Raw genomic sequence first — 288358 nt, 5'->3', positions numbered from 1 at the left:
TCAGCATTTATGTAAGCCATTCTCATATTTTAGTTAACATTTAAAGAAATGTAAAACGGGTGACGATGGCTTTACCACATCTACAAGGCTGTAAAATGGAATTCTGGACTTTCAAGTCGTAGGTACTTTGACCCTGCTAGGTAATCATATAAAGAAGAACTTTTTGATCCTTACAAAATAGTGATACATTGGTTTCAGGACAAAGAGGTGCTTCTCTGAGTCAAAGGGTATCCGATACTGTCACAAAGCGTACGTGACGATAAAGTAGCTCCACTTGTAGAGTATCTCAGTATTTACATTACAATGTTTCTGACAGCTTTAAGTTAGGACAAAGCAAGTGTCATTTTGAATAGCGATTCATGTTTATGGTCTTCCCACTTCCGTGCTGCAGCTAAAAGATAAGTTTTATGTTCCATTTTCCCACTTGGATGAAATAGTCATATTAATTTGTTGTGATGCTTGTAATGGCTCAAATGGCTCTGAGCACTATGGGACTTAACATCTGTGGTCATCAGTCCCCTAGAACTTAGAACTACTTAAACCTAACTAACCTAAGGATATCACACACATCCATGCCCGAGGCAGGATTCGAACCTGCGGCCGTAGCAGTCGCGCTGTTCCGGACTGAGCGCCTGAACCGCTAGACCACCGCGGCCGGCGATGCTTGTAATTTTAACACCTGTAATGAACTACTGTGACACCTTTATTCAGTGCTAGGTGCCATAGAAATTATGAAAACCGAAGCAGGTTTATAGTACAAGACCAAACAATTCGGCATCGCTACCATGTATGGCTTTGGCGAGGATAGCTGGAATAATTCGAATCTGGAGTCAATACACAGTTTCAGTGGTCACAGCTAATTTATTGTTATGCTATCAGCAGTCACAGAAGTTTGACTTCAAAGGTTGGTGTCTGACTGGACACGAGGCAGAGAGCGGAGCACCCATCTTTCTTAACGCCTGACGAAGAGGATCGAGTAAGGCAACGAAATACTATGCTGGAAACTGCGATCTTATTTCTAGCTGGACATCCGGAAATACTCGTATATTAATCCGATGACTGCTTTGACCTAGAAATAGTCAAATTATGACTATTCCTGTAAAACTTGATATTGTCTTTGAGTAATATCTGAGCTTAATATCTTAATCTCTGCTAGCTTAATGAAATGTGAATTTAGAAAGTTACACTAAGCGACGGAATAGTATCACAACCGGCTGGGAAAATCGAATTCTAAATGTATCGCTGTACACTGTGCAGAGAATTTCTATGTTGTTATTGTTGGTGATGATGATGATGATGCTGATGGTGATGGTGATACCACCAACTTTCAGACTTGATGGTGAAGAAATATATCAACATGACGTAGATAACCATATACTGGTGCGACTCACTCTGAATTTCGAAGGGGTATACAAAAAGTTGCTGACGACGATAAAATTCCACGCAGACAAACTTCTGAGATATTTTGATCAGCACAGTTTCAACGATGTGCTACATTCTCACATTTTCCCACCGTTCCATTTCCCAGTTTCTGTACAGGTATAATATCGTCGTACAACGGTATCGTTGCTCGAACCATTTCACAGATCCCCCGGGTCTCGACAGGTGTTTCAAGATATGTCCCCACAAGAAGAGATCAAGTGGGGTCTGGTCAGGTGAACAAGCTGTCTTTGTAACATGACCTACGTTTCCTTAGCACCTTTTAGGAATAGTGTGAAGGCAGATGTTCACGCGCCGCATGAGAATGTATTTATTATTATCATTATTATTATGCATGTGACTTTTACTCACTCTACTATGTTATGGCAGTAGTTTAAATTTAAAAAGGTTAGTAACTTACTGCTGCTTGAGTCTTGGAGAGTGTTTGTAGCATACTGTGTGGTGGAAGTGACCAGCTGAAACTTCTAACAAAATTAAGGCTTCCATGTAAATGTCTTGAATCGTAATGAAGTTAATCTGACTCTTACAGGAAAATAATTTAAACGCATATTATTTAGACGCTAATCTGCCTTTAACATCACATTACTTGAATGTACTGAACTTATTCGTTGAAAAGATTTAGCTTTAACAAGAAATTACTGACATATTTATGCTTTGAAACTGAAAATCTGTCTTCTTAGACCTGTAATTATGCTCAACAGACGTAATCTTTGTCAGTCGTGCATCTCCTATATTCCTAACACAACTACTCAACAGTAACACATTCATGTATCTGTATGTGAAATGTACACAGCTTAGCTTTTTAATTCGTTATTCTTCTGACTTGTTAGATGCAGCCCACCACGAATTCCTCCCCTGTGACAAACTCCTCACCTCACGGAGTACCAATTACCTCTAGGTCCTGAACTATTTGTTGGATGTATTTCAATCTCTACAGCTGCATCTAGTTGCTTGAAAGTTATTCAATGATGTCTTAACGCATGCCATCATATGTCCCTTCTTCTGGTCAGTATTTTTCATATGTAAGTTTCTTCATCTATTCTGCAAGGACCTTCCCACTCCTTAGATTCAGTCCCTATAATTTTCGACACTCCCGTGTAGCACCATATCTCAAATGCTTCGATTTTCTTTTTTCCAGGTTTTCCCACAGTCCACGATTGAATACGGTGCAATGCTGTTCTCAAAACGTACAATGCTCTAATTACTCCATTTGCTTCTGCAAGTCTGCTTTTTATGTCCTCACGTTCCACCCATCAGGGTTATTTTGCTACCTAGATAGCAGAATTCCTTAACTTAATCTACTTCGTGATCCAAATTCTAATGTTTCTCACTGTTCTCATTTCTCCTACTTCTCATTACTTTCGTCTTTCTTCGATTTACCCTCAATCAATATTAGACTGTTCATTCCATTCAACAGCCGCTGTAATTCTGTTCACCCTCAGTAAAGACTGCAATATCACCAGCGAATGTTATCGTTGATATCCTTTCAGCCGGAATTTTAATCCGAGTCTTGATACTTTCTTTTATTTCCGTCATTGCTTCCTCGATGTATAGACTGAATAGGAGTGGCGAAAGACTACAGTCCTGTCCTACCACCTTTTTAATCCGAGCACTTTGTTGTTGATCTTCATTCTTATTCTTCCATCCACCGTTGTTTACGTCAACATCTACATCTACATTTATACTCCGCAAGCCACCCAAAGGTGTGTGGCGGAGGGCATTTTACGTGCCACTGTCATTACCTCCCTTTCCTGTTCCAGTCGCGTATGGTTCGCGGGAAGAACGACTGTCTGAAAGCCTCCGTGCGCGCTCTAATCTCTCTAATTTTACATTCGTGATCTCCTCGGGAGGTATAAGTAGGGGGAAGCAATATATTCGATACCTCATCCAGAAACGCACCCTCTCGAAACCTGGCGAACAATCTACACCGCGATGCAGAGCGCCTCTCTTGCAGAGTCTGCCACTTGAGTTTATTAAACATCTCCGTAACGCTATCACGGTTACCAAATAACCCTGTGACGAAACGCGCCGCTCTTCTTTGGATCTTCTCTATCTACCTCCGTCAACCCGATCTGGTACGGATCCCACACTGATGAGCAATACTGAAGTATAGGTCGAACGAGAGTTTTGTAAGCCACCTCCTTTGTTGATGGCCTACATTTTCTAAGCACTCTCCCAATGAATCTCAACCCGGTACCCGCCTTACCAACAATTAATTTTATATGATCATTCCACTTCAAATCGTTCCGCAGGTCGTGTGATATACCCTGTCTTTCCCTACAATTTAGCCTTATTTTTATCAGAATTTGAAAATCTTGCACCATTTTACATTGCCAAACTCCTTTTCTAGATCGACGAATGCCATGGGCGTTTCTTGAATTTTCTTCAACCTTGCCTCCATAATCAAGCCCAAGGTAGGAATGTCTGTCTGGTGCCTTTACCTTTCCTAGAGCCAAAATGATCATCGTCCAATAGGTCTTCTGTATATTATCTTGGTCAACAGGTTGGATGCATCATCTGTTAAGCTGATTGTGCGATAGCTTTCCCACTTAAATGCCCTTGTTACCTTCGGAATTATGTGGATAATATTTTTCTGGAAGTCTGACGGTATATCGCCAGTCTGATAGATTCTACACACCAAGCTGAATAGTCATATAGTTGCCATCTCCTCCAGCTATTTTAGAAAATCGGATGGAATGTTATCTATCCCTGCTGCCTTACTTGATCTCAGGTTTTCCTTTATCGACTCCTACTTATTGTTTGTAACAAAAGGTGAAATTGTGAGCATAGGAAAGATACATAGAAGTATGGTCTTCGGTAAAGGAAACTGATAAATGATCTGGTACAATTCAGTGTACCACTATGTTGTAAGTCACATTACGAATTATAAAAGGCTTTTATGGGGTGGTGGTACGATTTCTAATTTCTGGAAATGTTGGTATTGTGAGCTCATGCCTATCATGTGACTTCTAAGTTGAGTACCTTGATTGGAACCGTTAATTAAATATTTTAATTTGGGCCTGTGTATCTAAAATACGTGAATCATCACACACGTCCATGCCCGAGGCAGGATTCGAACCTGCGACCGTAGCAGCAGCGCGGTTCCGGACTGAAGCGCATAGAACCGCTCGCCCACAGCGACCGGCGCATAGTAAGTAAAGTGGGTACGGCAAGGCGCGGTAAAGTCTGTTGCCCCAACGCGACGAAATCAGTACGAAGTCAGCTGGGCGCAAAGTCTTCACTTTCTATGAATGCTAAGATTATAAATGATGGTCTGGATTACCTATCCTCCAATAGTAACAGCCTAGAGCGTGTCAAAGGAATCAAGGAAAACATTAATCTCCGTGTCCGAGCAGAGAACTGAACTTCTGTTCTCCAGATACGAGACCAATGTTACACTATTGGACGACCTGGCACCTTGGTGTAGCGCTAACTCAAGGAGTTTCTAAGCTATAAAGAGGTGCCAATGACAGGAAGAAGATTTGATTGACAGTTTAGGACACGCGTGGCTAGTACAATTAGCAGGTAAATTAGCTACCAGAGGCAGACATATGACTTTTCTCAACAGTTCATTACGAGCTATTCCAGAAACATTTTTCATAATGCCATCCCCTTTTATATGTTAAAATTACGACTCAGTCCGATCCAACCTAAATTGATTTATGACACAACTTGTGAACACTTCCAGATTCCCTAGCCTTCGGCGTGCTATGAGTGTATAACTGCAATTCCTGGTATCAGTAAAAAGTTTCATAAGCTTGTAACCTCCCCACAAAATATAATTAATTTAATATTATTTGGTTAATGATTTTAATTTTTGTGTAACCTCACAACAAAACAGGTTCCCATTTAATGTACCCACAAAATTCTTTTCTCATTTAATGTAAGCTCGAAACAGTAAAATTCCTAAACCTCGTAATAAAAAATAAATTCAGTAACCTGGTAAAATTTGGACGACAGCAGTGCTGCGTCATGGCCCTGTAAGATCATTCTGAATAAAAGGCAAAAATTCTCACCTCGATAAAGTCGGCAACTATCTGCTCTTACAATAGCTTTTTCCGGCACAGCTCTGTGCAATGCTGGCCTATACATTTGTTATTTATCAAAGGAAGCAAATGATTTTTCTTTTGCAACAATCGGAATGATCATGCATTGAAAAAAATTTAAATTCTTTAAATTGAAATGAATGCTTGTTATTATTAGGACATTTTTAAAAGATATACATGGGATTTTACATAATATTACTAGATATGCGCGAGGCTGCTTTTCTTTTTACCTTATACAATAATACTCAGGCTCCGGCATCGCTGCACCGCGACCGGCCCAGCCAACATGATACACCAGACCAGACCAGAGCAAACACACACACTGGCAACAACTTACTGCTACTGCTACACAGTTCGTACAGTCACACTGCTCTCTGGTCAGCGATTCTCTTATACCTTGCATATCGCAGGCAGCGCATGAGCAACACATCGAAATTACATCTGCTCGGACCTCTTACAAGCTTAATTTACCTACTTATCTGTTTCCTTTTCGTTAGAACAGTCGAAAACAAATAACGTATATAGATATTTTTTAACAAAATGAGTAGTTGTCGCAAACAATTCGAAAAAATGATACAACTACCGTTTTACAATTTAAATCCTCCCTGAATATCGCAGCGCATTACAAATTTGCTAATCTCTTTGTGTCATGAGGCATTTTCACAGTTATAAAGCCCTGGCTGTATATATATGAATATAAATTCACAGCACCGTTAAATTGCGAAGATTACAGAAAATGAAACAGGGTTTAGGACTCAACACTGGACTAGCGTGTTTGCAACTGAGGTTTCTGGTCCGCCGAATGCGTTTCCGCAGGCAGCATCACCTTCGTGAAAATAAACGCAGGTTTATCTGGCTACAGGGAGGTTTACTATTGCGTGCGACAGCGCGATCAGCTCCGATGCATTATCATTCCGATACGGTAGCTGGTTCGAACCCCATGCCGCTCACGCGGTGCTTCATTCGTACCCGGCGCATTAACTGATATTAGGCACTTAATACGTCGTACACAGTGCATGCTTATGCATGAGGGTCCGCCCGCGAGGGACTTAGGCTAATAATGGAAAACAATACCTGCTTTACTGCTCGCGTTTCCGGAAGATCGGGGATGACGCGACGAACGCAGCACAACAGGACGTGTCTGGGACCGTAGCCACTCTGTGCAAAGGTTCCGGTTAGGTACACAACACATTCGTGGGATTCAGATAACATCGTGTTGGATTCATTGCTTTACAGAAAATGAACTGTCTTTTCCAATACAGAGTACTGCGTATGCTTTCATCTACGTGTCCGTTAAAGTTTGCAATGTCTCTTGAAGCGTTTAAAAAGATTAATGTACGAATACGCCTTATTAATAATGTACAGAGACTTGCAGCGGTACTAAAAGCTAGAATTCAGTTCCCTTCTAACAAATAACAGGAGTAAGGAAATGTTTAAATGAGTGAACGTATGATGAGAGAGACACAATAAGGAAGAGCGTTACAGATAAACCAGTTTTACTAAAGCTACTCATGAACGAACTGCACAGATTTTGTAGTGTACTAGCCTTTCCCAGATTATGAATAATTATGCTACTAGAAGTTAAGAAGTGTTGTCTACCTGAAATCTTTATGTGGATCATACTGAGATTAACTATTCTGAATATAATTAACTATATACATTTCATCCACATCATTGTAACTTATTATAATATATATGCTGAAATGGTGTCTGTTCTTTCGGACATGTCCGAAAGAACAGATACCATCGGTGACCATGCAGCTCGTTAGAATGAAATTACAATGAAATGAACACCCTTAGCTGCTTACAGGCGTTGACTTACGTCAACGAGTACAGATGAAACTGTGTGTCCCCGACCGGGACTCGAACCCGGGATCTCCTGCTTACATGGCAGACGCTCTATCCATCTGAGCCACCTAGGACACAGAGTATAGCGCGGCTGCAGGGATTTATCTCTGGCACGCCTCCCGCGAAACACACATTCTCAACATATTGTCTCGCACTACATTCGTAGTGCCCCCGCTCATTATACTCATTACTCGCGGCGCGTTGCCGATTCCCGTAACAGTTCGGGCACTGTTTGTGCATTCGCACAGAAGAAGAAGATGGTCAAGTGCTCCTCGGTTTAAATACAGTCTCCACGTTAATGTTGAATATAATTCATCACCAATGACACCCAAGGTCTACACGAATAAGAAATTACCCTCGTTCTACCAACGATGTTACCGAAGAGAACGGAGGAGTGGACAGACTTTGAGGGCAAACTGTTGTCCTGGGGGAGGGAAACTGACCCTAAAAGGCGTAAACATCAGCAATGACCCATTAGAATGCAGAAGGTACATGAAACTATTGGATTAGAGCCTCACAATCTGTATTTATAGGACATGCTGCCTGTAACTGAAGGAAATCTAATGATGATCTCTCCATTGGGATAAGATGCTGCATTAGTCATCCACTCGGATCTGCAGGACGGGATTCCCATAGTGAAGGCAAACTTGAGAAAAAGATTGAATAATCAACGAAAGAGCAACATACAACGAATCGTATCGTGGAATGTCAAAGGACTGAACGTGGTAGGGAAGCAATAAAATCTGAAAATAAAAATGCAAAGGCTGAATGGGCTCAGTGTGAAATGGAAAGAGGATATGAATTTCTAGTCTGACAAATATAGGGTAATGTCAACATCACCAGCAAACGATATATGGGGAATTGGGTTCGTTATGAGTAGGAAGATAGATCAGGAAATAACTTACAGTGAAAAGTTGATTGATAGGGTATTTGTCATCACAATCGACAGCAAACTAACGTTTATAACAATACTTCGGTTATACTATGGCGTGGTGGAAAGTAATGTGTCCGAACTTTTATGTGGAAACTCATAAAGCTTTATAAATAAAGCAAACGTTATTAGACTTCTAGGTATTTATTCTTCAGATGCACATCCTTGCAGTCCTCTGCGCAGGAATGCTCGGAACTGCAGCGTGTAACATTGTGGTGTGTAACATAAGTATGGCGGTGCGAGAGAAACAGCATGCTGTAACCGAGCTTCGAATTCGAAGAGTTCGTCCACACATGGAGGACAGAATGACAATGCCAGACCACACACGAGAGCTGCGACGGCTGCAGCAATCCGCCTTCGATTCATTGTCACTGATCATGAAGAACACATTCCTAGGCTAAAGCAACTTATACACAAAAGTTTGATTATAAAAGAAATACAGTAACTAAAGCAAAGTACGCTGTCACAAAATTGGAAAGGACCGGTGTCATCAGAAAATGCTGATAAGAGACCAGTGTCAAAAGATTGTTGGTGCACCAGTAATTTTGTAACAGATGAGTTCACATAAGACAACACATACAGTACGCAACAGTCGTATTATACATCAAGGTTATATGTGTTACACAACACTAAGCTAACATAAGGCAAGGAAATTAATTAGGAAGTGCTAAAACGCAAAAAGGGAAAAAGCTTTATGAATTAGTAACGCATTGTTCATTAGAATACTCATTTTACCACAAAACAGATTTATATTGTGATTAATGGCATCATTTATATTTTCCATCTCTGCTTAGTGTCATCATAAAAAGTTGCCATTCAACGAAGCGTTCTATGTGCAATTATGACTCATAGTTCTAGTATATACGAAATATCCAAATTCGCTTTTATACAGGGTGAGTCACTATGGCCACATAGAATAACTTCGAAAGTATGATAGTAGCTGAAAAGTTTGTGTTCAAATGTTGTATGGGATAACGGAGGCCATAATATTACGTTCGTTTTTTGTTGCTAGCTGGGGTAGCGTCAGAGACATAAAAATGAACTTTGTTTCTTTAAATGGGATGCTATAGTGTGATACTTATTTTCTGATAGCGGCTATCGAGACGAATCCAATGATGTGTAAGAGTAAGGTCTTTGAAGGTCAACGAAGGTCACAAAGGTGGCATTATTGTACAACTGAAAATCCATGTTGGCTGCGGAAGTTTGCAAACCAAACACCGTGGTCCGTGAATGTATGGTGTGGGATTCTGTGGGATGGAATTAAAGTCCCTATTACATAGAATGAAATCTTAATGTTAGGAAGTACACCACATTCCTGGAAGAAACATAAGGTCTGTTATTGGAAGAAATACATTTAGGAATCATGCTCAAAAACGAAATGCGTGTACCAAAGGAATTTGTTTACTAAAGCATCAGGAATACGTAAGACCCAAAATGAGTCGCAGAACGTACATCACTTGGACAGAATGTTCTTGCGTACAAGGTAATACTGCCTTATCTTCAAGTTTGTTTTGTTGTGCCAGTTATTTTTCAGGTCTTGCCTGATGGGATCCTTATTCTGTTCCTACGCAATATATAAGAGCAAGAAATAAAGTTCTCAAAACCAACTTTCTGAACATAGAGTATAATGAAGTTTTTCTCAAGGTTCGTTTCTAGATTGCTTTTTTTGTAAGCCAATGGATGGACGAGATAAAGTGTCAACAACAAAATTTTGTGAACCAGGAATGTGAATTACCTGGAAACAGAATTCGTGAACATACAATACCTAACTTTTAATCTGCCATGATTCAATTTTGAAGAAATTAAAAGTTGTAATACACGATGATCTGTGAAGAGTTTAGTGTGTTTGAAACTTAGGAACTCCAATGTTAGGCCTCTTAGGGACATGGCTGCCAAGGAGAGGAAGAAAACCAATGTTCACTCCCTGTGTGTAGCGAATGGTGTCATTCCAGACGTGGAACAGGTCCTTCCGGATGCCAGGTTGCAGCCAACTGCAGGTGGTGGCTCACGTCGGTACAAATAATGTGTGCCGCTTTGGATCCGAAGAGATTGATTTCGAGCGGCTGTCAGAAATGGTAATAGCTGCCAGTCTTGCTTGTGAGATGAAAGCAGAAATAACCGTTTACAGCACAATCGACACGGCCGGTTGCGGACCTCTGGTACAGAGCCGAGTGGAGCGCCTGAGTCAGAGGCTCTGACGGTTAGGCGACAGTGTAGGCTGCAGATTCTTCGATTTGCTCCAAAGGGTGGTTGGGTTTCGGGTTCCGCTAAATAGGTGAGGAGTCCACTGCACGCAGGAGGCGGCTACAAGGGTAGCTGATACTGTGTGGCGGGAGCTGGGCGGGGTTTTAGATTAGAGGGTGTTAGGGAAAAACAAAAAGGAATTCAGTTTCAAAAGGGGGAGGTCGAACACAAGAATTACGTAGATCTAGAATTGTTGGTGTAACAGTTGTAAATTGTCGTAGCTGTGTTGTGAAAGTACCAGAGCCCCAAGCGCTAATAGAAAGCACTGACGTTCAAATCGTTATAGGCATTGAAAGCCGGAGATAAGATCAGCCGAAATTTCTGCAAAGGACCTAACGGTGTTCAAAGGACAGGCTAAACTCAGTTGGGGGTGGCGTGTTAGTTGCTGTCAAAAATAGTTTATCTTGTAGCGAAATTGAAGTAGATAGTTCCTGTGAGTTAGTATGGGTAGAGGTCATTCTTGTCAATCGAAATAAAATAATAATTGGGTCATATTATCGACCTGATAATTCAGATGATATAACTGCTAAGAAGTTCAAAGGAAATTTGACTGTAATTTTAAACACGTACCCAACTCATACATTTATAGTTAGTGATGTTAATTTACCCTCGATATGTAGGCGAAAAGACATGTTTAAATCCGAAGGTATGCATAAAACATCGTCCGAAGTTGTGCTAAACGCATTCTCTCAAAATTATTTCGAGCAATTAGTTCAAGAGCCCTCTCGAGCAGTAAACGGTTGTGAAAACACACTTGTCCGCTTAATAACAAATAATCGTGAGCCAATAAACGAAACTGACACAGGGATTACTGAACACATGGTTGTCGTAGCGGGATTGTATTTTGTAACTCCTAAACCCTCCAGAAATTAACAAAAATATGCCTATTCAAAAAAGCAGATAAAAATTCACTTCACGCCTTCCTCGGAGACAATCTTCACTCCTTACAAGTTAACAATGTACTGGAAAGTGTAGACCAGATGTGGCTTGGTTTCAGAGCAATAGTGTCTACAGAAACTGAGGCATTTATACTAAATGAATTAACGAACGACGGAGCTGATCCTCTCTGGTATACAAAACCGGTCATAACATCGTTGCAGAAACAACGAAAAAGCATGCCAAATTCAAACGCTAAATCCTCAAGACTAACAATCTTTTGGAGAAGCTCGAAGCTTAGCGCGAACGGTAATTTGCGAAACATAGCATACTGCAAAATAGAGAAATGTAATATATTTTATATATGATGGGTGCACCTCTATTCGCCAGATACTTGCTCTCATGCCTACCGATGATAGGACTTGTACACCATAAAAATTTTGAAGTAATTCATCTAATGTTTGGGATCTGTCTGTCTTAGGTAAGATAATGGTGTTAATTTGTCGTGGACCTAATACGAGTCTGATCGATCCATCCTTCTCCTCTGCTACGAGCCAGTGGGCTATTGTGTGAACTAACTGCCGGTTCCATGACATCTTGCAGTGACATAGACTTAATTTCAGTTTCACTTGCTCTCTGCAGCGCGAAAGAATAATATATGGCTTAATGCATGATTTATCGTGATCATTGGCCTGGAATCTGTACTAGAAACCTTTTATAGTTCCTCTACTGCGAGTAAAAGCAGTTGAGTGTGAATACAGAATGTCAAAAGGATTCCTCCTATCTTATCAGTGCAGCGCTTAGTTCTGCGTGTTTTCTCAGGGATCAAAATGTATATATGTATTTTCTGACAAATGCTCTGACAAGAGGTACGTAAACAGCTTCTGTAATCATAAAGGAATTCATATGGAAAATGTGTTGCGCCTGGTCTGACAAAAAGCTTAGGCGGTCGACTTCCTCACCTCGCCTTGAGAGCGAACCTTCAAATTTCAGAGTAACAGACATACCTTCAGCTTCTATAATTATCTCAGCATCATCAAAGTTGAAAACAGTTTTGTGTTCATCTAAAAAATCTAATCTCAAAACCACATCTGTTTACAGAAGCAGTACAGTTAAGGAACTCGTTGCAAATTTATGGACTTGACGTGTGAAATCCAGACAAATTTGATATCGTACATCAACAGTTTTAATAAAATATTGTAGGGTTCCAAGTCACATCTAGTGGATAAATACCCAGCAGTTAACTGGGCAATTAATCACTTGATGCAGCTTGTAACCCGAGAATATTGTATTAATACATTTCACCGCAAAAGCATGTATTCGTTAAACAACACCTTTGCATGAAAGATTGCCGTGAAGTTTGATTTTTGTGGAAAGGTAATGTAGGAGAGTCAGTCGTCTGTGTTCATTTGTTGAATGCAAGGAAGGTAAAACAGAGGAGATTGATAACGATTTTGGTTTGATGGATGGGAGTAGCAACGATGCTGGATCTTGTATGGCGATCATAATGGGATTGCAGGTACATGACCTCAGGACCGACTACTGGGATTGTATAAAGATACGGTTTAAAGAGCCATTGACGTTCAGTTCATTAGAATGGCTCTGAGCACTATGGGACTTCACTTCTAAGGTCATCAGTCCCCTAGAACTTAGAACTACTTAAACCTAACTAACCTAAGGGCATCACACACATCCATGCCCGAGGCAGGATTCTAACCTGCGACCGTAGCGGTCTCGCGGTTCCAGACTCAGTTCATTAGAGACGGAGTACAAGTTCACATTACGGATGGATGGGGCGGGCAATACTATGTGTCGTTTCCAAGGGTACCATCACGACATTTGCTTGGGCGAAATCACGGGAAACCTGAATATGGATGATGGTACGAGAATTTGAAACGTCGTCCTCCTGAATGCGACTCCAGGTGCAATCGCAATTCGTGCGGTCTATTGGGGCGCATTCACACCGAGGTGCCGTTGAAGTAGACATACTGTACATTAGTTTAGGTGTGTAGCTTGTGCGTTAAAAACCATTCTAAATGAAAATATAAAACACTGACATGGTCAAATAAACTGGTGTTGTAACACACATCCATTTATTACACCATTACATACGCACATCATGATATATGAGACATTATGATAAACAGTGTGCATAATGAAGGCCGCACAATTTTACCAATGTAATAGCTACCTGAAACATTTTAAACACCAGTGATCAGCAAATTTAAAAAATAATAACGTGTCATAAAAATACAATAATTTAAGAAAATCACATTACATGAATATGAGCTTAAGGTCTTTCGGTAATTAACAGATTACGAAAGGTAAAGGGGCAGGTGCCGCTATTAAATCTTGCGTAATTACACTACTTAATTTTTCAGTACCCAAGTTGCAATTAACGCAACAAGTATTAAATCATTTAAATGATAATGTTACTTTAAAATAGTAATAAAATTATTTCATACAAAGAAAACCAAGAATGGCCCGATCAGTACTCCCCAGTGAAGCAGTTCACACAAATGGTACCCCACGGCTCGGAGCACACCGCCCCATACAAAATGCAACACAACCACAGCGACCCGGCGTACTATCAGAATCACCAGGCAGTAAACCAAACTCGTACTAAGCCAAAACAAGGACCGACCTTCAAAATAACGAGACCTAGCCCGGGCTGGACAACAGACCAAATCCCGGCAAATCCATAAGAAACCTTAGCCAACTTAATACCAAAACAACAATTTATGTCGGCGCCGTCCACACTATTAACCGTAAAATTACGGTCCGGTGTTCCCATCGGGCCCCACTCGGCGTCCAGAAGCAAACAAACCCCGCCAAGCCGAACTGTCTTCACGCCAAGGTAGCCACCTCTCACCACCTCACACGCCTCCAGCTAACCCCGGCCAGCGATCACACACGGAAACAACCGCCTAGCGCCAAAGCGCAGTCTGAGTGAAAACTCAGCACTAAGATCGATACGGACCTGGAAATAAGCGAGCACCGTAACAACGACCTTATCAGAATATGTGTGAACAGGATTTCTTTGGAGGGTGTGATGTAGGATGTTTCCACTGTAGGCTTTGCAGTTTGCCCTCGAGTTATGGTGGCACCACGTTTCGTTCCCTGTGACGATATGGGATAGAAACGCATACCCTTCCTCGTGGTACTGTAAGGGATGACTCAGACTTGACGCCATTCTGTCCGTCAGGTGATGCAGTACTCAGTGCACATCAATTTTGCAGTAATGCATGTAGTGTTTGATGGTGGCATGCACAGAATAATATCTAATGCTGAACCGAATACAAATATCATCTTCCGTGATTAATGTGTCTCCCTGGATAAGGTCATCAAATGTTGCAAATGACTCTGAGCGCCATGGAACTTAACAACAGAGGTCATCAGTCCCCTAGAACTTAGAACTACTTAAACGTAATTAACGTAAGGACATCACACACATCCATGCGCGAGGCGGGATTCGAACCTGCGACCGTAGCAGTCTCGCGGTTGCAGACTGAAGCGCCTAGAACCGCTCGGCCACACAGGCCGGCTTAAGGTCATCAATCCGTCCTATCACTTCAGGGCTAATGGCTTGATGGGCCTGTCCTGGGTGCGGATCGTCTTGCAGTGATGTGTGCGTTTTCCGGAAACTCCTCTGCCACTCGTGCATGCACTTCAGGGACATGCAGTATTCATTGTACACAGAGGACATGCGGCAATGAATTTTAAGTAATCCGCCACCCTCAGCCACCAGAAAACGAGCCGCACCTCTCTGCTCTTCTTACCTTGCCTCCACGTCAACAACTGGACGAACACACTACTCCAAGATCATAACCCAGCAACATCGTGCATCTGCGATGTGGGACTATGCCATTTCCCCACCATGGAAGTGACAGTACCGAACCGTAACAACAGTGGGGCCACCTGTCGAACAGACCGTGTGTTATGGCGGGTGTGCGGTTACCATTTGGCTGCCCCTTTCAACAGTCTACAGTTTTGGTGTAGGTTGCAAAATGTTTCAGCTCTTATCTTTAATGATACGAGGCGTAGGTAGGGTTAAATTTAACTACGTACTTGTTGAGCGAGTCTGTCGGCGACCCGTGAACAAAGCGCCATTTCGCGGGGGAGGCGGCCCTGCAGAGAGATTTGGGAGCACTTTGGCGGCACGGCACCTAATGTGAATGCTAAACGGAAGTTTGCAGCCCGGCTGCCTGTGGCAGGCGGGGAAGCCACGTGCGCCAGGCACGTCGCCTACGCGAACCGGCGCCACCGCCGCCCCTTACGTCATTATCCGGCGCCCCGCCCCTGTTCTCGTCGTCGCGTCGGCGTTTTAATTGTGTTAGGCAATTAGCCGGCAAAGCGAGTTAGCAGCACTCCCCTACCTCCGCGCCACGGACGCGCAGGTCGCACCCCTGATAGGACAGCCGACTGCGCCTGCTCCTGCGCCTGATACGCAGACGGCCAGATTTAATGGCACGGTAGACGCCGTAACTGCACGTTGCTATGTAAGCGCCACTCTACCCTCGGAACACATCACTCAGCTCGTATGGTTTGAGAAGTGAAAACGATAGAAGTGACAGTGAAACGCGGTTTTCACTGTTTGTTAACTGGAATGAGTCTCATAGCTCAGAAAAAGGATGTCTGGGAGTATTCCATAAGTTAACGTGCACTGCTTATGACTTCTCGCTCCACCTGAGATGTCAGCCAGCTCATTATAAACTAGACTGCTGGGAAAGAAATGAAATGATCTCAAGGACTGTATTCAGTGGCACCAGGGCATGTGCATAATGAGGAGTTGTAGTGTTAGTGACTCTTTGTCGTGGTGATCGGATGGCGCTCAGGGGCTTCTCTGTGCACTCTCTGTTTTGGCTGTGCAGACAGTAACTGTGCTGAGAGGTGCAAACTGTGTGCCCCATTCATTTTAGCGTACAATGACGCTCCACTGACGAACATGTAGTGTTGAACAGCTTCAGCCATTTGAACGGGTCACATTTTGGATGGATTTATCGGTAGATTGCCCCACATCTTGGGCATAACGTATCAGTGATGTGTCGCTTCCTTCAGCAGTGGTGCAGGTACACATGAAGTTCGACGCTTTGTGCGAGCAATGGAAGCTTACCAAACATCATCCAGGGATGAAATCCGGATATATGTTACATTTTTGTATCATCAGGGACCATTGGGAGCCATTTGCTTGGATGTGGATTAAAATTTCATCAGTGTTTGCTAAAGTTATTGAAAAGGCTGTGTGTGTAAGGATAATTGATCATTTTATATCACACTATTTGCTATCAAATGTACAGTTTTGCTTTAGAAGTCTTTTAGCAACTGAAAATGCTATAGTCTCTTTCCTCAGTGAGGTACTGGATGGGTTAAACAAAAGGTTTCGAGCGCTAGGCATATTTTTTGATTTAAGTAAGGGGTTTCATTGTGTTGATCACAAAATATTGCTCCAAAGGTTGGACCATTGCGGAATACGGGAGTAGCTCACGATCGGTTCACCTATTACTTTGGCAACAGAAATCAAATGGTCATTATTCACAATTTTGAGAATGGTTGCGATGTGGGGACTGAGTGGGGCACGGTCAATTTGGGGCTGCCCCAGGGATCAGTGTTGGGGCCACTTCTGTTCCTTATTTATATAAATCATATGCCCTCGAGTATTAGGGGTAACTCTAAAATATTTCTGTTTGCTGATGACACTAGCTTTTTAGTAAGAGAAGTTGTGTGCAACATTGGCTCGTTTTCAATTACTGCAGTTCATGGGCTGTAGAAAACAATCACAGTAAGACTCAGGTTTTACAGTTTCTAACACACAATTCAACAAAACCTGACGTTTTAATTTCACAGACGGGCATATGATTAGTGAAACTGAGCAGTTCAAATTTCTAGGTGTTCAGATAGATAGTAAACTGCCGTGGAAAGCCCACGTTTAGACTTAATGCTGCCAGTTTTACTATTCGAATGGTATCTGAAGTGAGTGTCATTCGACACGAAAATTTATTTTGCTTATTTTCATTCGCTTATGCCGTATGGTGTTGTATTTTGAGGTAACTCTTACCATTCTAAAAGGATATTTTTGGCTCAGAAACGGGTTGTTCGGGCAGTATGTGGTGTAAATTCACGAATCTGTTGTCGATCCCTGTTCACGAGTCTGGGTATTTTGACATTGGCCTCTCAATATTTGTATTCCTTACTGTCACTTCTTGTTAACAAAATTAGCTTATTCCCAAGAATAAGAAGCTTTCACTCAGTCAATACTCGGCAGAAATTGAACCTGCATTTGGATCGGACTTCCTTAACTCTTGTGCAGAGAGGCGTGCAGTACACTGCTGCATACATTTTCAATAAGCTACCACTCAAATTCTAAAATCTTAGCAGTAATCCACGCGCCTTCAAATCGAAACTGAATAGTTTTCTCATTTCTGTCGAGGAGTTCCTTGAAAAATTAAGCTGATTCTTGTTGTACTGTTGATTGCGTATACTAAACTTATGTATTGTCTTTTCTCGGCTTCATAAACATTTTATTTTTATCTGTAATTACTTTTATGTTGTAATTTCATGTACTGACACGTTCCATGACCTTGGAGGTTTGACTATGAATTTGGTCCTACGGAACTTCACGTGTAAATAAAAATAAATAATTAACTTGTACCTCTGGCCGATTTGCCATTGACAAGTGTGACTACTTTGTTGTCTTGAAGCAGTTGAGGTGACAGTGGAATGGCACTCTGTTGTCGTCAGTGATGAAAGTAAGTTCTGTCTGTATGTGTTGTGTACATAGTTCCGCGTAGTCAGCGCGTACACAACTTTCCCACTAGAGCGCGCCCCGCTAAGCACAACAGCGCAGGCGCAGCGCTCGTCCGTCTCCGCACAACGTAATGGCGCTGCCTTAAAGACGGACCAAATTCTGCTTCCGCCGATCCGCGTATTAATGTGTAACGCAGCCAATGAGAATGCTGCTAACGTAGAAGCTTTTCTCCTCGCGGATCACGCTTGCGCAGTGATACCTGAACGCGCGACGTATTATAACGAGTGTACAGATCTCCGATTAGTCAGTCTGCGTTAGTCTATAGTCAAGTTTCAGTCTGCGCCTAACAAGATTATCATATTCCTGTACATAGCCATGAAGATAAATATATAGACACTTTGTCAAGTATCAGTGATATGTGAGAATAAGATTAACGTACCAAGACTAAAGGAACTTCAGATTATCAGTTGTGAATAACATCCAGAATCGAGTTAAGTAAAGTTTATTATTTTAATAAATGTGTGTGAAAATTAATCAAGTTCTGTTTATAAAGCTGGTCACCGTCAATCTGCTGCTCTAAGCGTGCAAGTGGTATTTCTATCGTCTGACCTAACGGCTGAAGATAAACACGCCACGATAAGATCACGAGACATATTGCTGACACTCGCCTACTTCGTTAGAGCGACAATTCAAATAATCTGATGGTGTGTGTACCGAAGGTCTTACAGTACGCACACCACAGTACGGCGAGTGATAGATGAACACATTTATGGACTAGACACAGTGAGCTGCTTGTTCCAGATTGCATTCGCCCGTAACACACAGGATTCGCTCAAGGCGTCGTGGTATAGGAGGCCATCAGTTATACACTACTGGCCATTAAAATTGCTGCACCACAAAGATGACGTGCTACAGACGCGAAATTTAACCGACAGGAAGAAGATGCTGTGATATGCAAATGATAAGCTTTTCAGAGCATTCACACAAGGTTGGCGCCGGTGGCGATACCTACAACGTGCTGACATGAGGAAAGTCGGGAGGACGACGGTTCAATCCCACGTCCGGCCATCCTGATTTAGGTTTTCCGTGATTTCCCTAAATCGCTCCAGGCAAATGCCAGGATGGTTCCTTCCAAAGGGCACGGCCGATTTCCTTCCCCATCCTTCCCTAATCCGATGAGACCGATGACCTCGCTGTCTGGTCTCCTTCGCCAAAACAACCCAACAACAATGAGGAAAGTTTCCAACCGATTTCTCATTCACAAACAGCAGTTGACCGGCGTTACCTGGTGAAACGTTGTTGTGATGCCTCGTGTAAGGAGGAGAAATGCGTACCATCATGTTTCCGACTTTGATAAAGATCGGATTGTAGCCAATCGCGATTGCGGTTTATCGGATCGCGACATTGCTGCTCACGTTGGTCGAGATCCAATGACTGTTAGCAGAATATGGAATCGGTGGGATCAGGAGGGTAATACGGAACGCCGTGCTGGATCCCAACGGCCTCGTATCACTAACAGTTGAGATGACAGGCATCTTATCCGCATGGCTGTGACGGATCGTGCAGCCACGTCTCGATCCCAGTTCGAACGAACAGTTCGACGACGTTTACAGCTGCATGGACTATCAGCTCGGAGACCATGGCTGCGGTTACCCTTGACGCTGCATCACAGACAGGAGTGCCTGTGATAGTGTACTCAACGATGAACCTGTGTGCGAGAGTGGCAAAACGTCATTTTTTCGGATGAATCCAGGTTCTATTTACAGCATCATGATGGTCGCATCCGTGTTCGACGACATCGCGGTGAATGCACATTGGAAGCGTGTATTTGTACAATTTTGGTAAACATTTTTGGAATACAGTGATCAATAGATTATTATATTTTGACTAAAGTTCAGTCTTGATCATACCATTTATGTTTCAATGATATAGGTAACCGGTTTAGGTTATTTTTATGTAACCATCATCAGACCTGTGGATTAATTTTAGGAAATACTAGAAACCAATCTTTAAATAAAATGAAAATGTCTAATGACGTCAAAACTTAACAAGATAAAATAAAATTATTTATACCCATGGCTCCCTTAGGATGGTAGGCGGGGCTCTCCTCAGCTGCTACGAAGTTAACTGATGGTAATGAGTGCTGAGCACTAGCTTAAATATGCAGAGGCTCCGCCTACTTCCTGTCACACTACTTAACAACTTCCAATCAGCGTTCATAATATGACGCCATCGTCAAAGTATAAAAGTAGGAAATACACTAATAACATAAAATTGATTCATTTAAAATGTCTGATTAACAGATAGTTAGTATGTGTACAGCGTGATGATATGGGATGCTATTGGTTACATGTCTCGGTCACCTGTTGTTCACAATGACGGCACTTTGAACAGTGGAGGTTACATTTCAGATGTGTTACGACCCGTGGCTCTACCCTTCATTCTATCCCTGCGAAACCCTACATTTCAACAGGATAATGCACGACCGCATGTTACAGGTCCTGTACGGCCTTTTCTGGATACAGAAAATGTTCGACTGCTGCCTTGGCCAGCACATTCTCCAGATCTCTCACCAGCAACTGTCTCGTAACAATACGCCAGTCACTACTCTTGATGAACTGTGATATCGTGTTGAAGCTGCATAGGTGTACACTCCATCCAAGCTGTGTTCGACTCAAGGCCAGAGGTGGTTGTTCTGGGTACTGGTTTCTCAGGATCTATGCACCTAAATTGCGTGAAAATGTAATCACATGTGAGTTCTGGTATAATATATTTTTCCAATGAATACCCGTTTATCATCTGCATTTCTTCTTGGTGCAGCAATTTTAATGGCCTGTAGTGTAACTTGTGACCATCAGACCTCTCGCCTTTTGAACACTTATGGGGCATCATGAAGTAGGAACTTACTCGTTCTCCAGAGCCTGAAAGAACCATAGCCGAACTGCAACAAAGAGCGGCAGATATTTGGGACACACTATTTGAGGATGCCATTCGGTACCTCTTTGATCGTTCTCATCCGGGAATACGTGCCTGTGTTGCCGCCAGAGAGGTGTAAACCGCATGGTGAAGGGACTATTTGATCACTCTTCACTGTCACATGTTTGTTTCATTTGTTCTGAATTTGTTGTCATACACTCCTACACAGATTCGCTACCAGTCACATAACTTGACAATAAAACGACCTCGTCCTTCGAGGTGTTGATTTTTTACTGGAAATGTTGATGCGTTGGTAATGGGCGTTTGACTGCTAGGTTCCTATTTTGTCTTATACAAGTACACTGCAGGCCATTAAAATTGGAACATCACGAGGGCAGCAACAACTGTCAAATTAGTATCAACTCTGGGCCTACTCATGTAAGTTGTTGGATATGCAGATTATTAGTATTTCACCGCAGCAGTACCAAGTAGATAAGTTTATCGTCATATGGTTTCTGTACACCTCAATTTTTCATTTACGAATTAGATTTGAACGTTGGTTGTTTGCAAGAAGATCGAATTATACCTCGTCTAAGAAGGAGAAACATTTACCAACACGTCTCAGAATTCAACATCAGTATATCACAGCTTATCGAGAACGCGGTTTGTAGTTTAGTGATACTGGCACTTGCGCTGGTCAAGATCCTATGCCTGCCAGAGTATGGAACCGATGGACTCAGGAGAGCCATCCTCAGCACAGTGCTGAATCTCTGCTGATTCCCATGACTAGCGCTCGAGAGGAGAGACAGATTTTTCGTTCGGCCATGCATGTTCGTGCCGTCGTGTTAAGTCTCCTGAGTCAGTAAATGGGCAAGTTAGCAACAAGGCAAGTATCCAAACTGATAGTGCCACGACATCCCGAACTCCACGGACTGCCAACATAGCAATTGTTGTTGCGGCTATCTACGACACGGAAATAGAAAGACGGGTCCCAATAGTGGTGCAGTAAGTGACAACAATGGACATAGCACAGTCTTTTCAGACGTCTTCCGGTTCCGCACATAGCATAACGTTCTGCTTACCCGAGTGTGTGGCTGTGCGGAGAATGAATGTTACTAAATTTCACTCGAAATCATCGTCATACTTGTCCAGCTCTTGGCGTTATGGTACCTGGTGCCAATTGGCAATAGACAGTAATGTCGACAGCAGGCAGTACGTTTATCACGTTGAACCTATTTAAAGGTGTCAGTGTCATTGTGTATCACACATGTAACGCCGCTGCTATTGTGACCTCTCTTGATACAATGGGTATTCGACTGGTGATGTGTCCAAATTCGGAGCTCTCATCCACTGAAAACATTTGGTCATGGCTTGCCAAGGGCTAGCCGTCAACCTTTACTGTTGATGAACTGTAACGTAGGATCGAAGCAGCAAGGAATATAAATACAATTTAGATCCTAGTACTCGTTTCTAGACCCGTAACCTTAATGACCAGCATTGCAAATATACACGTCTACATTGTGTGGTGCTCCTAAGACTCGTCCCATGCATTTTCTCTGGTGTTTCGGCATATATTTGCAGTTTAGTTTTTGCAATTGGTAGCTAAGTTAGCCAGCCGGGATGGCCGAGCGGTTCTAGGCGCTACAGTCTGGAACCGCGAGACCGCTACGGTCGCAGGTTTGAATCCTGCCTCGGGCATGGATGTGTGTGATGTCCTTAGGTTAGTTAGGTTTAATTAGTTCTCAGTTCTAGGGGACTGATGATGACCTCAGAAGTTAAGTCCCATAGTGCTCAGAGCCTTTTTTTTTTTTTTTTTTTTTTTTGGGTAGCTGAGTTAGCCCAAACACATAGGTTATGAATGTCCACTGTGTTTGTCCATTGGCAGCCAAGAAAAGTGTAAAAGCACATTGGTCCTATTTGAATGCATTTGTTAAAAACATTGCCATAGTTCAAGCTTCGGGATTTATTGTACGCACTTCGAAAAGAAACGAATGCAACTCTAATCCCCTGCTTACATATTGGTGTTAAATACCCGCATCGAGGGATTGTACTTTACGTATAAGCTGCAGCAACGCCCTAAAAGGAAGACTTCTGATCGCCCCTTGCGCATTATATACGGGAAGTGAGACGCTTGAAGGCGCCGTATTGTGAATTATTTAGTATTTTGTTTAACTACACCTCTTTATGTACGACTTTTTATACAGTGATCTATAACATTATCAACAACGATTCAAATAACTGCGTCATTGGGATTTGTGTACCAAACTCATACTTTACTCAACAGTGAATTCTTACTTAGTTAACTGTGGTTTAATTTAATTTAAATGAAGTGAATGCACTGAAATGAAGTGAATGGATGGATGAATGTGAAGTCATGAACATGCAACAATATAAAATATTAGTGCAAACCGTTAACATTTCGTAAACCTGCAATACAGTGAACGCATAGTGACAAAATAAAGGATGTTTCGGGAGGCATGTTCAGTAATCGGAGGCAAGACGGAAACAATCATTCGAAGAAAAAGACTGGTAAACATGTGCTCTGAAGTGCATACCTTGAGAGCTATGAGCACATCATCATATTCCACACTGTGGAACAAATCTCTTCTGCTGCAAGTTCTTAGCTTTCCACATTTTGAGAGGTGATAGTATGGACCAGAAACGAGAAAAAGTATCCAATAAGCGTGGGCTCTAATAACGTGCATATATTGAGAGCTATGAGCACTTTTTTATTTTCTCTGCTGTGAGATACATCTCATCTATTGAAGAAATGCTGAGAGCTCTTAAGGTATGCAATTTAGATTACATGTTTACTAGCCTTTTTTCCTTCGAATGATCGTTCTTGTCATATCCATAAATGTTGACCATTCTTCCTGGGACACATTATACGTGCAGGGTTCGGATTCGAATCTAGATTTCCTGCTTGTCATTAGCAATCGTCGTAAAATTCGATCTGATCATATCCTTTCAATCACTTTTGGTGGTGAAATTCACGGTGCTCCATTCCGTTCACAATGCAATGCTATTCCAACACGCACTGTTAGAGAACCTCTGTAAATCATCGGTTGAAACATCAGTGATGGCGAAATTTTGAGTCAGACATGGTATTGTCTTCAGATAACTGAATAGGATCGTGGGTTTAATCCTTACGTTGGCAGAATGATTTTTTTTTTAATTTTTTTTTTTTTGTCGTAGCACAGTGTCAACATCAACGATGAACACCTTACGCTTTACAAAATTTTACCAGAAAGTAAATAGACACGTTATTTGTATTGGAAAAGCGATGTTAAAGCAGAAAAAAATACGTAAATAAAATATTAAGAAAATTAATGTGGATTTCCCAACTTAAGTTTAGATAGACAATCATTGTTTGTTATTCTCTCGTACGTTTCAATTTGTTCACCTTCCTCAGAAACTGTGGTACATGCAATAAAGAAATAAATCAAGCCCAAACCGCAAGTTAGTTTCGAGAAAATCATAGGTGTACAAAATTAGAAGGAAGAGAAGTAGACTTAATTAACATAGTAGCTAACACAAACTGGAGTTTCCTCCAGACGCTCTTCTAGGGCTCGTACCTGACAAAGCCAGTCAAAGGCGTGGAGCACATGCGACCTCACAGGCAGAACACTCAGAAGATGTATTCATTGTAGGACTGTCTCAGCCACGACGAAGTTTATGTTTTATATTCCTCATGTTGATGCAGATTACTGCCTCTTTGCGTTTTGGTGTTTTTGTTTACGATATGGATTAAAACAGTTCACAGTTCGTCTTGTAAGCTAATTTTCTCGCAGTAAGTTCTTGAACGCAGTGAAGCCCATACCGGGTTATAAATAAAAGATAATGCAATCAGGGTATTTCCGTCATTATTTTGGTGTTCACCGTAGAGGTGATGGACATCTATCGAGGTTGTATGTGCAATAATATCTGGTCGAACTGCGTGGCAATTGCGAGAAGTGATTCGTTAACATTACAGTCATTCCATTCCGCAGGGTGCGAGTGGGTGGACGGCTGGTATTTGCCTTCCAGACACTTCACATAGTCGTCTACCTCCTTCAATTTCCTGGGAGCCCAATTTACTTAAACATCCAGATGCCACAGACTCATTCCGCATCACAGCTACCTAAATTTTTGATCACAGTGTGGAGAAAGATATCTTCAGTCAGCTTCTTCCCCGCCTTGTCTATCTCATTTCCTTACACTAATCCAGAACTCCACCATTTCCTCAGTCACTGGATTTTGTAAACTTCTCCCGCGTTTTCCCCTCTCCCTGACATATGCCGGATTTCCCCAGCGCCAAGCAGAAGAACGCGTGCGAGCAAGGGCACGGGACAATTTTCTGTCCACGCCACTCACAGCAGAGGATTTAGTTTGGTGCATGCTATGACGACCTTCATCAGTGTCATTATTTTTACATGCGCCACTAACCTCAGAGACATCTGTTAGGTAACCGGTCACTCAGTGTATAGTAGCTAGTAGCATCAAGGGCACGGAATGTTCAAATGTGAACGAATGAGAACAGGTCGAAATGTGTCATTGTTCTACTAAGGAATCATTTCATTCACCACATGAGAACGACATAGATAATTATTTGAAAATGAACAAATTCGCTATCTGATCAAAAATATCAAGATACCCCTATGTAATTCGGATTTCATCATTAGATATTACTAGAGGCGGAGCATATTGTGCTGTCAGTAGAGAAACATTAATAGCATAATGCGTCTCTCAGGTAAACTCAGCGACTTCGAACGTGGGCTAGTCACAGGACCGCACTTGAGTAAAAAATTCATCAGGGACATTTCAACACCTTCAAAGCTATCCATGTCGATTGTTAGTGACGTATCTGTGAAGAAAGTGATGTATCTGTGAAGAAATGCGAAGCCACGACTAAAGCTAAACCAAGACAAGATAGGTCTAATGTATTGAGGGACATGGAACGTCGAACATCGTGGAGAGTCATTGTAATTAATCGCATGAAATCAGCGGACGGCATCATTCGTTAGTTCAAGCGCTACCAGTCGAACAACTAGCACAATGACAATGCGTGGAATGTTAAAAAGAATGGGGTACAATAAAAGAGCGGCTTCTCATAAGCCACAGATTTCTATATTCAGTGCTAAGCGACGCGAGATGTGGTGTGAAGCGCTACGCTAAAGGACAGTGGACTACTGGAAACGAATGATAGACGCTGTGGCAATGCGACGGAGTGGCTTAGGTTTGGCTAATGCTTAGAGAACGTTATCTATCATGATGTGTAGTGCCAACACTGCATCACAGAGTACATGGTGTCATAGTGTCAATGGTTACGGTTAGATCCTTTCTTGGACTTGCGTGGTTGATGAGATACATAGGCCCCGCTAAATTAATAAGCAATTTTGATATCTGATATCTGAATGGTGTTACGATACAGCAAGACGCTCTTGGGGCTTACTACGGACCACGGGATGGCTGTATAGAAGTTCGAGCGATCTAATGGGACGGCATTTGTTTATAAGTTGCACAGTGCGTCTGTTTCAAGAAATCAGATTAAATTACCATCTTCTCGAAGCCTAGAATGTATGAGGTAATTGTGTTTTCTTGTACGCCACAACCATTGTTTTTAATCATTGCTATACACCTCGGCAATTGTGTACAGACATAATTTGTATACTAGTATAGTGGGACATATATGCCCCGCAAAACTTCATAGAATACGTAAGACATTGGTGTGTGGTATGTTAAAGGCATCTTCAAATGTTATTTCGAATACCTTTTGTGCAATATTTCATGTTTTCACTATCAGGAGAGTAAATTATTTTCGGTACACATTCTTTACACTTTTTCTAAAACTTCGAACCGGATAAAATCATTATAAAATTAAAAGTTCAACTCTGAAAATCCTAGCTTCACTCCAAAACATGGATTTATCGACTATTGAGACACGTGAGTGCCATTTCACCGATTTTCCAAATGGGTCAGCTTAATATTTGTTTGGTAGTGAAAGTGAATTATTTATCACTGAATAAATAAGTCTTTGACCTTTTTATTTTATTTTTTTTTTCAAATTATGCAACATAAATTTTAACCCGCAAAGGGTTAAGAAAACGCTATATGCAGAAGAAAGTGAAAACATTGTGTACTTCATGTAGTTGATTAATAGGTCGGAGAAGATGAACATTAGTATGACTATGTCAATGCACTCTACGATGGAGCAGCATCTGTGAGGCAATGGACTGTGGACAACAGCATTCCTGAAATGCAGTGGCCTGCCCAGAATCCCGACCTAAAACGAATGGAATCCGTTTGGGGTTGATTTTGACGTCGACTTTGCACCAGAGCCCAGCATCCAACATCACTACCTTCCCCTGGTTTCGGCACTGGAGGAAGAGTAGGCTGCATTTCCCCCAAAAACACTCGCACACCACGTTAATAGGGGCACCCCATCAGAGTTCATTACAGAGGTGAATGATGGACACATCCTTTATTAATATACATCAGTCTGGTTACTTTTGATCACTGTAGGTCGGAAACTAATCATTATTTTCTCAAATGTGAAATCAGCTAAGATGGAAATAGTAATATTCAGGACATTATTGCATTATGTTGTCAGGCCAAAGATGCAGCTGTTTGGTTATGTGTTACTATAGGACTATTTCGGTTTGATTGACGTCTCCAGGACGTCTTTATCTCCATATGATATCGATGTGTCAGTTGCTATCACACTACTTTATATATTTGCTCTTTTGTTGCTGTTGTTTTATTTCATAACAACATTTCGTGGCTGCTGTGTTGACATCTGAGTCACGAAACGTCATTATGAAATAAGCTTCCGTAATTCAACGATTACATAAATAACTGTTCGAAAAGGATTTAATATCTGTATAGTCCCAACAGCATCAAAGGAGCAAATTTATAAAATAGTGTAAAAACAACTGCGACATTGATGTCACATGGATCTCAACACCAGCAGAGACAACCTGAAGATGGCAATCATGCCGAAATAGGCCTATAGTAATAAATAATACTGTTAAACACAGAAGCGTCTTTGGTCTTACAACATAATACATTTAAGGGCCAAAGAAAGTGGTACAGGCATGCGTATTCATACACTGAGATACGTAAACAGGTAGAATACGGCGCTGAGGTCGGCAACGCCTATACAAGACAAGTGTCTCGCACAGTTGTTAGATCAGTTACTAGGCTACAATAATAGGTTATAAAGGTTAAAGTGACTCTGAACGTGGTGTTACAGTCGGCACACGGACGGTGGGACACAGCGTCTCCGAGGTAGCGATGAAGTGAGGATTTACCCGTACGACCATTTCACGAGTGTATCGTGAATATCAGGAATCCGATAAAACATCAGATCTCCGACATAGCTGCGGCCGGAAAAAGATCCTGCAAGAATGGGACCAACGACGACTGAAGAGAATCGTTCAACGTAACATTAGTGCAACGCTTCCGCAAATTGCTGCAGATTTCAATATAGGACCATCAACAAATTGCAGAGCGTGTACCGTTCAACGAAACATCATCGATAAGAGCTTTCGAAGCCGAAGGCCCACTCGTGTAACCGAGATGACTGCACAACACATAGCTTTACGCCTCGCCTTGGCTCGTCCTCACCGAAATTGGACTGTTGAATGGAAACATCTTGCCTGGTCGGACAAGTCTCGTTTCAAATTGTATCAAGCGGATGGACATGTACGGGTATGGAGACAACGTCATGAATCGATGACCCTGCATGTCAGTAGGGGACTGTTCAAGCTTGTGAAGGCGTGGGGCACGTGCAGTTGGAGCGATATGGAACCCATGATACGCCTAGATACGACTGTGACAGGTGACTCGTACGTAAGCATCCTGTCTGAACATCTGCATCCATTCATATCCACTGTGCATTCCGACGGCCTTCGGCAATTCCAGCAGGACAATGTGATACACCACACGTCCAGAACTGCTACAGAATGGCTCCAGGAATTCTCTATGAGTTTAAACAATTACGCTGGTCACCATACTCCCCAGACACGAACATTATTGAGACTATATGGAATGCCTTGCAACGTGGTGTTCAGAAGATAGCTTCACCCCCGCGTACTCTTGCGAATTTATTGACAGCGTTGAAAGATTCATGGTGTCAATTCCCTCCAGCAGCACTTAGACATTAGTCGAGTCCATGGCACGTCGTGTTGCGGCACTTCTGTGTGCTTGCGGGGGTCCTACACGATATCAGGCAGGTGTACCAGTTTCTTTGGCTCTTCACTGTGTAATATGATACATGCGACGCAGTGAGCCAAGATCAGTATAAAGAGTAAAATTAAATACATTTGTTGGCGCTTCTGCTAACTAAATGTTCGATTTCCACAAACGTACTAATATCAATTTAAAAAAAAAATGATTGAATTGGCTCTAAGCACTATGGGACATAGCATCTGAAGTGATCAGTCCGCTAGACTTAGAACTAATTGAACCTAAATAATCTAAGGACATCACACACATTCATGCCCGAGGCAGGATTCGAACTAGCGACCGAAGCAGCAGCGCGGTTCCGGACTGAAACGCCTAGAACCGCTCGGCCACAGCGGCCGGCTACTCATGAAAGTTATTGCATATTTACAATGGCCATTTACTTCTTACGCACACTCTAGATACAGATATGGGTCAGGGTTACTTCGGATTCCCAATATGGCATCATGCCCTGTTGAGTAGACACAGAATTTACTTTTTCCCTGTTCTCAGACGAATACACACACACACACACTCACACACACACACACACACACACACACACACACACACACAAACACACACAGACGCTCGCGTCGATACGTTTCGTGCCAAGGAGACTGATTTGCAACGTTCTCTTTGTAAATCTTCCACTAGACTTTGCTACTCATCCGTCCGGAAATAAGTTTTGTACAGCGCGCGCAGGTCTTTTATGCGACTAGTGCAGCTACTGTGCCAGAAAATAAGCACCTCGGATTGGGTACGCGTCCTCGAAAGGAACTGTGAGATGCACGGCGGTGCGCGAGCCCCACAGCGCCCACCACGGCCCACCCCCGCCAGAGAGCCCGGGCCGACTGCTCGCGTTGTGAGTGGCTTCCCGTGTCCCGGCGGCGGCGCTCCCGTGGGACGGGGCGGGATCACTCCCCGCGAGACAACTCCGGCAATAACGCTGATTGCCACAAATGGACCGCGGGACGTTCGCCCAGCCAGGATCTGATGCAGGTGCCGGCAGAAGACGCCGCCGCGGAGGAAATCGGACTCCTTAGGAACAGCGAGAGTAGCTAATGAAATGAGACGATATCTCTCTCTCTCTCTCTCTCTCTCTCTCTCTCTCTCTCTCTCTCTCTCTGTGTGTGTGTGTGTGTGTGTGTGTGTGTGTGTGTGTGTGTGTGTGTGTGGGTTCTTAGCCCTTCAGTGAATTACTTTCAAAATATTATCGATATATTTTTCGTGGTAACCGTGGTGATTATTCTAGACAAAATCAAGACAATGAAATAAATGGAAACTTCAGATCCGTCCGTTGTCTTTTCAATAGACTTTTTATCACGCCAGTGTACATTACTCAGTCACAGGTTCATCAGCAGGGTTGTAGTTGACATTGCTATGCAAATAGGCAAGACTTCTATAGCTGCGCTATCATTGGTCCACAGGTCAAGAACCGGAAACCGGTCAACGCTACAGTAGCGGCGTTGTAGTCGTGACACTGCAATCGCTGAAAGCGAGACCGGAAATTCAAACATCCAAAATGACGGCGGCGGCAAATTCAAAATACATCATGACGGTGATTGCAAGGTGACAGAACTATAGTCGAAATGTGTGTCTTTACAAATGAAGGTTGTTACATGATAACTTTGGCCGTGGTGGCGAATGTATGACTTCTAAATGCATTGCATGGCTGCAGGAATCCGGCCGCTGTGGCAGAGCGGGTCCAAGGCGAATCAGTCCGGAACCGCGCTGCTGCAGCGGTCGCAGGTTCCAATCCTGCCTCGGACAAGGATGTCCTTAGGTTAGTTTGGTGTAAGTAGTTCTAAGTCTTGGGGACTGATGACCTCAGATGTTAAGTTTCATAGAGCTTAGAGCCAATTTGAGCCATTTGGTTGTGCCGGCCTCTGTGGTCGAGCAGTTCTAGGCGGTTCAGTCCGGAACCGCGCTGCTGCTGCGGTCGCAGATTCGAATCCTGCCTCGGATATGTGTGACGTCCTTAGGTTAGTTAGGTTTAAGTAGTTCTAAGTTCTAGGGGACTCATGGCCTCTACTGTTAAGTCCCATAGTGCTCAGAGCCATTTTGAACCATTTGCTAGCAGAAAATGAAAAATAATTTCGCACGTAAGGAAAATAGCCGAGGATTGATTTGGGGGAGGGGGGGGGGAGAGCAAACTGCGACGTGATCGGTCACATCGGATTACGTAAGAGTGGGGAAGGAAGTCGGCCATGCCGTATCAGAGGAACTATGCCGGCATTTGCCTGAGGCAATTTAGGGAAATCACGGTAAACCTAAATCAGGATCGCCGGAGGCGGGATTGAACCGTCGTCCTCCCGAATGCGAGTCCAGTGTGCTAACCACCGCGCCACCTCTCTAAGTCTGAAAATAGTTGAATTAATATTATTGTATGCGTAGGCTACCATAATAACTGTGAAAAATTCCGTGGAATAAATCTTCTTAGTAAAACTTATATATAATAAGTATTATTAACGAACATTATCCTTAAAATATAACCACATCACTATCATTAGAAGAGTATAATTGTTTTATAAAGGAAAGATCTTGCAATCACAATATTGCTGTATCTAGATAAATCATAAAAAGAGATTATAATATAGAAACATGTTGTGGCCTTATAAGGTATGGGATAGCTTCCTATCATGCCAGCTGATATACTTTATGGACCATGTGGGAAAGACGAGAGAGTGCTGAAACACTTAATAAAACTGTTTGACTGCCTCTATGAAGAGACAAAAGCCATAGGAAAAACGAGCAGGGAAGACTAGAATAATAATAACAGAGGTGTGAGACAAGGGTGTAACTTACCACCAACTCTCTTCACCATGTACATTAGTGACATTGTTAGACAACGGAAAAAACATCAACTGACGTGTTGAAATATGACCACAGGGTGTAATCACCAGGACTTTCACTCATGATTAAATAACTCTACAAAAGGAGGAGGTCGAGCTGTTGCCTAGACTAGATACACAAGAAACGCCATTGTAATATTTTTAACATAAAGACAAAGAAAATAGCACATACGTTCGAAAATAATGACAAACATGTTTTAGAAACTTTTTCGAATAACTTCTTAGCTTGAGGCATCAGCTACCGATATGATAATGACAAACAGTCATTTAGTCAGATAGCTGAGTATGTAAGCTGCGGTGTTTTCTCTTGCGGTCTTCTCCCTGTATACGCTGAGGTGATATGCACACATACGGTGGCAATACTATCGTCTACACAAGGCATACAAGGACAGTGCGGTGGCGGAGCTGTCTTTTGTACTCATGTGATTCTTGTGAAGAGGTTTCCGACGTGAGTAAGGCCGTACGACGCGAATTAACAGGCTTCAAACGCGTAATGATTGTTCCACCTAGATGCATAGGACAATAATTTCGTATATCGTTAGAGAATCCATTATTCCGAGATCCACAGTGCCAAGAGCGTGCTGAGAATATCATGTTTCAGGCATTACCTCTCATGATGGACAACGCAGTGGCGGACGGCCCTCACTTAACGACTGAGAGAAGGGGCATGTGTGTAAAGTTTTCAGTGCTAACAGAGAAGCAGTATTGCGTGAGGTAACAGCAGACATAAATGTGGGACATACAATGAACGTATCCGTTAGGATGGCGCCGCAAAATTTGGCTTTAATGGGCTATGGCAGCTTTTGCTAACAGCACGACATCACCTGCAACGCCTCACCCGAGCTCATGACCATATTGATTGCACCACAGGGGTCTGGAAGACCGTGGGCTGGTCAGGTGAGTCCCGATCTCAGTTGGTAAAAGCAGCTGGTAGGATTCGAGTGTGGCGCAGACCCCACCAAGCCATGGACTCAAGTTGTCGACAAGGCACTGTGCAAGCTGACTGTGGCTCCATAATGGTGTGAGCTGTATTTACGTGGAACGTACTGGGGCCTCTGGTTCAACTGAACCGGTCATTAACTCGAAATGGTTGTGTTTCTTGGGGACAATTTTCAGCCACTCATGGACTTAATGTTCGCAAACACCTATGAAATTTTTATGGATGACAAAGCGTCATCTCAAAGGGTCAATGCTCTTCGCGATTGGTTTGAAGAACGTTCTGAGACATTTCGAGCGAATGATTCGAGTACCCAGATCGACCGACATCAATCCCGTCGAACATTTATATGATATAATAAAAAAAAATCTAATGGCTCTCAGCACTATGGGACTTAACATCTAAGGTCATCAGTCCCCTAGAACTTAGAACTACTTAAACCTAACTAACCTAAGGACATCACACACATCCATGCCCGAGGCAGGATTCAAACCTGCGACCGTAGCGGTAGCGCGGTTCCAGACTGTAGCGCCTAGAACCGCTCGGCCACCACGGCCGGCTATGATATAATCGAGAGAACAGTCTAACGACTACTGTATATGGATTGAAAGTAAACTGAAGGAAGACGAAACTAATGAGAAGTAGCAGACATGAGAAGAGCGAGAAATTTAACGTCAGGATTGCTGGTCACGTAGCACATGAAGTTAAGAAGGTCTGTTACCTAGGCAGAAAAATAACCAGTGACGAGAGCTAAGAGGACATCAAAAGCATACTAGCATGGGCAAAAAGGGCATTTCTGTCCAGGAGTTTTCTACTAGTATCAAACTTCTGACATGTATGTTTTTAGCACAACATTGTATAGTAATGAAACGTTGACTGTGGGAAAATCAGAACAGAACGGAATTGAAAAATTTGAGATGTGGTGCTGCAGACGAATGTTGAAAATTAGGTGGACTGATGCGGTGAGGAATGGGTAGGTTCTGCGCAGAATCGGAGAGGGAAGGAATATGTGGAAAACACTAACAAGGAGAAGGGACAGGATGATAAGATATCTACTACACGTCATGGAATAGGTTTCATTGTACTAGAGAGAGTTGTAGAAGGTAAAAACTGTAGAGGAAGACGGAGATAGTAATACATTCAGCAAATAATTGAGGACGTAGGTTGCAAGTGCTACTCTGACCTGAAGAGTTTGGTGGGGCCGCATGAAACCAATCGGAAGAGTGATGACTAAAAAAAAGAAAAAAGTCAAGAGGTCACTTGGTGCACTCCTGCACCGGCAGCACTTTCGTAATTATGAATGGCTGTAGCGGCAGCGTGGTTCAGTATTTCTGCATGGACTTCCAAAGGCCTGCTGAATCGATGAAACGATCAGTTGCAGGAGTACGCCGGACAAAAGGCGGTCAGACACGATGTTAGGCGGTGTCTCATGACTTTCGTCACCTCATGAAGTACTGCATCCAGTCAGCGTTGTCTGAGAACTCTGGCGGAGAGGCTCCGTTGCTATTGCATAAAGAGAAGCCGACAAAGGACAACCCTGAAAGGCGGAAACCTACGACTGTACCTTGATACGTGTTACTAGCCGGACACAATAGGAAGGACCAGGCCCCTTTACTTTTTTTCTTTTATCACTCGTTTATTACATCAGAGACACACATTTTAAGAAAAAATTTAACTACATGAAATATTGCTCTCATTAAAGGTTAACACAAGCAGTGACAAAACTTAGTTTTCTTAAGGGTTTCTGTTGGCAACAAATTTTAAGGAAGCAATGTAAGGTTTATATCAATTCAGCTCAAACACGTAGCTAGTGATTGAATCACGACACAGACACTTTAACAATTTCGGCAACAAATAAATAGCGTAAATTTGTACTCACAGTAATCAACTAATTAACAGCCTTGCCATTGAATAAGTAGTAGACCATTTGGAACGAATTAGCAACACCCAGCAACTAGGGGAGTTAATACCAACAGTCAAGCCAAAATGAAGATTCCATTAACTGAATAGCACTGAGGTCACACTAAAGCTCATCTCTGTGTTCCCAGACACAAATGGGGCAAACTTATACACGGCAACATTTTGAAGGGAGCACATCAGTAAAACCGGTAGTGGAGAAAACTCGTGAAATTGAAAATTAAGGTACTAGACTGGGCACAAGGTGGTTTACACTGAGGTTGCCTTAGTGCTATATTGCGCTCCAAAATATTAATTCAAATGGCCAATTCAAAATTAAGTACACATAAACCAGCATCAATTAACGAGGAGTGACACCAGGTCGCTCGAAGGGATGACAACGCTTAATTGAAAAGACGAATGAAGGAGGCGGCAGTAACATCAGTTTTAGCCAGGAGTCACTTCCCGCTACACAAGTAAACACTTAACCAAGCACGAGGAAGGAACCCCAAAGAGAAAATTCAAATAAAACCCCCAAAAGGGTATAAAGGATAGGGAACCCAAACTATTTAAATTTAACAGAACTAGCTCTCACCAAAGACAATGTAAGCGCTAAGGCCACACTTAAGAGGCCACCAAAATTGTTTACAAAAAGTCTTATACATTTGCTCCTTTTCTTTAAAAGAAACACAAGGCTGCTTAACTTCTACTGGACTTCCGGTATGGTTCGTGTAGGATACACTAGGCAGCAACCCAAACTAGACGGTCACAAGGCACGGAGAGCAAAATCAGGAGAGCAGACAGGCAGGCAGCCAACACATATCCTCCATCCTGAACCGGCAGGATATACGTGGTTGCTTCCCACCTCATACCTCGCGGCGTCTTAGCAGGTAGTCCGAGCAAACGTCAACTGCCACACGCCCCGCGAATGCGGAAAACAACAAGGCAAGCAAAGATAAGAAACATCCAAGAGACTGGCGCGCCAGTAACAAGCGCCACGGCTCACACCTGTTCCGAAAGATCATCACAAATCTTGGTTCTGGTGCGTAAATTCCGTAAACATGTTGTTGTTGTTGTGGTCTTCAGTCCTGAGACTGGTTTGATGCAGCTCTCCATGCTACTCTATCCTGTGCAAGCCTCTTCATCTCCCAGTACCTACTGCAGCCAACATCCTTCTGAATCTGCATAGTGCATTCATCTCTTGGTCTCCTTCTACGATTTTTACCCTCCATGCTGCCCTCCAGTACTAAACTGGTGATCCCTTGATGCCTCAGAGCATGTCCTACCAACCTATCTCTTCTTCTAGTCAAGTAGTGCCACAAACTTCTCTTCTCCCAAATTCTGTTCAATACCACCTCATTAGTTATGTGATCTACCCATCTAATCTTCAGCATTCTTGTGTAGCACCACACTTCGAAAGCTTCTATTCTCTTCTTCTCTAAACTATTTATCATCCATGTTTCACTTCCATACATGGCTACACTCCATACAAATACTTTCAGAAACGACTTCCTGACACTTAAATCTATACTCGATGTTAACAAATTTTTCTTCTTCAGAAACGCTTTCCTTGCCATTGCCAGTCTACATTTTATATCCTCTCTGCGTCGACCATCATCAGTTATTTTGCTCCCCAAATAGCAAAACTCCTTTACTACTTTAAGTGTCTCATTTCCTAATCTAATTCCCTCAGCATCACCCGACTTAATTCGACTACATTCCATTGTCCTCGTTTTCCTTTTGTTGATGTTCATCTTGTACCCTCCTTTCAAGACACTGTCAATTCCGTTCAACTGCTCTTCCAAGTCCTTTGCTGTCTCTGACAGAATTACAATGTCATCGGCAAACCTCAAAGTTTTTATTTCTTTTCCATGGATTTTAATACCTACTCCGAACTTTTCTTTCGTTTCCTTTACAGATTGCTCAATATACAGATTGAATAGCATCGGGGAGAGGCTATAAACCTGACTCACTCCCATTCCAACCACTGCTTCCCTTTCATGTCCCTCGAATCTTATATCTGCTTTCTGTACAAACTGTAAATAGCCTTTCTCTCCCTGTATTTTACCCCTGCCGCCTTCAGAATTTGAAAGAGAGTATTCCAGTCAACATTGTCAAAAGCTTTCTCTAAGTCTACAAATGCTAGAAACGTAGGTTTGCCTTTCCTTAATCTTTCTTCTAAGATGAGTCGTAGGGTCAGTATTGCCTCAACATAGCTTGATAATTTCGATGAACTGGTTCCATCGACACACAGTATCAAACACCGATAGTAAAATCGTATTGGTTGCATTTCCGATTGCCGAGTGTCGTTGCACTTGTGTTCTACACTACCTGGAAAACGGATATAGACCCGAATTGTTAGAATGCGGCGAAGTGTGTGTCAGTCGTGAAGCCTGGTACACACAGTGAGCCGGTTGTCGCTGCTCGAATGTCAGCTGCACCCCACGTCGAGCCGTCGTCTGATCGGGCGCTTTCACCGCGTCGCGCATGCGCACAGCGCGGCTCGGCAGATAGGGCACTCGACAATGGCCTTTCGCAGAGGAAGCGCGTTCTATCTGCCCCCCGCCGGCTGCGAGTCGAGTCGCAAGTGGCACAATTATCGCAGATTAAGTTGCGGCCGCAGCCGGTGGCGGCCCGCCTTCGCTCTCGGCCGCTGCGGCTGCAGCCGGATTACGCCCTTTCAGCGGAAACGCTTTGTTCTCTGAGCCTCGCGGGCGTGCGCGTACCGCGATTACAATTAGCTGATTGCCTGAGACCAGCCATCGTTTGTTGTTCCCGATCGCGCTGCTCCACCCTCTGCGGATTGCGAGGCACTATCGAAAACGAATCGCCATGAAATTACGTCCGCATACTGAACTTCATCGATATCCAGTGAATATCCGCTGCTGCTAAGAAGGTTTACAGTGGCAGCAGTTGTTCCATAAAAAAAACCCAGCCTTTTTTTAGAGGACTAGATGGATGGTATCGCATTTTTAAAACATTTCTCGCCTTCCTCGTGATACACCCGAATGCACTTCATGAACCGCACACAGTGGAATACTACAAAGAGAGCTAGCATATTCAGTATCATTGTAGTCGATTTTTCCCGAGCATTGTGTTGGTAGAAATCCTCAACACCAGAATAGCCCCTCACGAGAAGTGGAGACGGTGATATACGGGCTGAGTATTGGGCCGTACTCCACCTGACACTTCTCCACAGTACTTTAATCTGTCCCTACGCAGAATATGATCATTCACGAGGAGGTGGCTTCCGATGTAGTTGGTAAGCACTGAGGAGATATCAGTTGGGAATTGCTCCTACTGTAATCAGTGACAATAGCATTCTATCGCAAGAGTAGTGAGCAGTATAGTTTCGCTTCCGATTATGGAGATGTGGTAAACAGCTGCGTTAGCTCAACTGGCAGTTGGGTGGAAAAAATCACAGAGGATATGGTAGAAAGTGCTTTAAAAATACCCGGTTATCAAAAAATCAGTATAAATTTGAAAACGTGATAAACCACGGAACAATGTAAATAGAGAGGGAAAAATTGGCACACATGCTTGGAATGACATGGGTTTTTATTAGAACAAAAAAAAAACACAGTTCACAAAATGTCCGACAGATGGCGCTGGACAGCAAAACGTCAGTGTCTGCTACCGTGACGAGTGAGAGGTACGCCGATACGTTACAGAATCGCGTCATCCCCAGCCTGGCTGATAAACACCTGCTGGAACGTACGATGTTCATGCAGGATGGCGCTCCACCCCTCTTGCGCGTGTCGTTTGGTGATGATCGTGTGCTCAGCTGCCACTATCGTCATGCTTGGCCTCCCAGGTCCCCAGACCTCAGTCCGTGCGATTATTGGCTCTGTGGTTACCAGATGTCTCAAGTGTATCCTGGTCGACCGACATCTCTAGGGATGCTGAAAGACAACATCCGACACTAATGCCTCACCATAACTCCGGACACGCTTTGCAGAGCTGTTCACAACATTGTTCCTCGACTACAGCTATTGTTGAGGAATGATGGTGGACATATTGAGCATTTCCTGTGCAGAAAATCATCTTTGTTTTGTTTTACTTTGTTATGCTAATTATTGCTATTCTGATCAGATGAAACGCCATCTGTCAAACATTTTTTGAACTTTTGTGTTTTTTTTTGTTCTAATAAAATCCCATGTCATTCCAGGCATGTGTGTCAATTTGTACCTGTCTATCTACATTATTCCGTAATTTATTCAGTTTTCAAACTTATACAGACTTTTTGATCATCCGGTACTTAAATATAAATAATATTACAAACAACTGTGCTCTTTATCGCTCTGTTTTGTCGTAGGGCTATAAATTTAGGGATCGGTAGAAATATACTCCATTGTGTATTGCTGGGGTAAATAATGGAACACACCAAGTCACATATTGGTAACCAGCTACTCTAATATGCTTATGCAAGCAAGATATTGGTATCCACATGATCCGGCAACAATAAAGGATACAGCTGCCAGGTAAACCTTTCATACTGATAAATCAGTAACTGTCAACCGTTTTCTATTCTCCTAATGAAGCATATTACATTATTTCGTTTCCTTCTGGGTGAAATGACTGACAACCGGTATGAACCAAACAAAAGAGTTGCAATACTTCACAAACTGACGCTTCTGGACTCTGCTTAATCCTCTGAACGTCAATGGCTTCGGCCTCAAACCACAATTTTATTAATTTTTTTTGAAGTGCCACACCTTTAGCAGGAAACTTCTACAAATTTAGTCCATTGTAGTAGTCACTTACAACATTGAAATAGACACGGAGATAGTGCTACGTGATTTTTAACGTAAATTTGACATTTACTATTGCTTTTATGAGTGGTTTCGAAACGAGAGCATTGCAGAAGTACGTAGCTTCCATGCAAATTTTATTAAATTTTATGTATCGGTATACCGTTGTTGATATTTAGGACAATATATTTTTCTTTTATGCGTTATTAGTTCATGTAAGTTTCTAAATGTGGGATTTTGTGTAGGATAAATGTGAATTTGACGTTAAATATATCAAATGAATTGGTCAGTGATTCAGAACTGTATGTCTCAGTGGTTCGAAAGTGAAACCAATTCCGTAAAACAACTTATAGTTTGCTTTTTACATTTTTTTTACTTGCAAATTAACAGTGACAATAAAGGTTAATTCAGCGAAAAGAATTAGAATTTAATTTTTCATATTGTTGGGACTCAAAGGATTAAGTCGCACCCGCACATCGTGAGACCTCCTACAGCTGCAGAAGATGGGCTGGTACAGTTCACTTACATTCGATCTGAAAAGCGGTGTCCTATTTAAAGACTGACAGCTGAGAGTCTCCAACATGACCAAAGTGGATGAGACACTTGTGTAGGGGCCTAAAGTTATTCGCATTATAAACAAACTAGCTTGAGGTCAACCTGGAACCTCCTCGAATTGTTCAGGAATAGCGAGGGAGATCTTTTTTTCTCAAAAACAGAAAAAAGAAAAATCTGTCGTGTGTCCCGCTCGGGAACTAACGACAGTAACAGGCACCATAATGGATGATGGTGTAAGAAAGACGCTAGCTGCATCCCAGGATCTCATCAAAGCAAGATCGGAAAGCTTGGCACACTATATGAAGGCTGTACGCTGTTACCCACCGTCAATGATTCATTGGATGACATCGCACATTCGATCCAAATAGCAAAGGCGATACTCCAAGATATTCAGTTCCCAGGCTGGCATACCGATGGAGCAAGGGGGGGGGGAGTGGAGTGTGGGGGGTTGAGAGGGTGGGAAGGAAGAGAACTGCCGAACAGGGGCAGTTTCGGGATCAGTCGATCAGTCTGGGGCGCCCTATGATTCGATCAGTGGCGGGATTCAAAATCAGTTGTAGGTCACGCAGATTGAGAAACTGATTGAGAGATGACTGAAGCTCATTCTCAGATGACTCATTCAGGAGATTGTCATACATCACGAGTTATGTTGTTTCTCGTAAGGTGTTCCTCAATTACCCCCTGACATATCAGTTTACTTCCCAGTCATATGTCTACTTGGCGTCCGATTCCTACATTCATTCTGATGTCCTTTGTCATTTTGTGACAACACCATTTTCATTTCATGTCAGATGATCGTCCTTATGGTCCGAATCCTCAAGCATCCCAAACCGTTCCCTCGTCTAACCTCAACTTACCAATATAACATTGACACCGCCTCTGTGCTCTAATTACTGTAGGCGGTAGACGCCGCAAGTGTATTGGGAACCAGGGAATGTCCGCTGAAAGCAACGACAGTAGCTCCACGTCACACAATGGGCAGCATTTTAACTGGAGAGTTACCAGATAGGAAGTGCACATTTAGGACTGGGAAAAAGTTGTCGTAAAAATGGTCTCAAAACCAGTGGAACATGAATATAAAAGTTACCAGCTGCCAATCAGCTAGCACGTGACCCCACAAGAGATGGCAGGAGATCAAAATGTCAAACCAGCATCCCACCAGTCGCCGGTACTTGCACATGACACCGATTCTATCATCTGGCGAGATAGAGTGGTAATACCCCCTCCCACACACGCCAATTACAAGTCATCTTTACGGCCGATCAAATTGGCCCCTGATTTTACGCACATCAAAAATAGTTTTGAATCACCCCGGTTCCCAGAACTGAAGATAAACGTTGACTGTGGATATTGCATCACAGACACAGTCCCTTTGACTGTCATTACACCCACCCAAAGATTTACATCTTACAACCATGCACGATTAGCGCCTCTTAGACGGAGGGGGTCTGACAGCCCTTCAGTTCCAGTCATTCCACCAGGAAAGAGGTATAGGGCTCGTGTCGTCTGTAGTTCAACTATGCCTAAACGGTACCGAGGTTCGATCACGGCCGCATTGTTGCTTTGTGCTAGGAAGGTCTCTCAACAAGGGTAGTGTTCACGAGTCTCAGAGTGAACAAAAGCGTTGTTGTTCGGACATGGAGGAGATACAGAGAGAGAGAAACTGTCGAAGACACGCCTCACTCAGGCCGCCCAAGGGCTACCATTGCAGTGGATGACCGCTGCCTACGGATTATGGCTCGGGGGAGCCTTGACAGCAACGTCTCCATGTTGAATAATGCTTTCCGTGCAGCCACAGAACGTCGATTCAAACTGTGCGCAATAGGCTGCTTGATGCGCATCTTCACTCCCGACGTCCATGGGGAGATCCATCTTTGCAACCACGACACCATACAGCGCGGTACAGTTGGGCGCAACAACATGCCGAATGGACTGCTCAGGATTGTCACCACGTTCTCTTCACCGATGATTGTCGCATATGCCTCCAACCAGACAATCGTCGGAGACGTGTTTGGAGGCAACACGGTCAGGCTGAACGCCTTAGACACACTGTCCAGCGAGTGCAGCAAGATGGAGGTTCCCTGCTGCTTTGGCTGTGGCATTATGTGGAGCCGACGTACGCCGCTGGTAATCATGGGAGGCACCGTAGCGGCTGTACGATACGTGAATGCCATCCTCCGACCGACAGCGCAACCATATAGGCAGCATATTGGTGAGGCATTCGTCTTCACGGACGACTATTCGCACCCCCATCGTACACATTTTGTGAATGACTTTCTTCAGGATAACAACATCGCTCGACTAGAGTGGCCAGTATGTTCTCTAGACACGAACCCCCATCGAACATGCCTTGGATAGATTAAAAAGGGCTGTTTATGGACGACGTGATCCACCAACCACTCTGACAGATCTACATCGAATCGTCGTTGAGGATTGGGACAATCTGGACGAACAGTGCCTTGATGAACTCGTGGATAGTATGCCACGACGAATACAGGCCGTGCATGCATCAATGCAAGAGGACGTGCTACAGGGTATTAGAGGTACCGGTGTGTACAGCAATCTAGACCACCACTCTGAAGGTCTCGCTGTATGGTGGTAGAACATGCAATGTGTGGTTTTCATGAACAATAAAAATGGAGAAAATTATGTTTATTTTTGTCTCTATTCCCATTTTATTGATGTGTGTAATTTTGGATTAATGATTTGTAGAAGATTGTGTTAAATATGAATGTTTCCGGGCATTGTAATTGTAATTTTTTTAATGTTTTCGCTAGCAACAAGCGACCACGTCATCATCATCCTTTGAGCAGGCGTGACGATTTTCGTAACACGAGCGGGAGAGTGGCGCACTTTGTACATATGTAGCTAGAAGATGTCATTATGCTACCAAGGGAAAAGTGTATGAGCTAAATCAGAGTTTAACTTTAGTTTGTTTGAACAACAATACAAGAAACGTGTATTAAATCGCTAATTTATTGTTTGATCAAACAAATAAGAAACTTTAATAAAATTATATTGCCTGAGCTGACATATCTATCTATTCCAACACTTTCCATGAAGTTCATAGATTTCTGGAAAGCTTTTGACACCGTTCCTCACAAGCGACTTCTAATCAAGCTGCGGGCCTATGGGGTATCGTCTCAGTTGTGCGACTGGATTCGTGATTTCCTGTCAGGAAGGTCGCGGTTCGTAGTAATAGACGCCAAATCATCGAGTAAAACTGAAGTGATATCAGGTGTTCCCCAGGGAACCGTCCTGAGACCTCTGCTGTTCCTGATCTATATAAATGACCTGGGTGAATATCTGAGCAGTTCTCTTAGGTTGTTCGCAGATGATGCTGTAGTTTACCGTCTAGTAAGGTCATCCGAAGACCAGTATCAGTTGCAAAGCGATTTAGAAAAGATTGCTGTATGGTGTGGCAGGTGGCAGTTGACGCTAAATAACGAAAAGTGTGAGGTGATCCACACGAGTTCCAAAAGCAATCCGTTGGAATTCGATTACTCGATAAATAGTACAATTCTCAAGGCTGTCAGTTCAACTAAGTACCTGGGTGTTAAAATTACGAACAACTTCAGTTGGAAAGACCACATAGATAATATTGTGGGGAAGGCGAGCCAAAGGTTGCGTTTCATTGGCAGGATACTTAGAAGATGCAACAAGTCCACTAAAGAGACAGCTTACACTACACTCGTTCGTCCTCTGTTAGAATATTGCTGCGCGGTGTGGGATCATTACCAGGTGGGATTGACGGAGGACATCGAAAGGGTGCAAAAAATGGCAGATCGTTTTGTATTATCATGTAGTAGGGGAGAGAGTGTGGCAGATATGATACACGAATTGGGATGGAAGTCATTACAGCAAAGACGTTTTTCGTCGCGGCGAGATCTATTTACGAAATTTCAGTCACCAACTTTCTCTTCCGAATGCGAAAATATTTTGTTGAGCCCAACCTACGTAGGTAGGAATGATTATCAAAATAAGAGAAATCAGAGCTCGAACAGAAAGGTTTAGGTGTTCGTTTTTCTCGCGCGCTGTTCGGGAGTGGAATGCTAGAAAAAAATGGCTCTGAGCACTATGGGACTTGACATCGGTGGTCATCAGTCCCCTAGAACTTAGAACTACTTAAACCTAACTAACCTAAGGACATCACACACATCCATGCCCGAGGCAGGATTCGAACCTGGAATGGTAGAGAGATCGTATGATTGTGGTTCGACGAACCCTCTGCCAAGCACTTAAATGTGAATTGCAGAGTAGTCATGTAGATGTAGATGTAGATGAACAAAAACACCCTTTCATTGTAATATAAAAGGGCAAAGGTTTTAAATATTGAAGTATCAGTTATGACAAAGTTCCTTCCATATACACAGTTAATTGTCTTCCACATTTACGGGAAATGCTTTCAATTTCGCACATGTGTGTACAGTTTTTATATGTCCATTGTAAACAAAGGTATGGCATGAGTTACACCATATGGTAGGCTCCTTAATTCTTGTATTTCACGAAGAAATTTGCATTGTCGGCAAGAAGTGAAAGAATGTTAGCTCTTTCCACTAGATGAGGCTTCATAAAGGACTTTCAAGAAAATTCTTCTCTCCATATTTCGATTTGTTTCATTTGCATGAAAAATTATGTGAGCATTGATTCCCGCTAAATCCATTAGATCATAGAATACAGCCAATGGCCATCTTCTTGTCACAGGTGCGACTAAATACGCACCTTCCAGTTGATCGACTGTGTCGACCTTTGTTATACGGTAATCTAAAACTATCTCTGGTTTAGATGTAACATCGTCAGTGGTTCGAAAATCGTGCATAGTTGAAAGTAATATAACTGCCTTGTTTAGTTTCGGCACATACAAAACTAATGTCATATCATTCTGAAAACCAAATAAAAAAGAGTGGATAGCCCGACATTTCTCAGGAAAAAATTCTTGTGAGGTTTCGCATTTGTTTTTTACCAACGTCCCGATGCACATTAGTCGCTTTTTCAAAGAGGAGTCAGCTGAGGAATAGCTAGTGTACCATTTATCAATTGTAACGTTTCTTCCTGAAAAAAATGGTTCAAATGGCTCTGAGCACTACGGGACTTAACATCTGAGGTCATCAGTCCCCTAGAACTTAGAACTACTTAAACCTATCTAACCTAAGGACACCACACACATCCATTCCCGACGCAGGATTCGAACCTGCGACCGTAGCGGTCACGCGGTTCCAGACTGAAGCGCGTAGAACCCGGTCGGCCACCAGCGGCCGGCGTTTCTTCCTGAGCCTTCAGTGTGAGTAACTAGCGTTCCTAAAACATCACAGGGAGAATCAGAAACATCGTACATTATTTATTTAAGAAATTTTTGTTTAAGGAAATTCTCTGCTTCTTATTCATTTTTGGTATTTTTTAGTTATGATTTTCAGTGGTTTTATTTAGGTTTTAGCTTCAGTCTTTTAAAAGCCAATCAACTTATGTCTTTGTTTTTAAATACGCAGGAGAGCTAGATATATGTCCCGTAGCGTCGATCTCGCTGATACTCCTCGTCGGAACTGCTCGACCTGAAATCTCTAAAATGTTTATTTCGCTACGAAGATCGTTCGATACAACTAGGTGCTATGTTGTATGATGTGAGTGGATTGATGTGTTTAACTTTTTTATCAACGAAAAGTTTATTGCTTCTGAGATATTCTTTCGAAGAATATTGACCGTGAAAAGATGCAGGCACGCAGTATCATTCGACACTCTACCTCCGATCGATCTACGTCACGTGATATCCGAAGAATGTTTGTCAGATCTTTAATAAATTGATAATTACACGCCTTGAGCGCATATTCTTTTCTTCAATTTGTTTATTGTGCCATCGACTAATTAAACATTCACAACGGAGCTTAATAGCGTCGCACAACAACAGCAAAATCTCTCCAACGTAAAACAAGTCCGATCTCCGTGATCGCTTCACACAGAGTCCTCAAATATACATCTTTTGATTACTTATTCCAGAGAGATGTGTGCGTAGCACGGAATGTCCAATTCTCGCAGGCAGGTTATACTACGTTCGGGATTAATAATTCACTGCACCTTACGTTGCATGACAGCGTGGTACAGTAGATCGATTTTCACAATATTCTGGTATGTTGCTAGTAAAAGTTGTCTTAGTATCTGCTAATAAGTTAATAGTTAAATTGTAGACGTATGCTTCGCTGGCTTCTTCGGGACCTCGGAAAGCCTCCACCCCTTACTCAGCTGTCACATATTGTCATACACTGTAAGCGTTCTTGCAGTTCTCTACAAAGGCAAGTTTATCAGGTACTCTTCTTTCTTGCCTTAGACTCTTGTTGTTAAAACGGATACATCGTTAAGGAACAAAAATCTCCTGTAGCTTATCATAGTTCTCGTGATCTCCATATCAGTACCATCCGTTGTCCACAGCTCAATGACACTTGTTTGGTTTCCTTTTTAGTCCCAATCAGATACAGCAGTCCCAACAATGCCATTATTTCACACCTTGTAGCTTCCTTAGTGTCCCTTTCTCTGAAATATTGTACATATTCTTTCTTAGATTAAAAGTATATGTTTGTCTATTTTCAATTTCATCATTTATTCCGAGGCTAAATATTGTCCATAAAGCCTCTGTTTCCTTGTGACCTCACTGGCAACACATGTAGGCCCAGGGAATATTTTCACAATATACTTTCTTTTTGTTTTCCAAGTCACTTTAGACCGTATTTTATTCCATTTACACGTTTTGTACCTCCCAATAAAAATACCACCAGTGGAGAATGGCTCTTCAGTTATCATCTGAATCGTGGACTTCACCGGAATCTGAATCGTGGTCACTTCGCGTGATAAATTCCTCTTCTTCTTCTTCTTCTTCTTCAGAGTCGTCATCGTTTTCGTTGTCTTGGTCCTCCTTGAATATGCAGTCAAGCTCGTTGTCTGTCAGCTTTGATCTCGCCCAGCACAGTGATACACCCGCTTGCTACTAGTTATTTGTTGATTCGATTAAAAAGGAACGAAATGAAAGTGAAGGAAAAGTTACTTACATGACCAGGCGCGTGGCATACTTTGAACACTAAGATGGCTGAATTTTCAGACTGTTCCTTGTTGAAATTATTTTGACAGAAGTTCGATGGAACGCACTCTTTCAAACAATAAAAGACAATTGTTTAAATCTTAATCATTAATGATTCATTCGTAATTTTGTTCCTTTTACTTGAATTTCTCCAGTTCCACCTCTCAAATAGAAGTTCGTAAGAACTTTGCAGAGAGCTGTTAATAAATTACCTTTTGTGAATAAAGAGCGATGTTCTTTTTTGGTCTGGCACTTACTACTTTCAGGTCCTAGCCAGTTACATTATTTCGGAAAGGATCTTTAATCGAATATAATGCACTCTTACAATGGATAATAACGTTCCAGCCTTTAACTAAATGCCTACCGAGAGACATGTTCTCCTCTAATATCATTAAACATCATGTTATTCGTGAGACTGTGTAAGTAAACACCTGTCGTAAAACTTTACGCTTCAGTGCATCAAACCAATCAAGATGAACCCTTAGAGTTTCTTCTTGTTGCCACCTTTTATTCCTATTAGTCTTCTAGATTGATATGATCGTCTAAACTAATCATAGTAATCACACTCACACACACACACACTTTCATAATCTCAATTATTCGATACAAAATTTAAGTCACTAATATTGAAAGTAATTAAGTAATGTATTAGAACAACAGAAATTATTAAATATTTTTACCATGACCGCGTTTTGTTCATGAGAACACACGTGGGGCATTCCTTATTAGTATATGTGAAGCAGCAATGTACTTTAACATTATTGTCTCAGCTGATAGCGGGACTAATACAGTCCCAGCACGGAATAAGTGGGATGGGCATTCCAGTTCTTATATTCGTCAGACACCCAATGAAAGCCTACAAAGGCCAGGAAGCGGAATTGGGAAAAACAGGGACGGGACAGGACAACGTGAATGTATATCTAAGACACTATACTTCACTAAATTCGGTGCGCGTGTATATCCATAATGTGAATGTGCGTGCGTATCAGTGTGAGTTCGTAGCTGCAGTCGTTCATTATATCGTGCCAATGAGAAAAAATGAGAGCGAGAAATAAGTTAACTTGTGAAACTTCTCACTTGAAAATCATGTGCGTATATGACTTTGTTGCTGCAGTCTCTGATTCTAGGATTGTCAGTGAGAAAAAAAGACAGCGAGAAATCAATTAATGTAAGGAATGTGGGTATGCGAGTTGTGCATGCACGTGCGTGCCATTGTGACTTTGTTGCTCCCGTCTTTGACTCTAGGGGTGTCAGTAAGAAAAAAGAGAGCGAGAAATCGATTTATTTAAGGAATGTGTGTATGCGAGTTGCGCATGTGCGTGCGTGCCATTGTGACGTTGTTGCTGCTGTCTTCGACTATAGGGTATCAGTGAGAAAAGAATAACAGTGTGAAATCAGTTGCCGGCCGAAGTGGCCGTGCGGTTAAAGGCGCTGCAGTCTGGAACCGCAAGACCGCTACGGTCGCAGGTTCGAATCCTGCCTCGGGCATGGATGTTTGTGATGTCCTTAGGTTAGTTAGGTTTAACTAGTTCTAAGTTCTAGGGGACTAATGACCTCAGCAGTTGAGTCCCATAGTGCTCAGAGCCATTTGAACGATTTTTTGTGAAATCAGTTAATTTTAGGAATGTCTCATTCGAAAAAGTCAGCATGTGTTCAAACTGTAAAGCGAAAAGTGCGTGATGTTGTTGTTTCATGTGACGTAATGGGATCAAACTTACGAAAAATATCTGTTCACACAAAAAATAATTCATCCATGACAAGTGGCTTACTAAACGGAAGTTCAGCCGATTAGTATTGCACATTAGTCTAGTCTAACTAATAGCAGAAATTAGCGAGGGCTAAAGAACAGTAAAGCGTTTCGTCACCTCATTGCTTAGGAGGCGAGAGAGAATTACGGAGATTTCCAAAAATCTGCACTGGTAGACGCTGCAGGCGTGGCGCTGATCATCAGGGAAAAGTTTACTTTTGAAACTCCGAAAGAATAAGCTCCTGGAAGAGTCGGGGAACATATTACATCATTCAATGTACGTCTCGCGAAGTGACCGCTACGAGATAATCGACATCCTTCTCCCCACAAACAGTGAATGGGGCAGACAATCAGTAGTGCCAGACGTACCCTCAGCCACACACTGTTAGGTGTCTTGCGGATTATTATGGAGATACAGATTCGCAAATGGAACAAGAAAGAGGGGTCAGATTATCTACCAGAAATCGTGCGTGATATGGTTTGCGGAGTTTCGATACAGTGGTTTAAAATACAATATTAATCACAGTATTTAAACTGAATGAAGATATTTTAAATGATTTGCTATGTGACTGTGACTTATTGCTGTGTGATATTTGATTATTTTTCTGCTCATTTCTGGGCTGTTTTGGAGGAGAGTACAAGGCTTGCCATCCCTGGAGGAAGGCTCCAAATTATCTTGTTAAGAACCATGTGTTCGTCCCATGGTCTGCCTTGACCACAGGAGGTAAGTTAGTTGGTTGGTTGGTTGTCTGGCTGGTTGGTTAGTTGGATGATTAAAGGGACCGTACTAGGTCATCAGTCTGTTTTTCGTCGAACAGACAGGCTACATGACTAGATCAGGGGTAGCCTACCACGCAAAACTCAGGAGAAGAAAACCCCAAGGCCTACGAAAGGTCAACGAAGGCGAGATGAGGTACAAAAAGAAGAAAGGGAGACATAGGAAGAAAGGCAGGCAAATTGTCCTATCTAGGGAGCAGCCGGAAGCCCACGAAAGCAGAGTGTAATGATGGGACATACATCCCCTAGCACGCTCTACTTACCAGAGAAACCCAACTCGGAAATTGTCAAGGAAAGAACACATAATGACCCTCATAGATGTGATACTGGGAAGTATTTGGTCCTGTAGTGTTTGAAGAATTAAATAAATTTAGTGATGAAACCAATAAAATTAATGTACTGATTTCCACTGAATATTATTTTAACTGTTCTGTGGATCGGATAATCTGTTTGATAGCTTCCATTCCCCATTATCTAAGCATTAATTTAAAAAAGAATTCGTACAGATATACACCAAAAGATGCAACTTAAAAGTTGCGAAACCAGTAGTCTTCATCTCTAATCGACTTAAATAAATATAGCTACAGCAGACTATTGGACGTTTTACTAGTTTTATTTTTAGTATTTAAACATCTGCTTTACTGTATTGACAGTCACTCATGTATTCTCTGACTTACCTAATTCTAATGTGTAGTTTGTCACCACCAGCGAGTGGTGATTTAATTAAATCGCTCCAGGCAAATGCTAGAACGGTTCCTTCGAAAAGACACGGCAGATTTACTTTGCTGTCCTTTCGTAATCCGAACTGGGGTTCCGTCTCTAAAGATCACGCTGACGACGAGACGTTCCTTCCCTGGAGAGGGCTGCATCAAGTCGACCTGACGGAAGTAGCTATTCTTACTTTGGCGGATTGATGGTCCAAGTAACAACAGGGAAGAAAAAGGAGTTAAAAGACGACAAATGGAGGTTGGAGATATGTTTTTGGTCCGGAAAATTCTCGATAGTAGCGCCTGAACGACACTTTTTACTGAGTTCATTATGACACTTAACTCCAGATCGCTTTTCCCCATTAGTGTTTTATTCGAAGGAGTTGTAAATTTTCTGAAGGACTTACGAGACCGGCCAAAGTGGAGAATGTCTTACAATTTCTCAAGTTCAGATTCTTTCGACTGTTTGAAGTTTTTCTTATAGAATACATCCAAACAAAATTTATGGACCGATTGGCATAAAATTAACTAGGAAGCTATCATATAAAATCTGCTCGAACGTCCTGTACCTGAATGTAAAGACTATGTAGTAAGAAGAGGGAGACCCTTTGGTCGTGTCGTTCAGAAATCATAGACAGAGACATCAATGACAAGAAATAATGCAACAAGTAAATAACAGCACCACCAACACAGAAAATGGGAGCCAGATATTGTTGATATAATCCTAAGGTCTGATATTACAAAGTGGTAAAGGAAATGAAGGAATTCTGCTGATTCGGAATCCAAATAATACACTGCCTGGAAAAAATAATTGAAGCACCTGAAAGTCATGGACGAATGTCAATGTAACTTCGTACACGTATACATTATCGAGCTGTGTGTAAACGGTTAGAGATGCAATAATCAGTGACAGACAAAATGGTCACAAGAGTGCATTAGTGCTATTGGCGGCTATTGTTGCTAAAGGGCTGGTAGAGTATATACGGAAGATAAAAAGCGTCAGATGTTGAACTATCACATTGTGGGACAGAACGAGATGCCGTGATCGGCTATAAGACAGAGTTGTCACCACCTGACACTGTTTGAAAGAGACCTCCTTATGGGTCACCACGTGGCCAACTTGTGAAACTGCGCAGAATCTGGATTTGTGGGACATTCAAAAGTGACAGTGGGCCGATGTTGGACTGCAGGGAACGTGATGGCAGGCATACTGTTTATCAAGGTTCTGGACGACCACGTCTGGCAACAGGAGGGACGATCACCGTACTGTCTTCAGCGATGTGTCGCGGTTCTGCACCATCCCGGATTACCCTCGTTGGTGTCATGGTGTGCAGAACCATCGAATATGACTTCAGGCCACGGCTGGTACTAATCGAGGGAACTCTCATGGCACGTCCATTACAAAATTTAATTCGTTGTGGCTACGTATGCAAGTATGTTTTGATTGTTGGTTTATTTTCACGAAGTACGTGATCACTACAGACATAATGCACGTTTTACGATCAGTAGACGGGATACGTTATGCTTTATAATCTGCAGTGCACTATGCTATTGCAACACACCACAAAAAAAGTATTATCAACTGTCAGTGCTGAGCTTCGTAGACAAAGAGGACGAGAAATTACGATGGAAAAAAAGAATTAGGAGAGGAAATTTAGGCAACAAGGGCGCCAGCCGTTAAAAGAACCACAGCTGAAGTGCTACATAGTGGCTGAGGAAATTCTTCCTATCCTCCGAGGTTTCATTAAACTATGGAGACTTTATATGTCTTATCAAGCATTTGTGCTTTTTTGACATGTAAGGGACTTTTTTCGGTTGAATTATTACAGAGACAGACCTAAAATTTTCCGTTCCTGTACAGCATAACAATTGATACATTTTATTTAATTGTTCCATTAAACGACTGGGGGGCACCGTAGTCAAAATTTGGCTACGCCTCTTTGTGTTTGTTTTTCTTTGCTCCCAGACTTTTTTTCTTCCTTCGAGGTTGTCGGTCCATTTCTCTCTGTGTCTCATTCCTTCCATTCGTTGAGCTGAGTGGCGCAGTGGTTAGCTAACTGGACACACATTTCGGAGGCCAATAGTTCAAATACCAGCCAGGGCATCCATATTTAGATGTTCCGAGATATCCTTAAATCACTTAACACAAAAGTCACCATAAGGGCGCTGCCGTTTCCCTTTCGCCACACCTCCCCAATCCGAGTTTGTAATCCGTCTCCATTTACCTCGGTATCGATGAGACGTTAAACACCAATGTTTCTTCCTTCTTGCTTCTCGTTACTGACTTCTTTCTTTCCCGAAAATGTTTTGTTTTGCTACTCTAACAAGTATTCTGTTATTTGTTATGTCCGTTCTAATTCCAGTGTTTTTCCTATCTTCGTGACTCTCATTGAAACATGTGGTTTTGGATTTGTAAGTGTGTAGTAAGTTGAAGATTTGCTTGGTTAGTCTTTTACTATCCATTTGGTAAATCCGTCCTTTAAATTGTTGTCTGCTTTCCCCCATTACAACTGTTAGCTTTCTCATTTTAACATAGAACTTTCTGTTTGAACTTCATTTGAATTCTGCATCACTGTTACCTTTAGGTACTATTATTTTCCTTAGAGTGATTTTTTTTCTCTTTTCCGGGTTTTACAAGAGCCTCAGTTTCTGTCAGTTTGAGTGTTTCTGCTGATAGAGTGTTTCAGGCATTCGCAGTGTTTGATGGTTTGTCCGTTTTGTGTTCGAGGGCAGAAGTTTTTTGTTAAATGTTTCTCATCATATTTTTTTTTTGTTGTTGTATGTAATGCTCTTGCCATTTTGTGTATTCTACTTTCTATTGCTTTGTTTCCTTTTGTAATGTTGGTTATCCAATACCCTAGCAATTTAAAATTATTTCCTTTAGACAGTTTGTCGTCGTTAATTTTAAAATTTTAGGGTGCCTCACTGTTATTTAGTGTAAATGAGTTTTTTATGTTATTTTGGCCCTATTTTGGCTGCTTGTTTCTATAGTTTAGTGTTTTGCTCTTTGGTACTATCCAGTGAGCCAGTGTCGTCTCCCAAAGCGTTCCCTTAACATGTTAAAAATAAGAGATCTGTACCAACAGTATATGATGAAAAAATGTTTTAATTTTGCAGATTACAAAATATTGTTATCTTAAGAATAATCGCTACCGTAACGAAAGCATTTTGTTACAAGTTTTCCACCATACCTCCGATGCTATCGTCCCTCTGCTCCCAGAAGAAAAAAATCAGAGGGTGTTGCACCAACCAAAAATAAGATAAAGTCCAGTAAATATGGACTCTAAAGTGCATACTAGGCATTCAGACCACATGTTTACTAGACAACCTTTTATGTTTAAGCCCACACTACTACCTCCTAAAATTCGGAAACGTAAGCGCTTTCAGTGGAACACGAGTTTCACAGTGACAGTCTCCTATAAATATTCTTTTCGTTTCGTCTTTCAATCTTACTGGCTAGGTTGTTTGTTTGTAATTTTGTTGTTGCTTGGCTTTGGGTGACTTGGTGCATTTACAACTTCGAGAGACACCAAATACAATATAAATATGGCGCTGTTTTTTACTCTTTCTAAAAATATTCAAACTGATTAAATCCTGAACTTTACTGTCGATCTCTTTAATTAAACAAAGTGGTGCCTGTGCGTTAATGATCTGCCTAATAATGCTGTTCATTAAATGTTGCCCGCATCTCGTGGTCGTGCGGTAGCGTTCTCGCTTCCCACGCCCGGGTTCCCGGGTTCGATTCCCGGCGGAGTCAGGGATTTTCTCTGCCTCGTGATGGCTGGGTGTTGTGTGATGTCCTTAGGTTAGTTAGGTTTAAGTAGTTCTAAGTTCTAGGGGACTGATGACCTAAGATGTTAAGTCCCATAGTGCTCAGAGCCATTTGAACCATTAAATGTTCCCCGCGAGCTGATAATTTTCGTAGCAACCTGATCCTGAAATGAAAATATCTTACCTCCTAATGTAATTGCTTGGAAACGCGGTGCTTGCTGCTCTCTGTGCACCAGCTGTATGTTTTTAACTGCATTTGCTGAGAGCTTACTGCAATGCTCTAGACAACAAGTAAACTATTTTATACCCATCATTGAGTGACTCACGATTTAAGAGAAAATGACTTGGACAACGTTCTTAGGTCAGTATTTGTTTAACAAACTGTTTTTAAACCATCTGATATATTATTACCTGTTCATGCTACCACATTCATTAACACTGACAAAGGGCATCATTGATACCACTCTCTTACTCTCATAAACGTTAGACAAATAATTAATAGACATGAAAGATACCTTACAGTGAAAATTACTCAATATTTAATGAAAAATATAAATTTTTCTGAAATGGGTATCTCATTCGGTAATGAACTACTCGAGACTGCAATGCCAATAAATAAAGATACGATCTTCATTTCTCTTCATACTCTTTTCATTCTAAATCACTAATTACGTGTAAATCCGTCTCCTCTGTCTCACAATATCCAAACACGAATAACTTTACGTAAACGCTGACGCACTTAACTTTACACTGCCAAGGGTCCTCTGCTCGGCGTCTGCCTCACTACTACTCTAACGACAGAACTCCAGCGCTCCTCACTGCCGAGTAGCGATGACAAAAACAAGAGCATCTTCCAGCGATACAGCTACCCGGAGCAAAGACTGAGCACGAATAACAAGCGCTTCACAATTGCCACTTAGCGTCTGAGACATCCATAGTACGCACAAATTCCAGAAATGCAAATAACAAACTCCCAGTCGGCGTATTAAGCAGTACCTAAGATGAAGTAGTGCTCGTAGCTCTTAAGGTATGCGTTTCAGAGCACACGTTTAACTATAATTTTTTCTTGCTTTCGTCCATACTGCAATCTCTGAAGGTTCGCTGCGGAGTTCTGGTTCACGCTATACAGGGTGGTCCACTGATGGTGAGCGGGCAAAATATCTCGCGAAATAAGCATCAAACGAAAAAACTACAAAGTACAAAACTCGTCTAGGTTGAAGGGGGAAACCAGATGGCGCTATGGTTGGCCCGCTAGATGGCGCTGCCATAGGTCAAACGGATATCAACTGCATTTTTTTAAAAATAGGAACCCCAATTTTTTATTAGGACCAATTTTTTCGATTTGTGATAGATGGCGCTGTAATAGTCACAAACGTATGGCTCACAATTTTAGACGAACGCTTGGGAACAGGTAGGTTCTTTAAATTAAAATACAGAACTTAGGTACGTTTGAAAATTTTATTTCGGTTGTTCCAATGTGATACCTGCACCTTTGTGAACTTATCATTTCTGAGAACGCATGCTGTTACAGAGTGATAACCTGTAAATACCACATTAATGCAATAAATGCTCAAAATGATGTCCATCAACGTGTAACGTGTAACGACATTCATCTCAACAGTGAGTAGTTCGCCTTCCGTAATGTTCGCACATGCATTGACAATGCACTGACGCATGTTGTCAGGCGTTGTCGGTGGATCGCGATAGCAAATATCCTGAATGTCCGGAGACGTCAGATCCGGTGAACGTGCGGGTCATGGTATGGTGCTTCGACGACCAGTCTACCTGTCATGAAATTTGCTATTCAATACCGCTTCAACCGCACGCGAGCTATGTGCCGGACATCCATCATGTTGGACGTACCTCGCCATTCTGTCATGCAGTGAAACATCTTGTAGTAACATCGGTAGAACATTACATAGGATATCTTCATACATTGCACCATTTAGATTACCATCGACAAAATGGGGGCCAGTTATCCTTCCTCCCATAATGCCGCACCATACATTAACCCGCCAAGGTCGCTGATGTCGCAGCCATCGTGGATTTTCCGTTCCCCAGTAGTGCATACTATGCCGGTTTACGTTACCGCTGTTGGTGAATGACGCTTCGTCGCTAAATAGAACTCGCGCAAAAAATCTGTCATCGTCCCGTAATTTCTCTTGTGCCCAATGGCAGAACTGTACACGACGTTCAAAGTCGTTGCCACACAATTCCTGGTGCATACAAATATGGTACGAGTGCAGTCGATGTTGATGTAGCATTCTCAACACCGACGTTTTTGAGATTCCCGATTCTCGCTCAGTTTGTCTGCTACTGATGTGCGGATTAGCCACTGCAGCAGCTAAAATACCTACTTGTTGCAGGTTGTGGTTGACGTTTCACATGTGGCTGAACACTTCCTGTTTCCTTAACTAATGTAACTATCCGGCGAACGGTCCAGACACTTGGATGATGTCCAGAATACCGAGCAGCATACATTGCACACGCCCGTTGGGCATTTTGATCACAATAGCCATACATCGACACGATATCAACCTTTTCTGCAATTGGTGAACGGTCCATTTTAACACTGGTAATGTATCACGAGGCAAACACTGTCCGTACTGGCGGAACGGTTCGTAATACCTCGTACTTATACGTTTGTGACTGTTACAGCGCCATCTATCACAAAGCGAAAGAAGTTGTCCAACTAATACATTAATATTTCTTTACGTACTAAACGAATATGTAATAAAAATGGGCGTTCCTGTTTTAAAAAAAAGCAGTTGATATTTTTTTACCTATGGCAGCGTCATCTAGCGGGGTAATCATAGCGCCATCTGTTTCCCCCTTCAAGCTAGACAAGTTTCGTTCTTTGTAGTTTTTTCGTTTGACGCTAATTTCGTGAGATATTTGGCCCGGTCACTATCAGTGAACCACCCTGCATATGTACAGTGCTGTGCAAAACATGAGGACTGAAGTAACATCCGCGTGGTTTGTCACTGTCAAGTGACATAGCTCAATGGAAGTGCGCTATACCCAGAAAGAAAAGCTAGAATGTAGTACAGAAGGTAATTGAAAGAAATACGCAATGAGACGAATAGGAATGACACTTTTACTTGAAAATAGTAGTTACAGTGGTCACTGAGAATCGTGATGGTCCCCTGGACATTACGGTGCTGACGCAGCGTCTTAGGGCAAGAGGTTGGAACATGTAATACACCCAGCAAATTTGTCCAACATGATCGTTTTGTTGGTCCAGGTGTCACGGTGTAGGAAGGCATAATGTTGCTTGGGCATACTTTCCTCATGATCTCATTTGTCAACGTTGTTGTGGCACTGTGCTCCTTCCCCACGGGCCCTGTTTCGATGATGCTTTTGGACGTTACTTCATTCTACTGGATGACAGTGTGAGACCGAATCGGCCAGCGCAGGTGAAGTAGTTGTTGAAATGAGAAGATACTCGGCGAATGGACAGGCCTCCCATTTCTCCGACTTAAATCCCATCAGGTACGTTTGGGATGCAGTGGGGGACGTATTGCATCACGGCCGCATGCAATAACGACCATCCAACAGTTGGAGAAATAGAACGCCCTGCCATAAGAACTCCTTAGCAACCCTGTGACCGCCATAGGAGCACGTTGCAAAGGATGCTTTGCTGTCCGTAATGATCACTCACTCAGTAAAGTGTCTTATCCCTCCCCTTGTAATATCCAGGGGACCACCATGAATCGTAATGACTTCAGTGCAATTCTTATCTCTCAATACAAGTGTCTTTTCTGTTCTCATTGCGCATTTCTTTCGGTTACCTTCTGTACTATACTCTATAGCAATTCTTTCCGTGCATATTTAAGTATCATCGAGCCATATTACTCTGCAGTGACATTTGATGCGAAAGTTATTTCGTCCTCAATATCTACGTCTACAGAGGTGCTTCACAGTCCGGTGGGCGGTTCGTGTCTCAAAAATGGCAATGAGCACTATGGTACTTAACAGCTCAGGTCATCAGTTCCCTACAACTTAGAACCACTTAAACCTAACTAACCTAAGGACATCACACACATCCATGCCCGAGGCAGGATTCGAACCTGCGACCGTAGCGGTCGCGCGGTTCCAGACTGTAGCGCCTAGAACCGCTCGGCCACACCGGCCGGCGAGGAAATTTAGTGTAGATAAGTTTTGTACTGGGATATGTTTTCACTAGACACCGTTGTTTCCGAACTGCTCAAGAAAAACGTACAAAAGTGACCTTCAGCCGAGTTTTTCTTAAATAACTCGAAAACCCTAGCCTCCAGCGAAATCATATCCCAGTACAAAATTCAACTGCACCAAATATCCTATAACATGGTCCAGGTCATTGTTTCTGTAGGCCTAATATTTTGGACGTAGCGAGTGGGAGATTAAACTTTTGGGTTTGATTTTTGATGATGTTGCGGTTCCATGAAGCCTGTAGTAGGGACAGTTGAATCACCCTGAAATATATACGCCACCACACTGTACGGTCAGACAAGTCTGAAAAGATTGTAAGGGTATTGCAGGGTAGGTTGTGCTGAGAAGACAAGAATTCGATACATTTCAACGGTTCAGATTTAATTAGCATTGAAATTAGCCAATGAGGTCGACGAGTATACAGATTCAAGCTACTCGCCAGATAAAAATTACTGTCAGTTGTTTTCATGGTGTAGATGATACCGCTTGAGATTGCTCAGGTGTTGGCCCGATTTAGATGGTTGTTATCTTCTCATGCTCAATTTCTGTAACGCTCTCTTAATCCGTTTTAGAAAACCAAGAGAAGAACACGTTTGGCAACACCGTCTCTGACAGACAGCTTGAATTAGCGTGCAAAGGCTTGATTCGCTAATTACGGTGCTCATTAAATCGGAAATGGAGCAATAATGAGTTATTTGTTAACAATTATTTCTCATCACAACGTAACATGCTACACATTTACAAGTTTTTCAAAATGGGTTTGACTACCCCGTATATATTGAGGATACGATGTAAGAGGCAGTGTTCTTTACATTTAACATGGCTCTAGGTTCGATTAAAACATCGGGGAACTACTTTCTTGAAACTAAATGAATTCAGGGAGGACCAAAACTGTAGAGGAAGCAGGGACAGGTATATAGCCGACAAGTAATGAAGGAAGTTGGCTGTAAGTGCAACTCTGGATTCAACCCGATCGTGCTTCTGTCTGGTAGACGCGGTTTGCTGAGAAAGGCGCTGAGAGCGGAGGTTTGGCACTCGCAGCCGAGAGGAAGTGGTGCGAGAGAAACGAGGCGAGCGGTGGGGATAAGGGCCGCAGCAAGTGATTGCCGGCGGTCATTATCCACGCAGGGGCCGCGGGGCTGACCCGGCTCTCGTGCGTAGCGAGAGCCGACGGCAGGGAGTGCGGTGGGCGCCCTGGCGTGGAGTCGCCCGGCGCGGACGCGACTCCGCGGTCTCCTGCGGACGTCATTAAAAACTCCGACCGTTCCTCCGACGGCTCAACTCCGCCGGTTAGCGCCCGTGCGGACGGCGGACGGTTCTGCGGGGACCACTGTGCTAGGCAGAAGTCCACAGGCAGCTGGATGTTCCTTATGAACGAGAGCTTCCTTCCCAGTTTCTAATGGAGAATAAATGTATGATCTCTTTCTTTACTCCTAGACATTCGAACTGCTACAGCATGACGGCTGTCTTCATCAAACGTCATACTTACATTAAGGTAACTACGGGTCGCAAATCTTGAGCATATCTGCCCAACCACTCATAGAAGATAAATGTAGCGCCCTCTACATACCGTCCGTATAGGAAGGTAATTCACCAGGTTTCTAATTCTAACAAAATTAAACGATAATGCCTTCTGACGACCCCGTCAATTGATTGGCGTGCTGTGGGACGACTGTTACTACCATGATGAAAACAGATATGACATTTTCATCGATGACCTGTGTGCAGAGAAGCAGTTGCATCCATAAGCATTAATCGACCTTCGATATTGCACTGAGACGACAAAGGTCGTCGGATCTACATCTACATCTACATTTATACTCCGCAAGCCACCCAACGGTGTGTGGCGAAGGGCACTTTACGTGCCACTGTCATTACCTCCCTTTCGTGTTCCAGTCGCGTATGGTTCGCGGCAAGAACGACTGTCTGAAAGCCTCCGTGCGCGCTCTAATCTCTCTAATTTTACATTCGTGATCTCCTCGGGAGGTATAAGTAGGGGGAAGCAATATATTCGATACCTCATCCAGAAAAACACTCTCTCGAAACCTGGCGAGCAAGCTACACCGCGATGCAGAGCGCCTCTCTTGCAGAGTCTGCCACTTGAGTTTATTAAACATCTCCGTAACGCTATCACGGTTACCAAATAACCCTGTGACGAAACGCGCCGCTCTTCTTTGGATCTTCTCTATCTCCTCCGTCAGACCGATCTGGTACGGATCCCACACTGATGAGCAATACTGAAGTATAGGTCGAACGAGTGTTTTGTAAGCCACCGCCTTTGTTGATGGACTACATTTTCTAAGCACTCTCCCAATGAATCTCAACCTGGTACCCGCCTTAGCAACAATTAATTTTATATGATCATTCCACTTCAAATCGTTCCGCACGCATACTCCCAGATATTTTACAGATATATGATAGCCGGCCGGTGTGGCCGTGCGGTTCTAGACGCTTCAGTCTGGAACCGCGTGGTCGCTACGTTCGCAGGTTCGTATCCTGCCTCAGGCATGGATGTGTGTGATGTCCTTATGTTAGTTAGGTTTCAGTAGTTCTAAGTTCTAGGGAACTGATGACCACAGATGTTAAGTCCCATAGTGCTCGGAGCCATTTTGATAGCTGATATACACATATACAGACGGCGGTAGTATCGCATACACAGGGTGCATAAGAACAGCGCAGTGTACTTGTAAACAAGTGACTGACCTGTAAAGCTATACAAAGTGATTATGATCGCACGATGGGAACTAACGGAGCTAGGCGCATGGGACATTGCGTTTTGGAAATCGCTAGGTATTCAGTGTTCCGGGATCCAAGGTGTCAAGAGTGTTCCCAGAGTACCAGATTTCAGGAGTTACATCTCACCACGGACAACGCAGTGTCCGCCGGCCTTCACTTAGCGACAAAGAGCAGCGGCGTTTGCGCGGAGTTGTCACTGTTAACACAAAACCAACGTGAAATAACTGCAGAAATCAATGTGGGATGTATGACGAACGTACCCGTTAGAACAGTGCGGCGAAATTTGGCGCTAATGGACATTGGCAGCAGACGACTGCCGCGAGTACCTTTACTAACAGCACGACGTCGCCTGCAGTGCCTTTCCTTGCTCATGGTGTTCTCAGTGGGAATCTGGACGCCTGGAAAACCGTGTCCCGGTCACACGAGCCCCTGTTTCAATTGGTAAGAGCTGATGGCAGTGTTCGAATGTGGCGCAGACTCCACGAGGTTATCAACGAGGCAAAGTACAAGACGGTGTTGGCTCCATAATGGTGTGGGTTGTGTTTACATGGAATGGACTGAGTCCTCTGGTCCAAGTGATCCGATCATGGACTGCAAATGGTTATGTTCGGCTACATGAAGATCCTTCGCAGCCAGTCATCATGTTCCAAAACAACTACGCAGTTTTTTATGGATGAAAATGCGCCGTGTTACCGGGCCCCAATTGTTCGCGATTGGTTTGAAAAATATTCTGGAGAATCCTAACGAATAATTTGGCCACACAGATCACCCGACATGTATCCCCTCGAACATTTATGGTACATAATTAAGAGGTCAGATCGCCCACAAAATCTTGCACAGGCAATACTTTTGCAATTGCGGACGGCTCAACATTTCTGCAGGTGACTTCCAACGTCTTTTTGGGGCCGTGGCACGTCAATTTGCTGCACCACACCTGGCGAAAGGTGGCCCAACATGATAGTTGTAGGCATCCCATGACTTTTGTCACCTTAGTGTATAACTTGCTCAGTGTAACTAAATGAATAGTGAACATTGCCTTGAAAGTATTTCACAAATGGAACGTTTGTCTTGGTCTCATCTTGAAGCAATCATATTGTTGACTGCTGCACAGTTTCGTCTTCAGTTGCAATATTGTATGCCGATTTTCCAATTCCTCTCTCGACTTTTTCGTGCATTTTCTTACTCAAATTGATACAGGACTCTTTTGGGGTAATGGTTTTGGCGCTGTAGGGTCAGTGAACCGTACAAAGATAATTACGTCATTGTTCTGCTGTAACATTTTATTTATTTACTTTTTTAACTATTTTTATTTTATTTTATAATATGACCTTGTGCTACTTTTCTATAAATTAGGTTTTAATGTACATCTACATCGTATACATCAATAGTCCGCAAGCCAGCAGTGGTGTCTGGTCGTGGGCATTTCTTGTACCACTATATGACCCGCCCTTTCTTGATCTACTTGCAAATAGCACGTGGGCGAAATGATTGTTTGTAAACTTCCGTGTTAGTTCCATTTCTCTACTTTTTCCATTCCATTCCATCACTTTGCGATTCTTGTATGGGATCAAGTAAAAAGTAGTCCGATTCTTCCCGAAACGTACTCTCTCAGAAATACAATAGTAAATCGCTCCGTCATGCACATCGCCTCATTTGTAGCGTCTGTCCTCTGGAGTTTTTTGAGCATCTTTGTAGTGATATAGCGCCGATTAAACGAACCTCTGACGAAACGCGCTGCTCTTCGTTTTCGTTGGACCTTCTCTATTTCCTCCGTTAGTCCCATTTATCAAGGTCCTCAAGAATCGGATTAACACGTGTTTTGTAAGCCACTTCTTTCGTGGTTGAGCTACATTTTCTTCAGATTCTTCCTACGAATCTCATTTTAGTATATGCTTTTCCTGCTATCTGTTTTATGTGATCATTCCACTTCAAGTCGCTGAGGATGGTTACTCCTAGATATAGATCGGTAGATATTGTTTTCAGCAATTTGTCTCCAGTCGTATGGTTGTACAGTAGTGGATTTCTCCTCCTCTGTAAGTGCAGTTTGTCAGATTTATTTACGTTCAGGGTCATCTTCCAGTACATGCACAGTAATACCGGAGCCAAGGTAGTCCCTGGGGGCCGGCAACCCATATAACACCACAGAGGACGAGGTGGTCTATGCCCAAAGGCGTCCCCAGAAGCACTATGGTAAACACAGGATATTTACAGACAGGATAATGGAAACAGACATTCCGAGCACTACTTCGTGAAGGGGGAGCTCAAGCCACTGCCTGCAGGAAGTATCACTATGCCGAAATCTGGTTGGCTGGAGACAGTTATTTAGGGGCTAGAACCAGACCAGAAGTTCAGTTCACGCCGGATGCCGACGGCGTGTACTGCAACCGTCGAAGATTACGTCTTCGTCTCGGAATTGGACTGTTACTAGTGTGTGAGTGTATTACCACAAACCTTTGTGGAAAATAAGAAGTGAACATTTGTTTGCCACAACTTGGAGACTTTTATCGTTATTGATACCTTTCGTTTGTATGTTCAGTCATCAGTCTTGTGAACTTACATCAATAAAAGTTGTGTTGTGAAAAACTGCGAATTGTCAGTCACAACATGCACTATTCATGAGCTCCCTGCAGCTCATCCTGCAAATCTATTCCGTCTTCTGGCGTGGCTATATTCTTGTAGACTATTGCGGTATTTGATAATAGCTTTCGATATTTTCTATTAGATCATTTATATATATATTTTGTACAAAGTAACGGTTCTATCGCGCTTCCTTGAAATAATCCTGAAATTGCCTTTATATCTTTCGACCTTGTTCCGTTAAGAGCGACGTGCTTAGTCCTCTTTGAAAGGAAGTTTTGAAATCAGGCGCAAATCTGATATGATATTCTATAAGCTCGTATGGTTCGTTTTTCGTTAACGGCAGTGCGGGACTGTACCAAATGCATTCCTGAGGTCTTGGAATGTGGCATAAACCTGAGCGGCGACGTATGAAGCGATGTTAGGTCTTACGTAGGAACAGAGCGAGACAGTTTCGCGAGATTTCTGTGTGAAGAATCGATATTGATTCTTTTCGAGGAGATTTTCGATCACCGAAAACGTCACAATACGTGTGCGTAAAAAATGTTCCATAATTCTACAACAGATAGACGTCAATGATATAGGCCTGTTATTATATGCATCTCTCCTACAACTCATCTTGAAAACGTGAATGACTCGCGCTTTCTTCTAGTCGCTAGGTAGCTTTCGTTGCTTCAGCGACTTACGATACAAATCTGTTAGAAGGAGAGCAAGTTCTTTCGCATAGTCTTAGTAGATTCTTATACGTATCTCATCTGGTTCCGATGCCTTTGCACTACTAAGGGATTGTAGTTGTTTTTCTATTCCGCGATTGGTTATCTGAGTATCTACCATTTCAGCGTTCGTACGATAACTGAAAGGAGGGGTCGTACTATGACACTCCGTGGTGAAACGATTTCGGAAAACCGAATTCAGTGTTTCGGCCTTTTCATTGTTACCATTCATTTTGGTACCAGTCTCTAAGTGACTTAACACACTATTTCCATGCGCTTATTGATCTTACATAAGACCGAATCCTCTTAGGTATTTTAGTCAGGTTGGTTTGCCAAATTTTACTTTCAAAGTCATTGAACGCTTCTCTCATAACTCTCCTTAGCTTATTCTTGCTTCCTTCAGCTTTTTTTTAGTCACCTAGAATTTGAATTCTCTTCAATCTGTGATGAAGCCCTCATTGTTCACAACACAGCTTTGTAGCACGGATATGAAACGACCATGAATCTTTCTCATTCCTTAAGATGTTACTCAGAACAGGTTGTCTATGGCATTTGAATCAAGCTTTCGAAGTTTTTCCATTTGTGCTCCGCATCTGAATGTTTGATGTCGATTCTACGACAACTGATTCGAAAATTCCATGTCTGTTTGTTCCTAGGTCTATGACGTTACTTTCACGAGCTGGTTCTCTGTCTGCTCGGAGTTTTTTCAGGCAAGATATTCAGAATAATGTCTCAAGATGCCCTATCTCTGGCTCCTGTGTTACTCACACGACTGTCCCATTCTTATGATTGTCTTATTCAAGAATTTATTTAAGTTCTCTCTGAAGAGCTCAGTTACTACCGCTCTTGATGCAGGCGGCGTATTAAAGTATCCGACTACTATTTTCGATTTACTTTCGATATTTAATCTAAAAACTGTACTGGACGTAATTTGGAGTTACAAGTACAATAATTGACTGGGTTTGCAAATATACACCTTTTAAAATATCAGAATTACATTTTTCATGTGTTCTGTATTGTAATGAAACTAACTGGGAAAAAGAAGTGTAGTTCGTTATAGATGTAGTTTCCCATTACACTTTCTCAACGACGCAAGTGACAAATTACGTAATTTTTACTTTATTTTGTCATCCAGAAACAGCTTATAGTTAAGCTGACAGCACAAAACTGCATTTTATTGGACGATATATTTATTTTATATAATACACAGCTCATTTTAATTTAAAATGTTCATATCTAGTTCTGAAGATGAACAATGCTAGATGGGACCGTTTTTCAAAATATACTTTACGACAAAATGAAAACCGACACACCACGAAGGAATTTCCGAGTGGAATGGAAATCGGTAGATGTGATGTACGCACACATGTACAGACAAACAACTGATTACAAATTGAGGAAAAGAGGATGATTTAGTAAAGAAAACATACTTTACAAGTTGAGCAAGTAAATAACACGCTGGTCCACCTCTGGCCTTTATGCACGCAATTCTTTGGCATTATCGTACCGAATTCTGCCCAAATGGCGAGTTAGATTGTTTAAATCCCGAGATGGTCAAAGGGTTCTGCCCTTAATGTTCTGAACATTTACAATTGGGGAGTGACCCGGCAGCCTGCTGGCCAAGATAGGAGTTGGCAAGTACGACGATAAGTAGTAGAAACCACCACTATGAGTGGAAGGGCATTATCTTGCTGAAATGTAAGCCCAGGATGGCTTGCCATTACCATTGTGCTGTAAGGATGCCGCGGATGACAACCAAAGGGGTCCTGCTATGAACTGAAATGGCAACCTACACCATCACTCCTGGCTGTCGGGCAGAATTCCTGGCGACAGTCCGATTGGTATCCCACTGCTGTCCAGGGAGCTTCCAGATGCATCTTCTGCGTGGAAGCCCGCTGTATGGATTAGAATGGTCTTCAGTCACTAGTCCCGCTTCGAAGCGAGCCACGACGACCAGCGAAGACGTGCCTACAGACGCCCCAGGCAGCGGTGGGATATCTTCGTGATTATTACCTGTCACACGGCCACACAACCTGGTGTGATCGTCTCCAGTACCATATCACGTCATAGCAAGACTCTTTTAGTCGGAACCTGCGGCACACTCACAGCACAGTGGGATGTCGACGATATTTTACACCCCATTTTGTGGCCCTTCGTGGCGGGTTATTCTGGCCTTGCCTTTCAAAAAGATAATGCCTGCCCCCACACAACGAGAGTTTCTGCTGCTTGGCTTTGTGCTTTATAAACCCTACCTTGGCCAGCAAAGCCACCGTATGTATCGTTACCTGTGAACATAAAGGGCGGGGTCCTCCAATCAGCTTGAGATTTTCACAATCTAAAGCACCAATTGAACAGAATTTGGCACGATATCCCTCATTAGGACACATAATTTTAAATAATATATTTGTGTTTATACTGGTTGCTGGTTCGGAGGAAAGTTAGTTATTAGTATTTTATTAATGATCTCATTCATAAGCAGCCATATCACAGTCATCACAGTCGCTCAAGAAAGTTATAATTAAGCTTGACTTGTTTAATCAGAATCGGAAGGTGACTATCCTTGTCCACAGTCTCGATGATTCGAAGCGATCTGCAATCCTGTGTAAATAAAATGTCTTGGTTTTCTTGCGTTGCGTGGTCAGTCGGGAAACCTCAGATCAAGCGGAAAGTTTTCTTTGATAGAGTTTAATTATCCGATGAAATAATGGAATTCTAGGATCTAATTATTGCAGGTTCGTTTCCAATTCATTGGAAGTTCCCTTCTGATTACCAACGAAACGACACCTCCGTGCAAATTTCCAATTATAGAATACGTATATAACGAAATTCCTTACACACCTTTGATGTAAATGTTCAGTATATATTTTCTTGTGTAGCAAACAATATATTTTCAATCTCTTTCTTCCACTAATCTCGATAGCAAAATTACAATTATTCAATGCGGCTGTTCGGCACGGAGAAGAGCCTAGAAGTCCTCTCAACACACCTGAAAAAAAAAATGATTCAAATGGCTTTGAGCACTATGGGACTTAACATCTGTGGTCATCAGTCCCCTAGAACTTAGAACTACTTAAACCTAACTAACCTAAGTACATCACACACATCCATGCCCGAGCCAGGATTCGAACCTGCGACCGTAGCAGTCGCGCGGTTCCGGACTGCTTGCCTAGAACCGATAGACCACCGCGGCCGGCCAACACACCTGAGAGAATATTACAAATAGTAATTATGCGCTCATGGAATAGTAATAGTACTGTACTGCTTTGCGAATCGATCCTGCGTGTATATAGATGGTCAAGTAGGAAAAGTTTTTCACTCATAGAATTGTGCAGGGATAATTAGTAGAATACGTATAACGAGATACTACATCTATTACGCAATACCAATCCGAAAAACTGGTTGCATAATGGCCAGACCTAAATCAAGGCTTTATAGAGTTGTTCAATTTGTAGAATTCGTTCTGTTGAGTCAATCATCAAATTATTCTGAAGTTTTGACCATATATACATCACATACGCTGATATCCATCACATTGGGATAACGTTGGCGGTGTTTTTTTCTTCCTTTTTTGCTGAAAAATAGATGTATAACACAAATTGTCATGTAGATAGTATTTTCAACACAGTTAAATATGACTGTTCAAATACTTCCGAGCTGTAGGAGAACAGGCGGACAAAATTGGAATCTGCGGATGGTTGCTTTGAGTGAGTCATGTCTGATATCGTTTCTCATCCTTCTGCGATTCAGAGAGCGCTCCTTTTCTCTTGCCTATGTAGACGACAGTACCATAACCTCCAAATGCCCTTAAGTCACTGACCATTTTCGCGTTTTCTTTCTTACTGTAATAGCTGCGTTTAGCTTTCTCTAAATAGTTATTTACATGTGCGTGGATAAAACGCATTTTCATAGTAACAGTAATGGTATTTATCTAAGGAAGCTCCGCGTTCTAAAAACTGGGTGCAACAGCTCGCCGGATCTTGGAGACTGATCTCGTGAAGTTGCTAACTAGGGAGCCCCCCCTACGTCCTGGCGTTCAGTCGGCTGCAAAGGCACAACAGCGACGGCAGTCCTCTGCCGTCATTAAAAGTCGAGCAAGCGGGGAGTTGCAGCTGGAAAAGCGCGCCGCTTCCGCGCTGCTTGTTAGAGGCTGACGTCAGTGCAGAGAGGGGGCGAGTGTCATGGTCACGGGAGACAGGGGGTGGCGTGAGGGTGGCCATGCACCTGCCGCTCCAAGCACCGTGCCGCCGACCTCTGACGCCAAGTCGTCGCTCACATCTCAAACGATGCCAATTGCACATTTCCGTAAATGAATCATATCCTCTCGACAAAGCAAATCAATAAACGCCTTATCGTACTACGAAAATCATATCACTGGAACCTTTCGAAAAACAAAGTGCGCCGTGCGGGATTAGCCGAGCGGCCTAGGCGCTGCAGTCATGGACTGCGCGGCTGGTCACGGCGGAGGTTCGAGTCCTCCCTCGGGCATGGGTGTGTGTGTTTGTCCTTAGGATAATTTAGGTTAAGTAGTGTGTAAGTTTAGGGACTGATGACCTTAGCAGTTAAGTCCCATAAGATTTCACACACATCTGAACATTTTTTTAACAAAGTGCCAAATTGTAAATCTCTGTCATTCTTTCCGTTTGTCTCTGTCAACTCAATTTCACTACCATACGTTACCAAGTTACAGCCTCTTTCGTTCTCGTCATCTTTGAATATTTCGCACAGTTGAGTCAAATATTTTTTCTCACATTACACAAAGTATAACACGCGAGGTCATCTTTAACACACAACTGAAAAATGATCGTTGTCTATATCTTCTATAAAACAGCTTGAGTTCATAAGTTAGAATTTCTCAAATAAGTTATTGCAAAATAATCGGTATCGACATATTTAAGAAACCGGTAGAATACTACAAACTATCCATTACGTGGACGATCTAATGTTTCCAAAACCAGAATTGTGCTCATATGGCAGTAAGGTATACATTTCAGTTGAGGCTTCTCTTCCTTTCCACTTAAACGTATGCCTGTAAACTATTTTAATATACAGGGCTATTACAAATGATTGAAGCGATTTCATAAATTCACTGTAGCTCCATTCATTGACACATGGTCACGACACACTACAGATACGTAGAAAAACTCATAAAGTTTTGTTCGGCTGAAGCCGCACTTCAGGTTTCCGCCGCCAGAGCGCTCGAGAGCGCAGTGAGACAAAATGGCGACAGGAGCCGAGAAAGCGTATGTCGTGCTTGAAATGCACTCACATCAGTCAGTCATAACAGTGCAACGAAACTTCAGGACGAAGTTTAACAAAGATCCACCAACTGCTAACTCCATTCGGCGATGGTATGCGCAGTTTAAAGCTTCTGGATGCCTCTGTAAGGGGAAATCAACGGGTCGGCCTGCAGTGACCGAAGAAACGGTTGAACGCGTGCGGGCAAGTTTCACGCGTGGCCGCGGAAGTCGACGAATAAAGCAAGCATGGAGCTAAACGTACCACAGCCGACGGTTTGGAAAATCTTACGGAAAAGGCTAAAGCAGAAGCCTTACCGTTTACAATTGCTACAAGCCCTGACACCCAATGACAAAGTCAAACGCTTTGAATTTTCGGCGCGGTTGCAACAGCTCATGGAAGAGGATGCGTTCAGTGCGAAACTTGTTTTCAGTGATGAAGCAACATTTTTTCTTAATGGTCAAGTGAACAGACACAATGTGCGAATCTGGGCGGTAGAGAATCCTCACGCATTCGTGCAGCAAATTCGCAATTCTCCAAAAGTTCGTGTTTTGTGCAATCTCACGGTTTAAAGTTTACGGCCCCTTTTTCTTCTGCGAATAAAAACGTTACAGGACACGTGTATCTGGACATGCTGGAAAATTGGCTCATGCCACAACTGGAGACCGACAGCGCCGACTTCATCTTTCAACAGGATGGTGCTCCACCGCACTTCCATCATGTTGTTCGGCATTCCTTAAACAGGAGATTGGAAAACCGATGGATCGGTCGTGGTGGAGATCATGATCAGCAATTCATGTCATGGCTTCCACGCTCTCCCGACTTAACCCCATGCGATTTCTTTCTGTGGCGTTATGTGAGAGATTCTGTGTTTAAACCTCCTCTACCAAGAAACGTGCCAGAACTGCGAGCTCGCATCAGCGATGCTTTCGAACTCATCATTGATGGGGACATGCTGCGCCGAGTGTGGGAGGAACTTGATTATCGACTTGATGTCTGCCGAATCACTAAAGGGAAACATATCGAACATTTGTGAATGCCTAAAAAAACTTCTTGATTTTTTGTATGTGTGTGCAAAGCATTGTGAAAATATCTCAAATAATAAAGTTATTGTAGAGCTGTGAAATCGCTTCAATCATTTGTAATAACCCTGTACAAGTATACACACTAAGTTACCCTTAGGTGGTATACACAAGAGTGATATAAGCGTGTCAATTTTCTTTGTCTGTGACCCACTGCTTGGAAACTGTGAAATTTCCAACAGCACTGCTCTACAGGGTGGTCCAAAAGTCCGGAAACACCCTCATAAAATTCAAATGGAGTAGCAAACAAGGAAACAGAGTCCCTACACGCGAGGAACGGTAAGGGGGAAACTTATAGGCTATGCCACCAACATGGTGACCATCTTGAAAGCCGCCATCTTGGATTCAACTCCAAAATTTCAAATGGGAATGTGGTCATGTGACATATCAAACAGATGGAGAATTTCACCAGAAAAACAATGCGTTGTTATTTTAAATATAGCTTTATTCATTCTCGGGTTATAGCCAGTTACATGTGGCAGCGGTGGGACACTCAGCAGCATGTGTGTTATGTGCCGAAGAGACATTACGCCGATGTTACACAGTCCCGAGAGACCACCAACAGTCATAGGAATGGCTCGATTTGTTGTCCATTATGTTGGATTGTTAATGTTATCCTCCGAACCCAGTCCTGATGAACTTTGACCAACACATCTGGCTGAATTTGACCACACGCATCAACAATATGCTGCTTTAGATGATGCAAATCCCGTATTTTCACAGAATAAACCAGTGCTTTGACATGACCCCAAAGACAAAAATCCAAAGGAGTCAAATCTGGTGAAGATGGTGGCCACTCCACAGCACCCCTACGACCAATCCACTTTTGAGGGAACTGCACATCCAGGTACGCTTTCACATTGTGCCCATAAAGTGGAGGGGCTCCATCATGCTGGAAGAATTCCGGAAATGTCCCGTCCTCCTTTAACAAGGAAGGAAACACTTCTTCATCTAATAACCTCAGATAACCGTTGGCTGTTAACGTACCATCAATAAAAAAGATCCAACAACTTTGGTACCCCACACACCACACCAGACCATCACTTTTTGTTTGTCGACCGTTTTGGAAGCATCAATCCAGTGCGGATTTGTGTCGGACCAGTAACAGCGATTTTGCTTGTTCACTTCACCATTGATAAAGAAATTGGCTTCATCACTGAACAGCACCTCCTGAATTTTATACGGGTGCCATTTGTGCTGCGATAAAATTCGCAGTATGGAGGTACGGCTAACCCCACATTCTTGTGACAGGCGCCGAGTACTGTGTTACTGCGTTGCGGACTCTTACTAAATGATGCCAACACGCTCACTGTTGTTGCTTCATCGGTGGCGGATTTTGGTCTTCCAGCCTTAGGTTTATCTGCGACAGAACCTGTTGCTCGGAATTTGGCCAACAAAAAAATGGTTCAAATGGCTCTGAGCACTATGGGACTCAACTTCTGAGGTCATTAGTCCCCTAGACCTTAGAACTAGTTAAACCTAACTAACCTAAGGACATCACAAACATCCATGCCCGAGGCAGGATTCGAACCTGCGACCGTAGCGGTCTTGCGGTTCCAGACTGCAGCGCCTTTAACCGCACGGCCACTTAGGCCGGCTTTGGCCAACAGCTTGGCAACCGTGCTGTGAGTGATGGGCTGTCTGGTTGGGTGACGACTCTTGAAATCCTCAGCAATGACCTGTGTGCTTCTTTCTCCTGATATCAAGATGATTTAAATGCGTTCTTCATGTGTTAAGGACATTTTGTAACCTGTAAATAAGGAATTAATGATTAAAACGTCAGCATGAGTCAATGATACCAAACAGTTACATGTAACATATCAGGTATGGGATAGTCACTTTGCACCGTTTCAGACTCCATTTTATGACTTGTCAGTACGTAATACTCACGCTTCCGAGCGCCCCACTGCTGCCGCAAGTAATTGGCTATAACCTGAGAATGAATAAAGCTATGTTCAAAATAACAACTGCATCGTTTTTCTGGTGAAATTCTCTATCTGTTTTATGTGTCACATGTCCTCGTGTGTAGGGACTCTGTTTCCTTGTTTGCTACTCCATTAGGATTTTATGAGGGTGTTTCCGGACTTTTGGACCACCCTGTACTACTAATAGGTACACAGCATTTCAGAAGACGAGTGAGTGAAAACGATAACAGTGGAAATAACACCTACTCCATGTTATTAGCTCAAATTACCGTCTGTAATACAGAAAACGTCAATACGTGCGTACAGTTCAATGAAGTTGCTGGCACTAATCGCCAGGAACAGCGTGACAGTAGCTGCTTTTGAAAGCTGTTCTGGGGTTGCCTATATGCAGGTTCCGACTAATTCGATGCTATAGTCCTGAGAGGATGATTTGTCTGCATGGTCTGACTTGACTGCTCCGTAGGGCAGTTAGGTCTTGACGCGTGTTACGAATCGAAACTTGAAATGATGCTATCTCCACTGAAATATGTCAATTTATTTGCATGTATAGTATTTTTAGCAGCCTTCCGAAACCACAGAGGTACTTAGAAGTAACTCTGTATCAGGACGCCTGTTTAATATTAACAAATGTTGTAACAAATTTGTTTCATTTTGTAAACTTGATTGTGGCACATGTCCGATACATTTCCTTACCGCAGATGTTTACTTCGGTTACGTATATGATGACTATTACAGGTACACATGTTTGGGTATGAACGAGACAATTGCGTCGTCAGCGTGTAGCAGCGTAAATCAACTCTCTCGCTAATCTTCGTTACAATAAGAGAACACAGAAATTCGATGATCTACTGTCATTTATCAAAGCCGTATTTGTTTTGAAAATTTTAGAAATAAATTCTAAACATTAATTAACAGTTACCCACCAATTCAAAGCGAATATAGCACCTGCATTCCTTATGCAGTAAGAAGGGGATATTCGTTTGTTCTCACAGACCACACATAGTAGCAGACTTCTGTCAGATGGATATTTATTTATATTGTGAATGTTGTGATGTATGTCACATTGTTCGTTAACCGAATTATCGTGAAACACCACGAAGCCACGTTACAGACTGGTGGGAAATCTCTGAGCATAATCACACTAGACGAACGAGTGCAGAGCTCATTCGCTTCTTTGAATGATTAAGTAACTGGTCGCCGAGTTTGGTCTTTGTGCACAACGAAAACACCGTCACAGTGATATCAACAGCTTAGGAATACAGTACGTTATATTTATTATTTGTTGAACGCCTAACCATGAAAACGTTGTGGGACCATAAGAGGTCTTAAAGTCTGTGTCAGCACTGCCACTAGAATTTTAGTTTACTCTCAGTGGTTGATGTAATTCACATAAAATTAACGTAAAGCAAAGTTCTCTAGAAGCTGATACGAAATTTTACAAAATGGCTCTGACACCATGTGGAGGTACTGTTTCATCTCTTAAAGTTAACCATTCGTTTTCTATTGTGTTTCTTTCCCCTGTTATAGTCAACCGTTGCCTAATGCTCCCTCTGAAACTCTCAGCACCTCTGGTTCTTACAAGTTTCCAGGTCCCGTCTCCTTAATTTAATACATTGTTTTTTTTTTTCAATTTCTTCACTTTTAATCTACAGTTCCTAAACAGTAAACTGCTGTCAGAATCCACATCTGCCACTGGAAACGTCTTAAAATTTAAAATCTGATCCGTAAATCTATGTCTTACCGTTATAGAATCAATCTAAAACCTTCCGGTGTCCACAGGTCTCTTCCACGTATACAACCTTCTATCATGAGTCTTAAAACAAGTGTTAGCGATGATTAAATTAAGCTCTCTGCAGAATTCTACCAGGTGGCTTGCTCGTTCATTCCATTGCCCCAGTCCATGTGCAACTACTATTTTATATGAAGAAAAAATGCAACATTTGGTGATCGGCATGCCATTCCTCATCTCTGTTTTAGACAAAGTATATCTAGCAAAACCTAGTCCCTCAAATGATTTGATAAAAATGCGAATTAAAAAACGAGGCTCTTCTAACGCTGCAGCTGCCCCTAGCGTGACAACGAATAGGTAGCAAGAACTCACTGTGTTGGAGCTGTCCCTCTGAGTGAGACGCGGAAATGCCGAAGGGAACGGATATACATACTCTGCGATGATCCAGTCACGTTCACACTAAACATATCACTTAAAACATCAAACCGTATACAATTCGCAGCTCCACAGTGCGGTATATTGTGTGTTTCTTTCTGTTACTGTTATCGTTATTCCAACAATAAGACATAACATGAACTTCTTACAGACTTAAACGACCACTTTGGTTCATCCATGACACAAATAAAGCCAATATAAAATAATAGTGGATACAGTAACATCATCTGTACAGTGAGGTACAAAAATACAATAGGTGGGCTACAATAGGCTGCACATTTTGCTACACACAATAATTCCATTCTGTACGTTTAACTTTCAGTCTTATCTTCACAGAATCGGTACATACACGAATGAGCAACGTTCATTTTACATATGTTCAAAGGACCACCTTGCATTCGCATACACTTCGCCACTAGCTGGATCATACTATGCTGGGCCCTACGCAACACACCTAGATTCACCACTGCCGAAGCGCCATGCACTCGAGCTGTTAAGTCATGTACATTGATGGATGAAGTACAATGAGCTTGTTCCTTTAAGTGTTCTCAGAAAAAAAATTCTAGTGGATTAAGATCCGGGGAACGTGGAGCTCAGAACACTACACCACCACAATCAATCAATTGCCTAGAAGCGCTTCATTTAGGTAGTTACGTACATTCTTTTCAAATTGTAGCGGTGCACTACTATGCTGAAACGATAGCTGTCGATGAACACGAAGTGGCCCATTTCCAAATGCGTCAGGCAAAGTATTGCAAGGAAGCGTACGATGCAGGGCATTCAACTTTTCTGGTAATAGCTGAGGGCCCAAAACACTCCTCTCACGTTTCCTGCCTACAGGCTTTATTGTCAAAGCATGCCTCAAAGCATCGAAGCACCTTATTCTGCGGGTGCTGGATGGTCTGCATCCGAGAGGCACTAATCGTAGTCCACCCAATGGAGCCATAGTTGAGGGAAGGGTGGAGGATGGGACGCCGTTTAGTGAAGTAGACTGCCGTAGTTTTGGCGGAATTGAGGGCAATCACATATATTTCGTGGATGGTCATCTGTGTCAGCATTTTGTGTTCCGACCAGTAGCGGATGTTGTGGAGGATGAAAACACCTTCATGAATGAAGATAGATTCGTCAGTCCATATCACGTTACTTGAAAAATATTCGTTGCCTTCCACTTGCTGCAAAAGCTGTTCACAAAACTGTGCTCGACGAATGCGGTCTTCTTGCCGTTGGTGCTCAGTTAACGCGTAATGATATGGATGCAGTTCTTCAACGTGCGACACCTCAACAATCAGTCCTTAAGATAACCGGAACTGCGGTTCAGTGTCACTGGTACTTCACCGAGATGATTAGTGATCAGTTTCTAGAATCACGTCCTCGGTTTGTGGAGCATGTCTAGTCCTTGGACGACCTCAATCCATTACCTGAGGACGGAGATTATAGGTTCCCCGAAGGCGTTGCTCCAGGTGTGGAAACACATACTTATGGGGCTGGCGCCTCTGAGGGTACCGAGCAGCATACGTGTGAACAACAGCAGCAGCCTTGTTATCGGATGCATCCAGCACCAAAAGCATAGCGACGTATTCATCGTTTGTTTACTCCTACGTGAACTAGATAGGAACAGTTATGTTTGTACACTGAGAGGTTAGTAGATACATACATGCAGTTTAATGGATTCCACAGTGATGTGATAGGCTGCTGTCACGTGGCAAAACGATGCCCTGCTTATAAACGACGAGAGCTAGATAACGGAAGTCTAAGAAGTAGAAGTGGAACCTGACGAGCATTCGAACTATAGTTGCATGGTGAATGTGAGCTTCATCTCTCAGCAGTCTGCTCACTGAGCTACGATGGCTAGTATGGTAGTGACGGGGGGGTATACGTTTCTCTGTACATGCCGATGCGCTGTACGATGGGACAGTGTTGCCAACCCCTCCTTTGATGCACCTGATGTGGTTTCTTGTCTTGAATCTGGATGAAACATCTCATGCCGACCTGCAAGTGTGGCATGTTTTCATCACCGTGCGTGTCAGTGAATGGCTGTCCCTTTTCAGTGTTTGTGGTTTATTGTGCACAGTCGCAGTTGCAGATTCCTTATCTAACAGCTTCCAGAGCAATAAAAATTTCGTTTTACATACTTCGTATAACTTTTGACCGAATTTAAAAAAAAATTTACATGCCATTATCATATAACCCACTCACAGTTGGAAACTGTGAGGTAGCGTAATCGCCGCTATTATTATCGAGACTATATTCGTTCACTATTTCATAATGACAGGACTGTGTTGCTTCTAACAAACTTTGCACAAAATTTCAATCCTTCATTACTTTTTCTCACTGTCACCACCCCCCACCCCCTACAAAATGTTGAGAGGGAAAAAGTGTTTGGTTTACTACTATCTGTATTAGCAACACATTTTACAGACGGTATCCACATATGTCACTGAATGTATGTGCAAAATTATATCGCTGTAGGATAAAAAGTTAATGAGCTGTAATGTCATAACGATTTATATGCGTGGATAACTAGCTTTTCCTTGTAAGGGGGTGCAAACAGAATATACTCGTCGTATGTTTGGCACTGAGAGCACAGAACGACTTCCAATAAACATCAAACCCAATTTCATAGCTTTTCTAAATTTTTTCTCCCTTACGTGCTAAACATCGAATATTTAACAGACTAACTCTTTTGTAAAGTAATCAGACTTTTAAGCTGTTTTATACCTATTATTTAATTTCTTTAAAGAATGTGGGATTTACTAGTGTCAAGCAGTTCCCTAAAAGGCATTTTCAAGCATATCCTTCCGTTACGTTCTAGCACCAAAATCAGTCTTCGAAAATACAGACCTTCATGTTGGTTTTCTAATTTGTGTGTTCTACATACAGTCCCTTGCCTTGTTAGATGAAACTACGACCCATCTCTGACATTAAATGTACCACACACCCAGTGAGTTCATACAGGTTCAGATAGAGGGCTGGCACGCCGAAAGTGAGATGTAAATGTTTTGATCTTTCATCCTCACCGACTGCAATAAAGTTAATTTTGGTATGTGTAGCTGTATGGTCAGCGCGGCAGTTTGCCAAGCGAAGGGCCCGAATTCGATTACCCACAGCATCGGAGATTTTTCTCTGCCCGGAGACTGTGTGTTGTGTTGTCCTTTCGTTTGCATCGTCACAACTGCCATTCCACTGTTGAGATGGCACACCTCGAAAGCTAATAAATTTCTAAAAAAATCTCGTTTTCTCAACAGCAAATTCCTTACTTTTACATTGCTGCTTAAATAAAGAAACCACCGTCAGACTAACAACGAAAAAGAATTTCGATTATTTACGCAGTCTGAAATTCGCCTAGTACATCCTGTTCCACGTATTCGGTACGTAATAAATTACGGATCTCTATTTTGAGTGTTGTAAAATATTTGTAGTTTTCTGTCTGCTCACTGGCTCTGTCCGAAATTCTGGAGCTCGCTTTTGAACAGCCGTGTTTCCGAAAAAAAAAAAGAGAGAGATAGAGACAAAAGCTTTACGCGTACGCTTTGTAACTCGCAGTATTTGCACAGATGCAGCCCCCCCTTCATTGCGGATGCAATGTTCTCCTCCTCCCCCCCCCTCCTTTCCCCTTTTATCCTCTCACCCGCTATCGAGTGCGGCACCTCCTGCACAGCCGGCCACTCGTCATTTGTTTTCGACAAGTCCGCGCGCATTAATGGTGTTGTTTACCCTCGCTCCGCGTGACTAATTTGCGCGCACACTGTTTTCGGCGTCGATGGGTTACACTCGGCGTAGCTGCGTCTCCGCCCTCCCATCAAACCACTGGCGCTGTCCCCAGCATAACCCGGCAAACAAACGGTAAATCCTTCAAACGAGGGCCCTCCACCCCTGAACTCATAACTTCTTTCAATCGGTAAATTGCCATACTCAGTCATAGTGAAGTTTCGTGGGGGGAAAACACACATTTAGCAACATAGTACGTTCTTTCAAAATGTTTTCAGTTCAGTTTTTAGTTGTTGACAGTTTGCAGTTTTCATATTGGAGCGCTACTGGACCTTATTGTTGATGTTGCATGTTGATTGGGACGGAAAAGCGTTCAACGTAGGTTTTACCAATTTATTTTGATCACCAAAATTTAATTCAGCAAACTCATACACCTTTAAAGGTGAATCCATAGAAAAATTTCTTTCCGTTTCAAGAAATAACAACATATAAACGATTGATTTCTTAAGTAACACCTACTCCTTCCTAATTGGGCGAAACAGCCAAATTTGAGACTCTATTTTGTTATCAAAACAGTCCTGAATCATAATATCCACGGGTGTACTGCCGGTCTACAGTGTCCAACGGGCACAATATTTCGGTGATCATACATGTAGCCATCATCAGGTGAACTGACGGACTGAGCTCCTGTGAACGTGCCGGCACGGAGATCCGTACGCTATGGCTGCTCAGAGGGAGCTGGGTTCGGTCGCGGCGGCCGCAATTTAGCTCAGTCCGTCAGTTCACCTGATGATGGCGACATGTATGATCGCCGAAATATTGTGCCCGTTGGACACTGCAGACCGGTAGTACACCCGTGGATATTTTGATTATCAAATACGCCGGGAGAAACTCAAGAATCACAAAACAGTCCTTACCAATAAAAATAACAACACGTAGAATTAGACAATATTTACACTTTTTGGAATTGAATGATACATGAAAATACTCTAACAGCTTTTATGAAAAAATAATAAATTTGGCAGTTACTTTGTTAAGTATCATCAGCCACTAGCTGGTTCAGGAAAGCCGACAAACTGTAACTTTTCTCAAGCGCGAATAATATTCCTAAACATTCGAAACGAGAAACAGCTTAACCATTTATTCTTCCTAGGTCATCTAAAACGAGACGCTATGCATCCCCTATATCAAATAGAGGATTTCATTAACACGTTACCAGTAACATTAATATAGAAGAATTGTTAAAGAACTAGCAACTTAGCCAGCCCACTGCTACTTCCATTTTCTGTCGCCAAGCTTAGTAGGCGGGCAGATTTCACACAACTGCTACTTACGTGTCAGTTCGCCATTTCACCTCCAATGTTCATAAAAACAAACAGAATCCTGGACTGTCCCGAGGTTTCTAGGAAAGCTGCTGCGGTAATGGCCGCCCTGGATTGGATTCCACAGAGAACGGCGCGAACTTAAAAAGCGGCTTGCAGCAAACTTCACACACTGTAAAGTGACACTGCACGCGCCGAGTGTTCAGGTCTTTACTTCACTGGCCACGCTACAGATAAAACTTCCTACTCGACAATTCATCGCCATCCGCCGCCTGCCCCAATTGACTGTCTAGAACACTTACCATTCCCACTGGACATCCACACACCGTCCAGCAGAGACTACACTCTCCTCTATCCACACTCCAGCTAGGCAATGACCGCCAAACCCTTAGTGCCAAATTTCGATCATTGTGCCACAGTCGGAACTGCACGTAAGAATTGCGGTCAAAAACTACGGTGAACTAATTTTTTAGCAGCAACTGCTGACGAAAAAATCATATAATGCAATTTGTCTGATAGTCTGATCCGTTGAGACAGGCAGCGTCAATCAGTAGTAACTTCTGGCTGATTAGTCAGCGTCCAGGGACTGTAGAGTGAGGTTATGTTTACCGCGTACAATGTATTTCAAACAACGCGTGAAATTCTGTCTCAAGTTGCAAAAAAGTGCACTGATCACATGTTGAAATTGGTATATGACGATAACGCTGTAGCTGTTCACAAGTGATATGAGCATTTAAAGGCGGAAATGAATCGGTAGAAGCCAAGCAACGATTTGGAGGCCCATTAATCTCAGAAACAGAATAGATAGGCAAATAGTGGCAAAAATTGTTCGTTCAAACAAGCGAATAACTGAAACTTCCTGGCAGATTAAAACTTGTGCCAGACCGACACTCAAACTCGGGACCTTTGCCTTTCGCGGGCAAGCGCTTGGTTCGCAGGAGAGCTCTGAAATTAGGAAGGTAGGAGACGAGGTACTGGCGGAATTAAAGCTCTGAGGACGGCGAGTGAGTCGTGCTTGTGTAACTCAGATGGTAGAGCAGTTGCTGCGAAAGGCAAATGTCCCGATTTCGAGTCTCGGTCCAGCACACAGTTTTAATCTGCCAGGAAGTTTCATATCAGCGCACACTCCGCTGTAGAGCGAAAATTTCATTCCAGAAGCGAATAACTATTCCAGAGTTTACCGAAGAACGTCTCGTAAAGGTCCATACAAAGCATTGGTTCAAATGCCTCTGAGCACTATGGGACTTAACATTATGGTCATCAGTCCCCTAGAACTAAGAACTACGTAAACCTAACTAACCTGAGGACAGCACACAACACTCAGCCATCACGAGGCAGAGAAAATCCCTGACCCCGCCGGGAATCGAACCCGGGAACCCGGACGTGGGAAGCGAGAACGCTACCGCACGACCACGAGATGCGGGCTCCATACAAAGCATTTTAACTGTTACTTTGCGAATGAGACGAGTGTGTGTAAAATTAGTTCCCAGACTTTTGAGTGATGAACAGAAGGCAAATCAGGTGTCAGTTTTCCCGGAGTTGAAGGATCATCTTCATTCGAATCCAATTTCAGGCCCAAAACTGTAGCGGGAAATGAAACTTGGGCCTGTGGGTATGGCCCTGATACGTAAATTCTGAGTGCCCATTTCAAAACCAATGAATCTTCTCCCGTTAAAGAGATACGTCGGTCAGGAAATAATATCAGAGCTGTGCTCGTTGTTTCTTTCCATATTGACGGCATAGCGCGATCAGACATTGTTCCAAGGGGAGCAGCTGTAAACGTCGAATTTTAAAAGGGTACACTACAGCCTTTGCGAAAAGATGTACGAAAAAAGAAACCAGAAAAATGAATCAGTGGCTTCCTTCTTCATCACAACAAAGCGCCGTGCAGCACCTCGCTTTTGATTCGCTAGTTTTTGGACGATAAAAGTGTTCCTGTTTGTCCACATTCACCTTAGATTTAGCACCATGTGACTTTTGACTCTTCCAGGGCAAGGAAAGCGATTTCACACCATTCCTGATTCTGAGAGGGCCATAACATGGTTTAAGGTTGGGGTAAGTGCATTACTCTCCAGAGACAGTACTAGAGATTAAATCAAATTCTGTGTAAGCTTATTACTTTTTTTTCTAACAACATAATTCACCGTGCTTTTCGATCACACCACGTAATTTGCTTTATCTGGCAGTTACGCATAATACACGCCATGCTTCTTACCTGTGTAGAAGATAGCTTCCAATCTACAGATTAATTTTATAGCTAGTGTAAGATTGACCAAGGTACGCAGTCTACATGAAGGAAGGTGGAATAAAGATCAGCGGACGTCCTCTCAAAACTCGTTGTTTAGAACAGAAAATTTTCCAAGTCAGTGACAGTAGCAGAACTTAAGGAGTGAGTTTTTGTTGTCAAGTTTTTTCACTCGAATAATTCGTGAGAGACAAATTCATATTCCACCTTGGCGATATTTGTTAGCAAACATGCATTTACATACCTGCGATTGATCGATTTCGGCTTCGAGTTCTTTTTAGGGGGTTGTAAGAGAAAATCGTGTAATAAACTTGACTGCTGTCTGTTAGAAACATCTTTCGTTTTATGTATCGGTACATTGTTGCAATTCATGCGAATCACTCAGTGACTATATAGTCCATGCTCTAGACTGCTAGAAAAGTTCTAGCAGCCACATACCTGTAAGCCGAACCTTGAGCTTGGAGCCTTGTAAAACAATAGTGTAACTTATTGCACAGTTTCGTGTTCGAGTAGGGTCATATGGAGTCACTGATCCCGTGGTCGCCACCTGGAGTTGTTCTACTAGCTGACGATTTGTTAAGTTCGGACGTTTTGTCTTGTGTATAAGTGAGATCGGCATTTCTGAGTTGAAATATTCAAGACTTATCGTGAGAGCATTGCTTGCTGCCGTTGTGTTAACGTGATTCTCTATTACAATATTTTCAGATTTGCATATGTGTTATCAAGGTCAGCCCTTTGGTTGGTTCACGTCTTTGCCTTACTTAGCAAGGATTAGTATCAATATTTGGTTGAGTCATCTGCAGATATCAGTAGTTTTCTTTTTTACTATCTCTCTCACTAGGTAGTGTAACAGGATACGTGAGCCAATAGTTGAGCCCTTAGCATACCCCCGCGATACTAAGAAGATCTGAACCTCGTGACCTGTACAGTGAGCAAACTGCTCCTCATAAAGTCATGTGAAATGTTATAACGAATTCAACCAACGGACACAACTGAACATCTGAATTTGATCTGATGTGGCCCTGTTACACATGATATATGGGTACCACAACGAAAATCGATGTAATGAAAAATCTAACTATGGTATGAATCTAAAGGTCACCATAAAATCCTTTTTATTACGAAGATGCATTAACTTGGTTCCAATCACTGAATAAGCCGTGCAAATGATAAAAAATTACAAAAAGTTTCAAACAGATCATTAAACATATGCCAGCCTGGAACCGCGTGACCGCTACGGTCGCAGGTTCGAATACTGCCTCGGGCATGGATGTGTGTGATGTCCTTAGGTTAGTTAGGTTCAATTAGTTCTAAGTTCTAGGGGACTGATGACCATAGGTGTTAAGTCCCATAGTGCTCAGAGCCATTTGAACCATAAAACATATCTTGGAACAAGTGGGTGGAATTCGAAACGAAATGATACAACACGCTAAGTCCGCATAAACTGCCAATTACGGCTCAATTATTGAGCAGATTGAAGGAAAGACCCAGAAAAGCACACCTAAGAGCTACTTTTATCGCATAAGCTCATGGTGAGTTCAACTGGACGAATGCGTAAATTACGCCGGAGAAGCGGAACTGTGACTCGAAATAAATGATTTTGAGGTCGCCTTGTCATGTCATACACAAATGTGGCTCACTCTGAAACTCAAATGTAGAGAATGGCTGAAATGATAGCTGGGAGTCTCAAGTTCAATCCCAGAATTTACGATCAGCTATAGGACGAAGTCTTCCTCCTCAGGAGAAGACACGTCTCCATCTGACGATCCAAGACGTAGTGTCTACCTGCTCTTCTTCTCGAACACTTGCTGGTTCTTCCAGCACCAGATTCTCTTTAGCCAATCCGAGTTCCGGCCATTGAATAATTTATAACAATAGCAACAATCTCCTTTCTCCTGAAGGATCTGCTGCGATTAACCAGTAATATACATTTCTCTCTTACTGTGAGGCAGCGACTCTGCCTTTCAGCGAATAACAGTTTTACGACTCGCTTGCAGTTGCACCCGTGCTGCCCTCACTCTTTCACAGACAGCCGGTGATCGTAGCTTACAGAGAATATCAGACATATCCTTCACCTTACTGAAATGAAATGAAAACGTACTTATTAGAGTCGCAGTCATTGGTGTTTGCTTCAGTTATATCTATGCCTTCATGTGTATCTAGTAATTCGAATTGATTTGGAAGCCCAGTTTGAATAGTGGGTTATTAATTAGGTCATGGACCAGTTTTGGGAAAAGTATCCTGCAACAATTTGAGAGCACAGGTGCTTAATTTTCTGCTTTTGTGAACGTTTAGTGTATCTGTATCAGTAGAGTTACATTTTATTTTCATGTATTAAGCTGTATTAAGCAGACGGTACTTACTGTTGGGTGGTGGCTGAAAGTTCTCACGCAAGGAATGTATTTCAGTAAGTGATCGGTAATTGCGGCATCAACTTCCATTTATGAACACGTGTTTAGTACGTATATTTAAGACTACACTAAGGTGTTGCATCAGTTGTGTTACCTTTGTATGCAGGAATCAAATTGTTAATGGAATGTTGCATAACATGCAAAAACGTTTATAGTTTCAATGAGTGGTTAACGTCTGGAGGTTTTTATTTCGAACCTCAGACCAGTTACTAATGCAGATTAGTTTCATTTCATATCCACATAGTTCCTTCGAGAACATTTGTATGTACTGTTCGTGAACTTACATGACAATTTTTGAATAATAAGTGAAGTTAATTTCATATATGTCACGAATTATTTTCCTTCTGGAGCCATCTCTCAAACTTGGGACCTTTAATGTTCTATCGCACATGTGCTAGTCTAGCCCTTCTTCATCTTAGAATGCAATGCGAGCACAGCTTATTGCAAATGATCTGTGCTCAGGCGAGTTAATAGTTCTATAAAATGACTTCGGTAAACAACGTATTTTCTTGAGACGAGCCATTTTTCAGTCGAACAAAGTAAATTTGTGGTGCAGAGAGCTTAAAATCACGTCTTTCAGACCTAAGTACATCGAGATGTTGTATTCTTGTGATTCATGTTTGTCGTTAGGTGACAGGCCATACAAGGTGCTGTCACACCTGTATTGGACGCCTCTTTTCCACAAATGAAATGAAATGAAATGAAGTGAAATGTCGTGTGACGAGGGTCTCCCGTCGGTAGACCGTTCGCCTGGTGCAAGTCTTTCGATTTGACGCCACTTCGGCGACTTGCGCGTCGATGGGGATGAAATGGTGATGATTAGGAGAACACAACACCCAGTCCGTGAGCGGAGAAAATCTCCGACCCAGCCGGAAATCGAACCCGGGCCTTTTCGATTGACAGTCTGTCGCGCTGACCACTCAGCTACCGGGGGCGTACTTTTCCACAAAAAGAGGCGCATTGACAGATGTGGCTAGTGTTAGAACAGTTGAGGGTTTTGTTTATCATTTGGTTCCTTTAATTCATGTTAAAGGACATCCATCTCATATATCCTTAATATGAATTAAAGGAACCAAATGACAATCAAAACCCTGAACTGTTCTAATAATAGCTTCATCTGTAAAGGACCTCTATCTCATATTTCGTTTGCAGCTCGTGGTCTTGCGGTAGCGTTCTCGCTTCCCGCGCACGTGGTCCCAGGTTCGATTCCCGGAGGGGTCAGGGATTTTCCCTGCCTCGAGATGACTGGATGTTGTTTTGTCTTCACCATCATCATTCATCCCCTGTACGGTCGGAGGAAGGCAATGGCAAACCACCTCCGCTAGGACCTTGCCTAATCGGCGGTGCGGGTTTCCCGCATCGTCCCTTACGCTCCTCGGAGTATGAGACATCATCATCATCTGATATTTCATTTATAGTAGCCAGATTGTCTTCTTATTCACTGATAACTCTAATTTTATGGAAAGGAGAATGTTTTCATGGATTTGATAATATACTTATAACTGCTACCCAGTGTTAGGTGAAACAATAAGAGGTAGCAAAGCTTTCAACCTGCTCATACAAAACAAATGTGGACGTAGATTGAAGGGAATCAAATTACGAAGGAATATATCTTATGAATCTAAAAAAATGATACTGCACAGTGAAATAAAAACAAAACAACAACCCAAATAAAGACAGCCTGTTCGGAAAGACACGCCTCTGCGCATCTTTGGAGTATGAATCTACTCAGAGTAGATTCATGCTTGGTACTGTCTTAGCAGGCTGTCCGCAAGTTTTCGGAGACACTGTTGCTCGAATCTGTCCGACTCTTCTCCTGAAGTCACCTAGGCAGGCTTCTGCTACGATGCACTGCAAATCTGATGGAATTTCAAGCGCGCTCAGTCGAATCCATGATAGCAGTTACCGCAAAATATTCCATTCGATTGATGAATACCACCTGGAGGAAGATGTACGTAATATGGAAACTTTTTATTGTATATTACCGGTTCCAAATACATCTTAATGCAGGTGAAAACTTGATCTCCCGTTATTGTATGGTTCTCACATTACCCTCGTTAGCCATGTAAGGCGACCGACATCTATGCATGATACAGGCACTAAGCGCAATTGAAGGACTGCATGCGCACACGTTTATTTGTATGTGGAAGTCTCCACACGTTTCTACTACCATTACAAGCTAGGTTTACTGGTGAATAGTCGGCCATTACGCCCCTCGGGCCTGGGTTCACGGCAAACAATCGAAGAAAAGCACAACACTAAATTGATTTTGCACCGACTGAGAGTTGTGTACTTACTCTGATATGTGTTATACATTTTGGTAATTCCATATTATAAATTGTTTTCATTGTTGTGAAGGTATTTATAGAAAGGTTATACAGAGACAATACATCAAATAAATCATAATAGCCAGGTTGCTACATATAAAATAATTGCGTTCCGAGTGCTGCAGTGCGGGCTGTATACATCGCAGGGCGCTGAAACATCGTATAGGTGTATTCGTTAACTGTTACGCTCTGAGGGTATGCAGAAACAATAATAGTTCTGCTTTCTGCCATCAGGTGAATATATGGCGCTGTAGGCGGTTAGAAAGAGGTGTCGGTGCAGGGAAAGGGACGGACGATGATTGTGACACGTTGATTAGGATATAGTCACAAGCTGCAACATATGTTCGCCGGCCGAAGTGGCCGTGCGGTTAAAGGCGCTGCAGTCTGGAACCGCAAGACCGCTACGGTCGCAGGTTCGAATCCTGCCTCGGGCATGGATGTTTGTGATGTCCTTAGGTTAGTTAGGTTTAACTACACTCCTGGAAATTGAAATAAGAACACCGTGAATTCATTGTCCCAGGAAGGGGAAACTTTATTGACACATTCCTGGGGTCAGATACATCACATGATCACACTGACAGAACCACAGGCACATAGACACAGGCAACAGAGCATGCACAATGTCGGCACTAGCACAGTGTATATCCACCTTTCGCAGCAATGCAGGCTGCTATTCTCCCATGGAGACGATCGTAGAGATGCTGGATGTAGTCCTGTGGAACGGCTTGCCATGCCATTTCCACCTGGCGCCTCAGTTGGACCAGCGTTCGTGCTGGACGTGCAGACCGCGTGAGACGACGCTTCATCCAGTCCCAAACATGCTCAATGGGGGACAGATCCGGAGATCTTGCTGGCCAGGGTAGTTGACTTACACCTTCTAGAGCACGTTGGGTGGCACGGGATACATGCGGACGTGCATTGTCCTGTTGGAACAGCAAGTTCCCTTGGCGGTCTAGGAATGGTAGAACGATGGGTTCGATGACGGTTTGGATGTACCGTGCACTATTCAGTGTCCCCTCGACGATCACCAGTGGTGTACGGCCAGTGTAGGAGATCGCTCCCCACACCATGATGCCGGGTGTTGGCCCTGTGTGCCTCGGTCGTATGCAGTCCTGATTGTGGCGCTCACCTGCACGGCGCCAAACACGCATACGACCATCATTGGCACCAAGGCAGAGGCGACTCTCATCGCTGAAGACGACACGTCTCCATTCGTCCCTCCATTTACGCCTGTCGCGACACCACTGGAGGCGGGCTGCACGATGTTGGGGCGTGAGCGGAAGACGGCCTAACGGTGCGCGGGACCGTAGCCCAGCTTCATGGAGACGGTTGCGAATGGTCCTCGCCGATACCCCAGGAGCAACAGTGCCCCTAATTTGCTGGGAAGTGGCGGTGCGGTCCCCTACGGCACTGCGTAGGATCCTACGGTCTTGGCGTGCATCCGTGCGTCGCTGCGGTCCGGTCCCAGGTCGACGGGCACGTGCACCTTCCGCCGACCACTGGCGACTACATCGATGTACTGTGGAGACCTCACGCCCCACGTGTTGAGCAATTCGGCGGTACGTCCACCCGGCCTCCCGCATGCCCACTATACGCCCTCGCTCAAAGTCCGTCAACTGCACATACGGTTCACGTCCACGCTGTCGCGGCATGCTACCAGTGTTAAAGACTGCGATGGAGCTCCGTATGCCACGGCAAACTGGCTGACACTGACGGCGGCGGTGCACAAATGCTGCGCAGCTAGCGCCATTCGACGGCCAACACCGCGGTTCCTGGTGTGTCCGCTGTGCCGTGCGTGTGATCATTGCTTGTACAGCCCTCTCGCAGTGTCCGGAGCAATTATGGTGGGTCTGCCACACCGGTGTCAATGTGTTCTTTTTTCCATTTCCAGGAGTGTAGTTCTAAGTTCTAGGGGACTAATGACCTCAGCAGTTGAGTCCCATAGTGCTCAGAGCCATTTGAACCATTTTTTTGCAACATATGTTCAGTATGGTATCTCGACTCAGTAACATGTTGCATCCGTAACACGGCATAGTCGGCAGTTGCTTGCAGCATATCTATTGTTATCAGTGCGATGTGCCCTCATATACTACCTTTCATATCAGGAAGAGTATGGATACACATCTGAAAGACACGATCTTTCAGATATCCCCATAACCAGGTGTCACACGGATTTAGGTCAGGGGATCTAGAACACCATACATCTTGAAATACCTAGATATAATTCGGTCGTTACTGAAGGTTTCACGAAGCAAATCTTTCATCTGGGAAAAGACATGTGGTGTCACCCCATTTTGCATGAAAATAGTGGTGTGGACACAGTTCTTGCATTGGTGGAATCACGTTTTGCACAAGGACGTCCTTATAACGTGCATATATCACTGTACAGTTAACAGGCCCGCGAGGTGTTATCCCCTCGAAGCAGAAAGGACCGAGAATGAAAGAGCTTGGATAACGACGTCATCCAGTCACATAAGCTGAATTCAGTGGATGTTCAAGCACATGCGGGGGAGTACAACCCCGTATGCGACAGTTCTTTGCATTCAGGCCGCTGTGCAGAGTACAATGTGCCTCTCACATCCAAATAATACTCCGCGGCCACATGTAATCTATTTCCATGCGTGCCAAAAACGATAGGCAAAGTCACGGCGGTATTGTCTATCTTGGGGCTTCATTTGGTGCACATTCTGTGATACCAGTAAAAAAACTCACCACAAAATATTTTTAACTGTTGACCAGAGGAGAGTGAGTTCCTGTGACACAGCATGAGCAATGGCTGCAGAATATGAGACACGTGTTGCATGGTCGGCTATATGTACAGCAACGTCATCAACAACCACCATGGGAACTGGCCGCCTCACTCCTGCTCCACCATCTAATTAATTTGTTTCCTCAGATTTATTGATCATATGCTTTAGCCCATTTACTGACACGCGCCTTTTCGCTGCTGTTTCTTTCGGCGATATTCCCACAATGCAGCGCTGCTATTACGGCCATTCTGATGAAACAACTTATCGATTACTTTACTTTTTAGTGCCCAGAAACTACAATTTGTTTGCCCAGTATTGGGCAATGTCCAATGCTTCTTCTTTAGCCAGCCATAGATCGTCGAGGGTGCATCTGTGCGGGCAGGCAGGGCATTGTAGGAGATGTTGCATGTCCTGTCGAGTGCCGCAGTCGCATTTGTCGTCATTTTCGTCCAACAAACCCCATTTCATCAGATTAGATTTCACAGGAGCCACCCCAGTTTGGATGCTGTTAAGCATTCTACAGGTTTTCCAATCACCAGAAACGCCGCTTGGTGGGTCCTCTCTTAGTGGATTGTAGATGGGGGGCTCATCTAAGGCGCAACCTAGGAAACGGCGTCTGGATTTCAGTCTGCTGGGGCCACACTCTAGGCCAAATATTGAGTGACGGGCATCAAAGGTTTGTTTTAGCTTCTCGGTATGTTCATGGGCTTTCCTACGTGAGTCAGGGTTTATGAAACCTGCGGCCCTGTGAAGATTTTGTATGGGGGTTGGTTTCATGCAGCCTGTCACTATCCTGCATGTTTCATTCAAGCTAATATCTACCTTTTTTGCGTGGACGGATCTGCACCATACTGGGCAGGCATATTCGGCAGTTGAGAAGCACAAAGCTTGGGCTGAAGTTCTGACCATGATAGGTTTGGTACCCCATTTGCTATTGGACAGCTTTCTTATTTAGGGAATTTCGTTCTGCTACTTTTTTGCGTGTTTTTTCGCAATGATATTTGTATGTCAATGTTCTCTCCAGCACGACGCCAAGGTAGGTGGGAGTATCTGTGTCTTCTAGTAATGTCCCATCCCAGGTAACATTGAGCCTGTACTTTGCCTGCCTCGAGTTCAGATATAATGCATTCACTTGAGTTTTGGAGGGAGTAGGTTTTAGAGAATTCTTTTTGTAGTAAGTTGACATTGTAGAAAGAGCGGTTTCTAGTTTCTCCTCGATGGCTTCAAACCTGTTGCCTTGAACTGTTATTGCCAGGTCGTCTGCATATACAAAAGTTTTGGTTTTGTCAGGAGTTGGTTGGCCACTTGTATATATGTTGAATAGGATTGGCGCCAACACGCACCCTTGGGCAAGCCCATTTTTCTGATTCCGCCATCGACTCTTTTTCCCCTCAAGCATTACGAAGAACTGTCTATTTTGGAGCAGGTATTCGATTATCTTGACTAGGTGGTAGTCTTTCAGGGTCTCGTAGGTTTTATGCAGTAGTGTCCGGTGATCTACTGTATCATAGGCGGAACTTAGGTCGACTAGTGCCAGCCCGGTGATTAGTTTATTCTCAAACCCATCCTCGATATGTTCCGTCAATGCCATAATTTGACTGGTACATGACTTGGTGTGAAATTAGCTTCGAGTCAACGATCTTCTCTATTCTGTTGAGGATCAATCTTTCATAGAGCTTAAACAGGTGGCAGAGAAGTGTTATGGGTCGATAGCTCTTCGGAGACTCTGGGTCCTTCCCGGGTTTAAGGAAAGCCACCACTTTTGCCTTCCTCCACAGTTTCGGGATTTGAAATGTTTCACGGCACACGTTAAAAAGTCCAAGTCTCCAGTCCGTGGCGCCAAGGCCGAGGTTTTTAATCTGTTCCACGCAAATATCATCAAACCCAGCAGCTTTCCCATTCTTCATGGTATTTATGCCATTGTTCAACTCTCTCACGGTAAATGGTTTCTGGAAATTGGTGTTTTCCGTTGCCAGTAGGCGTGTGATTTTAGTTTTATGACGTTTGGAGTTGAACTTGCCGTTTAGGAGGAGTTGGTTGGCCACCTGGGTTGGAGTTACGTTGGCCGGGGCTTTGCTTAGCCTTGGGTCACCATCCAGTTTCTTAATCAGGTTCCAGGCTATTTTGCTACTGTGGGAAATATTCATTCTTTCTAGGTTTGCTATCCACTTCTTGCGTGCCTCGCTGAGGGCTGACATTAAAGCTGTGCCGCATGTGATGGTTTCGTCGCTAAATGGGTCGTCCGCAAACAATACTTGATACTTCTCCAGGATGTCCTTTGAGGCATTTGAGAGCCCTGGGATATAGTGTTGTCTGAAGCCCCTAGGAATATAGCGTCTAGATACCTTTCGCAAAGTCTCAACAAAGATAAGATAATTATTTGGTGTTGGGGTCAGACTGGCTAATTCCTCATCCAGCGCTTATATTCTGACCACCTAGCCTTTTTAAAGTTGAATCTCCTACGGAAAGGTATTTTGGTTGTTTTGATTGTTGACTTGGATTCCAATAGGTCGATGTTGTGTCTTTGGGATTGCATCATATACTCTTTAGCAGCAGGTGACGTAGATGCTCCGGCTGACGAAGCAAATATCGGGATTGTAACCTCGCTTCCAAATTTTGCTGTTGAAGGAGCAGGGGAGCTTGGGGTTGTGGAGAAGTGAGAGGTTATTTGCCTCAGCCCATTGTTCTAGCAGCTGACCATTGGCGTCTGTCTCGTCGTAGCCCCAGGTGGTGCTATGGCTGTTAAAGTCTCCCACAACGAAATGTGTCCTTCGGTTGTTGAAGTTCTCTGGCGTTGAAATGTGTATGTTCTGGCCGGGGGGTTTATATACGGAGCGTATTGTAAATGATCCACTCTCTACGGCTAACACAACAAAGTTATTGGTGGTTGTCTTACTCGTGGAAGACAGCAGCATCTCGGGTCTGGTAAATATTGCCCTCCCATACCTTTGATATTGGGTCTGTTTGCTGTTTCATCTCTATGCGTTTCCTGCAGGCACAGTACGTCCCACTTTTCTGATTGGCATAGTTGCGATATTACATCCTCTTTATTCTTGGTGATTCCCTCGACGTTCAGGCTGACGATCGTCAGGGTTGGCCCTGAAGAGGACCTGTTTTTGTTTTTGGCTTTTGATTACATTGGTTTCCGGTGGTGGAAGATTTGGCCGTTGTCCGATTGGGCAACGTTTCCGAGAATTCCGAGGAGCGCCGGCATTTTACTTTCTTCTATGTAGCTTGTAAGTAAAATGCACACGTGGAGGCACCTTCCTTGCTCCCCAACTTATCGATAATGCACGGTCATTCTTCTCAACAGCGCAGCGTTTCGTATGGAAAACTTAAACCTTCTTACCCCTTTACACCAACAATCACTACACAAAAGAAATCAACAAGCATAGCCGGCATACTGGCGTCAAAACAAGAAACATTTTACATTCTAATTGCTTACAGCGCCACATTTTCACCTGGTGGCAGAAAACAAAACTATTATATTTTTCACCACGTTCCGCGAGCACACCGCTTATTAAACGCAGCTATCATATTTGAGGTTCCTGTGATGTACGCAGCCCGCACGACAGCACTCGCTAACGCAGTCAGTTTAATTAAGCACCCTGTACATTAGTACGCTCTAATAAGCCACCAGAAATCGTGGTTTCCTAGAACTAAAATTCTAAGAAAATATCCGTTAGCAATCATTGAAATTTTGGCAGTGGAGTTCGGTTAGCCATTTTATATTTGCGGTCATGCCTAGGTGATAGCGACTTCACACTAAAACTGGTCATACGTTATTCCTGTCGATTGTGGATTTTGGTGAAATAATATTACGCTTTTTTTCTTCCAAAAATTTAATGTGAAGTTTTCCTTTCATTTATTATCAATTTCGTTTCCAAAAATTTAAACACAGGGTATTAAACACAAATAGGTGGGTAACTACAGTGTCTCTTATTTCCGAATAACCCTGCGAGGCAGACACTACTGTCAACACAGGTTTTTTGCGTGTATACGTTTCTGCATGGCTGCAGTGGATGACACAAATCCATTGGTATTTAATTTAAATACTGCGGAAAGGGCAAACATTAATGAAATACTGGCAGATGATGACAAAGAGTGCTATTGTACACGCGGACATTCGCGGCTTGCGTATCCCGAAAGCGTTTTAATTTCGTAGGCCGCTTCGTTTTTACGTCGCTTATGAACGCGCGGGCGGCGCCGTCCCCTCTTTACATTTATATTGGACGCTTAATTGGCGGCGGCGACGTGTGCTCGGCTGATTAAGGCGCCGCTTTTTGTGCCACGGCGGCAGACATTTGCATCGCAGCGCGGCCGGCGACTGGGGACCCCTTTGTAGGCCGCCTTGGGCCAATGTCCACCCAAATGGACCGTTTAACAAACTTGCCGATAACTCCCCTTTGTTATTGTTTGTTTCCACGAAGGGAGGAAAAAAGTGACCAACGGCGAGAATTTCAGTGTCTCGACGTCTGGGGATACGCTGCTGTGGAGTTCCCTCACGCGTGTGTCAGTACGAATGTTCCTCTACCAGGAGCTTAATTAGGGATTGTATGAAACGACAGGAATGCTCTGGTGCAAACAGATAATCTCTTGAAGTTATTTGCATGTTTAAACGTAACGCTCTGACGTTGTTCCCTTCTTGAACTTTTGTTTTCTGCTCGTCTTTGGGAATGCATAATAAAAACATACCCAGTGGAATGAAAATATAGTCTCTAGACTGGCGTGGCACTGTATTTCTTTCGTTGTGGAATTAACTTGTTCTTATTATTCTTGTTTTGCTTCATCTCCTTCACTTCGATGAAGTTGCCTGTCCTGTCTTCACGAAAACCGCCTTTTGCGTGGTCTTCCTGTAACTCTCTTTCCTTTACGTCAGTAGTCTAGTACACATCTGACTATTATTTCTGCCCCTTTCTTTCAGTATGGTTCTTCAGTTTTGTTCTCCTGTATTCTTTCTTTTCATTCGTGTAAAATATATTTAAGTCTTTCCTTATTTCCGAATTAGTTATTTAGCCTCTCAGAGTACATCCTTTTATTTTCCTTAAAAATTCAACTACAGCAGAATGTACCATATTTTTCTTTCTTAGGTATTATCCAGGTCTCACTTCCGTATGTGAAAATACGTGTTGACATCACTTCATAGAATTTTATCTTCGTGACATTCCTGATTTTATTGGCTGATGTTCTATGTATAGTTCTATGTATAGTTTAACTTTTTGGAGATATCTTTATCATATTCATAGTTTATATCACATGCTAAAAGCGGAGAGAGAGATACCTGTTCAGCTGATTTTCCCATCAGCATTATTTTAGAATGTACTGGGTATTTTGTTACAAAAGCCATAACTTTGCGCGCCCGGGTTCCCGGGTTCGATTCCCGGCGGGGTCAGGGATTTTCTCTGCCTCATGATGACTGGGTGTTGTGTGATGTCCTTAGGTTAGTTAGGTTTAAGTAGTTCTAAGTTCTAGGGGACTGATGACCACAGATTTTAAGTCCCATAGTGCTCAGAGCCATTTGAACCATAACGTTGACTTTATATTTTGATATTTTCAAATTATATTCTGCCTATTGAGTTCAAGAGATGCAGACCGAATTATATATCGTAATCTGTCTTCCGTAACATTATTTGGTCATGAGCAAAGAGTACAGTATTTAAATGTGTCCATCTTGGCATTAATTTTATTTCTAGGTTAACTTTTTATTATCACTGACTAAAAATGTTTGTCAGACTACAGTGCAAAATTTGTAAGGGTTATATACAAAACTGCAGGTGAAAGACTGGCATATTAAAAAAAAAAATGGGTGGCAAACTGTACCGCTGTCGTACTTCTCTGTTAACTGCATTTGAAATACGTTATAGATTAGAATTAAAAACCTTGCCCCTGTTCTCTGTTTGTCCCCAACCCGTGAACGAGACGGAAATTACACATCATGAACAATAATTATTCGTGTTCATCAAGTAGTTGGGACTGCTAGATGGTCTCTTCCATTTATAGGACAAAACCAGGGGCGGTTAGGACCAGCCAGGGTATAACATCCTAACGGATCCAGAGACCTCGTTTTCAAGACTGACATAGCTTTCTGTAGGAACGACTGCTTAGAGTTGCAACAGAAAATGTTACCGAGTCTGATTTTGATGTTTTCTATATGGGACTGAATTTCTAAAATAGAACCCAACAGCGTCACTGAACTTGACTTCTGTCAGAGGCCTTTACCAGATTCAGGCATGTATCGTCCTTGTTCTCAGTATCCTTAACAGAGAATCTCGTGGTAGGCGCAGTGTTGGTGAAAGTCTCGCAGTAAGAACTCATGCACCTATGTGAGGAGTGACACTTTTGAAAATTGAATACGTTTAGTATTCACGAGGTGTACTGTGGCTAGTCAAAAATACGGAGACACAACAAACACAACAATTTATTGTGGGTAACATGGTTTCGGAAGCCTGATGGCATACAAAACACCTTCCAGTCGTCTTGTAATGAATAAATATGCATACTGATATTCAAGGGAACTTTATACCATTCTTTCTGCAGAATAGAGGCTATTTCATGTAAATGCTAACGCACCCTTCTCTACAAAGTTGCCACAGAGACTGAATAACATTGAGATCTGGTGACTGAGGTTGTCGGGGGAGATAGCGGCAATTCATCATCGTGCTTAGAAAACCAGTCCTGGACAATGCGAGCTGTGTGAACAGGAGCTCTGACAGGTTGACTCACAGCATCACGATTGGGAAACAAACATTGTACCCTGGAATTTGCATGATGAGCAAAATGGTCACATAATCCTTGGAAATAAATTTTTCCTCACATAGTAACCACGAGCCACATGGAATACCACGATATGGCTGCCAAAATCATAACCCGACTTGCTCTCCCCTTCCCATGTTTCAGTCTTGGAGAAGTTGGGAACAAAGAGATGCAAGACTCAACCGGTGAAAAGACTTGGGTCCATTGCTCCAATGTCTATGTTTCATGGCTTGGGCACGACATTTTCCTGTTACGGGCATTTGCAACACTGAGGAATGATGTTAAAATTTCAGCTGTCCCTGCAATTCCCATCTTATGGAGCTCCTTTCATGTTTTTGTAGTGACAGAGTTCGTGGAAATTGTTTGGAATTTTTTGGTAAAATCTTATGGGACCAAACTGCTGAGGTCATCGGTCCCTAAGCCTGCACACTACTTAATCCTCCCATGTTTCACGTTTCCAAGAGTGAAACATGGGAGGGGGAGAGGGCGTTCGGTTATGATTTTGGCAGCCATGTCGTGGTATTCCGTGAGCCTCGTGGTTACTATGTAAGGTAGCATTTATTGGCAAGAATTATTTGAACATTTTGGCTCATCAGGTGAATTCCAGAATACAATGTTTGTTTCCCAATGGTGATGCTGTGTGTCAAGATGCCCGCCATCCATGTGTAGCACGTATTGGTCTCACCGTGGACTTCTTGTACTCAGCCACCCACAGTTGATATCATCAAAATGTACGGGTCTGAAGATCGCGTTGACGAAACGTCGAAACTAGTAGCCAAATAAATATTAAATCTTAAGTACAGCTGGAGTAGTTTCATTTTTAATAAAAATTATGCCAGCTGATGTCCCATCATTCAATGTAAACACTAATGTACGAAGAAAAAAAGTTGAGTTTCTCATAACTGGCAGTTGTAGAAACTATGTTCTACGACGTACTGACGTCAGTTATAGTGGTTTATTTGTTTACGCATTTGTCCAAGAGTGCCTTACTATACACTGAAACTATCTGCTTTTTTCACGTCACGGGGAACACTTTCAGTGACCTGTGGCAACCTGTTGCTACTCGTAGAAGCAATTCTTCTGCAAATATTCTTTACTAATTTCAACTATCGGCCTTTCAGGTCAAGTGAAACTTCCTGTACCAAGAGACTAGTTTCAGAACCTACCATTTTCACCTCTGAAACAAATAACAATGTGATCAAATGGTTCAAATGGCTCTGAGCACTGTGGGACTTAGAACTACTTAAACCTAAGTAACCTAAGGACATCACACATAACCATGCCCAAGGCAGGATTCGAACCTGCGACCGTAGCGGTCGCGCGGTTCCACACTGGAGCGCCTAGAACCGCTCGGCCACAACGTCCAGCAACAATGTGATCACTGTAGGTGAAAATATGTTAGGGGAGAGTATTTCAGCATTACGTTTTTTGTCTTCCTTTGTTTAGATGCCTGTTCATGATCAGTAATAAGCTAGACAGATATCTTTGACTTAATTTGGGAGAGAACGAACATTTTTTTTATTTTGTTGTATATTATTATCATTATTTTTAGAATTTGGAATATAAGATCTTCCATTTCTATTCATTGAACTCTTCTCACATAGCTGTCCTCAACAACATTTTTGGCTTTGTTTAGCTTCATTACTTCAGCATGATGACAATTCGTTTGAATATGTCATGAACCTCTCTCTGCTTATCTAGTATAAGATTTACATGTGTCTGATATTGTGCCATAGATTTTTCGCAATCCGTTGATTAGTTATTTGCTATTGATTGTTCATTTCCTTATCGTACTTGTCTATCTAAATGTCTGCTGCTAAACACTAGCAATCAAATACCCTGTTATAATATAGCGGTTGTCTGTAATTACTAACCTACCACCCTCATCTCAGTAGGACGTTCTCATTCCCTACCATTGTCTGTCCGTTTCTCACAGATTGTTTAATTTATACTTTTCTTAAAATACTAACAGTTCACGAGACTGTGACATCATTCATTATCAGTCATACTCTAATGGATAACCGATTAACATTCTGAAATTTTAAATGGAAACATGTGTATTCGTACTGTGAATAGTACACACGTCAAAAAAAGGTATTGCATCACCTCGGTTCCGAGAGTTCTGTAACCTGTATAGAAAATTGGAATAGAGATCAACATAAACATCATTTCCGCCCTTTTTATTTTTCGTGAAATCCACGCATTGCATGCTGTACAACCATAAGGCGAGAGCTTCAGAGAAGTTGGTCCAGATTGCTGTACACACCTGTAACTCTAATACCCAGTAGCACGTCCTCTTGCATTGATAGATGCCTGTATTCGTCGTGGCTTACTATGCACAAGTTCATCAAGGCACTGTTGGTCCAGATTGTCCCACTCCTGCACGGAGATTCGGTGTAGATCCCTCAAAGTAGTAGTTGTGTCACGTCGTCCATAAACAGCCCTTTTCAATCTATCCCAGGCATGATCGTCAGGGTTCATGTCTAGAGAACATGCTGACCACTCTAGTCGAGGGATGTCGTTATCGCCGGCCGCGGTGGCCGAGCGGTTCTAGGCGCCTCAGTCCTGAACCGCGCGACTGCCACGGTCGCAGGTTCGAGTGCTGCCTCGGGCATTGATGTGTGTGATGTCCTTAGGTTAGTTAGGTTTAAGTAGTACTAAGTTCTAGGGGACTGATGACCTCAGATGTTAAGTCCCATAGTGCTCAAAACCATTTTTGATGTCGTTATCCTGAAGGAATTCATTCACAAGATGTGCACTATGGGGGCGCGTATTGTGTCCATGAAGACGTATCCCTCGCCAATATCCTACCGATATGGTTGCACTATCGGTCGGAGGATGGCATTCACTTATCGTACAGCCGTTACGGCGCCTTCCATGACCACTAGAGGCGTACGTCGGCTCCAAATAATGCCATCCCAAAGCAGCAGGCAACCTCCACCCTGCTGCACTCGCTGGACAGTGTGTATAAGGCGTTCAGCCTGACCAGGTTGCCTCCAATCACGTCTCCGACGTTAGTCTCGTTGAAAGAATATGCGACACTCATCGGTGAAGAGAACGTGATGCCAATCCTAAGCGGTCTATTCGGCATGTTGTTGGGCCCATCTGTACCGAGCTGCATGGTGTCGTGGTTGCTAAGTTGGTCCTCGCTATGGACGTCGGGAGTGAAGTTGTGCATCATGCAGCCTGTTTCGTACAGTTTGAGTCATAACAAGACGTCCTGTGGCTGCACGAAAAGCATTATTCAACATGGTGGCGTTGCTGTCAGTCTCCTCCGAGCCATAATCCGTAGGTAGTGGTCATCCACTGCTGTAGTAGCCCATGGGCGGCCAGAGCGAGACATGTCACCGACAGTTCCTGTCCCTCTGTATCTTCTCCATGTCAGAACTACATCACTTCGGTTCACTCTGAGACACCTGGACACTTCCCTTGTTGAAATACCTTCCTGGCACAAAGTAACAATGCGGACGAGATGGAACCGCGGTATTGACAGTCTAGGCATTGTTGTACTACACACAACACGAGCCATGTACCTTCTTCCTGGTGGAATGACAGGAGCTGGTCGGCTGTCGGACCCGGTCCGTCTAATAGGCGCTGCTCATGAATGGTTGTTTATATCTTTTGTGGTAGTTGTGGGGGCGGGGGGGGGGGGGGGATGTAGTCACATCTCTGAACAGTCAAAGGGGCTATGTCTGTGATACAGTATCCACAGTCAACGTCTATCTTCAGGAGTTCTGTGAATCGTGGTGATGCAAAACTTTTTTTGATGTGATTGTAATACACATATCGGTCGCTGCACAACTTACGATACAGGGCCTTTCCTTCCGAGGCTCCTACATACCACGAGAGACAACATGACGGAAGTCATACATCACCGGCTCAACAAAAGCTCCCGCTAATTTTGGAGTACAACTCTGCAAAATGAGAATGATAAGTATTTTCTCTCAATCTACACCTAGTGTAATTAATGTCCATAAATGTAAATTAGTTGCTACTGTACTGAAATAAACTAACAAATGATATTGTGTACGACGAATAACGAAAGACAGTAACTGTAACAAAAATTGCTACATCAAAAATAGTTAATGCAGAATAAATTTATTGAATATTTTTGTCTGGGTAACATATTTAAGTGATTAACATTGCAATATCGTAGGATAATGTAACTGTGTGATGAATCATTCCAAATGTGAGATTCTGGTGCATTTACCACTGGCGTAGCCGGCCGAAGTGGCCGTGCGGTTAAAGGCGCTGCAGTCTGGAACCGCAAGACCGCTACGGTCGCAGGTTCGAATCCTGCCTCGGGCATGGATGTTTGTGATGTCCTTAGGTTAGTTAGGTTTACCTAGTTCTAAGTTCTAGGGGACTAATGACCTCAGCAGTTGAGTCCCATAGTGCTCAGAGCCATTTTAACCACTGGCGTAACTGCAAGAATGTTGGAGACAAGCATCAAATTTTTCTACATTGTGTTGTAAGATGCTGGATATCAGTTTGTGGGATGGAATTGTTGCACTTGGTTGGTCAATAAAGGGACGGTTAATGCTGTTTGTGGATGACATTGGACTTGTCGTTCGATGAAGTCCCATATGTGCTCCTTTGGAGACAGACCTGGTGATCGAGTAGGTACAGGCCACTTGTCGACGCTGTGCAGAGCATGTTCGGGTTACAACAACGGTAAGTGGGCGAGTGTTATCCTGTTGGAAAACATGCCCTGGAATGCTGTTAATGAATGGCAGCATAACAGATCGAATCACGAGACTGACGCATAGTTTGCAGTCAGGGTTCGTGGGATAACCACGAGAATAATTCTCGTGTCATATGAAATCGCACCCAAGACCGTAATTCCAGGTGCAGGTCCAGTGTGTCTAGCATGCGGACAGGTTGGCTGCAGGCCCTCAACTGGGCTTCTTCTAACCAACATATGGCCATCATTGGCACCGAGGCAGAACCAGTTGTGAGACGTCACAACCACATCCACCTTGTCCTCCAGTGATAACTCGCGTTACACAACTGAAGTCACAAATGACGGTGGTTGGGGTCAGTAGAATGCAAGCTACAGGGCAGGTTCGAAGCTGTCGTTGTAGCTTATTTGTGACAGTTCGTTGTGTCGCTGTGGTCCCAATCAACTTGCTGCTGCAGATGGAGCACGATGCGTCACAGCCACACGCCGAATGCGGTGATGTTCCCTCTCGGTAGTGCCACGTGACCGTCCAGAGACTGGTATTATTGTGACTGTGCATTCCCGTGACCAATGCTGCAACCAACATCTACAGTGATTACATCCTTGCCAAGCCTTTGTGCAATATCGCAGAAGGAACATCAGGCTTCTCGTAGTCCTATTGCACAATGAAGTTCAGTTCAGTGAGGTATTGTTAGTATCGTCTCCATCGCTTTAAAGGCGTTCTTGCCTAACATCACCTAACCACGGTCAATCTCAAAGTTAACTAACGCCCACGAACGCTACATCTTGTATTTAAAACAATTCTATTAGCATGCTTATAATGGTTCTACTAGCGCCACTCATATTCAGCTGGCGCGAAATTTGAATTAACATCATTTTTCGGATGTAGAAACACGCTTACCAACTTTCGTCTGTCACGCAACTCTTTTTGGCGTTGCGATTTTTTTTTCGTCAGTGTGTTTTTACTGACTAGTAGTTCGTTTAAATATGTTTACTCATACACTGAACTGGAGGCAGTCAGCCATACCAAACTGTAATAGATTTTCCCTTCAGTCTCGTTTCCGTTTGACTGCTCCATGTACTAAGTTTCCATCACGGAGAACAGTTCGACATGAGTTCTGGAAAATGCATTTTGTACAACGCTTGGCTGCCTGCGGGGAGGTGCGCACGAATTACGCAGCAGAGGGCCTGAGGCAGGCGGCCTGTGCTGTGCTGTGCTGTGCGGTGTGGTGCGGTGCAGTGGTTAACGCGCAGGTTGCCCCGGGAGGGGTGCCCCGCGTGCGAGCCGCGCTCCGCGCTATGTTTAATGCAAAGGTCGGCCCGCGGCAGGCAATTACTCCCGGCTACCTGCCGGCACCCCGTGACGCCACCAATCGCAACAGATCCTCCCGTGCCATGAATTATAAGCAAGAGGAATGCCGATTAATTCCCGCGACGGGGCCGGCGCTTTAATGAGATGATGAAACGCGGCGCCGGATTCCTGCCGCCGCCTCGCCGCGCCCTCTATTGTTCTCGCGAGATTTGGTGCGTGGCTGCGCGCCCGGCCTTTTGTGAGCCCTGAGCCGGCGGGATCCAAGCTCCGTGAGTATTGCCTGAGCCGCCTGCCACTCCACGGGATACTCAGCCAGTGACTGATCAACTGGGCCCTCGTCACGAAAAACAGTAGTGATATGAGGAAGTTACAAGGCTACTTTATCCATGCTAGATCTTGCAGAAATCTGTGGTTGTTAAGGATGATTAAGGTACAACTCAACCAGCCACAAATATCTGTAAGAACCGGTACTCTATTGTTATGAACGGTTTAGTCCAACAATGCCGATCTTCAGGTGGCGTCTCTAGTGCCACTAGTGTCGCGATCGTCACCTGCTTCCATACTACGTACATAAGTATAGTCACTTTACGAGATCGTGCTGAAAAGTAATGCTTCCGGAAATTTTTGTGAAAACCCTTAAGGCTTTTTAAATACAGGAAAGATTATTAACGTTCTTAAAACCCATTCAAAAGTCTGGATAGCACAAAATATTTTATTCAAGAAAACCAGTTTCAACAGTCTTAATTGCCATCTTCAGGTCTTAAACACTTTTGTAGTAAAACATTTTCATTTTACGCTGAAACTCGTACACGAAACATGTTTAAGACCTGAAGATGTCAGCCAAGACAGTTGAAACAGGTTGCCTGCAACAAAAAATACTTTGTGCCACCGAGGATTTTGAATGTTTTTTAACAGTTAAAACAGACTCCCTTTTCTCCTGGTGAGAAAATTCAAGTTATTAATATTCTACATCTACATTCCTCGCCGGCCAGTGTGGCCGAGCGGTTCTAGGCGATTCAGTCTGGAACCGCGCGACCGCTACGGTCGCAGGTTCGAATCCTGCCTCGGGCATGGATGTGTGTGATGCCCGTAGGTTAGTTAGGTTTAAGTAGTTCTAAGATCTAGGGGCTGATGACCTCAGAAGTTAAGTCCCATAGTGCTCAGAGCCATTTGAATCTTCATTCCTCATGTCTATACAGGGTGTTACAAAAAGGTACGGCCAAACGTTCAGGAAACATTCCTCACACACAAAGAAAGAAAATATGTTATCTGAACATGTGTCCGGAAACGCTTACTTTCCATATTAGAGCTCATTTTATTACTTCTCTTCAAATCACATTAATCATGGAATGGAAACATACAGCAACAGAACGTACCAGCGTGACTTCAAACACTTTGTTACAGGAAATGTTCAAAATGTCCTCCGTTAGCGAGGATACATGCATCCACCCTCCGTCGCATGGAATCCCTGATGCGCTGATGAAGCCCTGGAGAATGACCTATTGTATCACAGCCGTCCACAATACGAGCACGAAGAGTTTCTACATTTGGTACCGGGGTTGCGTAGACAGGAGCTTTCAAATGCCCCCATAAATGAAAGTCAAAAGGGTTGAGGTCAGGAGAGCGTGGAGGCCATGGAATTGGTCCGCCTCTACCAATCCATCGGTCACCGAATCTGTTGTTGAGATGCGTACGAACACTTCGACTGAAATGTGCAGGAGCTCCATCGTGCATGAACCACATGTTATGACGTACTTGTAAAGGCACGTGTTCTAGCAGCACAGGTAGAGTATCCCGTATGAAATCATGGCGGTGAATCGAGGAAGTACAGTACATACTGACGAAACTAAAATGAGCTCTAACATGGATTTAAGCGTTTCCGGCACATGTCCACACAACATCTTTTCTTTATTTGTGTGTGAGGAATGTTTCCTGAAGGTTTGGCCGTACCTTTTTGTGACACCCTGTATATGTGCAGCCCTCTGCCGCTAAAGGGCTCCGAATTATTGCGTTTAACATGGCGGTATGTAACGTATCTATGACGGTGTTTATGAAGCTGCGTGCTGTAATCGAGTTTTGAATTCGAAGGGTTCGTTCACACGATGAGCGTCACTTTACAATCGCTGTCCACACACGAATGCTGCAACGTCATTAAGCTGACGCCCTGGGTTCACCATTAAATTCCATACAGTCCCGACCTGGCCACATCCGATTTGATTTTCACCTCTTTCCAAAACTTAAAGATCACCTTCGAGGACTTCGCTTCGACAGTGTGAAGCAACGCAATCAGATGTGAGGTCGTGGCTCCGTCAGCAACTTCAAACATTCTTCAGTGGCAGTGCACTTGCCTTTTTCCCAGTCGTTATGCGTTCGTAGAACGAACCGCAAGGTTTAATTACAAGTAATATGTGCACAGTAAGTAGTATTAACTACCAAAACATTCAAATAATTTACACTTGTCATTATCGCCATGATTCTTTCATTTTTACTCCCGATGCATCCAGTGATGTTAAATTACGATGTTGAGCGTTGACTCGATACTGTGTATCCATTAATATCGGAAGGTGCTGTATAACAAAAATCGTCACGGATAAAAATAAAAAAAAACTAGTGACTAAGAAAAGAGTAAATTACTTGAGCCAATCATGGTCACGGACCCACAGAAGAATTTTATGTCCAAAGTAATGAAATACCGGGTGATCAAAAAGTCAGTATAAATTTGAAAACTTAATAAACCACGGAATAATGTAGATAGAGAGGTAAAAATTGACACACTTGCTTGGAATGACATGGGATTTTATTAGAACAAAAAAAAAGCCACCATATTGCTCGACGCGTGAAAGACCTCTTGCGCACGTCGTTTGGTGATGATCGTGTACTCAGCCGCCACTTTCGTCATGCTTGGCCTCCCAGGTCCCCAGACCTCAGTCCGTGCGATTATTGGCTTTGGGGTTACCTCAAGTTGCAAGTGTATCGTGACCGAATGACATCTCTAGGGATGCTGAAAGACAACATCCGATGACAATGCCTCACCATAACTCCGGACATGCTTTACAGTGCTGTTCACAAAATTATTCCTCGACTACAGCTATTGTTGAGGAATGATGGTGGACATATTGAGCATTTCCTGTAAAGATTATCATCTTTGCTTTGTCTTACTTTGTAATGCTAATTATTGCTGGCGACTGATGACCTCAGAGCCCGCATCTCGTGGTCGTGCGGTAGCGTTCTCGCTTCCCACGCCCGGGTTCCCGGGTTCGATTCCCGGCGGGGTCAGGGATTTTCTCTGCCTCGTGATGGCTGGGTGTTGTGTGCTGTCCTTAGGTTAGTTAGGTTTAAGTAGTTCTAAGTTCTAGGGGACTTATGACCACAGCAGTTGAGTCCCATAGTGCTCAGAGCCATTTGAACCATTTTTTTGATGACCTCAGAAGTTAAGTCGCATAGTGCTCAGAGCCAGCCAATTATTGCTATTCAGATCAGATGAAGCGCCATCTGTCGGACATTTTTTGAATGTTTGTATTTTTTAGTTCTAATAAAACCCCATGTCATTCCAAGCATGTGTGTCAATCTGTACCTCTCTATCTATTCAGTTTTCAAATTTATACTGACTTTTTGATCACCCGGTACTTAAATGTTCTTATGCAGTAATGGATCAGATTACATGCAGCTCACAATTCTGGTACAGCTATTGAACAAGTGAACTGAAGCTACCTAAAAGTAACTGTAGCTGGATGCGTTCCCTCTCAGCAGTCCTTCGTTAAGAAGTATTCTTTCTTCAAGTCTTAGAAGAGCGAAAGCATCATACGACTACTGGGCACAACTGATAAATGAATTACAGATCTGCTTCAAAGTATGCCAGAATGGAAGTGTTTCACTGTTATTCTTTCTCCTAGATTTATGTCGTTTCTTCAACATGTTAATCCGGATTTGACAACGTTACTATTATAGGGTGACCGGATGCCTGACTGTCGACACCCCTTGCTCCCCCCACCCTTTGTACGTATCCCAGTTGCCCGCTTTTTGCATTTTCTCATGTGAAAGTGTGGCTCAGTGGGATAGTAGTTGCCCACGAAAGACAAGTGTCTCGGTTTCGAGACCCGGAACGGGCCACATTTTTAATCTCCCAGGAAGTTTAATAGCAACGCACACTTCGCTGCAGAGGCAAAAAATCATTCTGGATATAGTGCCCACAGCTGTGACCACGGCGTACCTCACAACATCTTTCATTTCAGGAGTGCTATTCCTGCAGGTTACTCAGGTGAAGATAGGAAATAAGGTACTGGAAGAGATAGAGCTGTGAACGTAGGGCGGAGTCATGCTCGATTAACTCAGTTGGTAGAGCATTTTTCCACGAAAGGCAAAGGTCCCGGGTTAGATTCCTAGTCTAGTACATAGTTTTACTCAGCCAAGAAGTTCCATTTCACACTGGGAATTTTAAACAGTTTTCGGTATGACTATTGCGCGCTAAGAGGATCACCCATCAGAAGCGGTGCTGCACCTAGAAGGATAGCTGGTACCTACTCCGCAGCCTATACTGGTTAGCGCGTTTACACCACATACCCCACACTGGATGTGTGATTAATACATCGTAACAGAGCTTGGTTCGGTATACACTGACAGCAACATTTCTTGATCCGATTAAAACTACCGAAACCCGACGTCGATCTTCATCTAAATCTACTTTAGCTGTGACGCAATGACGTTTGCTGTGCGACGACATGCAGACTAGAGAACAGCAAAAAACCAATATCAGATCTTTTGCTTCTATATTGTCATTTCGATTGTAGGTTTGTGGCGTCAGACTCGTATACATGGTGTGTCAACAGGTAAGATCAAAAACTGATGAGAAGATAGAGGGTTTCATTAACACAAAGAAAACTTTATTCTATTTTTCCGTATTTGTCACTGTTAGATATGTAACACCAAAACGGGAAGGTTCTCTTTTCATTCAATGCCAGTCTCAATTAAAGCATTTCTTATGTCATTCATTTCATTTTAAACTTCTAATTCCATTAATAATTACATTAATAATTTCATTTTCCTTGGTTTGCGTCAGTCCTATCGAAGCAGCGCACGAATACTAGCTTCAGCACGCCGTCTGCTCTCTCGCTGCAAGTAATTAAATCCCTGATGATGCATTGCTACTGCCACCGTGTGAAACTTTGTAATTAGTATTTATTCCTCTTCGAGGAATCCCCAGAAAGAAAGTTTATTGGTGTCTCATCGGGAGACCGTGCTGGCCAAGGGATGGGACCACCTCTTCCAATCCATGTAGCTGGGAAATGGTCATCGAACCACTGTATTGGTTATCGGAAATGTGCTGGAGCACCATCTAGTTGATACTAAAGTATTGTCTTGTCTTTAGGGGCATATCACCCAGTATTGTTGTAAGCATATCTTCTAAGAAATGCAGATAATCAATATCCCCCACTCTGTCTTCCAGAATGAATGGACCAAACAGTGTGCCCCGAGTATACCTGCCTATGTGTTAACACTAAATGTCGTCTGGCATAAGGCGGAACGAGCTGCACTAGGTTTCTCGACAGCACAGATGTGTAAGTTGAGTCTGTTTGTAAAACAATATATTGTGAACTCTAACTCATACCATGAGACATGGTTCACGAAATCTGGTTGGTCATTAACCATATGTAATAATGACTGACTGTATTCCAAACGATGTCCATGATCTTGTGGCTTTAATTTTTGCCCAGGGTTCCGATGGTACGGATGAAGACCATGCAATGAGGTACCCACCAGATAAATAAGCGAGAGAGTCAACTACACCGCCCACGGTGCCTTGTCCTCATAAATGGACATGCTTCTTCAGTGTCAAGAATGTCTTCTTCACGATCTGAGGCATGTCCTGCTCGACCAACATGATGAGTAGGTCGTAGCGTTTCTGTATCCGTCGTGAGTTGTTGAAGTGCTTGAAATACGTGTCTGCTGGGATGATGTCGTAGCAGAAACATCTCTCGGTATTCCGTTTCAGCAGCGGCCCCATTATAATTACGCCGTAACCGTAAGCACAGAACATATCCCGATATTCCTCTTTAGTAAATATTGTGGATGTTCGTAAGCGGACTTCACCATTGCAAATGATCGCTTCAGCCGTCTTGTCCAGGAACACAGAAGGCTATACTAAAGAAACACGATATCAGCAACACTGACTACCGTATGCAAATGACAGCTAAAGAATCTTACCCAGTGGCTGGCCAAGTGCGAGATCCATAAGCGTGCAAAGACACCATCTCCCAAGCGATTCTCTTTTCTTTTAGGGGGACAAAACACAAGAATAACACGAGAAATGCTTTAATTGAGAGTAAAATTCGAAGGAAAAAGAAACTACTCGTTATGGATTTACACATGTAATTCCAAAACTCTCATGAATGCGGAAAAATAGTATTAATACTTTTTGTCAGAAATAAGGTTCTCTCTCATCACATCAAAGGTGGACCTTATATTTTGATGCACGGTGTATAGTGTAACCAGATATCTAGGTTACGTCGGAAGTGATGTCACATGAATAACTGCAATACCTGTTATTGCGCGTATTTTCCGCAAAATGCATTTCAGTGAGTGGTCCGCCATTTGGATGTCGCCATGTGTCAAAGGAGAAGAGTGGTACCATTATATCCGATCTCTTAATCAACCACAACAGTACTGTAGTGGAACATTGTCTCTGGACATGACGCTCGACATCACCTAAGATGATTTCTGTGCGCTGTTGGAGGACATCAGAGGAGACGAAAGAAGCAATTGAAATTTTGTCCACCTCTATCCATAGTTGTTTGACATTTTGTACCGACTCAGTACACTGAGTGACCAAAAAAACTGGGAAAGCAATAGACACTGCACGACAGATGCTGAAATCTATGTGGTGCTTAAGTTCCTGTACAGTCCTAGCAGAAGTGGGTTTCTGGTGCACCAAATTCAATTCAGAGTCGATCTGACTTACAGTGACAGTCCTTCGGTATTATGGTGTGGACGGAGACGTGACGTCCGTTCACAAAACACGTGCGGCAGTTAACACGTGTGAAAGCGTGTAATGGAGAGCCATCCTAGATACTATATACCCTTTAAAACCCCATATTTTGTGTAAATTCCGATATGCTGTGCCGGCCGAAGTGGCCGTGCGGTTAAAGGTGCTGCAGTCTGGACCCGCAAGACCGCTACGGTCGCAGGTTCGAATCCTGCCTCGGGCATGGATGTTTGTGATGTCCTTAGGTTAGTTAGGTTTAACTAGTTCTAAGTTCTAGGGGACTAATGACCTCAGCAGTTGCGTCCCATAGTGCTCAGAGCCATTTGAACCGATATGCTGCAACCCATATAGCTTGCACAGATTACACTCTGCAACAAATTTTCATATGAAATTCTCGAATTACTTATAATTAGGATTTATAAATTTATTTAGACTTAATGTGATGAAAAACAGACCTTAAATGTAATAGCTCCAGCTTCAGAAACCAGTTTTACGTCCACATCTACACTCCTGGAAATTGAAATAAGAACACCGTGAATTCATTGTCCCAGGAAGGGGAAACTTTATTGACACATTCCTGGGGTCAGATACATCACATGATCACACTGACAGAACCACAGGCACATAGACACAGGCAACAGAGCATGCACAATGTCGGCACTAGTACAGTGTATATCCACCTTTCGCAGCAATGCAGGCTGCTATTCTCCCATGGAGACGATCGTAGAGATGCTGGATGTAGTCCTGTGGAACGGCTTGCCATGCCATTTCCACCTGGCGCCTCAGTTGGACCAGCGTTCGTGCTGGACGTGCAGACCGCGCGAGACGACGCTTCATCCAGTCCCAAACATGCTCAATGGGGGACCGATCCGGGGATCTTGCTGGCCAGGGTAGTTGACTTACGCCTTCTAGAGCACGTTGGGTGGCACGGGATACATGCGGACGTGCATTGTCCTGTTGGAACAGCAAGTTCCCTTGCCGGTCTAGGAATGGTAGAACGATGGGTTCGATGACGGTTTGGATGTACCGTGCACTATTCAGTGTCCCCTCGACGATCACCAGTGGTGTACGGCCAGTGTAGGAGATCGCTCCCCACACCATGATGCCGGGTGTTGGCCCTGTGTGCCTCGGTCGTATGCAGTCCTGATTGTGGCGCTCACCTGCACGGCGCCAAACACGCATACGACCATCATTGGCACCAAGGCAGAAGCGACTCTCATCGCTGAAGACGACACGTCTCCATTCGTCCCTCCATTCACGCCTGTCGCGGCACCACTGGAGGCGGGCTGCACGATGTTGGGGCGTGAGCAGAAGACGGCCTAACGGTGTGCGGGACCGTAGCCCAGCTTCATGGAGACGGTTGCGAATGGTCCTCGCCGATACCCCAGGAGCAACAGTGTCCCTAATTTGCTGGGAAGTGGCGGTGCGGTCCCCTACGGCACTGCGTAGGATCCTACGGTCTTGGCATGCATCCGTGCGTCGCTGCGGTCCGGTCCCAGGTCGACGGGCACGTGCACCTTCCGCCGACCACTGGCGACAACATCGATGTACTGTGGAGACCTCACCCCCCCACGTGTTGAGCAATTCGGCGGTACGTCCACCCGGCCTCCCGCATGCCCACTATACGCCCTCGCTCAAAGTCCGTCAACTGCACATACGGTTCACGTCCACGCTGTCGCGGCATGCTACCAGTGTTAAAGACTGCGATGGAGCTCCGTATGCCACGGCAAACTGGCTGACACTGACGGCGGCAGTGCACAAATGCTGCGCAGCTAGCGTCATTCGACGGCCAACACCGCGGTTCCTGGTGTGTCCGCTGTGCCGTGCGTGTGATCATTGCTTGTACAGCCCTCTCGCAGTGTCCGGAGCAAGTATGGTGGGTCTGACACACCGGTGTCAATGTGTTCTTTTTTCCATTTCCAGGAGTGTATATACATGCTACAAAACCCACCCCTTGGTGCACAGCCAAAGGAACCTTGCACCACTACTAATCACTCCCTTTCATGTTACGCTCGCAAATAGAGCGAAGAAAAAACGACTGTCTGTAATTTTCTGCCCTAATACTCATACATCTTCTCTTGTCTTAGTAGTTTTAACGCTAAATGTACGTTGGAGGCAGTAGAATCAATCCGCAGCCGGTTATCTAGACTTTGTCAATAGTGTTTCGCGAAAAGAACGTCAGCCTCCCCGTAGGTATTCGCATTTGGGTTCACGGAGCATTTCTGTAATACTCTAGCGTAGATGGAACGTACCGGTAACAAATATAGCAGCACGCCTCTGATCTGCTCCGATTTCTTCCTTTAATCCGATCTGATGGTGAACCCAAACGCTCGAGCAGTGCTTAAAAATGGATAGCAGTAGCACTCTATATACGGTTTTCTTTATGGATGAGCAAAACTTGCGTAAAATTCTCCCAATAATCGCCTTGCTGTCTACCGATCTTACGTGCTCTTTCCGTTTCATGTCACTTTGCAGTGTTGTACTTAGAAATGCAATTCATGTGACTGCGTCAAGAAGCACATTACTAATGCTGTACTCGAACATTTCGAGATTTTTTTTTTTTTACTCATCTGCGTTAACTTACACTTTTCTACATTTTGACCTAGCTGCCACTCATCAAGCCAAGTAGAAATTTTTTCCAGGTCATCCTGTACCCTCCTCTGGTTATTCAACGATAGTACTTTCCAGTGCACTGCAGTGCCATTAGCAAACAGCGGATTGCTGCACGCTGCTGCTGTCTTTCAGATCTTTTATGTTTATAGAAAGCAAGAGTGGCCCTGTCACACTTGCCTGCGGCACTCCTGACAATTCCCTTGTCGCTGGTGGATACTCGTCGTGCAGGACAACGTACTGGGTTCTATTAATTAAGAAGTCTTCGAGCACTTACGTATTTGAGAAGCTATTCCACATGATCGGACCTTCGGTAAGAAAAAGTGGTTCAAAGAAAAAGTGGTTCAAAAGTGGTTCGGTAAGAGTTTGCAATGGTGCACTGTGCCAGCTACTTTTCGGAAATCTAGAAATACCGTATCTGCTTGTTGCCCTTCATCCGTGGTTCGTAGGATATCGTGTGAGAAAAAGTCAGATTGAGCAAAGTACGAGTGATGTTTTCTAAATTCTTGCCGATTTGTGGACAGAAACTTTTCTGTCTCAAGGAAATTTATTATTTGCAAACTTCGATCATGCTCAAGAATTCTGCAGAAAATAGCTGTTAAAGAATATTGGACTGTAATTTTACCGATTACTTTTTTTACCTTTCGTACAGAAGAGACATTTGCGCTTTATTCCAGTAGTTTGGCACTTTGCGTTCGATGAGAGATTGATGATAAACAATGTGCTACAGCCTTAAAGCACTGTGCGGAGAACCGATTTCAACTCTCTCCATCGATTCTCAATGCCAGAGATGTCTGATTCTTTTCCTCTATATAGGATTCTGTGCGACAGCCAAACTGTGGCGTGTCTGTACAATCTTCCTACGTAAAATATTTTTAAACCCGGAATTTAAATTATTTTTTTTTTTTTATGGTTCTGGCACGCCAGGCTTGTCGACGAGTGACTGTATAGAAATTTTAAACCACCAGTTGACACAGTGCAGCAAAACGTCATGACAAGACCGATATACTAACATGACACATTAACAACCCGATGGAAAGGATTGACAGTGTGGGAGCATATTCCCAGAGGTCTTCCAGTCGTCCACAGAAAGTCGGATATCGCATAGCGTGAGATCGTCGTGACTACAGCGGCTGCCGTGGTTGGCAATACGAGACAGTTCAAGGAACGGGAAAACGCAGTGTTTGTCAATCAGTGAAGAGCTACAGTGCACTGTGGTGGTATTTTTCGTTACAACAAGGCCCAGAAACAACATTTGGATGATTTCACATGGGGAATAACATTCGAGAAACTTGGAGAAGGACGAAGTTTGACGAATGACGCCCAGGGGTTTGTTGTTGATCATGTGCAATGACAGCGTTCCGACTTACAGGCACCACTGCCCAAATAAGAGAGTTTGTTGACCACATAGTTCTTGTAAAGAGAAGATATTCGACGAGTGGTCTGGCCTGCCCATTCCGGCGACTTAAATCCCATTGAGTATGTGTGTGAAGTGTTGAGCTAACCAATGTCCAGGAGTCGTCAATCGCGCTCATGGAGAAGTGAAATGGACTATCGCAGGAACTTAACAACCCAGTGTCAAGTTTGGGAGAACGTTCCAGGGAATGCATTGCCGTCTGTAGTGATTTCCCGCCTTGTGTTTATTCGTGGGTATCGTAGCGGCCCCTTATCGATTATGGGACCCGCACAATAGACGAGTTAGTCGTGCTGCCGACCTGCCTTCAAGAGCACTGGTCAAAACATCGCCAGTGGGTGTAAACATCAACAGACTTTCTGCGTAAAGAGCACTCCAGCAGAGTCAGTCCGGGAGTGTGTACCTACAGCGAGGGCGGCATAAAATTCAGTAAAAGTTGTATCTTTGTAATTGAGTAAAGTAGTATTTTTCTTATTTTCTTTTCATTGTCTTGTACTCTTATCTGGCTTTTGCCACCACAAAAGTTTTGTGCTTTTTGTTGTTCTTGCGATTGGAAATTATTACCTGCCAAGAACGTGTCTTAGTTAAAATAAAGTGTGTTCAAACTTGATCGGTAGTTCTTTCCTATCGACTGCAGGACACTACAATGGGACCATCGTAAATACTGCGGAATTCAGTGTAATTATTGTCTATGACTATGAGTGTGATATCTGCTCGTCTCATCGAGTATTTCTTTCAGTTCCTTTCTGTACTACTCGATAGCACTTCTACGCCAGTATGGTCCAAGTTTCGTATTTAAGTAGCATTATACTCTAGAAATTATGTTATAAGAAATGTATTGATAATCGTGATTCCCTGCAGTGTATAAATACCTGAAAATGCGAAACACATAAAAATTCGATAAACTTTAAGTCATACAATTATTAAATGAAACCAAGAGATACTGGAGAGTTGTTTGTGGTTTCTACTGTTTCTGACAGAAATTATCAAATATACATAGAAACCCCATTAATTTATAATGAATAAAGAAAATTTTAGTAGGTAAGCTAGAGTATATAAGATTGAATACTGTGAACACGCTTACCATCATGTATGACCTAACGTAATAGTTTTAATAGTTGTTGATGAAACCATTAATGGGATACCAGTTTCCGCTTATAAGTTCCATCTAAACCATTCCTATTACTAAAACAGCAGTAGTATGCCAAAATAAGATGAAACCTCTCCCCTACATACCTCTTGTCCATGAATGCAGTATCCTGATGAAAACGCTTGCCACCTTGACCAGAAATGCTCAGCAATTTTCAAGGAAGAACTCGAGACGGGCATGAACGAATTTTATTTCGGAATTACTTTATAGTTAAGCTTTTCATAACATTACTATATCCACGGGCTCCTCATAATTCTGTGCTCTCTCATCTGCTAAGAAACTGGAAGAAAAATTTTTGTAACTTTCTCTGGCAGTAATATTTCGTCGAATAGACTGTCCCTGAAAAGCTCACAAATCTGTGGACCATCGAAGATATTGTCTTTGACTTTTGATTCACTGAAACTTTGGAACTTCCCCTCAAGTGCTTCATAGGCTTCGCTTTGTGACTCGTTTTTTTCTATTTTAATTAATTACGTAAAAATTAATTTCGAACAAAGCATAAGGATAAACTGAAATCACTGCCAGCTACAATACTAACTGAAGTTATGTACTGAGCTTACATGACATTAGTGGTGAATAACATTCTGGTTATATATTTTTATTCTTGTTGTGCGTAACAACTACGCTTAAGTTCGCAGTAAATTTTTTCTTTCACCTTTTATGGATGAAAACCTTTGTAAAGTAGAAATTACAGACAAATTTCCTTTTATTTTCGGTCGTTCGTCATCAGCATAATGGGAATTACAAGAATTACCTCTTTTTAATCCACTATGCAGGGTAGTTTTAACTAAAATTTTGCTACTTGGGCCAGTGTAGACGGAAAACCGTTTAGCGTACTGGTACCCAACATTGTAAGAATGATGTTCATTTTGTGCGCTGCCGGAATTGCTTTGTTAGTAGTTTAAGCTAGACACCGGCACTAGTACGGCGACGTGGGGTTGAAAGGTAAGCATCACCTGCATTACAGTTGCAGACAGTCAACTTGGATCTGGACAAGTTGAGCGAGGCTTCACTCATAAAGCTGGTTTTTCAAGACAACAGCAATAGTATTCCTGTTCTTCGTGAGCACCGACGCATTAATGGAATACGGAGAGATCCTTCTTGCGCCTTGAAGAGATGATTCGGAAGTTTGAATTAATTGGCGATTTGGGAATTGTTTTTGGGAGAGGAAGACTGCCAATTGCGCCACAAACTGTTGAAGAGTTTTATATTGCTATATAATGGAATGCGATCCCACAGCGGCGCTCGAGCAATGTCACGGCAACTGAACGTTCTATGCTCCACCGTTCAAATAGTGCTGCGAACAATTGTGAAATGATATCCATACGAACCGCACGTTTCTCACCAACTTTTGCCATGTGATACAGAGATTCGAGTGGACTTTTCTCATATGTTTCTTGTAAGAGATGAAGTTGACGACATGCGGCCTTGCAACATTTTGTGCGGGGATGAAGTGCAGTTTTCGCTAACTGGGGCAGGGAACACTCATATTTGTCGCATTTGGAGTTCGTCACCGCTAACGAACCTTCATGAAGTTACTCTGCATACCGAACGCGTCGCTGTGCGCTGTAACTTCCCGCCACATTTCACGAGTTGGACCCCAAGGACTAAGGACATGCTGCGTGAACGTCACACGTTACTGTGACCTGCTTCGCCAAGATGTGATCCTTGCTCTACGTGAGAGATATGCTGTTTTGATGTACTTTGATGCATGATGGAGCTACACGTCGCTATGCTCATAAGACCATTCGTTTGGAGAAAACCGAATCATTGACCAATCCATCCACCAAAATTACCATATTTCAACCAGCGTTATTGTTGGCTGCGGGATTACTGAAGGACAAGATTTATCAACGGGACACTGACACACATTAGAGGTTAAAGATGAGCATAGCGAGGGAGGAGGGAGGTAGCAAACATCGTACATGAGATGCTCTGGGCAGCAGTAGAGCAGTATCTTGTGGGGCCGGCCAGTGTGGCCGAGAGCATCTAGGCGCTCCAGTTTGGAACCGTGCGACCGCTACGGTCGCAGGTTCGAATCCTGCCTCGGCCATGGATGTGTGTGATGTCCTTAGGTTAATTATGCTTAAGTAGTTCTAAGTTCTAGGGGACTGATGACCTCAGATGTTAAATCCCATAGTGCTCAGAGCCATCTCTTGTGGGTTCCAGGCTGTCGTCGATGCAGAGGGCCATTACGTTTGTTGCCTGGAACTTAAACGTGGAACGCTGTTAACAAATGCCACCCTCTCATCTGAAAGCTAAAATGTGTTTCTTTCAATTGTTTGCCTGTTATATCTCTACCGCATGTCCTTAGAACGTTTCCGCGAACTTTACTGTCCAATGATCACTCGTTTTTCATGGAGCTGTCTCAAGTAGCGATTTTTGAATAATAACCTCTCTGTAAATTTTTCAGTTGCGCAGAGTTATCATCAACATTCAGAGTTGGTTAACCTGCGACTTGCTGCTATGTTCACCTTATACGTGCCTGTACCGCGCTTATGGTATACACTATGTGATCAAAAGTATCGGGACATCTGGCTAAAAATAACTTACAAGTTCGTCGTTTGGCATTTACCGACGTGATGTGTGGCTTATGAGCAGCCGCTCGACCATGAAATCCAAGTTTTCTCACCTCCCGCAAAACACAATACTTGCAGTGAATCCTGATGCAGTTTGGAATTCTGTGTGATTTTCTGCTTAAATGTATGCCTATTTCACAGTACGACGCTCTTAAGCTGTCGGCGGTCACTGTCATTCAACAGACGAGGTCGCCCTGTACACTTTTGTCCTGTACGTGTCACTTCACATTTCCAGTTCACTATCACATCGGAAACAGTGGACCTAGTGCTGTTTAGGAGTGAGGAAATCTCTTGGACAGACGTATGACACAAGTGACACCCAATTACCTGACCACGTTCGAAGTCCGTGAGTTCCGCGGAGCCTAATGGATACTGAGGTCGCTGATATGTGGTACCTGGCAGTAGGTGGAAGCACAATGCACCTAATATGAAAAATATGTTTTGGAGGTGTCCGGATACTTTTGATCATATAGTGTATGTCTCCAATAAATTCGGGCTTCGTGGACGGGCAACAAAATGAAAACCGAACACCCGCCATAACGAGACCTTGGAATGGTTCCATTCAAAAGTAATCATCACACGCGTTAAGATATTTATCCCAGTGAAAGACGAGACGATAAATGCATGTCTCGAAGAACGCGCTCGTCCGCGGACGGATCCACAACCGCACCCACTCTTGTGTTTGCTCGTGCGACTGAAATCGTCGTCTTCGCACGTCTTTCTTCAGGTCGCCAATGGTGTAAAGATCACACGGTGAAAGATCCGCGCTGTATGGAGGATGTTGCAGTGTTCCCCACCCAAACCACTGAGGCATATTCCTCATCCAACTGGCAGTGTGGTCGTGACGACTTTACCAGAACATGTGTGAACAGCTTCGGATTTCTTTTTTCGGAAAAGCATTCTGTTGCAAGATAACACCCTCCGCCACTCGGCCAGTCGGACCTTTAGGCTACGCTTCAGTGATTTGATTAGGAAGCACTGGCGTAATCTCCGTACTAGACGGATCGTTCACTATGTGCGTTTCACACCTTTGGAGACCTGAAGAAAAAGATGTGTAGACGTCAGTTTCATTCGAACGTGGAAGTGCCAGAGTACGATTGTGGATCCCTCAGCGGTCGACTGCGTTATGCGAAACAAGCATTGATCTTCTCGTCTTCCAATGGGGCAAATATCTTAACGCGTGTGGTGATCACGTTAAGGAAACATTGCGTGGTCCAGTTGTGGCGAGTTTTCGGTTTTCGTTTGACTGTCCCCTTCACAAATGAGACTCTTCCCGTGACTTCAGAGCGCTACTGGTAATATTCGAAGAAAACTGACATAGAACCAGTGCTTCGTGTTGTTCGTATCTGATGTTCTGCTAGTACAGTGTAACGAATTTTTCCCGACGCCTCTGTGACCCCGGAGTCCTGCCTCTTCCCTGTGGCCCTCAGCTGCAAGCACAGTGCTTCAGAGGCGCCGCCATCGCCTTCCCTTCCCCACCCCCACCCCACCCCACCCTACGGAGCCACACGCTCGCCTGCCCGTGACGCTTTCTCGCCGCGCCGTGTATAATGCGCCGTGTACGCCAGACACGGCGCCTATTAAGGCTGGGACCCCATGCGCCCGTAAACCTCCTCGGAGGCCAACTTCACAGCTTCCGCCTGCGTGGGGCCCATTACGACTAACCGCTCAGTAATTAAAGGCCGCCCCTATTCTAGGAGGTTTTTCCTATCCACCAGAACACCACACATTTCAGACTGCCGCGTGCTGGTTTCGAGCACTGTAGCAGTCCCAGTACTGCAATCTCTTTCTTCAACAATGAGGTATATTAGCTTCGTGCATAAGTTGTATAGTTTTTCTTTTGCATGTTGGTAATCCGGTTGCTATACATTTATTTATCGATTGTCATGTTTTATTTATGATTCACTGTTGGTATTTAGTTTACATTTTATTCTCAAAGTTCACGAAGACCTTCCGGGACTGATGAAGAACATTTAAAGATATTAATCCGCAGTTATTCAAGTCATTGGACTCGTGAAATGGATCTGAACGAGGGTGGGGGGGGGGGGGGGGGGGCAGGTCATACTAGTCTCAGGAAACAAGCACTCGAGACAACATACAGCACTTCTTATTAAATAAAACAGTAAACCAGTGAAAAACTTCTTTAAATAAACATTTTAAATACAAGAATGCACTTGTACAATCCGAGAAAACATGCAGCATTTCTTATTAAATAAAACAGTAAACTAGTGAAAAACTGCTTTCAATAAACATTTTAAATATCAGAACAGTAGCATAGCGAGGTGCCCGTTTAGACTGCGGGCTGAGCAGAGCGATGCAGAAAAGTGCTGCACGGTAGCTCCGAGTTTTGTTTCGTGCGATTGTTGGATGCGATTTCTTGCGATGGACATCGAAAGTCCCATATGTACGTCAACATCCCGTGTTTTGGGTTCAGAAAAACAAACACTGCCACGACAGAGGTCTGGTATGCCAAGCTTGGAATGAACTGTACAAGTGCAAAAAATTAAAATAAATAACTACCAAAAATACTAAAGACAAGAAACGCATAAACTTTGGTATATTGTCATATTTGAGTTACGTACAAATTTTATCATTTTAATAAAGAAATGATAGGCCCAGTAGTTACAGTATTCAATAAACGATTCATGAGGTAAATATGCAATAATGACAGTTGACAGGTTTTGAACACCTCTCCTCCGCTCCTCATCCTTCTTGAAGCTCCACTGTTTGCTTCTGAAAGCATGCTTCAAAGCGCTGTTTTCGATTATGTCCTGGTAAAAATTCAACTGAAGGTAGATTTTGGGTCTACCTTTATCGATTAATACGTTGTGAAAGAAGGAGATGCACTGAACAACAATGTCTTCGTGTTCTAAAGGAGTTTTTTTTCCCTTCGGGAGAATATGCAACTTGCTCGTCAAAAATCCTAACGTGCGTTCCACTAGCACTCTAGCCCCCGATAATTTCTTGGTAAATAATCTTTCTTCGTCACTTAGTACTAATCCAGAAAATGGACTCATTAAATTATGCAAGTGAGCAAGGGTTTCAGGCAGCCCTGATGGGGCTTTTACTGAAGTATCCGATAGTTTTTTCGGTGATGGCCAGTTTTGTGGAACGTTCTAAAAATTATTTTATCAATCACTTGCACTAAATGTCTCGCCATCTACTGCTTGTCATAACCTGCACGTCCACTGCTATTAATCTACAGTTAGCGTCAGCTGTAACTAAGAAATTAATAGTTTAGGAGCAGAAAAGCATTTTAAATTTAAATATGGTAGGCGAAACGATGTTGTTCGTTAGAAACTTCACATAGTCATGATCCCTTACTGCCTAAATGTGAATATGCTGTTCCTTGGCGACGTAACATGCCTGCGAATAGCAGAGCTGATGGCTTATCGCTAAATTTATTATTTCTATAAACTTCGCTGCCGACAGTAACGTGCCGAAGACGAAAAAATTACTCCCGGATCTGCGCGAACGAGTTCGAATATCTTCTAAGGAGTACGCCCATGCCATCGTGCGTCATTTCCTTGTAGTGTGGAAGGTTCGTAAATGGGGAGTCCGGGTACCGCATGCTCTAAGCGAAAATCACAAATATCAGCGAGTCGCCATATATCCATCTCTGGTTGCTCGTTATCAATTGGCTCGTGAACGACACGGAACATTTCTATCCTGTATCGTTGCTGGTGACGAGAAAGAGTGTCATTTTGCTAGCGCAAGGAAAAGAAAGGATTGGTTGAGCCCAAACAAAGCAACAATTCCCCATACAAAGAGACCTGCGCGCATCCACAAATGACAATGTTATTCATATGGTGGAACAGCACCGGCGTGGTGTACTACGAATTGCTTCTCCGAGGCATAACCATCACTCCAGACATTTACTTTCAACACCTGAGACGTCTTGCAGGCGCAGTCCAAGAACAACGATCAGGAAGACTGCGTGAAGTGACGCTATTCCACTACAACGCCCGCGCGCATTCTGCTAGAATGACAAAAAACAGTAAACAGGAGCAGGGTTGGCAAGTCATTCCGCATCCACCTTTTTCACGCGACCTTGTGCCCTCAGATTTCCAACTTTTCCGCTCTCTGTTGAACAACCTTCAAGGAACTTCCTGTTGTGATGAAAATGCGCTCCGAGCATGGCTCGACGAGTTCTTCGCCTCAAAACCTTTTGATTTCTACAGTCGCGGAATCGAACAGTTCCTCCAACTTTGGAAGATTGCTGTAAATAGTGAAGGAGAAGGTATTACTGATGACTAATATCTCTGTTGCGTGTACCTGTTGTGTTTAATAAATTTATAGGCAAACGCCACGAACTTATGCAACAACCCCGTGAATCCATTACCAGATCAGTCATAATACACTCCTGGAAATGGAAAAAAGAACACATTGACACCGGTGTGTCAGACCCACCACACTTGCTCTGGACACTGCGAGAGGGCTGTACAAGCAATGATCACACGCACGGCTCAGCGGACACACCAGGAACCGCGGTGTTGGGCGTCGAATGGCGCTAGCTACGCAGCATTTGTGCACCGCCGCCGTCAGTGTCAGCCAGTTTGCCGTGGCATACGTAGTTCCATCGCAGTCTTTAACGCTGGTAGCATGCCGCGACAGCGTGGACGTGAACCGTATGTGTAGTTGACGGACTTTGAGCGAGGGCGTATAGTGGGCATGCAAGAGGCCGGGTGGACGTACCGCCGAATTGCTCAACACGTGGGGCGTGAGGTCTCCACAGTACATCGATGTTGTCGCCAGTGGTCGGCGGAAGGTGCACGTGCCCGTCGACCTGGGACCGGACCGCAGCGACGCACGGATGCACGCCAAGACCGTAGGATCCTACGCAGTGCCGTAGGGGACCGCACCGCCACTTCCCAGCAAATTAGGGACACTGTTGCTCCTGGGGTATCGGCGAGGACCATTCGCAACCGTCTCCATGAAGCTGGGCTACGGTCCCGCACACCGTTAGGCCGTCTTCCGCTCACGCCCCAACATCGTGCAGCCCGCCTCCAGTGGTGTCGCGACAGGCGTGAATGGAGGGACGAATGGAGGGAGACGTGTCGTCTTCAGCGATGAGAGTCGCTTCTGCCTTGGTGCCAATGATGGTCGTATGCGTGTTTGGCGCCGTGCAGGTGAGCGCCACAATCAGGACTGCATACGACCGAGGCACACAGGGCCAACACCCGGCATCATGGTGTGGGGAGCGATCTCCTACACTGGCCGTACACCACTGGTGATCGTCGAGGGGACACTGAATAGTGCACGGTACATCCAAACCGTCATCGAACCCATCGTTCTACCATTCCTAGACCGGCAAGGGAACTTGCTGTTCCAACAGGACAATGCACGTCCGCATGTATCCCGTGCCACCCAACGTGCTCTAGAAGGTGTAAGTCAACTACCCTGGCCAGCAAGATCTCCGGATCTGTCCCCCATTGAGCATGTTTGGGACTGGATGAAGCGTCGTCTCACGCGGTCTGCACGTCCAGCACGAACGCTGGTCCAACTGAGGCGCCAGGTGGAAATGGCATGGCAAGCCGTTCCACAGGACTACATCCAGCATCTCTACGATCGTCTCCATGGGAGAATAGCAGCCTGCATTGCTGCGAAAGGTGGATATACACTGTACTAGTGCCGACATTGTGCATGCTCCGTTGCCTGTGTCTATGTGCCTGTGGTTCTGTCAGTGTGATCATGTGATGTATCTGACCCCAGGAATGTGTCAATAAAGTTTCCCCTTCCTGGGACTATGAATTCACGGTGTTCTTATTTCAGTTTCCAGGAGTGTATTTTAACCATCACACGTAAACAGTCAACCTGCGTCCATGACACTTGGCGTTAGTCCATTTCTACATGTTCATCCTCCGATGAGACACATTTTTGTCAACGAAGGACTATTTTCCAGAGACCATGTAGGGCTTGGCCTTTTGGCAGTTCAGGAAACATTCCACGCCGAATTCACCTCGTCGTCATTTTGGAAATGTCTGCCATGTAATGGTTTCTTCTGACGACGTAATAGGCAGAAGTTACTACGAGCCATGTCAGGAGAGTAAGGGAGGTGTAGAACAATTTGATAGCCGAAAGAAGTTAGGTGTGTAGTCACACAGAACCGGTGCAGTTTGAGCTGGGACGTCGTAGAATAGAAAAACACTGCAATTGACAGCTCACTCCACGCTTTATCTTGACATTCCCTCTTAAGCTCGTCGAAATTTCGGTAACGTGGTCTTGTGATGGTTTTCCCCTCAGGAGGGAAATTTGTTAGCACTACTCCATCCAGCAGCAAGAAACAGCCTGACCTTTCCCGGCAATGGTTGGGTATTCGCTTATCTCAGCGGTGTTGAACGCCTATGTTCCCGCTGCTTCCTAAGCTCTGTTGCTCATGGCGACACATGCAGAACATGTTTAATCAGATTGCAAATCGCTCTCTGGTGAACCATGTGCCTAGTACGTGGATTAAGGACGGAGAAGTGCCACCGTGGTTTAATAACTAAATTCGGATACTGTTGAAGAAGCAAGGACTGCTGCACACTCGGTTCAAAAGAGAACTCGCAAATGACGACAGGCAACAGTCAGTGCAGAGTCGTGCGTTTGTAAAAAGGTCGCTGATCGAGGCACCCGGCCCGAAAAAAATTCTGGTCCTAAGTAAAATCGCTTAGTGGGCTTAACACTTCTGTCGAACCATTAGCTGACCTATCTGGTGTGGCAGTAGAAGATAGCAAAAGGAGAGGCGAAGCTTTAAACTTCGTCTTTAAGAAATCGTTCACGCATGAGACACATACAAACATACCACCGTTTGAACATTACACAGTCTCCCGTTTGGGTGACCTAGTAAAAATACACATCCCTGTCGTAACTGAAAGAATTGAAACAAATAAGGTACCACGTCCGGATGGAACCCATGTTCAGTTTTACAAAAAGTTCTCTGCGGTATTATACCCCTACTTAGCCTGCAACTATCGCGAATCTCTCGCCCAGCACGATGTCCCAAGCGACTGGAAAAGAGCCCAGGTGACTCCTATGTATAAGAGGGGTAAAAGAACAGAATCTTAAAATTACAGACCAGTATCTTGAATATCGCTTTGCTCCAGAATTCTTTAACAATTCTCAGTTCGAGTATAATAAAGCTCCTTGAGACAGGAAAGCTTGTATTCACCAATCAACATGGTTTTAGAAAGCATCGCTCCTGAGAAACTCAGCTTTTCATTTTCGCCGCACGATATCCTCTGAACTATGGACGAAGGGCAACAGGCAGATTCCATGTTAATAGATTTTCTAACGGCGTTTTCCACGGCGCCACACTGCAGACGCTTAACGAAGGTACGAACATGCGGTTTAGGTTCCCATACCTGAGTAGCTCTAAGACTTCTTAAGCAATAGAACCCAGTACGTTGTCCTCGATGGTGAGTGTTCACAAGGGTATTGTAACGAGTGTCTCAGGGGAGTGTGATAGGACCGCTGTGATTCTCTGTGTACGTTATGATCTACGGATAGCGTGGACATCAGTCTGCAGTAGTTTGGTAATAATGCCGAGGTTTATGGAAAGGTGTTGTCGTTCAGTGACTGTAGGAGGGAACAAGACGACTTAAACAAATTTTCTATCCACCAGGGATAGCTGCTAACTCTAAATGTAGAAAAATGTGAGGCATCGCAGATGAGTAGGCCAACCAGTCCCATAATATTGGAATAAGCATTAGTAGTGTGGTACTGATACAGTCTGGTAGATTAAACATCTATGCTTAAAATTGCAAAGGGATATGAAATGGAACGAGCATGTAAAGATTGTGAGCCGTGGTCAGCTTGCGCTAATTCCGTTTTTCATTTTGGGCATTTTGTCAGTATCGAGTGGCGTCTTATTCCTCCTTCAGTTCCTATCCGAACGAGTCGTTCACTTGCCTCCGCCAGTGGCAGCAGCAGCAGCGTTTATCGATACTACTACTGCCGTAACTTCTTTTGTGTGGCAGCTATAGTTCCGTGTCATGGTCTGTGTGTGGCAGTTGGTCGGTTGCGGCGGAGCAGCGAGGAAGTCTCTGCGGCGTGTGATCAGGCTGGGGCCGCTGGCGGAGTGCACGCGCGGTCGGAGTTCTGTGGCACTAGCTGCGAGAGCTGCTAAGTTAGTCGTCCACCGCACCTGCATACTGGAGTTGAGTAATCAGTGAACCTGTCGTGAAAGCTCAACCGTTGTGACATCTCTTCGTTGATTGCTGTTGTTGCATCCTGGGATATCCTCGCAAACAGCAACGTGACGGTGTGTTGTAGTCGGCAAAATTTTGCAGCCGTCTCCTTGTATGATGTTTAACCTTTGAAATGATTATAATTTATTAGTGAAGTGCACCAGCGGTATCTTCTGCCTTGTGGCCGTTAACGTTTCGGTCACCTGCCATAATCGTTATCGTAGTTCAGCGGCAGTGTGTTTTCCTCGCCGTGCTGATACTGTCCGGCACGGCGTGCAGTTGGACAGCTTGGTGTTGTTCTCCTTTTCTCTTTGAGTGTTTATTGTGCCTTGACTGTGTTTATACGCCAGTTATTATGAAGACATAGTCCTGCTACGATGCTCGTCTTCGCTGGTACCTTTGGTTGTCGTGCTGTTGGTTGAGTGGAAGGGAACTGTTTTGGCAGCTTGTTTGTTAGTCAGCCGTCCGTGCGTCGTGCTGCAACCCGATTGTTTAGTGTTACACTTGGCTGTCTGTCTCACCTTAACTGTGGTTAGAGTTTCCTCCCCAGGCTGACCATTAGAACACATCTGAGCACCACTGTTGTTGGTGGTGATTGTCATTTTATTTGGTCGAAGGTACTGTGCCGGGCCTTCTGCCATGTACTAATATTGTCTGTTTTATGTTTAGTATATGGCCTACAGCCGAACTTTATAACAACTTTAAGATTAGGCCTTCAGACCTGTTTCATTTAAAATTCTTGTTTCATTGTATTTAGGCCTTCAGCCGCGTTTGTTTTAGAATCAGTGACTTCAATATGTAAATTCTTGGAACTTCCTGGCAGATTGAAAGTGTGTGCCAAAACGAGACTCGAACTTGGGACCTTTGCATTTCGCCGGTACTTGCCCGCAAAAGGCAGAGGTCCCGAGTTCGAGTCTCGGTCTGGCACACAGTTTTAATCTGCCCGGAAGTTTCATATCAAAGCATACTCCACTGCAGAGTGAAAATCTCATTATGTAAATCCTTGTCTGTAAGGTTTCTCTTTAGTTATCTGGAGTTCTTGAAATAGCATTCAACCATGTTCTGTAAATGTTTATCTTAGAGTTGTCTTTAATTAGTCTTGAGTAATTGTTTGGGCCTTCAGCTGACAAGATACTTCAAGTTTTCTTAAGATGTTTTCCTGTTGTACTGTGTAAAAGCTTATCTTAAAGCCTCTCTCTTATTATGTAAAGAAAAATTTTTTATTTGGCTCTCAATGGAGGAATTAACTTGAATTTTCCTTAATATGGACTTTAGCTGGAATTTGTAAATCCTTGGCTTTTAAAGAATTTCCTTAGCTCATGTGAAATATCATTTCTGCCTATAGCCGAGAAGATATTGTAATTTTGCTTACATAAGGCCTTTCGCTTTTATTCTAAATCCTGGTGTCTTAAAAGCAAGCATTTAAACTTATTCTGGAGAAGTTACTTGGGCCCTCAGCCGTGAATTGATCTTTGTTGTTTTAAAGAGAAAACTGTGCATTGTTTTGAGGAATAAAGTTGTGTGTGTTCTTGTAAGCTAACAGTAATTCACCTTGGCCCCTTTTCACAACCTGATTCGCTCTGTCCTGCGAATCCAGATTTCAGATATTACTGACGAAGGCTAAAAGAGTGGTTTGTCTGTAAAGAAGACCGCATGTAGAACACTCGTTCGGCCCAATCTTGAGTACTGCTCGAGTGTTTGGGATCCGCACCAGATTGAATTGAAGGAATTCAGAGAGGGGCTGCTAGGTTTGTTGCCGGTAGGTTCCATCTACATGCAACTATTGGTGAGATGCTTCACGGACACAAATGGGAATCCTTGGAGATAAGGCGACGTTCTTTTCGAGGAAGGACAGCGAGAATATTTAGAGACCCGGCAAGTGAAGCTGACGGCAGAACAATTCTACAGCCGCCAATGAACATTTCGCGTAAGAACCACGAAGATAATATGAGAGAAATTAGGGCTCATACGAAGCCACGTAGATAGTCGTCTTTGCCTCGTTATATTTCCGAGAGGAACAGGAAGGGAAATGACTGCAAGTGATACAACGTATCCTTCGCCACACACCGTACGGTAGCTTTAGCAGTATGTATGTAGATTACCGCTGAGAAGCCAAACAAATCATTCGTATTGGCCTGATATGTCAGTAATATTTCCGTTCCTGCTGCCCTTTGGCAGGCTCCTTATATGGAACACTGAGGGTGATGACCTTTCCTACATTTCCAGTATCTTGTAAGATGTTTAAAACTCATCTATGATTACTGTCATTAATTTCAACTATAGTCTCGATTGCGATATGTTCGTCACCGAGCTCCAGGACCACCACTTTTCTTGTAATTTCTGGTTTGTCATTCTGATATGGTCTTACATTTTGTGCATACTTGTCTGGCAAGCTTCATAGTGTCTATGTCGTCTACCCACTGTGTCGTTCGACGATATATTGCTGCTTACCAATTTGGCATGGATTTCTGCAATTCTGTTTCTCTTGTGTAGAAAAATGGTTACATCGGTACTTGGAGTCAGAGATGAGATAACAAGACAGTATACAGGCCCCAATGGAGTCACCCAAGAGCTGGTAGGCGAGCCATGTGCTGAGTGGACCAACCCTTCTTCCACATCACAGGCTACTGTATGATAAAACATGGCCATTCATCAGGAAGTACTACAGAACGAGCCACTGTCTGTTGAGACAGCCGGTCGTTGCTTGTATTCCAGACAATTCGGTGCGGCACACAAACGCTGCCACTAACGCAAGGTCAGGTGTGAGCAGCAGCATTTAAGCTCATCCGAACCAACCCTAGGTTACGTGACATTGAGCTTGTGTTACTCAGCCCCCTGCCGATGGCACAGAGGTATCTACCACCGCCGGTACATGCACCACGGCCTGTCACCTAAGCGTCTGGATGCCAGGGAATACTCGTATTTCGTTGCTGTCCAGCGAGTACGATGTGGGGGTCCATTCATTCGTACCCTCGCGCAGTATCAATAGAAGACACTCTGGGCACTGAAACGTGACACTGCCAGACGTTCTTGCACCAACCACCAACGGCCAAATCTTTACGGGCCGGGGAATCTGAGAATCCGGTGAGGCAGCAGCACCAGCAACCCGGCGCGTGGTCAACAGCTGGGGGCCAATGCACAAAGAAATGCTGTGATATTCGCATCGCCCATCGTCTTTATTTGCAGTTCCCTGTGACTGACTGTAAACTTGCTGCAATACAGAAATTACTGAATCTTTGACCGGATCTGCCTCGGCTGCATACCTCACCCTTCTTCAGCAGGGAATCTCAGCACACAGCTAGCCAGCTTGACAATCCCATTCTACGCAAACAACGGTGCCGGAGCCAACCGCCTGTAAAATTGAAACTCGATATCGATGGTACCTGCTCCACGTAACATCTACACTATGTGATCAAAAACATGCTGACATTCTCAAAAACAGACGTTTTTCGTGTTAGGTGCATTATGCTACCACCTACTGGCAGGTGCTCCATTTCAACGACCTCACTAGTCATTAGACATCGTGAGAGAGCAGAACGGGGCGCTCCTCGGAACTCGCGGACGTCGATCGTGGTCAGTTGATTGGTTGTCACTTGTATCATAAGTCTGTACGTGACATTTCCACGCTCCTAAACATCCCTGGGTCCACGGTTTCCGATGTAATGGTGAAGTGGAAACGTGAACGGACACTTACAGCACAAAAGCGCACAGGCCGAACTCGTCTAATGACTGACAGAGATCACCGACAGATGAAGAGCGTCGTAATCACTAATAGGCCGACATTCATTCACACCATCACACAGGAATTCCAAACTACATCAGGATACACTGCAAGTACTATGACAATTAGGCGGGAGGTCAGAAAACTTGGATTTCATGGTCGAGCGGCTGCTCATAAGCCAGACATCACGCCGTAAATGCCAAGCGACGCCTCGCTTGGTGCAAGGAGCGTAAACATTGGATGACTGAACAATGGGAATACGTTGTGTGGAGTCACGAAACACGGCACACAATGTGGCGATCCGATGGCAGGGTGTGGGTATGGCGAATGCCCTGTGAACGTCATCTGCCAGCGTGTGTTATGCAGGCAGTAAAATTCGGAGGCGGTGCTGCTATGGTGTGGCCGTGTTTTTCATGGAGAGGGCTTGCTCCCCTTGTTGTTTTGCGTGGCAGTATCAAAGCACAGGCCTACATTGATGTTTTAAGCTCCTTCCTGCTTCTCAATGTTGAAGAGCATTTCGGAGATGGCGATTGAATTTTTCAACACGATCGAGCACCTGTTCATAATGCACAGCCTGTGGCGGAGTGGTTACACTACAGTAACATCCCTGTAATGGACTGGTATGCACAGAGTCCTGACCTGAATCCTACAGAACACGTCTGGCATATTTTGCTACGCCGACTGCGTGCCAGGCCTCATCGACTGACATTGACATCTCTCCTCAGTGCAGCACTCCGCGAAGAATGGAGTGCTGCATTGTGTCTGTCGGTGAGGCCTGGCACGTTCCAAAAAATGCCAAACGTGTTCAGTAGGATTCAGGTCGATACTGTGTGCAGGCCAGACCATTAAAGGGATGTTATTGTCATAACCTCTCCGCCATAGGCCGTGGATCATGAACAGGTGCTCGATCGTGTTGAAAGATGCAGTCGTCATCCCCGAAATGCTCTTCAACCGTGAGAAGCAAGAAGGTGCCTAAAACGCAAATCTAGGCCTGTGCTGTGATAGTGCTACGCAAAACAACGAGGGGAGCAAGCCCTTTTCATGAAAAACACGACCACACCATAACAGCACCGCCTCCGAAGCGTCGCTTGGCATTTACGGCGTGATGTGTGGCTTATGAGCAGCTGCTCGACCATGAAATCCAAGTTTTCTGACCTCCCGCCTAATTGTCATAGTACTTGCAGTGGATCCTAATGTAGTTTGGAATTCCTGTGTGATGGTGTGGATGGATGTCTGCCTATTAGTGATTACGACCCGCTTCCACTGTCGGTGGTCTCTGTCAGTCAACAGACGAGGTCGGCCTGTGCGCTTTTGTGCTGTAAGCGTCCGTTCACGTTTCCACTTCACTATCACATAGGTAACAGTGGACCTAGGAATGTTTAGGAATGTGGAAATATCACGTACAGACGTATGACACAAGTGACACCCAATCACCAGACCACGGTCTTAGTCCGTGAGTTCCGCGGAGCGCCCCGTTCTGCTCTCTCACTATGTCTAATGACTGCTGGGGTCGCTGATATGGAATACCTGGCAGTAGGTGGCAGCACAATGAACCTAATTCGAAAAACGTTTGTTTTTGGGGTAGTCCGGATCCTTTTTATGACATAGTGTATATAGACTGTTAGGTCACAGCATTTATTGGCTTACTCGAAATCATAATATTCCGGGGCAAAGAAGGTAATTTATAGAGCAAATTCGCATGAAGAACCATGATCTTGAATGACGTCACCCGTAACACAGAAAATCACCACCACCACTTTTACTACAAGTAACGTTTCATATTGCACTATATCTTTGCAAGGACCGCTAGGTTTCTTAATTAAAAATAATCAGTGACTAAGTGACTTCATGCAAAACTTCGTGTCGAGAACACTGACATGTCCTCAATCATTTTCCTTTAGAGGTTTCTACTCGCAGGACCAAAATAATTACGTGTACCTAATTTTTACTGAACTACAGGATGATTACTGTTGCAAAAGTGTTATCTGTTTTCTTTGTATGAAATGCTTCACATGTTCGTCGAAAGTACTGCAGAGGAGCAACTGCTAAGAAAAACGTTTCATTACATTATCCGGCTTTCATTCTAATGAAAAGCTTTGCTCAATAATGAATGCCATTTCAGTTTGAAGGCCAACATAGGTTAGTGCTCTGTGGTCCCTGGTTAGTGCTCTATTGTAATAGCTCCATTTATGTACACATCTTCGCTCTGCCTGGTCGGACGTACGGGTGCTAAACTCTTAACGAACAGTATAGCGTCTGGGCCCACACGTAATATTGAAACGTTAGTTGAATTATTATTTCAGTGAATGTCCTTACGAAATTTAGTAAGCATTTTTATAAATTTAACTGCCTACAGCTTAATAAGTCATAACAGATACATGGCCCACGAGTTTCAGTTGTGTTATGCTTAATTCAAATACTTGTATGTCCCACTTGAAAACGTATAGTGATAATGTTAAGTACCATAACAGTTTGATGATTATTACTCTATTCCTGCCTTGCAATAATAATGGGTTGAAGCCACCTTATGTCCAATTTACCAGTGCTCCTCCTTATTAAGTAGTACTGTGTAATGAACATCAACTTTCCTGCTTTGAACCAGACAGTGTGCGTTAGTGAGAGGTACTTTGTTGCCAAGACATTTTAAGCCATTACGTGTGTTGCTCGTGATATCGTTTCGTGTCGAATGGGCAAAACAGATTTCAGTTTGAAGTAAAGTAGTATAAAGCTATCACTTTCCTGATTAACAGTATATTTGCTTGGGATAACTTTGCCCAATTAGGCTGGTGACCGTTTATTTTTCACTTGATTGCAGTTTACAACTTGGATAACATGAGATGATTCTCGTGGGTGTGGAACATGTCAGAGAGTATAGCATAAAAAACAGAAAACATCTGAATGTAATACTTACTATCCTGATCATTTGTGAGGAAATTGTCAGAAAAGGTGAATACATTACAGTAAACTGCAACTGATAATATTTTCAGAATTAGTACACTGTCAGAATGAAACATTGTTACGCACTATTAATTAATTTATCATAGACGAAATACCTTATCTTGAATGTTGAGACTAACTGCTTTCAAAACTGAAATCTGATAGACATTTTTACTTAAACTGGTCTAACGGTCTAACAGTCCCTGTTAAGATACCCGCCTATAGAGTAGGAGGAGTTGCCTATCCGAGAATTTTCAAACTATGTTTACACCGTGCTTTATCTGAAACCAAGTTTTTAATGGTTTGCTGGCAATTTATTGAAAATGTGTTTTCCTGAATATCGGTCCTCTTCTTGGATCAAAGTGAGTCATTTAGGTCTTTATGGAGATTCTTCTTATTCCTAGTATTGATACTATGCATCGAGGTGTTGGTTGGAAACAGAGATACATTACTTGTGAAACGTCCCCTTAGAAAAATTTATACAAGACTGTGCTTAACCTGACACACAATATTTTGTTAGCGGAACGCAATCTGACTTTCAAAATTCCTTACAAAAGAATGGCCCTGACTAACATTAAACTATACCTTTCACAAATCACTTACCTCACAAAAATCTTCGCTGCTCAAGCTACTGCAATACAGCGAGCGCCACTACTGCCAGCTAAATAAAAGATTCAAACTATGGAAGGCACTAACTACTGATAGGGATAGTTAGCAAATGAAAGATATTAATAGAGAACAAACAATGTATTTACCTTGATATCATCATATACAAATATAGCAGTTCATGATAAATTTCAAAACTCCGCCATCTCTCTCCCCACATCCACCACTGCTGGCGGCTCACCTCCAACTGCGCAACGCTACGCGCTGTTCACATCCAGCTGCCGCTGCCCAACACTACAATGGCGAGTATTACAACAATGCAAAGCAGCCACAGACTGCACACAGCACAGCCAGTGATTTTCATACAGAGGTGGCGTTACCAATAAAAAAACCTAAACAGCCTACTTACACTTGGAGCAAATTTCGTTAAGGAATAAATACCCTTAGAAGCAGTGGTTAGAATGCAGAGTTCCTTAAAGAGGTTTCTAGATGATCTTCTTGACTTTACACCACTAATAAGTCTTATTACACGCATTTACGTGGTTTGATGAGCTTTCCCAGAATTTGATATCGTATGACTTAATAGAATGAAAATAACCAAATATTCAAGTTTTTTAGTATCTATATCTCCTACATCTGACATCATTCTGAGTACAAATACAGACCTGCTTAGGCGCTTCAGCAATTCTCTGGTATGCGCTTCCCAATTGAATTAATTATGGTGTTGTAACCCCAGAAATTTAACACTGTCAAACTTTTCGATCTGCATATGTTATACACATGCTGGAAGGAAATCTCTTACATATTCTGAACTGCATTTGGGTATTTTCCAAGTTTAATGACAGTGCATTTGCTTTAAGGGGGGAAAGATTTCTAACGGGCCGACTTGGAGCAGGAGAGCCACCACAGGACATTTTAATTTCCACTGTCTATACTTTTACAAATAAATTCATAAAACTTTGTCAGCATGACCAGGAAGGATTCAGGATTCACACTCATAGCGGTGGAAGTTCAAAAACGTAAAAAAATAAATTTTTTCTCATGTGAAATTTCATTATTTTTTCGCTTACTATTGTCTGCATTTGTTGTTATAGGTACATTTTTCTTCACACGTAAGAGAGATTCTTTGATGAATTTTGCACAGCACACAAACCATACTTTTGGGTGTATGAAACTCTAGAATTTTCCAAATCTATTAAAAAGTGTGGTAAAATTTGAGATAAATAACTAGAAAATTTGATTTTTTTGGAACATAAAGTTTAAAACGTAACAGCTCATTCATTTTTTCATAAATTAAATAGATTCTATAGTTTCAGACACCTGTAAGTGTTGATTGTATGCTGTGCAAAATTCATCGAACAGTCTCTCTTACTTATGAAGAAAAGTGTGCCTATAGCAACAATTGCAGTCAATAGTAAGTGAAAAAATGATGAAATTTCACATGTAAAAAAAAATTATTTTGTTACATTTTTGAACTTCCGCTGCTACGTGTGTAAATCCTGAATCCTTCCTGGTCATGCTGACAAAGTTTTATGAATTTACTTGTAACAGCATAGACAGTGGAAATTAAAATGTTCTGTGTTGCCTCTCCTGCTCCAAGTCTGCCCGTTTGACGTTCTACCCCCCCTTAAACACTTTATTAATTTAAGTGAAAATTGATTAGCAGCTATTTCTAAATCTGTACATGACTTGTTATTCATTGCAATGTTTCTATCATCTGAAAACCAAACAGCTTTAGCACCTGGTAATGTAACAGACGAGAGGTTATTAATGTACACATGAAAAATCAAAATTAAATTGTTGCAAAAGTGTTAACGAAGTTAGCTGACGAAATCTAATAGGGAATGCGAATATAGCGTGACAACAACATGTGTAAGTATCTGTAGTGTATTTTCTTCGCTGACAGCTACAAATAGGTCAAGTACCATTAACATTCTTGTCGCTTAAGAGCTATGAGATCAAGCTATCCAGTTTTGTTCAAAATGGTTCAAATGGCTCTGAGCACTATGGGACTCAACTGCCGAGGTCATTAGTCCCCTAGTACTTAGAACTAGTTAAACCTAACTAACCTAAGGACATCACAAACATCCATGCCCGAGGCAGGATTCGAACCTGCGACCGTAGCGGTCCTGCGGTTCCAGACTGCAGCGCCTTTAACCGCACGGCCACTTCGGCCGGCTATCCAGTTTTGTTCCAAGAACATAATCTCAAGATCTTGTCTCTCTCTCTCTCTCTCTCTCTCTCTCTCTCTCTCTCTCTCACACACACACACACACACACACACACACACACACACACAATATAGGAATGAAAATTGCACACTACGTCATTATTGGGCGCAAGGATGTGCAAGAAATGCTTGTGTACGACAGTGGCTCAATGAAACCGGTTGTTTGGTCGACAGTGCCAACATAATGTTCTCTTTGTTCATCCAGGTTAAATACTTTCTGTATGTTCGCCCCCGGAAGCTGAGTGGTCAGCGCCACAGACTGTAAATCCTAAGAGCCCGCCGGCCGAAGTGGCCGTGCGGTTAAAGACGCTGCAGTCTGGAACCGCAAGACCGCTACGGTCGCAGGTTCGCATCCTGCCTCGGGCATGGATGTTTGTGATGTCCTTAGGTTAGTTAGGTTTAACTAGTTCTAAGTTCTAGGGGACTAATGACCTCAGCAGTTGAGTCCCATAGTGCTCAGAGCCATTTGAACCTAAGAGACCGAGTTCGATTCCCGGCAGGGTCGGAGGTTTTCTGCGCCAAGGGACTTGGTGTTGTGTTGTTGTAATCATCATCATTTCATCCCCATCGACATGCAAGTCACCGAAGTGGCGTCAAATCGAAAGGCTTGCACCCGGCGAACGGTCTACCCGACGGGAGGCCCTAGTCCCACGACATTTCCAATTTATTTCCTGTATTTTTAAGATACAAAATAATTATTAATTTCCTAGATCTCAGATAACTATTTGATGGTACGTTCACCTGCCTATACCTGTCATGTTAAATTTAAAGAGAAGTTTCTTGCATATCGCATGCACTATAAAGATTATTTGTTTGGAGTACCATGGTCGATATGTTCGACATCTTTTCTCAAATTTTCTTCACTACATTGATAGTTGTGAAGAGACAATAATTTATTGCTGGCTAAATTAAATCACCTTTTTCACTAACTTCCATTGGTACTATTCTTTTATTTTCTGATGTTTTATGACAAAACTATGATAAAAAGCATATATATGCTCTACAAGCAGTGTAAAATTAGGAAGCCGAATAGTTTATTCAAAAATATTCCTTGTACAAGGTGATTCAGTTGCATCTACCAGTGGGTTTCATGCAACCCATTAAGACTTTCAAATACTATGGAAAAGATTTTCATGGGATTGTTTCCGCTAGAGGACCCAGCCTTCGGATTATTCAAGAAAAGCTTACAAAACTGGGATTGAAACTATTTTTTCTTGATTAACTCGATAACCGTGGCCTCCAGCGAAAACCGGTACCAGTGCAAAATTGAACTACATTAAATTTCCTATATAAAAGTCGCGTTATTTTTCCTTTCTTTAGGACAAACTGTTTGCTTGTAGCGAGCGGGAAAAAACGTATATCTCGTGCGGAGTCTTTGATGGTGTTGTGGGTTGCATAAAAACCACCAGTAGGGGAAGTTTAATCACCCTGTGTATGGGAGAAAAGCACATTTACATGAAAAGGTGTTCGAAGTCTCAGCAACAGTTTACTGAAATCCTGGACCACAGGTAAGTCTTTCTGAATCACAAGACAACTCTGCATCTATGGTTCTTTTAACAGCCGTCGTCCTTCTTTTCACTTGCCTCTCTTAAGCCTTTTGTTTTCTCCAAGCTTTCTATTCCTATCATTACGTAAGAATTAAACACTACGGTTGGAGTATTTTATAGGGCACATGACTACAATATTTCCCTTGTTGTATTTGACAGAACTGAGTGATGAACAGTTCAAATAACCGGCTTGTTGTAACACTCGTGTTTTCTGTCTTATTTTATGGTTGCGAAACATAGACACTCAAAGTCAGAGACAAGTAACGTAATGACGCATTTGGGTTTTGGTGCTGGCGCAGGATACTGCACATAGAACTGATCGAAAGCCAAACTTCTGCGTCCATTGTTATGATATGTAATATCTGCAGGCGCTTTTCTCCTCGTGTCAACGAAAAAGTTCTCCAATTATTTGGTCATATTGGGAGACGAGACGGAGAAAATGTAGGGAAAATAATCATGGAAGGAAAGATCTAGGGCACCAGACCGAAAGAGAGAGCTGTCAACAGATGGATATACCAAACCAAAATGAGCTCCAGTCTACCTCTTCAGCAGGCTCCATGAGAAACACGTAACCTGCCTCTATGGCGACGCATAAGTCATGGGTAGTACGCAGAGATAGAGTGAGTGAGCAATGTGATGTGAATGATAATTCTGGTCCTCTAATCCACGAAATTTCCTTGAACCGGACATCGCAGTTGACGACTCGTCATACTCAGGCTTACTGCTGATAGCAGCAGTGTTCTAAATATTTCACCTTTACATTACTGGGACAGACGTGAATGAGCGCGCTGCACGATCAGTGGAGAAGATCCTAGACTGTGTGACTGTCACAAGAGATAGTCGTTTTCCTGGATTCTGGACATCTCTTCTTTCTGTATATGCCTTTGCACTGAACTAATAGTACGTGACATGTATACTCTGCACACCAATAAAAAGTGCATTGCAGGGTGTACGTAGCAAGGTGCCGTGTATTAGGGTTTCTAATTGCCTTGCTCGGATACAAGGCGCGGGTAGAAAGGCAGCTTAAATGTATCTGTACGTTCTGCAACTAGTCTAACCCTGTCTTCACTATCCATCCGAGAGCAACATGCTAAAAGTTGAAAAAGCATATCTAAATTCTTCAGTTAATAGTGGGCCTTGAAACTTCGTCATAAGGTTTCCATTGGATTAATGGCATCTGTCTTAGAGGGTCTGCACATTTAGATTTTGCAACATTTCTGTGACGCTATTCCGTGAGACGAACGTGCCTATAACGCTTCGTTCCACCCGTTTTTGAACATCTTCAGTATCCCCCGTTTGTCGTACTTGGTACGACTGCCAATCACTTGGAGATTATGATGGCATGACAAAGTGATCTGTAAACAGTCCACAATCAACAATAAAGATTATTAATTATACATCGTACTCCACTCCTGAATCGCAAATAATTACTTTTAGGGGCATTTTAGTTTACCTTGGAGTCATGTTCAATAGGTATATTATCTGTGGAACTACTGAACAGTTCGAATCAATTTTTTAAAAAAGAACACGCTGCAACAAACGTGTGTTTTAGGAAATATAGTAAAACGCCGTACTTATAAGCTGCTGCTAAATACGCGCGCCATTTCATAGAAATCTCTACTACTTTAAAGTTAAAATCTTCTGGGTTGTTAGGCCGCATCATGTTTCTTCTGAAATGTTCGAAGTTTGGACACCTCTGCTGGGACCTTCCTAGGGTCTTTTGGTGCCCACTACTGCTAGCAGTAGTGGACACCAAAAGATCCTGAGGAAGATCCAAGCAGAGGGGTCGAAACGTCGAACATTTTAGAAGAAACATGACGCGGCCTAACAACCCAGATTTTAACATCAGTGACAACGCCCACGAAAACCTGCAGATTCTACTACATTAATAAGCGAAAAGAGAAAACGTGTAACTTGCACCATAATGGGGTCCTTGTCTCATTAATTTACCTACTGATGTTGTCTAAGAATGTTTCAGATAAAATGCATACAACGTAAGATGAATAATCTACAGAACATACACTTTTTCTTGTCCATGTAATATTGTTTCTTAATAAATGTAATATAAATTATGAAGCGCTGCTCACTTGATCATTGTTCGTGCTGTGGCACTGTGCGCTGCTATTGTAGTATGCTTAGCCACTTTGTGGCTGTTATTTCCGGTGTTCTTTGGCTGTGCGAGACACAAGTCCGCGAGCACGTGGAAGACCTTTCCGCCTCTCGCTACGGGCAGTTACTTACTCTTTAAAGACGACATTCCGTTCTTGTTTGGCTTGCTGAAAGTTCAGAGCATCTCCACAGTTTATTTAAAGGAGGCAATGGTTGACTTGTTTCCCCTCGCTACTAGTTGCAGAAGGAAGACAAGATTCTTCACCTCTTAACGTTTACTTTACTAAGTTTACTACATTGTACATGCGAAAGATTTAACTGTAAGAGCATAGGTTTAATTGACGTGTTAGCGATGCGATTATTTACCACAGCGTTTGAAGCAGTAAGGAAAAGAGGGACTTTTAGAAAGAAGTTCAAATGGTTCAAAATGGCGCTGAACACTATGGGACTTAACAGCTATGGTCATCAGCCCCCTAGAACTTAGAACTAATTAAACCTAACTAACCTAAGGACATCACACAACACCCAGTCATCACGAGGCAGAGAAAATCCCTGACCACGCCGGGAATCGAACCCGGGAACCCGGGCGTGGGAAGCGAGAACGCTACCGCACGACCACGAGCTGCAGACAAAGAAGTGTTGAACTAGAAATGATCTTGGGAAACAGCGTAACACAGTAGTCTGTTCAGACATTTTGAGAATGCAAACAGTTAGTCGTTAAATAAGCTTAAATCTTATTATCACGATTTTAATTTACACAGCTAACTTAACAATTGTATATTTAAAATGTTTAAGAAGTTCAATACATTAACAATAAATGAAGTTCCAGTTAGGGACGAATTAAATTTGATTTTCGTCAGTTCCTTCGCTTGAATGTAATGGCTTGGAAAAATCAGATAATTAAACTTATTCTGGTCGCATTATCAGCCTCCGAAATGGTTTCGGAGATAATATATGCCGAAATGAAGGAAGAATGAAGAGAAAATTAATTTTAACGTCAGCTGCACTTCACTAGGAATGAAACACCTACTCAGACCAAACGGGAAGCAGGAAGGTATCGGCAGCGGGAAATCAGAAACACTTATTCAGGTAATGTCCCCAAATTATTTACGCAGTCGAAGGAGAACGTAAATTAGCATGATGTAACAGGAATCGGAACCATTCTACAATTGAATAACAATAAATTGTTCTACAAATACACCACGTCGTGGTAAGCTGTACTATGCATCTTCCTTGTGCCCTTGAAAGCCGTCAAAGCACAGTGCCATCGTACCATTTTTTATCCTAGATTACCAAGATGAATAATGTACATCGTTAACTTAGGCTGCACAACGCATGCGTGATCTAACGCCTTCCGTTTCCGAACGTTTATACTCTATACAGTGCTTTAAATGTACCTCCCTCTAGAATGCATTACTCGTTTTGTTGCAATTATCATAAAAACTATTGCATTTTGTTTCGATATCGTATGATGCAACTGAAAATGATCCATTTCATTATTATTGAAAATGTAGGACAAAACGCGTAACATGGAAGCTTGCTTCTCACCAATACAAATTTGCTCCGTCGGTGACATATACTTGTGAAAGCTGTCATCGTATGCCTCGCTCACTTCGTAATTTTGAAGGGGGGCGGGCGTGAGAAAAAATCCAGGTGTGTTGGCAAGACGTGCATTCGTAATGACATGATACATTATAGCTCTTCATATAACCACTACAGTTCATCCACAAGCCATTTGAAATTTTGTTTCTTTTTAGTTTCTTAGCAAACGGTTCCAAGCACTCTTCAAGAGATCGCGTACTATTTCTTCTTGCGCTGTATCATTATTTCAGAGTGGGCATAATCAGTGGATGAAAGGATATTCGCTGATGACATTAATACCTTCAGAGAAAGGGGGAAGAGTTGCAGGGTCTGATGAAAAAAATGAAGAGTCTAATAAACACGGAATATGGACTGGCTTGTGAAGGTAAACAACTGAAAGACGGTGGTAATGAGTAAGAGAAATGAAAATACCGACCAAAGCAGAGGATCAAGAAGTTGATGAAATGAAGCTGCTTTGCTTCATCTGAAGCAAGGTAACGCATGACTGATGAAACAACCAGGATGAGAGCTACAGGAAGAAACAGGATGATAGGACACATGTAAGACGTAACAAACTGACTTCATAGTACTGTAGGGAGCCGGAAAGAGAGAAAACAACACCTTCAAGAGTTCGTGTTGCATGAGTAACATCAAGTGCCCTACGTGGAATCGAAAAATGATCGTAATCTGTTTTCTGTGTTTCATGGAATGTCAGAATCAAGAGTTCGCGAACAAGTTGTGAATAGTAAGTGGCCTCCCACCATGTTAGATCTCGTTCGTGAACAGAGATTATCTCACAACAACATGTGGAGAATTTGTCTCAGTAACACAGAAGATGCTGGTGTAGAGCAGGAAGGATAATACAAGTCGTTGAGTGTGCAGACCCACAAGTTTACTGAAAATATACAGTACATCCTTTTACAGCTTTCCAGTTCGCTCAAGATTTATTGTTTCAGTAGTGCATATGGAATATGTGAAATGATTACATTTACAGATCAATAACTCATGCGGTTCTGAATTACTAGGTATCGACTCATTCTGAAACACCCGTGTTAATACGTGGTATAGCTTCCACGGGAGGTAGAGCAAGCACTGGCACTGGAATCCAGAGGATCATACGGATGGCGAACGTTATGCCACGTCTGCCCAATCTGTTCATATAGCTCTGAAGGAGTTGTTGGTTGACGAGACGCACGAGTCACTTCTCTTCCCATCATATCACACACGTGCTCTATTGGAGACAAGTCCAGAGATCGTGTTGGTCAGAGAAGTTGCTGCACGTTGTGATAAACCTTTTGCATTTCCTTTATGTTTTCGTCTTCCTTAAAGGCAAAGAGACAAGATGAAGCGGTAGCCCATCATAGAGCCTATGCCTACCGTCATGTATTTTTTGACTTTCAGTTGTTAATAAACAGAGGATTTTTTCTGGTACCGGTAGGAGGAAGGAGGGTTTCGCGCTCAGCTAGTGAAAGAGTGAGAAGCACGTCAATTTTTTAGCGAGTAATTGTAGACCGCCATTTTGGGGTCGCTATGAATAAGTGAGGAGTGTGGATTTCATATGTGCACCGTTTAGAAAAATACAGTATTGTTTTATTAACAGAAAGGTCGTGTGAGTTGTTATTTCAAATAGTACAATAATTACAATAACTGAAGCCCACCTGTGTACTTTGGAAAATTACGAAGATCCGATAAGCTTAATAGGAACACGGTCAAGACTTCAAAGGTGAACGCGGCGACCAAACGTAGTATTATAAAGAATGGTAAGCACAAATCTACAGCGGAGAAAGAAACTACTCCGCCCTGCAAAATAATATGAACTAATACGGACTTATTTCCAGGCATAGCTCAGCTTATTGTGCTTGTCATTCACGCCGAAAAATTAATCTCATTAATTCAATACATTTTAAAAAGTCACGCATTTTATTATCATCTATTCCATTATTTTATTATACTATACATGCTAACACTGCGGTAAATAGCTTTCCTCAATCAGATGCCGAAACGTACTGAAAGCTTGCACACTCGAAAACAAGGTGACTCACAGAAAGCACATGGTGTAAAGTACATGCTAAGTGAGACACGGCAAGTTTAGTTGATTGCTTGAGCTAGGATAAAATAGAAGTTGTCGGAAATAAGTCTCTTTATTTAGGGAGACAGTATAACGTCTTGCAGAGCACGTTGATTTTCACGAGCAGTATGAGTTGAGCATTATGCTGTTGTAACAACACATCGCCTTCCTATTGCAAGAAGGGCAAAAGAACGGGTCTGAAAACATCTGGGTGTACCGGGCACTGGTTAGCATCCACTCCAGAAACACCAAAAGTGAACGAGAGTAGTAACTCATCGCAATCCAGACGATAAGGCCTCGGGTGGGACCAGTGCGTCTTGGATGAAAGCACTCTACGAGACAGTGCTCACCAGGTCTGCGTCGTACGCACAAACGAGCGTCATCTGCTTTCATCGCTGAAGATCACGGCATACCATTCCATCTTCCAAGTGATCCTCTGGAGCCAGCAGTTGGGCCATGCACATCGATGCTGCGGCGTGAGTGAAGACGGGCTAGAGGTGTGCGTGACCGCACCCCCACTGGTAATAGCATTTTCACAACAGTGTTGGGACGTCTTGGCCTCTTATCAGTATTGAGGTAGCTGCGCGATCTGTATCTGCTGAGCTTACAATACGACGATCCCGGCGGGCGTCTGTGCTGCGTGAACGTCCAGAACCTCGTCTAAGGAATCTAGAATGTTCAAGTGACTACTGATACCAACATCGCTGAACAACTGACGCAGCAATTCCAGCGTGTGTGGCTGCTCTCCGGAAGGAGCGTCCCGCCACTCGGAAGGCCACACTCTGACCGCATTCAAATACGCTCAGTTGGCTGAAAGAAGCGCAAGTGCGTGTCCGTGGCGTGGTTGCCTGCTTCCTTCCCACGTTTGCACCACATTGAGCCGTCTCACTTTGAGCATTCCTATTAAAATGTTGGCATAGATGGCGCTCTGGTAGCTATACCATTAGCTATCCTCTGGCGGACGACATTGAAACCATTACCAGTACATCTAATGTCCCACAGGTGGCATATTTCGTTATCGGATCAAAATCGGCGTCGTCTTTACGGGTGTACTGTTTTTACCGGCAATTCAAAAGTGTGGTGTGTGGTGTGTGGGCTTCAATGGCCCATTGTGACTATTGAATGTCTCTGGTGAAATCCGATCCGTAGGGGGAAAGTACACTGACGATCCGAAACGTTATTACCGTTGCCCACGGCGAGATTGAATGCTGTCTGTTGATGTTGAGGGTTAATCCAGTATGTAAGCTGAGTAAATACGAATCGTTATAGCAGGGATACGGACTACAAATGTGGAAATGCACTGACATAATCGACTTTCACAAATCGCAGGTTACTATAGACTGGCGGCTCCGTGCGTACTACTGCCGCGAGCGTTAATAGAAAGAGATTGAAGGATAGTCTAACCACGGGTAGGCGACAAACTTTGCACGTCAATGCCTAGTGGCATAACGTGAAGGTCGGAGGCTTGGCCGTCCTGAAAAACAGCATAGTCAACGATCTGTGGCAAATCTTAAGACAGACTACAGTACCGATGAACGTACAAGTGTTTCGGAGAGTACAGTTCGGTATACGTTGTAGATCACAGGGAAAGGCGCGAGCCTAAAGTGTTCCCATGTTTATCTAACAACATTGTCAGTTACTACTGCGGTGGGCATAGGATCGTCGAGATTGGACCATGGATTAGCGGAAACGTGTCGTCTTTTCTTCTTAAACTAAGTCACTATTCGCTTGGCAATACTCGTAACCCATCATATATACAAATGAATGTTCTATCCATCACTGCATCGGCTACACGCTGTCGGAGGGGTCTGTATTACGCTACGGGGCACTTTCACCATGACTTCACTTGGGCTCTTTGGTAGTAATCAAAGGCACCATAGGACGTGTGGACTACATAAACATTATTGAGAACAACCTGCATCTCTTCACGCTTGAAGTCCTCTGGTGTCCACGATGGCATTTTTCAGCACTGTAGCTGTCCGTATCACAAAGCCAGGATCATGCTAGCGTGGTTTTAGGACCATGAGAGTGAGCTCTCGTTGATGTGTGAACCAACTGGAACAATCATATAAGGAACGCTATCGCCTGCCAGTTCCGCTCCCACAAACCATCGGCTCGTAATCTAGGGCAGTTCCGTGAACGGTGCGTAGACATTTGCTGCCATATACCTCCAGGAACCTACCAAGGACTTGTCCGGTCCATGACCCACAGAATTGGTGTTTTATTAGCGTTCCACAGGGGAACTAACAAGCAGGTAGTCGTAATATTTTGGCTCATCAGTGTATGTACGCAGGAGAGCAGGGGTCTAGCATTTAGCACTATGTGCTCAACACGATACAAGGACAGAACCCATCAGTAGTTACACTTAGTATTAAGTATGAATGGTAGTCGTACCCTGCAAGCAGAATTAGAAATGTTGATTTTAATTAGACAGTTTGATGGGAGAAAGAGAGAGTGAGAGTTGAATCAAGGTAACAAGTAATAGGTAAAAGGAGAAAACGTTAGAAATCACAATTCATATTCCGCTTAGGAATCCGTTTGTCTTGTTATCTGAAATAGAATAAGAGTCTTAACCAGTTTTTGAGCAAAGTAAAATACAGCAGCCACATTAAGCCTTTGTAATAAAATGGCACACCTGCAGCCATCCTTTCGATATTATTTATTGTTTAACCACCAGTTTCGGTGATTCAGAAGATAATTCTCCAAACCCTAACTTACGCATTCCATCAGTGGCCAATATATAAGAACTCGTTTCCGTAGACTACTGAAACAGCGACGCTGTATCTGCAAGCATTATCTAGTTGGTCCTGTAAACCACTGTACCTCAAAAAATGGCTCTGAGCACTATGGGACTTAACAGCTGTGGTCATCAGTCCCCTAGAACTTAGAACTACTTAAACCTAACTAACCTAAGGACATCACACACATCCATGCCCGAGGCCACTGTACCTGCAATGCTGTATGTGCAACCATCAACTGGCTGGTAGTTGATGGTTTCAGGCACAGCTTCCGCTCTATAGAAGTCCGTGGAAACCAGTTCTTAGATGTTGGGCACTGATGGGATCGTGCATACGATTGGACTTCAGTTAGCGCCTGAAGATGGTGCATTGAACCACCGCACCTAGTAGCTATACAGTGATAACATCGAAAGAATTTCTTCATTAGGCGACAGTACGGGACTGCATCGAAAGAGTTCCGGAAGCCAAGGGACGCAGTGTCGTCCTTAGCTCCAGTGTCGACTGTTTTCCGGGAATTCTGGACAAACAGGACGAGCGAACTAGATTTCACACGATCGTTGTTTGCGGAATCTATGTTGATTGCTACCAACGACACTTTCGGCATCTTGTATCGTCAGCATGCGCAACAACAGCCCATTTTGCGAGCCACTGTGCCCGGATTGTATGGAATACGGCTATCTCACTTGAGTGATAAGATTCTTGAGTACAGTGAAAGGGTACAGCGGCGCCTGCTCCTCCTTCAGCGTATCGACTCTCCGTCCCGCCCAGATCGATTCTCGGCGCAGTGCGTGTCCGGTGCGTCCTCCTTTACTACCTCATTAGCTGACTGTCGCCTCGCATCTACCCCTGCCTCCCTCTCACTCCCTCTCGCCCCCACTCTTCCCCTTTCTCCGGACAGTGCGAAGAGGGTGGGGGTAGGGCGACAGAGCGGGATGCGGCGGGAGGTTTTATTGCCAATTAAAAGAGACGCCGCTACAGCGGGTGGCGGTCCGGAGCTCGGCCGAGTCGGCGTCGGCGCGTGTTGTGTTGACTCTGCAGATATCGCACGGCCCAGAGGAAAGAATAAGGCGACTGCGCGCGACTTTTAATTGGCTGCGCGTCTCGCAGCGTCTTGTTTGCGTCCCCCGTGCTATAAATACCTCCTCCCTGTAGCATCAGAGCTGCAACATAGATATCTGACAATTTTGTTTCTTCAGAAGCATTGTAAAACGCCCTGCGCTGGTTAGAACATAAAGGACCTCGTTACTGCGATGCTTTCCACCAACAAAAGAGTAAGGCACACAGGAACATACGACGGACACAGTTTATATAGTTTCTACACATCCACAATAACTCGTTAGCGAAAAGTTTCTGGAGAGCTCTGACACCTTGTTAAAAGCCGAAACCTGCTGTTCTGAGACCGCATCGCAATTGTACGCGAGGTTTCGTGACAGATAGAGAGATGAATCAGGCATGAGTTGATGTAGCACTTACATTTACAAACTTGCTCAACAGCAGTCTGTATCAGTTCGCGCGAACCCTTACATCTGTTTTCGAGAAACCCGTATTGCTTCCCCACATCCATAGCTTCTCCAAAACATGTAAATAATATTTTAAATACAACGGAAAATCTTGCTTGAGACTTGCAACCATGTTCAACTATATGAAAACTATAATCAATGATGGTAGGTCACAAATAACAGTCAACAGATGTTAGTTGAACTTCTTTATTACATCGTTAAACAAAACAAATCTTATTAAATTTGATCTTCTTTTGGCTGGTCTTGTTAACTCACTTGCCCAGCTGTGGCAGCATCCAGGTAAGCTCTTTATAATACTAGTGTATGAACCTTGGGAATGTGACCATTGCATCTGTCAGCTGGAAAAATGGAAGCGCAATATCGGTAACGGAGAGGAGACTCAGAAGAATTGACGAAGATATTAGCAATAAGAACAGATATCAAATAAGAAATTGCTTCAGACATAATTACGTAACTGCAGGACAACCAGAATGGAAGTATGATGTGGCGTCACATGTATAGTTCTTTCTCTTGGTATGAAGTACGTTTGAATCTCGTATAGTATCATCCATTTTTAACCAAATCTGGGCCACAGCATAAGCCTCTTAACAAAATAGGACGTCTCAACAGAAACCTTGACCGAGGAGAAATTGTTGTTTGGCACTTTCACTTCAGAGACGTCACCGAATACGAAAGAGTTGAAATTGGAGTGAAACAATGTGCATAGTTCTGGATGAGTCACTATGAACCAAAACGAAATAACCAAGAAACTATTCAGAAGAGAATTGGAGAACGAAAAGTCAGTAGAACGTCTGATTCACCTTAGAGATGTAGTTATATAAATTAGTATAATGAAAACTCACGCCGAGGACATGTGTTGAGCTGTTGTGCTTTAGGGAGCAGCAGGAGTTATAACTTACTTGGAATGCGGACGCCGTGACCGATTGCCACGACCGCTGCTTTGTAGTGACCAACAACAAAACCAGAAGACTGGGTGGATGTTCGCCTTGGTCTAGTCAGCGTTCTCCTTGAAGTCATGGAGGCAATCTCATTGCCAAATTACTTACATCTCCGACGGATGCGTAAATTGGGACTATTAAAATATAAAAGAAGTGCAAAGCCATTGCAAGCTCGTGGAAGTTTTTAAGGAAATGTCGAAATGACGAAATGTCATCAGGGGACTGTTCAAGCTTGTGGACGCTCTGTAATGGTGTGGGGCGTGTGCAGTTGGAGTGATGCAGGACCCCCGATGTGTCTAGATACGACACTGATAAGTGACACTTATGGAAGTATCCTGTCTGATCACCTCCATCCATTCATGTCGATTGTGCATTCCGACGGACTCGAGTAATTCCAGGCGGACAATGCGACACCCCACACTTCCATAACTCCTACACAGTGGTTCCAAGAACACTCATCTGAGTATAAACACTTCCGCTACCCAGCAAACTCCCCAGAAAAGTCGTAGTCTTATGGACTTATGGACAGCCCTGCGGGATTCATGGTGTCAGTTCCCTCCAGTACTACTTCAGGCATCAGTCGAGTCCATGCCACGTCGTGTTGCGGCACTTCTGCGTGCTCGCGTGGGCCCTACACTTTCTTTGTCTCTTCAGTTTATAGTCCAGTCTTTTCCAAAGCTGGAGTGCTGTCTTCACCAGTGGGCAAAAACTGTACAACAGTGTGATGCACGTAACATGATGTTTTTATGTTCCTGGATCTAAGCTTTCTGGATGCCTCCGGTGACACTTTTCCTAAGTATTGAAATGAGCATCATTTATTGAATTGTTGAGGTACTGTATCAAAGATGGGGAAAAGGGGAGATTACACCTGTTCTTTCTGATTTCTGTGCGTAATGGAGTCCACAAAGGTAGGAGAACAGCCATTGTTTGATCATGTTTGTTTGATTCCTTTTCATTCTGTTTGGATGTTACCTTCACTCACTGAGATGGACATCAGGCGATGCACCATGGAATCAAAGGGAATGTGTTTATGGGTCAGTGGGTGTTGAGAATTGGCCAGTATTATTATATCTATGGCGGTAGGTTTCATATAAATTTTGAAAGTGTGAATATGATCACTGATGTCTATGGTTAGATATAAATTATTTATGCAGTTACCCCCAAACCCCAATGTGAATTTTATGCTGTTGTTGTGACTCGAACTTAGTTGCTTGACCAATTATTGAAGTTGTCTGGTAGCAAGTGTCCATAAGCATAACACATCATCAATGTATCTAAACCAGCGTCCATCCTTGGAAGAGGGTGGATTATTTTCTAGAAACTATTTCGCCGCGCTGGGTAGCCGGGTGGTTTGAGGCGCAATGACAAGAATTGCGCGGCCTCTCCCGCCGGAGGTTCGAATCTTCCCTCGGGCATGTATGTGTGTGTTGTTCTTAGCATAAGTCAGTTTAAGTAGTCTGTAAGTCTAGGGACCTATGACCTCTACAGTTAGGTCTCTTAGGAATACACACCCAAAGTATGTTTCGAAACTATCCATGAAGATATCAGCAAGGAGTGGACTGAAAGTATATCCTATAGCTAGACAATCCACCTGTTTGTATACCCTGTCTCTGAAAAGGAAATAATTTCGTGTCAGAGAAGTTTCTGTAGCTAGCCTTGTGTCACATGTTACAATAGGGTTAACTCCAGATTCATCTAGTAAGTCTGTGAGAATTTTTAGGCACTCCTGAACACGTATATTAATGGTTCAAATGGCTCTGAGCACTATGGGACTTAACGGTTGTGGTCATCAGTCCCCTAAGAACTACTTAAACCTAACTAACCTAAGGACGTCACACACATCCATGCCCGAGGCAGGATTCGAACCTGCGACCGTAGCAGTCCCACGGTTCCGGACTGCGCGCCTAGAACCGCGAGACCACCACGGCCGGCACGTATATTAATGAATACGTTGTTAACATGAAAAGAAACCAGCTTGGCACTAAGGGGATTTGTATTTCTGTTAACTTGTTCATTTAGTCAGCTGAATTAAGGATACCATGACAAGGGTTGAACTTGCTTCTGATCGCGATCAGGTCATTTAGATCTCTTTCTAATTTGGAATATGGAGCTGAGAATGGAAGACACCACAGGATGGCCTGAGATGGTGTCTTCATGGAGTTCAGGTCCGCCATAACGTCTGGGAGCAATAGGATTCATGTTAGTGAGGAGGTAGGCATTAGAGTCAGAAATTATACTTTTACACCGTTCGATAAAAAATTTAATTTAATCATTATAGGATAGAATCTGCAGTAGGTGACAACACCTCCACTAAGCATCCTTGTAGCCCATGGACTGGAAATATCTAACCTTGTTTCTAGTGTCCCACAAGCTAAAGAGTAACACATATTAAACATTTTATGGAATAAAATGATTGAAATTAATGTTAAAGTAATCCGACCGCACAAAGGAAATGCAGTTGTCTTCATGAACAAATGTGATTATGTTAACAAAGTGGAAGGTTTCAAAATGCCACCAACTTCTAACAGATACGGAGAGACCCAACACAGTCCTACAATGATAAAATTAGAAGCGTTATCAAACGATGTAAACGTATAATACCAGACTCTGATGCCTACCTCCTCACCAACATGACTTCTAGAACTCCCAGGCCTTATGGCCGTCCTAAACTCGGTGAAGACGATATCCCAATCCGCGCTCCGCGGTCTTCATTCTCAGCTCCATATTACAAATTAGCCAGAGAGTTAAATGACCTGATAAAATCGGAACCAAAGTCAAATCTTGTCGTGGTACCCTTAATTCAGTTGACTTATGGAACAAGTTAATATTGCGCCACATGTTTTGTCTTAATTATATAATCTTATACAGCGCTTACACTGGATGAATCCCACCTGTTGTATTCCTAATTGTAACCTTAACGTTTCTCATCTATGGAAATGGAAATAAGCTGTACATGCATTAGTTTAAAATCTGTGATCCAACAGCACCACATTATCTTTGTACGTGATGATGGCATAACAGCCGGTTTGTGAAACAAATAATAAGTCCTGTAGAATATTACACCAGCGTCGTCTTTCATTCATAATTCCGTACTTGGTTGTCTTGTCACTTATTTGTTATTTTCTGTGACAGTATTTCCAAAACTCTGGACACCTTCCACCTCCAGTTAGAGAAGATCACAAACTCGGATGGCTTGCTGCCATTTCCGTGATTCAGCTGTCGGCTGTACCAGCGTGACATACACTGTGGCAATAATAAACTTTCGCTAATTGAGAGGACCTCCACGATAAACGACTGATGATGTGGGCCATGAAAGACTGTGGAAACGTTTGTGAGGACATGCGGAGGAACAATAACGAATAAATCGTTGAAGTAAACACATTTCAATTTAAACGTTAGATGTTAACATTAGTTAATTGCGTTCCATGTATACGTTGCTCAATGTGACGACCATCTGCATCCACTATAGCGTGGAATCATACTAGAGATATAATTTTGCGATTGTTCACTGCAATTTTCGAACGCTGGACCGTGGAATGTTGAGCTGTCGTGATACAGCTCGTGCAGTGTTTGAAGATCACAAATTGCGTCCAGCATTCTCAGCCATGGCTGCAGTAACTTCTTAAACAATTTGTGGCGAAATTGGCCGTCGGCCTTTCCCAGGAGGAATTCCTAAACCACCAGTTAATTCGAACTTCCGAATCATGTTCTTTATCCCCAGTGCTGAAAAAGGTCCTCTCCGTATTCCATTGATGCGTCGATACTCAAGAAAAGCAGCAGAACTATATATGGCGTTTTGCCAAATTAGATTTACGATTTAAGACCTGCTCAGCTTGTCCAGACCCATGCTGAGTGTCGACGACTGTAATGCTCACTGATGCTCGTGTTTCAGCCCTACATCGTTGTGCCAGTACCGGTGCCTAACGGCAAATCGTAAAACTAACACTGCTAACAACGCAAATCCAGCACCACACGGTAAATAGTTTCCAGTCTACACTGGCTCATATAGTGAAGCTTGAATTGTAACCACCCTGTACATATAATCTCCTGTCCGTAACTGTAATTGCGAGTGAAAACTCAGTTTCCCCCGGTGGTGTTTAAGCTGTCAAGTCTGCTTCCGATTCAGCGGCTTCTCAAGCGTGTGTTTGCATAAATGAAACTGGACCTTATGACAATTACACTTAATAAATTAATCAAACTGGACAGCCGTGACCCCTGCTCCCCGAGAATAGTTAATGAGCACTAAACGGAGTGCCATTAATTCTAATATATTTTTGAGAAATTTTTGCGTAGTGGTCCCACAAGCCTATCAAAAAATGTTTATTTGCTGTCCATTTGCAAGCAAATTGTGCCATACTCCCTTTGAGGATGTCTCTCGTATGTTAACTTTTCATCTGTGTACTCGGCTTGCCTTAGTCCCTAGGATATTAATCACTGACGATTTCACAAAAATCCTGTGGTAACAGCTTCCTCTCATATACCGGTTCTGAAAACTTGATTCACGTATTTACAGCAATAACAATGCGAAGGGCAACGGCCTATTACAATTGTTATTGTCAGTATTAAACCTAAATGTGTGGCTAAAGAGTAACTTTGGATCCGTTTCTCGCGATCAGTCTCCCGCTGTTGTTCCTTGATTAAGTTACGAAGTCATTTTCCAGCAACCTTCATTTCATCTACATTAGTTACTAGATGTTTTAATGGTAACTCTAACGGTATATTGCATGCGTTTAATATTTCTCATAAACGTTCACTACAATCAGTTTTTATATTTATTTTAGAAAGAAGCTGTTCACGGTCATGCACTGCTGTGGCTCAGTCGGTTTAAAAGGAAGAGAAAGTAAAGACAAAGCACATATTTCTAATACACTGGCAGAAAAAAATTAGTACTCCAGGAAATACGGTGTCAGTTATGGTCCGACAATGGCATAGGCTGTCTGGGAGACAGTAGATGTACTGCTAATGGTTTGAACGTCGCCAGTCACCAGACAGCTCGGCGACATGGGTACCAGAGCATCATCTGTGTTTGTCATTTAATAGGGAATGCTCATAGCCAGAAGGCTCAGTGTCCTGCAGACGTGTCTCTTCCAGCCAACTGAGCGAGTCTGGAAGGTGTCAAACTGTGGCATTTCAACTGGTGGAACGATCCATTCGTAGAATTGTCTCACAAGTTAGTCATACTACGTCAGCTCTGCAACGATGTTGGTATCAGTGGTCAATTCCAGCAGGTCAGTGCGAACCCCCCAAACGTCAGATTTGGTACCGAGTGGCTCTCGGAACTCTCTTTTGATTTTAAAGACTTCCACTGCCCACCAAACTTCCCAGATCTCAAATTACTACCGAGCGAGGTGGCGCAGTGGTTAGACACTGGACTCGCATTCGGGAGGATGACGGTTCAATCCCGCGTCCGGCCATCCTGATTTCGGTTTTCCGTGATTTCCCTAAATCGCTCCAGGCAAATGCCGGGACGGTTCCTCTGAAAGGGCACGGCCGACTACCTTCCCCATCCTCCCCTAATTCGATGAGACCGATGACCACGCTGTCTGGTCTCTTTCCCCAACCAACCCTTCCAACCCTTCTCAAATTACTGAGCGTAACTGGGATGCCTTGCAGTGTGCTGCTCAGAAGAGATCTCCACCCCTTCTTACTCTTACGAATTTGTGGAGGGCCCTGCAGGAGTCACAGTGTCACTTGCCTCCAGCATTACTTGACACATTAGTCGAGTCCATGCCAGATTGTGTTGCGGGAAGGTGTACCAGTTTTTCGGCTCTTCAGTGTATAAATGGTACACATTGCTAGCAAACGTTTCATAGTCCTCCTTCAAAATCTTAAGCCACCAAAAGTTCTTCACCAACTCCCTTGAAATTTTTCCACAACGTTCCATCCAAAGATTTGCGTGTTTTTATATACATGATTTAAAATTTGGAACTAACGAACACTAGGTTCTCGCTGCTAATCCACTTTATATATTACACGCATCAAAAAAAGTTTAGCATCACCCCGGTTCCCAGAACTCCTGAAGACAGACGTTCACCGTGGTTACTGTATCACAGACACAGCTCCTTTGATTGTTCATAGATGTCACTAAACCCGCCCAAAGATGTAAACAACCAAGCATGAGCAGCGCCTATTAGACAGAGGGGGTCCGACAGCCGATCAGTTCCAGTCATTCCACCAGGAAGGAGGTACACGGCTCGTCTTGTCTGTAGTTCGACCATGCCTAGACGATCAATACCGCGGTTCTATAGCGTCCGCATTGCTACTTTGTGCAAGGAAGGGCACTCAACAAGTGTCCAGGCGTCTCGAAGTGAACCAAAACGATTTTGTTCGGACATGGAGGAGATCAAGAGAGGCAGGAACAGTCGACGATACAGCAAAAATTCCAATACGGTCGTCTTTATTAGCTCAAAATACGTTTTGTTTACCATATTTCTTGATGTTGTTATTATAAATTTGCATATGTAGTAATAATGTAAAATTTATATGAATATTTTATGTGATGTTTACATATATATATTATTTTATTGCAGACAACATCTAAAGCAAGCACAAATATACTGTGATCGCGAATAAAGTTAAAGAAGTGCTGCTTCTAGACTCTCTTGATATGGGTGAACCAGTAGATCTGTATAACAGCACATCCAGACTCAAGCTGACCACGTCTCTTTAATTAAAAAGTGAATAATTCCAAGAAAATTCTAGTTAAGAATACCTGCAGTGAAACTAAGGAACGGAATGCTTTTTCCATCTTCAAGAAAGATCATGCAATGCAAAATGTGACACATCTGGAGGGTAGTCTTCAGTTAAAAAGATCTTCTATGTTTCCTTAAATCGATGAGAAATACCACATGTTTTACGAAAACATTTGTCAGTTAGGTAGTGAATTAGACAGAAAACTGGAATTAAATGGCAAAACACTTAACCTTTTGTTTTTCTGTATCCATTATTTTGAAAGTTTTCATTTTTAGCTCTAAATATACTTGTGTTTATGATCCAATAAAGCCATTATTAATGAGAAAAAAACATTACATAATATTTCAGATGTTTTATTTATTCCATGAAAAAAATACATTACACCATTTCCCACAAGAATTCTTCAGTTTCTTCTGAGCTGTTTTCATCATTAGACCATGTCCTGCTTAATGTATCCACATTTAAATTCAGCTTGCCTGGCTTGTACACACTGTCAAAAGAGTGTTCTTCCACTTTTAATCTCCATTTCACCATTAGTGAGAACGAATCTTTGTTACAAAATCCCATGTTTCTGCCTTGTGATGAGTCACTGTTGTAAACTGTGTTCCGCAGACATACCGCCTGGACTTTTTGATGGCTCACACTATTGCCAAACATTCTAATTCGGTCATTGAAAAATTCTTCTCAGTAAACAGTAAATCAGCACCTATTTTGTGTTCTGAGAGAACCGCTTCCAGAGCGTCCCTACTGGCATCTGCTAGTTGTCATGAATGGTTTCTTAAAATCCAGATAGCTTAATATGGAAGGGTTCCCCAACATCTCTTTCAGCTCATCAAATTCTGCTTGCTGCTGACTTGCCCACTCGTATGGTACTTTGGGCTTCAACAGCTAGTTTACTGGGCTGGCAGTTTAATTAAATTTTGTAATGGAGGGATAGTAATGGCAGGTATTGCATTGTTGTTGTTGTGGTCATCAGTCCTGAGAATGGTTTTATGCAGCTCTCCATGCTACTCTATCCTGTGCAAGCTTCTTCATCTCCCAGTACTTACTGCAACCTACGTCCTTCTGAATCTGCTTAGTGTATTCATCTCTTGCTCTCCCTCTTTGATTTTTACCCTCCACACTGCCCTCCAATGCTAAATTTGTGATCCCTTGATGCCTCAGAACATGTCCTACCAACCGGTCCCTTCTTCTTGTCAAGTTGTGCCACAAATTCCTCTTCTCCCCAATTCTATTCAATACCTCCTCATTAGTTATGTGATCTACCCATCTAATCTTCAGCATTCTTCTGTAGCACCACATTTCGAAAGCTTCTATTCTCTTCTTGTTCAAACTATTTATCGTCCATGTTTCACTTCCATACATGGCTACACTCCATACGAATACTTTCAGAAACGACTTCCTGCACTTAAATCTATACTCGATGTTAACAAGTTTCTCTTCTTCAGAAACGCTTTTCTTGCCATAGCCAGTCTACATTTCATATCCTCTCTACGTCGACCATCATCAGTTAGCGAAACTCCTTTACTACATTAAGTGTCTCATTACCTAACCTAATTCCCTCACTGGGCTTCAACATTCCATTATCCTCGTTTTGCTTTTGTTGATGATCATCTTATATCCTCCTTTCAAGATACTGTCCATTCCATTCAACTGCTCTTCCAAGTCCTTTGCTGTCTCTGACAGAATTACAATGTCATCAGCGACCCTCAAAGTTTTTATTTCTTCTCCATGGATTTTAATGCCTACTCCGAATTTTTCTTTTGTTTCCTTTAATGCTTGCTTAATATACAGATTGAATAAAATCGGGGAGAGGCTACAACCCTGTCTCACTCCCTTCCCAACCGCTGCTTCCCCTTCATGTCCCTCGACTCTTATAACTGCCATCTGGTTTCTGTGCAAATTGTAAATAGCCTTTCGCTATTGCATAGGTAAGCTTTTAATTCATTATGGGATTTCATAACTGGAATGTTTTCCAACTTTTCCACATTCCTTTTGCCTTGTTCCACTGCTTTATCTGTGTGACATGTCGCATTGTCGTGCTGGTAGATGATATCGTGCCGAGGACAGCAAACTGCACCTAGAAGTGTGACACGGTCACCATGGATAGAACCATGTTTGTGTTGATCCATTGTTCCATCCAGAATGAGGAGCCCACCCAGGGAATGCCACGAATATATTCCCCAGACCAAAACGCATGCAGGGTGTTCGCTTTTAGACATTTCACGCTGTACATGCAAATGGCCGTCTGTCCGATGGAGCATAAAACGTGTCGCCAATCAGTGGACGTCCAGTGGTGGTATTGGCATGCAAATTCTAGGCTTCGTCGTCGATGAACAGTAGTCTGCATGCCCACTGCGGAGGACCACACATAGCGACGTTCACTGAACTGTCGTTGATGAGGCTATCTCCGTAGCTCCTTGGTACATCTGGGATGTCAGCTGCTCAGTAGTTGGTCGTATGTTAGCCATTGCACGTCTCCACAGCCGTGGTTCACCGCTGTCATCTGTGGCTCGTGGTGCACCAAAGTTGCCACCGCCCAAGTTTTGGAGAGCTCCATTTTGCAAGCACGGTATACTTTAACTGCAGCTGCACGCCAACAGTTTACAAATTGATCCCTTTGGGAAATGCTTCCACACTTGGTCCGGAAGCAGTGATCACGAAGCAGTCAACACGCCCATTATGACGTCAAACAAATCACCCCTTGTCACAAACTCCCCGGATTTCAACGCAATCGAGATACTAGTGGCCCCCGTCGATCGGGTTGTTCATGGCATGGATGCTCAATCGAGAAACATAGCGCAGCTGTTCACGGCAGAGAAACCGTCATGGCTCCACATCGCTGTCGGTACTTTCCTGTGCATGTCAGGATGTGTCTGAGGTGGAAGTGGGGCCTAAAAAAGAACAAGTGTTAATTTTTCAACTCCGGTCGTCAAACTGCCTCCCGTTTATTGAGAAAACATTTTCTGATGACCTAGCCGGGGTACAGTATGTGAGTTTAGCGGCCCTGAGGCGCAAACAGATTGAGCCAGGGCTCGAAAAGTGCACGGAGGCAACCGGCCAATGCGTCTGATCTCGTCGGGAACCTGTACATCTCCTTCCCGTTCCGCGGGAGCGAGGTTTTATGGTGAAAATTAGTTGTTGCTCGTTGATAAAAGAAAACAATTTGCTCTCTTGGTCGGATGTGCTAATATTTGCAAAAATGGGGCTGGGGTGAATCTAAGTTTTACAAAAAAAAAAAAAAAAAAAAAATATATGTAAACTGGAGTGGTTTTACAACATAAAAACATTACCCTTTTCTTTTATTGAAAATAAAGGACTCCAGTACTCAATCTGTCAGCACCTGTACATTCCAGAACTTCATTGATTTTCTTCCTACACGTCCTGTAGACGTCTACGCTTCAAAAAGTGTTTGTTCAAGCTTTTGAACGGCAGTCACATTAATGTAACTCAAGATCGTAATTAATAATTCAAACAAAAATGCATCCACTGTACTATTTTTACTATACCTTCTGCGGTACTCGTATTCTGTCAGCACAGCTTACCAGAAAGGCAGTATCTGCTCGAAAATATGAATAAGAGCGAGAATAAGCAGCAGTCAGTTAAGTAAATAATTACTTGTAAATTACACATAACAGTTGCAATACAACTTCCACATACTATAAGAATTGCAGAAGTCTACTTTCGGAAAGATGGGTCAAAGGAGATAAAATTCATTTGTGAAATGTGACATAGTGATACGTTTTAGGGTATTTTTATACATATGAGATTTATGTAATTTGGTGCGCTGGTAGATGTTTTAATTAATTGTAAATACATTTTGAACCAAAGGACATACTTAGGCGTTGAGACAACGCACACTTTTGGTCTTCGCGGTTCTAGTTCATTGGTTATCATGAATCGGTGACGTAAAGTCGATATTGGTTTTAGACGAAAACCGTCCGCTACAAGAAACTACTGAACCAACACAAATGTTCGACGTTATTAATTTCTGATAAACTATTTTTGCCACAAGAACCAAGTGCTTTCTGATTGTATACAAGATTCTAACACGTGCTTATGAAATAAGGTGTACTATCAGTAGTTACATTAACGCTTTAATCTTCAGGTGTATATCCCCAAATGTGCGGTTGGCTAACTTTTGATGTCGTGTTTGCCTACAGTTAGAAACATGTAAAGATTCTTTAGCTACATGTATTGTGACTATGCCAATACTTTAAAATAAACTCGAGTTATCGTTAAAACTCTCGATTTATGTTTTTTCTGTACTGATGTTTTCCATATATGTACCAAGCTGTTGGAAGTATAACAAACAGTTAACTTTTGTCCCACTTACTTTTTTAATCTTGTAGGCTCGATTTCATATTCGTACATCAGTTCCTACCTATGCTTCATGGTCATTATCAAGATGTTCCTATCGCACCACAATAATATTATCTATCTCTACTGTCCTGATGTACTGGGTAGGATTTTTGTTTCCCGGACAGAATAAACTAAGCTGCTTTCTGGTTATCAACATTTATCCCATTATTTCAACTACTGTTATAAACAAGGAACTTAAAAGTAATTTCAACTTCCTCTGCTGGAGATAACAAAACGTAGCTGTGTACTTATTGCATGGCTTGTGACCAAAATGAGACAAAGTGTATTAAAACGTTAGCGCATCAGTTCGCTTTGACAATTTGCCTTCCTTTCGCTGTCGTCGAGGGACTGGTGATTTCTAGAATAGTTACCGATCCTCATCAACAAATAAATGACGGAAATAGCATCACTGGCGATTTTCGTAATTCCAACCGCTATTGGCTATCAACTGTGTTAATGACGCATGACATGATTTATTGACTTCAGCAAACTATGGGCCAGTTTCTGTCAAACAGCTTTGATGACAGTCTGATGGCCAGTAACGGTTCCTCGCTGAATATTACAACACTAAAAGCGATCCACTACTCGTTAATATTCATGGATGTCGTCCGATAATCCCTCCATTTCATTCCAATCGTGCGTACGGTTAGTGAATTATGGAGATTACCGTTCACCCATACGTCTGTGAAATGCGATTGTTTGTCCGTTAGTCACCACAGTATGTTATAGTTTCTTGGTCGAGTTTCAGATTTTTATCGCAGTAGAACTCACTCTGTACTAAACCGTAATATATGTAAATTCAACACAGAAACTTCAGGTAAATTTTATCAAATTTAAAATCGCTTCCGAATAACATACAGGGCATCAGAGGGTCATTTGAGAATTGTTTTTCAATTTAAGTGGCAGAAGGGCTCTAAATTATTTATGGATTTTTAAGTAACTAGCAGAGAGTTGATATATGTACACGTAAGTATAAATAACGTCAGACGATCGTAAATTTCTAAAAGGGAATTTTAAAAACGGTGATCAATATCGTTCAAAACTGTAGTATATTACAGGAGAGCCGGCCAGAGTGGCCGAGCGCTTTTAGGCGCTACAGTCTGGAAACGCGCGACCGCTACGGTCGCAGGTTCGAATCCTGCCTCGGGCGTGGGTGTTTGTGGTGTCCTTAGGTTAGTTAGGTTTCAGTATTTCCAAGTTCTAGGAGACTGATGACCTCAGAAATTAAGTCCCATAGTGCTCAGAGCCATTTGAACCATTACAGGCGGTTGTTATTAATACAAACGAGTAGACGAAACAATGAAACTATTTGCATAAATGACACAGCATATCAACGTTTGCTCTATTACAGGAGGAAACTACTTGTTAGCTTTCTACAGTTAATGTCATTATTAATGTCACCAAATCTTCCCTTTGGTTCTCCACCTCCATCGCCTGTCTCTACAGGGCGCTGTTCCGAACTTATATTTAAATTGTATGTCGATAGATTTTAAAGACGTTACGTAACCACTGTTACAAAATGCTTTGAAATATTTTCATGCTGAAGGACACATTGAAAGTTACTTCGTTGCGCACATTTGCAGCGATCTTATGTAGTAAATTACTATTATGTCTATTAGATACTATTAAAAGTAAGACTGATTTATGTTTCTCATAGAAGACTGTGTAATAATTAATGTTACCTGTACCATCAAATGTTATAATTAATATATAATAATAATTAATTTATAAAAATACATCGTATTTATAAATGAGTATCGGGGTTTAACGCTTTATTACAGTTATAAATGATATGTCAAATGATTGAGCAACTCAGACAGTTTTACCAAGAATCTTATAAATGTTCAATAATAGCGAAGTACGCGTTTGGTTGAACTTCACTGTACCCAAGCGCTGGTTAGGCCGCAAGGGGCCCAATGCCAGGGCTTGCTTTGCATGGCCTCCACGTTAACCGGACCTAACGCCGTGCGATATTTTCCTTCATCAAGGATAGTGTGTACGTGCCTCCGTTACCAGCAGACCTCCCTGAATTAAGAAACCGGATTGAAGCAGCTGTTGCTACAATCACTGAAGACACACTTATCAACGTTTGGGAAAAACTCGGCTATAGACTTGATGTGTGCCGTGTGACAAATGGTGCCCACATTGAACATTTATAAGGTCCTTTTTCAAACTGTCTGAGTTGCTCTTTCATTTGACATATCGTTTATAACTGTAAGTTTAATATAATAAAAATTACAAAACATTAAAACCCTGACATTCATTTATAAACACCCTAATGTATAAAACTGATTATGATACCAAAATTTTGACAAAAGCGTTTCCTTTGACTTTCCTGCTGAAGTGTACCTTCCTGCCTCTGGAAATATCGAAGAGCGTGTAACAGTACTTTAATTCTGTTTAATTGCCTCAGTTGTAAGGATTATGTGTTATTCAGTGGAAAAAAAAAGAATTTTGTGATTTGGTTTCGATGGCAAAATGGTGCAATTTTGTAGTTAGTAAACCAAGGAGTGCAGTGGCGCCTGTAGGACGTCGAAATGAAATTTTTCAGGGCTGCCGATGATCGATGGAGTAAGGAGGAGACCGATTTGAACATTTAATGCAAAAATGTCTTAGGTGTTAAAGTGGAACGAAATTAAGTGAAAAATAAATTAGATGGAGAAAATTATACTTAAATTACAAGTATGTAAAAATAGATACACGTTAAGAGAGTAATGACAATTCAAAAAGATGTGTGGACGATAGCTAGATAAGATAAACTGAGCAGCCAACAGCCGACTTCATCTTAGCTGGTAGCGAGAACGTTGGACAACGGGAAGCCATGAGTGAGGCAGTAGTAGCACTTGGCAAAATGGTTGGGCCGCGAACATGAGTGCTTTGGCTCCAGAGGATAGGTCTTTTTCAGTAACTAAAGCCGGTGTGAATGTTATGGTGTGAGCACGAGTGCGGAGATGCAGTTCTGCATCCAGGATATGGAACGTCTTCAGTAATAATATACCGGGTGATCAAAAAGTCAGTATAAATTTGAAACCTTAATAAACCACGGAATAATGTAGATAGAGAGGTAAAAATTGAAACACATGCTTAGAATGACATGGTGTTTTATTAGAACAAAAAAAGTTCACAAAATGTCCGACAGATGGCGTTGGACAGCAGGTAACTGCTACCGTGACGGGTGAGAGGTACGCCCATATGTTACAGAATCGCATCATCCCCAGCCTGGCTGATAAACACCTGCTGGAACATACGATGTTTATGCAGGATAGCGCTCCACCCCATATTGCTAGACGTGTGAAAGATATCTTGCGCGCATCGTTTGGTGATGATCGTGTGCTCAGCCCCCTCTTTCGTCATGCTTGGCCTCCCAGGTCCCCAGACCTCAGTCCGTGCGATTATTGGCTTTGGGGTTACCTGAAGTCGCAAGTGTATCATGATCGACCGACATCTCTAGGGATGCTGAAAGACAACAACAGACGCCAATGCCTCACCATAACTCCGGACATGCTTTACAGTGCTGTTCACAACATTATTCCTCGACTACAGCTATTGCTGAGGAATGATGGTGGACATATTGAGCATTTCCTGAAATATCATCATCTTTGCTTTTTCTTACTTTGTTATACTAATTATTGCTATTCTGATCACATGAAGCGCCATCTGTCGGACATTTTTTGGACTTTTTTTGGTTCTAATAAAACCCCATGTCATTCCAAGCATGTGTGTCAATTTGTACCTGTCTATCTACATTATTCCGTGATTTATTCAGATTTCAAATTTATACTGACCTTTTGATCGCCCTGTAGTTTACGCGGCTGCCACGTAGAACTGTAGGCTAACTGGTGACAATACTACGACGCCTGTCATACGCTAAGGAACTTTGTGAGTATCATGATCGGTTGGTTTGAACACATCGTCCAGTAGGCATCGTGTTCCGTTTCCACGAGGAAGCGACCAAATGAATTGCGTGTGTTGACTGGACATTGACTGCAGTTTTGAATGGTTACAAACAGTACTACTGATCCGCTCACGATTAATCTACTTGGTTATCCCCCCTCAGAATTCATTTTAAGGACCCTTTCCTGCAAACAAATTAAACAGACGTCAAAACATAAGGAGTTCGTCGTGATGCAGTACGCAGTAGTAGCTGTCGTCGATGCTGCTGACTCGTCAAGATCGCCAAGTAAGTGTCATCCATCAGATTTGGAATAAAGAGACTGATGTCCAGTCACTCAACGTTTAATACTTTCGATATTTAGGTAACACTTAGGAACTGACGAATTCCACTTTGCAAATGCAGGCCAATCTCAATAATATTCTCTCAGTACCTGAAAGAATTATTTTGATTGCTACTGTTTGAAAAAGGCTGACCACTGGGGTACTTTGTTCTGTTTCTTTAGCTTAGTACTTAGATCCTCCTTCGTATGCATGTATGTACTTCAAGACCTTTTTAATGGAGATAGTCCTTCGGCGTTGGCGTTGCTACTGTCGGTGGTGCTGCTTATCCAGCCAAATCGATCAGTCTGGAATAGATGGTGCCAATACCGTTCCAAAAATTACGATCGGTAGCCACTTTTTTCAGCCAAAGATTTATTTGTTTAGCCCTTTCCGCTGATTTAATTACATAGCACACACGTCGTGGAAGACAGGCCATAGTGCTCTATAGAAAGAAAACCCCATGTGGGTTGAGGGTCATAGGAAGGACCGTAAAACAACTCCGACAGCTGAGACCCAGGCAGACTTTGGCAGGTTAGGCTAAAGGACAAAACATGGGAGGTTCTTTGGAGGTCGAAATAGCGAAAGTTGATTTCCCGAATAGGATCATATGTATGCACTAATATCAGTATACTTTTGAATTCAAACCGATTACAGGGCCGATAGCGTTAAACCATTCGCTACTTAGATCAGACAGTCTACAACTACGTACGAGACTCAAGTAGGAAGAGTGAAGGAATCTCGACTGAATAATAGTAAAGTTAACCATATTTGAGTCCGATTACCCGTGACAGAGCAGCCGATACCGACCGTTACACGTTTACATATCAGTACGAGGTTATGCTCGTCATGTCGCTATTGGTAGCTGAAGTGACCATTACGGTGGAACCATTGCTCCATCCGCGGAAGTGACTTGAGCTAACGGTCGTCGTCGTCGTCCATCTGCCTTTTTGCTATTTGTGTAACTTCCATTAATCAGAAAAAGACATTGTTCCATCAGGCTGTATTTTAATATTGTTCTGTACTGTGATTAATAAAGTACAGTTTTAAGATACTGTCTGGCGGTATAATGTACCCTCGAATTTTTCTAATGCTGTGGTAGCCACCCAGAATAAATTATTTTGGGGGAAAGCACTTAAAAATTTAACTCTCCATTGACGTAAGACTTGAGTACATCACCTGTGTTTCCTGTTTGTATTTTATACAATACTTCTGATAAATGAAGGCTGAAGATACTGGTTCATATACACTGCCAGAAAAGAAACAGTGCACCTGGGAAGACGACGTCGATTACGGTCCGATGATGGTACACTACTGGTCATTAAAACTGCTACACCACGTAGATGTCGTGCTATAGACACGAAATTTAACCGACAGGAAGAAGATGCTGTGATATGAAAATGAGTAGCTTTTGGTAGCGACATCTACAACGTGCTGACATGAGGAAAGTTTCCAACCGATTTCTCATACACAAACAGCTGTTGACCGGCGGTACTTGGTGAAACGTTGTTGTGATGCCTCGTGTAAGGAGGAGAAATGCGTACCATCACGTTTCCGACTTTGATAAAGGTCGGATTGTAGCCTATCGCGATTGCGGTTTATCGTATCGCGACATTGCTGCTCGCGTTGGTCGAGATCCAAGGACTGTTAGCAGAATATGGAATCGGTGGGTTCAGGGGGGTAATACGGAACGCCGTGCTGGATCCCAACGGCCTCGTATCACTAGCAGTCGAGATGACAGGCATCTTATCCCCAAGGCTGCAACGAATCGTGCAGCCACGTTTAGATCCCTGAGTCAACTGATGGGGACTTTTGCAAGACAACAACCATCTGCAAGAACAGTTGGTCGACGTTTGCAGCAGCATGGACTATCAGCTCGGAGACCATGGCTGCGGTTATGCTTGACGCTGCATCACAGACAGGAGCGCCTGCTATGGTGTACTCAACGGCGAACCTGGGAGCGCGAATGGCAAAACGTCATCTTTTTTATGAATCCAGGTTCTGTTTACGGCATCATGATGGTCGCATCAGTGTTTGGTGACATCGCGGTGAACGCACATTGCGAGCGTGTATTCGTCATCGCCATACTGGCGGATCACCCGGCGTGATGGTATGGGGTGCCATTGGTTACACGTCTCGGTGACCTCTTGTTCGCATTGACGGCACTTTGAACAGTGGACGTTAGGTTTCAGATGTGTTACGACCCGTGGCTCTACCCTTCATTCGATCCCTGTGAAACCCTACATTTCAGCAAGATGATGCACAACCGGATGTTGCAGGTCCTGTACGGGCCTTTCTGGATACAGAAAATGTAGGACTGCTGCCCTGTCCACCACATTCTCCAGATCTCTCACCAATTGAAAACGTCTGGTCAATGGTGGCCGAGCAACTGGCTCGTCACAATACGCCAGTCACTACTCTTGATGAACTGTGGTATCGTGTTGAAGCTGCATGGCCATCTGTACCTGTACACGCCATCCCAGGCGTATCAAGGCCGTTATTACGGCCAGAGATGGTTGTTCTGGGTACTGATTTCTTAGGATCTATGCAGCCAAATTGCGTGAAAATGCAATCACATATCAGTTCTACTATAATATATTTGTCCAATGAATATCCGTTTATCATCTGCATTTCTTCTTGGTGTAGAAATTTTCATGGCCAGTAGTGTATTTGCCATCTCGGAGATAAAGCAGTAAATATACTGATAATGGTTTCAACTCCGTCTGTCAACAGACAGCGTAGTTCCATAGCTACCAGGGCGTCATTTATATCTACCCTTTAACAGAGAATTCTCACATCAAGAAGGCTGAGTGTGGTGCATTCATCCAAGACACACTGGCCCCATCCCGTGCAATAAGATAGAACTCCCGTTCAACTTTCGCGTTTCTGGAGGGGACGCTAACCAGTACTCGGTACGGGCAGAATGGTGTTCTCGCAGCATGAAGGAGATGTGTTGTTCCAACAGGAATATGCCCACCCACATACTGCTCAGTGAAACTCAACGTGCTTTGCAAGACTTGCACCAACTTCCATGGCCAATACGATCTCTGGACTTCCTTTACTCGGGCACGTGTCGGATATGATGGAACCCTTACAGAGCTGTTAGTGTGATCAGGTCGAGCAATCGTAGCTTACATCTACATCTACATTTATAATCTACAAGCCGCCCAACGGTTTGTGGCGGAGGGCTTTTTACGTGCCACTGTCATTACCTCCCTTTTCTGTTCCAGTCGCGTATAGTTCGCGGGAAGAACGACTGTCTGAAAGCCTCCGTGCGCGCTAGAATCTCTCTAATTTTACATTCGTGATCTCCTCGGGAGGTATAAGTAGGGGGAAGCAATATATTCGATACCTCATCCAAAAACGCACCCTGTCGAAACCTGGCGAGCAAGCTACACCGCGATGCAGAGCGCCTCTCTTGCAGAGTCGGCCACTTGAGTTTGCTAAACATCTCCGTAACGCTATCACGGTTACCAAATAACCCTGTGACGAAACGCGCCGCTCTTCTTTGGATCTTCTCTATCGCCTCCATCAACCCGATCTGATACGGATCCCACACTGATGAGCAATATTCAAGTATAGGTCGAACGAGTGTTTTGTAAGCCACCTCCTTTGTTGATGGGCTACATTTCTAAGGACTGTCCCAATGAATCTCATCCTGGTACCCGCCTTACCAACAATTAATTTTATATGATCATTCCACTTCAAACCGTTCCGCACGCATACTCCCAGATATTTTACAGAAGTAACTGCTACCAGTGTTTGTTCAGCTATCATATAATCATGCAATAAGGGATCCTTCTTTCCATGTATTCGCAATACAGTACATTTGTCTATGTTAAGGATCAGTTGCCACTCCCTGCACCAAGTGCCTATCCGCTGCAGATCTTCCTGCATTTCGCTAAATTTTTCTAATGCTGCAACTTCTCTGTATACTACAGCATCATCCGCGAAAAGCCCCATGGAACTTCCGACACGATCTACTAGGTCATTTATATATATTGTGAAAAGCAATGGTCCCATAACACTCCCCTGTGGGACGCCAGAGGTTACTTCAACGTCTGTAGACGTCTCTCCATTGATAACATCATGTTGTGTTCTGTTTGCTAAAAACTCTTCAATCCAGCCACACAGCTGGTCTGATATTCCATGGGCTCCTACTTTGTTTATCAGGCGACAGTGCGGAACTGTATTGAACGCCTTCCGGAAGTCAAGGAAAATAGCATCTACCTGGGGGCCTGTATCTAATATTTTCTGGCTCTCATGAACAAATAAAGCGAGTTAGGTCTCACACGATCGCTGTTTTCGGAATCCATGTTGATTCCTACAGAGTAGATTCTGGGTTTCCAAAAACGACATGATACTCGAGCAAAAAATGTGTACTAAAATTCTACAACAGATCGACGTCAGATGTATAGATCTATAGTTTTGCGCATCTGCTCGACGACCCTTATTGAAGACTGGGACTACCTGTGCTCTTTTCCAATCATTTGGAACCTTCCATTCCTCTAGAGACTTGCGGTACACGGCTGTTAGAAGGGGGGCAAGTTCTTTCGCGTACTCTGTGTAGAATCGAATTGGTATCCCTTCAGGTCCAGTGGACTTTCCTCTGTTGAGTGATTCCAGTTTCTTTTCTATTCCTTGGACACTTATTTCGATGTCAGCCATATTTTCGTTTGTGCGAGGATTTAGAGAAGGAACTGCAGTGCGGTCTTCCTCTCTGAAACAGCTTTGGAAAAAGGTGTTTAGTATTTCAGCTTTACGCGTGTCATTTTCTGTTTCAGTGCCATCATCATCCCGGAGTGTCTGGATATGCTGTTTCGAGCCACTCACTGATTTAACGTAAGACCAGAACTTCCTAGGATTTTCTGTCAAGTCGGTACATAGAATTTTACTTTCGAATTCACTGAACGCTTCACGCATAGTCCTCCTTACGCTAACTTTGACATCATTTAGCTTCTGTTTGTCTGAGAGGTTTTGGCTACGTTTAAACTTGGAGTGAAGCTCTCTTTGCTTTCGCAGTAGTTTCCTAACTTTGTTGTTAAACCACGGTGGGTTTTTCCCGTCCCTCACAGTTTTACTCGGCACGTACCTGTCTAAAACGCATTTTACAATTGCCTTAAACTTTTTCCATAAACACTCAACACTCAACATTGTCAGTGTCGGAACAGAAATTTTCGTTTTGATCTGTTAGGTAGTCTGAAAGCTGCCTTCTATTACTCTTGCTAAACAGATAAACCTTCCTCCCTTTTTCTATATTCCTATTAACTTCCATATTCAGGGATGCTGCAACAGCCTTATGATCACTGATCCCTGTTCTGCATTTACAGAGTCGAAAAGTTCGAGTCTGTTTGTTATCAGTAGGTCCAAGATGTTATCTCCACGAGTCTGTTTAATTGCTAGAGGTAATTTTGGGATAGTGCACTCAGTATAATGTCACTCGTTGCTCTGTCCCTACCACCCGTCGTAAACATCTGAGTGTCCCAGTCTATATCTGCTAAATTGAAATCTCCACCTAAGACTATAATATTCTGAGAAGATTTATGTGAAATGTATTCCAAATTTTCTCTCAGTTGTTCTGCCACTAATGCTGCTGAGTCGGGAGGTCGGTAAAAGGAGCCAATTATTAACCTAGCTCGGTTGTTGAGTGTAACCTACACCCATAATATTTCGCAGGAACTATCCACTTCTACTTCACTACAGGATAAACTACTACTAACAGCGACAAACACGCCACCACCGGTTGCATGCAATCTATCCTTTCTAAACACCGTCTGTGCCTTTGCAAAAATTTCGGCTGATTTTATCTCTGGCTTCAGCCAGCTTTCTGTACCTATAATGATTTCAGCTTCGATGCTTTCTATCAGCGCTTGAAGTTCCGGTACTTTACCAATGCAGCTTCGACAGTTTACAATTACCATAACGATTGCTGCTTGGTCCCCGCATGTCCTGACTTTGCCCCGCACCCTTTGAGGCTGTTGCCCTTTATGTACTTGCCCGAGGCCATCTAACCTAAAAAACCGCCCAGCCCACGCCACACAACCCCCTGCTACCCGTGTAGCCGCTTGCTGCGTGTAGTGGACTCCTGGCCTATCCAGCGGAACCGAAACCCCACCAGCCTATGGCGCAAGTCGAGGAATCTGCAGTCCACGTGGTCGCAGAACCGTCTCAGCCTCTGATTCAGACCCTCCACTCTGCTCTGTACCAAAGGTCCGCAGTCAGTCCTGTCGACGATGCTGCAGATGGTGAGCTCTGCTTTCATCCCGCTAGCGAAACTGGCGGTCTTCACCAAATCAGATAGCCGCCGGAAGCCAGAGAGGATTTCCTCCGATCCATAGCGACACACATCATTGGTGCCGACATGAGCGACCACCTGCAGATGGTTGCACCCTGTACCCTTCATGGCATCCGGAAGGACCCTTTCCACATCTGTAATGACGCCCCCCGGTATGCACACGGAGTGCACATTTGTTTTCTTCCCCCATCTGGCTGCCATATCTCTAAGGGGCCCCTTTACGCGCCTGACGTTGGTGTTCCCAACTACCAGTAAGCCCAGCCTCTGCGACTGCCCGGATCTTGCAGACTGAGGGGCAACCTCTGGAACAAGACAAGCAGCCATCTCCGGCCGAAGATCAGTATCAGCCGGAGACAGAGCCTGAAACCGGTTCGTCAGACAAACTGGAGAGGCCTTCCGTTCAGCCCTTCGGAATGTCTTTCGCCCCCTGCAACACCTCGAGACGACCTCCCACTCTACCACAGGTGAGGGATCAGCCTCAATGTGGGCAGTATCCCGGGCAGCCACAGTCGTAGTCCGATCGGGGGATGCGTGGGACGAGCTGGCCGTCCCCGACACACCCCCATCCGGACTCCCACAGTGATGCCCATTGGCAACACCCACAAGCCGTGTGACCGAATCCAACACTGCCTGAAGCTGGGAGCGAAGGGATGCCAACTCAGCCTGCATCCGAACGCATCAGTTGCAGTCCCTATCCATGCTAAAAAGTGTTGTGCAAAGACCGTCCGAATTAATCCACAGAGAGCACAAACAAATCGACACAAAATTTAAACGGTTATTAAAATACAAGACTGCCTAGTAAATGCAGTAATGCTGCTAATTGCGCACTGCTGACACACTGCTTGGCGGCGGAAGGAGACTACGCAATTATACACTATTCAGGTACTAAAACGCGATGCTACAACTCTCAAATACTATAATACGCCCGAAATTTATGAATTAAACAATGCAAGTACCAAAAACACGCAAAGAAATTAAGAATTAAACTATGTTACAAATGAGTAAACTAGGAGTATACGACTTTCTGCTGGCAGCTGCTTATCCAACGGCGGCAGGGAGCACACGTATTCCAAGACAACATTCGACATCTGTACGCTCGATTTGATGCCGACCATGAGGGCCACAACCATGTACTAAAATGGGTGTTCCGGCTTGGGTCTATTACTCGTTCCTCAGAATCCCTTGTGCTATTGAATTATAAATGTAATTATTTCATATACTCCATATGCAGTGTTGTAATAATAAATTTCGAGTGAATTGGAAATCTGTAAAACGTTGTACTCACATCTTTTCTGGCAGTGTGTACAGCAGAATTTCAGTCCATGGGGTAACAACGGGATGTCTAAATCAGGTTGACCATTTGTGTGCTTTCGAATACAACTGTGTATATAGTCCTAACTTTCATCCCTGACGCTTTCGAATACTGTAAATACTATATTCTGCGAATTGTTTGTTCGCAGTGACTTAACGGGACTATCTTGCCACTTTGTTCATAAATTCAGCGGTCTCAAATGATTACTTACTAGCTTCTAGCCTATGCTGCAGCTGGTAGAGTAAGGCTGCATGCAGAGCGCTTCAGCAAATTGTTTTGGAAGTAGGGCATTCGTAAAATGTTCTTTCGATGTCTGTTCTACCTCCACGGTAGTTCAAATGCACACTCATCTACAATTGTTGTAGAAGTTTTCAGTAATGTCTGACATTAATGGAAACGGACAAGATTGTTGGGAAAATTGCATCTCAGAAGTTGAATTGCGTTGAGATTCATAAACAATGCAACTCGGTATAGGATTAAAAATGTCAGTTTTTAAGTCCCTTAGGAAATCTAATGCTCTGGTCTAACAATACTTTCACTCTGTGTCGTGTTGTGGTCTTCAGTCCTGAGACTGGTTTGATGCAACTCTCCATGCCACTCTTTCCTGTGCAAGATTCTTCATCTTCAAGTACGTACTGCGACCTACGTCCTTCTGAATGTGCTTAGGGTATTCATCTCTTGGTCTCTCTCTACGATTTTTACCCTCCACGCTGTCCTCAAATACTAAATTGGTGATCCCTTGATGCCTCAGAACATGTCCTACCCTTCTTCTAGTCAAGTTGTGCCACAAATTCCTCTTCTCCCCAGTTCTGTTCAGTACCTCCTCATTACTTACAAGATCTGCCCACCTAATCTTCAACATTCATCTGCAGCACCACATTTCGGAAGCTTCTATTCTCTTCTTGTCTTAACTATTTATCGTCCTTGTTTCACTTCTATACATGGCTAGTCTCTTAACAAATACTTTCAGAAAAGACTTCCTGACACTTAATTTCTCTTCTTCAAAAACGTTTCCTTTCCATAGGCAGCCTACATTTTATATCCTCTCTACTTCGACCATCATCAGTTTATTTTGCTCCCCAAATAGCAAAACACATCTACTACTTTAAGTGTCTTATTTCCTAATTTTATTCCCTCGGCATCACCTGATGTAATTCGACTACATTCCATTATCTTCGTTTCACATTTGCCGATGTTCATCTTACACCCTCCTTTCCAGAGACTGTCCATTTCGTTCAACTGCTCTTCCTAGTCCTATGCGGTCCCTGACAGAATTACAATGTCATCGGTAAACCTCAAAGTTGTTATTTCTTCTCCATAGATTTTAATTCCTACTCCAATTTTGTTTTCGTTTCCTTTATACAATCTACAAATTGAATATATTTGGGGATAGGCTACAACCCTGTCTCACTCCCTTCCCAACCACTGCTCCCTTTCATCTCCCTCGACTCTTATAACTGCCACCGGGTTTCTGTACAAATTGTAAATAGCCTTTCACTCCCTGTATATGACCCCTGCCACCTTCAGAATTTGAAAGAGAGTACTCCAATCAACATTGTCAAAAGCTTTCTCTAAGTCTACAAATGATAGGAGCGTAGGCTTGCCTTTCGTTTATCTACTATGATAAGTCTTAGGGTCAGTATTGCCTCACGTGTTCCAACATTTCTACGGAATCCAAACTGACCTTCCCTGATTTCCGCTTCTACCAGGTTTTCCATTCGTCTGTAAAGAAGTAGTATTATTATTTTGCTGCCGTGACTTATTAAACTGATAGTTCGCTAATTATCACACCTGTCACCGCCAGCTTTCTTTGGGATTGGAATTATTATATTCTTCTTGAATTCTGAGGGTATTTCGCCAGTCTCATACATCTTGCTCCCCATATGGTAGAGTTTTGTCAGTTTTTGGTAATGTTTCTTCCGAGACTATCAGTAGATCTGGTGGAATGTTGTCTACTCTTCACGTAGTATCATATCTCCCTTTTCATCTTCACCTACCTCCTCTCCCATTTCCATAATTTTGCCATCAAGTACATCGCCTTTGCATAGACCATCTATATACTCCTTCCAACTTTCTGCTTTCCTTCTTTGCTTAGAACTGGTTATTGATATTCATACAAGTGGTTCTCTTTTCTCAAAAGGTCTCTCTAATTTTCCTATAGGCAGTGTCTATCTTTCCCCAAGTGATACATGCCACTACATCCTCACATTTGTCCTCGATCTATCCCTGCTTAGCCATTTTGCACTTGCTGTCAATAACATTCTTGAGAAGTTTATGTTCCTTTTTGTTTTTTATTTACTAAATTTTTATATTTTCTCCTTTAATCAATTAAATTCAATGTCTCTTGTGTTACGCGAGGACTTCGACTAGCCGTCGTCTTTTTATCTACTTGATCCTCTGCTGCCTTCACTATTTCATCTCTCAAAGCTACCCATTCTTCTGTGTTACAGAACACTAATAAACGGGATCTCGAGTTTCTTGATAAACTGTGGGTTCGCCGTACGTGGACGCGGCTCTCGCGTTACAGATGAGCCCTGTAGCGCGCTGTTTGTCAGAACATTTGCCGCGAGCCGCCGACAGAGTTGGGAGCGCTATCGCGGCACGCAGGCTCTTGACCTCGCTCTGCTCTCCGGCCCCCAAGCCATCAAGTACGTGCCCGCAGTCGCTTCCCGGCGACTTAGTGAGCCGGCTACACCCGATAGTCCCGCCAAACACCATTTCCTGAGCTTACCCACGGTAGCCGATGACCTCACCAATGACGTCATCTGTTACGCAGGTTTAAAGATTCCAGTTTCATTGAATACGATTCGGAGTGGTAAAGCATCAAGCATTCTTCGTATTCATTATATGTTTTCACGAGGAGTACCTTTATCGGTGATCACCACAGGCAATAATTTCTTGAATGAAGGTTACACTTTTACCAATCTAGCTGTAGTATATACACTCCTGGAAATTGAAATAAGAACACCGTGAATTCATTGTCCCAGGAAGGGGAAACTTTATTGACATATTCCTGGGGTCAGATACATCACATGATCACACTGACAGAACCACAGGCACATAGACACAGGCAACAGAGCATGCACAATGTCGGCACTAGTACAGTGTATATCCACCTTTCGCAGTAATGCAGGCTGCTTTTCTCCCATGGAGACGATCGTATAGATGCTGGATGTAGTCCTGTGGAACGGCTTGCCATGCCATTTCCACCTGGCGCCTCAGTTGGACCAGCGTTCGTGCTGGACGTGCAGACCGCGTGATACGACGCTTCATCCAGTCCCAAACATGCTCAATGGGGGACAGATCCGGAGATCTTGCTGGCCAGGGTAGTTGACTTACACCTTCTAGAGCACGTTGGGTGGCACGGGATACATGCGGACGTGCATTGTCCTGTTGGAACAGCAAGTTCCCTTGCCGGTCTAGGAATGGTAGAACGATGGGTTCGATGACGGTTTGGATGTACCGTGCACTATTCAGTGTCCCCTCGACGATCACCAGTGTTGTATGGCCAGTGTAGGAGATCGCTCCCCACACCATGATGCTGGGTGTTGGCCCTGTGTGCCTCGGTCGTATGCAGTCCTGATTGTGGCGCTCACCTGCACGGCGCCAAACACGCATACGACCATCATTGGCACCAAGGGAGAAGCGACTCTCATCGCTGAAGTCTACACGACTCCATTCGTCCCTCCATTCACGCCTGTCGCGACACCACTGGAGGTGGGCTGCACGATGTTGGGGCGTGAGCGGAAGACGGCCTAACGGTGTGCGGGACCGTAGCCCAGCTTCATGGAGACGGTTGCGAATGGTCCTCGCCGATACCCCAGGAGCAACAGTGTCCCTAATTTGCTGGGAAGTGGCGGTGCGGTCCCCAACGGCACTGCGTAGGATCCTACGGTCTTGGCGTGCATCCGTACGTCGCTGCGGTCCGGTCCCAGGTCGACGGGCACGTGCACCTTCCGCCGACCACTGGCGACAACATCGATGTATTGTGGAGACCTCACGCCCCACGTGTTGAGCAATTTGGCGGTACGTCCACCCGGCCTCCCGCATGCCCACTATACGCCCTCGCTCAAAGTCCGTCAACTGCACATACGGTTCACGTCCACGCTGTCGCGGCATGCTACCAGTGTTAAAGACTGCGATGGAGCTCCGTATGCCACTGCAAACTGGCTGACACTGACGGCGGCGGTGCACAAATGCTGCGCAGCTAGCGCCATTCGACGGCCAACACCGCGGTTCCTGGTGTGTCCGCTGTGCCGTGCGTGTGATCATTGCTTGTACAGCCCTCTCGCAGTGTCCGGAGCAAGTATGGTGGGTCTGACACACCGGTGTCAATGTGTTCTTTTTCCATTTCCAGGAGTGTATTAAGACTTCTTCTTAGCCACCTAACTCGTGTCCGCTTAGTCATTTCCATGTGTTTTAGTGCAAAATCAAACAATCATCGTGTAAATTATTTGTATAAGATATCCTATATGTGTTTCATTAAAACTCTACAGGCGTATTGATAACTGTACTTACTTTCCGTTGGAGTATACAATTATGAGGAGTATACAATTATGAGGAGTATACAATTGTGAGGAGTACACAATTGTGAGGAGTATACAATTGTGAGGAGTATTCAGTTGTGAGGAGTATTCAATTGGTTGGTTGGTTTTTTGGGGGAAGAGACCAAACAGCGAGGTCATCGGTCTCATCGGATTAGGGAAGGACAGGGAAGGAAGTCGGCCGTGCCCTTTCAGAGGAACCATCCCAGCATTTGCCTGGAGCGATTTTGGGAAATCACGGAAAACCTAAATCAGGATGGCCGGACGCGGGATTGAACCGTCGTCCTCCCGAATGCGAGTCCAGTGTGCTAACCACTGCGCCACCTCGCTCGGTAGTATTCAATTGTGAGGAGTATTCAATTATGAGGAGTAAAAAATTCTGAGGAATAAAAAGTTATGAGGAATAAAAATTTATGAGTAACGTTTACACTCAGGTGCTACAGCACATATTGTGAAAAAGTGCATGATAACGTACCCCTATCAAATTTTAATTTTGTGTTTAATATTCTAACATTCACATTTTGCAACTCCATATCTCTTTTCCACCTTTTTACTGTAATTTTTTTCTCAGTTTTATGTACGTATAGGAATAGTTCTGCATGCATAGCACACTGAAGCTGCTGGCCTATTCTCAACTTTACGCTTTGGTTCACTGTTGAGTCTTTGCACAGGTATTTAGCGCTTTAAATGCACCGGCAATTAGTATATCATCACGAATGGTAGCACATCGTCTGAGTTTATTGTTATCTGAGTGTCTATCGCATTTTTCTATGCGTAACTATTTTGCCGTTACGTAACGTTCATACTAATGCACTCGACTTTAGTGTCGTTAATTATGTGTGCTTTTCATAAAGCTAGGCTCAAGTCTCCTGTTACTCGTATAATGTCTTACGTACTAGCCGAGCATAAATGTTACTCTCAATCTTTTATGCTCACGTTGATGACAGACCACGTAAGTACAATGACCAATGTTCCCCGAGACTTACGCTTTCAGTGTGTCAATAAAAAAGAAAAAGTAAAATTTCGTCATTGTCCTCGGAAGGACTGATTAAGAGTATAGAAAAGGCAAAACAAACATTGGTGTTTACATTAAGAGCGCATTGGTATTTCGACTGTTAAACGCCGAGGGGAGAGCGAGTAGGTGGAAAGAATACGTTTAAGTCTTCTACGAGGGGAGAACTTGTTTGCTGACGTGATAGAAGAAGAAATGGGAATCGATATATAATAGTAGGAGTTTAATAGGGCTTTGAAAGACTTAGGAAAAAATTAAGCATCCTCTGGAATTTTTAAAATCGTCAGGAGAAATAATCAGCAAACGATTATTCGAGATTGTGTGCAGAAACTATGAGTCTGGAGACAGACCTTCAGACTTTTGACAACTATTATCAACACAATCCTGAAAATAGCAGTGGTTGATAGATGCTGTCGATAATAGCATACCCAAGAATGGAAATGAAAGTTGAGAATCTGTTGGATGACGATCAGTTTGGCTTTCGGAAGGGAAAAGGCAGCAAAGAGACAGTTGTGGAAACAATATTTAAGATAAACCAAGACACATTCGTAGCATTTGTCGACCCACAAAAACCGTTGGACAGGGTAATATTGAGCGAGATATTCAAAAATAGGAATACTTTACAGGGATAGTATGTGCAGAACCCCAAGGCAACAATAAGAATGACAGACCATGAACGAAGTGCTCGGATTGTAAACGGTGTAAGATTCGGATGCCGTCTTACGCCTCTACAGTTCGATCTAGACAGTGAAGAAGCCCTGACGAAAAAAAAACAGGACGGGTCGAGAGTGGCATTAAAATTAAGGGTTGGAAAGATATCAATGATATTATCTGATAAAGTTGTTATCCTCACTGAAACAAGGAGAGTTAGAGGGTCTGTGGTTAGTTAGACACTTAGTTAGTTAGTTAGTTCATTAATAAAATTTTTCATAGGTCACTTGAACGATTCTTTTATCGAAATAATGTGGAAGGAGTTAGTTCATAGGATATGTTTACATGGTTAGTGGTAACATTAATGAATGCGTTATTGTTTTGTCCCATTCCAGGAAAAAAACTCGTGTTTTTTTTTTTGCTATCAGTATTTAAATAGATAATAGTCTACGAAATAGAATAATTAGCCCCGGGAAAATCATTTAAGTTCAGATTTAAAACTTGTTTTGCTACCTGCCAGACATTTCATGTTATTGGGCAAATTATCAAAAATATTTGTTGTTGCGCATTTAACAACTTTGTGAACTACTTACAGTTTTTATAATGGATGATAAAGATCACTTCATCCTCTAGTTTTGCGGATATGAAAATCACTATTCTTCTCAAATTGTGCTTGGTTATTTATGATAACTTTCATTAGCAAATGTGTGTACTGTGATGGTGCAGATAAAATGCCTTACTCCTTGAGGATGTACCTAAATGATGGCCCTAGTGAACATCACATATTATTCTTACTGCTCGCTTTTGTGCAATACCTACTGTCTTTGAAATTGATGAGCAACTCCAGGAAATTGTACCATAAGACATGATTGGGTGTAAAAAAGCAATATAAACTACTTGCCATTAAAATTGCTACACCACGACGATGACGTGCTACAGAATCGAAATTTAACCGACAGGAAGAAGATGCTGTGATATGCAAATGATTAGCTTTTCAGAGCACCCACACAAGGTTGGCGCCGGTGGCGACACCTACAACGTGCTGACATGAAGAAAGTTTCCAACCGATTTCTCATACACAAACAGCAGTTGACCGGCGGTGCCTGGTGAAACGTTGTTGTGATGCCTCGTGTAAGGCGGAGAAATGCGTGCCATTACGTTGCCGACTTTGATAAAGGTCGGATTGTAGCCTATCGTGATTGATGTTTATCGTATCGCGACATTGCTGCTCCCGCTGGTCGAGATCCGATGACTGTTAGCAGAATATAGAATCGGTGGGTTCAGGAGGGTAATACGGAACGCCGTGCCGGATCCCAACGGCCTAGTATCACTAGCAGTCGAGATGACAACGTGCTGACATGAGGAAAGTTTCCAACCGATTTCTCATACACAAACAGCTGTTGACCGGCGGTGCCTGGTGAAACTGTTTGTTACAGTAATCCACTTACTAGGTAACTGAAGTGGTGTACTTGCTCTAAAGTTTTATGATCTATCAGTATGTTGGATCTAATGTGATGTATCCCCAAGAAGGCCATTTTGTTGATTCTCTGTAGTGCACTTCATGTCAAATTTCGCACTTATTTGTTTAATAAGTGAATTCCTTTCTGAAGTTCCTTTTCCTTTTTGCTAGGATAACTCCATCGTCAATGTACAGCGAGTTATTCAAGAGATTTCTCTTATCTAGGTACAAATCTTCCTGCTATACTGTTTTCCATCGACGCATTATCTGAAGTGTATAAAAGTTGGGAGGTACGGCGGCCTTGTTGCACTCCTTTATTACTTGCTGTCTCGTCAGTACTTTTCTGTTGACATCTAGTCTGATAGTCATGTTCTGATATAAACTTTTTACCACATTTATTAGATGCTTCCGATATTCAAGTTTTGGGTATTCGCGATTCGAGTTTCTGTTTGTCGACGTTGTCGAAATCTGTTTTAAAATCAATAAAAGCGATGTGTGTTTCTTTAACATTCTTTGTCTTTTTGTACTATCTTCTGAGAAATAAGAAATACATCTGTCATGAAGCGTCTTTTTCTAAAAACGGCGTGTTCCTCATGCAGTAGTAGTTTTGTTATGGTTTATAGTCTTGTGTTTAAAATTTTAGTGCTGGTATATATCTCGTATGCTGAATCCAGTAAACCTGGCACTCTGTAGCTGTTGCAGAGACCTGTCTCTCCCTTTTAAAAATTGATATCACGCTGGTAGTTTTCCAGTTTTTGAGGATACTGTTTCATTTCCTTTGGTGTGGCGTCATTCCTAGTTAGTTTAACAGTTGAGCATCAGTATCATCTCTTCCTGTCGCTTTTCTGTTCTTAGGTGGATATTAAGACCAATGTTATTTCATCAGACTGTGTTTCATCTGATCTCTTCTCATTATTTGGTCAGTGTCACTTTCTTGTAGTCAGTGTCACTTTCTTGTACTTTATCATCATACCATAAACTTTTGTAATAATTTAGCCGCTGTTCCTCTTCAACACTGGTTCTTTGTACGAGGAGAATTAAAGGTTGCATAAAAGGTGTTTAACTTCTTAACCTATTTCGGACACTTAGTGCTCTTCTTCAAAAGCTTACGCCTATAGCATTATTTGCGAGTGTCAACAATAAGATGCATGTCCCAAGACAATGGCATTTTGCTATATGCATATTAAGATATCCGAGAAAAATTTGTAAATATTGTATTACAAATGATAAAATTCTAGTTCATTAAAAAAAATTTAACGAATACCTCGAAAGAAGTGAGAGTGAAAGAAACTCTGCCTAAAGGCTGGATATTGTAAGGGCCAAGGGAGAAGGAGTAGGGAAGACTACGGCGAAGATGAAGACCGAGGCAGTCAGTCTTGCCTAATACTGAAGAAGAAGAAGGAGGAGACGAAATTGATGGCTGTATTTGACACAAATATTCTTCTGGCTAGATATTCCGTTTGCCTGTGCTAGTATGCCTGTTACTCACTTTTTAGTTCACTTGTTGTGTGTTGTTACTCTTCCGAGGTACTAGAATTCCTTCAGTCCATATGTAGTTCATGCATACCAATATTGATGTTAAGTTTCTGATAATCTACTTTTTCCTGCTACTCATTACCTTCACCTTTCTTCTATTTCCTCTGAATCAACAGTGTGTACTCATTAGACAATTGGTGTCAGTGTAGACTAGAACCATTTTCAAGTCGAAATAACATGGAAAAAGAAAGAGTTGGAAAATGTGTAAAATTTGGGCATAAAGAGAAAGATATTGAAAAAATAGTTTATATGCAGATCATGACCTAGAAGCATGTGCTCCTAGTTGTTACATCAGAACACTTCTATGGTAACTATAACAACCTACAGGTCCCCTCCTGGGGAACTTTCAGCCATTTGTGAGATATCTAGATGCATTATCAAGCAACCCATCAAAGAATAAGTTTTAAATGTAGATTTCTTAAAACATACGCACAAGGAAAATGAACTAGAATCATTATTTGGACGTTTCAGTCTAATTAGAGTAGTCAGTTTCCCATCTCGTTTGCAGCAAGAGTGTAAGTCAGTAACTGATAAAATTTTCATAGAGAGTGCTCGCGATGAGCTCCATATTTTTGGATGTACGTATTGATGAAAACTTAAACTGAAAAAGCCTATTACCGAGCGGCTGAAATAATTAAGTTCAGCTTCTTTTTCTCTTCGTATAGTTGCTAGTCTTGGAAACAAACGAATCAACCTCCTGGTGTACACTACTGGCCATTAAAATTGCTACACCGAGAAGAAATGCAGATGATAAAAGGGTATTCATTGGACAAATATATTACACTAGCACTGACATGTGATTACATATTCACGCAATTTGGGTGCATAAATCCTGAGAAATCTGTACGCAGTATAACCATCGCTGGCCGTAATAACGGCCTTGATACGCCTGGGCACTGAGTCAAACAGAGCTTGGATGGCATTTACAGGTACAGCTGCCCATGCAGCTTCAACACGATACCACAGTTGATCAAGAGTAGTGACTGGCGTATTGTGACGGGCTAGTTGCTCGGCCACCAGTGACCAAACGTTTTCAATTGGTGAGTGATCTGGAGAATGTGCTGGACAGGGCAGCAGTCGAACATTTTCTGTACCCTGAAAGCCCCGTACAGGACCTGCAACATACTGTAGGGAAGCAGCCTACTCACGCTGTAGTAAATTCACATCAGTTTCCATTGTGTGCCAGCCAGTCTGCTGTAACTAGCTCTGTCGTCATAAATGTTGCGCAATACTTTAAAAATCAAGCAAAGAACCTAAAACTTTTCTAGCATGTCAGAAATAATACTAAATTAATGTGTGTTAAATATCAGTTCGATAACTTCAGTCATTTTCGAAATTTGGACGTTTTTCTGAAAAAATCATTGGCGCAACAGAAAAGAGCTAGAGACTTCAAAATTTATATTTAGATTCATCTTTCATAATGATTTAATAAAAACAGTACTTTGGATTTCACATATTAAGATATTAGTGGAAATTCATGATTTTGTGGTTTTCGTCTCAAAACTGAAGGAAGCAAGATAGATTAAGTAGGCTAATAAATAAGGCTAGGATGTTTAGATTTAAATAGGTTGGAGGTCCGCTATGATTATGAAGATTTGTAAAGTTTCTTTTTAATACCTATAAAATTATAGCGATAGCGGATATCAAAAGGGCCAGTTCAGAGCTCATCTACTGCGTGCAGTGTAATTTAATTAATTCTCTCGCCCAAAATATTTAACTTAGCCACGTCAAAATTTTATTATCAATACTTACCTGCGTGCTGAATGCACGTTTAAATTAAGAGCTTCTTCGGCCATCAGCAAAAGAAGCTGTAAATTATTATGTAACTTGAAGTGGTGCGTTACTAGCCCAGCGGCTAGTCGAGAGAGCCGAAAAGATCAGGCGTTCCCTTCGCCGTCCGCACCGCGGCTTTATATATAAGGACGCTACGCGAGGAAGGAAGGCCCCAGTTCTCTCCAGACGCTGAATGACACGCCATCTGTGTCGGTAGTCGCGTCGCGTCAGTGTATCTGCTACAAACTGCCTCGGGTGCCGTATTAAGTTACTGGAGATACGCGAAACCATGAAAACATTTCATGTGAAGTGTTAATTCTGGAATGATTTTCATTATCTAGCTTCAGCTTGCGTATTGTCGTATTTTCAAGTGCCGTCGCGGGACAGACATTCTACCAAATATTTAGCGTGGCGTTTGATGAAATATTTTCATCAAATTATGGCGAGCATTCTTTTTAACATTTAATTCGGACATTTATAGTTGCATCAGCGCATTAGACTCTGAACTGCTCTGTTAGTTAGGTTGTAGGGATACTTGTGTCTTTTATCAGTGAATTTCAGAATATACTCAACTATTTTGGAAAACCGTTTTTGATTAGAAATCCCGGACAATCTCCTAATTCCTCAGAGCTATAAGCTGCAGCTATAATGGTTTCTCAATTGAAGTGGGCACTAGGATCTCTAATTACTGGCTCCATGTTTTATTAAATCACTTTCTGGGTGCCAAGAAGTAAATAGAGAGCCAGTGTTGAGAACGGCGAAAGACAGCATTAACAACATTCTAAGAGCCAGAAACTGATTCTACATGCAAGCATTTATCCAGCAAATAAATTTATACAAACTTATCCGCCGCTCCACATATGGTGCATCGGCCGGGAAATCAACTAAGTGAAAGTGATTTTAACTATTCGGATTCGCGAGCGAAATGCGACACGCAACTGAGTATAGAACAGTGAATGTGTTACGTGTGCATGTGGACGACGCAATTGGATTAACAACACATCTGCCGGCCGCGGTGGTCTCGCGGTTCAAGGCGCGCAGTCCGGAACCGCGCGACTGCTACGGTCGCAGGTTCGTATCCTGCCTCGGGCATGGATGTGTGTGATGTCCTTAGGTTAGTTAGGTTTAAGTAGTTCTAAGTTCTAGGGGACTGATGACCACAGCTGTTAAGTCCCATAGTGCTCAGAGCCATTTGAACCATTTGAACAACACATCTGGATTGACGGAGCTGGCACTGAGTCTAGCGGTGCTGCCGGCATCGCGAGAAGCCAGTCTTGCCGCACCGCAGTCGTCCGCTGGAGTAGCCGGCGCAGAGCCTGCAATTGCGGGCCACGCAAACACACAACAGCCGTCGGAGAGCCGTCTGCAGTTCAACGTGCCACGTCGCATCAGGAATCCTGGTACGCCGCGCCGGCAACGCCATACGTCGTGCAGAAGGAACTAAGTTAAGTGGAAAGCTGTTAAAAATTTTACTAACCTGCACTAAAAGACTGTCGGCGATGGAACCGCCAAAAGAAACTGAGTTTAAACTTAAATTAGAACCTATGTCTGTTGAGGGAACTGTAAATTCAGACAACGGATCAAGTGTAAATATGCATGAGAGTAGTAATGTTAAGGTGAAACATGAAGTTTATCTCCTGACAGTAGTGTGCGAAGGGGCAATGATTCAATAATAGAGACACCTGTAGTAAAGAAGAAAGTAGAAATTGTAAATTTATTGGATGATAGTTTCTCTGATGAATTAAAAATGAAACAGTCATCAGAGATGGTAGAGTTTAAGAAGGAGCAGTTAGATATGACTAATCAATCAGAAGTTTCATTTAGTTTTGATGAGTCTGGTATTGGAGCTAGTTTTTCGTCACCTGAGCAACCCAAAGATGCTGGGGCTGTTGATTTAAATGTTATATTACAAGCAATAGCTGCCAGTAATGCAAAAATGTCAGCCAGTAATGCTAGTATGACAGCTGAGTTAAAATCTGATATAATTGAGGTAAATAACAGAATTGTGGCCAGCCAAACAAATTTTAATAGGCGGTTTGAGGCAATGGACAATAAATTAGAATCCAATAATGCTGAATTAAAGTCTGAAATTATGGCCAGCCAAACAAATTTCAATAAACGATTGGAGGTAATGGACGATACCTTCAAGGCTGGTTGCAATAAGTTGAAAGAGGATCTAGACAGTTTGAATTATAAAATTGATTACAACCATGAGGATATTAAGAAAAAGGTTGCTCAACAGTTTTCTGAAATGTATAAAACAGTAAAATCCGAAGTTGCTGAGGTTCGCAAAGACTTCCAAATGGATGATGCGAAGCTGGAGCACAAGTTAACAGAATAGATCGAGGCGGAGTCTGAACTGTGCTCAGATAGATTTAAAGATGTTAATATTAAAGTAAACATATGTCAAGCAGAAGTAGAAGCAATCAAAACTGACACTACTCATATTGTGCAAAGAGTAGATAATGTTGAAATGAAAGTAGAAAATATCAGTACTAACATTGCTAACATTGAAAGTAAGGTAGCTTCAGTAACTTCTGGTAATGGTAGTATACAACAAGTTGTAGCTGCAAACGCCGCTTTTATCGGGTGTCGGCAGTTCTTGCGGTTCGATCCAGATAAAAATATCCACCCGCTAGATTTCTGGAACGATTTTGAAGATGTGATTCCACCAACTTGGTCTGAACGAGAGAAAATCTCGTTTGTTAGAAGCCATTTAGCAGGTGACGCCATGCGTTGGTCAGCTGATGTTATGTTGAAATGTAAAACATTAGCGGAATTTAAAACAGCTTTCATTAATGAGTATTGGTCTAGCTATAAGCAAAATGAAGTGTTGAGAGAATTTTGGAGTGGAAAACGCTTCAATGCAGGCAAGGAATCAATAAAAGAGTTTGCTAGGTCATGGATTTCACGTTTGTCACATTTGGCGGAAAAGCTAAAACCAGAAATGATTATACTAGGTCTTGAAGCCAAAGTGCCATGGTATTGGCAAACTAGAATTATATCAGCCCCTAGAGACAATCTGGATCGTTTCATTGAGTATTTGGAACGTGTAGAACGTGTTGCTGCCAATGAGGAGCAAGCACGTAATAACAGAAATGCTAATAATAATAGTAGTAATTTTAGGAACGAGCAAAATGGCAATGTAAACATCAGAACAGTAGGTGTTCGCCATCCTAAGAGAGGTAGGAATTGGGGAAATAATTATCAGAACCAACAATGGCGTCCAAGGGATAATAATTTTGTTCCAAACAGAAATATGCATGTAAACAACAGTACGGAAAGTAATGCTGTGCCAGTCAACTATAATGAAACTAAAGGAAACAGCAGTAGGCCGAGGCAGGGAAACTAGTTCCCGTCTATGAGGACACTGGCGCTCACCAGGCGGTTACTTTTCCTATGCCAGTAGTTAAGGGAATTGGTAAGACAGATCAGAATACTCAAACTGAACATGTGGATGAAGAGTCGGTAGCACCTAAGAATACAGCAGAAATATTAGATCACTCACAGTATTTGATAGATACCGTGTTAGAGACGCTTTCTAAGTGGGAAGAGAAAGAGAAGGCGCAGCAGTGTAACAGTAGGGAAGAGCTACAAAATATTGAATTGACAGGTGAAGAAGCAGAAGAAATTCATGCTTATATTTACGATGAGGATGATGTGCTCTTATCTAAAGTGCCTGTGCAGGATGTTGATAATGTACTAATAGATTTAGGACAGGAGATAAGTGGGAATGTAGAGGGTAGGCTGTTTTGGGGTCGATGAACCCAGTAGCTGTGAGCAGTTGTCACTTGACAAGGAAACCGACGATAATGGTGAAAGTGGTTTAGCTGTAACTAATGTTATGCCCGGTCTGGAGGCGCAGAATCGCTCAGACTACAGTAATTTGGGTCATGTTCAGCAAACTAAATGTAATGAAGTCGTGCGGTGTTTTGATTTGAAATTAATAGACCGACTGGAAAAGGCAGCTGAAAATGTAATTCAGGAAACCCCTACACACTGTGACCTAAATGTAATGAAGACAGATGTCGATCACTTTAGTTGGAGACAAATCCAAAAGGAACTACTAGATGAATTTGAGGAACCACCTGTACAACATAGAATAAGCCACCCTATAATAATAGTGAATATATTGGGTATCAATGTACGTTGTCTCTTAGACAGTGGAAGTGAGGTGAGTGCAATATCTCAGTCCTTCTTTGATGCATTACCTGGTAAAGACAAGCTTACAGTAATGAGGGTATCAGGACTAAGAATAATTGGTGCTACTGGCAAGGTGTCAAAAACGATAAAGCAAGAAGCTTTGCTGCCCTTTAACATTAATGGTAATTTAATTGATCATCCATGTTTAATTGTAAACAATCTCAGTATTGAGGTTTTAATTGGCATAGATTTCTTGTCGAAATATCAGAGTGTTGTTGATTTTGAAAGAAGCCAATTAAAAATGGTCTTGCCAATAACTGGAGTAATTACAGTCCCTTTTAGTGATAAACATGTAGTAACTGATCATGGAACTTGGGAGCTGCCTATACGAGTTCTGAAAAATAGGAGGTATTGGGACGAAGGTGTTAATCTTAGTACAAGTAAGCTAAACACAGAAGAAGAAACAATTATTGTGGACAAAATAAAAGGTAAATTGCAGGAAATCGATAAGATTTCAGCCAATCAGAAGGAAGAACTGAGACAGGTTCTAAAAAGGCATCATAAGGTATTTTCAGATCGACCTGGCATAGTCAAAGGTTATGAATGTCAATTACAGGTGAAACCCGGCCAAGTGTTTTTCAGGAAGCCATACCAAATACATGTAGCTAGGAAGGAGGCGGTTCGAAAAGAGATACAGAGAATGCTGGAGTGGAGTGTGATTGAGAAAGCGGTCAGTGAGTACAATAATCCTCTTGTTGTTGTACCAAAAAGAGACGGGAGTGTCAGATTGGTCTTGGACGCTCGTTGGTTGAATGAAATAGTGGTTAGGGAAAGTGATAGACCGCAGAACATGGACAAGTTATTGCAAAAGTTCCGGGGAGTAAAATTCTTAACTTCTATGGACATCACGTGTGGATATTGGAATTTGCCACTGGCGGAAAGTTCAAGGAAGTACACAGCTTTCTTGTACGAAGGAGTTTGTTACCAATACCGTGTGGTACCTTTCGGACTTAATATCTCTGTTTGTGCCTTCGTACGTGTGATGTGCCATGTTTTAGGACCAGCTTTAAGCAATAAAATAACAGTTTACGTAGATGATCTGTTAATAGCAACTCCTACCTGGGAAGAACACATAGCTTTATTAGAGGAAGTGTTAGAGGCTATTGAGAGAGGTGGCATGAAACTAAAGATTGAAAAGACAGAGTGCGTTAAAGAGGAAATAGGTTTCTTGGGATATAGGATAAGTGGAAAAGGTATTCTGCCTGACCCAGGCAAGCTAGCAGTCATTGAAAAATTTGAGGCTCCCAGAAACAAGAAGCAATTGAGATCAATGTTCGGTCTTTTCGGCTTATATAGGCGTTTTGTTAGTGATCAGGCTTTTAATGCTCCCTGTCTTCACCTCCTGCTGAAAAAGAATACCCCTTGGGTTTGGACAGCAGAATGTCAACAGGCGTTTGAGGTGCTTAAACAATCTTTAATTAATAGTCCTATTTTACATCATCCTGACTTTGAAAAACCATTCTGTATGTCTGTTGATGCTAGTGGCTATGGTATAGCGGTGGAGATATTCCAGGTAGAAATAGAGAACGAACAAGAAGTGCACAAGACTATAGCTTTCGCAAGTCGATCTTTACAGGCAGCCGAGAGAAATTGTGGCATCTCAGAACTAGAAGCGTTGGCAATTGTATTTGGGGTACAGAAGTTTGAGCAGTATCTATTAGGTCACAAGATAATAGTTTACAGTGACCATAAGGCATTGACCTTTTTGAAGACATGTAAATTGAGGAATGCTCGTTTGGTAAGATGGTCATTGTATCTCCAGCAGTTTGACCTTGAGGTTAAATATATTCAAGGGAAAGACAATCTGGTAGCTGATGGGTTATCTAGAAGTGCAGAGCTCTGTGATGACGCGGGAATTATAGCAACAGACCTAAATGAAGTTCGTATGTTTGCATTGCACGAAGTAAAGGAAGAAAGTGCATTAAACAGGGTGATTAAGAACTTGAGACGTGAGCAGAATGCAGATGACCAACTGAAATTAGTGAAGAGCTATTTAGGAAATGCGAACTATCCTAAGGTTTCACAATACTATTGTCTGCATAAAGGTATTCTGTTTAGGAGGAAAAAGGTAGGTGTTTCTGAGTGGAAGCTGTGCTTTCCCTCACAACATGTAGACTTACTAATCGACTATGTACACCTGAGGTATGGGCACTACGGTGCAAAGAAGTGCATTGCAAAATTACAAGAGAAGGTTGTGTTTGACAACATGTACCGCCGTGTGGCCAAGCGTCTAGCATCGTGTGTAGTGTGCCAGAAAGTCCGTGCTGCCAACACCAGAATACAAGGGGATATGCATTCAGTAGAGCCAACTGAAACCCTAGAATTACTGGCTTGTGATTTGTTTGGCCCTCTTCCTGTTTCGAGAGGTGGTTGTACCCATGTTTTTGTTGTGGTGGATGGATTCAGTAAATATGTTAAGCTATACCCAATTAAAAAAGCAAATGCAAAAACATTGGTTGAAAAGTTGGAAAAAGATTTCTTCGTGAACGTTGGCGTTCCGAAGAATTTGCTGTCAGACAATGGACCTCAATTTACTTCTGATAGATTTAAGGAATGTCTAGATAAGGCCGGCGTGAAACATCTGAAAATATCTGCATATTTCCCCCAAGGAAATATGAGTGAACGTATTATAAGGGAATTGAATAGGCTTTGCAGAACTTATTGTGCTCGGAAACACTCAAGTTGGGCAGAGCACATTAAGTATTTTGAGAATGTAATTAACAACTTAAGACATGATGCAACTGGTTTTGCACCTTGCGAATTGATGTTTGGCCAAGAACCGCACAATGTGATTGCAGATATGGTAGAATTCCTTATTCTAACGCAAATATCCACAGACGAGAAGAAACTAAAGGCTAGGGCTAATATGAGAAAAAGAGCGTTGGAAAGGAAGAAGCGTCATGACGCAAAAGCTGTACCTACTAGCTTTGAAATAGGTCAATTAGTCCTTGTCAAAACCAAAGAAAAATCAAAGAAAGTAAATGCAGAAACAAAGAAATTCATGTTCGTATACCAAGGACCTTTCAGGATCATAGGAAAACCACATGCCAATGCATATAGGCTGGAGTACTCTAAAAGTAAGAAGCTATTAGGTCTCAGGAACGTGATCGACCTAAAGAAATTCATAGGTAGTGAATGAATGCTGTAGGGAGGAGGTTGTTCTGTAACCTCTACACAGTGTGGCAGCTGTGCAGTCCCAGCTGTGTGAGATCTTCTTTCCTTTTCAGGTCTCACTCACTCTTCATCTTTTCTATCCACCTAAATTTTCTAACTCTTCTTTACAGCATTAAACTAATGAATGCTGTAGGGAGGAGGTTGTTCTGTAACCTCTACACAGCGTGGCAGCTGTGCAGTCCCAGCTGTGTGAGATCTTCTTTCCTTTTCAGGTCTCACTCACTCTTCATCTTTTCTATCCACCTAAAATTTCTAACTCTTCTTTACAGCATTAAACTAATGAATGCTGTAGGGAGGAGGTTGTTCTGTAACCTCTACACAGTGTGGCAGCTGTGCAGTCCCAGCTGTGTGAGATCTTCTTTCCCTTTCAGGTCTCACTCATTCTTCATCTTTCCTATCCACAAAAATTTCGACCTCTTCTTTCCAGACATGAAAATTATCCGTCATGGCTAACAAGCCATGAGTTATGTAACCATTCTATCTACCGATCAGTGACAAAAAAAATACCTGATGTGACAAACCTAATAGTGACAAACAATAGAGAAGTATGACGTAATTAAGATACAAATGTATTTGAGTAACAATTATGTATAGTACCCTGGTATTATAGTAAGTACAAAGTGTTGTTTTATTGGAAATGGTCCACCAACAGTAATTTAAAGAGATATATGAATTCATGTACAAGCAGTATCTGAAGTGGTAGTGAAACCTAGTGTATGCATTAGAGCTAACTAAGAAATAGTAAAAGAGATTGCTTAGTGTTAGCAAAAATATGCAGATAAGTTGTAAGATTAAACTCACCAGGTGTAGCAAGGAAAGGCAATGTAATAGAATTGAGCAGTGTTTGTGGTTGAGACGTGAAGGACACGTCCCTGAAGTATTTATAAGGTTGGAGCTGGCCATTATTTTAGTGTAGTGTGTGACGGGATACACCTACACGTATTGAGGTTATGAGTTGGAGGCGTGAATGCGACCATAGGTACCCTTATGTTAAATGAGACAGAGCAGCTCATGGTGTCCTATAGGTTTAAGGAATTTAGCATTACGTTCGTCCATAATTACTTGAGGCAGTTTAGTGGTAGGTCCGAGAGAGACTACCTGAGGTTTCAGCGTCCGATCGAGTGGAAATGGATTGCCACGTGAGCAAACTAATCAGCTGCAATACACTATGAATATGAAAGAAATGTGCTATCCTATGCTTTAAATATTAATAGAGCGAGTTTTAAATAAGAACATACACTAGCAAAATAAATAAATAACATACTGACAGACGTGAAACATTATTTTAGCTCAGCATAAATACACTTCAAAGTAAGTAAGTACCTAATTGCAGATGTGGAACTGACAACAGCAGAGGACCAATAAGTGGATTTTGTAGTCAACTAAACGTAGTGTGTTTTGAACACTCACAACTGTACTATTACCAAAAGTTACTCACATGTACAAAGAAGCCGAGAAAGCAACCACTAATCATACTCATACTATCTCTAAGAATAAGGTAATCAAAGATGAGTCAGTTAAGTGCTTAAAATGCAAATGTATCAGGAATGTACCGAGCATTGGTTCAGTGTTCCGGCCCAGAAATAATACATTCAGATTAAATATGATTTATGATTATATGCCTTAGGAGCATAAATTTTCTCTAAAGTGACTAACGGCGTTTTGAACCACTTGTTTACCGATTTTATGACAATTAAGTAACCACGAGAGTAGAATTGAAAAAAATTCTGTTAACTTTGTTCCAGCAACATACTGAAGGATAAAATGTATATATCCCCATTTCATTGTGACCCACCCTTAGATGTTAAGTGAACAGAGTCTGAGGCACTCTTTTTGTTTGTTCTACAGGACAAACCAGATAATGGCAGCCTGGTAGCTGCGTGAAAGCGTGGAGTGACTTGGACACAACTCACAGTGACCCCTCCCCTTTCCCCCATGTAATTTAGAGTGATCGAGAAGGACGCACACCATAGCAACTTCCCCTCCTCTGCCCTTGTGAATGGAAGTGTAGGACGCCAGCCAAAGCGGCTACAACCACGTGTGTAAAAATTATTTGTGAACTTTTTCTTTCAGGTTTAGAAAAGACTGCTAAGAGATAATCATCTGTTTATGTATCATGTTATTTTCTTTGAATCTGTGTATGTAAAAATGTATTTAATGTATTTAATGGATCTAAGATTTTCATAAATTTTCAATTTGTATGTGTTTGTTCGTCTAAGGCAATATGTATGCCAAAATATTTCATTGACTTTGCTTAAAATTTTGAGTAATGACATTGTTTAAAAGGCAGTGAACATGCCTACAATTTAAATAATTAATGTTAGGTAATCAGTTTTCTTTAATGTTTCTACAGGTTTATATTTCAATTTTGATTTTTCATAGGGAGTTAAACTGTACTCTTGCTTCCCTTTTTGTAATTCAATTTTTTTTTCATTCATTAACATTCATAAACAAAAAATTTAAGTAGAGGGTGATGTAGGGAAGCAGCCTACTCACGCTGTAGTAAATTCACATCAGTTTCCATTGTGTGCCAGCCAGTCTGCTGTAACTAGCTCTGTCGTCATAAATGTTGCGCAATACTTTAAAAATCAAGCAAAGAACCTAAAACTTTTCTAGCATGTCAGAAATAATACTAAATTAATGTGTGTTAAATATCAGTTCGATAACTTCAGTCATTTTCGAAATTTGGACGTTTTTCTGAAAAAATCATTGGCGCAACAGAAAAGAGCTAGAGACTTCAAAATTTATATTTAGATTCATCTTTCATAATGATTTAATAAAAACAGTACTTTGGATTTCACATATTAAGATATTAGTGGAAATTCATGATTCTGTGGTTTTTGTCTCAGAACTGAAGGAAGCAAGATAGATTAAGTAGGCTAATAAATAAGGCTAGGATGTTTAGATTTAAATAGGTTGGAGGTCCGCTATGATTATGAAGATTTGTAAAGTTTCTTTTTAATACCTATAAAATTATAGCGATAGCGGATATCAAAAGGGCCAGTTCAGAGCTCATCTACTGCGTGCAGTGTAATTTAATTAATTCTCTCGCCCAAAATATTTAACTTAGCCACGTCAAAATTTTATTATCAATACTTACCTGCGTGCTGAATGCACGTTTAAATTAAGAGCTTCTTCGGCCATCAGCAAAAGAAGCTGTAAATTATTATGTAACTTGAAGTGGTGCGTTACTAGCCCAGCGGCTAGTCGAGAGAGCCGAAAAGATCAGGCGTTCCCTTCGCCGTCCGCACCGCGGCTTTATATATAAGGACGCTACGCGAGGAAGGAAGGCCCCAGTTCTCTCCAGACGCTGAATGACACGCCATCTGTGTCGGTAGTCGCGTCGCGTCAGTGTATCTGCTACAAACTGCCTCGGGTGCCGTATTAAGTTACTGGAGATACGCGAAACCATGAAAACATTTCATGTGAAGTGTTAATTCTGGAATGATTTTCATTATCTAGCTTCAGCTTGCGTATTGTCGTATTTTCAAGTGCCGTCGCGGGACAGACATTCTACCAAATATTTAGCGTGGCGTTTGATGAAATATTTTCATCAAATTATGGCGAGCATTCTTTTTAACATTTAATTCGGACATTTATAGTTGCATCAGCGCATTAGACTCTGAACTGCTCTGTTAGTTAGGTTGTAGGGATACTTGTGTCTTTTATCAGTGAATTTCAGAATATACTCAACTATTTTGGAAAACCGTTTTTGATTAGAAATCCCGGACAATCTCCTAATTCCTCAGAGCTATAAGCTGCAGCTATAATGGTATCTCAATTGAAGTGGGCACTAGGATCTCTAATTACTGGCTCCATGTTTTATTAAATCACTTTCTGGGTGCCAAGAAGTAAATAGAGAGCCAGTGTTGAGAACGGCGAAAGACAGCATTAACAACATTCTAAGATCCAGAAACTGATTCTACATGCAAGCATTTATACATTAGACTAAATTTATACAAACTTATCCGCCGCCCCACAATACGGTCATGCATTATCCTGCTGAAATGTAGGGTTCTGCAGGGATCGAATGAAGGGTAGAGCCACGGGTCGTAACACATCTGAAATGTAACGACCACTGTTCAGAGTGCCGTCAATGCGAACAAGAGGTGAACGAGACGTGTAACCAATGGTTCCCCATACCATCACGCCGGGTGCTAAGCCAGTATGGCGATGACGAATACACGCTTCCAATGTGCGTTCACTGCGATGCCGCCAAACACGGATGCGACCATCATGATGCTGTAAACAGAACCTGGATTCATCCGATATACGAGCTTTTGCCATTCGTGCACCTAGGTTCGTCGTTGAGTACACCATCGTAGGCGCTCCTGTCTGTCATGCAGCGTGAAGGGTAACCGCAGCCATGGTCTCCGAGCTGATAGTCGATGCTGCTGCAAACGTCGTCGAACTGTTCGAGCAGATGGTTGTTGTCTTGCAAACGTCCCCATCTGTTGAGTCAGTAATCGAAACGTGGCTGCACGATCCGTTACAGCCATGCCGATAAGATGCCTGTCATCTCGACTGCTAGTGATACGAGGCCGTTGGGATTCGGCACGGCGTTCCGTATTACCCTCCTGAACCCACCGATTCCATATTCTGCTAACAGTCATTGGATCTCGACCAGCGGGAGCAGCAATGTCGCGATACGATAAACATCAATCGCGATAGGCTACAATTCGACCTTTAACAAAGTCAGCATCGAACAAATAATTGAGGACGTACTTCTGGCGGGCTGCATGAAACACGTCAGAAGACATGGCACAAAAAAAAGTACTAAAGCAAGTTTTCTCTTTTGTTTAATCAATAGAACGAGGAAGGAATGACAGAAATATATGAAAGGTTCAGGAAAAACAATCAAATTCCTTGGAGAATGGAGCAAGACAGCTGTAGTATCGACGTTCATGAGACACAAAAATGTTATTTATTTAAAAGATGGTCGCCATTCCCCTTAGAAACCATGCGTACTGTGTGTGAATTCCACAATGCATTTTAAATGGTGGAATCCAGACGGACATTCGACGGGACGAAAAGCTGCCATCAGTGATCCTTGGAAAGAAAACTCTGACGTTGACGTTGCCTGTCGGGATAAAAAATTGCTCTATATTGGCCGTTCTGAGCTATCTTATACAATTGAATTTTATGCTGTTGTGACTTAATGATTCTTGTTTTTTTGCTTGATATGTTTTTGTGACATATTGCGAAACTTACACGAGAGCTATGTATTCTTTACTCAACTGCTCAACCACAAACGGTGTCAATTGTCCAGCCGCAGTGGTAACACCTGTTCCAGTCATATCACAGATGTTAAGCGCTGTTGGGTTTGGATAGCGTTTGGATGAGTGACCTATTGGGCCTGTTAGCAATAGGGATGCACTCAGCTCTTGTGAGGCCAATTGAGGACCTACTTGATAGAGAAGTAGCGGTATAGCTCACGAAAACTGACAACGAACCGGACAGCGGTGTGCTGACGACATGCCTCTTCATATCCGCATCCAGTGATGCCTGTTATATGAGGATGACACGGCGGTCGGTCGGTCCGGTTATGCCTTCCAAGGCCCGGTCGCACGGAGTTTAGTTAGTTTCAAACACAAAGGAGTCTTCTTACAAGAAGGAAAAAAAATTAGATTTTACCCTTCTTACACTAAGAAGATACTTTATTCATAAAGAACATTATAAAAAGGCTATGAAATCTTATACCGAAGGGGAGTGAAACAGTCAGCTTCACTGATGGAGACAAGGAAGGTGTTTCGTCATTATTTAGCAATTAGATATCGAGGAAAACACAATGGGTAAAGCAAAATTTCGATATTTACTGGGTGCGTGTTTTGTCTGTAACTATTCATTTACTTTCGAGTAAATATATGTTCATGCCCTCAAAAGCCTCTACAATTATTTTCCAGTTTTTTCAGATTCTGAGCAGTAAGTATATTTTATCAAATGACCATTGGCAATAACATCTATTAAGCATTTTGGATCTTTGTTTTCGCCATTGATAATAATGATCCACCACGAATAGTTCCTTCCTGCTGGCATTATTATCCAACATTTTGTGCGACGGTCGATCCTTCAAAAGCTCACTTTCACCGTTCAGTGTTAGCCACACCGGCATCTAGTGGTAACACTCCACAATTTGACGGCGTCGTTAGGTTATGTTGGCATTCATAGTAAATCGTCCTTAATGTTTTCCACTGCGTTGTCTTCCTGCTGCCTCATCTGCCGTAGTAGTTTCGGAAGGGGAACACAACACGTCCAGAAGCAAATCCCCAAGTGGATTCACCAAGTCCGAGGAGGATTATTCTTCTTCTGCTGCTGCGGCTGCGCCTGACGAACATGAATTTATCATGTCGTGCGAGGGCGAACGGCAGAGCCAGCGGGATTAGTGGTGCAGGTCCGCTAATGTCTGGGCGCTGCCCCCTGCTACCACTTCCAACTAACGTCGACGTCATCGCCGTCCTGTTTCTGTTACAAGATTGCCCCTCTGTGCGGTCATTCTGTTGTAGCAACACCTACTCCGTGAGTGTTTCTAATTGTGCTCACAGCCACAGTCCTCTGTCGATAACTACTGTAGACTTTGAACATAGCTGCTGAGGTTCAGTGACCGTGTCAGAATTATATTGGAACAAATAAGCCCTCGGTCACAAATGTTAAGTCAAAATTGACCTGGTTTCGACGCTACTATGAGCGTCGTCTTCAGTATTAGACTAACTGTTCTAAAACATATTAGGTATATAGTACATTGATAAAATTAAAGTTTTTACTGAGTGGAAAAGATGCAGTACTTACAAGTCACACATTAAAAAAGATCTGAGCCGGAAAGGTGACGTCATGAACAGTTGTGCCGGCCGCGGTAGTCTAGCGGTTCCAGGCGCTCAGTCCGGAACCGCGCGACCGCTACGGTCGCAGTTTCGAATCCTGCCTCGGGCATAGATGTGTGTAATGTCCTTAGGTTAGTTAGGTTTAAGTAGTTCTAAGTTCTAGGGGACTGATGACCACAGATGTTAAGTCCCATACTGCTAAGAGCCATTCGAGCCATGAACAGTTGTGAGATTGCGAGCCGCTAAGGGCTGCTCGTACTGTGAACAAGGGTTAATATGTGACTTGTAAGTACTGCATCTTTTCCAGTCAGTACAAACTTTAATTTTATCAATGTACTATGTACCTAATACGTTTTAGAACAGTTAGTCTAATTCTGAAGACGACGCTCATAGTAGCGTCGAAACCAGGTCAATTTTGACTTAATATTTTTGACCGAGGGCTTATTTGTTCCAATATACTACTGTAGACTTTAAAACTGCTGTAGCTTACTAATTAATAAACTATCACTCTTTTTAATGAATAGATTATTCTCAGATAAGGGAACAACGCTTATTTATGTCTGAACGGTGGCCCACAAATTAAGCAAATTTCGAACTGCACACAGCTCTAGATCTTCTACTGAGTTGTCCCTGCGTAATAGGCTCGAGAGATAGACGAAATAAATTTACTCCCTGGAACTTCATTTTTGACATCAGAATTAACAGCAGTTTTGAAGACTTATGGGAACATATAACTAAGTTTCCAAGCTGATTATTTCATGTGCTGCTAGACGTTAACTAGTGTTCTTTTGTCGTAAGTCTTCTGGCTGGTTTGGGCGGCCCATCACTGCTTCCTATTCTATGCCAACCTCGTCAGCTCCGAGCAACATATACGCCAAACCATCGATTATTTGTTGTATGTAATCCAGTCTCTGACATCCACTGTGGCTTTTCCCCTCTACGGCATATATTAACGCCATAGATACAATGCCCTAATGTCTTTTTTTAATGTCCTATCATTCTGTCCCTTCTTGTTGTCAGTGTTCCTCTCCATGCTGATTCAGCAGAGCACAATATCATTCCTCATTGCCTTTTGGTTTGCCGTCACAGAATCCTCTGCCGGTATTGGTCGTTTACGTCAACATATCTTTACGGTATACTAAGTACTGGTAGCAATCCTTTTACGTGGACACCATTTTGTATACACTGATCGACAGGAACATTGCGACCACCGACCTACTATCCGTATAAGCTGAGGAATGACTGCTGGTCAGACACACGCACGGTGCATGTAGTATCAGTGAGCGTGCTGCCGGTGTGCAGGAAGAGGAAGGCGCACGATCTATCAGAGTTTTACCGAGGGCAGGTTTTGATGGTCCAGACGCTCGACACGAGCATTTCGAAAATTGCATAAATTGTCGGGTGTTCGAGGGGTACTGTGGTGAATATCTCCAATACGTGGCGAAGCCTAGGTGAAACCAAATCCAGACATCATGGGGTTGGGTGACCACACTTCACTACAAATGTTGGACGTCGTAGGCTGGACAGACTGGTAAAACAGGACACTGGCGAACTGTCTGAATGTGTCTGAACGCACAGTGCACCGAACTTCGCTAATGATGCGTCTCTCCAGTGGACGACCCATGCGTCGGCAATTACGACTGAAATGGGCCCGCGATCCTTGGCTTTGGACGTTGGTGCAGTAGCAGAGCGTTGCATGGTCTGATGATTCCTGATATCTTCTTCATCATGCTGATGGAGCGGCCAAAGTCCGTTGTCTTCCAGAGGAACAGCCCCTTAACATCTGTTCTGTGAGACGGAGGCAAGCTGGCGGCGGCACCATTATACTCCGGGGAACATTCACATGGGCATCCATGGTTCCAGTGGGGCTCGTGCAAGACGCCATGATGGCCAAGGAATATCGGGCACTGCATTGTTGCAGACCATGTACATCCCTTCACGACGGTAGTCGCATTTTTTCAACAAGCTAATGCGCTATGTCACAAGCCCAGGCGTTTGACGAAGTGGTTCGAGGAACACAGTGGCGAGTTCCAGCTGATGTGCTAGCCCCTCAACGCCCTAGACCTGAACGTGATCGAACACATTTGAAATGATTGAATGTGGCGTCAGAGCTCATCCCCCCTCCCCGGTGACTTTAGTGTGCTGACGTGGTGACCTACCAAGGCCTCTTTGCTTCCATGCCACGAAGCGTCATCACTTTTATCCCTGCCATAGGTGGACATACAGGGTTGCTGGCAGGTGGTCATAATGTTCTGGCTGATCAGCGTAGATTGACCTGTATGGATTCAGCACTTGCGCAGTAGTTCCTAATTATTTATCTCCTTTTTGTCATTACTCGTCTGACTGTTTTGCTGCATTCCCCCCTCCAGCGAAATCCTGACTTCGACCAGCTTCTTCACCTCGTAGTTTCGCTTATACGAAATGATATCAGTTTCTGTCTTCCCCTGGAGTTTTGCCCTTTGCAGCTGAGGTAACTACCATGTAAGTATTTCCCTGTGGTATAAACATACGTCCGGTCATCATATCCCTTCTTCTTCTCAGTGTTTTTCACACAACATCTATATCTACATCTACAGTCACTCCTAACAGTTTTTTGTGGAGGTCCTTCTGGTACCACTAACCACTAACTGATCCCCTCTTCCCTATTCAACTCGCGAACAGCGCGTTGGAAGAATGATTGTCACAAGCCTCTGCATTATCTCTAATTTCCCATATTTTCTTGTTGTTGTCATTTATTGAGATCTACAAAGGGTGATCAAAAGTTTCCATTTGAGGGAGCTGGCCGGCCGGAGTGGCCGAGCGGTTAAAGGCGCTACAGTCTGGAACCGCACGACCGCTACGGTCGCAGGTTCGAATCCTGCCTCGGGCATGGATGTGTGTGATGTCCTCAGGTTAGTTAGGTTTAACTAGTTCTAAGTTCTAGGGGACTTATGACCACAGCAGTTGAGTCCCATAGTGCTCAGAGCCATTTGAACCATTTGAGGGAGCTGCTGCAGCGTGTATGTAACGTAGCGATGCGATACCTGAGCACCAACATGTTGGCAAGGGTATGCTGTGGCATATGTATCTTTCTCACGTGCGTGCAGTAAATGCAGAAACGTGAACTACGGTGGTATTATTATCAAATTCTTCCAAACAACGTGTTGTTATTATTTTCTTGGCTACCAATGGACAAACTCCTATAGATATCCATCGGAGAATGAAGAGTGACTGAGGGCGGCATATCTGCCGAAAACCAGGGGTGCTGCTGCTTCATGATGACACACATCCCCACATGGCAAAAGTCGTAACGCAGAACTTAAGTTAAGCCAACGTAAGTGGAAGATACTTGGGCACCAGCCCTGTAGGCCTGATCTCTCCCCATGCAGTTATCATGCCTTCACTCCGTTGGGGAAGGATTGAAGGATCGACGATTCCTGCCTTACCAGGATTTACAGAAGACACCTAAGGTCTTCTTCACGCAGTAGGACACGCTGTTTTAGCAAACGGCTGTCTTCAACTTAGTTCGCCGGTGCGATGATGCCCTCCATGCTAACGGTGACTTTGGTTGATTAGCATTCCGATTCTTGACTGTACGGGCTTCGAACGGAAACTTCTTGATGGCCCCTTGTATGTGGCATTGTGCTGTCTGACTCTCCCGGAAAGTATTCTCTCGAAATTTCAATAGCAAATCTCTCCGTAATGCACAACACCTCTCGTGTAGCTTCTGCCACTAAAGTTTGTGCGAGCATCTCCGTAAAGCTCTCGCACTGGCCAAACGACCACATAACGAAACGTGACGATCTTCGTCCGATCGTCTTTAAGTCTTCTACATGTTCCAGAATGGTGGCCAATACTCAGGAATCGGTTGAACAAGAGCCTTGTAATCTACTTTCGTGGAAAGTTATATTTCCGTAAGATTCTTCCTATGAATTTCTGTCTACCATCTCCTTTTCCTACTATTTGGTTTATGTGGTAATGGCACTTTAGGTCGCCCTGGACATTCTTGAAAAACAAAGCTGATCTGGAGGACGCAACCTGTTGCAAGGTATGTCTTTGTTTACAAACTTTTTGTTCTCAGATTACCGGTTTCGGTCTATAATGACCATCTTCAGGTCTGCAGCTAAAATATGGGAAAAACATAAATACACTCGCAGATTGTCTACTGCTTAAAAACGATAAATAACCGTAATTATTTCTGCGCTGTAATTATGAAGAGGCATACCTGTGTTTTATAAAAACAATGTCCTAATGTTCTGCAGCCATAGTGGCGTCGTCAAATGTTAAATGCAAAATCAGCACCAGCATCGTCAAATACATATAAATAACAGACGAGAATCCCAAGTTCATTGTTTTGTTCTTTCTACTTTATTTTATCAACACCGCAAATGTGTCCTTTTTAACCCTATGAGGTGAGTTTGACAACCTGATAATAAGAGCATTGTCTCTCGAAACGTTTTGTTGGGTAGCGAGTAGGGATTAATACGGCTGAGTGCTACCCATAATTATTGTTTCCCTTATGTTCTTTTCCTCGCCGATCCTCCGGAGGACTTTCTCATTTCTGAACATTCCATAATTTTCGCCATCCTGGAATAGCACCGAATGTCACAGACTTGGATTATTTTCTTATCCACTTTTCCAGCAGGAAATAATACACTTCCGTAGAATTCTATCCTGCAAACGGACGTTCTCAGAAATTTCTTCCTCAAGTTAAGACAAATGTCTGATGGTAGTAAATTTCTTTTAGCTCGGGATGCCATCCTTGCCTCTCCGTCTATATTATGCGCTCCCTTTCATTGAGGATCACAATGTAATCAACGAATCTTATCGTTGATATTCATTCACCCTGAATTTTAATACAACTCCTGAACTTTCAACCGGTATCATAGTACACCGCCCTTAAAAACTGCAGCACCCCTAAGGACTGCTTTCAGTGTCACCGGGGTATAACATGTGTATATTGATGGACGGTTGTATTTATGAGTCTTTCATCACTGTATTCGCTGATCAGATGGTGCTGTGGAGCCCTGTCTATGTGCCCTCTGTTTTGGCACTGCAGGCAGTAACTATGCTGAATTTAGAGATGAACAGTGTGTGCAACATACCTTCCAAGGTACAACCCTACCCCACCAACGAGTACGTACGTACTCCTGAAGAGCAATTTCAGCAGTTTGAACAGGGCCAAGTTATTGACATGGGGGAGGCTGGATGGATGAATCGAAGTGTTGATGCATACGTTTTGCACAATGTATCTAAGCTGTGTCGGTGCTTTATCCAGTGGTCTGTGGAATATTCCCACACCCGTAGCCCAGATTCTGGACGTCCACGAAGTACAGAATCACTTCAAGATCGTCACATTGTTCGCTGACCGAACATCTTCCAGGAAACTAATCTCGGCACATGTTGCAACCTGATGTGTCACCGAGAATTATTGGGAAGCGTCTGCTTGCAGCAGGATTAAGATCACGTGTGGGTCTGGCCAGGCTACCGCTGCCACCACGGTATCGCTAAGCAAGGCTGCTCTGGTATCGTGAAACAGTCGAAAGTGAAATGGCACTCTGCAAACTTCAGAGCTGAAAGTAGTTTCTGTCTATATGCCGCTGATCGAGGAAGACATGTACGGAGTAAATCAGGTAAAAGGCCTATTCGCACACGGCACATATGTTCCACACCAAGCTTCATGATGTGGAGGACTATCAGTTAAAACTTGCTGTCAATTTTGGTGTCTCTGTAGGGTGCAGTAACCAAGGCCTGCTACCATGTACAGGTTGTTATCCTCGTGCCACTACCATTCCGTCCATAGTAAGGTGATATGTTTTTTCAGTAGAATACTGCCCGTCCACGGCTGTTGTGACGCAAAGACCTCTTCTTGCTGCACAACCACCACCGTATCATGCAAAATCACCAGATCTCTCACCAACTGAAAATGGTGAAACGGGAACTTACTTGTTCCTCAATGCCTGTAGGGAACATTGTCGAATAGCAACAAAGGTGCAAGGTGCTCGGTACGTGTAACGTTGTGTGTGCCTCACTTCTATTTTTCTTTAACTAATTTGTGCCTGATTTTAATCTGAGAAGCTCAGTAATGTATGTAAATATGGTAAATGTAATGTGATTTTTTTAAAAAAAGACAATTGATTTATTAAAAACAAAAAGAGAACTGTTAATATGTATCTTGTGGAAAAAGGACGTGTTGCTAGGCCGTCGCTCAGAACGTATTGTTACATTTAATGAAAATTGATATTTTAGTGATAAAACCGAGTAAAATATGTGTAAGAGTTACCAAACATTTATGTATACAAATTTCCTGGAAGTGAAGAACAGAAATATCTTCTTTTTGGAAATGGAGGTGAACTTCATTGTCGTCGCCGTCTATCAATCGACAGAATTGTAAGTGTACAAAGTTCACTAAAATACAGGAAAAGAAATGCATTCTCTATAGTTTTCATTCAATAAGTAACAAACTTCTTAATTACAGTAATTGGATTATATTCTTGCACAATAGTATGGTGCTGAACTCCACTGACCAATTTTGATGTAGCAGGATGTGTAGTTTGAGGAAATTTGTGTGCTAAGCAATCGCCCTTTCTCACGAAAAGCAGATAGCTGTTTGATCTTATTTACTTACAACAGTGGTCCCTTAGGTATGAAAAGCTACGAAAACTTCGGCTCCGCAATACGGCCAAGTAACTAACAGAGTTGTATTTTAAACCTTAAAGAACAATAACTTCCTCCAAATTGTAATACGTCACCAACTAGTGCAGAAGCCGATCATTCAGTGAGGCAGCAACCAAAATTCAGGTACCAGTTATGACTTAAAGTGAAAATCTCAATCAAAAATCAATCTCTCTTTCTCTCTCTCTCTCTCTCTCTCTCTCTCAAAACATATATATAAACATTCATATTATTATTAAAAAAAGTCATTTTATAGACGGTTCTAGCGCAAGATGCCACTCGGAAAAATTACGATTGTTTGCACGCGAGAATACACGCCTGCGTATTGCTGACACTGCTTGGGCTACCTTTACTGTGCCATGTGTGTTTCACTTTACACTGAATTTGCTATCGTATACTCCTACAATGATCTGTCACATCATTTGCCAATAAAATGACCTAACCCTTGAGGGTCCTGCATTTTTTTCCCCGACAGTGTATATTCAGGTAAAACTTCGTCTCTGCTGTGCTGAAAGAGACTGAGACGTAATATCTCATTTACTAAGCTTTTGTAATCAATCCCGATGCAATTTCTGTGTTTCATCGTCAATGTGAAGGTCCAAGGGATGCAGTAAACCAACAGTGGTGGATCGGATTCTAACACTGGACTCCCAGGAAAGCCTAAAAGCACAGACTGTTTGAAGAGTCACTCCCCCGTGTACAGAAGTCGGCAATGTGCCTTTGTATTCAATCCCGATGCAATCTCCTTGTTCCATCGTCAATGTGAAGGTCCAAGGGATACGTAAACCTGCAGGGTTGCATCGGAATCTAATACTGTTCTCGCAGGAAGGCTCAAAGCACAGACTGTTTGAAGCGTCACTCCCCATGTACAGAAGTCGGCAATGTGCCTTTGTATTCAATCCCGGAGACAGTGTCCGTGGTCTAGGGGTAGCGTCTTTGATTCATAATCAAAACGTCTTCGGTCCCGGGCTCGATCCCCGCCACTGCCTAAATTTTGATAAATAATCAGCATTGCCGGCCGAAGACTTCCGGCATAAGAAGTCAGCCTCATTCTGCCAACGGCCTTGTCAAAGAGGGTGGAGGAGCGGATAGAGGTTCAGGGCACTCTCTTGTCCTAGGGGTGGGAAATTGCCCCTAAAGGCGGAAGAATCAGCAGTGATCAACGACATGAGGATGCAGAAGGCAACGGAAACCACTGCATTAAAGACACGTAACGTGTATCCACAGGACATGTGGCCTGTAATTGAAGAAGTGTCATGATGATCTCTCCATTGGCAAAAGATTCCGGAATAGTCCCCCATTCGGACCTCCGGGAGGGGACTGCCAAAGGGGAGGTTACCGTGAGAAAAAGATTGAATAATCAACGATAGGATAACGTTCTACGAGTCGGGGCGTGGAATGTCAGAAGTTTGAACGTGGTAGGGAAACTAGAAAATCTGAAAAGGGAAATGCAAAGGTTCAATCTAGATATAGCAGCGGTCAGTGAAGTGAAGTGGAAGGAAGACAAGGATTTCTGGTCAGATGAGTATCGGGTAATATCAACAGCAGCAGAAAATGGTATAACAGATGTAGGATTTGTTATGAATAGGAAGGTAGGGCAGAGGGTGTGTTACTGTGAACAGTTCAGTGACCGGGTTGTTCTAATCAGAATCGACAGCAGACCAACACCGACAACGATAGTTCAGGTATACATGCCGACGTCGCAAGCTGAGGATGAACAGATAGAGAAAGTGTATGAGGATACTGAAAGGGTAATGCAGTATGTAAAGGGGGACGAAAATGTAATAGTCATGGGCGACTGGAATGCAGTTGTAGGGGAAGGAGTAGAAGAAAAGGTTACAGGAGAATATGGGCTTGGGACAAGGAATGAAAGAGGAGAAAGACTAATTGAGTTCTGTAACAAGTTTCAGCTAGTAATGGCGAATACCCTGTTCAAGAATCACAAGAGGAGGTGGTATACTTGGAAAAGGGCGGGAGAAACGGGAAGATTTCAATTAGATTACATCATGGTCAGACAGAGATTCCGAAATCAGATACTGGATTGTAAGGCGTACCCAGGAGCAGACATAGACTCAGATCACAATAGAGTAGTGATGAAGAGTAGGCTGAAGTTCAAGACATTAGTCTGGAGGAATCAATACGCAAGGAAGTGGAATACGAAAGTACTAAGGATTGACGAGATACGTTTGAAGTTCTCTAACGCTATAGATACAGCAATAAGGAATAGCGCAGTAGGCAGTACAGTTGAAGAGGAATGGACATCTCTAAAAAGGGTCATCACAGAAGTTGGGCAGGAAAACATACGTACAAAGAAGGTAGCTGCGAAGAAACCATGGGTAACAGAAGAAATACTTCAGTAGATTGATGAAAGGAGGAAGTACAAACATGTTCCGGGAAAATCAGGAATACAGAAACACAAGTCGCTGAGGAATGAAATAAATAGGAAGTGCAGGGAAGCTAAGACGAAATGGCTGCAGGAATAATGTGAAGACATCGAAAAAGATATGATTGTCGGAAGGACAGACTCAGCATACAGGAAAGTCACAACAACCTTTGGTGACATTAAAAGCAACGGTGGTAACATTAAGAGTGCAACGGGAATTCCACTGTTAAACGCAGAGGAGAGAGCAGATAGGTGGAAAGAATACATTGAAAGCCTCTATGAGGGTGAAGATTTGTCTGATGTGATAGAAGAAGAAACTGGAGTCGATTTAGAAGAGATAGGGGATCCAGTATTAGAATCGGAATTTAAAAGAGCTTTGGAGGACTTACGGTCAAATAAGGCAGGAGGGATAGATAACGTTCCATCAGAATTTCTAAAATCATTGGGGGAAGTGGCAACAAAACGACTATTCACGTTGGTGTGTAGGATATTTGAGTCTGGCGACATACCATCTGACTTTCGGAAAACCATCATCCACACAATTCCGAAGACGGCAAGAGCTGACAAGTGCGAGAATTATCGCACAATCAGCTTAACAGCTCATGCATAGAAGCTGCTCACAAGAATAATATACAGAAGAATGGAAAAGAAAATTGAGAATGCGCTAGGTGACGATCAGTTTGGCTTTAGGGAAAGTAAAGGGATGAGAGAGACAATTCTGACGTTGCGGTTAATAATGGAAGCAAGGCTACAGAAAAATCAAGACACTTTCATAGGATTTGTCGACCCGGAAAAAGCGTTCGACAATATAAAATGGTGCAAGCTGTTCGAGATTCTGAAAAAAGTAGGGGTAAGCTGATGAGAGAGACGGGTCATATACAATATGTACAACAACCAAGAGGGAATAATATGAGTGGACGATCAAGAACGAAGTGCTCGTATTAAGAAGGGTGTAAGGCAAGGGTGTAGCCTTTCGCCCCTACTCTTCAAACTGTACATCGAGGAAGCAACGATGGAAATAAAAGAAAGGTTCAGGAGTGGAATGAAAATACAAAGTGAAAGGATATCAATGATACGATTCGCTGACGACATTGCTATCCTGAGTGAAAGTGAAGATGAATTAAATGACCTGCTGAACGGAATGAACAGTCTAATGAGTACACAGTATGGTTTGAGAGAAAATCGGAGAAAGACGAAGGTAATGAGAAGTAGTAGAAATGAGAACAGCGAGAAACTTAACATCAGGATTGATGGTCACGAAGTCAATGAAGTTAAGAAATTCTGCTACCTAGGCAGTAAAATAACCTATGACGGACGGAGCAAGGAGGACATAAAAAGCAGACTCGCTATGGCAAAAAAGGCATTTCTGGCCAAGAGAAGTCTACTAATATCAAATACCGGCCTTAATTTGAGGAGGAAATTTCTGAGGATGTACGTCGGGAGTACAGCATTGTATGATAGTGAAAAATGGACTGTGGGAAAACCGGAACAGAAGAGAATCGAAACGTTTGAGATGTGGTGCTATAGACGAATGTTGAAAATTAGGTGGACTGATAAGGTAAGGAATGAGGAGATTCTACGCAGAATCGGAGAGGAAAGGAATATGTGGAAAACACTGGTAAGGAGAAGGGACAGGATGATAGGTCATCTGATAAGGCATGAGGGAATGACTTCCATGGTACTAGAGGGAGCTGAAGAGGGCAAAAACTGTAGAGGAAGACAGAGATTGGAATACGTCAAGCAAGTAATTGAGGACGTAGGTTGCAAGTGCTACTCTGAGATGAAGAGGTTAGCACAGGAAAGGAATTCGTGGCGGGCCGCATCAAACCAGTCAGTAGACTGTTTGAAGAGTGTCGGCCCCGTGTACAGAAGTCTTCAGTGTGCCTTTTGTATTCAATCCCGATGCAATTTCTGTGTTTCACCGTCAGTGTGAAGGTCCAAGGGACACAGATTTATTATACTACTACAATGATGAAGTAGTCGTCACATCACTTGCCAATAAAATGACCTAACCCTTGAGGGTGCTGCATTTTTTCCCGACAGTGTATATTTAGGTAAAACTTCGTCTCTGCTGTGCTGAAAGAGACTGAGACGTAATATCTCATTTACTAACCTTTCTTCCAGCCCCTAGCTCGGAAGACATTCTTTCTCCTCCGATTGCACCCTCCAAGCCCCAGGCACCGCATCCGGCGGGCAGCCCCTCAACAGAGACTTAATTACCTTTAACGACCTATCCGCAACGTTTCTCAGATTTCTTCCTCATTCTTTCCGCCACGGACACGTGCCGTCTCGGACCCCTGAGCAATAGAGAACCGTGTCGCGGATGCAGATCCGCACGCACTCTGCCGCGAGTCGCAGCCGCCAGAGGGCTACGGCGGCGGCGGCGGCGACGACGACGACGACGACGGCGGTGGATTTATACCCCGTGATCTAATAATCTCAGATGCTCTCCCGAGATGGAAGGAAATGAAATTTGGCGCGACACCTTGTGCAGTCTTCCTGCGCTTCGCAGGGCGCGCCACCGATTGCCGCGGCCGGCGCTCGGCGTCGCACGCTTCCCCGGAACTCTGGGCGCGGAGGCCGCAGCGCAGCGCTACAGTAGCTGGCGTTCTCCCTATCATCCGAATTCCCAGCTTTTTGCCGACCGTCCTTTCCCTGTGTTCCCCTTCGTCCGACCACTCACCGCCCCCTTTTCTTTTTACACAGAAGCGACGCCCTCCCCTCACCCTCCAACCACCCGTCCCCCTGTCCACCCCCACCCCAACTCACCCGCAGCTTCGGCATCGCTTGCGCTTCCCTATTAAATCCAATCACTCGGTAATATAATTTGTGAACACACTCTGGCTTCCGACTTCCGCTCAGAGATATTCAGAACTGCACTCAGCTGCGAATCTGCCTTCTTTCCTCGCTTTTTGCCACTCCATTCCCCTCATCCAGTCGCGCCCGTCGACAGTCACGCTACATTTTCTAGTTGGTGGTGCGGCATCTGATTTTTACACAGAAAGAAAAATGATCACAAGACATAACTTACACTTCAATACGCTTTCTATTCAGTTATGATGGAGGACACTTGTCCGTCCTCTGCTGGAATATTGCTGCGCGGTATTGGATCCTTACCAGGTAGGATTGACGGAACGACATCGAAAAATTGCAACCAAGGGCAGCTCGTTTCGTGTTATCGCGCAATGGGGGTGAGAGCGTCACTGATATGATACGCGAGTTGCGGTGGTAGACACTGAAACAAATGCGGTTTTGAAACTTCCGAGCACTTGCCCGCAAAAGGCAAAGGTCCAGAGTTCGAGTGTCGGTCCGGCGCACAGTTTTAATCTGCCAGGAAGTTTCATATCAGCGCACACTCCGCTACAGAGCGAAAATCTCATTCTGGAAACATCCCCCAGGCTGTGACTAAGCGATGTCTTCGCAATATCCTTTCTTCGAGGAGTGATAGTTCTGTAAGTTTTGCAGAAGAGCTTCTGTGAAATTTGGAAGGTGGGAGACGAGGTACTGGCGGAATTAAAATTGTGAGGGCGGGTCGTGAGTCGTGCTTGGGTAGCTCAGTTGGAGCCGGCACAGTAGCTCAGCGTGTTCGGTCAAAGGGATAGTTGCCCTCTGTAATAAAAAAACTGAGTTAATGGATCAACAACGAACTGAATCGGGTGTCTTTCGATGTCCGCTCAGAGCAGATACAACTAACAAAAACGAACAAAATGAGATAAAAAAAAGGTAGAGCACTTGCCCGCGAAAGGCAAGGGTCCCGAGTTCGAGTCTCGGTACGGCACACAGTTTTAATTTGCCAGGAAGTTTCATATCAGCGCACACTCCGCTGCAGAGTGAAAATCTCATTCTGGAAAGGCGGTTTTCTTTGCGGCGAGATCTATTTACGAAATTTCAATCATCAACTTTCTCTTCCGAATGCGTAAATATTTTGTTGACACCCACCTACGAAGGGAGAAATGATCATCATAATAAAATAAGAGAAATCAGAACTCAAACGGAAAGATTAAGGGTTTCCTTTTTTCCACGCGCCATTCGAGAGTGGAATGGTAGAGAAGTAGTAGGCACTTAAGTGTGAATTGAAAAGTAACGATGTAGATGTAGATGGTTCAGAGGGGTCCGCGATGTCTGCAGAGCTCTGACGCCAGTTTCGCGCGGCTTCCTACAATCTGTTTCGGTGGACTGTTTCCTCACTGGATAAGTTGCTCAAAGGCATCGCTTTGGGCGTTTAGCTGTGCTTTGCAACTGTCGAAAACGTTTGATTTTGAGCCCTGCCAGTTAAGCTTTTGTAGGAAAATACAGTTCGACACTGCTGCAACATAGGTTAAGTTAAGTCTGCTAAAGTGAACCGTATTCAGCGAACGGCATGTGTACTTCAGTATTCCGTGGTTCTCGTCCGATAAGGACAAGTAATTTATTGCTAATGAAATAGACGTTATCGTGGCTATCGGATTAAAGTTTTCAAAGCAAGCGAAAGGCAAGTTCCAGGTATGTCGCAAATAATTAATCCTAAAATAAAAATTTTATACTGAAGATTCGCATCAGGCAAGAGCATAAGTAGGAGCCAGTTTAGTACCACGTACCACAGAGAAGTTTTCCTTAAACATAGCAGTGACCAATCTAAGAGCTGAGGAATTCCAAAAATAACTAATTAATTAACATCAAGTCCAAGGAGGTTTCTGTTCTCTACTTGAATGAAAGCTGCGATATGGAATTTATTACAGTATAAGATTTCATCGTACGTTACAGACTCAAAAGCAGAACAGGAGTGACTCATTTCATATCGGTAGTGATGATATATCTCGTAAAATTCCTGCGGTACAAAATAGTTGATACAAAGATTAAATTACAGAATCCATCAGTACGTGGCAGAGATTATCATGACAGCACACAGTAAGTTATGTTAGCATAATATTCATAGCATTTCCATAATAGGATAAGATGCTCTATAGGATACCCCTAACTACGTTTCAAGAAATCATCTAATATCATGACTGGGGAAAGCATTGCTGGATAATTTGACGTCAGCAATTTGCAGATAAAAGATAAATAGTCACCTGCAATGTAAGAAGACAAATATGTACGACATCATACGTCACATGTTTATTTCTTACCCAAAAGATTAATAAAAAATACATTGCCTGTATGGGCCCGTGATGATAGCGAACACTTTGTGAATACAGCTATCTAGATTTCTTACTGCACACCACTTCGACTACTGTCAAATCAAGACTTAAAATTTTCAAAACAATATTTAAGGTCTAGTGTCAGTATCAAAAACCTACATCTAATCGGGCCTTGCAAAACAAGGATCAGGGCTCACCGATTAGGCATGGGTTTCTTATACCGAAAGGACACGGAACCTAGTTTTCTAGATCCTGATATAATGATGGTAGCACCCGTAAAGGTTTAATGGCTAAAAAAGTGTATTAAGAAACCGGCTTCATTCACAAAAGTACCAAAAATAGGGGAACATCCAAGACGACGAAGTCATTTAAAATGAAGCGTTACGTTATTTCGAGAAGGATGGAGATACTAAGAATCTGTCGCTTATTAAAAAGATATTGTGCCGTATGGCACCTCAACTAATTTCTAGGGGACAGTCGTAAGGCAAATTCAGAATGTACGTGAAGAGATTAGAAACTCGCTCCCTCAAAATAATAATTTAAGAGAAATAAACGCTTTGTCACCACAGAAGAACAGTATGCATGTCATTTTTCAGTTTTTTCGTCATATCACATTTCCATACATCTCTGCCAACAACGCATGCACGCTTGAGTAAAATGAAGCTTTGTTCAAATATCCACTAAACCATCGAGCCTCTAAATTTACTTGCACTTCTTGACTTACTTAATACAGAATCCCGAAGGATTTTCTGTACAATTCTTTTCTAATCACTGTTCAGCACGAGACAATCCTCCAATGACCACCAATTCGACTAGACGTCAACCATCCATCGGTCCTTCCTTTCGTAACGGAATTGCTCCTGCGACGGACATGAAGGTTTCAAATTTGGTGCGAAACAATCCTCACAGAATTCTTGTTCTCTGAAAATGTCATAAGTGTACGTACCCCATATCCCTTAAATCTTCAGCGACTTTTTTTATTGTCCAGTCATCAGTCTTCTGACTGGTTTGATGAGGCCTGCTACGAATTACTCTCTTGTGTCAACCCCTTAATCTCAGAGTATCACTTGCAAACTGTGTCCTCAATTACTTGCTGGATATATTCCATTATCTGTCTTCCACTACATTTTTGCCCTCTACAGATCCTTCTAGTACCACGGAAGTTATTTCTTGATGTCTTAGCAGATGTCCTATCATCCTGTCCCTCCTCCTTGAAAGCGTTTTCCACATATTTCTTTCCTCTCCGATTCTGTGCAGAGCCTCGACATTCCTTACCTTATCACTGCACCTAATTTTCAACATTCGTCTGTAGCACCACATCTCAAATGCTTAGGTTCCCTTCTGTTCCGGTTTTCCCACAGTCCGTATTTCACCAATTAAACATGGGTCTCAGCAGCGTAGGCCTATAATTATGTGCATGTGTTCTAGGAGCCTTCTTGAAAAGGGAAATAAGTTGCACTTTCTCCAGTCGATAGGTACCCTCCACTGCTCCAGCGATCTACGATAAACTGCTGGTCGAAGAAGAGCAAGTTATTTAGCGTAATCTCTGTAGTTATTCTCAGTTATCTCTTCAGAATGAGAAACTTTTCCACTATTGAGGAATTTTAGTTGTTTTTTCCATTCCACAATGACTTAGGTGAATATCTGCCACTCCGGCGTTCGTGCGATAATTCAAACGAGGAACCAAATTACGATCTTCCACTGTACTTCGGTCTTCTCCCTAATGTCTTTTGTTTCGTTGTCACAAAGGTCGAGGAGTGACTTACCAGATTATATCGATCGATTTACTAACTTCTTGGGGTTTTTCGTCAGAGAAGTTTACTGTTTAAGTTCATCTACACTATAGTATGAAGAAAAGTGATTAACAGTGGCCATATTGTAAACAGATTTTATAAATGGGTAAATTAACGTAAAAATTTCTCCACTTCCTCTTCTCATACGTCAAATTTAAGGGATCGGCTTATGTTCGGATGAGAATTATTTTGGACCATGTAGTTCCAAGAAATCTGCTTACGGTGGGTTAGCATGTAATAATAAAAGACCTCAAATGTTTTCTTCAGGCAACTGTCAGTAATGGTTATGTGTTTCAGGAAATTCATGACACTTGGCTGTAGTAGAACAATTTATTATTTAGCAAGCGGTTTCGGTTACTGCCAGAAGGTCAGTGATCGAAGCCGGTAGCAAACTGATAAATTGTTCTAATACAGACAAGTATCTTGAATTTACTGAAATAAAAAGCTGCCGGAAGCATGTTTATTTGGGCTGGACGTAGGTGCCAGATATTGCACTCGGGCTTGCATACAGACTTCAGGTATACGGCGTGAATGTTGTCCCCACTAACAAAATGTTGCAACTGGTGGTAATTCCTAAGGGAACAAACTGCTGAGGTCATCTGTCCCTAGACTTCCTAGACAACTACTTAAGCTAACTTACGCTGAGAACGCCACACACACACACACACACACACACACACACACACACACACACACAAACAAACACCCATGTCCAAGGGAGGACTCGAACCTCCGGCGGGAGCGGCCGCGCATTCCAATACATGGTACCTCAAACCACGCGGTCACCCCGCGCGGCTCACCAGTAACCTTACGTCATCTATAGATGTGTTATCTCATGGCGTAGCTCCCTGACAGTACTCACCTTGTCACCAGTGAAAATAGCAACATGTTATTCATAGCCTGCTTGCCTGCCTTCGATGAGCATTCAAACATTTTTTCGGGATGCTGACATACTTTTCATTTATCATGAGCAGTGCCCTTGTGAAATCTGTACAGCGTGTATTCACTTTGAATATTAATTACACACAATAGAAATGATGAACAATTAAAATGGGTTTTGGTTAGAACATGTGCTTGCAGTATTGTATTGTGTTGTATGTTAATCGGGGACCAAGAAATGACGGAGAGGCTCTGTCCCCGCAGCAGCCGCAGTGGTCCACAACCCCACGACAACTACCGCATTCCACTTCACCCCTCTGCCACCCCACACCGAACCCAGGATATTGTGCGGTTCGGCCCCATGTGGACTCCCCCAGGGGACGTCTCAAAAATAGTTCGAATGGCTGTGAGTACTATGGGACTTAATATCTGAGGTCATCAGTCCCCTAGAACTTAGAACTTCTTAAACCTAAACGATCTAAGGACATCACACACATCCATGCCCGAGGCAGGATTTGAACCTGCGACCGTAGAAGTCGCACGGTTCCGGACTGAAGCGCCTAGAACTGCTCGGCCACCGTGAACGTCTCACACCAGACGAGTGTGACCCCTATGTTGGCGTGGTAGAGTAATGTCGGTGTACGCGTACGGGGAGAACTTGTTTTGCAGCAATCGTCGACGTAGTGTAGCTGAGGCGGAATAAGAGGAACGAGCCCGCATTAGCCGATACAGATGGAAAACCGCCCGAAAACCACCCACAGTCTGGCCGGCTTACCGGACGTCGACATAAGTCCGCCGGACGGATTCTTGAAGGGGACCAGGCGCTCCTTTCCACTCCGGAAATCGGTGCGTTAGACCGTCGGCTAACCGAGAAGATGTACTTGCAGTAAGTGCGTCTTTGTCCATGCAGTTCTATACTCAGACTGCCCAGCCACCCCTTCGCGTTATGCCACTCTAACGTCAGTAGTCTGGAATGTTAGCCAATTAGAGGTCAGAAAAGACTACGCTTCCTAACAAGGGTATGCTATGGACAGTAGTGGGAGACGAGGAAAGTATTTTTCAGTCGCGTGACGTGTACGACTAAGCACCCGTGTGTAATGGCGACGCAACTGATATCGCCATTTCAGTTTACCTCGTATTCCATAACATTACAGTTCCCATATAAGGCATTATGTGGTTGTCTCCCAACAAACCAATATCTCATTCCTGATTTGTTAGGTATCACCATAGATCCAGTTAGCATAAACACGCTGTTTAATAGAGTTGTAGCCGGCCGATATGGAAGAGCGGTTCTAGGCGTTACAGTCTGGAACCGCGCGACTGCTACGGTCGCAGGTTCTAAGCCTGCCTCGGGCATGGGTATCTGTAATGTCCTTAGGTTAGTTAGGTTTAAGTAGTTCCAACTTCCAGGGGACTGATGACCTCAGCAGTTAAGTCCCATAGTGCTCAGAACCATTTGAACCATTTGAATAGAGCTGTACTTGAAGCTTCCTGGCAGATTAAAACTGTGTGCCGGACCGCAGGAGAGCTTCTGTAAAGGTTGGAAGGTATGAGACAAGGTACTGTCAGAAGTAAAGCCGTGAGGACGGGGCGTGAGTCGTGCTTGGGTAGCTCAGTTGGTAGAGCACTTGCCGCGAAAGGCAAAGGTCCCGGGTTCGAGTCTCGGTCCGGCACACAGATTTAATCTGCCAGGAAGTTTCATATCAGCGCACACTCCCCTGTAGAGTGAAAATTTCCTTCTAGAGTTGCACTTCCTTTTTTTTATTATTACTCCACCTACAAGCTATCGTTGAGTATTCTCTTACATGTGTTTCTCATCGCCCCTTTTGCACTGCGTGTTTTTCGTCAACTTCGCTCGGCCCGTACGCTCGCTAACGCAGACCTTCTTACAGGGGAGCACGGACAGAGTGTGCTGATGGACACGGGCTGGATAAACTGCCGACAGTATTTCGCGCAGCTAGGCGGCGCCGCAGTAGCAGCAGCTATCTGCGGCGTGCAGAGTGGATCCGTGGCCTCGACGACAGTGATGGATAGGCGGCGAGGCGGCTGCCCGCGAATAAGCAATTACAATGGGCCGCGCCAGGCCGCACAGCCCGACAGCCGCCGTCTGAGCGCCGCCACTCTCCCCGGCGCGATCACTGTGTTACTCAGCAGCTAGTACGGTCCCCACATTTCAACCACATGTCTATTGCGGATGTGTATCGCAATATTTTTCTCCTTGTGTCAAACTCTTCGTTTCAGAGTGGCTATTAATACCCAGCAGCCTCAACTGTTTGATGAATATATTCTAATCAAGTCCCCTCCCGCAGTTTTTACCGTCTACTGCTCTCTCCAGTGCTGTGGATGTGATTACCTATTGTTTTCACACTTACTATCAGCCTGTTCCTGAGTCTACTTACCGATTTTCTTGTGTAACCTAAGACAAAAAAAGACAAAAAACGAACCACCATGATGGAATTATCCGAATGGGGCGAAAATCGATAGATATGATGTACACGTAATGACTAAGAAATAATTATAGTTTCAGGAACATGCATGATTTATTCAAGAGAAGGAACTTCTGATTTAGAGCAAGTCAGTGACGCGTTGGTCCACTTCCGTCCCTATTTTGGGAAGATGTGGTTCATCTGTAAAGGAGACCGCTTATAAAACCTAATACGACCTATTCTTGAGTACTGCTCGAGTGTTTTGGATCCCTATCCGGTCGGATTGAGGGTGGACGTAGAAGCAATTCAGAGGCGGCCTGCTAGATTTGTTACCGTGTAACGTTGTTGCATTAATTCGCTATGAAAGCGGTGCTGATAGACAATAAAAGCGGGTTAAAAGTTGTGAGCTGTCTGGGGAAGTTAACCTTGCATTACTGAGCAACTGTTTCACCAGGTATCCAGTCTAGCCTACCAAATTCCCAACCAGACTAACATTAATTATAATCTTTTAGTCGTCATGCGACAACCGGTGATATATATATATATATATATATATATATATATATATATATATATATATATATATATATATATAAAAGGGAATTTAAATGAAAAGAAATAAATCAGTTTATATTTGCAAATTTATTTTAACATTGATCATCGAAATTTCAGCATATTAGACTTGAGTCATAACTAAGCTGGTGCCCTATGTAGGACTGTTAAAATGTGAGTTTGTAATCTTACGGAACACATCAAATAGGGAGCCAAGATTGAGAGACTACATACAACACTGCATTCATAAAATAACACACAAAGAACGTTGAAACATATGCAAGAGGAAATTAACCACAACCAACCGATTGAATTTTCACCCAAAGAAGTTACGTTCGTAGCGCAATCCTGTCCGTCATGTAATTACCACACACTGGTATACTAAATTCATACTAACTCTCTGTGAAATCTTCCCGAAAAGAATAGCTGAGGGCTAGTTTGATGCTCTCACCACATACTTCACGTGGTCAACTTAGTTTACACAAAGAGTGTAACTCCACAATAATTTTGATAATTAAAATAAATTACATCGAAACGCAATTTACTAAAGAAAAACCTCGAACTGGTTACTATCGTCTTACTATTAACCTGATGAGTCAAACAGTTGTATAAGCACGTGGTACAGGTCTCATAAAGTACACCCCACGTGGATTGAACATAAAGAAAAGTTGCTATATTAAAAAAATATTGTTGAGACGAGACGTTATAATCACACGAGCATTCGCATTTAAGATTGATGATCTTAGTTAGAGCTACTGATCAACACGTGGTTCCACTTTACTCACAGAGTAGTGACAAAGCAACTACCGGAAGATATTCTGAACTTCACACGCGAATTACACTGCGTTGCAATTTAAGATAACATTAGATATTTTTTAGCTAAACCTCAAATAAGGCTGATTAAATTTTCAGTTTGGCTGAACTTAAGAAATCCATTGTCCTACGGACTTAGCAGACACTCGCTTAGCCAGGGATCTTACCACTTCAGACGCTCGCCGCGGACAGACTGCCATGGTCCCTTCCTGAGGGGGCCTTCCAAATACTAACGGAAATGACCAGAGAGGCAGCTCCCTATACCAACATGACAAGGGACAGACAGGACCATACTAAGAATAGAAATCTCTCTGCTTTTAGAAAGCGTAGCTACCTGTTCCGACGTTGGTCCTACTGTTCTCTAGCAGACAGGCTTGTCTGCTACCATCCAGCATGCAACTAGAAATACATTTGCTTATTCATCCTCTCACACAGAAGGGAAGGGGGATGACAGTATCTTATCATATACAGTATATAAAAGAAAGCGGATGTAGGTTCCGTATGAGAATGTGTGACATGAATTACATATAAACTGTGTTTTAAAGTGTAGTAGTGTGACAGATCGTTCTTGTTTATATGTATAAGTAACACGTTCCACTACTCAGTCTCCTCCCAGATAGTCAGAAACGCCACAGTAAATTTAGAAGAGGAATTTATGCCGTAAATGACAACAGATTTAAGAAATCAACATGAAAGGAATCCAACAGAGACCTTTCAACTGGTAGGTTTGATCATCACGCGAATGTTACGGAAATGCTTCAGGAACTCGGGTGGGAGTCTCTGGAGGAAAGAAGGCGTTCTTTTCGTGAATCACTACTGAGGAAATTTAGAGAACCAGCATTTGAGACTGACTGCAGTACCATTTTTCTGCCGCCAACTTATATTTCGCGGAAAGACCACAAAGATAAGATAAGAGAGATTAGGGCTCCTACAGAGGCAAATAGGCAGTCATTTAACCCTCGTTCTGTTTAGGAGTGGAACAGGGAGAGATGATGCTAGTTGTGGTACGAAGTACCCTGCGCCACGCACCGTATGGTGGATTGCAGAATATGTATGTAGATTTAGATGTAACACAAGCTATTATTTGGCCTTGCATTGATTGATAGAGTTCTCGGATATCCTCCTGATAGATATCGTGACAAATTCTGTCCAACTGGCGCTTTAAATCGTCAAAATCCTGAACTGGTTGTAGGGCGCTGCCCATAATGCTCCAGTTGGGGAGAGATCTGCCAATGTTACTGGCCAAAGTATGGTCTGGCAAGCACGAAGACAAACAGCAGAAACTCTCGCACTGTGCATGTGGGGATATCTTGCTGAAATGTAGGGCCAGAATGGCTTGCCATGAAGGGCAGCGAAACAGGTCGTAGAACATCGTCGACGTACCGCTGTGCCGTAAGAGTGCTGCAGAAGACAACCAAAGTGATCCTGGTATGAAATCAAAGGGCACACCAAGCCATGACGCATGGCTGCCGGGCTGCATAGCGAGCGACAGTCAGGCTGCTATCCCAGCACTGTTCAGGACGCCTCCATACACGTCTTCGCAGGTCATCGGAGCTTAGTTCAAAACGGGACTCATCAGTGATGATCATTCCACTCCAGCCATTGAGATTCCAGGCCGAAGACATGGCTGTAGACTAGCTGGACCGCGGTGGGATACCAACCTGACCTTCGGCCGCCACGCATCCCGACAACCAGAACTAATGATCTTGGGTGCCAATTCTTTTTGGAATAGGACTGCTTTGGTTACGCCACAGCGGTATGTCTACGCCCCGTTATGTTGCCATTCATGGCAAGCCATCATCATCATTTCAGGAAGATAATTTCTTTCCGCACACGACGACAGTTACCTTCTTCTACAATTTTTACCCCCTAGACCTCCCGCTACTGCATCTACACCTACATCTACATCTACGTGGCTACTCTGCTATTCACAATAAAGTACCTGGCAGAGGGTTCAACTGCCGTGGAAGTAATTCCCTGAAGTCTTAATTGATGTCTTCTCCGGGTTTTCCATATATTATTTTCCTCGCCGAATCTGCGGAGAACCTCCTCATTCCTCACTTTGTCAGTTTACCTACTTTTCAACATTCTTCTGTAACATCACCTCTTAAACGCTTCGAGTGTCTTCTTTTCCGGTTTTCCCACAGTCCGTGTTTCACTAGCCTACAGCACGATGCTCCAAACCTACATTGTCAGAAATTTCTTCCTCAAATTAAGGTCTATGTTTGATATCAGTAGACTTCTGTTGGCCAGGAATGCCCGTTTTGCTAGTGCTAGTCTGCCTTAGTGTCCTCCTTACCGCGTCCGTCATTGCTGATTTTGCTGCATAGGTAGCAAAATTCCTTAACTTCATCAACTTCGTGATCAGCATTCCTAATGTTTACTTTCTCAATGTTCTCACTCTGCTACTTCTCATTAATTTCGTCTTTTTTCGATTTATTCTCAATTCATTCAGCAGATTCTGTAATTGTTCTTCACTTTCACTGAGAATAGCAATGACATCATCGAATCTTACCATTGATATCCTTTCACCTCGAATTTTAATTCCACTCATGAATCTTTCTTTTATTTTCTTCATTGCTTCTTTGATGTATAGATTGAATACGAATGGCGAAATGCTACAGGCCTGTCTTACACTCTTGTTAATCCGAGCTCTCGTACTTGGTCTTTCACTCCTATTATTCCCTTTTGGTTCTTGTTCATACAGTATATTACCCGTTTCCTCTACAGCTTACTCCTGTTCTTTTCGGAATTTCGAATATCTTACGCCATTTTATATTGTCCAACGCATTTTCCAGGTCGACAAATCCTTGAACGTGTCCTGATTTTTCTTTAGCCCAGCTTTTATTATCAACCGCAACGTCAGAATTGGCTCTACCGTTCCTAAAGCCTAACTGATCGTAACTGACGCAACAAATCCTAAATTATTTACTATATACTTTTGTGCATTATTCTCGTCAGCAACTTGGATGCTTTACCTATTAAGCTGATTCTGCGGTAATTCTCGTACATGTCGGCTCTTCCAATCATGTGGATGATATATATAGCCAGACCCATACATTCTACACAACAAAGACAATAGTCGTTTTGTTGCATGTTACCTCAATGATTTTAGAAATTCTGATAGTATGTTATCTGTCTCTCCTACCTTATTTGATTTTAAGTCTTCTACAGCTGTTTTAAATTCTGATTGTAATATTAGATCACCTACCTCTTCTGTATCGACTCTTGTTTCTTCTTCTGTCACATGAGACAACTGTTGCCCGTCATAGAGGCCTTCAATTTATTATTTCCGCCTATACGCTCTCTCGTCTGCACTACCACTGAACTCTTAATGTTACCGCCTTTGCTTCTAGTTTCATAGATGGCTCTTTTAACTTTCTAGATTTTGAGTCAGTCCTTCCGACAATCATTTCGTTATAGATTTCTTTACATTTTTCATGCAGCCATTTCGCCTTAGCTTCCGTGCACTTTCTATTTATCTCATTCTTTAAGTGTCTTGTATTTGTGTATTTCTGAACTTTTTTGAAAATTTTTATGCTTTTTTATTTCGTCGATCAACTGAAGTATTTCTTCTGTTACCCATGGTTTCATCTCTGTTATCTTATTTGTGCGGACTGTTTTCTTTCCAATTTCTGTAATCGCCCTTTTTAGAGATATCCATTCAACTGAACTGGCTACTGAACTATTCCTCATCGCAGTATCCAAGGCCTCAGAGAATTTCAAGTGTGCCTTCATTCCTTAGTACATCTGAACCCAGTTCTTTGTGTATTGAATCTTCCTGACTAATGTCTTAAACTTCAGCCTACTCTTCACCACTGCTATATTGTGATCTGAGTCTATATCTGCTCCTTGGTACCCCTTACAATCCAGTATCTGATTTGGGAATCTCTGTCTGCCTATGGTGTAATGTAACTGAAATCTTGACTTATCTCTCAGCCTTTTCCAAATATACGTCCTCTTCCTGTGATTATTAAACATTCACTATAAGCAGCTGAAATTTTTTGCAGAACTCAATCATTTTCCTCCCTCATTCCTAGTATGAAGCCATATCCACCCGGAACCCTCTCTTCTAATCCTTCCCCTACAAACACGTTGCTATCCTCTGTAATTATTAGGTTTTCGTCTCCCTTTATGTACTGACTTACCTGTTAAATGTACTCATATACTTTCTCTATTCCATCATCTTCGGGGCTTGCGACATCACCATGCATCCCAAAACTACCGCTGTCGGTGTTGGTTTGCAGTCAGTTCTGATGAGAGCCACTCCAATCACTGAAGTGCTCACAGTAACTCACTCTCTTGTATCATTTAATTAGCTATCAAAATTCGGCAACCCTGTGTAACATTACACCTCAGACACATGAATTATTATATTTGCCAGTTCTTGCACAGTCCGTCATTCACCCACATACTAAACTGTGCTAGTTATCTAGTAACTAATATGCTGGTATACTACTGGACTAGTGTAACAAGAAATGAGATTCATCCTACTAGGCGACACGTTTCCAGTTTATCCACAGTCTAATCTCTGTGATACCGTACCCACTGCATTCATAATTTGACAATGTCAGTGGATCAATATAGGAACTAATGGTGGTCACCTGTTGTGATGACTCATGTTCAATAGTGGTCACTGAGGGCTGCACCGGCTCTGTACTCATTCGTCAGATTTGCCACAGATCACCGCTTGTCTTCCTTTACAGGGCGGTCAATCCTATGACATTCACGGTCAATGATGATAGCTGGATGTCTAACACAGGCTCGTTGTTTCAGTGTCCTCCAGCCACTTTCCATAGATGTTGTCGGCGATAATGTTCGAATACCGACCAGATCCACCATTTCCGCCGGCCGAAGTGGCCGTGCGGTTAAAGGCAGTCTGGAACCGCAAGACCACTACGGTCGCAGGTTCGAATCCTGCCTTGGGCATGGATATTTGTGATGTCCTTAGGTTAGTTATGTTTAACTAGTTCTAAGTTCTAGGGGACTAATGACCTCAGCATTTGGGTCCCATAGTGCTCAGAGCCATTTGAACCATTTTTTTTCCACCGTTTCCGAGCTGCTTCTCCCCAAGCACCGGACCACGACAGTCCTCTTATGACTGGATTTTTCCACCTGCGACACGTATCGTCGCTACATTAATTACCTATTCGTCTCAACTTCACTTATACACATTATGTACTGCGTTAAGAGCTTCCAAATCCTCAAGGTCGAATGCAGTCTCGCATTGGGCGGTGGTCATAGTACGTTCTATGCAGTTGTCTTGCTGTTTCTTAAGTTTTGATTACATTATAAAGCGTTCCTTGGTACGCCCCTCTGTTGATTTACGCGAGGTAAAAAGAAAGAAAACAACTTTTTATCATCTAACACTAATTCTGTTTAGAAACTAGGCTGGAAGGTTACATCAATCTTCTACCTCCTTTGGTCGCAAGTCTTGCATAACTGGGTCTTGTTTTAACCCAACACTGTTGCTTTAGCATTCTTGTAATTTCTACTGATTTCATCTACATATCGGTAATATTGCTGTATTCGATACTTCTTTGCATATTAAAACTATGTGCCAACTGGCATATTAACCGACTGAGCTGGCGAAGAGCGATTGAGGGCCAGCTCTCACAGCTTCACTTCTGCCCGTTTCTCTTCCCTACTTTCCAAAGTTCGCAGAGGCCCCACCTATCTTGCTGGACTAGCAGTCCTGGAGGAAAGCATACTGTGGAAGTATGATTTAACGAGAGTCCAAGGTTTACTTCCAGAATGAATCTTTCACGTCGCAGCAGAATCTGCGCTGTGCTGAAATTTTCTGTGTGCTGGACTGTGGGAGTCGAAAACTCGAAACCGTACCTATCACAGGCAGTGCTCTTGCGTACTGAGCTGCCCCGGAAAAGCCGCTGGACCCTCTCTCGCAGTTTTTCTTCTAACGGCAAAGACTTTTGCTCCTCCCAACTTTTACCATTTCTTGAAAACCCTCGAACTATATTTACTCATATCCAACAACACTGTCTTCAGATCCACACCGGCGGGAGATTCAGACTGAAAATATTAATTTTATCTAAACTTTATATAACGAAATTTATGTATTTGTTTTCGACACGTGTGCTAGATGTTCACTTCTTGGACCTCATTGATATTTGCTTTTGGCCGCAATAGGACCGCTGGTTGAACACCCCTGAACAAAAATATATTCGCTTGTTTGACATATCCCAAGACCTTGAATCTTTATATATCATTGCATTCCTCAGTCATAACAGTACAGTTGTCATTCCCATCTCTAAATACTCCGTAACAATTGCTGAGGTAAGGTTAACCACAATCTCCTTACAGGTCGTGATATCATCCCTGACATATACCATTTCAGTCAACTGCACCATACCCAACATGTCCATTCGCGGATGGAGACTCATTCACACCCTCCAAACTAGAATACTTTCTAACTTCCGTCACAGATGTCGCCAGATCCTGCGACCACATAGTCCCTACAGTATTTTAGATAACACATTTTTACCACTTCGAAATCTAGGCAGTAAAGTTACCGAGAGTTCTGATCATAGCCATCGACATGCTGTAGAAACACATGCATTAACACCTTGGCCAGAATTTCATCATCATTTATCCTAACCAGTCAGTTCAAAATAAATCTGCGGACTGGATTAATAAAAGAATAGCGAAGATTTCAGATTATAGTTTTAATGCTTCGGGTGTTCAACATACTCTCCTCCCACTTCACTTCAACGCACAGAACGCCCATACAACGAAATGAAACTGTCAGAAAAGTACCTCTTTGTGATTCTGTTCAACTCATGTGTCACACTGACTTCAATGTCGGTTATATCGTCAAAGCGTGGACCCTTCATGTGAATATCTGCATTTTTCAGTTTGCGCCAGGTTCGTATTGATGATATCAAGTCCCATTTCCCGTCATGATTTTTTCCACAAACGAAATGTCGGCGATTTGCATTCCTGTCAAGTCGCAGAGAGGGAGTCAAGGTGTGCGGGAAAAATGTTGCACACACTTTTCGCTTTTACAAAACTTTCTGGAAAATGTCTTGAGCACTTGAGATTGGGATGTTGTTCTATTGTGATTCATGACACAACATTTGTTGACGCACTACGACCGCATGACCGCTACTGAACACTGCCTGTTCCCAACTGGTTGGCAGAATGCATTTCTGTTATTAGTTCACGGGTGTTAGTTCAAGCTGACGCCGCTTAAACGCCACGAACAAAACCAGCCACGGAACATTTCTGACGGAGGGCGTATAAATGCTGCCACTGCCAGTTCCTCTCCAACAGTGTGGACATTAAAAACTGAGAAATAAATATTTAAAAAACTGACCTGCTCTTTGATTATTCCCTTCGTGCAGTGCAGTACTTATCATCAGTTGGCAGTGTTTGCCGCTATTACTGCTATGTACGGATTTAATGAAATATAGCATTGTCAAACTAGACCTCGCGGTCCAGTTTGATAGCACTGGATGGGCTTACAACAGTTAACTATGTTGATAATAAGGACTAAAATTTAAGCAAAATGCCATCTTCCGATAATATTCAGTAGCGTTATTTATCCACAAGACTTCTGTGGGTTCACCCAACACGATGGAGACAACTACAAATTTTCAAAAATAGTTCAGGAATTACGTTTCTGGATCACTACCGTGTCAATATATACCACGCCGCTGACGTTTATTTGCCTCCAGTTTGGAATTCCTAACTGCGTAAAAAGTGATAACATTTTCGGTAAGTGTGTTTTGAACCTCATGCTACTAACAGACACACATATATATTTAGTGTGTCTTAATGTTGTTTCGACCTGAGTCGAAACAAGGCCCCTGGAGTAGGCAACATTCCATTAGAACTACTGACGGTCTTGAGAGAGACAGCCCTGACAAAACTCTACCGTCTGGTGAGGAAGATGTATGAGACAGGCGAAATATCCTCAGACTTCAAGAAGAATGTAATAATTACAATCCCAAAAAAAGCAGGTGCTGACAGATGTGAGAATTACGGAACTATCAGTTTAATAAGTCACAGCTGCAAAATACTAACGCGAATTAATTACAGGCGAATGGAAAAACTGGTAAAAGCCGACCTCGGGGAAGATCAGTTGGGATTCCGTAGAAATACTGGAACACGTAAGGCAATGCTGACCCTACGACTTCTCTTAGAAGAAAGATTAAGGAAAGGCAAACGTACGTTTCTAGCGTTTGTAGACTTAGAGAAAGCTTTTGACAATGTTGACTGGAATACTCTCTCTCAAATTCTAAAGGTGGCAGGAGTAAAATACAGGGAGCGAAAGCCTATTTACAATTTGTACAGAAACCAGATGGCAGTTATAAGAGTCGAGGGACATGAAAGGGAAGCAGTGGTTGAGAAGGGGGTGAGAGAGTATTGCAGCTTCTCCACGATGTTATTCAATCTGTATATTGGGCAGGCAGTAAAGGAAACAATTCGGAGTAGGTATTAAAATCCATGGAGAAGAAATAAAAACTTTGAGGTTCGCCGATGACATTATTATTCTGTCACAGACAGCAAAGGACTTGGAAGAGCAGTTGAACGGAATGGACTGTGTCTTGAAAGGAGGATAGAAGATGAGCATCAACAAAAAGCAAAACGAGGATAATGGAATGTAGTCGAATTAAGTCGGGTGATGCTGAGGGAATGAGATTAGGAAATGAGGCACTTAAAGTAGTAAAGGAGTTTTGCTTGGGGAGCAAAATAACTGATGATAGTCGAAGTAGAGAGGATATAAAATGTAGACTGGCAATGGCAAGGAAGGCGTTTCTGAAGAAGAGAAACTGGTTAACATCGAGTTTAGATTTAAGTGTCAGGAAGTCATTTCTGAAAGTATTTGTATGGAGTGTAGCCATGTATGGATGGGTAGATCACTTAACTAATGAGGAGCTATTTAATAGAATTGGGGAGAAGAGGAGTTTGTGCCACAACTTGACAAGAAGAAGGGACCGGTTGGTAGGACATGTTCTGAGGCATCAAGGAATCATAAATTTAGCATTGGAGGGCAGCGTGGAGGGTAAAAATCGTATAGGGAGACCAAGAGATGAATACACTAAGCAGATTCAGAAGGATGTAGGTTGCAGTAAGTACTGGGAGATGAAGAAGCTTGCACAGGATAGAGTAGCATAGAGAGCTTCATCAAACCAGTCTCAGGACTGAAGACAACAACAACAACAACGTGTCTTAATGTAATGGGGTAGGGTGGAGGGACAATAATTTGGAAACACCGCAAATACAACACATTATCATGCCCATTACAGTGAGGGAGAACACTAGCATTGGAAGTAGCTTACAGTCACCCGTGAATGCATAAAAACAGGTACTGTATGTATGCGTAGGCTACCGCGGCCGTTGTCTTCTTCAATAAAATTCTTCAGGGTATCAGACCGCATCGTCATAAGGCCCTAATGAAGGCTAGCTGCAACGCTGGCCGAAACGTTGGCGCATTTTAAAATTATGACGATGCGGTCTGATACCCTGAAGAATTTTATTGAAGAGGTACTGTATGGTTCTCAGTGGACTCTTATACAGATCTTCTAGGAAAATAGTAGCAAGTTCAGGTAACGATGGTGGAGGAGATTACAGATCATGCGCCCTTTCCTCGAAAGTATACCACAAAGGTTGTATAATACAGAGATATTCCCGTGCTGAAAATGCCAGGTCTACAGACTGGAAAGCTGCCAGGTATCTTACAACACAGCATGACCAGCGGGGAACGAACACTCTACCAAGCCCAAAACCGGTCTTGTTCGAAGTAAAAGAACCTTTCAACTGTAGGTGTATTTTCAAAAATGGCTCTGAGCACTATGGGACTCAACGTCTTAGGTCATAAGTCCCCTAGAACTTAGAACTACTTAAACCTAACTAACCTAAGGACATCACACACACACCCATGCCCGAGGCAGGATTCGAACCTGCGACCGTAGCAGTCCCGCGGTTCCGGACTGCAGCGCCAGAACCGCTAGACCACCGCGGCCGGCTAGGTGTATTTTCAACCTCAGGTATTGTACCAAGGGATGGACCCGATTAGCCAAAACGGTCAAATAATCCTTGGTAGTAAAGCAACTTTGCAGTGTAACCATGGCGACCATGGAATACCTCGATATGGCTGCTCAAATCATCACCATACCGCCGCCACATTTCACTCTCGGGGCCTAAACCCGGGCATAAGTTGGGAACAGTGTGCAACAAGACACAGCCGATCAAATTATTTTGTTCCATTCTACCATAGTCCAGGTTTTATGGCTTCAGCAACACGTTATCCTGTTCTATTACGAGCCTTTACATCACTGACAAATGATTTTGATATTCCAGTTCGCCATATAATTCTCTGCTTATAGAACTGCGTTCATGTCGTCTTGGTGGAAACAGTCGGCGAGTGTGAAACTCAGTCCTGCGGTGACTTGCGACGTTGTCGTCCTCTTATTTTTCATCACAATCTTCTACATCTACATCTACATCTACATACATACTCCGCAATCCGCCATACGGTGCGTGGCGGAGGGTAGCTCGTACCACAACTAGCACCTTCTCTCCCTGTTCCGCTCACAAACAGAACGAGGGAAAAATGTCTGCCTAAATGCCTCTGTACGAGCCCTAATCTCTCTTATCCTATCTTTGTGGTCTTCCCGCGAAATGTAAGTTGGCAGCAGTAAAATTGTACTGCAGTCAGCCTCAAATGCTGGTTCACTAAATTTCCTCAGTAGCGATTCACGAAAAGAACGCCTCCTTCCCTCCAGACACACCCACCCGAGTTACTGAAGCATTTCCGTAACACTCGTGTGATGATCAAACCTACCAGTAACAAATCTAGCAACCCGCCTCTGAATTGCTTCTATGTCCTCTCTCAATCCGACCTGATAGGGATCCCAAACGCTCGAGCAGTACTCAAGAATAGGTCGTATTTGTTCAAAAATGGCTCTGAGCCCTATGGGACTCAACTGCTGTGGTCATTAGTCCCCTAGAACTTAGAACTACTTAAACCTAACTAAGGACATCACACACACCCATGCCCGAGGCAGGATTCGAACCTGCGACCGTAGCAGCAGCGCGGCTCCGGACTGGAGCGCCTAGAACCGCACGGTCACCGCGGCCGGCGTCGTATTAGTGTTTTATAAGCGGTCTCCTATATAGATGAACCACATCTTCCCAAAATTCTACCAACCAACCGAAGATGACTATCCGCCTTCCCCACAACTGCCATTACATGCTTGTCCCACTTCATATCGCTCTGCAATGTTACGCCCAAATATTTAATCGACGTGACTGTGTCAAGCCCTACACTACTAATAGAGTATTCAAACATTACGGGATCCTTTTCCTATTCATCTGCATTAATTTACATTTATCTATATTCAGAGTTAGCTGCCAGAGTTAGCTGCCATTCTTTACACCAATCACAAATCGTGTCCAGGTCATCTTGTATCCCCCTACAGTCACTCAACGACGACACCTTCCTGTACACCACAGCATCATCAGCAAACAGCCGCACATTGTCTATCCACCCTATCCAAAAGATCATTTATGTAGATAGCGGACATACCACACTACCCTGGGGAACTCCAGATGATACTCTCACCTCCGATGAACACTCACCATCGAGGACAACGTACTGGGTTCTATTATTTAAGAAGTCTTCGAGCCAATCCCATATGCTCGTACCTTAGTTAGGAGTCTGCAGTGGGGCACCGAGTCAAACGCTTTCCGGAAGTCAAGGAATATGGCATCCGTCTGATACCCTCCATCCATGGTTCGCAAGATATCATGCGAAAAAAGGGCGAGTTGCGTTTCGCAGGGGCGATGCTTTCTAAAGCCGTGCTGTGGTGCATGGACAGAAACTTCTCTGTCTCAAGGAAAGGCGTCACCTGCGCTTTTTTCCAGTCGCTCGGGACATTACGTTGGGCAAGAGATTCGCGATAAATGGAGCAAATGCAGTAGAGTACTCTCTGTAAAACCGAATGGGAATCCCACCAGGACCTGGCGATTTATTTATTTTCAAGCCATTCAGCTGCTTCACAACCCCAGGGATGCCTATCACTATGTCCTCCATACGGGAATCTGTACGAGACTCAAACGGTGGTATGTTTGTACGATCCTCCTGCGTGAAAGATTTCTCAAATGCTTAATTTAATATTTCAGCTTTCGTTTTGCTGTCTTCCGTTGCCAGGCCAGACTAATCAGTGAGTGACCATCTGTCAAGATCACTCGACACACACTTGCATAGCCTCTTGAAACACTTTGACTACCTTGATTACGGAAGCACCCACCATACGAGAACCATCATTTTGCCCACTTTCAAACTGACTTAGCTCCGACGTAATACACTCACTGTGCACAGAACACCGTAGTGACCACGGCTGGCACTCGCAATCTACTGACGACATTTTTGCCGGCCGCGGTGGTCTCGCGGTTAAGGCGCTCAGTCCGTAACCGCGTGACTGCTACGGTCGCAGGTTCGAATCCTGCCTCGGGCATGGATGTGTGTGATGTCCTTAGGTTGGTTAGGTTTAAGTAGTTCTAAGTACTAGGGGACTGATGACCACAGAAGTTAAGTCCCATAGTGCTCAGAGCCATTTGAACCATTTGAGGACATTCTTAATAGGTACCGTTCGTAGTGAAACACATCAGCTCAACCTGCAGGCTTGGCTAGCATCTGCTACTCTCCAAGCAAGCATTTCTTGCGGTGTTTTCGTATTTTCCTCCACCCCTTGTACCTTCAGAGCAATCAGCAGATCTGTGTGGCAGTTGGGCCACTACGAGGCCGTTAGTATGTGTTGGCCCAGTGGCTGCAGCCATGTGGCGCCTTCCTGGCCGGCGGCGTGTATCGGCCGAGGCGCCGTCGCTAGTCGCGTCACGCGCCCCGCAGCTCTGTGCGGCGCCGACGCCGCCACCCCAAGCCCGGCGCCGCCCCTGTCTCCACCCCCGCCCACCTCCTGAATAATAAATGGCGCGCGCCGCCGGCCCACACCGCCCATGGCTGCCCATCGCCCTCACTCTATGGTCAAAGACCAGCTTCTCTGATGTTCGTCCCAGGGCCGTACACTGCTAGCGGGAATATTACGTACATCTCCAGCACAGTATCGAGACTTTAAAGACAGTTTAAAAGCTTCGTGGCCACCGTGACCGTTAAAGAACGACATAATTTGCATTAGGCTGTCCCTACAAAGGATTATTTTATCAAACACTAACAGTTTCAAGCCTGCGATGTGATTCTCGTATATGTGTAACAGCAATCACAGACATGGCTACATGTGGAATTGTCGTCAGTGGGCACACCTCGGAATATAGCTGAACCGTAAACCATTTTATACGCATGGTTTGCGCATACGTACTCCTCCATTACGTCCACTGACGACAGTGCCATGTGTAAGTAAGTGTGCTTAGCGTGTCTTTTTTTCTTTAAACGTGTTCGGTGCTATGTGGTCTGACCCCATCTTCCATGACCCACTTGGAGCCTGGTTGATCATCCAACGCTCGCTGTGTGGCCGCAAATTTCTCCAAAATTGCAACGTTAAGTTCGTCAGTGACGTTTTCTCTCATGAAAAAGGGCTAGTAATGCCTCAGCTGATCACCGCAGCCCAAAGAGCAACTTTTGGAAAATATGGGGGTTTAGCGTCACACGAATGGGGATACTGGGAGCCCCAAAGTTGCCAGTTTTCTTCTTTCACGACTCCATATAGGGGGAAATGTGCTTCATCTGTAAGGCAGTTCAGCCAACATCAAATCCCTCCTTATCAGTCACTGGGCGAACCTTATTTGTAAAGTCAGTCCCCTGTCCCACAGTTCGTACTGGTGTGGTCTGGTGGTTCTGGATTTTGACGGAAGACATATATAGGCTTTGTCTCAGTATTGTCTCCGTGTTGGAACGGTTCAAACCACTCTTCTGATATTCTAGGGGCAGATTTCCTTGGACTTTGAAACATAATTCCACGAAACAACGGCGACATGTTCAGTAGTAACTACACTTTCCCTGAGGCCAACTTTATCCGCTAGTCCATCATCCACTTAACCTGTCCGTTGAAATTTGGCGAAGAACTAGTGAATGGTTTTCGCTTCGGGTTCGAAAACTGTGCCTTGCTGCCGTATGGGTGCATCCTGTGGTATTCCAGGACCAGAAAAACACGTTGCTTAGTGGAATACATGATTTCTGTCTCTTTCTTCGGTATTGTTCATGTTTCAATGGTGGAACTGATCGCTCTGAGCTGCGGCGCACTGTTTATAGCCACTAAGTATTTGCAGCGTCATGTGTTAGCAGCTGCCTGCAACTGTGGCCAAGCGGTTCAACGCGCTTCAGTCCGGAACCGTGCTGCTACTACGGTCGCTGGTTCGAATCCTGTCTCGGGTATGGCTGTGTGTCATGTCCTTATGTTAGTTATGTTTAAGTAGTTCTAAGTCTGCGGGTCTGATGACCTCAGATGTTAAGTCCCATAGTGCTCAGAGCCATTTGAACTATTTTGTTAGCAGCCTTTCGAACTATTTCGAAATGTCTATATAACTTTTTTATAAAATTCTTATAGCTTTTACAGTAAACGTACCGTTTGTTGCACGTGCCTATCGATCTTAGTTATCGAGATAATTATGGTGTCAGGGATTCTTTTGCTGGACACCTTGTACGTACTCTTTAAGCGACCATACGGTGCAAATCTTGTACCACCGCTGGTCATTTCCTTTCCTGTTCCACTCGCAGGTGCAGCGAGGAGAACGACGACTGTGTATACGTCTCTGTACAAGCCCCTGCTTCTTTTATCTTACCTTCTCGGTCCTAACGTGAAATCTACGTGGACGAGTGTATCGGCGATCGGGTTCAAAATGGCTCTGAGCACTGTGGGGCTTAACTTCTGAGGTCATCAGTCCCCTAGAACTTAGAACTACTGTGACGTAACTAACCTAAGGGCATCACACACATCCATTCCCGAGACAGGATTCGAACCTGCGACCGGAGCGGTCACGCGGTTCCAGACTGTGGCGCATAGAACCGCTCGGCCACCTCGGCCGGCCCGGAAACAACCGCAAATCCTAGCAGCGCTTAATAAAGCAGTCACTTAAATGTCAGCCTGGTGCACATGATGTCGTCTTTTAAATAACTTAATTACACACACTGTTTCTGTATATATTTCCTTGTTTAATACAGTGGCTGAACAAAACTGTAACGGCGATCAAGATAGAAACAAACGTTAGGATATTAGTAAAACACTGAGGTACCTAATCAGCATTCAGATTTAAGAATTTGTCGTTACCTCTTAATGAGTTGACAACTTTCCTCTGCATGAAATTATGCCACCTGCGTGTTCCGGAACTCAACGAATACATGACTTACGGTATTATAACTAAATAGTTACATATTTATGGAAAGAAAATCCGAGAAATCTGCGGACAACTATCCGACACTTGCGGTATCGTGGAACGCCTGTTTGTTACGATATATTTGTAATTATTCCTGCAGTGGTTCGCTCCTATTCACATGGATGACCTCTCGTCTCTTTTCCATGACCATTCGCCCTTCTACAGTTGAACAAGCATACCGAGCGAGGTGGCGCAGTGGTTAGCACACTGGACTCGCATTCGGGAGGACGACGGTTCAATCCCGTCTCCAGCCATCCTGATTTAGGTTTTCCGTGATTTCCCTAAATCGTTTCAGGCAAATGCCGGGATGGTTCCTTTGAAAGGGCACGGCCGATTTCCTTCCCAATCCTTCCCTAACCCGAGCTTGCGCTCCGTCTCTAATGACCTCGTTGTCGACGAGACGTTAAACACTAACCACCACCACCACCTACAGTTGAACAAGCAATTACGTTGACGCACAATACCGCTCCTCTTAACATGTGGTTTGTATGCTGCAGAAATGTCACGATGAATGTAAACAGCGTTGAAGTTTTTGTCCTTAAATTCTTTATTACAAAAAGGATGTCACATCAGGATTAAATTTCAACTGCATAGTTAACATTGGACGAGTATTTTAGACAAACTAGGTGCAATATTGCTCGCCAATTATAACTCTAAGCCAGCTGAGTCAGTGTACCAACTGTTGTATATCTCATACTACATCGCACGCTACGTGTAAGCGTGGGATATTTTACAAATAACCCTCGTAGTATGGACCCCGCATTCCATCCGAAACAGTCGGTATTCTCCATTGGATCGATTAACTGAATCCCTGAACGATAGGGCTTGAAATTTCAGTTCGTTTCTCGGTAAGAAATTATTGCAATACTTGAAGATATATTAGCTTGTGGGAGACCAGCATTGTTTCCAAGTAAAAACGGAAACCTGTCAGTGACATTCAAATACAAGGGGTTGTGGAAGTCAGGTACTTTATCCTTGTGTTCATCAAACGAGACAGGGTCCTCTTCGGCAAAATGAGTGACGCAAGTAAATGTAATAGAAGATTATTACTTGACTGAGGCCCAACTGAAAGAATATTGTGTTCTCTGCCTTTAAGAGCCTCCTTTCCCTTCTTTTCAAAAGCAAAAGATTTTGAAAAACGTGATGTGAGGACGCAATCATTACTAAGCCTCAGCTGTGCTACACAGAAACAGAAACTTCGGTTAGCGTATTCCCCATTACACTGCTGCAGTGGGCCAAAAGAGCCTGTACGCACCGAATTACACGCAGTGATCACATTACAAGCAGCTATTGGCTGATTATCAAAGTTGTACTCGTTGCGCCCTGAAGCATTTAATTTGCGCTATTTAAATTTAAGAAAGGCTTGGTTGGCCACAATAAACACATCATTAAATTTTATGGATTGCATGTTGCACTACAGATACATATTAAATGTTGAGGTCACTATCTTCATTGTGCTCACTTCCTCTTAGGTACTGTATCTTCAGCCTCATGGCTCTCTGCCCGTAAATTTACGAATTTTTAAATTTCTAAATGTCTCTAATTGCTCTAATGGAGGATTCAGCTGGTTGCGCATCAACATACAGTATGTTTCGATGTCTTCACGACAAACGTCTAGGGGTGATAGCTCACGTCATGGGGAAAACAAAACTTCGCTGACATTTCCAGGCGACGCCAATTTTCATTTAAAAGTGGTTATGCCCCTGACAAGAGATAGCCACTCTGCGGGGTTCTCATAGAATGTGTGTTGCCTATCATCCAGTCATCTGCTCCATATTAAAGGTAGTAAACCCATCAAAATCAAAGTTGTTAATTCACTTCTAAAATACCTTTCTCCAGTAAGAGACAATCATTTTTATGGTGTTCTTGTCTATTTTTCTCTCACTTTACTAGCGTACGTAGTATTCTGCACACTGGCTATTAGACCCCGCTAGTGCGGCGAAATCTGATCGTCCCAGGACCAGCGAACACTAAAGGCTACCTCGCGTTATTGGAAAGCATCAGCCGAATTTTGTCTCTGACAAATGTTGTTCTTCGTGACATGATTTATTACCTTACACGTTTATCCCAAAGACTCTGTAACATCTAGAGTGAGGCTAGACGTAGCTATAAATCAACACCACACCATGATTGTTACCCAGAAGCCAACCAAAACTGTTACAGAAGAAAAAGTAGCCCAAAAATTTCGTACTATTTCTCAGGAATATGAAAAATATGTTCAGAAAAGTGTTTACACGAGTGTTCAATGTATGTATTATTCTGCATTGTACTAAATAAACGTTCATTGAGAAACATTAAGCAATTGAGCTATTGGTACTAACTGAATCTCGAATCCTTTGGCAGTGAGAGCCCCATTTCATCTTTCAGCAGTGACATTAAATTATAAATGAAAATTCCGGCGGATAAAATGAGATCGCACTTACAATTTCTTGTAGTCCATCAAATATTTTGACGTAATCACCCCGTAGTCGAAGGTCTTTCTTTTACCCTTGTCTGCTTCTTAATATTTAATAACGAGTTGTGGTTCTGCCTTGAGGAAACAATCTTCTTTCTTCTTATAGTACATTTACAAGGTGCGGAGAAGTTTCTCCATTTTAGTGGATTTTATATTTTTTCTGTTACACAACACACAAAGAAAATAAGCATTATGAGATGTAGCTGTTTTTGAAAGTATGGTATTTACTTCAAAAATAAGATCTGAGAGAAATATTAACAGGAAAAACAAATATGTACCTTAGTAGCCGGCCAGAGTGGCCGAGCGGTTAAAGGCGCTACAGTCTGGAACCGCACGACCGCTACGGTCGCAGGTTCGAATTCTGCCTCGGGCATGGATGTGTGTGATGCCCTTAGGTTAGTTAGGTTTAAGTAGCTCTAAGTTCTAGGGGACTTATGACCACAGCAGTTGAGTCCCATAGTGCTCAGAGCCATTTTTTGTACCTTAGTATTGCATATTGTTTTTCACAAGTCTGTTTGGTACACATTTATAATTACTGCCTTCCAGTATGTCATTTCCAGTTCATAAGCATTTATTAATATTTTGTTAAGTAATTTCGGATATTGCTTAATAAATGAATATTACCTGCAGGTGTCATAATGGAATACAATAACCATAATTGCGCTGCAAATGCCAAACATACTTTTGAAAACGGGTAGTTTCCTGTTAACATTTCCTTCCGTACTTTTCTTAATGTAAATACTACATCTTAAAAAGAGATACATCCCATAATGGATGTATTCTATGTATGTTGTTTAACAGAAAATAAATAAAATGCTCTGGAGATGGAGAAACTTCTCCAAAACATGTATTGGTACTAAAAGACGAAGACATGGTGTTTGCACAAGGCAGAAACACATTTCCTTATTACATACACTGGCGGTAAAAAAAATCACTACACCAAGAAGGAGTTGTGCGACATAAACGAAGGTTGTTAGGCGTATTCCTACATCTGAAAGGTGATGTCTGGTCAGATTTCGCGCCAGTCGCAAAAGAGTGGTGCTAGTAACGCCACCATGAGAATGCAAATCAGGTTTGCTATAAATATACGCTGTAGCGGTCGTGAGCGTTAGTTACCTTTGAGACTGGACGTGGTTAGTTGCTTTTAGTCAAAAGTTACTTTAGAGCGACAAAGACGCCGTTATCGGTACCTCACTAGCTCGTGCAATAGGGCTACGAGAAGCTGGATGTTCCTTCTGCAATATTGCAGAAAATCTTGGCGGGAATGTAGTAGCCATTGTACATGATTGCTGGCAGTGATGGTCAAGAAAATTTGCGATCACAAGAAGACGCGACTCCTGAAGATCGGTTCCTTAAAGGATAACGCCAACCCAGACGCCCTGTAGCGTCCATTCAAATGACCCCAAACCACCATCATTTGAGAATTCATTGCTGTCAAGAAAGAGGTCGTTGGAGGGCAGGGTGGAGGTCTGTTGTTCTTCCTGATGAAAGCTGGTTCTGTCTCAGTCTCAAAGACGGCCTTGTGATCGTTAGCAGGAGGCCAGTTGAGGACCTGCAACCAACCTGTCTGCGTTTTGGACACACTAGAGTTACGCCTGAAGTTATGGTCTGGGGTGCGTTTACCTGTGACAGGAAGAGCACGCTCGTGGTTATCCCACTCACCCTGACTGCAAAATTGTACGTCAATCTGGTGATTGGACCTGCTGTGCTGCCAACAGCATTCCAGGGAGTGTTTTCCAGCAGGATAACGCTTGAACACGTATCGATCTTGTAACCCGACACGCTCTACATAGTGTAGACATGTTCCCTTGGCCTGGTCGATCACCAGACCTGTCTCTACTGAAGCATATGGGATGTCATCGGGCGATAACTCCAGCTTCATACACAAACAGCGTTAAACATCGCTGCATTGACCGACCAAGTGCAACAGGCACGAGACTCCGTCCCACGACCTAACACCCGGCACCTGTACAGCACAATGTATGCGCATTTGCATACTTCCATTCAACATTTCGGCGGTTGCCCTGGTAACTAATGAACCAGCATTTCACATTTGCAATGGCTTATGTCGTGCTTTCATTAATCTGTGATCTCTGTAATATGTTACCTAGACGAATGTATTCCCGTAATTTTATAATTGTACATGAATTATTTTTTGGTGTTATGACTTTTTCCGTCAGTGTATTTTCATGCAAATTGTGTATCTGACGAAACTTTTTCACCGTATCACTTGTGCCTAAGTCAAACAGATGCTTAAAACCAAAGAAGCGTTCAGTAATTGCTACTGCAAATAGTACCTACAAATGTTTTACTTGCTGCGAGGCGGAAAGAATTACAAAACAACGTTCTATGTCAAATGTGAGTCCTTAGCATTTTGTAATCTTTCATAAGTCCCACGATTTCTCTGGAAAATACTGTAAGTCTTAGAACTACTGTTGTTGCTGATATATGGTTGCTGCTGTGTAGTACGATGTGCACATGACAGTTGAGATGTAGGTAAGCAATTGCTGCTATCCTGTTTTTGCGAAATGTTTTTCACCAAAGCCAAAAAAAAAAGAAAAAAGAAAAAAACTTACAGTGTTGTGTCCAAATACAAGTATAGTTGTTCCGATTTCTCTTAAGATGGAAGCGTATCATAATACAGATTTATACCGACTGTCGTACTTCAGTCAAGTTAAGACAATATGTTCCAACACCGAAATAAGTTATGTAGTTGGCCTTTATGTTATTTTATCACAAATAATATTTAAGCATTACTACCTGAAAGTGGCACCGATACAGAAAAATAAAACCCAGTTTGAATGCACACAGCAGAATATATCCCTAGGGAATGTCCCATCATTGATCAACTGAAAACTGGTATTCGCGCCAAGAACGCATGGCAAAACGTGTCGGAGCATTAGCCCTATTGCGAAATGAGAAAGATCTTCTATTAAAGAATCTTACTCTCGCATGCGACTTTCAAACTAGTTTTTCGCGTATAAACAGGAAAACAAAGTCACGAGAATTACACAGACGACATTTGAACGCAATACTGTAAATTTGTCAGCCAGAGTCAGTGTCATACATGAAGACGTAAGAAAGAGAACAATTTGCTGACGTCAGATAAAACGCTGAGATGGCAGATTTAGGTGGGTGGGTGGGAAGGGGGGGGGGCGGGAAGAAGAGGGGATATCATCTCATGAGACATACTGATTATAGCAGTTGGCGTGCGTCTGCATACGGAGGTAACCTACATGCCCAATAATACCGCGGGACAGAGACTTGTGGAACGATCTAGCAGAGCCCCTTGCTCAGCAGTTCAAAACTAACGGCTGGGAACAACAAGGACAGCAACAAAGACAACAGGTATATTACATTTTCGAAGTTCTCTTCCAAACGTTATCGCCACAGCAAAGAGACATAACAAAGACCTTACACTATTGTTCACTTCGTAGAAGAAATAGTATACCTGTACGCCCATTTCAAACCATGGGGAGAAGAGTACGGTCTACGATCACGTAGAACGAATTATGTCGATGTGCATAGTAAGTCATTCAGCGAGAGCGTATTAAACTGATTTCAGTGCAAGAGAATGATAATGAAAAGCAGGAAGATCTACAGAGGTTGGAAGCATTGTGCGTCACTCGTCAACCGATCCTTAATATAAGTAAATGTAGCCTATTTTGAAAAATTAGGAAAGAAATGCCATTATTATAATATTGCAGAAGAGTCACTGGAAGCAATCACATACTTTAAATATTTGGGAGTATACTTGCCCAACGATTTAAAGCAGATCAACGAGATAAAATAGATCGTAGGAAAGACGAATGGCAGAATGGGTGCACTGCAAAAATCCTCAGGAAGTCATAGGAACCCAGACTACAAAAACTTACTTCGATCAATACTTAAATACTACTCATCATTCTGGTTTCCATATCAGACAGGAGCTACAGAAAAAGTAGGGATGCCCTAAGGAGGTGCACTGCACTTCTGCACAGGCTCATTTAGTGAGCGCGAAAGGGTTACGAAGTAGCTGTTCAAACTCCAGTGGCAGACGCTAGATGACAGACTTTGAGCATAACGGTGTGATTTACCATTGAAATCCCGAGAGCTTACGTTCGTAAAAGAGACAACCAATACATCGCATCCGTCTAACGCACTTCTCGTGAAAATATCGTGGACGTAAAATTACGTATGAACTTACATAGAGGCTTACCAAAAACCGTTCTTTCCGCGGTCTATTCGCGACTGGAACAGCAAAGGGTTGAACCATCGTGATTCACAAGATCCTTCGCCACATACCACAAGGTACCTTGACGAGTGTAGATATATGAAGGATATTAAGGTAAGAGGTGAGGTATACCGCCCTATCGAACGTCGTTTTAAAGCAGCCTAATAAACCTTACCATTGCAGACGCTGACAGGTTGTTGCTCTGAAAACTAATTTACTATTTACTTGTACATATATATATATATATATATATATATATATATATGTGTGTGTGTGTGTGTGTGTGTGAGAGAGAGAGAGAGAGAGAGAGAGAGAGAGATCTTGTAGTCGATCTACAACGTTCCCATTTAGACACTTGTGACTTCTACTAAGCGTTTATACTTGCCAAATTGTGAACTGCAAAAGTCTGTGAACGGCCCTATATATCGCAGCCAAAGACAATCGTACAGCCGAGATAATGTCTTGCTCGGCGCCGTGGAGCGCTGGGAAGTAGCCCCGGAGTGTTCCGTGCAATGAGGTCGCAATATCCGCCTTCCCTCTGTAATGGAGCAGCGAGGGCCGTCTTGCAGCACAGAGGCGGCGCTTGCTCGATCGTTCTGCAGCAGCCGAGGCCGCGCGTTTAGATTCTGCCGGAGATGGTCGTCTCATTGTGCTCAATGGAATGTGAACCAGAGTCAGACGTGCGGTTCAACTGCAGTCAGCCGGATCACCGAGATGCCGTGGCTTTACAAGCCATCTCTACTGCTGGCGTTCCTGAGGACTGATCGTCAAAAGTTACTGAGCTGAGATTCAGTAAATCTCACGGAATGGTTACCGTTCAGGAAATACAGGGTTTCTCAACAAGCCATCTTGAAATTTACGTCTCTTACTTGTTGTTCACTGGCGGCAAAATTTTGCAGCACCAAGAACAAGTTGTCTGACATTAACAAAAGTTGCCAAACGTGTTGCTACATATGAAAGATTATGCCTAATAAAATTTCACGAAGTGTTAGTAGCCTCATTATGAAGATGCAAATAATGGTTGCTTTAAATACACATATCGTGTGCGTTAGTTGCCTTTGTGGTTCGACGCGGTTATTTGATGATAGTCAAGAATGTCTTTTAGGGGACAGAGGAGCCATTATCAACGCCTCACTGAATTTGAACGAGGTCGTATAACAGGGTTACGAGAACATGGATTTTCGTCAAAGATATTACAGAAAGACTTGACAGCATTGTAGCCAATGCACATGGTTGCTTACAGCGGTGGAACCGGGCTCAGGATGACCACGTGGCATTACCGAGAAGGAAGACCACAGTTTTTGGTGTATGGCTCTGGTTCAACGTACTGGATCTGCAGCAGCAGTTTAAGCAGCAATTCGCATCACAATGATGCAACTAACTGTTACAAATCGGTTAGTTGAAAGGCAGATCAGACCCACTCGCCCCCTCTAGCGTGCATTCCACTGACCCAAAAGCAATGCCATTTGCACTTAGGTGGTGTCGAGTGAGAGCCCATTCGAGGGCAGGGTGGACGGTTGAGTTTTCTGAAGAAATCTGGTTCTCCTTGGTGCCAGTGATGGCCTTCTGTTGTTTCGAACGATACCAGTTAAGGTCCTACAATCGACCTGTCGGGGTGCTACACGGACTTAACCTATGCCTGGAGTTATGGTACGGGGTGCGATTTCGTATGACAGCCGGAGAACTCTCTTGATTATCCCACGCACCCTAACTGCAAATACCGAGCGAGGTGGCGCAGTGGTTAGCCCACTGGACTCGCATTCGGGAGGACGACGGTTCAATCCCGTCTCCGGCCATCCTGATTTAGGTTTTCCGTGATTTCCCTAAATCGCTTCAGGCAAATGCCGGGATGGTTCCTTTGAAAGGGCACGGCCGATTTCCTTCCCCCTCCTTCCCTAACACGAGCTTGCGCTCCGTCTCTAATGACCTCGTTGTCGACGGGACGTTAAACACTAATATCCTCCTCCTAACTGCAAATTCTGTAAGTTAATCTGGTGATTCGACCTGTTGTGCTGCCATTCATAAACAGCATTCCAGGGGGTGTTTTCCAGCAGGGAAACGGTCGTCTCATACCGCTGTTGTAGCCCAACATGCTCTACATATTGCCTTGGCATGCTCGATCACCCGATCTGTGTCCAGTCGAGTACATATGGGACATCATCGGACCACAATTACAGCGTCATACACAACCAGCATTAATCCCTGTATTGATCGCACAAGTGCAACATGCATGGAACTCCATCCCACAAACTGATTTCCGGCATTTTTAAAACACAATGCGTGCACGTTTGTATGCTTGCATTTTACATTTTGAGTATTACACAGCTCATTAAAGTACCAGTATTTCACATCTGCCATGGCTAATCTCACGTTTACATTAATTCACATTCTACAGTAATTTTTTGTGGCGTATTTGCAAACATGGCTTGCTCGAAACATTTCGGCAGCAGGTACACTGAAGAGCCAAAGAAAATACCTGCCTAATATCATATAGGGCCCTTGAAAGTACGCAAAGTGCCGCAACACGACGTGGCATGGACTCGACTAATGTCCGAAGTAGGGCTGGAGGAAATTGACACCATGAATCCTGCAGGGCTGTCCATAAATCTGTTATGGACAGACAGCACTTTGCAGGGCATCCCAGATATACTCAATAATGTTCATGTCTGGGGAGTCTGGTGGCCAGCGGAAATGTTTAAACTGAGAAGGGTGTTCCTGGAGTCACGCTTTGGGAACTCAGGACGTGTGGGGTGTTGCATTGTCTTGCTGGAATTGCCCATGTCCGTCGGAAAGCACAATGGACGTGAATGGATTCAGTTGATCAGACAGGATGCGTACGTACGTCTTACCAGTTATAGTCGTATCTAGATTTATCAAGGGTCCTATATCATTCCAACTGCACGCCCCCACACCATTACAGACCCTCCACCAGCTTCAACAGTCCCCTGCTGACAAGCAGGGTTTATGGATTCATGAGGTCATGTCCATGCCCGCACACGTCCATCCACTCGACACAATTTCAAACGACACTCGTCCGACCAAGCAACGTGTTTCCAGTAACCAACAGTCCACTGTCGGTGCTGACGGGCCCAGGCTAGGCGTAAAGCTTTGTGTCGTGCAGTCATCAAGGGTACCAGAGTGGGCTTTCGACTCCAAAAGCCCATATCGAAGATGTTTCGTTGAATGGTTCAGACGTTGACACTTTTTAAAGGCCCAGCATTGAAATCTGCAGCAATTTGAGGAAGAATTGCACTTCTGTCACGCTGAGCGACTCTCTTCAGCCGTCGTTGGTCCCGTTCTTGAAGGATCTTTCTCCGGCCGCAGCGATGTCGAAGATTTTATGTTTCACCGGATTCCTGATACTAATGGTACACTCATAAAATGGTTGTACTGGAAAATCCACACTTCATCGCAACATTGGAGATGCTGAATACCATCACTCGTGCGCCGTCTGTAACCCCACGTTCAAACTCACTTGAAACTTGACAACCTGCCATTGCAGCAGCAGTAAACGATCTAACAACAGGGCCAGACACTTGTTTTTTTTATACAGGCATTGCCGACCGCAGCGCCGTACTCTGCCCGTTCACATATCTCTGTACTTGAATACGCATCAGAGGCCATTATCTGATACTAGGGGCTGTATCTGTTGAACACATATTCATGCGCTATCAAAGAGCTCGAGATTCTGAACCAATATGAAGTTTTTTGTCTTTTTTTAATGGCTTGTGTTAAAGATACTGGAGATCTTCAAATGAAGAAAGAAAGAAAGAAAAAATAATGAAACTTTAGACACTCTTTCATCGAAGATATATTAAGCCAGTTCATTAATTTTTTCAGTTTTTGCGGGACCATGTGAGTACCGAGTACTTGGTTACAAAATAAAATTCAGAGAACACAGATTTCAAAAAGGAAACAACGCGAACGTCACATAAACGTGGGAGCATCTACTAATAAAGAAACATGCTACAGCGAGAAACACTGGGATACTGAGGTAACCTACAGCACTGAATAAAATAAGTTTTCTGGAAGGAAATTTTTCACTTAGATGAAACAAACGTGGTGTTTATCACCTACGTTTTTGAGCTCTCCTGGAAGCCTGTTGCAATTGATGTAAGCGGTATACTGCATTCCCAACTGTAGGATGTTGAAGGAGACGTTGCGCAAGTGCTGGAAATTTTTTTTCTCTGAGTTAACGATTGCGAATTTGCGAGTAAGTTCATATTTTCAGCCGTGCTGGGATGGACAAGTTAAGAGTTCTGTGACACTCGAACAGCAGTGAACTGATACCACATGTTGCTCGTTCTGCCTTTTCAAGGAAAAGAATATTCATTGAGCTGCCCAAAAATATGAGAGCAAGAGGTTTACTGGCATTGAAGTAACCAAACTGAACAAGCTTTCGCGTTTCAATGTTACTAACTCATAATTGCGCAAGATCCTGGGTATGAGGCTTCCAATAGGAAGTCAATCGGAAGAAATTAAAAGGAATCACATGACTCATTAATGAGGGACGTTGTGATAAGTTTTCTTTTACTAAATTTGTAAGTCTGAAATTTTATGCAATGGCTTTTGTCGCAGTTTCAGGACAATCTGTTTTCCGCAAGCCACGAACGGGTCGTACCCTATGTTCTGATATATATTATTAGATTAAATTTCACGTCTTTCATAATGAGAATTCTACATGTACACGTATTGTAGTTACCGATTGTCCGTTTATTGGGGCTTCTTCCCGTTTGACATATGTACGAAGTGCATAAAGAATAACTATTTAAAAGGATCTGCTCTCATTGCAATTAATTTAATCTTGTCGTAGCGGTCACTGCGCGGGAAACACCAAGTGGTTTGTAGTATATTCCTAGGTACTACATTGTAAGGACTGGTTTTTGACACTTTGTACTTAGGTCTTCTCGAGAGAGTTTGCGTCTATCTTCAAGTGTGTGCCAGTTCAGTTCCTTCATTATCTCCTGTTACTCCCACACGGATAAAACAAACCTGTCCTCAAGTTTCTCAGAGCTAGTTCCCAATCCTTAGTCGACTTTGAAATCTTTTGAAGATCCGACAGTATTTGCGCAGTATTTTTCAGATAGTACCTGGCTATAGATAATGCGTTCTCTGCCAGAACTCTGAAGTTATTGTTAATATTGTCTGCAAGGTCATTAATATACAATATGAACAGCAAAGGTCCAATACACTTCTCTGGGTCACATCTGAAGATAATCCTACATCTGTAACCATCCAAGATAACCCGCTACGTTCCGTTTACCAAAATTCCTCCACTACGGCTACAGATTTTGCTATACACCCCATGCGATAGTACTTTCAGTATTAAGCGCAGATGTGATACCGACTCAAATGCTTTTCTGAAATCGAGAAATTCTGCACCTACCTGACTGCCATCATCCATGGCTTTTAGTATGTCGTTTGAGAAAATAAAGAGTATGGTTTCACATATTGAGTGTTTTGAGAATGTCATGGAGTACGTCATTCTGTTCAGAATATGTTATAAGATTCTGTAACAAATGGATGTCAAGGACATTTGATGGTAGTTTTGCGGATAACTTCTGCTGCATGCTTGTTGAAGGGACATACGGTGGAGTATGACCGAGCGAGGTGGCGCAGTGGTTAGCACACTGGACTCGCATTCGGGAGGAAGACGGTTCAATCCCGCGTCCAGCCATCCTGATTTAGGTTTTCCGTGATTTTCCTAAATGGCTCCAGACAAACGCCGGAACGGTTCCTTTGAAAGGGCACTGCCCACTTAGTTGCCCGTACTTCCCTAACCCGATGATACCGATAACCTCGCTGTTTGGTCTCTTCCCCCAATCGGTTTCAGATATTTCTCAACACTACTGACACTAATATCTATATCACTTATCTTTGGTGGGTCATAACTCTGGTTATGAAAACTGAGTTCAACGTTTCATCTTTTGCTTTACTACCCTCAGTCTGTCTCGTTCTTGACAGTCTGTACACTAACTTAGACGCAACTAAGAGCCATTACATATAATCAGAATTTCTTAGCGTTTTCTGAGAGATTTATGGGGATTATTCTGTTATGGTCGTCATTCAAGACTTCACTTGCTGCCCTCTTGACAGCCAAACGCGTTTCGTTCAGCATATCTCTATTTACAGTGCTATGCTTGTTGTACACTCTTTATGCAGTAGTTCCCGTTTCTTGCACTTTCGTTACAGTTAATGTATATCATGGAGATTATCACCCATTACGAACTGTTCTGCTAAGTTCATATGTATCAAGTGCATGTTCAACATTTCTTATACACCTGAGCCATAGTTCTTTTTCATGGACGCCTGCAGGTCTAAATATTTCGAGTTGTTTGTTGAGATACGATACAGCTGCCATTTAACCTAATTTGGTGAACCTATAAATCATTCTGCTTTAATTTTCTCTTTAGACCTTAGGAATAATGGGTGCTACCACTGCATCATGGGCACTGATACAATTTTGTTTGTGGACACCCTAAAAGGGCTCAGATCTATTTGATGCTATTAGATACAATATACACTACTGGCCAATAAAATTGCTACACCACGAAAATGACATGCTACAGGCGCGAAATTTAACCGACACGAAGAAGATGTTGTGATATGAAAATGATTAGCTTTTCAGAGCATTCGCACAACGTTGGCGCCGGTGGCGACACCTACAACGTGCTGACATGAGAAAAGTTTTCAACTGATTTCTCATACACAAACAGCAGTTGACCGGCGTTGCTTGGTGAAACGTAGTTGTGATGCCTCGTGTACGGAGGAGAAATGCGTACCATTACGTTTCCGACTTTGATAAAGGTCGGATTGTAGCTCATCGCGATTGCGGTTTATCGTATCGCGACATTGCTGCTCGCATTGGTCGAGATCCAATGACTGTTAGCAGAATATGGAATCGGTAGGTTCAGGAGGGTAATACGGAACGCCGTGCTGGTTCCCAAAGGCCTCGTATCACTAGTAGTTGAGATGACAGGCTTCTTATTCGCATGGCTATAACGGATCGTGCAGCCACGTCTCGATCACTGAGAACAGATTGGGACGTTTGCAAGACAACAACCATCTGCACGAACAGTTCGACGAAGTTTGAAGCAGCATGGACTATCAGATCGGAGACCATGGCTGCGGTTAACCTTGACGCTGCATGACAGCCAGCAGCGCCTGCGATGGTGTACTCAACGAGAAACCAGGGTGTACGAATGGCAAAACACCATATTTTCGGATGAATCCAGATTCTGTTTACAGCATCATGATGGTCGCATCCGTGTTTGGCAACATCGCGGTGAACGCACATTGGAAGCGTGTATTCGTCATCGCCATACTGGCATATCACCGGCGTGATGGTATGGGGTGCCATTCCTTACGCGTCTCGGTCACTTCTTGTTCTCATTGACGGCACGTTGAACAGTGGCCGTTACATTTCAGATGTGTTCCGACCCGTGGCTCTACCCTTCATTCGATCCCTGCGAAACCCTACATTTCAGCAGGATAATGCACGACCGCATGTTGCACGTCCTGTACGGGACTTTCTGGATATAGAAAATGTTAGACTGCTGCCCTGGCCACCACATTCTCCAGATCTCTCACCAATTGAAAACGTCTAATCAATGGTGGCCGAGCAAGTGGCTCGTCATAATACGCCAGTCACTACTCTTGATGAACTGTGGTACCGTGTTGAAGCTGCATGGGCAGCTGTACCTGTCCACGTAATCCAAGGCTTGTTTGAGTCAATATCCAGGCGTATGAAGACCGTTATTACGGCCAGAGGTGGTTGTTCTGGGTACTGATTTCTCAGGATCTATGCACCCAAATTGCGTGGAAATGTAATCACATGTCAGTTCTAGTATAATATATTTCTCCAACGAAAAACCGTTTATCATTTGCATTTCTTCTTGGTGTAACAATTTTAATGGCCAGCGGTGTATGACGATCAAAAGGTGGATTCGGAACAATCTTGTAGGTAGTTTCAGAGAAGGCGTTTAGTAACGGTTCACAAGACGTCTTTTCACGACCACCATTAACATAACCTTAATTATGCCAGTTGATTGTTGGATGGTGTAACTAACGTTCAGTGAGACGCTGTCACTGGGAAAATTACATGCTAGTGAACTTAGGTTTCTCCAAAATTTTCAGTTATATCTGAAGGTGAGTCTGGTGGGTAAAGGCAGATTTCGATTGTAAGCTTATAACCACTGTTGATATCTCGCATGCTTCGCCAATCTCTGTCTCGGTGGAAATGAGTTTCTTGCCTACTGCGGCAAATACGCCATCGTCATTTCCCATTAGCTGATCCTTTCCATACAGAATTAGATTTTCCCCAAAAATCTGACTGATACAGATTTTGGATATTAACCAGCTTTTTAGAAGTCGTTCAAACGCTGACATTGGAACTTTGACATCATGTTGCGAATACTTCAGAAATTAATCGCTCTCGTCAGTACCGAGCATTTATTTCGTCTAATCTAAACAAAACCTTGGGAGCACCCGACAAACAGTCATCTATCTGCGTAGCATCCTCTTAAGTGTGGCGCACATCTTGCCTATTTAGGGAACCTCTACAGTTCTTTACTTTATTGAACAAGTGCAGGTACTCTCACCCTAGCTAGTCAAATAATCTTCGAAGTCTGTGATTCAGTCTTTCCGATCGACTGAGAACCAGGAGGCAACGGCCCTTTCTTGGGACGGTGATGTAAATTGTGAGTTTCTTTGGAATTTTGTGAGCAAGGCTGAACTACCAACGTTCTCTTCCAGCCACTGTGATGAACCAAGAAAGACCTTTCGGCCGATGTGACAGGTGCAATGTGTCGGTTGCATGCTGTTACCCCAGTGGTTGCCGGAACAGCCTTTTCGGCATTTGGAATGCGACCCCAGGCGTACGTAATGAGTGCACCTGCATTCCTTCCCATCCCTTGCTGCCACTTCCGTAAGAGGTGGAATTATTCGCCATACGTTTGAACTGACACACGACATAACTGGTTTCCCAACAGGCGAAGCGAGTTTCATTGGTTCAAATTCGGTTTCATTAGAACATAGCAAATCGAACTTGTTGGTTAGTTGAATGGGTATAACATCCTGAGTTGTCTCCTTTGTACAGGGGCGCAACAGTACCGCTAACTCGCCATTCACAGTAAGATGTGCGAGTAGTGCAGAGCCTATATATCCTGCGGAGGACATAGGAAACACAGGAGGGGTTATTACTTGAGGTACTTTGGTATCTATGGTACGTGACTCACGGGATTCGCTCCCAGCACACGCATTCGCTGCAGCTTCAAATCGTTAATAGTAGTCAGGGTCATTTCCAGCTGCTTGCAAACGTCAACTAACTTATCCCGTGTTCGGGAACAAACTTCTCAGTGGAGCTGCAATGTGGATGGTGCAATGTCTTACAGAGCAGTGAATAAATTAAGTCTAGCTTGCTGACCTCGTTTGTTTTCTAGATCTGTTAAGCTAAATGTATTACTATTTTATTTAAGAAATTTAACAATTAGTACGCATAACGAGATTTCTGTTGAATCGTGAGTTAAAGTTAATAATTTAAGGAAATGTTTTTGAGATTATAGTCAAAATACTGGAAAAACAGCGCTAATCTACCGTACATACTCACGGTATACAATCCTGTTGAAAAGGAAAACAAAATTTAGCGCGATATATGTTACAGTAACTACATCACAAACGCCGGTTTCGTATGAATATGTTACGCATAAGAACAGTAATTTCGAAAAATATCTGAAAAATGTTCTTTTATTCACGTTCATATACACATAAATTACGCATGAACGATTCTCTGAGCGAGAAAACGGTTGCTAAAACTGTATAAAGCACAAATGTTGATTACATCTGATACCGTAACGAAATGTACACTTGTCGCAGTGCTTAACGTTCGAAAACATGCAACATATCACGATACATGCAAGAGTCTTGATACAATCAGCACGAAAACGGCATTTGATTTTTACGTAACATTTTGGGCCTGAGTTTCAGAGGCGAGTTTGTATCATACACGTGATTTTAATGGGAAACAAAGAAAATATCATATGCTGTCTTACACAAGGTGGTCAGAAACAGTCTGAGAAGCTTGTAAAGGTACTGCAGGGTATTTTGTGCTGAGAAATACCAATTAAGAACAAAATTAGATACATTGCACCGTTTCCGAGTTAATTAGCACTGAAGTTCGCCAATGAGGCCGCTACGAGTGCAAATTCAACCGGCACGCAAAATACAATTAGTGTCTATTGTTCTCATAGCGCAGATGACAGCGCACAAGACTGCTCCGCGTTTGGCTTGGGGTCGATCTTTACCACAATCCTGTGTCCAGCTGTTGTGTTACTTCCTTCTTCAGTTTAGGAAACCAAACAAAGAACACATCGGCGACACTGTCCCTGTCGGGCCACTTGAATAAGCGCGCACAACGTCCTGGTTGGCTAACTTCAGTGCTAATTATTTCAGAAATGCTATGAAATCTTGACGGGTTATCAGCCGATTTGCGTCGTCTTCTAGTCTCAATGCATTGCGTATCCATCATCTTCAGACGAAGATGATGGACACGCAATCCATTGAAACGTTGCGACTAGAAGACGACGCCACTCGGCTGATAACCCGTGAAGATATCATAGCTGAAATACTTCGAGAAAGCCTGCAATCGTACATTTCACAAATGGCCCAACGTATCGAATTATTTCTCATTACAACCTTCAGTGCAACACCTTTAAAAGCATTTCAGACTGTTTCTGACCACCCTGAATATGTAAATACATGTAAATAATCTTGCGAATTCCACGGATTTTGCACTTATCTGCTGTTTGATACATGTTAGATGAGCATCCCAGAGGTAACACTGTAGCGTCAGCATATCTCACAGAAACGACGTAAAATGCAGAGCACAAACCGTTCGTTTTCTGCTTGGGGCTTATGTCGTCTGTCACGATTTGCTTTTATAACATATTTAGTGGCTTACCACTGTCATAACTCGAGAATATTAATGGATTTTTGGCGTAATCCTGTGGCGAAACCAAATTTACAGCACATCATCCGTTCTCAAGTATCTTCCGTGTTTGCCGAAATTGGAGAATACGTTCGGATTTATATTGTCTCGATGCAGAAGGTATCATGGTGCACATCTTTCCTAAATTCCACGATGTTGTCTATCAGCACGTCCCACACTACCAAATGTCAGTGTTTCATCAACAAAATTATCTAATGTTATTGCAAGATCATTTAGTGGCCAGTGTTCCTCACACACTAAACAACGAGCACCTTCTTCTACTGCTGATATTCCTGTAATGAAGGAGAAGATGGAGAGAGACTGTAAGTTAGGTTTACTCAAAAGTGGTACTCCGTTCACGGTTCACGAAAATTGATAACGACCGGGAGAGCGGTGTGCTGACGACATGCTTCTCCATACCGCTTCTAGTAACATCTGTGGGCTGAGGATGACACGGCGATCGGTCGGTACCGTTGGACCTTGAAGGCCTGTTCGAATGGAGTCCTTTTTGATCTGAAATGTGTTACTACTCTCTTACAACTGGTTTTTTCAAAACTGTTTATGAAACGTTGTTATTAAAAAATGTCTTCGTTATATATTTATTCGTAATTACGAAGTTCACTTTTTGAGTGTTATTTTAGCCTGTCTTCAACTAATCATACCTGAAAGATACATCGCTCATGCACCGATCAACAAAAATATTTTCATCACTTACTTGTGTTTGGTTCACCTTTTTAGCGCACACGTGCAGCGGCTGTTGACTTGGCATAGCAAGAAATCTTACTCTTCCGACACGTTTCCGTTGATTCACAGTCCGATGTCGAAGATCTTGTCCAGGTTTCTACCGTTGACTCAACATGGTGACATGTAGGGGTCGTCTGCTGTGGAGCCACATGTTCAGTAATAGGTGTTAAATGGCAGGTGTTGCAAAAGACTTGTGCATTCACCATTCTGTCGACATAGCCGCGACAGATCGCCGCCTATCCTTCTTTATAAAGTGGTCAGCCCTCCGAATTCCGTATTCTGTGATGATGCATAGAAAACCATTATCTTGTAGGTTATGCGTGGTTCCAGAGTTATTCAACAACTTCCCAAATTCTCACGAAAGTAACGTGTGAACAGCCAACCATATTCGTATTTTCTGCGACGCTTGTTGCCAGGCGTCGTATCAGAAAAATTCGCCCTTTTTGAGAGTGCTACGGTCGCAGGTTCGAATCCTGCCTCGGGCATGGATGTGTGTGATGTCCTTAGGTTAGTTAGGTTTAAGTAGTTCTAAGTTCTAGGGGACTGATGACCACAGATGTTAAGTCCCATAGTGCTCAGAGCCATTTGAACCATTTTTGAGAGCCGCCTATGTCTGTGGATTTCCCCATTTGCAGGCCGTGCAATACTAGCTGACGATATAGTTGAGTCAAGATGGGAATATGTAGGGGGCGTCTCCTGAGGAGTTCCGTGTTCAACAGTGAGCGCTGAAAATGTGTAATCCAAAATACTTGTGCCTGCACCAGTATTGTACACTGGCGTCAGATCCTCTACCGATCGCCGTCCATCCTGCTCTGTAGAGTGGGAAAAATGGTTCAAATGGCTCTAAGCACTATGGGATTTAACTTCTAAGGTCATCAGTCCCCTAGAACTTAGAACTACTTAAACCTAACTAACCTAAGTTAGTTTCTGAAACGCTTATTCCCAGGCGTCGTAGCATAACTACGAATATCTGCCCTTTGTCAAAGCCGCTTATGTCAGTCGATTTCCCAATTTGCTGACCACGTCACCACTAGAATGATTATCAGCTGCCGGCCGAAGTGGCCGTGCGGTTAAAGGCGCTGCAGCCTGGAACCGCAAGACCGCTACGGTCGCAGGTTCGAATCCTGCCTCGGGCATGGATGTTTGTGATGTCCTTAGGTTAGTTAGGTTTAACTAGTTCTAAGTTCTAGGGGACTAATGACCTCAGCAGTTGGGTCCCATAGTGCTCAGAGCCATTTGAACCATTTGATTATCAGCTATCTCTGCTCCACTTGCATACTTTCATTACTACGGCACGCCACCAGACGGTATTCAGTTTCTTAGTGAACAGTGGTCGTTGTATTTATTTCATAAACTAAAACGCGTTTTCTTGCTACACTGAATTTTATGTCTCCAAGGAGCGTTTCGCCTTTTATTTTAAGGCACCTTCTGTTGGATCCAGAACGATACAGTTTTAATTTGATATGTGGTATTTGTAGAGCATAAAGCAGTTCATGTCCCGTTTTTTACGTAAATAAGTGATTACTTACAGTTCTTAGTGTTTTTGGTTGGCGAAACGCGTCTGGGAGAGATAAAATACATTGCAGCAAGAAAAAGTAGCTTTTCCTTACAAAACAAATATTTCTATGCGTGTTGCGGACGACGACCATGCAAGTAAACTGGTTAGTAGTCGTAATGTTTGGTCTCATCAGTATACATTGTGTGTGTGTGTGTGTGTGTGTGTGTGTGTGTGTGTGTGTGTGTGTGTGTGTGTTCCAGAACAGCGCTGGAAAGGTCTGCGGTGCAATTTTACACAAATTTCGTTCTTTCATAACATACTGTCTCGAAAAACTAAAATTAACTAAACTAAAAACTAACAAAACTAAAATAAAAACTTAGGGCCCTAGTAATGATTAAGGACGCCAACAAAATTTGGGGGTGAAAAAATTGTGACATACGTAAATAAAATGATAAACGACGCCAACAACATTTCGGGGTGAAAAAATTATGACATATGTAAATAAAATAAAATGACATGTATTAGTATATGAGAAAAAGGACAAGACGGGTTTCGGCGGCACATTACCGCCATCCTCAGGCCCCACCACTGCCAAAAGAATATTAGATTTTCTTGGCGCATTTATTTTGGTGTCCTTGTAATTAGTAGACGTGGGCTAGCTTTCCTCAGGGGTCTAGTCGACACCGCGTTTTCTGCAGTCCACGGGATTGTACTAGTGACAACACGGTGTCGAGTAGAGACTCCTGAGGAAAGCTAGCCAACGTGTACTAGTAACAATGACTCCACAATAAATGCACCAAGGAAATCTAATACTCTTTTGCCAGAGGTGGGGCCAGAGGAAGTCGGTTATGTCACGTTGAAATTAGTCATGTGAGACAATGAAGACATTCTCAAGGTACAGCTGTAGTGGTACTTTTCCTCATATATACCATCAGCTGAAGTCCCTAGTCTCTGCAATAGAATCGACATCCACAAAATAAAAATGTACTAGTGCTGAATACATAGTTTTCTGTATCGCTAAGTAGAGTAGTCCAAATTACATTACATCCTTTTGGACTGGCGCTGGCATGAGAAGAAATTCCACTGGGCTGTCTGTTGGCATTTCAATCAAAATACATTCTAACGTAAGTAGAAGAACCAAAAAAACTCTTGTTTAAGAACCAAAACTGTAGAAAACCTTTTTATCACATCATTACGCTCCGAGTGTTTCATATCCGTAATTTGGCAATACCGTATTTTCAGCTACGGATGGATGTTCATTTACAGTGAAAATAAACATCACCCGCGTCATGTATAGATTGAGCGGCCAAAGGACACACTGTGGGTTGTCTCAGTTAAGGATGTGCCGCGTACGGTGTCAGTATGTTGACGTGTATAGGGAGAATGTGGACACGGTATGTGACCTGCCTGACACAGAGTGGCGTGTAATGAACATAGCAAGTGAGTGGCTTAGCTTACTTTGAATGTGGGATGTTAATCTCTGTGAGACGCATGTCGTAAAGTAACGGAGATGACTGAAGAACTTGATCTCCGTGCTGGAGTGTCGATGGAAGATCTTAAATACTGCAGAGACAATGTTTCCACACATGTGAATCGCAGCATAGAACGCCCATAAGTGTTCGACGAATGGGCGACACGTCGCCTGCGCAAGGCTATGCTGCGCGATCGATAGTCTAATGTGAGTCAATCGCCGTCGATATTAATGTGGAGTGTCAGGAACCACATGGCCCTACAGAGTCATAAACACCGCTTATGCAGGCGATAACGACGTCGTATCAAGTGCCTTTGCATATACAATCACTTATCTTAAGTTTTAAGGGTTTAATCAATCTTCGACAGCTGCGTTGTGGTCCCTTTCGCCGGCATTTACGATCACTGCAGCCTTCCTTTTTCAGATCTTTCTTCCCCATCACTCCAGTTATATCCGCTCTCTATATTATTCCCGGCTGTCCGCTATTCTTCCATCCCGGCGGTTACCATTCCATGAGAGATTTTTACTATCGTCCTTCCTCCATTCGCCGTGCGTGAGCCCATTTCTCAATTCTTTGCACGACTAATTGCTCCATATCCATTATTTCTCTAATATCCTCTCCATCCTGGATACCCTGACTGCCCTCCTCATTACATCCACATCTTCTGCCTATGTTCTACTTCTCTGCCGCTCCCCCCCCCCCTCCCCCTCCCCGGCCATGGTCCATCCTGCTGCACTATAAGTTACTGTACATTCAACTATATTTGCAGTATCCTCTTCTTTGTTTCTTTTCGTATTTTCATGCTCCAAAAAACTCTATTTAGCATGTTCATGGTTCCTCTTGTCTGCTAGATGCTGCCTTTCACATCTACTCCACAGCTTCCTGAGGTGTTGACAATCGATCCTAAGCATTTAAACTGACTTATTGCTTTAACATTTATTTGCGGCAGAACTACATGCCGTGCATCTCCTCCCACTACTGGACAACCTGCTTTACTCATATGTATTCTAAGCCTACCTCGATTAAATGCTTTCATTAACTTCATCATAAACTTGACATAATTCTTACTTTGTGCTATCAGTAACTGATCATTGGCAAATAATAATAGGCGGTTAGTTCCATGCCGGAAAGCAATTCCCGTACCTCCGCAAGGGTCATTCCGCCGTACCAATATAACCTGCATATAGAGGGTGTCTCCCCTAAGGGTCTCTAGGGGCATTTTCTCTGGTGTTTCGGCAGATGTTTGCAATTTCACTTTTCTCTGCGCACAAGGATGGAGTCAGCTTAACAAATATTGCTTATGAAGTCTTTCATGCGACGTCCATTGTCGACGGAAAGCGTCGGTTTATTTCCCGTTACAAACACAATGACTTTAAAGCGGAATTTTGCGTGTTCATTCGATAGAGCGGTCCCAAATTAATCTAGTGAGATTCTCGTGTTACCGGTATGTCTTAACAGGTACAGTAACACACGAAAAGCAATCATTCGATAGAGCGGTCCCAAATTAATCTAGTGAGATTCTCGTGTTACCGGTATGTCTTAACAGGTACAGTAACACACGAAAAGCAATCAGTACTCCAGCAGCGATTAAGCAGCACCGCCACGTCATAGCGATAGCAGTCAGCGAGAGTCAGAGCAGTACAGTCGCTGCTGCAGTTCTGATGACTCTTCGTGATTTGCTGTCCTCTTATTACATATCGATAACATGAATATCGCACTACACAAATTTGGGACCGCTCTTTTAAATGAGCACCTCAAATTTTTGTTTGTTGTAGTAAACAAACCAACGCTTATAGTTGGAACTAGACGTCGCATGAAAGACGTGACGAGCCGTACTTGTTTTGGCTGATTACAGCTACAAATGGCTCTGAGCACTACGGGACACAACATCTGAGGTCATCAGTCCCCTACAACTTACAACTACTTAAACTTAACTAACCTAAGAACGTCACACACATCCATGCCCGAGACAGGATTCGAACCTAGAAACAAAATAGCAAATATCTGTCGAAACACCAGCGAAAACGTGACTGACGACTCTTACGAAAGCCATCCCGTGTATGTTTTATAGGGCCGATGTTATACTGCAATGCATTACATAAATAAAAAAGTGTGCTTTGCGCTGAATCATAGAAAGAACATTCGACACAATTGTGTCATATCCCGTGGAGTTGAATTTCAGCAGTGACAACGTTTGTATAGCAGGAACAGTAGTGCCGTCGGTAAAAGCGTATCGGTTGCGTCCTGGCCCGTTTGCGAACTTTTTGGAGTGCAGCTCCAATACCGGAAGCTTGTTTTCGTGCCTGCGTAGCCTCTCACACATTCAGAGGGCGCCGTCATCGCTGGGGCTCGGCGCAGAAGCGACGGCAACAGCGCGCCGGGTTTCCGGCCGGGCGGCTGCCGCTCTGGCAGAGCGCGCGACGCGGGCAGTCGGCATTCAGGCGCGGCGAATGGCCACCCTCCAGACAATACTCCGGCCACGGCGTGTGGGCAGGTAGAGGATCCAATATTGCGACCCGCCGACATCTTATCTTCCTCCCGCCCCTGCCTCGATTTCGCCCGGCCCTCCCGCAAACCCTCGCACTCGAGGGACCGACTGGCCAGTATTGCACTCGGCGTGCACGAGCATGTTATTTGTTGCGCAGTGAAGTTCATATTACAGGAAGACTTCACAATATGCAAAAGCATAAAACTAGATAACATCAACGAGCAATGTTTGCAAAATTTATTTAAGAAGATGTTCAACAAGTAAAGAAACACAGTTTTTCCTCGGACAATTTCAGTTAAAAATAGGCCGAATTTGTTGTCGGACATGGTGTAATTTTTCCGCTTCAGTCCCTACGTTGTTATGAAGTTCAGATAGTTAGCGGCGCTTTACGTAGCCTCCAAACTGGTGTCTCTAACGGGGGTACGTTCCATTCAGAGGACTGAGTTTCTTTTGCCAGAAAACTAGAGGACCGCAGACACTTATAAGGGCTTGCAGAATGTCTAAAGAGATCTGGCACTGAACAAAAGCACTACGAGTCCTTAGGAAAGGTGTCTGTCATCATCACAACAAGGTCGCGCACAGCTATGACTTCTGCAGTGTTGGAACGGGCGCACACTCTCATTCGCATCGCTGTCAAACAACTCGCTGTTCAACAGAACGTCTCTGTCGGTAGTGCTGACACATTCTTCCAGCAGTTGGAGTGCTCAAAGGTGCGTGCCTGCTGAGTTCCTCTCCTCCTAAACGAAGATCATAAAGAGCAACGATGAACAGTATTGTGCTGAATTGCTGGCGCATTAAGAGGCTGATCGTGACAAATTTTTGCAGAACGTCGTCATAGGCGATGAAACGTAGGTTTATCACTTCGAACCTGAAACAAAGCGATAGTCCATCAGGTGGCGTGGTACCACCTCATGCCCGAAGGAAAAGTTCAAAGCCGCAACCTCAGCCGGTAATGTTATGGCGACGATCTTCTGGGGGTCTGAAGGAGTTTTTCTCTTTGATTTCCTCCGTCATGGTGCCACGATCAGCTCTGAAGTGTGTTGTGCTTCAGCATGTCGACTTCAGCATGTCTGTTGCCACAAAAATGCACACTAACTTCTCCTTCCCTACACAAAGCAACACCATACACATGTCTGCTCTCCCGAGAGACGTTCACGAAACTTCTTTCGCCTGCTCTTCCTCATCCATCCTACAGCCCGGCGCTTGCACCTTCCGATCTCCGTCTATTTGGCCCGATAGAGGATGCACTCCACGGGAAGAGTAGTTGGACGATGAGGAAGTTATTCATGCAGTAATACGTTGACTCCGACGTAGACCAATAGGGTCGTACCATGCAGGCAAACAGGCCCTTCCAGTACAAGTAGGTTGGCGTAAGGTCGTCGCATTGAACGGTGATTATCTTGTAAAATAGTATCTAGTAGCAAAAAACAGTGGATAACGATTTGACGTACTGGAATCATCAATGTAAGCAACCTGCTTTCAGAAAAAAAGCTTTGCATTATTTATTGAATGCCGCTCGTGAATGATGAACGAACAGGTTGAACAATAGCTTCACAAATTTTCGGATACTGTTCAGAGATAATTTCTGAATGTTTTGGTATACGTGACTCATTGCACAGTATTTGCATTTCGTTTGATTTCCTATCTTCATTTATTTATATATATATATATATATATATGTGTATTATACTGTATTTATAACGTAATGCACAATTTAGTCTTCACTTTCAAGCTTGCATTCAGTGTTGCTCATTTCTCTCTCGGGTACGTTTTTGTGGCAGTGTTAGCTGCATGTTAACAGTGATACACAGAAGTGTGGACAGTTTTATTAATGGAGAATAGGCCGTTATATACCTCCAGTATGGGTTCGCTGAATGCAGTAGAAGAGTTACACAATGAAGCTATATTGAACTGTTTACTCAGCGACGGCAACCACATCACAGAAGATTTGCGGCTCGATGTAGACGCGTACGAGAAACAGGATGTTTCGCTATTTATGTTGTACATTTTAATTAGTGTACGTTACAGGCTTTTTTCATGTCGTGAAAGTATTTTCACAGAAACAAAGATAAGTGTGGTAGCTACTGCATAAGTCTAGCTGCATTATTACCCTGTAAGGAATCACAGGAGACCATGGGTGCCTTATACCAAAATGCTCGCAAGGAAGCATCGCGATCTCGACTTCATATATTAAGGAGAAAAAAGTACACAAGCGAGATACCAGCCTTAGAATTCGACCCCATGCGAAACTTTTGGTTATAATTCTGATGGTACACTGTTATGACCTTCTGAATGTACAGTTTTTAAAATTTGCACGCACCGATTGTATGTCACTCACTCCGCCTAACTGGAGACGCGTAATGTTCGAGCGTGAGAAGATCCGTGTTCACAACGTCACCGGAAAAACAGGCGATAGTGCTTTGCTCATTGTCTCAAGCGGCGCGGTTTCCAATCTGTAGCTGGTCCCAGAGATCTCTTTGCTTTGAACACACTTGCTGTTGCGATTTACAAATGCAGTGTAATGAAATGAAATGAAAGATTGCGTCGTTTAAAAAGTAGCATAGCGCTATGTAATTATTAACATCTCTGTCCTGCGTTATTTTCTTTGGATTGAAGGGCTGACACCGTTAATGTGGAGGCGCTGCTTTATTCTTGAATGTGATTGGCATGATTAAATTTCAAAACGAAAAACGTTAATTCCAGTTCATAAGTCTTCAGTTACTTACGTTAATGTATACTGAGGCATGTTATTGACCACACATGCGCGTCAGGTTGACATATTACATACTTCCCTCTCGCGTAACACAAAGTGTTCTCGAGCGGGATTTCAGACACACTTGGCAAATGTGACCCCACTGTCCTCTCCTCCTCCATCGCCATCAACATTCGTCGAGCAGGAGGGCTCTGGTTGTCGGTACTTGGCGCTCGGCCATTAGGAGGCTCCGGAGGGCTGGAGCAAAAGACAGACAAATGCCTCTGAGCACTACGGGACTTAACATCTGTGGTCATGTCCCCTAGAACGTAGAACTACTTAAACGTAACTAACCTAAGGACATCACACACATCCATGGCCGAGGCAGGATTCGAACCAGCGACCATAGCGGTCACGCGGTTCCAGACTGAAGCGCCTAGAACCGCACGGTCGCACCGGCCGGCAAAAGACAGACAACCGGAGCGCTCGAAGTTTAAAAACTATACATTCAAAAGATCATAACTGCACACTATCACTATAATGGTCTAAATTGTTGCGCGGGATCAATTACTGGGCCAGATGTCTTGCTAGTGAGCTTTTGTCTCCGTAAAATACGAGATAAGGTTGACCTGACGCAGTCCGGTATTGTTTGTCATTATTTCTCGAGCTTCGTTAGAGAAACATTAATTCATCATCCACTTCATTACACCACTTTTATTTTTGCACAAAGAGGATCAAAAAATATCTCTGTGTTCTGTTTGGAGTTAAGCCAATAATGGAAACATGTAGTTACGCACCAGTTCTAGGAAAAGGGGTCACAAAGATAGCTGTAGAAAAATTTAAGCCGGTAACAAATCTGTATCAGTAACGAAAGGAAAACAGTAAACAGCTAATTATCCATTGAGAGATTTCCCATATTACGTGTAGCGACAGCGAAGCATTAATATTGGAGTAATACTTGGTACACTTGCAAGTAAGAAAGATTTACGGAAGACATCGCTTCTACTGAAGATTAAAATGGAACTTCTGTTGTCTGAACGAAACAATAATACAAAATTAGATATGAGGAATATTAAGTGGCCGCTAGATAGATACAATTACTCAAGAAGATAGAGAGCTGAATTCAGATGATGACAGGTGGAAATTAGTCAATAGAACGAGCTCAGAGATAGGAGATAGGTTGCGACAATTTTTGTAATAGCAAGTAGATTATGGAATGTTGTGATATAACCGTGGAGCAATGGCAGGGGAAATTCCTGCTAATGTTGAAGAAGGAATTGTTGGAATAAAGTGACTTCATTTGAACTTCGGTATAAACTGCATTCAACAGTTCATTAGCCGCTTGACTGCTTGGCAAGGCTGCATATAGGCATTTGCACAGATTTTGGTCTTCAGTTTTGGACTCTCATGTTGGTCCATCTTGATTTCAATAAGGATGTAGTCCCGGCTATGTCTTGCCTCTTGGAATGAAAGAAACAAGTTCCTTGCTCCACATACCACTCATTCATCTGCCTACGTGTCCTGCCAGTATCCATTTCAGTTTCCTCTACAATCATTATTGAGTCTTTCAGTCTTGTTCCCTTATGTAGTTGCGCCTATTAATGCGTTCCCAGTGATTCACAACTCACAACTCTTCGTTGCTCAGTGACATCTACATCTAAAAAGGGCAGCTAATTGAAAACAAGACAGATTGAATAAAGGTAAGTAAATTCTCTACTATTTCCAAAGTAGTCGCCCGAACTGTTCAAACATTGATTCCAATGTGAGAGAAGACGGTCAGTGCCTTCATGGAAAGACATTGGGGTTGCCTATGGTCACATACTGACATATGTGTTCAGCATGGGTCGATGCCTGATACTTCAGTAGCTCTTACACTATTTTTGTGTAAATGTAATCATTTCATGTACTCTATACGAACTTTTGCAAGAATAAATCTTGAGTGAACTGGAAACCTCTAAAAAAGGCTGTATTGCTTTTTCCCGGCAGTGTATTATCACATTTTCCACATCATATCGATAGGTCACGAAATGATATACTGAATATGAAAATTAGTAACTAAATAATCAGGGTCATTCTGTACATAATTTGCAAGATCTTTGTGCATTACTTTCCATCATACTTCTATTTCTATCGTTACCGTCATTTTAATGTGGATTTCATTTCAGCATGTTTCAAAATTCTTCACATACTTTATGTGGTTCTCAGAATATATAGTGTCATGATGGTATAAACAAAAAAAGTTTCTCGAGCCTGCAGTCCTATCGAAAGGTTAAATATCCACAAACTCTTGGACGAGTCTTTCTTGTCCTCTTTCACTAATATTCGAAGAGGAGCACTCGCTCGAAAGGTCGTCGATGTTAATCACTGGATGCGGTTGGAAGAATGAGAATAGTAACATTATTCTCATTACTAACTATCCACGTATCTAACTATCCACGTGTCTGACTCATCTCTTGAACTTTTTCTAAAAAAGCGTTCTCGTGCTACAACTGCCGAGTACTGCATTAACAAGTAATGATAATCGTTACACGCGGTGTCTGTCACTGACTTACTAGTACAATTTTCTCTACAGTCTCAATGCCAGTACTATTGTCTTTAAATGTTCAGACACATTTTTTCTCTATTCGGCTGATCAGTTTCGTCTTCTTTCATGATGACGGTAGGCGGTAGGAGATGCTGCTACGGCTCACAAAATTCCAATGTTTGGTAGCACGGCAACGTGACAGATGGCGCAGGGTACGGCATTGATTTGAGGGGAGGTGTGCGGACGTGGTTGTGCAAAGTAAGGGAAAGCTGCGCCAGAGATAATACGTCACATCAGTGGCGCCGCGGGGTGCTATAATTGGATCTATGGCCGCGTACAGAATTCGTTATTGGCGTGGTTACTTCCTGAGTGCACAGTCGGGTAGAGATGTTAGCTGAGACTGTGGAAATTCATCCAAACGAAATAGAATGATTTTCAAAGCTGAACATAGTAGTTACAACTCCATTAATGTTAACAATAGCCATCTGAGTTCAGAAAAAACGATAAGTCATTTTCTTTTAGCATATTGAAATATTTTGACGAAAGAATTCATTAAGACTACAGTGCTCCAGTTAAATGTGAGACAACTATGTGTAGCAGCTCAAACGAAGCAAAACGGTATGGTATTTTTCTAGATTAGCATTAACTAGGAAAACACGTGAATCACATATCACTGTTGTATACTTCCTGGATGCTCGTTTTGCACAAAATCTTCAAAGAAACTGAAAGACTGCGTCTGCTTAGAGTTTCTACGTCTCTGGTATGACGTAGATATAACATCTTTAAAATATGTCTTTTTTTACTTCTTCACGGAACATGTAACAGCATAATGAGTGGAGACAGCTGAATCCAATAAACATAGAGATCAATTATACAGTTCGTGACTTTACAAATGCGTGGTACAATCACTTCGTCTCCAAAGAATTCTTAGAAGCAAAACTGAGGATAAATTGAAATTTATGTCGACTCTAAAACGGAATTACTCTTCCAGATGTATACTATAACTGACCTATGAGTGTGGACGTTAGCACATAGAGATGCGTAATATTTAGATCAAAAATCGATTGAAAAGAAAACTGTAGTCTGTATATAGATGTCCGTAAATTCTGTTGTTTGCTTCACACTTACCCTTAAGTGGTTTGTAGCCACGCTGGATTTTCTGTGTGTTTGACATTTGTTATTTTGCCCAGATGATAATGAAAAATCGGTATGGTAATATTGCGGAATTAAGAGAGAGAAAATAAATCATTCAAATATATTCATGTTGATAGGAACGGTAGTAACTGTGATCGGAGCTTCTGAGGTACTTTGAAGAGTGTGCTAAAAGAGTGAATAAGATTGGCAAAGAACCCCAGAAATAATTATTTATTATTATGAGGATTATCGGCAATTCACAACACTAAAGTATTTGTCTTGGAAATTGATTGTAGAACAAAGAAATACTGCCTCAGTGCGTTGTGAAGAACAGTAAATGTGTCTACAGTGATGTAACAATCAATGCTCGCAACTATCAGCAATAATTACCAGTTTATTCGTGTTGGAGAGGAGCAGGTTTAAATATTCTGCCGACAAACTAGATTTAAATTTTACTTTCTCTATGCTGGGTCTTGCTGAACAACGTGGTCGTTAGCGATTTTTGGTGAAAGATACAACCAAGATATTAACTTCTCACGGTCGACGTTCACAGTCACGTACAGTTTTTTAAAGAACTGTTGACTGTAGAAATTATATATTTCGCTATTGAAATTTCGGCCTTGTGGGCATTTTCAAGTGGTACTACAAAAGATTTTGCTTCAGTACATGTACGACTTTAAACCCTCCGACATGTATACATGTCATCGTCAAAAATATAAACAGTGTGCCAGAACATCTGTTTATAATGATTTACGTGAATGACGTTAATATAGGTAACAGTATAAGTACTTTACTCAATTTCACTATGTACAGAGCTTCACACTCGTCTGGTGTTACTGTTTTTCTTCAGTGAAAAGGGTTATTTTTGAATATGACATGTATACACGTCCCAATATTTTTGAGTCTGCAGAGTGCTGAAGCAAAATATTTAACAGTACCACTTGCAAATGTCCCAAAAGCCGAAATCGCAATAGTGAAATAAATAACTGCTACAGACAACTGCGGATGTGGTGTTCTTAAAAAACCAAGGTAGTTGCATTCTTCGCACACGATAACAATTTTTTAGTGTTTTGCTGACTCTCATTATCGCTTAAGACGAAATCCGGCTTGACTCCTTCGAAAAGGACTGTGCAGATTTCCTTCCCAATATTTATCTATTCTGAATCTACGCTCCGTCTCAAGTAGACTCGACCTTGACGGGACGTTAACCCGAAATGTGTTTTATATCTTAACCACTACATCACTTCAGAAGTAAATGTAAAACTGAACTCACTTTGGTCACATGAAGACAGAAGGCTTACATACAAACGTACTCAACCGCACTGAAGGTTCTAAACATTAATAAGGACGCTATAAAATTGAAGATTTGCAGTGCTGTTAAAGACGAACTCTCATACGTGCTCGTTATGTAAATTGTGTATACCGTCTCGAGTAAACTGTGCCTCATCATTAAATAAAATTTATTTGTGTAAATGCCGATTAGTATTTAACCAGTTGCACATCTCCTAGCGAAGGGCGGAATCACACGGATGTAAATGATGCACTTTTTGTTTATGGTAAGGATAGAGATTATAGTACTTCGGTGTACTCCATGCCTTACGTTGTGAAATGCCTAATCGTTAAGACATACATCGTGTATTGGTACCCGGGCTACTTTGAACAGCATCCATAATATCCTCATCATAGTCTTCACGTATCGAGCGGTCGTACTGATTATGAACGCTAGACAGAGAACCTGTCTCCCGTGACATAATAAATACTCCACTAATGGTTCGTGCATCTGGAATCTACCCTGTTGCATAACGTACGCGATATTCGTTAACTGCAGCCGTAGCATTACCATCACATTTGACATAAACACCATATCGGTGTATTCCTCTGTCGTTAATTTGAACGGCATCCCAATTTAATAAATAATCTACAAACTACAACAGTTACTACGTGCTTTGACTTAAATACACTGTTTTTAATATGTTCTTTCACTGAGCAATACAGAAAATTAACGCGTTTCAAGGTTAGGAAATGACTGAAACAACTCCTTAACGGTTTCCAACAATCACATAAACGTTTCTACGTTCTTAATGGTAAGTAAACAAATTTACTTGTATAATAATCTTTGATTCTCTAGATGTTCTGTAAAGCTACTGTCGATACATGTTTGGGACATGTTTTATTACATTCACCAGAGTAACAAAAAAATTAATGGAAATCGTGCTTTACTTTAACCTCGCACAGTTTTGCGATGGCTTCAGATTAGCGAAGTTGGTCTGAAGCAAATCTACATGCAACAGTGCAACGCAATGTCCAGCAGCGATTTAGCATAAATGTGTGGTGTGGTATAACCAACACACACTTTATTGGACAATTCATTTTTCCGTGACTTCTAACTGGTGAGACGTACTTACAATTCCATCAAGAAGAAAATGCCCTGCTTGCTTGAAGATATTCCACTTGCTACACGATTCCAAATGTATTTCCAACATGACGGCGCGCCTCAACATTTCGCCAACGCCGTTACTGCACATTTAAATGAACATTTTCCCCAGAAATGGATTGGTCGTGGTGCTACACGTCTGTGACCACTCAGATCGGCCGATTTAACACCAATGGATTTTTGTGTATGGGTATGGATGAAAGACATAGTTTATGAGGACAAAGTCAATACACGTGAGGCCTACGTGCTCGCATTGTGAATGCAGTTGACGAAATTAAGAACAACCCTGTGAAACTGAAACGAGCAACAAGATCTGTTCATATACTTGCAGATAAATTCATTGATCTCTGTCGAGACATTTTTGAACATTTATCGTGAATGTACCGTGAAATTGTATGTGCACTGTACAACTTCCTTAGCACTGAACTTTGTTTTTTGCAGTTCAACATGACTTCACGTGTGCTATGGTATTAATAAAATAAGACTATCTAGCTCATTCATACAGTTTCAGTTAACGTTTTTACCATCGTTTTTCCAAAATTAAATTCTCTACAACTTCAGTTGAAAACTTCGTGCAACTATCTGGAATTTAAAAAACAAATTGGGCAAAGTGGTTAATAAATTAAAAAGTTTAGGAAATTACTTCTCTGCTTCTCTGGATGTTCTGGAAAGCTACTGCAGATATACGTTCTGGGACATGTGCAGATATACGTTCTGGGACATGTTTTATTAGATTCACCAGATCTATAACAATAAATAAATGGAAATCGTGCTTTAGTTTAACCTCGTACAGTTTTGCGATGGCTTCATAGTAGCGAAGTTGCTAAATTTCAGACAAAATCTTTTATTGCCCGTAACTCTGTAACTAAACATCCGCGGACTTACGTTTATATGAAGTTTTTTCATTAGTTTTACTTGTAGAGTAACATATTAAAATATTTGCATATCTTCGTTAATCACCGTGTATATTGTTTCGTTACGAAAAAGGAACATTTAAATAAGTGTTACTCTCAACAGTGTTTTTACGTGGATAAAGGTTTAGTCTGTTGTGATCTCATATCGTTTACCCTTTCAGCCACATCTTCTAAAGATCAGTTCTTAAATTTTTCTTCTCTCCTTTTGCCTTCTATGCAGTGTAGCAAATGACTCTCAACCTTCCAAGAATGTAAACGGAAGAGTTGGTCATAGTGGTTGAAAAAATATCAACTGTTGGCTATTTCGGCGTGAAGTGTATACTCCTTAACAAATAATCCTTAACCAAAATACAAATTTCTTTTCATACTTCCACTGATCATGAGGTATTTAAATTTCCCATCGTAAGGAAAAGTCAAAATAATTTCGAATAACATTTATTACAATCCCACCGGTTACGTGGAAACTAAATAGTATTCATTCCTTACATAAATAACATAACCAAAAACTTTACTGTGAGATCGTAGTAAGTAACCCCATTGGTTAATTCAGTTAGGGAAATGTCTTACTAGCGGACCTGTGGACAGATTCGTGGAAAGTATATAAAGCGGCAACCTAGCATGTCGTCAGAAATAAAGGCACCCTACGACGCAAAAAATGTAGAAGATTGACTAAACGGCAGAGAACGTTACGACATGTTTCCCTTACTAAGTGGAACCTGAATTGAAAAGTAATCATTCTGTTACCCAGAAGTTCGTAAGATTATCACCATGAAACAGGATATTGCAATAGATGTGGGGGAAAAGCAGGTCCAATAAAAATATTTCGTTAGAACATAACATTCTTCGGTGACTTAAACGCGAGATAAAAAAGGAAAGTAAGCTTTTCATTATCTACGTAATATATTATCGTCTGTACGTAGGAGAAACAATAGGCCCATTCGGTAATCAGCTCGCTTGATCACTATATAGTGTAATAATGTTTTCGCCACAAGTTTTCCTTTAGTTTTTTCCGACATTTCTCTCAACATTTTTAAAACTGTAGCCTATTTGTAACTTCCCATGAAGGTTTTGCACGAGGGGACGGCAAAGAGAAATAATCGTTTACATCTTACGTTAGACACAACGCTTCACGATATTTCACTCCAAATGCTGTGAGTGCCGTGGATACATGACAATTTGGTTAGAGCAGATCGTTTATTTTACAAATAATACTTCAGCACAGGTATCAGATGAATATTCATCGTCGATAAGGTTACGTTCATATTTTATGCACGATAAATGCGTAATGTATTCATCGGATATGAATTATTTTCGCCCCAACATCGGTATGAATTTTTAAATCTCGGGGACTCTTCATTTTAATCAGTATATATTTTGAATGATAAATAAACACTGAAACCGCAGTTTGTACGTAATATGCAGTGAATCCATCGAGCAGCCGATATCGAATTACAGGTAATCCCTGGCAGAATGTCGAACGGAGTGAGATTCCCGTCAGTGTTGCGCTTTGCTATGTTTCAATACTGTTCCCGAAGCACAATCATTTGTCTACTTAAACTGGGATATATTGACACGTCTCACTCAAAACAACTCCAAATCCGAAAGCAGTGTCATCAGTTAAGTGCGACACTTAACACTTTTCGCAAAAAAATAGCTCTGAGCACTATGGGACTCAACTGCTGAGGTCATTAGTCCCCTAGAACTTAGAACTAGTTAAACCTAACTAACCTAAGGACATTACACACATCCATGCCCGAGGCAGGATTCGAACCTGCGACCGTAGCGGTCTTGCGGTTCCAGACTGCAGCGCCTTTAACCGCACGGCCACTTCGGCAGGCCACTTTTCGCAGAAAGCACGTTTACTACGAACGGCAACGTACAGCCAGAACAGAATGCCTGATCGGAGAATGTCGCTATTTATAGAGACATCGAATATTTCACAAGATACAGACATTACACTAATACACTTATTTTCATAACAAAACAGAATACGAAACTTCCTGGCAAATTAAAACTTTGTGCCCGACCGAGACTCGAATTCGGAACCTTCGCCTTTCGCGGACAAGTGCTCTACCATCTGAGCTACCGAAGCACGACTCACGCCCGGTCCTCACAGTTTTTCTTCTGCCAGTATCTCGTCTCCTACCTTCCAAACTTTACAGGAGCTCTCCTGCGAACCTTGCAGAACTAGCACTCCTGAAAAAAAGGATACTGCAGAGACATGACTTAGCCACAGCCTGGGGGATGTTTCCAGAAGTAAAGATGTGAGGACCGGGCGTGAGTCGTGTTTCGGTAGCTCAGATGGTAGAGCACTTGCCCGCGAAAGGCAACGGTCCCGAGTTCGAGTCTCGGTCTGGCACACAGTTTTAATCTGCCAGGAAGTTTCATATCAGCACACACTCCGCTGCAGAGTGAAAATCTCAGTCTCAAAACAGAATACCTTCAACGACTAGAGACAGAACGCCCATACTCACTGGACATGTACATCACTATGTTCTGCAGAAATTATTACCATTTCAGTCACTTCGGTTCAGCATGTGTCCTGTTGTCTGGCAGGCACAGAGTCCGCCTTGTTCCATGCGTGTGGCGTCGACGATTATAAGGAGCAAATAGCGTCCTGTGGTATAGTATTCATCTGTGGTGGTTGTAATTGAGTCATAGCGCAGCACCCATCGTTTTAACATATCTCACATATTTTCAATTGGCAACTAGTCTGGTGAGCCAGGCCAAAAGGCTGACCTCTGTCACACAGGGAAGGCACGAGTTTATGAGCAACGTGTGCATTGTGTTGCTGAAAAATGGCGTCTGGGATGTTGTGCAGAAAGGGTATGGTTACCGTTCGCAATATGTCATTCACGTAGGTCACACTGGTCATAATGCCCTGAGCACTTACCATCTGTAATTGTGGTTTTACCCAGAAGCATCCCACACCATAAGGCCTTGAGTTGGCGCTGTATGTCTCGTGCGAAAATAGCGACTGTGATGCCGCTCCCCCTGTCTGCGGCGAACCCAAATTCGGCCATCATTTTCAAAAAAACAGAACCTGGATTCGTCCGAAAACACTATCTGATGCACGTTTCCGTCAGTGTTGTCAGCCTCACGGTGACATTTCTTTGAGCATGTCACTACCGTTAAATTTTTGACCATCAAGGAATATTGTCAAGTGCAGGAAGGGGGCATTTCAGTTCTGTATGAAGGATGAGCAAACTGGACACAGACAAGTTCAACTAAGAGTTGTATCTTATTCGCGGAGTGAAGTCGCACATTACCGTGAGCAGAAACGACTATAGATTGTAAGCTTTGTCGGCGCATATTCTGTATTGCACGACAAAGTTCCATAAGAGTCTTTTGCACTGATTGTTTCACTTTGCAGTAAAAAGTGTACCATCAGAACGCCGAGTCTCTTCCAAAAGACTGCACATGACTATCTGAGGTGTCAAGATTTGCTTCGCATCAGTCTTTACTGGGGACGCTAGACGTTCCCATAAGCGAAGTAAGTCTCACCCTCGGTCACTATCTTTCTTGGAGAACCGCCGCCATCTTTGTTACAAAGTGTCAAAAAGTGCACTGATCAGACGCGGTCCAACCAACAGCACACGGGCACACAGTTATCGAAAATTCACTTGAAAAAGCTGTTTCGTAAAGACGTGATCTTGAAATTTATGAAAATTTCTAAGAAAGGTTGAATACTTGCGTTTTCCCTTTACCATTTCTTGAAATGCACGAACCAATTCTTCTTTAACCAAATATGGACGACCATTTCGTAAACTTGTTTGTTTGTTTGTTTTGTTTTTAGGGCGCAAAACTGCTATGGTCATTAGCGCTCGTAAACTTGATCAAGACCTTCACTGAACTGTCAATCCCATCTCCTTCCTGTCACTCATCCCATTTTGTCCACAAACCTCGCATATCTCTCAACGAATGTCGATTGGTTTAGTACTATTCACATTCATAAAACAAAGTACACATCTAATCTCACAACTTCCAGGATTTTCTATCAGTTACGCTGCTCTAAACAAGTACTATACAGCATAAACAACACAGAGAGAACTCAAAATGGAGCCTCGCCTTCTTCTTGCCTCAAAGCAATTATTTCACATGGTGTGGATTGCGATTCTAAAACTGCCACACTAAGAAATACAAACGAAACTTACTTTTGACCCACTCCAGTTTCCCACAAGTAGCACTCAGTATCTATGACCGGACGACTTGTCTATCCTGGCGGTAATATTCTTTGCGGACCAATGTGCTGTGCTAACAACTTTAGACAGCCGAACATCATCACTCTCATGTAACTTAAACCATTTAAACAGCAATTGTCAGCGCAACACTCAGGAGGGACCAATATTATCTTTTCAACACTTGATGGAAAGAAATTTCTTCTGAAGCCAAGGTCGTTAAATGTTATCTCAGTTTCGACAGAAGCTTGCTGTTGGCATCTGATGTTCGAAATTTTAAAGTTAATAGATATCAGTGTCACAGTGGCAGCAAATTGATATGGATACAGTTTAAATTTCCGGATAACGGATGATGACAGCAAGCTTCTGTCTATACCGGTCATTGTGAAATAAATAGTATTTACAGTAGTGCCAGTTTGGCACGGTCCACCCGACTGCAGCGGACTCACTGCGAGCTACGGCCGCTTCCTGGCTCGCCGGTCCGAGCGCCACTTCGGCTGGAGTCACATTAACTGTGTGATCTTCTCCTACGATTCGCAGTATAACATCACTACGAAGCACCCTCCGCCAAGCGAAACCTTTAAGATGGACACTCTGCCACACAGCATTGGTATGAAGCACTTTCTACCACACAACACTGGTACAAAGCACCTTCCATTGCGTAACATCAAAATGAAAAACCGCCTGCTAAGAAATGTTGGTATCAAGCACCCTCCGCCACGCAGCGTTGCTTCGAAGCAACCTCTGTCACACAACATCAGTACGAAATGCCACTGGCTTTGTTGGAATATACGAGGAGTCTTCTAGTCGCAACGTTTCAGTGGATAGCGTATCCATTATCTTTAGGCGAAATGACGCCTGAAGATGATGGATACGCAATCCATTGAAACGTTGAGACTAGAAGACGACGCCACTCGGCTGGTAACCCGTGCAGATTTCATAGCTGAAATACGCCGAGAAAGCCTGCAATCGCATAAATGCAACACTTTTTTCTCGGCCAGTTTAGGTCGAAAAAATCTGGAATTTGTTGTTGGACGTCGTGAAATATTCCCGCTTCACCCCCTCTATAGCCCGCATCTCGTGGTCGTGTGGTAGCGTTCTCGCTTCCCACGCCCGGGTTCCCGGGTTCGATTCCCGGCGGGGTCAGGGATTTTCTCTGTCTCGTGAAGGCTGGGTGTTGTGTGATGTCCTTAGGTTAGTTGGGTTTAAGTAGTTATAAGTTCTAGGGGATTGATGACCTACGATGTTAAGTCCCATAGTGCTCAGAGCCATTTGAACCAATCACCCCCTATAGTTTTATGAAGTTCCGATAAATGGCCGAGCTGTAACTAGAATTCAAAAAGACGTCTTTAACGCAGGCGCGTTCCAAAGCAGAGAATTTCCTTTTCGCGGAAAATCAGGTCATCACAGATATTCATAGGCGCTTGCAGAATCTCTACGGAGACCTGGCAGTGAACAAAAGTACGTTGAGTCGTTGGACAAGAGGCCAGTCATCATCGCAAGAACGTCGCGCAGACATGTCCAACCTCCCGCGTGAAGGTCGGCCGCACGCAGCTGTGCGAAAACTCATTCGGGGTGATCGATAGATCACAAAGAAACACCTCACTAGACATCTGGACGTCTCTGTTGGTAGTGCGGACACTCGTCCAACAGCTGAGATAGTCAAAGCTGTGGCCGCGCTGTGTAGCCACGCGGTCTGGGGCGCCTTGTCACGGTCCGCACAGCTTCCCCCTTCGGAGGTTCGAGTCCTGCCTCGGGCATGGGTGTGTGTGTTGTCCTTAGGTAAGTTAGTTTAAGTTGGGTGTAAGCCTAGGAACCGAAGACCTCAGAAGTTTGGTCCCATAGTCCTTACTACAAATTTCCAAATTTTCAAAGCTGTGTGCCCGTGGGTACCTCGCCGCCTAACAGACCACTAAGATCAACGAAGGACCATCTGCGCAGAGTTGCTTGCACGATACGAGTCCTATCACGACAATTTTCGGTCGAAGATTGTCACAGGTGATCAAATGTAGGTTCATGACATCGAACCGGAAACAAAACGGCAATCCATCTTCCGAAGAAAAACTTCTAAGCTGCACCCTCGGCCGGTAATATCATTGTAACGATCTTCTAGGACTCTGAAGGGAGTATTCTTTTGTCCTCCATCATGGTGCAACGATCATCTCTGAAGTGTATTGCGCTGCCATCAGGAAAACGAAAAAAAAAAAAAGACTTTAGCACGTCCTTCGCCAGAAGAAATATTAACGAACTTCTTTTCCATGAGACACAAGGCCTCGCAAAAGTCTACGCACCCTAAAAGAACTCTCAAACCTTCATTGGACTGTTATTTCTCAAGTATCCTAATGCTCGGATCTCACACTTTCCACGTTCCAGTCCGTGGGAATCAATACTGAATCATGAAGTGGTTACTGATGCAGCAAGGCGTTGACTGTGAGGTTGATCATTAGTGTGGTACCGTGGGGGCACACACGCTCCCCAGTAAGATGGCATAAGGCCATTGCATTGAACCAAGATTAAGTTGAAAAATATCGTTTTGTAACCAAAACAGTGGGTATAGTGTGGTGTATTGTAATCAGGAATAAAGCGAACCTGCTGTCAGAAAAGAAATGAGTCACTTAGTGAAAGCTCCTGCCTTATACGTATTAAACCAGTGAACTGTATCGAGCATCTCCGACGACATGCAGATCGACTCACCAAAATTCAGGTGCATAATGATGTAGGCGCAAGGAAAAGGAATGCCGCGGGGGATTAGCTGAGCGGTCTTGAGCGCTGCAGTCCTGAACTGTGCGGCTGGTCCCGGAGCAGGTTCGAGTCCTCCCTTGGGCATGTGTGTGTGTTTGTCTTTAGGATAATTTAGGTTACGCAGTGTGTAAGCTTAGGGACTGATGACCTTAGCAGTTATGTCCCATAAGATTTCACACACATTTGAACTTTTTTTCTTTTTTTTTTAAACAGAATTGGTGGGTGGCCGCATCAAACAGTCCTAACTGTGAAACTTAAATTAATAATTGTGGGTGTAGGGAGAATGGCGTGCATCTACTGAAAATGAATTGTCTAAAAAAATATATAATTTTAATGAATTCCGAAATCTGACCCGACGTAAAACAACACTGGACAGAAAACAAATCTGATTATTTCAGGTACTGGAAATGAGCGCAGGATGGAATATGAATCCGTGATAGTTAGTTACCCATATGATGTTTGATCGGAAAGGAACCCCGCGGTAGAATGGTACAAAAAATGGTTCAAATGGCTCTGAGCACTATGGGACTTAACTTCTGAGATCATCAGTCCCCTAACTTAGATCTACTTAAACCTAACTAACCTAAGGACGTCACACACATCCATGCCCGAGGCAGGATTCGAACCTGCGACCGTAGTGGTCGCGAGGTTCCAGACTGTAGCGCTTGGACCGCTCGGCCACAACGGCCGGCAGAATGGTACAAATTTGGTAATAACTCGCGATATTCCAAAATGAATAGAAAATGCAGGGTCGTACTGATCGTCATGATTGTGTCGATTACAAAAATTGGATGGGACAAGCTTGCATGAAGACGAAATAGAAAGTCCAAGGCCCAGGTATCAACTTACGGTGTATGATCGATGTAAATCTCTAGTTATGGGAAACATAAAAACGCCGGTTCAAATGGTTCTGAGCACTAAGGGAATTAACATCTGAGGTCATCAGTCCCCTAGACTTAGAACTACTTAAACCTAACTCACCTAAGGACAGTACACACATCCCTGCCCGAGGCAGGATTCGAACCAGCGACCTAGCAGCAGCGCGGTTCCGGACTGAAGTGCCTAGAACCTCTCGGCCACAACGGCCGGCATAAAAACGCCGGTATTCCCACATCCGTGCTAGTGACCCGCCTTATTCTATGAAGTTAGGTCGCTTGTTAGGCTGAAATGGATGGCGAGCTGGCGCTTTAGTAGGTGATGGACTGCAGAAAGCAATAGTGCATCTGTCGATAGTCGAATCTTAAGGCTCCAATTTCGATATGAAACGGGCCAAAAGATAGCCAAACCGGCATTCGTTTTATTTCAACAGGACCCTAGGCGAAATCTCCTAAATCTCGACAAGGGCTACCACCCGCTGAGGTTTCCTCTGTATTTTAAACGTGACATTCTATGTACTCAACACTATTTAAGAACAGTACGTTGTTTTACTTTTTTCTGTTGTGTGTGTGTGTTGGTGTCTTTGAAGGAAAAGATCATTTACTGACTCCAGAATACTTTCGGCTACTCCATTTATTTTCATTTTAAGAGGCACCACGCAATCGTCTTAAAATATTGACAACGGTGGTTGACAGCTGAGACAATTGCAAGAACGTCAGCATTTGTGTTTAAATAAGTCCGTTTTACTATTTTCTTTGGTTGTCCAAGGTTTCAGTAAATCGGGGTCATTGTATTTTCTAAGAATCGTTTATATTTTTCTTTGTAGGCCAATCTGAAGATGCGTTAAACAAAGCGAAATGCATTGTTGGTAAAATGTAACGTAATAAAGCCTGTTTTGCAGCCAAAATTGTTTATCTTTTGAAGACTACAAAGTGTCCAATAAGGGTGGCGCTATGCATTTCCCCTCGGCTACGAGCAAATCTTACAATGCTGGGCAACACGGAGGCATTCGCTGTTGACATCCCGACGTCTGGTTGCCCCCACTCAACTTGCGTGAGATCGCCTGCAATCGTGAGACGCACTATTGTTAAATGTCATAGCCTCGCAGATGTGTAAGACTACCGTAACTGTAAGACTACCGTGCTAGCCTGGCAACCCAGTTCGCCAAAACTTCAATCCTCTCAATCAGCGCTTGTCAACTCTCCTAAGCGGGTAGGATGACATGGCGGCCGGACATTGCCACACAAAAGCCCAGATCCCGGCTAATTTTGGGGCCCATTTCTAACCTCAAGTATTTTCGTCCTAATCGAACCGTCTTGGTAATGATTCGGTTGCAGCAATACAATCTTACTACGGAAATACAATCTTATTACCGAAAAAAACATTACATAATGAGAAACGGTGACCTCTACAATCATCGTTCCTGCCATGTACAGGAATCAAATCCCACATTACGCATGCATTACTCTACTAAACAAAAAATATGCAAAGCACGTCACGGAATTCATTCGAGCGCTTAATAAAATGGCTACGACAGGTTGACTATAGCAACTACTGCCAAACAAAGTTGGTAACAAGCATCATTTGCTGGTATCAAGCACAGTCTGCCCTCACATTTGTTAAACATTACTTATATTTTACAAAAAACGTCCTTCGCCACGTGTCAGTGGTACAAAGGTCTCGCTACAGTGTAACATTAATACAAAGCATTCTCTGCCATCTAACTTTAGTATGGAAAGCTCTGCCTGCTGCTGTGATTCCAAAATTTGTGCTATTTACCGTTAATGGCAATGGTATCGTTTTCAAAGCGATGGCAGTCTACATTTCATTATACGTTAGTCAATTTTCACAAAACATTTGTAAATTACGTTTACAAACCTGTATCATAAAGCCGTCTATCTATTATTGAAAACTAAATGAAAATCCCTACAGTACTTCCTGAGATTAGCCTGAACATACAGACATAACTGCAGCGGTGTTCTTCAGCTTGTACGAGGGCGTTCTGAAAGGTAGTGCCTCGATTTTTTTTGTTCTGTTCTCAGTACTGGTTAAGGGATTACACGTCATGCATATTACTCGGCCGACTTTCTCGCTTCGCTTATGCATGTTGCCACCCTGTCCCAATAGAGGGCGTTTAACATGGATGTGTGTAATTTAACCGTGTCGGTGCACAGCCGCAGAAAACTGAAAGCAAGAATTTGACGAGAGCACCCTCTCCTTCAACATAGCAGTGCCAGACGACACTCGACCGCTGGACATCTGCTACAATCGAACGCCTTGGGTTCATCCTCATCGATCATCTTCCATACAGCCCCGACTTGGCCCATCCCATTCTCATCTGTTCCCAAAACTTAAAGAACGCTTTCGAGGACTACACTTTGGTAGTAATGAAACGGTGTAAACAGACGTAACGCTGTGGCTCCGTCAACAAAGTCTAACATTCTACAGTGACAGTATGAACAGACTGGTCTGTCATTGGGAAAAATGTGTTCATCGTCAGTGTGACTATGTTGAGAAATAAATACTTATAAATGAAGAATAAAGATGTAGAACGTTATTAAATCTTATTTTATTCAGAAAGCTTCTAATATTTTCACATAGCCGGCCCCGGTGATCTAGCGGTTCTAGGCGCTCAGTCCGGAACCGCGGGACTGCTACGGTCGCAGGTTCGAATCCTGCCTCGGGCATGGATGTGTGTGATGTCCTTAGGTTAGTTAGGTTTAAGTAGTTCTAAGTTCTAGGGGACTGATGACCACACATGTTAAGTCCCATAGTGCTCAGAGCCATTTGAACCATTTGAATATTTTCACATACAAAATTTTAAGGCATTCCTTAGCACTACACTCCTCTACATGAAGAGAACATCAAAAGGTTGCTCGATAGGTAGATAAATAAGAGGGAGAGAGGTTGAGCACAAGGATGACAGAAATAATGAATCATGTAGAGTTTTAAGCGAAATTTTTAGGACTAGGAGAGGAGGAGGCAAAGGTAATTTTCAATATTTTCTAAGAAAGTAACTTCACTATATTTGAGTTATTGTAATATGAAAAACTGTGCGCTTGTCGCTTAAATCTGGTGAAAAGATTTCTCAGTATTGTAAATTTATATTAGCACTTCTGAATAATTTATATTATTTTAGAGCACTGATTTCGTGCTTAACAGTTAATGCCACAGCTCAGATAAATCTCTCGGGGAACGAGCGCAATGTGATTGACCTCTACGCTCTGGAAGGGGCGGTATCTCTGGCGTGACGGGTGCGACGTGGGGTGAGGTCGGTTGGGCCAAGATGGCGGCGCGGCCACGGAACGCAGTAAACAACGTTACGACGGCATTAGTGGCGCCGCTGCGGCCATCACCACAATTAGTGCTGGCTGTGGGGGCGGGAGAGGGCGGCCCCCGTTCGGGAGTATGGGGGCCCTGCGGTGGGAGAAAGAGCGGTGGAATAGCTGCGGACACGTGGGCGTCGCGCACGGCGGTGGCTGTACGCGCAGGCGCCAGGTCATCTGCGTGGAACGTGGGCGCACTGCGGCTCGGGTTAATAGCCGATACCGTGCATCTGTCGGTCATATTTCCTAAAATACAGTCGATGGGGTTTCCTGAAATAAAATCGATATCTTACGATTTTTACCATACAACATTTGAAACAAGGTGCTACATTTTTCTAGGACAAGTGTTTCAGTGTCTTCTCTACTGAAACGTGTTTATTGTTAATTTTTCCTTTAATGTAGCCTGTAAAATTGCCTTAAATCGCTTATTCACTCTTCTCTGTAATATTTTCTAAATTAGTCTATGCAGAGATATAGAGTATTTTCTTTCGCATGTTACATTTCCTGTCTTACATCAGAGTTTTGAGCTGTGGTCGGGTTTGATTCAGTTCTCCGCACTAGTATCCCCTCGAGGCTCGCGAGAAGATACGCCGTGGCACCTACGTCACAGTACGTGATACTGCCGGTCTTATGGGTGCCAGTAGCCGTCTCCGGCGAGGAGCGAATAATTATTTCAGACAAGTTTAGTAATTCTTGACTCAGTATTTGAATGAATACAATTTCTCGATAGCACACGACAAAATTAAGACCTCTAGCGATTATCTATACAATTAAATATTGATATCCCATGGGGTCTGCACGGAGCCGAGCGTTCACGAAGTGTGACGGACGAGCGGACTACAGTGTGACGTCACAAGTTCATTGCAGGAACCTTATATCTATCTGGCCCCAGATTGTTCTGTACAGGCCTATTCATATGTGCGGAAGTGCAGCGACATTCACCCGTTTGAAACTGTTTGCTGTAGTCATGACCTAGTCTCCCTCTGCAAAACTTTTCTCCATAAACTTCCTTCCATTACCACATTCTGATCCTTTAGTCAAATTTTACCATAAATGTCTATTCCTAACGATTCGATTCAGTATATTATCATTAGTTATCAGGTGTACTCATCTAATCTTCAACGTCCTTCTGTAGCAACATATTACGAACGCTTCTGTTCCCTCCTTGTCACAAACTCTATACTAACATTTTACTTGCACACACTGCTATATTCCAGACAAATGATTACAGAAAACACACTTCATAATATTTAAAATTATAATCTTTAGGCAGTAGCTCTTTTCTTGCTATTGGCAGTCTGCATTTTGTATCCTCTCTACTTCGACCATTAACAGTTGCTTTGCCGCCCAAATAGTTAGCGTTTAATTTCTCATTTCCTAACCTAATTCTCTTAGCCTCGTCTGGTGTAATACTACTACATTCCATTATGCCTGACTTATTTTTGTTGACTTTCATCTTACATCTTCGATCTGAAGGCACTTACTACTGCCCTAAAAAAAAGAACCTACATCTACATGGATATTCTGCAAATCTCATGTAAGTACCTGGCAGAGAGTTCATCGAACCACTTTCACAAGCCAGGCATAGTGGCCGAGCGGTTCTAGGCGCTACAGTCTGCAACCGCGCGACCGCTACGGTCACAGGTTCGAATCCTGCCTCGGGCATGGATGTGTGTGATGTCAGGTTAGTTAGGTTTAAGTAGTTCTAAGTTCTAGGGGACTGATGACCACAGCAGTTAAGTCCCATAGTACTCATAGCCATTTGAACCACTTTCACAGTTCTCTATTATTCCAATCTCGCATAGCGCTGAAAGAACTAACACCTATATAGTTCCGTGCTAGCTCTGATTTCCCTCATTTTATCGTGGTGGTCGTTTACCCTAAGTAGATCGGCATCAGTAAAATATTTTCACATTCGGAGGAGATAGTTGGTGATAGGAATTTCGCGAGAAGATTCTTTCACAACGAAAAACGCCTTTGTGTTAATGATGTCCACCCCAAATTCCGTATCATTTACATGACACTCTCTCCCCTATTTCACGATAATACAAAACGTGCTGCCCTTCTTGCAACTTTTTCTATGTACTCCGTCAATCGTATCCGGTAAGGATCCCACACCGTGCAGCGGTATACTGCAAGAGTACGGACAAACGTAGTGAAGGCAGTCTCTATAGTAGGTCTGTTATATTTTCTAAGTGTCGTGCCAATAAAGCGTAGTCTTTGGTTTGCTATCCCCACAACATTTTCTGTGTGTTCCTTCTAATTTCGGTTGTTCGTAATTGTAATTACTAGGTAATTAGTTGAATTTACGGCATTTAGATTTGACTGATTTATCGTGTAACCGAAGTTCAACGGATTCTTTTTAGCACTCGTGTGGATGACCACACACTTTTCGTCATTTAGGGTCAATTGCCAATATACGCATAGTACAGATATCTTTTCTAAATAGATTTGCAATTTGTTTTGACCTTGTGATGACAGCGTCATCTGCAAACAACTTACGACGGTTGTTCAGACTGTCTCCAAAATCGTTTATATAGATGAGGAACAGCAAAGGGTCTGTAACACTAGCTTGCGGAACGCCAGAAATCATTTCTGTTTTACTCGATGACTTTCTGCCATTAACTACGAACTGTGAACTCTATGACTGGAAATCACGAACCCAGTCATATAACTGAGACGAAATTCCATAAGCACGCAATTCTACTACAAGCCTATTGTGTTGTACAATATCAAAAGCCTTCCGGAAATCCAGAAATACGGAATCAATTACAAATCCCCTTTCAATAGCACTCAACACTTCATTCGAGTAAAGAGCTAGCTGTGTTTCACAAGAACGATGTTTTCTAAATCCTTGTTGACTACATGCCACAAGCCATTTTCATTGAGGGAATTCATAATGTTTGAACACAATATGTGTTCCAAAATCCTTCTGCATATCGACGTTAATGATATGGGCCTGTAATTCAAGGGATTACTCCTACTACCTTTCTTGAATATTCATGTGACTTGTGCAATTTTCCTGTCTCCGTGTACGAATCCTTATTCAAGCGGACGTTTGTATATGATTGTTAAATATGGAGCTATTTCATGAACATACTCTGAAAGGAAGCTAACTGGTACACAGTTTGGACCAGAAGACTTGCTTCTATTAGGTGATTTAACTGGTTTCAATACTCTGTGAATATCTACTTCTATGATACTCGTGTTGGAAGCTGTTCTTGATTCGAATTATGGAATATTTATTTCACCTCCTTGGTGAATGAATTTCGGAAGGCTGAGTTTAGTAACTCTGCTTTGGCAGAACTGTCTTCAATAGTATCTCCATTACCATCGCGCAGAGAAGGCAGTGATTGCATCTGGCCGCTAGCATATTTCAGATACAATCGGAATCTCTTTTGATTTTCTGGCTGGCTTCGAGACAAAGTTTCGTTGTGGAAACTATTATAAGTCTTGTATTGAAGCCTGTGCTTAATTTCGGGCTTCTGTAAAAGATCGCCAATCTTTGAGATTTTGCGTCTGTTAATATTTGGCATGTTTGTTGTTGTTGTTGTTGTTGTTGTTTCGGCAACAGTGTTTTGACTCGTTTTGTGAACCATGGGTGATCAGCTCAGTCCTTCGTTAATTTATTTGGTATATATATCTCAATTTCTGCCGATACTATTTCTTTGAATTCAAGCCACATCTGGTCTGCACGTACATCGGTAATTTGGAAGAATTGGACATTGTGTCTAAGGAAGGCATTGCGTGAATTTTGATCTGCTTTTTTGAATAGGTACACTTTTTCGATTTTTTTGGAGGGAGGTTACAATATTCAATCTCGCTATGACAACCCTGTGTTCACTAATCGCTGTATCCGTTTCGATGCTCGTTATTAACTCAGGATTATCTGTTGCTAAGAGGTCAAGTGTGTTTTCACAACCGTGTACTATTCCTGTGGTCTCATGGACTAACTGCTAAAAATAATTTTCAGAGAAAGCGTTTAGGACAATTTCGGATGATGTTTTATGCGTACCTCCAGAATTAAACATGTATTTTCGCCAACATATCGAGGGTAAATTAAAGTCGCAACCATCTACAATTGTGTGACTCGCATGTATTCTTTGAATCTTTCAGCAATTGTATCATCTGATTTATGAGGTCCGTAAAAGGATCCGATTATTATTTTATTCCGGCTTCAAGAATGACCTCTGCCAATACTAACTCACAGGAACTATCTACTTCAGTTTTGCAACAAGATAAACTACTTCTGACAGCAACAAACACGCTACCGCCAACTGTGTTTAGCCTAACCTTTCGGAACACCGTAAGGTTCTTCGCAAAAATTTCGCCTGAGCTTATATCCGGCCTTAGCCAGCTTTCAGTGCCTATAACGATTTGAGCATCAGTGATTTCTATTAGCGCTTGAAGCCAGTACTTTCCCAGCTACGACAATTTACAGTTGTTATACCGATGATTCCTGTATCTACGTTCTTCCTGTGTTCGGGCTGCATCTTTTGGACTGAAGCCCTTTTTGTGTTTTCGCGAGACCCTCTAACCTAAAAGCCACCCTGTCCACGCCACACAGCCCCTGCTACACGTGTAACCGCCTCCTGCGGGTAGTGTACTCGACGTATTCAGCGGAGCCCAAAACCCAACCACCCTATGGCGGAAGTCGAGGAATCTGCATCCTACACGGTCACAGAACCGTGTGAGCCTCTGATTCAGAGGTCCGCAATCGGTCCTGTCGACTATGCTGCAAATGATCTCTGCTTTCATCTCGCAAGCACGACTGGCAGGCTTTACCACTCCTTTGGCCACTCGAAACCAGAGAGAATCTCCTTTGCTCTTCATGGTATCCGGAAGGACCTGTTCCACGCCTGGGACGACCCCACCAGATATGCACACGGAGTGCACATTGACTTTCTTCCCCTTCTCGGCAGCCATGCCCCTAAAGGCCCCCATAAGGTGTCTAATATTGGCGTTCCCAGCTATCAATAATCCCACCCTCTGTGATTGCCCGGACATTTCAAGCTGAGGGGTTTAAAACAGGACAGGCGACTGCATCTGGCTGAGTGACAGTGTCAGCCACAGACATAATCTGCAACCTGTTTGTCAGACTAGCTCTATAAAGTCTTTTGCCACCACGCGGGGCAGATTTCCAAGTAATTTGCAGTAACTGACAGAATTGCAGTGTCATCAACTAACCGCAGAGTTTTAACTTTTGGCGTCTGAACTCAAATTATCTTTCTATATATGTCCTTGGTATCCCCCAGAGCTCGCTTGGTGTACAGACTGAATGATAATGAGGGTAGGCTACGTTCCTGTCTCACTCCCTTCTGACCTACCGATTCCCTGTCATCCACTTCGACTTTAATAAAGGCAGTCTGGTTTCCGTACAAGTTCTAAACAACCGTTCTTCCTTGAATTTCATCTCTTCTGTTTTCAAATTTCAAGTAATGTATTCCAGTCAACACCTTTTTCTGAATCTAGAAATTCTAGACGCGTAAGTTTGCCTTTGTTCAGCCCAGCTTAATGGATAAGTTTTAATAATTTTCATGAGAAAATTTCCTAACTTCAGTGTAATTGAATATTGTTACGAAATACTGTGAGGAATCTTCGTTATCACTGTTACCAAGTAGGAGCTGTAGTCTCTATATTATAGACTCTTTAGTTATTTTCCTTTTTGGGAAAAATTTAATTGAATTTTCTCAGTATGGGAGTGATGAAAGGCGATCTGTTTTAATTGTTAAAAACCATTCAGAAGCCTAGACCACACAAAATATTTTTCATTCATGACAACCAGTTTCAACAGTCTTAGCTTTCATCTTCACGTCTTAATTGTTTTTAGTAAAACATGTTAATTTTACGCTGAACCTTATGCACAAGATGTCAACTGGATAAAACTCAGTACATTATAAAGGTTTGTCATAGTTAAAATATCTAAAAACACACTGCACCTTTCCCAAAAGGCGATGTCCATATACTTACTGCACACAGGTGCGATACACAGTAGCACATCTGTTTACATATGCTGGACACATACTACGCAGTGCGAATCCACTATAATTTAAAAAAAAATATTTAATTTAGAATGTGATTTGGGAAACGTTAAAGTGGAATCACAACGAATTATTTGCCAAAACCTGCAGCAGCACTGATGATTTGTCAGTTTTTGCTGAAAGTCATCCATTGAAGTCATGATTAAAGACGAATTTAAGCGTGCATCGCATGTGTAGAACGTATTTTCTGGGTTGTCACAATGTTGAATCTCTGTAAAATGAATGAAATTTCTGATGATACATTTCAAACAAAGAGTTGTTCTGAAAACAAATTTAAAAGAAACAAAAGTATATTAATTTAATAAATGATAAAGAACTGAGGCTAAAGATGAAATTAATTTCAGATTGAACTATTACTCTTGACGCTGTTGGTTCCCAGTTGACCAGTATATGGAAGTGAATAATGTTTCCAGTAATATTTGTTGTTCGCGAATAACGAATAGTAATTTGTATCAGAATTCGTTATTTCCGCCCTGTTCTGGTGCTAAGCGAAGAGCATCGCGCCTGCGCATTCTGTAAGTCTGCCGCCTGTTTGCAAGTGAGCCACTGTGTGACAGCAGCGTGTGTATGCGCTTACGTGGCTGTCATTAGCATCGGTAATCTACGGGAACTTCCGCCAACATTCGTGAAGCTTTTCGCGCACCCTCTCGCACGCTACAGACACATGCGAGCGACGTGCAAAGGTCACACGGTTGCAAGGTTCTAGTGTCTGTTAAACGATAACAGTAGATTCCCATCTGTCAATAAAACTTAACCTGACAAAAGACACATATACCGGGTACCAGCATTGAAGGAAAAAAAACCACAGTTCACGTTCGCGCGATTACTTCTGTATATTTATTCTTGTCCTTGTCATGGCGTTAGGCAACGGCCCTGCCGCAGTGGATACACCGGTTCCCGCCAGATTACCGAAGTTAAGCGCTTTCGGGCGTGGCCGGCACATGGATGGGTGACCATGCGGGCCGCCATGCGCTGTTGCCATTTTTCGGGATGCACTCAGCCTCGTGATGCCGCATGAGGAGCTACTCGACCGAACAGTAGCGGCTCTGGTCGAAGAAAACCATCATAAAGACCGGGAGAGCCGTGTGTTGACTACATACCCCTCACATCCGCATTCTCGGCTGAGGATGAGTCGGCGGTCGGATGGCTCAGATGGGCCACTTGTGACCTGACGACGGAGTGCTTCTCATGGCGTTACAACCTGCTCGGGTCTTAGCCTCTTCAAAAGGTTTGTCTATTCTTCTTTCTCCCATCCTCTGAAAGATTTTATATCTGCTTCCACATCATCTACCCACCTCTTTAGTGGCCTTCCTCTCCGTCTCCTTCCAGTTGATCTTCATTCAAAAATATTTTTATATCTTCTTGTAGCATCTATCCTAAGGACATGTCAAAGCCAGGCATTAATTTTACAATGTCACCTTCTTATGTCAGGCGATCTGGCTCTATGTTTGTTCGGTATCTCCTGAAACCATTGTTATCGTGAAATTCTCCATAGGTCTTGCGCAGAACGCTGCATTTAAATATCCTGAGCTGCTGCTCATCACTACTCTTTAGTGGCCGTCTTTCATATCCGTAGGTTACAACTATCTTGATCATGATATTATAAATATGCAGTTTCAGTGGGTTGTTTAACAGCCTAGAGGCCAACAGCAACTTAAAAAGTGTGGACGCATCTATTATCACTTCAGACGAGCAGTTTTATTTCAGTTGACATGGAATTTGTACTATTAATATTGCATCCCAGAAAGTGAAAATTCTATACATACTGAAAATTGGAACATTCTGCTGGTAGTTTATCCATGTTATTACTATCCTTCCTGCTGAAATTTATGTACATACTTAACCTTCATTTCATTAACAGCAGGCCCTCTAGGCAGTGTGGCTTCTTTCGGTTCTCATATTGTTCTTTTCAGTGACACTGTTATTCTTCTAATAATCGCTTAATCATCTTCAGAGTATGCACGTATCTCGATTGACGTTGTACCAACGTAACCAGATATATGGAGCTTCGGAATGACTGCTTCAAGCGTCAGATTAAAAAGCAATGTAGAGAGGGCGTTCCCTTGTCTCACTCCTGTACTAGTGCTAAACCACTTACTTTTGCTGATTGCCATCACTTATGTAAACAGGCAAAGTCGTATGACCCTCAGCAGACACTACCGTGATTCACACCTGGCATTCCAGTGTCGATACATCTGATTCTTCAGCTCGATTCATTTGTGTTGCCTGTTGCATTATTTGTCAGCAACTTTAGTTGGTGTTCCAAAAGGTCTTATTTTTCCATGGTATGATACCCACGCAATTACCAAGTGTGTTGTGTGTGGTGACACTAGACCCTGAGGTTGCCGATTTGAATCTACATAACAGAAATTTTCGTTGTTAGTATTTAGCTAGCGAGGGACGGACATTTGCTGCCGTACTCTTCCAGGCTGCCGATTCAACTACGAGCCTAGGAATTACAAGTACGAGCAACTTGAATTGGACGATCACATAAATAATGTTGTGGGGAAGGCGAACCAAAGAACGTGTTTCGTTGGCAGGATCTATTGGGACACGCCACAGATCTGCTACAGAGATTGCCTACATTACGGTTACCCGACGTCAGTACTGTGCGCTGTGTGAGATCCTTACGAGACAGGACAGACGGAGTACATTAAATTTAAAAGAAAGTCATCTCATTTTGTGTAATCGTGGAAGAAGGGGAAGAGTATCAAAAAGTTCCCACTTTGTGGATTACCACAGATTACGCGCACAAAGCGTTGCAGGAATGCGTCCCTTTTGCATTAACCTACCGTGAAAACATTTTACGAGACAGAAAATTGAACAGTACATTACAATTATTACACTGCTCAACGATTCATAGAGAAGATGCAGACCAGAAGTTAATTCACCATTTTAGGAGCAATGTTTCGGAAAACGTAGCATCTGATTGCTGAAAAGATTACCGGTACCCTTCTTCTCGTGCGCTGCTTTTTTTCCGTCGCAGAACGAGTAGCGGCGAGCGCTTGAATATGTGAATTTATGTTTTCGCCGGCAGTCCGGCACTGGTAATTCTACGCTGGGGCCAGATCCGCTGTGACTGGGCTTTTGTTGCGACTGCTCGCGGCCCCCGGGCCGCCGGCGGATACCGCCTTTGATGGCCGCCCCAATGAAAGGCCGAGTCTTTTGCCGGCGAAATGCGGTCCTTTTCGGCGACCCTCCATTGCGGCATTGTCGGGTTTTGAATGAAAATCCGTAATCCGTTTGCGCGCAGATCGGGTAAAAATGTTTGCTCTTCCGGCAGGGCCTCGGTACAGCCGTTTGTACGGGCAGCAGCGCGGGACTGGATCGGCCGACGGAAATCCATTAAACAAACACAAACGCTTTGCGGCTAGTTTGTAAGTCTGCTGGCGCATTCGTTTCCGCTGGCCTTCTTGTAGTACAGTAGCCCCCGCTCCGGCCACCTCTTGTTTCGAGGCGGAATTGCCACTGGCGCATTTTGTTCTGCGTCGAATGCAAGCACAGTTTGCATAGTTTGACGCAGAAATTAGTCAATGTCTGTTCGTGGAGTGAGCAGAAGAATTGCTCACAGGCTCTGTCCCGATTGAAATCGTGTGCTTCCCGCCAATGGCAGGCAATGTTTTGAGTGAAAAAATCAAACTGAAGGGACCATATGAATGCATTTAACGGAACATTCGAGCGTTAGCACCGGAAACCAAAATGGACTCCAAGTCGCGGTCAACAGTAGGTTACACGTCAGGCTATACGCTATCAATGCATAGTAACGTGCCGGCCGAGGTGGCCGAGCGGTTCTAGGCGCTACAGTCTGGAACCGCGCGACCGCTACGGTCGCAGGTTCGAATCCTGCCTCGGGCATGGACGCGCGTGATGTCCTTAGGTTAGTTAGGTTTAAGTAGTTCTAAGTTCTAGGGGACTGATGACCTGAGCAGTTAAGTTCCATTGTGCTCAGAGCCATTTGAACCATTTAAACCATAGTAACGTGACCACTTGGAGCCATGCCGACTCCGGAAAACTGCACTAGCTTTCTCAGTTGAGGATCGGTGGCGCGAACAGTCCGCTCCAGATGGTCCCACAGATTCTCCATTGGGCTTAAATCGGGTGAGTTTGGTGGTCGGGACAGTACCGTAAATTCGTCCTGGTACTCTTATAACCGCCGGCCGGAATGGCCGTGCGGTTCTAGGCGCTACAGTCTGGAGCCGAGCGACCGCTACGGTCGCAGGTTCGAATCCTGCCTCGGGCATGGATGTGTGTGATGTCCTTAGGTTAGTTAGGTTTAATTAGTTCTAAGTTCTAGGCGACTGATGACCTCAGAAGTTAAGTCGCATAGTGCTCAGAGCCATTTGAACCATTTGAACTCTTATAACCACACACATAGTGTGTAGATGGCATCTTACCCTGAAAAATAAACTGCGTGTAGTAGTGGACATGGTCCCCAAGGATAGATACAAACTTTTCTTAATCCATTGTGCCTTGCAGAATGACGAGATCACCCATCACCCAGGGAATGCCACGATAGCGTTCCCCAGATCATCACGCTTCCTCCTCCTGCCTGGACGCTTCGGAAGTTTGTTGCAGGCTGTTTACTTTCTGACGTTTCACGACATACACGTCTACGGTCACCTGTTCGATGGAGCAAAATCGAAATTCATCCGAAGAAGCCACTTATACTTGCGGGATTCACGTTCAGATTCCAGTCTTTGTCGTCGATGGACCTCAGTCGGTATGGGTGCATGAACCAGGCGCCTGTACAGATGCCCATACGCGGCGGAGACGTCCGCTAAACGGTCATCGAGGAGACACTGTTTGTGGTTTATCCGGATGGTCAGTCGCTCAGTAGCTGCACGTCTATTTGCCCGTTCACTTATTCACAGCGATCGTTCACCCTCGTGGTTCAAAATGTTCAAATGTGTGTGAAATCTTATGGGACTTAACTGCTAAGGTTATCAGTCCCTAAGCTTACCCATTACTTAACCTAAATTATCCTAAGGACAAACACACACACCCATGCTCGAGGGAGGACTCGAACCTCCGCCGGGACTAGCCACACAGTCCATGACTGCAGCGCCCCAGACCGCTCGGCTAATCCCGCGCGGCTATGACTCGTGGTGCAGCACAGGTTTTGGATAGCGCTATTTTTCCGTGCACATTACACTTCGACCACGGCGGCACCGTTTTCATACTTAGTTGTTTCGGAAATGCTTCCACCCTCGGCCTGAAAGTGAATGATCTGTTTCCGCACTACATCGACTACATTGTTGCCTGCGTCCCCAAGACACTACACTGGTAGTGCTGAGACGTACCGTCTGTGAGTGGTTATCACACGTTGATGTCGAACGTTGGCGGTTACCTGGGCCATGTACTGAGTGTGAGGTGACAGATCCCAGAACAACTCCATCGATCGATATTCGAGTAATACAGTGATTCCAGTCTTATTTAAGGCTGATATCTTGCATTTAATCACATGGAAATGGTGGTATCACGCGATCGACCAGCATATGTCATTCTGTACCTGTTTCATTCGTCCACCGGCATCATTGTCCTACAGACTGAAGGCTCGTTTTTTATTTGAACGATCTTTTCCATTAATATTCTTATCTTTCCACGTCAGATACATCGGTTCCTGTCAAACCGCTTAAGCTAAGCAACGCAAGGCGTGGCCGGTAATTGGGTGGTGACGACCAGTCTACGCCACGCGCTTTTAGCTGTTTTTCTTTTACCATTACGGCAAAGACGAGGAGGTTTACCAGACTATGCCCTAACGTCCCGGATTAAATTCCAAACCTCTCCGCAGTGTTCCTCGTGAGCTGATGCGCTCGATTCGGTTTATTGCTAGCGGGCTGGTTCGCGATCCTGGCATGCAGGGTTGGCTGGTGTGGTGGCGTGAGGAAAGACCCAGGGAGGCCGCGAGTGATACGTTAGTGATGAATGTAGCCATGGGATATACAGATGACGCCGCGCTATGGAAAGGGGTGGAAGTTAGTGCGGTGAGCGCCGCGGTCGGGGCCGAGGAGATGGACCCTTTATTTTGTAGTCATCTTCTGTAATGGCTGACAACTCCTTCCTCGTCTTTTTCTTGACTTCTTCAATGTTGTCAAATCGGTGCCCTTTCACGCCCCTTTTCATGTGTGGAAATAAGGAAACGTCGCACGGAGACGGGTCAGGCGAGCAATGTGCGTGGCTCAGCGGAACAATGTCATTTTTAGCCAACAACTGCCTAACAAAGATGGCAGTGTATCAAGGTGCGTTATCGTGGTGGAAGAACCAGACTCCTGTCTGCCACAAATCGGGCCTTTT

Source organism: Schistocerca serialis, chromosome 4 (assembly GCF_023864345.2).
Source record: "Schistocerca serialis cubense isolate TAMUIC-IGC-003099 chromosome 4, iqSchSeri2.2, whole genome shotgun sequence".
NCBI lineage: Eukaryota > Metazoa > Arthropoda > Insecta > Orthoptera > Acrididae > Schistocerca > Schistocerca serialis.
The sequence above is the reverse complement of the archived record's forward strand: the minus strand, read 5'-3'. Positions refer to the sequence as shown.